Consider the following 281,291-nt stretch of genomic DNA (forward strand, 5'->3'; position numbering starts at 1 on the left):
AAAAAAAACTCAAAGCAAAAAAGCATCCTCAGGAACGAGACAAGAAACCAAAAGAAAGAACAAACGCAACTTCATCTCGTTTTGACTCCACTATATATCATATTCAGAACCAATTCTGACACTGAACTCCTAGTACGAATGAGAAATACTGTATGTTTACTGTCAAGATTGATCATTTCACAGTTCACTTCGCGGTTCACGGTGAATCTCCCAAATGACAGTTACGTTCCCAACACAGAAATGCTCGATTAGCAGACAGTGAGAGGGCTGCTTCTCATCGTTTCACTCAGAAAGCTGTTTCTCATGTCTTGCGTTAAATACAGTCTTCTTTCTTGTTTCGATAGAGGTCCCCCTCGCATCGCACAATACACCGCATCCGATTCAACTGCGCAGGACAGTGATAGTTAGAATACTCTACTGGGCATTATTCAGCGTGTCACAGCTTCTATGGTCGGGTCAAAATGATCTGAAACCCGGTACAGTTGCGTAAGCTGCTGCGCTCGAAGCAGAGCAGCAGCGAATGGCTCCAACCGTATCCTATCCGCTGCTCCAGCGCGCAGCCGTTTACGCAACTGTACCGAGTTTTTCAACTGTAGCTTGATGGAACTCTGCAGCTTCGTGATTACTTGGACGAAGAGTGAAAGAGTCAAATCAGAAATTATGGTTTGTGATAAGGTGGTCATTGGTGAACAATGCCTGAAGTCCGATATTCAGTCAATGTCTAGACAAGTAGACGTAGCCAACCGCGCCAGTGCTCAGCCAGTTTGAGTCTGACGGCTGGAGAAAGCTTTGTAGTTCCAAGAGTATGTCCGCTCCTAAAGATCAGTCTCTCTTTTTTTCAGACACCAATCAGAATACTGTTTTTGTTCCATTGTGTTTCCGAAGAATCTGCAGTGGATGTCAGCGGTGGAGGCTCCTTTCCAGGGTTGAATTGTTGAAAAGCGTCCTGTAGACACTGTTATTTGATTCGTACGACTACGAGCTGCAGTAGTGCGGCTCGTTCAGGTCAGGTTACCTGACCTGAGAGGTTGCTTCGAGTTCCCGTTCGCTGCTAGAACGTCGTTTTCATATAGCTCATCCATACAAATGACAGTCTATTGCGAAAACAGGCACGTCGCTTTCCCTGGAATACAAATGAAGGCAAGGTGAAAAAACAAAGCGTATATCTAAGTAAAGAGACGCAATTTACATAAATGTACTGGTAGGTGTACTACTATGAAGGTTAGAAATGGAATCATTATGTCGGTCTCATTGTTTGTGTAAAAAGGATTTCCAATTGAACCGTAAAATATACGGAAATGAGCAGGATTGATGCCACGCAGAAAGTCTTCCTTGAATAAGCGTAAGAATCTGCGGAGAGCTTACATTCAGCCCCCTTCCCTCTTTTTTCCATACACGTTACCTCTATCCAAACAAGAAAGAAGACTCTATTTAATGCATGACATAAGAAACAACTTTCTGAGCGAAACGATGTGAAGCAGCCGCTTTACTGCCTGCTAATCGAGAATTTCCATGTTGGGGACGCAACTGTCACTTAGGAGATTCAGTGAATGAAGGAATGAAAAGAATCTCCCTTTTACCTTACCATTCCTTGATTTATCAATTCCCCGCGATTTGAAGCTTATAATTCGATCAGAAGGACCCGAAGTCTGGTGCAACTGAGTGAGCGACTGCGCCCGAATCGGCGCGCCGGAACAATCGAGGAGACGTTGCTAGCTCTACTTGAACCGCAGAGGTGAGTGCAGCTAGCGAGGATTTTACCTCAGTCGCAATCGAGATCCACACCGTGAAGCTTCGAGCGCACCCATTCACGCAGTTGAACTGGATTTCAGTTCGTTTCAACTCGATTTACCCTTACACCTGCATAATTCGACTCTTCCGTACCGTAACTAATAAAATCACTCGTGTTATTACAATGAGTAAATGAACGAGTGCATTATTTGGAGTCATGAGGAAATGTAGGCGGTGCCTTGAGTTAATAGAGTTGGTCGACTTGCCGCGAACCAATCCAAATAGCCATTAACTGCATTCGATGTCGACTTGCTTGGAGTCTTCATTGTTCCGGTCCATCTCTTGCGGTTCTCTACGAGCCACATCTGCATGTTATCTCGCTTCAGATATTCTATCTTATGATCTTCTGGTATCTGAGGTGTTGATCTTTGATCTTACTGACTTGAAAACCTGGATCTCTTAGGCTTTTTGAACTTAACACAATAGGAACAATCCATCTACATTTGTCTCATTTTTCTAGAAATCCATGGTGGAGAGCCGTCGTCTTTCACTGAGCTCTAGCCGAGGACGAAGCAGCCTTTGGGAAACAGCTGAAATGAAGATGCTGACACTTTTGTACCAGGGAAACCTCATCGCGTTCACTCTAACTCTACCTTGTACCCCTTTATGCGAGGCGTGCTGCGGGCTGAACGCGTCGCGGTAACTCGTCTGAACAGCGGTGCAGACGCGTATACACCATCATTATTGTGGATATTATATTATTGTTTTTGTTCCCGTTTATTAAAAGGAAGGAGGATGTGCTGAGGGTTGATCAGTTTAGTGGAATGTGGCAACGTTTTTGACTTCAATTCATAATCGTTCGAGGTTTACAGAGGCGTTTCAGATCTATACAATAACTTGTGAAGTCCAGCTGTCGTGCAAAAACAGCGTATACATCCTCCCGGTTAGGTACGCTTCCGGTTTTTCGACCCCGAAGAGATGAAGGGTTTGGTTGGGTCACGGAAGTCTCGAGACGTTGAGCATGTAGTCGAAATCTCCTGCCGCTCTTATTAGTGTATTATTCTCTTTCTGTTCACATACTGCATCCGTTGTTGCTTGTTCTACTTTCACGGATTGGCATTTTGCACCATTTTGTACAACCCCCTTCCCCTCCCGGCCCCCTCTGCTGACGTTACATGGGAGAGTATTTTCACAAAGTCCATGGCTGCGAGTTAGTGCGTCTAGTGACCTTCACCAATAATTGATGCTTCGTTGTTCATTTCCCTTTGAGCCGGTCTCGTAATGAGCAGATTAGCCAGTATCCGGGCAAGTTTCATTAGACCATTATAAACATCATTTCTTACGTAATTATGTGCCCATTCTCCTCTCCAACCAGCTATTCAGGAAAGCGCCTACATTAAATTGATGCGCATGTTTGCTGGGCTTCGAAGTCCCTTGCTCCAGTTTTCGAATAATAATTAAGTTTTTAGGAAAGCTCGTTAGTAATTTCAAGAAAAAAAAGAAAAGCGTTTCTTACATATGACCAAAGAAAAACGTCCCAGAATTAATTTCGTATTTGACACAGAAACCTGAGGTTGGTAGGAAATTCAAAGGAGTAAAAAACAACTTCTTTGAACTGTCTACAGTCTTCTGGGTTACTGAACTTCTGTTCTAGGAATAGTTAAAGCTCGGTATAGATTCTGAGCTCCGACCCTTCTGATTGTTCTCTCAAGACGACATTCCGCACTATATGTTATACATATACTGTAGAAAAGAGATTTATTCCAAGAATTGAAAGTAGATTGTCTAAAATTGAACAAATTTATTTTTTTGGATGTGTAACAATCTTCTCCGAAGTCACGACTGTTAGTGGAAGTGTATACAAGGAATAATAATCAAATCCTGGAATACTTTATCATCCTAATGAAATAGCAGCTTATTCCACTACCAGGACATTTTCATGATTTTTTCGTTGGAGTAAAAATATCGGCTTTGAATTAACAGAGCTATTAAAGTTACCCTAGACGATAGAACTTAGTCAGTTTAAGAGATAATCGGACGGATGTTTGGTTGTGGAACTAGATAAAGAGAAAAAATCTGTTAGAACTTATCGGAATTGAAAATTGTCTCATAAATGTAATTCTTCTTTTTATTTTCTCTCGTAGTTTCAAGGTGTTGAGATAATAATCATTCTAATCACACAGTTAAGGAGAGTCAAATTAATTACGAAGTGCCCTCCGTTTCCGGAAGCGGCACGTTCGTGATTTCTTTGGATTAGAGATAAAAGGTTTTGTGACGTGAGTGAATTCCAGACGCGGAAGGCGATGATGATAGGGGAGGCGGTGATAGAAGAAGAATGAATATCTGGTGCTCCTGAGAAAATTTGATACTCCAAAAAATAAAAAAGTGTAAATGAGTGATGCCACGATAATTACGTATATAGATGAGCAATGACGCGATAATCCACTTCTCGAAATTACGTGGAAGAAGGTCGGCGCCTGGAGAGATAACAATTACTTCTTTCCGGCTTTTGGAGTAGGTGTTGCAATGCTGTAATTTAGTGCTCTTATTCAGATTTGTCGTTGTTGTATAAGCAATAGATTATTGATTTTAGATATGGTTTCTTCGATGCGCAGATGTGCATAGTTTGATCGGACGCACTAAATCTCGTTCCTCTTAACTCGCTGATTTTCTCAGTTCGCAATTTCTTTTACTTAATTTTTTTTCATAATTTTTCGTTCCAAATAACTTAGGAGCATATCACATTTACTCGATGAGAAGTCATCAACGCTGCGAATAGATGAGGCATTGAGAACAACAAAATATAATGAGGGAAAATTGAATGTTTACCTTATCTACATGCTACCGTACCGCAAACATTTCACACATGCGCGCCTCCAGACGTCGTTCACGACCTTGGATAATGTTTACATTAGCGAATGATGCATTCAAATATGTTAATCGCTCCAGTTCTGTTTACGAATATCGCCCTTTTTTTCCTAGTTTCGTGATGCTTCTCACGCTCAGCTGTACTTTCCAGGCAGCATTCAATGTCTTTTGTAATTCCCTGGGCTCTGATTTGTTGACGAACCCTGAACTTCACAGTATACGGTCAAAGACGCATTAAATGGATCAGTACCGGATAGGTGGGCGAATTCACTGTGTGAACGTTAGATGTAGACGGGTCAAAGCGATGTGATACAGTTACGTAAGCGCAATGAATCTAGGTATGCGGTAGCCTTCGAAGCGGTACGGTGGAGCGTTGCGATTAGGATCGAACGGGGACTCTCGGCAGCACCACTCACCACAGTTCGTGATGGTCCCACTCAGGTCCCAGTCGCTTGCTCGACCGCTCCACTTCAAGGGTAGCCGCTTGCGCAACTGCACCGCACTTCATCTCGTTTTCGCCCAACTGCATGTGCGTCTAGTTTGAGCGAAATATGGACGCGCTACTTCCTCCTCCTTCCTCAGCCGATGCGCTCGTCGAGTTGAGCGCATCGGCTGAGTTGAGAGAGAGATAGTGCGTGTGTCAAACAGAGGAAGGGCATACGTAGCCGCAGACGTGTCGCGCCCACCTGGTTGAACAACAAAAAGTTTGTGGCAAATATTCTTTCTAGAAAAGTACCTAACAGAGGTCTAGAGGCATGTGCAAATGTTTGGTTCTTAGCGTCCAATGCCTTCAGCTTCTTTAATTACCTGGAAAGAGTTCAAATTCGTTATCAATGAAAACATTGGTTATTTTATCGATAGAATTTTTAGTCGCCTTTTTTCATTTCCTGTCCATTTCAGAATGTTATGTTCTCCTGCAAGCGAATTTATTTACTTCAAAATGAATGCACAAATATTTGTAACTTTCGATTAATTCAGGATGGTTTTGAGGGAGCTGTACCAACTTTCGTCCTTTTTTTGTAATTATATTCGAAGCTGAACTGAGAGAATGATGAAGTGGAGTCGCTCATAGCAAAGCATTCCTTCATTTCCCTCCTCTAAATTATGGCTCCGGAGCGAGTGCCAGAGAATGTACTATATTTGCTGGTTCCGCCAAAGTTCGACCATCCGCTTATGGACGGACCCTGAAGATTTACGTCTTCAGGGTACTGTCACATTCGTCCTTTTCGCCCATCCGTTGACAACGCAGTGATGGGAAAGGTCACGTCGTTAATGAATTTCATTCCCCCAAATATAGTTCCATATTTTCTGAATTTCCAAAATTTAATTTTCGTTTATTGGGGTTGTGGCGGTGGCGTTAAACTCTCGGTACGCTCCCATAGCATTAGGCGACGGTCGTTTCCACAAATTCGCTTGCTAAACGTGTATTTTCAGTGAAGCATGAATAATAGAGTTGTGGAAACGACGCAGGTAATCCGGTTGCCTTTCAAAGAGGGCTGTTTTCTCCGCTCCTTCGACGTAGTTCACTATTACTCATGGGAAGCCGGGATGAAGTCTTTGTGCTTGATCTCTCTTGATATATATTTACTGCTTGGAAAGTGATATACTTCCTTTTTTGTTTTCTATCTCATATTTTTGCAAAAATAGCTATTGTGTAGTACGATTCTGCCCCGTCCCCAAGTCTAGAAGTTCACTAGAGTGGTTACATGTTCATCATCCATGTAATCCACCGCTGAACTTCGCAAGAAATAACTAAAAACCAATTAGCTTCATCCTTTAGTTTAAGCTATCATGTAGTGCCAGGTTCACAAAGAACTGTTACTACTTTTCGTGGGAGCCATCAAGGTGCAGCAGAATCCATCTTCAACGGGAAATGTCAAGATTTCGGGTGGAGGTTTTGTTTAAAGAGTACGAGTTTCCCGGGAGTGTCAATCTCAGCCTTTCTCTACTCGGAAACTACAAGTTTATTACAGATCTGAAGTTGAAATTTCTCTCATTAGACACCAGAAGGACGTTGATAATAGCGTCAGTTACATCATCGATTGAGAGTAAAAGTATAGTCAAAATTTTTTACCCTTAGTCTTACAAACAAACAATATTACCTTCTTGCGTTTGCGTGAAATTAACCAGTTGCTGTCAATCAATTCACTTAGATTTTGAATTATTGCTTAATATGCCATTTCTATCTGTCAAGAGTCTTAACATATCTGCGGATATTTCCTTTTATTGTCAAGAGTCTTAACATATCTGCGGATATTTCCTTTTCTTCGGACAGTTTTCCCACTATTTTTTCACTTGATTATAATTTGCTGGTCGTGAAGAAGCGCCCAGCGTTGATGTAGTGAACTTCTAAAAGGCAACTAGTAGTAGTATCAGCGCAGAAAATATAGGAGGCAAGAGGTGTAGTGCAGTCGGCCAGAGATCTGCTGTGGCCGCTGCCCCAGCGCCAACTAAGGAGTCGATAAATTGGCACCAAATTTGTCTGGGAGAATAAAAACTCTGACTTGATGATCGGCTGTCTCTTGCAAGTCACTCCATAGGTCAACACGCGTTCCAAAACCTCGACGGCTACGAATTGCATTGAAGCGCGTTGGCGCATCCTGTATAGATTGACGCGCCACAGACTCTATCCTTTGTATCGTATTGTGAAGGCTGATGCAGCTAAATGATAGGAGTGCGCGTGTACGTCTGCGATGGCTTGAGGACCGCTTGAGGCCATCCGAGCACTTCCTCCTTTGAAGGTTCGTCTGGGAGAGCATAAAAATTGCCTAAACTATCGGTTGACTTGCTTGAGCATCCCGAAGGGATTGCCAACGCCAAGCATTCCTTTATTCTTTATCATTTTATGATACTATGACCGTGCTATACGCGATTGACGCATGGAGTACTGCTTGACTAAGTTATGCTTGTACTTTTCCTTGCTCATCGGTGTCTGATGACCCAAGGTCAGCATGTCTCGACGTGACGTTGTGGTTCTGCATATAATTACTCCCTCCGAGTCCAATTAAATAAGCAGGTGAAGTCGAGCGAGAAGGGGCAACCTGAACGCCGTCGGTGTGGACACACCTCTTCGCCGAACGTGCAGTCTCAACGGCTGTTTTGTGCTCTTCTCGAGTTTTTATTTCGCTTGTAATGAATTCCTCATAAATACCTCCGATTCATGCTTCACTCAGTTACTCGGGCTGAACGTCGTACGCGCGGCATAATTGTATCTCAAGTGCCGTCGATAATTGGATTTCCTCGCATATCAAGGGTTCCGCGAAAGTGGTACCTTAGAGGAACGCTGTACACAAAATTTTACCATGAATCACTCGTTTCATCTTTCATCTAGCTGGCTCCATGTGACTACCTCTTAACCTCTTCAGATACTAGTGGAATACTAGTAAGTGAGAAGAAAATCTTATCTACTAAAGCAAACTTATTATTTTGTCATTTCCAAACGAACGCTACAAGAATAGCTCTCCAAATTCTTGAATCCTTTATTTTGTCAATGTGTTTAGAATCCCTACGAAACATATCTGAAATAAATAATATGCTGTACATGCAGGGCTGAAATCAATTCGATTTTCTATTGAGGTCACCACTATCATTTTTCCTCCTACTTCCTTTTCTTCAATGTTTGGCTCCATCTATCTTTGCGTTATCAATTTTCTACTGAACCTCTACTGATTCTTGTCTAGGAAATAGTACAGAGTACCTCTTAACCTCTTCAGATACTAGTGGAATACTAGTAAGTGAGAAGAAGTTTCATATTTCAGAAAGAAATGAGTACTCCTTTGTTCACGGGGATTTTTTTTTTTTTTTTGAAATCCAAGTATGGTGATTGTGTAGTTTTGGGTGTAACACATAGATGGGGAACACTTAGTGGCGCCCTTACTTCTCGAAATAAATATTTAAATCAACAATTTTGTATTAGGCTACTTGTCTTTCCATGCATCCACTTATTTTACTTTCGTTATGTTGAATCGACTCGGCTCGGCACAGAATCTAAGCAGCTAGATATGCAATACAGACAAAAGGACTCGTTACGTTGCACCCGCGGTGGGACCTCGCTGGCTTCTATCAGCACACGGAGCCTCTCGTGTTCGGTCTTTTTGCGCCAGTGCTTCAGGTCCTTTTCATCCAGCTGTAAGAATAGGTGGCTGGTTGGCCTAAGTCGAATATGCAATCACTAATTTTGTACGTCTCAAGGAAGCCTTCTACTAGAACGATTTACCAGAACGATTTCTTTCTTCGCTCATATACATTTTAGAAATGCAACGTAATTGTTTAGAAATAAATGATGAAGTAGACGTGCTATTTTCTAAAATTAATGTCCTAGATTAATTTAGTAATTAATGGGGTGGGTGTAGTGTAGCGGTTAGAGGTTCCTCTGTGTCTGCACGATCGATCGGGGGTTCGAATCCGCCCTAGTGCTCTCGAAGCCCTTCATCCTTCCGGGGTCTATAAATTGTACCAGACTTGTCTGGGAGGATAACAACACAGACTTTGCACATCAGCTGGCCACCGCTAGTCATTGTATGGGCCAGTTACACGTTCGTAGACCTTAAACGATTCTGTGTTGAAGTGAACGTGGGGGCGCATCCCAAGTGGATTAACGCCGGACACTTTACAGACACTTTATTGTATTAGATTCTTTAGTTTGAAATTTCAACGCACAGTGAGCATTAAATCTCTTTTGATGGGCTCTCAAAGTGATCCATGTTCTTCCTAACCGCAAATTTTCACAGCATCTCAGATACCTTCAGATTAAGTCCCAAGTTCATTTTCGGATTGGTTTTCGTCTTTCCATAAGACTAGCCTGAATGTCCGGCTAAAGCCGGACTTCAGGCTTTTTTGCAGTTCGCTTCGCTCGCTTTTATCGATCAATGAGAAATAACAGTAGCGACATTTTTGTAAAATTAGAATTGCTTTTTTCTATCAACTCTTCCTTCAATTTTTTTAACCCGAAAATTTAACCATAGATGAAAGATTTGCCCTAAACGCTCAGGTCTGTATTTGGAGAATAAGTTTCTCTCAAACCTTCACAATTTGGAAACATCATTTGGAGTAGTTCGAGTTTTCTCCGTTCTCAGCTATCAGCAAAGAATGATGTGCTAACATGAAGACGTGAATATCACTATCGTAGTGATAAAAATAACCTTCTACGTCAGATCGCGTAAACTGTCGACTACTATGTATTGCATTTAAGCAACCGTTCGTACCTACGTTTCCTTTTTTTAAGAAAGGATATTAGCAGCATCAAGAGATATGTTGGGAAGTAGATATCCGGAGGAACAGTTGAAATGCATTCTACTGCGTTGGGACTCCCGCGCACCAATCCGACGCAGTGGAACCCATTTCTCTCCCCTCTATAGCTTCCTGGCACCATTCCGACCCCGTGGGACCCGTCGCACCCCATTTTACAGCTATCTTGCTTCGGGGAACGAATTCGACGCCTTAGGACCCGTCTCACCCAATTTTACCGCGCTGAGACTCTAGCGCACCAAACCGAGGCCATGGTATCCGTCTCCCTCTCTTTTTGGGATTTCTTGACTGAGACACACATACACACACAGACTGAATAAGCCCGTTATTATACAGGATGATAGTTTGCAAATTTGGAAGTATACATTCACATAAAAGTTTATTTATCCTCACTAACATATGAGAAAAACTAACCTGCCTTATTTAAGACAACAGAAATTCCAATACACCCTTAGAAAACGGTAAAGAGGTAGAGTGCTCACCTATCGGGTGCATGGCGATGGTTCGGCACCTAACCGGTGCAAAGTTTTGCATCATTATGGAGTATTTTGCATCATTATGTAGTACGCGTTATTATATAGCATGATAGGGTTTATGCGCCTGAAGTGGCCGCAGCAGCGACACACGTGGCCTTCTGTTTTCATTCTTCCGTCTTGCTAAGTGATATATGGATATTGTTGAACTTTCTTTACGGCGACTGTAGGAATATAAATAATACTACTATTGATGTATGAGAATTTGGCATTAATTCATTTTCTTTCATTTGCTTAAGGTATCTACCGCTCTAGAAGAATTATAATTAAAGGTATGAGTTTGTTTTTTGAATCGCTTTCATCAGATTATGTACTCCAAGAGTGACAGCTAAGAATCAATGCATACAAACGTCTCAACTGTCCTCGTTAATCATCTGCGCTATGAGCAATTCACAAGAATTATTCTCATTCCTTATACCACGACAAGCAAGCAAAATCCACCAACTGGAAGGGTGTTGTGTCCGGACACAGCTACTGGAAGTATCCAAGTTAAGGAATGAAGGATAAACTGCTCAGCGTTGATCACCTCGTTCCTTTGGCCTCAGTGCGGAATCGCTTTACAAGGTTTAATGAACGCGTCAGTGACCGACCTATACAATGACCCGAGAGACATGTCGTTGCAAGTTAGTGCTTTGGTCTGGGACCAGTAAACCTGGTTGGCTCGAAGCGGTATCGAACCATGGACGGACGCAGTGGGGACTTCTTGCGACTGCCCTACACCTCCCATATCGTGTCATGCTTCCGTATCGTTATGAAAGTTGTCATCTTTCTGTTTAATTATTGTCACTTTTTTCTGCTTGGAGAATGGTTGCAACCGTCATTGCTGATTCCAGCAGATTTGGTGGAGACGTTCATTCGGTTCATAACAGTGTTGCAAAATGGTTTTCTCGTGTGCCTGGAGTTGACTTCATTGCAAATGTGACGACTTTTTGGTTCTATTGTTCCTTAAAAAAGCATCGCTCATGGTACATGATGTCATGCAAATGTCGAGCTCTATTATTTATACGACAGAGATCGTAAAGAATCTATAATCTACATGCAACAACGCACTTCATGGAACGTCCACAAGGAGAAATCTGGATTTTCTCAATGATGCAGAAGTTTCGAAGAAAATGATTATAAATTTCGGGAACTTGATCGGGAATGAGACAGCTTGCCACAGAAGCTATGGCTGATCAACAACGAGTGACTTTGAGTCATTTTTTAGCTTTGCAGCGTAGTCTGTTAGCAATATCAAGCGTAACCGAATGAACTCAGAGATTTCTGTGGTGGCATCTACTGTACTTGGAGAACCTCGCTTTAGGGGTTTTCAAAAGGATAACAAAGATCTCTGGCGTTAGTCAGTCCGCTTGGGATGTTCGTTGAATGAACAATGCGTTCACTTCAAATGCGAATGGTTTGTGGTTTATGAACGCTCCTGCAGCTTTACAATGGCTTCATGATCTTCGGGAGGGGCTTGGTACGCTCAAAGACGGCTTCGAACCTTAGACCGTGCACTTGCAACCTCACCAACTGTGCCGTACCTTCACCCACAGGTTGTTAAGATAAGATTCTATTCTTTTGCATTCTGAAATTTTCAGACGAAAGGGACGAAAAATCAGATTGCAAAAGAAAATAATTTTCATCCCAATGACCACCTGCAAGACATAATTCTCTCAATATAATGCGTCCTAGTGATTTTCAATTGCCTGATTCGTCCATGAACTGCTCATAGTCGAAACTTCATTCGCAATGGCCGAATAAAGTTTGTTGTAAAAGCCAAGTTAAATACTAAAGCAGAAGAATTCAGAGATGCAGAGTAGAAAACGACGAAAAAAAAAAAAAACAAAAAAGAAACTTCGGCGAGCAGATATTGGTAAGTCACCAACCACTTGCAAATGTTTACAGAAAACGATTGAGTCGAAAAATCTTGCCAGCGGTTAATTCTCTACCAGAAAACCTGGGCGCTACACAGAGAAACCAGGGAACAGCCCTGGAGTATTTTGATTCCAGAACTTAGAATTCGCTTGGGAACTTGGAATTAAGGGTATTTCTTTAAACGAACCTACATGAACAAGGTTAATTATCAGAAGATCCCAATCGTGATATCCGTGATCTTTCTCTCTATTTTTATCTTTAAAATTTCTAGAAACCCGTTTACTTCGTTCTACTTTGCTTACTTGCTACTAACACTTGAGAGCAGCAACAACAGCAGATCTGGAGCGGACGTTCCGGAGAACGTATCTCGCTGATCAACAACTTAACCACTGGCAGGCGTATACTCTCATATTGGATATGAAATTGGTCTGTTTACCAATGCAGACGTGCGTTTCTTCGGCAATTATTTGAAGTTCTATATCTGAGAAAATGGAGTGCCTGAATCCACACAAAGGTATCAACCAAGGGCGCTCCATGTTCTTTTTTTTCTTCGGGAATTTTCCCCGATTTTATGCGCAGAGACTCAAGAATAATCAGATTAACCAATCTTTCAAATAAAAAAACTATATTTGTCCGAAAGTCCCTTTCTTTGGGTATTTATTCATAGTTTTTCAAGGATACCATCTAATTATATTTTATCTCTCTGATCTTAGTGCATTTTCTATTCATGTGGCGTTTTCATTATCTTCGACTTTTCACAATTTATAACACGAACCATCCGCAGCATACTATTTCCGTGCTCATTTTAACCCACCTATAAAGAGTTTTTCTGCCTAGGTTTGTGTGTTTTTCTAACACTTAAACGATCCCCATGAATCATTTTGCGCTACGAACAATTCACTAGAATTATTTCGACTGCTTATGCCCCACGACATCCCTACCAGAAGCATAATCGGGATGTCGTGCATCCTAACGCACCTGTTCGTTACCATAGCATTCATGCTTTTCATAGAGATTAGCTTTTTGACAATTGTTCAAATTTTGATTACAAATCTGCCATCATCTTTGAATATTCAGAATCAGCAGGTGTCCCGTAGTATTTTCACTTTCTAATTCTAGAGTTACAGGATCAAGCGCTTGACATCATTCAATCCCTCAGGGATGCGCCAGCGTTCGTATAATCTTAAGTAGTAAGGATGAGGAATAAAGTGTCTGGTGTTAACCAATCCGCTTGGGATGCGCCCCGACGTTCACTTCAATTCAGAATCGTTTGAGGTTTACGAACGTGTAAGTGGCCTATACAACGATGACTTGCGGTGGCTAGCCGATAAGTCAAGTCAGTGTTTTTATCCTCCCAGACAAGTCTGCTACCAATTTATCGACCGCGGAGGAATGAGGGACATGGTGAGCAGAAGGGAGGATTCGAACCTCCGATCGATCGTGCAGACACAGAGGAACCTCTAACCGCTATATTACGCCCGCTTGTAGTCCTAAGTATATGGCAGAGTCAAAACGAAATGAAGCACGGTGCAATTGCGTACGCGGCTGCTCGGCGGTGCGGTGGAGCGTAGCATTTAGGAGTGTACTGGAACCCTTGCTGGGACCGCCCATCGCTGCAGTTTGCGATGGTCCCACTACACCTTACTTGCTTCATGTCGTCTTGACCCGACTATATTTTCATCCTTATCCTCCCAAACAAATCTACTACGAAATTGTCGACTCCGCAAGATCAAACTTTCTACCGACCATGTGAGGTCGGTAGAAAACACACACCAGACACACTACACGCTGCGGTAACCTTTTACAACCATCTGAACAGCGAGGGATGACATTTTGTGGGTATTCAGGCATCCAATAGTAGTTAATACATATTTTTAAACATTTGCGCTGCTATTCCTTACGCTCCATTTACTACAAGTCAGCAAGTAGAAAGCCGAACATTTTTCGGAATTGGGTAGCCCATTTTTTCCTTCACGAATGTTTGAAAAAAGTTGCAACAGTGAGGAAAGAAAACGAGGTTAGAGAGATTCCCAGGAATTAGCAGCGGAAAGGTCACTTCACCTAAACGTTATGCAAGCAGGAGTCGGTAGCCATAGAATTGAGTACATTTGCGCTGCCCGGATGCGTGCATGTGCCTGTTCTGTTTGTGTCCTGTTCGGAGTACATTTCTTCTTCAGGATTTTGTCTCCTCTTCTACACCCGAACGTAAAGGTTGGAATTAATAGCACATCTCAGTAGATGTATCAGAAATGAAAGGAGTAACTCTACTTTTTTTACTTTCATCTATCATACCGGGAATGGTTAGACTTAGCTATGTACTACTGGCTTACATACAATGATTGCTCTAGTCAATTCTGTCCGCTAGGATGAGTCACCACTGTCCCTTCCAACTCAATTAACAATGCTCTTTTCGCACTTTTTCCAGCTGAACTAAAGCTCTTTAAACTTATGACTACAGTGACATACGAAGGCAGAAATCGACCGTGGCCATAAATGAAATAGGAAGAAGTGTTTTAGCGGTGTCTGTGAAACATTTCCGTCCACGATCCTGTAATTTCTGCTCAGACATAGCGCACTCGGTAAAAGTTTCGGCTGTGATTGCACGGTAGATCGATGGTTCGAAAATAGTGCCAAATTCTTCATCCGGAGCCAATACCAGACTTGTCTGGCTGGAACCCGCAAATCATTGTAAGGCGGGGATTCTTCAGTTGCTTTACTCACTCTACTCACTTTACTTTTTTATTTTAGCGTAGTCGTGATAACTTTAATAATAACTAACTATAAATATTATTAATTTATTGACGTTTTAATTTTCATGATGAGTGGTATCCGTTTAAGCACCATTTGTGCTGCTACTCAAAGGTACCGTTAAAAAAAGGAAGAATATCAAGAAAGTGTAAAATTGGGTGCAAAAGAAGTCGATTAGACATGTGCCTTATGATGTCATGCTTAAAAATGCAAATGATTGAACATAAATGTAAAACATAAAATCATGAAGAAATGTAGAGAAAAAAAAAGAAAAAAGGAAAGAAAAAAGCTTAAATTTAAAAAAATGTTTTAATGTGGAAGCGTGTGAATGGAAGCGATATTCAATTTGATTTGTGTTATTTTTCTTATTTGTATGCAGATGATTTTAGTTAGCTCCGAGTTTTCACTATTTTTCCAATAACTTAAGTGTAATCATACCTGCTAAATATCGCAAAATTTCTACGAAACCTCTGGTTTACCATGCTTCATCAAAACTTCTCAGCTGGATAATTATCATGCGTACTTTGAAGTTTTGATTCTTTCTTGTTTCTTTGTGCGATTAGTTCCTGAGATCAGAGCTACTGGTTGGTGCGAACAGAAAACAAATCAGGAAACGTCGGTCACCTCGTTCGCACCGTCTTCGTTCAGTACTTAGTCGTCAGCAAGAAGCATTTCCCGCCATTTTGTGAATGTTCGCGCACACTTGTTGTTTTTCGCACCTTCTCTTTTTGTTTTTTAGAGAAAGTATTCCGACAGATCCTAAAATCACGGATTTTTTGAGAAGTACAGGATGACAGCCCATAAATTCACATACCTTATTGTTTTCTGTGCGATAAAATTTTCAGATTGGTTTTTATTTCACTCTTGTTTGGTGATGTAATTGATATTTTATATTGATGGCCCCTTCCTCGACGGGGGGGCCCCTCTTCCTTTTTTTCCTTTTCAAATCGGGCCCCCAAAACCCCTGTTGGGGCCTGGGGGGTTTCCCCCCCTTCTTTTCTTTTTTCTTCCCTCTTTTTTCTTTTCTTCCCCCGCCCCCCCTTTTTTTTTTTTTCCTTCCCAAACCCCGCGGGGGGGGGGGGAAAGCGCAAATTCCTAGGACGGGTTGGCGTTAATTAGACATTGTTGTGTGTGTGTTGACTGGCCGGTTTGCCCACGTTCGCTGCGTACAGGCTGGAAGGACTGTCGAGTCGAACATGGGCACGAAGATCATGGTCCGTGTTGGTCCGTAGTTCCTGACGGCTGCGAATGTGCCCATGCTGCTCTCATTCTTCTATTCAGTTCTTCCTTCAGTGTTTTCCATGTTCATAGAACGTCCGAGGTATACGTATGACGGAGTTTCCACGATTTGGGAGCCTTCAAGTTGTACTCCTCCGTCCTCGCAGTAGGCGTTCTTCATGAACTGTGTCTTCTTTCTGTTTATTCGTAGTCCTATTCTCTTCCCTGCTTCGTTCAATTCGTTGAGCATTGTTTCTGCTTCATTGGTCGGAAAGAGAACGATGTCGTCCGCGAAACGAAGGTTCGAAAGAAATCTTCCATCAACACGTATGCCCCTTTCTTCCCAGGATAGTGATTTCATTATCCATTGCAATGCAGCCGTGAACAGCTTCGGCGATATAGTATCGCCTTGTCGTACCCCTTTCCAATGGGTATGGTGAGAGGGCGGTGGAAAAGCTGTATCCTAGTTGCATCGTTCGTAGCAATTGGCTAATGTCCTCACATACGACGCGTCCACACCTTGATCGACCAGCGCTGACAGTATTGCATTCGTTTCTACGCTGTCAAGGCTTTCTCTAGTCGACGAAGGTTAGAACAAGGGCAGGCGGTATTCCCGGCAAACCTCTATGACCTCGACACGGTCTGATGTGGTCCAGAGCTGAACCTTGGCGGAATCCAGCTTGTTCTTGAGGCTGGCTTCATCCAGCGTCCTAATTGCGGGTGAGGATGATCTTGGTGAATACTTTGTATAACACGCTCAGCAAGCATATCGGACGGTAGTTCCGAAGGTCCTCTCGGTCACCTTTCTTATGGATAAGAACGGTTCGCGAGGTCTTCCACTGGTCTGGGATCCTTTCTTTTACATGAAGCGGATGGCCACCAGCCCGAAGAAAGTCTGCTGATATAAAATCAGGTCCGGGGGCTGTGCCAGGTTTCATGCTCTTGATAGCGACTCGTACTTCCGAAGGGAGAATCCGTGGTGGAGCTTCGCCAGTGGGGATGATTGGGCTTGACACAGGAGTTGATGAACGGAAAAGGTTCAGTAGAACCTCTCCGTAATGATTTCCATCTCACGACGAGAAGACGTCGAGTCCCGTTTCGCTCAGCAAGGTTGCTAGCGGAATATTATATTCGCGATGTCCTGCGGCACTTCTTTAGACTCGTTCTTCTTTGTGCTGCTTCTGAATCTTCTTCAGCCTGTACTTCAAAGATCCTCCTGCAACGCTTTTCTGCAGCTAGTGTTTGCTACTAACCGCTCAATGTGCGATGCATTCGGATCAAGCCTCAAAGCCCTTCTTCTTCCTAACAATTCCTTGGTGGTCTTCGAAATTCGATCCAAGTTTGTCGTGCGCGACTTCGAGGCACGTTCAGGCTCGTAATCCTCTGAGCAGCATCTCGTAGTCCACGTTTGGATCTTATTCGGTGTGCCAGTCACCTTGGGACAAGGAGTCCTCGAGTACGCAATCGTCGTAGACGACTTCTTTTCTCCTTCGTTGCCGATAGCAGATGTTCTTTTCCATCGTGTGGCTAAGTCGTATTTTCGCACGAAGGAGACGGTGATCAGAACCACTACAAAAGGATGGTACTACTGAGACGTCAAGTAGACACCACCTCCGGTTGGTGAGTATGTGGTCGATCTCCGCACGAGTCGCGCCATTGGCGATTCCCATGTCTACCGACGATGATCTTTTTCATGAAAGAGAGTTCCCATGAAAGAGGCGAGCGGCGGACAACAGCCCGGCGAGACGATTGCCATTTTCATTCCGGTCCCCTAGTCCAAATCTTCCAATCCTGTATTCCTCTTCTGTGGCCTTTCCTAGTTTTGGTTGAAGTCTCCGACAACGAATTTGTAAAAGGACTTCTCTTGTGGACTACTTCCTCCAGCTCCTCGTAAAACGCGTCCAATTCGGAATCATCAGTGCTGATGTTGGTGAATAGCAGTTGATGATACTGATGGATTTTTGGCAAGGGCGGAGGCGAAGAATGGCCAGACGAGGTGACAGGATCTCGTGAGAATCGACGAGGTGGACGACAGATGGATGCACAACGAAACCAACACCGCCTACATTTCGCGACGGAACCTTCTCTCCACGAATGACGAGTGTACCGTCATTCATCTGTCGTACGTCGCTCCTTCTGCACTTGGTCTCCTGCAGAGCAATCACGTGAAATTTGATACGCTCTGCAGCTCCGAAAAGGGCATGCAGGTCGGCGTCTGTGGAAACTGTTCTCGCGTTGTAAGTACACAGTCTGAGACAGTCTCCATGGCAGTCGTGCTGTGTCGCCTTGGTCCAGAATCAATGACGTCCTGAGCAACCTGAGATTTGATCGCCTCTCACCGGTCGCCATACCGTCCGACGTCTGAGACGGCAGGGCCCGTGTGCGGGTACTGAGGCAGTGAATATGCTGGAGTGGCAAAGAGACTTTTCCCCAAACTAAGCAGCCATGCCACGGCAGCTTAGCTTTCCCACGGTCGTCGCCCAACCTATATGGATCAGGGAACCACCTTGCGACATTTGCTAAGACGGTGGTGAATCTTAGCACTGGTGTACACTAAACTATGCTTCCTATTCCGAGAAGTTGGAATGTCGATGTGTCGAACTCCTTCTCAGCTTGGAAGACCCTGCCGGAGAACGAACCTCCGCAGTGCATCGCAGTTCGACGCCCAGAGTTACCTCCAACCCACTATGAGGCGGTAAACCGTTGTGGAGGGGTAATGTAATTAGATAAATGAAAAGGGATGGAATTTCACCCGACGTTTCGTCGGTCGTTTTTGTTGCGTTCATAGTGTGCTAGGCTTCCGTTCGCTGTCGCTGCATTAAGAATAGTTGAGCGGTGATGCCCCTTAAATAGTAAATAGTAGAGATGGATATCTTGCCTTTTATAGGATTTATGTGATTGTGATTGCCGGTCCTCATTGACTTTGCAGTCTCCTTTCCTGAATCTTTTAAATTTATTAATTGAAATTATATATCGTATATCCTTACCAATTTTTTTTGAATTGCTTGAATAATTCAAGCAATTCAAAAAAAAATTGGTAAGGATATATGATAGGATATATGATAATGATAATAATATTCCCCTTATCATGCAGATGTTTTATCCACTATTTTGTTGATGTTTCAAGTTCCAAATCTTACCGAAGATTTTCCTTAAAACGCTCATGTAGTTGTGATATGCTTTTGTGTTCATATATTTTGTTGGCAAGAAAGGTTCGTGAAAGTCTCGTGAGAGAGAAAAAGGGTGAAGTGGAAAGAGAAGAACCAGTGCACAAATATTATGACATTTTCTTGGAGGAGATTTAATATTTAGCTGACGCGTTTGTCATTTTGGAAAAACTCGTTTTGAGGAAATCTCTAGCAATTTATCTTACTCGTACGTATTGCTTACCAGTCACTATAATCAAGTGAATCTACATTTCATTGATTTGGTCAAATTGTTGGCAAATGTTGCGAGAACCGTGTCTGCCCAGAAAATCCCCGGTCTGCCTCTGAATTTTCAACGTGGGGTAGGAGTAGCGCAGTTGGTAAGAGTTTCGGCTGCGACTGCGTAATCGAAACCAGTTCGAAACCACCCTAGTGCCAACCGAGCGCTTCATCCTACGGCGTCGATAATCAGAGTCGTCTGAGTGGTTAAAAACACTGACTTGACAGATAGACTAACCGCCTCAAGTCGCTGCATTCGCCATTTACACGTTCGTAAACTTCAACGACTTTCAATTGAAATCGAGTCGTATCTCCATAGAAATTGATCAAAGCCTTGTACTTTGCCTTTTATCCAAACGTAATGCTTTCTCCGTTCTCCTCCTAGTTTTTGGCATTCGAAGATTTTTTTTCGGATTATCCACTTCGCTTAGGGAGATTCTGTTTATTTTTTCTTTATTTCATATCGCTGGTCTTTTCTATACGTATATGCAATGTATTCTCATCATCAACTACTCCGTCGAAAAACGATATGCACGTTTTGCGTCGTGTATAACCTCTTTTTAATTGGTACTTAGCAATTTTCTATCCTGAAATGCTTGGATGATGACTACAGAACTCTGTGTATGACCTTTCACTTGTTTGTGGAAACCTTTCCAGAAGATATGGCAGTAATGCTATTCAATATCTATTCGGCTACTCTCGTTCACTTCTCAAGCAATTGCGAACCTGATTCTGGAGTGATTTCGTATGTGTATCCTTTGAGCGAAGTCGCCTTACTGAAAAGTGATTCAGACTTTAGACTTTTGTTTGTTTTGAGTTCGACTGGTCGCCTGGAAAAGTTAATTAGTTTCAACGCAGGTGACACTGCTCGTCGATATTCTCTCCCAACTCTGTTTTCGTATGTTTTGTTGATTGTCTAGCCCAAGAACACACCAAGTCAAATCAAAGAGGTGACCGTAAGAAACATGGAATAAGCAGCTGAAGTTCTCGACCAGTTTCTCGACTCGGAACGAGTAGTGACGTGCTGTATTTCGCTTCTTCGAGGATGTTGTATTCCCTTTCGGTCCAAGAGGTTGTCAGGGAGCGCTTCAGTCGAATGCTCGGTAGTGATTCCTGCGTGCGGTCAACAACTTGAAAGGAATACTCCTGTGGAAACGCCTGTTTAACTTTCGAAAAGTGTGTTTTATGCTCGCGTGATTTCAAATAACAAACCCAATAAAAAACCAAGGCGGCTTTGTCCCGTTGCCAAATTGCACATACCACTTTGAAGCCACCATCTACTTTATTCTTCTTTTTTGCAAGAATCTATGAGCCCAGATACTACATACACTAACTGGACTTTTTATAGTTTCATTTTCGAATTTTTTAAAAATCAATAGTTCGTTAATTAAAACGAAGTCATTAAAATTAATATATTTAAAGCTGCACAATTAATTTTATTTTGGGTGCTGTTAAATTATTGAACTGAAACTACTTATAATAGTTTAATAAGGTGGATAAATGAATAAACAAGTAAACAAATAGATCACGCTAGAGTATAAAGAAACGAGACATCACTTTGCAAGCTGGATCGGATCTGATCTCATTGGTTTAATTGGTTTAATTTGCTTTGATATCTCATCTACTTTTATCAGTCCAGCGAAAATTGCAGTTTGGACAGTTGGAGCCTATCTATGAATTCGTATTTTTCTCCTGGTACTTCTTTGTTTTCTTTCTCATTCTGGTTGTTGTGGTTCATTTCCTGTCTCAAAAATAACTAATATCTGCGCCTTTTCGTTAACAGAGCTCCAGCTTTAATCGGTAATTCATTGATGACATTCTAAGGACGAAGCCCATCAGCAAATATTTCTCAACTTGTGGAGATTGAGCACAGTCTTTGCTTTCCAACGTACACAGTACATTTTCCTGATCCTGACTAATCTGCTAGCTCGATAACAAACATCTGACGAATAAATATTCGATAACTGGCCTTGAGCTGTCTCAGTATATCCCAATACCTCAAACTGAGTGTGTAGCAATAATTATGCTTCAATCCTTCTTCATTTTCGTGGATTTAATTCTTGATATTCTCTCAAGTTTGGCTGCAAACTAAATTATATTGTCGCCGTCAAGATGTTGTTCATTTTTTGAATTCTTCAGACTTTTAAAATTTTTTAAAAGTCTGGAAAGAAAATAGTCTGAACATACATTCGTCTTTTTCGGATGGACCAAGATTTAGTTTTACAAGCATATTTCATGTTTACCACGAGACTTGCTAAAAAGATTAAACAAATACTGGCTAAAAAGGGAAGAGCCAATTACTTTACAAGAATGGTAATTGGCCGTTACTGGCCTTTGTCATCCTGTTTTTTATTCATTGCTTTTCGTCATCCACAAGGATCATCGTGATTTTAGAAAGCTAGGAAACCTAGCATAATAACTATTTCTTGCTTGAGAGTCTTCGCCTTTGATATTGATAGGGATCTTCTCGTATAGTTATCCAGGTAGCAGTGTAGCGTAGTGGTAAGAAGTTAGTCATGGTCCTACACGGTCGATGGCTCGAAATCCAACCAAGCCTTTGACCCCCCCCCCCCCCCTAGATCAAAAAGATCATATTAGACTTGTCTGAGGAGATACCAACTCTACTCCATATTTCCTGAACAACTTAATGAATCTTAGAACTGCTGTATTGGTGCTGTATGTACGCCCAGGTTATGCATAACCTTTTAGCAAAGAGAACAGTTTTTGCCAGCATAATCTACCGAGAAATAATGGATTTGGAAGCACCGCCACAGCAACACCACTTAGCCAAATGGCACTTTTAATCGTTTTTACGAAACATCACACGCTTCGATAACTTTTCCATCGTGTTCGCCAGCCATTGCTTCCTTCCTTGACGTTTGTGTGGTTAGGCAGGTGTAGCGCAGTCAGTATGAGGTCCGACTGTGACTGCACGATCGGTCGATGGTCTGAAACCACTGGAGTACCAACCAAACCTTTCATCTTTGTGGAGTCTGAGAGGATAAAAGCACTGAATTCATCCATCGGGTATAACCTGCAAGTCATTGTATAGTCAAGACGTGCCAATGAACCTCAGCGATTCCCAATTGCACTCAAACGCGTTGGCGCATCCCAAGCGGCTTGATTTTGTCTTGGTTGATTGAGTGATTTGTTGATTTTATTCTTTATGTTTGTTAGGTCAATAGAATCTATGCTGGTCTACTGTTAATTTACTTAGATGTCGCGGTAACTTCTTTCATTCTGCGAGGGCGTGCAGATCGTTTTGTTGGGTGTTCCTTAGTGCAGAGTGATGTCTATGAACTCTCTTCGTGTTGCTAATTTCTCCTTGATTTTTTTTTCTCGGAAAAGCTATTTTCACCGCAATAATTCTGAATTACATCACGACACCCATCTCCGTTTAGAACGATCCCAACATTAAAAGTTCTTCTGATTACAGCTTCTAATATTGACGCTTCCATTGTACTTATTAATTAGCAGCAATTTTTTTCCCGAACATGGTCAAGTTTGGCTGAAAGCTCGCGAATTTTGACTTTTCGAAGTTAGAAACCCAATAAAGTCTCAAGATTCAGAAGTATCTCCTATCGCTGGATCTGAACCATTGTAGTCTTCAAGCAGCAATTTGTTAAAAGTTCCCTCCTTCACCGAGCTTTGCACGATTTTTTCCTACTTTGTCACCCGCCTCCTATCTTCAACAAATATTTCAAATGGATCCTTCTCGGTATCTCCTGTTTATCTTTGTTCAGATCTGGTTCGAACGATACAATGCTTCTTAAATCCTTAGTTGTTTGTTTTCGATAGCCTATACACATTCATTTGCAACCCTTAATGACCCCGATTTTCTTCTGGTTCTCATAAATAAATAGAGAAAGTTAAAGGTTCCGCTCGTACTTTCTTCCGCTGATTCACGTGCGCTAAAATCACTTCTGACTCTGTGAACCCCAAAAGAGCAAAGGTGGTGGATTAGTAGTTCGAAGGAACGAGTGGGGTTAGCACCCGAAGGTGTCTGAACAAGTCGCATTCGCATTATTGTGTGGTCCGTACTCTACATATGAGATTATCCATCATTTTCGGAGTAGAGCACCTTTGAAAATGCCTGCCGACATCACGAAATTTCAATTATTCGAAACCTAATCACTATCGAAAAGTGAAACCACTTGCATATTCAGCCTTTAAAAAGGGGACTGTCCAGAAATAGTATACCAAAACTTCGAAATAAGGAACTAATCTTCGAAAAGAAGAATGAAGAAGATACTCGTGTACTCAAATGCTGAAAAATTAATAAAATGAACGCGAGTCATGCTATACTGTAGGCGGAAAGTGCTGGATCGGATAGGATAAGACGGTGGCGGCATGAAATTTCTATACAGATCAATAACTAATCTTTGAAAAGAAAAATGAAGAAATTACTATATATATATATATATATATATATATGTATATATATATATATTTACACGTTCGTAGACCTCAAACGACTCTGAATTGAAGTGAACGTGGGGGCGCATCCCAAGCGGATTGATTAACGCCAGGACCTTTATCCTTTAACTTTATCCTTTATGCATAGCTAAGTAGTATAAATAATGGACCTATTTCAACACAATGGTGATCGCATGCTTTTTCTGCTGCATGCTTTTTTCGTGGATTCTGGGACCACTATGTATTACCTGTCGCATGCGAGCACCCGTGACTCATATTGTCACCAATGGCGGTTTTTTTTCTTAGTTCTTGTAGTTCTTTTCGGCATTTTTCATCCTTTCTCATTTTCATTTGCGCATGCAACCATAACGTTAAAGGCATCACTCCGCGAATCTGAGGTGGTACAGATTTCAGGTGGAGTATTCGTATACGGGATAGTAGATTATGGAGAGGGGGGTGATTCCGTCCATTTCTTCCCAGTTGCCGTAAAAACGGCCCATAAAGTACGGCTTCGGGCGTTCTGGCGCACTATTTTCTCCAAGGAGTTCGATTGGAGCGCGCCAGCCTTGTGCACGCGCCGCATCTTCCGGACTGTTTTTTTACGGCAATTAGGAAGAAACGGACGGAATCACCCTCCCTTCCATAATCTACTATCGTATACGAACACTCCATCTGAAATCTGTACCACCTCAAATTCGTGGGGTGAGGCCTTTAACGTTTCTGGCGTTTTCTCCAAGGAGTTCGATTGGAGCGCGCTAGCCTTGTGCACGTCTCGGGATGCGCCCCCCATGTTCACTTCAATTCAGAATCGCTTGAGGTTTACGAGCGTGTATCTGGCCTATACAATGACCTGCGGTGGCTAGTGTTTGTTCAAGTCAGTGTTTTTATCCTCCCAGACAAGCCAGGTACCAATTTATAGATCCCGGAAGGGCTTGGAGAGCATTAGGGCGGATTCGAACCTCCGATCGATCGTGCAGACAGAGAGGAACCTCTAACCGATACACTACACCCACCCCATTAATTATTAAATTAATCTAACACATTAATTTTAGAAAATGGCACGTCTACTTCATCATTTATTTCTAAACCTTGACGTTGCATTTATTTCTAAAATGATGTATGTCATACTTGGACATAGTTCTGTCCACCTTCTTCGATCTACAGCAACAGCTCGAACATAATTCATCCATTCATCACTGCTTTATAGCATTCAAAACTTATTGTCCCGCATCAACTGCCTATCTACATCGGGTGACTCGAGTAGTTCCAGAGACCGCAGTCAAATGCCTGATTGGGTTAAATACAAGCAGTACCACTGCGTACAGGTAGAGCAGTTGCACTCATATACGCGGCCTTCTGTTAATGGGATAGAGGCAGCATACCACGAATCCGACGTGGTGAAGAATTTCGCGGGAAAAGCTGGAGGCGGGGTTGTAGATTGCTGAGTCTAGCGTTGTTCTGCTCATCTCTCCATAATCGTTGTAAAAAAAGGGTTAAAGACTCCGTTCTTCAGTACGATTTCAGCTGCAACGCGGCACCCTTGCGCACGCGCCGCCTGCAGCTGCGCAGCAGTCAAAAACTTCTGGGTTTTCCTCGACTCCTTAGTCAAGTGAAACCAAAGAATAGGTTGCTGAGGAAACTAGAACGCAAACACGAGGACCGTTCTAATCTTCCTCATAGGAGCTGAAGTAGTTCCCCTACCATGTTCTAGGAAGATTAGGGAGCGTTGAGCAGAACCACCCCTGAAATCTGCAGCCGCATCTCTAGCTTTTCCCGCAGATTCCCTCACCACCTTAGATTCATGGTGTGGTGCCTTCGAAAGCAAAAGTAATAAGAAGGAAACAAGCGTAAATCAAATGAATCCTTCACAGAGATTACTTAGTAACGTCATGATGTTTTTTTAAAAAAGAAAGGAAAGGGCATCAATATTCATTCAGTAGGGCAACAACCTATAAATCATTCCAGAAACCCATTTATCCAAGTATTTATGCCCTGTTGAATTGCGGGCCTCCGGCTAGAAACTGTTGTTTCCTCAGAGTTACCTGATAGTAACCTTCTCACAAAGCAGCACTCATTCACTTGCTGACAGAAAGCTACTGATGCCGTAGAGGGGCGACGTAGGCGTGTTGAGATGCCGTTCATTCGATTCGGCCCCGAATCTTGACGCTAACCCTGGGTTGGGTGAGTAAACCCTGAACATATTGTCATTTGCTTTGCTTTTTTCGAGAGAAACCGAAGAAGAATTTAGGGGTATACACATAAATAACGCGAAGTCTGTTATCTCAGACTAAAATACTTCTAATTCCACAAAATCAACCTCGTGCTGACATCGGCGTCTCTCTCAAATGAAAGGTCCTGAAAATTACGAGAGGAAAGACAGGCCAGGGAAGTTCTGCAGTCCATTCATTGTGTGAAATGAGCTGTCACTGATGTCCATTGCAGGGCAATAAGTGGTTTCTTAGAAGCACAGCCACAAACGCCTGACATTCTTTTCATTTAGGGCACTTGTATGTGTGTGCTCACATTTACTTTCACTATTTGCAGGCACAAACGGGAGTATTTCTAGCGGAGTGGGTGGAGTCGGAATGGAGTGAGGTTAACGTTAGCGATGAAACTTCCAATTTTACTTACTGCAGCAGCGATCATTCCCGTTTCCTCATTAAAACCTTCCGCTCCACGTCTTCATGCTATGCGGATCCCATTAACGGCGTTTATCAGAATGCATCTGTCTGAACGGGTGGCGAACCGTGAAATATTCTCCAGCAAACAATTTCAGTAATAGCTGGAAGTATGTTACGATGAGAGGAAAACAGAGGAAGAGCGGGTGGCCGTGAGTGCTACAAGTTCTAAAGTTTCATACTTCCTCAACTTTTTTTGTGGAAGAGACGATTCATTCTCTAGCTTCCGCCGAAATGTTTTTGTCCACATTTCTCGAAACAAGGAGAAAGAACAAATTAAGGATGTTTTCCTACTCTTGAATGTTTTCATCTTTGATGAGAGGATGCACAAACATGTTATTACAAGCGCTGTTATTAGAATAACAAAGTAACGTCACCAAACAACCAGATAATCTGATATTTCCCCATGATCCTTTCAAAAAAATAATCCTTACTTCTAACATTTATTTCCATCACTTCTTCATTCACTTCACTTCCTCCCTGATTTATGTTACATCTTTGGACTCGTCCATGTTCAGATTAGATTTCTGGAGACATCTTGTCCCATCGTTGTAAAGAGATCCTTCAGTGCCGCTGAAAAATTGTAGCTACGTTACATCCGAAAATACTTCCCACCTAACCTGATTTCCTCATTACAAGTTCCTTCCCGTTCTCCCGGTAGATTTGAGATTTTCGATGTGAATAGGAGGACCTTTCTCAAATCTCAAACGAATTTAATTCTTTTTTTTTCGGATGTCATTCAGTTTCCGTCTGGTTTTGCGAAAAATATTTGCCAATAATTTTTCGTCTGCATCACTTTCTCTAAGTAATTCTTCGTCTCGCATGCTAACTTGAATTTATGACAGGACAATTTGGATAGTATTTTCTGAGTTTTCATCAATCCACTGCCTTTTCCAGCAATCTCTATTGTGTCATTGACTAATTGACTAGTTACTCCCTGATCCATATTACAGTACCACGAAAGGTGGCACCTTAAGTTTTCTCGCAAAAAATTTATCCTCATGTACTCCGAGTGCCCTTCATTGAGTATTTTTTTTTTACCTTCCTTCTCATGAAAAAAAAAACAATTGTATCAATTGAGCCAAATAGAAAGAGTTCAAAAAGGGACGTATAATAACTAACTTGAATCATCAGACCACTTAAGGATATCAAATCGTCGAAAAATTTTGCTCACATCAAAAAAGATCCAGAACAAGTAGCATTTCGTCTAAATCGCAGATCTGAGTATTTGTCGCTGAAGAATTGCGCCTCCAGTGATTGTCCGAAGGTTGACTCACTCAAAAAATTTTAGGTACGAGTTACTTTCGCCCAACTATGAACCTTCACTTCCATTCACAGTTATCGCTAATATTGCTGCCGATAGTTCATGCTCTGTACTGCTTTTCCGGTGAGTTGCTGCTGGTGGAGTTATGTTTTACTGTTTGTTCTTACTTTGTTTTGTTTTTTGGATTACAATAACCGTTTCAAAAAAGACTTTTTTTGACATACCTCGACACTAAAAGTGCGGTCGCTAGATGATTTATAGTGCAGAGAACTGTTTTCAAGCGCTGTTAATCCATTTCATTCGACTGAGGTCAATCATCTTAAAGGCATCACCCCACGAATCTGAGGTGGTGCAGATTTCAGGTGGAGTATTCGTTTACGAGATGGGAGACTACGGAGAGGGAGGTGATTCCGTCCATTTCTTGCTAATTGCCGTAAAAAACGGCCCGGAAGATGCGGCGCCGCACATGACTGGCGCGCTCCAATCGAATCTCTTGTACAAAATGGTGCGCCAAAACGAATGAAGCCGTATCTTCCGGGCCGTTTTTTACGGCAATTAGGAAGAAATGGACGGAATCACCCCCCTCTCCATAATCCACGATCCCGTATACGAATACTCCACCTGAAATCCGTACCACCTCAGATTCGTGGGGTGATGCCTTTAACCCTGTAGACGTCCTGCTTTCTTATCTGTCTTTGGATATTCCTTTGATTTAGTTAGATGTATTCGTATTTTCTTAATTCTACTGCGTGAAAAAAGTTTATTGCACAAAAAATACCTTACGTTAAGTATCTATTTATTTTGGGCAAATCACTTTTTCTTTCGAATGGGTTTCTTTTGCAGTGCAGAGGCATTTGCTCAATTCCTAAATCCTAGTTTCTGAAGCTACGCTAAGCTTCTGAAGCTAGCTGATGTAGAACCGTAATGGATTGGATTAGTGGATTTCGATCATGTCTGATGTCCAGAGAGGAGGTTATGAACAAACTTTTTCAGCTAACTTTGACTAATTTAATGCAGTCTTGTCTTGAAGAAATAACAAATCTAGAAAGATCTGGAAGCTGAACAATTGCTTCCAACAGAAGAAAGGAGAATGCGTTACGAAAAGAAAGAGAATATTTTCCATTGATTTGAGGACGAAAAAATGTCAACGCAGGATCATTCTATGTATTGGAGAAGGCTTCAAATCACTTCCAGTGTAAATTCAGATTCAGTGCACACAGGTCAAGCAGAATTGATAGAAATTATAATAAAAAGAGTGATGTATAATAATTGTAAGAATTGATCGCTGCTTTCTGTTTCGTGCGCGCCGTACATAACTGAATCATGAACAGAATTCTCGGTGCTCATATTGTCTGGTCGGGACAAGGCCTCCCACTACGCTTGTCCTCAAGTGAGCCATAACTCTGCTCATTCGATATAGCGATTTGTGAACATTTCCGGAAGTCCGAAGTTCTGGAAGTATTGGCAATTCTTTCGAAATTCTGTCTGATTCTTTGGGGATGTTATATTCATATATACATACATATTCATCCATTTATTGTCAAAAGTGACGTCCTGAAGCGGAAATATCCGTTTTATCCATAACCAGTACCAGCGTAAACAGATGGAATTAACTCACGCGGAAAAGTAATCGCTATTTCATATTTCTATTTCATTTATCCATACTATAGGATCGGAGACAATCCCAAGCTAAACATAATCCACAATTTACTTGCAGGCCACATGGAGACCCGTCACAAATGCACTTCCCAGTCGTACTGTGTTTCAGTGAAATCTCGGAACGGCCTCGTGCAGCGATCCTGCGACGGTCAGTTGGATTTCCGGAGTTTTTGCACTTATTGAAGACATCGATCGATAAGTATAACATTCATGTATGCAACGAAAACCGGACAATTTTCGGGAAATATTTCCATAAATTTTGAATATCCTACTGTTTGGACAGTTGTTTCTCAGATTTGGATAATTGCTACTTCAGAGAAAGGTTTCATTAGAATCGTAGGAGATACGAGTAGTTTAAAAAGGCTGATTTCAGGCAACTCTATGGCTCATATCTCACTTTGCGCGCTGAGTCCACCAAGAAGAAGAGTTACGAATAGTGATTTCATTTACGGAAGTAGTGGTGAGTGATTTCAACGTGTAAGAAAACTTTCTCTCTTCGATTCTAAACCTGTCTGTGGAGGAGGAACAAGCATTCATCCGTCGGCGCGACTACCAAGAAAACTTTCTCAGTTCTCTGACAACGAGAAGTCGGGAATCCTACGGGCGGGGCGCATTCAGCGGAGGAGAACTTCTCGAACAAAATTGGGGGCATTTAAAGCTACGATATGCCCACTGACCTTTTTCGGCCACTGACACACTGAAACGTAAGGTTTGTCTTAAGGATTTCTACCTGCAGGTTTTGCGAGAGCTTTAGTAATAATACCACAACTACAGTTCAGCTTTTTACTTCTTCTCAGCGTTTTTTTTTTTGGAAGGAAAGAAGAAAGAGAGTAAAAAGAGTTAGATGGAAAGTGGAAGACTGGGTTTCTAAAATGTCCAAAGTAGTAATTTTTGTTGATGTGAGGAGAATGTTGTCATGAGTATGTTGTCTTTTGCAGTAGCCACTGCACCCCTGGTTGATATCTGTCTTGCTATCTGTTGTTTCTTTTATTTATCTCCTGTCACCAGGTGGAGTAGAGCTGCAGTAAAGGTGTTCTGAGCCGAGCAGTTTGGTTTCTTCAATTGTCGGAGTTCATCAGAAAATCCTCCCTCATCCCACCTTCCATCAAATCATGAGGACCTGTTGTTGGTCAGCAGGCTACGGTTACAGCTTTGTGTTTCTCTCGCGTTAGACCTACTATCTCTCTTCTGTTTCACTCCTAGTTTTACTTTTACTTCATTGTTTTAGCAGAATAGTAAATTCTTTTATTTTGTGCAGATACGTTTAAGATTACGTTAACTTTTCGAAATTTCAACTACGAACTTCTACTGTCTGAGAATGGTTTTTTGAAAAATGTTTTCATTGTTGAAATGCCCTCCTATTTCTCAACTAACCTTCCCTATGGAACTCCCACTGAAAATGTTATGATTGCAGGAGCACCGGCTCATCATCAGCCACGCGCCTCAGGACGACCTCTACATGTGGACACGAACTGCTTCAACGGTGGTGAACTGGGCGAAGTGTGCTGCTGTTCGACCGATTTCTGTAACACGGCCAGTTCAACACGGTTGATAGCTGTCGTGATTGCACTTTTGCTCTTTTTTGGCTGACAAAGAATGTCAGCAAGAACGATTCATGCTCACGGACCATCTCGTTCATGGCATTATAGAATTTCAGCCACTATTAGACCGCTTCTTCAACATAAGGAGTGAAGAAAATTAGTTCGGAAGCGAGTCCGAATAGTACTGAAACTCAATTTTTTAATCTTTCCTCAGACCCTCCCAAAGTTCGTTAAGTTGAAGAAAAAAACCCTTTGACATCAACAGCGCTTAAATATGAATTTATAAACTTTAGAAACCTTGTTATAATTGGAGTTCAACCTCGCAATTCGAAGTGCCTTTTTACTCTCTTCATCGCTTCTTCTTATTGCACTAAATTTTCTGCATGATGCTAAATATAGTATGTCTGACTAGTTTTCGATCTGCTTTGAGGAAATAGCGATGTACCTCGCAACTGGCATCGGTAAATTGTGTTAGGATCATTTTTATATGGTATCTCACTGCCGTAAGGGAGGACCTCAGGGTGAACGGGGTTGAATGAGTTCTGGATTTCCGGCATCTTCCCTTTTAATGGTGGTGAGAGGACGATAAATACGATGAGAGTAGAATCATCCACACCTCCTTTTTTTTAGAACGTGCTAACGAATATGATTTTTCTAAAGATAGCGTAGCACGAAATTGCCGGTGTTGGAACCTCCACGAACAGATAGGACTAGCGAGTTCAATTCACGACTTTAAACATAATCACACTCAATTCCAACCGAACGGATAAAGTGATAAAGTGTCCGTTGACAATCAATCCTCTTGGGATCCCGTTCACTTCGACTCAGAATCGTTTGAGGTTTACGAACACGTCTCCAGCCTATACAGTGACTTGCGAAGGCCAATCTATGTACCAAATCAATACCAAATCAATGTTTTTTTTTATCCTCTCAGACAAGTCTGGTAAGAGTTTATCTACCAGGGGGCTACTAAAAAGCTTGGTTAGCACTAGGGCGTTTTTTAACCATTGATTTATCGTGCAGTAACAGTGGACTTACCCCTTACCGACTGTAAACCAGAAAAAAGCGTGTGAAAGAACCTGTTTTATAGATAACCATATTACGGGGGTGGTTGTGTATACCTTCGGATCGTAGCGACCTGACTTGTGGTGCTTCTACATAGGCAGTCCTGCTCAAAGTGATGCTGTAGGGCTTTCGCTAAGCTTCTCAATGGAGCTAACGAGGATTCTGCCGCGACTCGCAGCAACAAGAACATGTCGTGGTCATTATTTACAACCACTGTTGAATAGCACTATATCCAAACCGTAAGGAAAAATCCGCCAAACCGTTTTCCGCCCATCCAATTAGTTAAATTAGTAACATTTGTTGAAGCGCCTGTACCTCTGAACTGGCGTACACCCGTGAGAGAAGCCAGTACTAGCTCAGAGAGAAGATTCGGCAAACCTTACTAATCGGAAACAACCTCGCCATCTTGGTCTTCATACAGGCGTACAAGCGAATCGTACGGTCTTTTGGACACAATCTAAGCTGGAGTTTGTGGAACAGAGATGAAATTCTTGCATCCTCTTTATTTGGCAATGAGATACCAACTCTGAATTAAACATTAACTGCAGAAGTGAAGTAGAAGAAATAGACCGTTCTGCTTGCCACTGGGCATTCACCTATTTATTTCACATCGACGAGTCATATCTTAATAACTAGTTAAGACCATTGAGCGTCATTCTGTGTCTCCATCAGCTCCGTCTTCAAAATAACAACGCTTTTTTAAGTTTAGGGGTAACCCTTAAATACAAATTGATCGATTTAGGGATGTATGGACCAATTTTCACTTGCTTTCTGGTTTTCATCCTCTTTTGTATTTGTTGTCAAAGTGTAATACCATGAGACTTTCAATGTTATGTGCGGTTACTACTGTATGCTTGGATCTGGTTGCGGATTTTGTCCTGAAGATAATTCTTCTAACTTGGAAGCCGAACTTCTAGAGTGTAGCTGTGAACAACGAGTGTAGCTGCTCACTTTTGCGACTGGTCTGACTGCGTCATTTCCCTGGGCTTCAATAAGAATTGCTTCGTGCTTGCTATAGGACATATAAAAACTTTAGGTGGTCGTTAATGGATGTACTTTACAGCCTGCGGCTATGCTTTCACATTCGGACTTATTCTGTGGTTGCTGCGGCACATTCAATATCTCGAAATATATAGGTTAATAACGCGATCCATTTAACTCGATTGCGCGTCGAGTGAGTTTTGAGTTATGAGTAAGCAATAGCCGCGGGCAGTTCAGAACCAATGAGCCGAGCGAATCCGAGCGGAGGAATGCACGAAGAGGTCATCGGACTAGGTGCATTCCTTCTGCGGGGCGTAATGACGACCTCTTGGGGCGAAAACGTCTAGAAATGTGACTTTAAGCAGGATGTAGGTGGTCATGGGTGAAATGAAAGACTCAGAATGTGATTTTATTTACCGCAACGGAACCATGAGGACCAAAGACGCCCTCCCGATCCAAACATTCTCGTTTTTTGCTTTCATTTTTTCTGCTCTTCTCAAATAGATCACCTTTCGGTGATGTTCTGTTGAGATTAGGATGATCCGAGACGAGTGAAACTCTACGCAATCGCAAAAAAGGGATTTTTCAGCTGAGAAATCCTCGTATTCAAAAGGGTTTGTCGTCTCAATCGGATCCCAATCTCTCATTGCATTCAAGTTTAAAAATAACCGCTGTGTATGCATCCGATTTGCTGTTGTGATAAGTTTCATGGGTACTGTTTATATATATTGTAATGGCTTCATTCTTTCTCTTTTGTTAATAAAGATTCTATTTAACTTCATTCATATGAACGCTGTATTCAAATATGAACAAACTGCAGTCGTCTGATTGTATGAAAAAATGTCAATGGGATACAAATAATAGGTGTGATGAGGTCCTGAAGTGATTACTTCTTTGGAATGTAGAAAACGAGCGGTCTGTTAGCAATCTTATTCGATCTGTTCGCTTGGGCTGCGTTGACGAAAGTCTGAACGGGTAGAATAACGTAAACGCAAGAAGCAAAGTATTGATATGCTTCTGTAGAGCTCAGGATTTTTTTTTTATTTTCTAGAGTTATGAGAGTTGAGCAACATTTAAAAAATCGATAGTAACGAACAAATGGCGAGACGTTTCCGTGGATTTTTTAAAATTTAGAATACGAAAAATCTCGACAGGTGTACTGCCGAGGAGGGAAACTCACCGTAGGTCCATTGGATAAAACACCATGTCGTTCGTGGATATGACCAAAGACGTGGTACCTGGAAGCGAGCTACTGTGAACATGTTCTGTTAATGGTCTGGAGGCAGCTTTGAATGATCTGAGACGTGAATGCAAAAAGTTAGGAACAATCCAAGAGCATTTTAGACTAATTATGTTCGTGTACTTCAGAGAAAAACAGTTTTTTCTGGAGCTCGGATGGGAGCTGACCATGCTCAAATTCTTTTTTTTAATTAGGTTCATCAACTACGACAACCACTTACTTCTTAACGAGGTGAAAAATTAGTTGACGTGAAATATGAATAGGTGATGAGCAACTAATAATGATTGGCCTGAGTTATAAAAGCTTCACTCACTTTCTTTCTCTGCAAACCTCGTAATAAAATAGGCAAAAAAAAGACAGAAGAGGAAGGCGATGAATATGAATGGTGAATAGGTGTGTAAAAGCTGAAACCTACTTCGGTTTCACACGCTCTTCAATTTCCTTGAGCAGATAACGACAGCCCCATCTTTCGTCGCCAAAAGCGTCAAGATATCCTGAAATTCGAAAGCTGGTATCTGATTGCAACCTTAAAATGACCGCCATGCATCTTCATCCACCAGCCCTTGAATGGATGATTGCGAAACTCACAGTCAAATTTTGAAGCTTCGCAATTCAATCGCAAGTAGTTATTAGCAGTAATTTGAAAGTAAAACAAGAAAATAAGGATCCGAAAAAATGTGCTCCAAGCGTTTTCAAATATCTAATGTAGGCAAAATTACGACAGAAAATCATAAGGACAAACTTTACAATTTTCATTTTCGCTTAAAAGATTTTAGGAAATAAATAGATGTAGGTTCCTGACACACAAAAACTCTCAATTTTACCAAAATGCTCGTTGTATACTATTGGCCTCAAATATAAGAAAATGTTTATTGTTGATCCATCACGTATTTATTTACCAATCTTAAGGGAAAACACATGTAAGTGGATCATGCGCAAATCTATGTGCCTCTGAAACAAGTGTCGAGAAGTCTCGTTTTCATGGACGAGAAATTCATATTTTAGAATAAGGAAGGTGTAGAACTCCTTCAATAACAAGAAATTACAAGCAATTTTTTTCATGCGTGAAATAATTTACTAAGACGTGGTGTTCAAGAGAAAGAAAATCTGTCCTGCTAAAAATTACGATAAATCCCGGAACGTACTTAAAATCCCCCGGAGAGAGCAGATTATTCTTAAAATTTAGCACTTTTAGTTGAAATGAATTTGAAATTTCTATTATATAATACAGCCGCTAGTAGCAAACGAAAAATATAATACATAAAAAAGTTAAGTCACTACTACACATCCACTTACCTAATGCTGGAGAGTGTGTGATGAGGACATCCAGGTTTGACGGCAGCACCTTCCACTTTTCTTCCAACTCTGGCCGTGGACGATAAAAAGGATATCCGTAGAGAGGATGCCATGATGATCCGAAGAAATTCACACCATCGATCTATAACAGTGCCATTCATTTGAGGAAGCAGCTCCTCCTAAAAGGCAATTCCTCAGCGAATTTTAGCCAGGCACCACCTCAACACCTTTGTCGTGCAGCCAGGTGGCATTCGTCAGCAGTAGGTAGCCTCTGGAGGTTCCTTGTCCGCGATACTGTTCCAAACGCTCTTTGAGATTTTCCGTGTCATCAAATCCCAAATCGTGGTTTCCTGCCACGACAAGCTTGTGCTTGTGGGGCAGTAGTCCGGAAAATCAAAAAAACATTGGGAGGCTGTCTATCAAAAATATTGGAAGATTTGTCTTAGGCGCATAACGATTGTAAATACCTATTTCATCATTAAATTTTTTAAGCTCCTCTTCTGATCCATAATTTGTGAGGTCACCAGCGTGGATTAGAACATCACCGTCTGGAATTTCCTGAAATTGATGCTTCTTCGAACATTGGTCACTTTATTTGCAGGCATAACTTGTAGAAATCCAATATTCGCATGGCAGCCATTTGTAAAAAAAAAACATGATTTTTTTCCATTCACAGGCTAATTTGAGGTGGTCACAAAATTTTTATACAAAAAGGTGCTTTCGTACTGAATAGGGAATTTTGGGGTCATCCCATAAATAAGCTTACTTTATTGTTGTATATATCATGGGCAAAATATATAAAATAAGTATATTTAAGCAATAAAGTAATAGTATATATTTCAAAACCAAAATAAATGGAACTTTTCTTTATTCAAAACCTACTCTTCCTAATTTTCCACAAATCTCTTCCATTTTTCTGAGGGAATATCAATTCCCTCTTCCGAAATTCATTTGTTCATTATGAAAATAATCTTTCTTTGAATTGCGATTGAAGGCCACTTTATTTATGGGATTCCTCCACGCCTGATCCGGTCTGCAAGTTCGCGTGTGTTCGCTGTCGGATGTGCTCAACCGTTCAATCTGATTCCGATGGCGATGCGCCTTTATTCTTCAAATAAGAGGTAGAACACACACCACACACATACAGAGATAGAGTCAGGCAGAACGTGTTGTTGAACCATGTTGAACCGACTACACTCGTTACAAAGAAAGCCTGAATGCTTAATTTGAAGGAAATAGTGACCAAAATGATTGGGATAAATTCGCGGTTTTTTCTTGTAATTTCCAGAATTTCAGAAAATTTCTCGGTCCTGATCTGAACACCACGAACAAAACATAAAACCATATTCAGGCAAAAGAAAGAGAACGGAGGCCGTTCTTTCTAAATTACAAGTTAAATTACTTTAAAACACAGTAAATTGGAATAAAACAGCAATATTTGCAACGCTTCTCACAAACCTTTACTTGGTCCAGTTGATTGTGGGTATCGGAAATGCAGACCACTTTTAGATGAGGTACCGCTGGAGGTGGGTTGATTTCACTGTAATTAGAATAAGTGCATAAGAAGGAAAGAGAGTAAATTTAAAAGTGAGGAAAATACGACGCTTCTGCACCACGGTGACGTTATCTTATAACATTCCCAAATCTACATCTATCATCTCTTAGGTGCTGATGAAACGCAGTACAGGTCTCTTTGTCACTTGGAACATCCGCAAGTACTGTTAGATATATGTATATTATATTTTCAAATATGAACTTCTCCAGAGTGAATGAACACTTGAAAAGAATTCTAACTACACCTGTTTTTTACTCAGCTAGGTTCTCTCCAATAGTAAATTATTCTACTGGACGAGGAGGACGATAAATTAGTTGTAAAATAGTTGGGTAAAAATCAAGTTGGATGTGGAAGAAATTAATTTCTGTCTACTAAGGTTCTTTCGGCGCGTCGACGCTTTATTATTTTTCTTCTGTAGTCCCATCTCGGTACTCGCACTGATCGAGTAAGATAGCTAGCAAGGAACGAGGCAAACCAGTGAAAAAGCACGTCAACTCACCCCTTTGAGTTCACTTGAACTGGCAGTTGAACTTTGGTAGCTTTTATGGTTTCCCAGTATTCTTCTTCGCTATTTGGATCCGCCTTCATTTCTGAAAACGATAAGTTGGTTGAAAAGCTAAGAAGAAGTTATGCGACTATGTTACAACAGACCACAATGTCTAAAGATCCGCACCACGATAAATAGGGGAGCTTGGCGAGACCAGAAGTCATTTTCGCACCCGATTTTGAGGCCAAACCGATAATCATAGCTTTTAAAAAAACACGGCTTGAACAGTAAATGCCAAGTTAGGGAGCGCGAAGGAGTCCTAATTGACAAATTGCTGAATTCCCTCCGAACTCAGAGCAAGAATGAATCTTTGATTCTTCTCCAAATCTGGGAATCATCACAAATCTGCTGATTTATTGTTTGTGACCTTATTAGTAAGATTGCCCAAAAGGCGCTACTGGTGGAAAAGGTCAGCGTCTCAGTGTCGTCAGAGATTGGCTCTAGGGTACTGCTCGAACCGCCGAAGTGTAAAGAGTAACTATCTATTTTCCAGTAATTTAGTTAATTGTTGCAAAATTGTTAGTTTTGTAAAAATCAGGTTCTCTGTTCCAATCTATCTACTATTGGGCGCTCACTGGGAGTTGTATCAGCTCTATTGGTAGAAGATTCTTCCAAGAATTTTTGAATATCAGCTAGAAACTTATCATTTATTGCATGCGGTTTATTTGGCTCCTAGGTTTCATTATCGTCAAATGCTTCCTATGTTCGCCGCAGCAGCAGTTCCCAGAAGAAAAATTTGTAGTCGCTGCGACCGGCTATATTTACATTCTCACACACCTACCCATTTTCTCTGCTCTGAATAAAAGTTTGCAGCAATAAGCAACAGTAATCCCTTCAAACAAGGTTTGCGATCAATTAAGGGATGACACCATTTAAATTAAAAACGACCGCAGCGGAAGTAGTGGTAAAACATGCAAAATCATGCTTCTCCTCATCAGCAGAGAGCAAAGTAGTCATGAACCAAGCCCTGAACCGATAAGAAGGGTAAATGCGCAAAAGTTACCTCAGGAACAGGCGCACAAATCACCTTCTTAGTGGAAAAAAGATTATAAATAACCTTCACTCAGGGAGATAATATTTCCACCATAGGCTTAGGTGTTACACTCCGAAATGTCGTAATTCTCTAACATTTCAGATAGAGTAGAACTTTCTATGACAAATAAATAATCAGAGTGCATTATTGGCTCTGGTTTCTGGCAGAACGAAGACATTGATGTGTCCTTTTCTTTTGACTCGTCTACTAGTCGCACATTTTCTTAACAGCGACACTCACGTCATTCCTCCTAAAACAACTATGTGAAGTAAAGGCGTTGTGAACGCCGTTCGATTGGGTTTAAGACTATCTCTGAACAGCTACCCTTCATTGATGCTGAATGGGAAACAACGAATCGTTTGTAGTTGACAATTAAGTCAGAGCTAAACAAAAATTAGGCAACTAGTTCCAGTCGCATGAGCTGGTTTGTCAATCGAATTGTGAATTTGTCTTGGTGACACGAAGAAACTGTCAGCGCAAAAATTGTGTCCACCGATGTTTTGATGGATTGCAGGGCGCGTGCACTAGTGCATAGTGCTCGTCATCCGACAATGTGTTTACAGTTTCTCTGATGCGGATGCAATTCGAATTCATTCAACTTTTGACACACGAAACCCGATTGCAAAAGCATGTTTTTATAGTTGTAGAACAAATGAGCGTCCCATAAGTTTCAACGAATAGAAATCTTCAGAACACTTTGTGGAGCTCTTTATGAATGGGATATTTCTACTTTTAAATCTGTTTCTATAGTCTAAAGTTGTGTTGTTTTGTTTGCTGTTTGAGCTAGCATGTGTCCTTCATTTGCTACTCTACCTCCATTGGCCCAACTTCATCAAAGATGATGAGGTAAAAGAAAACCCTAGCGAAAATATTTTCAACATGGCGTAGAAAATCTTCACACTTCAGGGACGAAGAAGAAAGAATTTCTTAACCATGCAACAGTGGATCTTCATGTAAAATATCAGCTTAGTAACCGAATCACTGTCTCTGAAAAAGAATGGCCCCGTAAGCACTGCCAGACTTGTTGCTGTAAAAATGGTATTAGGGTTTCTCAACCATCCTGGTCTTACTCACCCTAGTGAATACTCATGTTAAAAAAAGGGTTCTTTTGAGGTAAGCCAATTAGCAACCTCATGTATAGCTCAATACGACACTGAAATCACACAGCTGAAGGCTGCACTTTAACTGACAGGAAGGAAAAATTATTTAAGAGGTAGTCTTTATTTGGAAATTTTAATTTCTTGAAAATTTTTTACACATGAACAAAGGAATAAGAACAATAAAAAATCTATGTGAAATGACAGTGCCAATTAGCATGTGTTTGCTTTTGGATGAATGCTAACGTACCATATTTTTGCATATCAGCAGATCACATTGTCATTTTCTCAGAAAAAAAGACTGTGTACGCCTTTTGCAGCTTAATATTTCTGCTTTAATGCTTCTATGCAAAGAAATTCAACGTAATGGAAACATCTGGTTGGATGTGTCGTGCCACGGAGAGTTTAGGCGACTTCGCTGAGCAATTTGATTAAGTGGAACTAAAAGTATTGGACAAGAGCAGGTGTTCTCAAGGGTACCTGGTAATCAAATCGATTTCAAGACGTATATGAATCATGCTTTCAGATCTTAAGGTATATGGGAACCGACGACACCTCCTGTATCGAAATTTTTAACGTGGTTAAGTTCACACTCTTGAAGCAAAACTGAATACTTCATCTGTCAACGTAGACTGACCAACTGGACAGGAAAAAGTCTATGGATTCGACTAAAGATAAATACGGGGAAGAGACTGAGCTCTTTTGTCCATGATAACTTCAGGCTATGAGGACGTTCCCATACAGAGGAACTCATGCTTTTCATCACTACACTGTATGGGTCTAATCTGATAGTTGCGAAGAATCTCTAGGGCCCTGTTCCTAAAGATTCAGGATTTGTGTAATGTAGAAGTAGGTTGGAGAAAACTCAAAGATCAACTCAATTATGGTCACAACATCCGCACAGTGCATGGGTATGGAGATTATTAATTTCAGGAAGGTGTAAAGGGGGAGGAACAGAACTAGAAGAATTATCCATGAAATCAGATTCGCTGGGACAACATATCGCAGATCCCAGTAATTTTACTTGACCTTTGTTGCAAGCGTGTTTGCCCAGCTCTTATCGCAACATCTTGCTTGGAACTGTCTGCAACCTTATAGATAGCATAGAGGAGGGGAACGAAGTGGTAAGATGCAGGGTATCGACGAATGGACGAAATGAGTGCAGCCTTTGCTCGAACTGGAGCTCTTTATAACTAGGCATTGTCACCGGTGAAGACAACATCTGGTGGCGCCTCTAATACGCAGGCGTTACGCTTTTTTGGTAAAAGTTTCCGACAGTTTCCGTTTCCGTTGTATGATAGTTATACTGCAACAGGAAACTCTATCAGGACGCTATATCTTCATCAAGCAGTTGTTTGCGAATTTTCCACAGGAAAAACAGCAATACGGGAAGGAAAGAAGTTAAACCTGCAAATCGTAGAACGGCAAGAGCGAAGACAAGTTGACGAATAACCATCTGAAATATTATGCTGCATTTGCATCCATCTTTCTCTTTAAACGTAAACGACAACGAGCGATGAGCACAGTTGAGCACAGTTGGGCAGACAAAAGCGTAGAAAGAGCGAAGGAGAGCCGGAGCGCAAATTAGTGATATTATTGGCGGGTAATTAACCGATATAGCTAGCTGGAATGTCAACTCGTGATAAAGTAATTGGGCACGAAGATCAACTGCAGAAACACATAGTCACCTTCGACAGAAATAGCGGACACTACTTTGGTAAATAAGGCGGTTTAGGTTAATTGAGTAGAAAGGAACTCTAAGCTCTACCAACTGTAAAGTAAGTCTATAAGGAGGTTCATGTTTTTTTGTTGCTTTTGTGCTTTTTCGATAACATAAACAAATGTTTAGAAGAAAAACCAAAAGTATCAATACTAGCATTTATAATATTGGTAATATCTTATCATCCAAATAGATATTTACTTGTTTAGATGGCCGGTATTCACTGAACGCCCCAACTCTAGCATCTTTTCCAGTCATTTTGTTCCCTCGCCACTGACATACAAGAGGATATCTAGTTTTGAGAGTGACGTTGAAGAGATCCATGAGTTGTATAAAGCTGAGCTCTCAGCTGGTCCTTGCAGGGAACACCCGGCCTCCCTAGGACGCTTAACATCTTTTGGGATCCATTCCAGCGTCTTTTAGTCCATCTATCGTTAATTGCTCTAATAATGCGATCATCCCATAAATTTCTTTGCCTACGATTATAACGGGAGATTTCTCCTAATTCGGAACTGCGAAGACCGGCTAGTGTTGTGTGCGCCGGTTAAACTTTTGTGGATAGTAATTAGCTTTCTGGACATGGGAATGGGAAAGGTATTTGCCTACTTCTCGCTGCGTAGCAGAACGCTGTAAGAACTGTCAAGTCGAACAGATGGGCACGAAGCTCTAGGTCCGACACTAGCTTCCCTGACGGGTGCCAGCGCTTCCCGCGCTCCCGTCCTTCTAATCAGCTCCTCTTTCAAGTCATTCTCCATCTTCATAGAGCGCCCAAGGTACGGCGAACCGCGTTCTATCTAATCGCAGTCCTATTTTTCTCTCTGTTTCGTTTAATTCCTTGAGCATCGTACTTGCATTGGTACTTCTCGAACAAAGAAAGATGTTGTCCGCTGAATGAAGGTTCGAGAGGAAGCGTCTTTCTTCCTTCCCCAACAAGTGATTTCATCAACTACTTGTAAAGCAACCCCGGATAGCGTTGCCGGTATGGTATCGCTTTTCCATGGCGCTCACCATACCCCTTTCCAAAGGGTATGGTGAGCGCCATGGAAAAGCTGTGTCGTAGTGGCGCATTGATTGTTGCAATTAGCTAATGTCATCATATACGTCCACACTTTGATCGAGCAGTGCTGACAGCGGATTCGTTTCTACGCTGACGTAGGCTTTCTTTTAGTTAACCAAGGTTAGGACAAAGGCCAGGCGATATTCTTGGCAAATCTCTCTGACCCTCGATGGGTTTGGATGTGGTCCATGCAGCTGAAATACCTTCGGAATCCCACTTGTTCTTGAGGTTAGCTTTATACTAGGTCCTAGAAATGTCCATGAAGATGATGTTGGTGAATACTTTGTACAAGATGCACAGCGGGCATATCGGATAGTATTATAAAGCTGAGTATTATAAATGCCGAAGTTTCTGCGAAACTTCTTTAGACTCGTACATCTTTGTTTCGCTTCTAGACTGCCTGTATTTCGGAAGATCCTACTCCAAAGCTTCTCTGCAGTTGGAGTTTGCAATCAAACACTCAATGTGCGATACATTCGGATCAGGCCTTCGAACAAACAAAAAAAAAATCCTTTCCAACAATTCCGGTTCAAGTTGTTGTGCGCGGCTTCGGGCACATTCAGCAAATAGTCCTCTGAGGAGCAAGTCGTAGTCCACATTTGAGACGTCCTCAGTGTGCCTGTCCACCACAAAAAGATAGCCCTATGGAAATGTCAAGTAGACACGAATTCAGACTGGTGAGTATGTGGTCGACCTCTGCGGGAGTCGTGACAATGGGTGAACAGTAGATCGACCAAAAGTGATCTTTTCTGATGATAAGAAAGCACCCGTGAAGGAGGGAAGTGGTGGACAGCAACCCGCCAAGATGATAGCTGTTTTCATTCCGTTCGCCTAGCTCAAGTTTTCCGATCCTGTATTTCTCCATTGTCGCTTTTCCTAGTTTTGCGTTAAAATTCCCGACAACAAATTTGTAGAAGAACGTCTCGTTGCGGATCAGTTTCTTCAGCTCCTCATGCCAATTTGGATATTATTAGTTTAATGCTATAATAACCGTCATTAATAAGCGATAATTCTTCCATGTATTTCTGCTACTACTGGCCAATTTATCGACCACACTCTGGCTTCTCTTCACTTTTTTCTGGACCATTTTTAAAAATTGACAGCCAGTAGCTTAAGCTTAGTTCAACAAACAAACTTTGAAAGTTAAGGTACCAGTTAAGGTAGTGACTAGTAGTATGATCAATGCGTCAGCAGGTGGGATCATTTGGGCAAGCTGAACTCTGCTGTAACAAATAAAATTGAAAAGCGCGATTACATATACAATAATACATAATAAGGCATATAATACATAATAAGACGAGGTTTTTTTTTCAATATTGGGAGATCTCCATTAGTTGGTGACGCTCATTGTCGAAATTATATTCAAAAAACTTTTGCTCACTCACGTATAATCGGTATAGTGCGTCAATTTAATGATGTGATGTGATATCAAAGAGAGCAGTGTTTTGATACGTGTATTTCAGTAAACGTTGATTCTGTACTTATAAAAGTAGAAAAAAAACAAAACTAGAAGCTCCATCTATCAGTGTCACTTTTCTGAGATTTAGCCGAACTTTACAGGTACTGACTGACTTGACTTAATCGGCGGGCTGATAACATCAGCCTGATGGGATTCCTCGTCCTATCTTAACAGCGTAGAGGTTGGGCAAAGCACTGTTCAATCTTCTGATCTTCAGCATGAGGTTACCACAGAGTACCACACAGACCACTTTCGTTCGTTGCTGTTCAATATTTTGCGAAACATGACTTCTCGCCTGAACTAACTATAGATGATGAGTGTTCTCAGGTCCACTTGTGCGACCTTAATCCCGAACTTTCGTTTTCAGCCAGGTGACCTTTCCCAGCTAAAACCCGATAGACTCCTCAGAAAACGTTGCAGGAGGTGGGCTGCTGGCTTCCTCAGCATGTGACCAAAGAAGGAAGACGATTTACTGTGGCCACTTTCGATTGCGGTGCAAGATGCTGATACCTTCCACATGCCATAGGTCGGCATATTACATCGAATTCCGCATAAAGATCATCATTGTACCATAGTGAAGCTGCATCGTCACCGCAGACGGTGCATCCAAGTGAGCAACTACTACATCACGATAGGACGACTTGCAGGTAAATGGAATCACAGCTTGACTTTGTGGCCAATGGGAGTTCAGCACAAACGCTTGGTCAGGGAGTTGAATGCGAAACAGACCTTAGCCCATCACTTTTATAGCTGTCGTTCAGCATATAATTCAAGTAACAGAACTCATCTGTAAGTACGAGATGTTGCTCATCCTGACTTCCCTTGGAGGTCTCAGGAAGACCCACATCTACTTACACATATCAAAGAGGAGACGTAATCCATAGACTGTTGTTAGCTTCGATAAAAGTATGACAACATGTTGAAATTTAGTACTGCTTTTCGCGAAAATAACATCGTCGGCATACTCGATATCAGTCAGGAGACACCCTGATGGTGATGAGACGATGTCAGCAAAACAGTGATCGACAGTCCTTCGCATGATGTCATCGATGAAAAATTTGGATAGAAAGTGTCCTGCTACTCATCTTTGTGTTACTTCAGTTACCAATTCAAGCGGTGGCGTCCATCCTGCTGGTGTTGGAACTGCTGCAGGCATTCGTTGATTCACGCCATCAGGCAACGCAACAAACTTTCCTGGTGCTCCATAGGCGCGTAACGTGTAGAAAAGATTGTTCCGCTGAAGACAACCGAAAGCGATTTCGGAGACCAGAAAAGTAAAATGCATTGGTTTTGAGCACCGCTGTCACATCACATCTCTTGGAACATCGCGTCATTTGCAGAGAGGGCAGAATGAAAGTTAGTTTACTCGCAGCGCGTTAATTCTTCACGATGTTTGATATATCGTTTCAGGATAATCCGCTGTAAAATATTGTACATAACTCGTAAATGTGAGATCCTTCAGTAGTTTCTAGGAGCCGTTTTCAACTTCTAGGAGCTGAGAACTTCTTGTGGAGGGGAATTACTAGATTGTATCTCCACCAAATGTAATGGAAAGCAAGCAATCCACAACTTGCCTGTAAATGTGCTCTTGGGCAGCTTCTGCTGCTTATTTGAACCAGGAAGGACAGTGCTGCCTGAGTTCAATCGCGTGATGAATTACGGTCGCTTCACACGCTTTCTTTTGTTTAGTACATAGAGCACTGAACATGATCACGCTCATCCTGGCGAATTAAATTCCTACCCCATCCTATTCGCAAAGAGACCCCAACACCTCAAGTTTTGTGAACACCCCGTCTTTAAGCAATAGAATTTGCAAATATAGAACCACGACAATGCTCAAAGTTATGTCGGTTACCTCTTGAAAATCCTTCCAAGTTTGCGTTAACATTGTCTAGTAATAGATCTTTCAAAACATCGACGGAAGGTCTCATCTGATAATTTCACTTAACCAAGCCTTCATAGCGCTACAGAGAACAAGAATCAGAAAACATCATTGCAAACATTTCATGGCCTATAAGACTTTGTTTTTCTTTCTACCCGATTCCTTCTAGTTAGGGTTTCATGGGCGTCATTCATATGCTGACTACACCAGTCTTTCTCCTACGATGCGTTAACATGAACATCTATGTATGTCAAATCCTCCATCCCTTCAAATCGTTCCCGTCAAATCAGTGATTGTTATACACAGAGAGATCAAAGAATTAAGTTCTACCTTGGATGGTGAGGCTATTCTCTTAACCCTGATTCCATTTCACTCCATTTCACTGTGGTAAAAGGAAGTAAAATTTCCTAGAAAAGTTCTGGAAGTGCCGCAAAACGATAAGTCATCCTTTCGCAAATGAACCCGTTTATTAGGCTGAGAATTCTGTTTGAAATGAAAATATTGAGGACATCGTTTAAAAATAACAAAAAATGAGGAATATGAGAATACCCTGCAATGAAAATTGTCAAAAAAAAGAGGAAACAAAAAGATGACATAGAAATAATAGTATGACCTCAACAGAAAAAAAGGACTTTTCGTTCGTACAAATAGATAAGTAGCACCGAAAAAATACATTAGCAACGTAGATGAAGTTGGTCGGTGCCAGTGCAGAGGTCGCTTATGGCAAGAGTGGAAAACCCGTAAGAGGAACATTCGTTTTTCTTTGTGAATAATCCCGAACATAAACAAACAAACAGAGCAATGACAGTATCTTTTGAAAAAAAAAACCAAATACAACACCCTTGCAGCAATTTCGAACACTTCCACTGGCATCGGCTACTCGCAACATAACAGGATTTGCAAGAATTTGACAAAAAATTCAGGATGGCACTTAACCGGCTATAAGCAGACGAATCTTTGAAGACAAATAAGCGATGTTCGATAACATGACGGGAGAAGAACAACAACAATTCTATTAACATAGACAACAGCTATTTACAAGACTCTATTCAGCAGATTCGAAGCTGATTTTTTCGCTGCAAGCATCGCTTGTTCCGGAGAGAAAGCGAAAACTTGAAAAACGAAAGCAGATCGCCGAATCGACTATGCGTAAAGATAGCATCCGAATAGAACACACATATGTGGGTCGGGTAAAGGTGGTTTTTAATGGAATCGCAAACTTTTCCCACATCTTCAGCTCTAACAACTGCGAAGACGTCAGGGTGGTGAAAGCTGTGTCTTACAAAACGAATAGCAGTAAGAGGAGAATGGCGGAGATGCTCAGCGTTGAAGAAAATGAACACAGTTTTCAGTTAAACCATGCGGGCGATGTCCGATGATTTCTTCTGTTCGCCACTAGACTGCGAAGGAGCGCGAAGAATCGAAGGTCGCATCGAGTGAATTGTAGATTGTACGGTCAACTGAAATGCTATTTCCTCGAAAAACCGTCCGAAAAAACTAGAAACAAACAAATTAATAAAAGCCCGAAAATAAGCATTTGAATCAAATTCCAAAGAAAAAGGCACGAAATAACCCCACATAAGAAATTATGCATCATTTTATACTTGAACCTCACTACAGATCTTTTTTCTCTGAAATTCAATTCTTTGCAAATTTTGAGAAAAAAATTTGGTGTTTTTTACACTTCAGGTAAAAATAAGATATATGACAAACTGAGCCTACTAATTCCCTTGACCAAAAAATTTTAGGGAAGCAAAAGGCAAAAAAAGAAAAAAATTTCGCAAGCGCTCCTCTTGTATATTTCCTGCTAAGTTTAGACGAAGACTAAGCAATATCAAAATCTTTCTTCACATCAATAGAGCAAAATTTATGACATATTAGCCTTCGTCTCAATCAATTGCACGAAAAAGATCAAAAACTTTCAAAAACGAAAAAGTCTCACTACTTTTTTTCACACTTTTTTTACACCCGGAAACTTCTACACACGAATGGATCGCGGACTGCCAGAAAAGAGATACCGTTAGAATAAAGCGGGAGCGCGGGTATTTGTACACAAAAAATAATAACAAAACAATAATAATAACACAAAAATAAAAGAAAAACAATAATGTTCAAAATGTTAAAAAACTATGAATAAGGTGAGCAGAAAATCAGAAAAGGAATTCTTAAAAGCAGCCCACCCTAATTTTCTGGAGCTATAATAAATGCAGCCCTTATTGTTTGCTATAATTCGAAAAAGGTGCAAAAACAAAACACAATGAACCTGCTCGTCAGCCTCTGGTACAACGCTGAGCTTCTTATCACTCATTTTGCGCTGTGCATTCAATTGTAAGTAGACGGAAGAAACGGACTTCACCAGTTCCTTAAAAAATTCGTTTAAATTGGAGGGGCAGATTAGACTGCGTTGAGCTCTCGCCCTCTTCATGGAAATCGCTTGCATCGCTGAATTCAAGAGAGGGGAGACAAAGTTATTGACCACGACATTGCTTGAGCCCCTAGTAACCAATATGCCAACATACCTGGTCATCATCACAACGGTTTATCAACTCCTTTGATTCGTGAGAAGACGAGTAACTCGAATCGCTTCTGAAAGAGAGTTCTAAGCACTGATTGATATTTACAAGTGTTTTCGACAACCATCATCATTACCTCTACTTCTTCTTTGTGAGTTAAATTTTGATATACGTATTTGTCATCAGAAGAAGAATGGAGATATACGAAAAAGATGGACAGCGCAATTCAATTTCAAACAACATTATTAGCCCGGTATTGGCGAGTAGCACGGCATGCGCTCGCCCCATGGATCTATGCAAGGCGTGTTGAACGATTTAAAGCGACTTAAATAAGATTTGGATTTTTCTGACTGGAATTGTTTGGACTAATCCCCTAAGAAGAATTTCGAAAATGATGAGATTGCTGTGGAGACTATTCATAATAAAAGCTAAATCTGCAGATCTCGCATGACAGATAAAGCGTACGGTACACAAAAGTCATAATTATGGACTTTTGTACTTTTGCAAATTCCTGTCTCGATTTCAAACATTAGCGAGGAGCTACTCACTCTAAAAGATGTTGCTAGCGGAGACACTGCTACGTATTCTCGGGAGTTGAATTGGCAGATTTAGAGTGTAGCTGATCTTGCAAGTGCTTACTGTTGCAAATGGAAGAATTCGGTACAGCCCGGTCAAGAAAACGTGACTCTTCGTATTCAGGGTACTCAACCGTTCGCTGCTGACTTTGAGCGCAACATTGTAGCGCAGCTCGATTCTAGCCCGAGAGCGAGAACTACGCGAGGGTCTCACCGGACAAATATCCACTGTAGATTCGTCGGAAGTACAGTGGAATGCAGGACGGGGTATGGTAGATTTTTAAGGATTGGTAATCATTATTTGGTTTTAGGGCTTGGTAATCTTTATCACTTATTACTGCATTGTTGCTATACCGATAAACCACTTGTGTACCACGTATAATGCAGAGACCCTGAAAGGGCACAGCGAGGAAACATGAGGGATAGGTAGCCCGAGGCACTCGAAGAGAGAGCTGAGACTTCGGGTATCAGGACCCTGTCATGCGCTCACATTATTTCAGAAGTGCTAGACTGTCATCTGACGAATAAGCTCAGCGCCAGACACGGAGTATTCGCGACAACTAGAGCGCAACAGCACTAAAAGTACGAGATAATTGTTCGGCGCATTCTATACAACCCTTCGCTTTCAAAACACGTTGACCTTTCATCTAAATGGAGAATTTGCAGCTTGTCGTAAAGAAAAATGAGGAAAACTAGAGAGGATATGTATGCAATTGCTTTAGTTTTTCATTCAAATTTTAGAATTCTTCAAGTTTTTTTTTTGAAATTCATAATTGCTGAATATTGCATGTGACACTCCCTTGATCCAGAAAACTTCTCCACGCTTTCACTGTGAGCGAAACTACTGAGATGATCATACAAGAATGTTGAATGTCAAATGTCAACAATGTGTTTTTCTGGATTTTTTATAAAACAAGTATTGCACAATGGTGTGAACTCTTAAGCCGTATACAATTGGAAATGTGTCCACTTAATGAAAAATCCTACCTATATTTCTAAAGGGTGACATAACAGCTGGAACTACTATACGTACAGCTTTCCCTTATTGCATTTTATCCTGTATAAAAGCAAATGGTAAACAAGCTGAACGTCAAATTCTCACAGATTATCAGCTTATTGACCGATTTGCTTATCACATCGAAATGCAAGCCGTGATATAACGGTGAACGAACAAAATGCGAACAGTCGTTGTACAGTAAAAGACGTCTTCAGAATTGCTTCAAATTTTCAACATTAATGGACCGAATGGAACGGCGAAAACGCGCATCTCTTTCACTCACAATTCCGAGAATTTTAAGAGATGGGGAAGACTCAAAAACATGTAAAAAAATTGCTTGCACGAAGTCTCAAAATGAGGGCACAAATGGTGAACAACAATAAAAAGTCCTGAAAATCCTACAAATCTACTTATCCTACAAACTTGCCTAGAAGTGTTTAGGTCAAAATTCACGAAACTATAGTCGGGTCAATACGACATGAAACACGAGTGTAGTTGCGGTACATTCGCGTACGCTCTCGAAATGGCGCGGTGGAGGCAGCAGTTGGAATCAAGTTGGGACCGTCGCAAACTGCAGCGATGAGTGGTGCCAGCAAGGATTTCGCCACGGTCCTAACCACCACGCTCCACCGAAGCGCCTCGAAAGAAGCCGCGTACGCAATTGCGTACGTGCTTCATGTCGTTTTGACCCTACTATAGTGTTGGGATGTTTCCATGATTAAATGGTAGTGTGTAGTTCACGAATATAAGCATGATCATGATCAGCTTCCGCTACTTGTTTGAGTTACATCAGCTGGATTGTGGGCGTCGAACGACGGCGGAATTGTTAGTGATCTATCGCGTAACAAGTTGCACTGTAGGAGGGACCGCTGCAACAAGGCTGTTTCACGCCTTTTCTGGATTATTGGGTGGAACTGAGTGCAATCAAGCTCATAATCCATCCCACAAAGTTGCGAAGAGATTCCAAGGTCGTTAATTTCGTTATATGTTGTCTTTTGTAGCAACTTAAAGGAAATTTTCTTCATTTTGTCAGAGCGCATAAGTCTTTCTCTGACGTATTTTCCAAGACTTCGGGTGGTCTGGCGGCTCTGTACACTTCCGATATCCCGAATTCCTGGAGCTCTGGCGGGAGTTGCGGGTTTTAATTGTAGTACTTGTGAGCTACGCTCAAGCTCCCATCTACTGTTGGAGAGATCTCAGTTTAGATTTCAATTGAGACATTCCCTGACCCAGAAATCCTCAGGCACTTTTCATTGCCCACTTGAGAGAGGGAAAGAGAGAGAATGTGTTAGCTTGAAGGTCATGACGTTCTCTTTGCTTAAACCCGACTTGTACTGAAGAAATCCACGAAATAGGCATCGTACAGACTCCTGATAACAGTCTGCGTTGGCGATAAAGACGCGTAAAACGCGGACTCTCTTGCACCTACTCAACTTGACTAGAGAATCGTGGAGAAAAACAACGCATGCAGTGTAATTAAATCAACAAGTCTTATAAGCGTTATGCAAACGAATGCCAGTTCCTGCTGAGGCAATAGGAGTTTTTCCCTGAAATCTTCTTAGAAGCGATTCTTTTTGTTTTAAACGTCATTTCAAGACTAATAGCGTAGCGGCTGCTCTTTCCCATGTTAAATGTGACGCTCAATAGAATTTTCTACGTTGAGATCTCTTATGTAGTTTTATAACATCAAAAACTCGGTGCACCTTTTACAAAAACACAGAAGAGGTGGATCAACAAGATCGGTGTAGTTTATCCGACGAAGCAACTTTTTACACAAACAGTGAAATGAAAGTGCATCGAGTGAAATTCATCCTCAGTAAGGACGTAAAAATGTGCTTCGTCGGGTGAACTCATCTACTCGGATATTCGTGGTATATCTGATCCCTGCATTTCTAGGACACGCTTGGATCGGAAAGAGGGATGGGAGCGTTTGTGCTGCCATACCTGTTGCACACTGCGTTCCGAACGCTTTCCAATGCTAGATAGAAGCGAACATAAAGAACTGCCTGTGCTTTTTTTGTGGAACTTGAAGATTGAGATGAAAATGAACAAAAAAAAACCCCAGAGTCCTTATGTTCTGTCCTTTCATAATTTCAGTTCTTCACGCAAAGCAGAGAATTCTTACTTTACGCAATTCTGACTGCAAAAACTTACAAGGCGAGTGGAACTAAAAGCTACAGTTAGTTAGTATCCTCCTGCACGATCTCGGTCCTCTGCAAAAAAAAACAATGCCTAAACGGAGTGGAAAACGAGAAGAGTTTAGGGTATCTTCCAGTTGAAAATGTACTTATATGAAGTTTTGTATGGCGTATTCTAACATTCTTACCAGTTAAAAATCAAGAAAATCGGCGATTTCCCTTCGACAATTCTCGTCATTCTTATGGCATATTTAGTTTCGCAGCTGGACAGAAGAACACACAGAAGATTATGAATGGAATTTTAAATTTGTAAATTACTAACCTCGATCCAGAAAGAAACGATACCATCGCATCCGGACAAGTGGCCATTGAAACCAGCCACGCGAAAAACATCACACAGCAGAGTATCACGATCACAATGATCGCCAGCAGCTCATCCATATCTTATAAAAGGGAAGATATGAGCTGTTGCAATAATAGGAAGAGCGGAATTTGTAGTTACAAAACAGACATGCCGCGACACAGGCACAGGAAGTTCTACGAAGATGTAATAAACTAAATAAAACAGAAATATGCATCCCGTAGTATGGAGAAGAAATGAAGAGAAACTTGGTTAGAAAAAAATTCAAACGGAACACTGTATAGATAAAAGAAATAAAGCCCTGAATGGCAGCTGAAACGAGCACTTATAGGACAGAGATGGGTTTTACAACCCATATAACAGAAACTGCATACGTCGTAACAAGGAGTAAACAAAAACATAAACCTTAAAACCTTCGCATATAAGCACGGAGCGGTTGCAGGCAAGGATCAAAAAAAGCAGTAAAACGCAGGAGCGAATTTTCGTGTAGAATTTTGCGAAGTATCTTAGAACAAATATTTCAGAGGAGGTGGTCATGACATTCTTGTAGTACAGTGGGGAAAAAGTATGACGCATGTTCAGAACTCCTTTTTACTATTTAGAAAATAGAATAAAATATTTATGTTGGCTACTTTCATAACCATTTCCCCCGCTCCCCCCGCAAAAGAAAGCTCTTTTATTAAGCTGCAATGTCGTTTTTTCAGAAAAAAAAATGTCATAGGTGACTAGTCGTCAAGAGCAGAAGATATGACCACATCGGCTGATGACCACTAATGCGTCGGAGCCGATGCTACGACCATCTTCACTTCTGGACCGTTGGCTAAGGGCTGCTTATCACTTGAGTTGCACCCCCCATCAGCTAGACTCCCTTCACCTAAGGTGGGTCCGGCTCCTCCCAATCGGACCTATGGTGATGACCAAATGAAGTTTTACATTATCGCATTTTTCATCCACTAATATATCGAGCCCAAAGTGACGCAGTTGATTCAAACAGTCAAAAAAGTCACGCTATAATTGTGCATACCAGATGTATACAGCAACAATGCAGGTACTGCTAAATCTACCTAAGGTATGCGATAAGGCACGAAGAATAAATAAATTTCGTGTATTCAAGAAATTGCAGACGTTAGTTACCCGTACAGAACCGTCTAATGCTAGTATCAAAGAAAATGATTATTCCGCGAACACCTATATTCGTGAAATTAAATTTTGGAAAATCTTCTAACCTTGACATTGAAATTATGTGCCAGTCGGTGTTATATCATGAGAGAAGTTCCGCAGAATATTAAGAGAAAAAATAGGACATGATTCCTATCGTTCCGTTCTTTCCCGCTCAAGAAAAAGCACCATATAGAATGCTAACAGTAAAAAAATCTTTCTTACATAACTAATTCGGAAAAGCCAAAACATTTTGTAATCCAAACGTTCTCTTGTCTTATTCCGTCTATATTTTATAATAGTGTGCCTGCGAGGTTTTTTAGATGGCACTCCTTACTTACACGACGTCTCGGCTTTTTCGCTGTCTTCAGACGCCTAAATAGGGGATGACTGGAGCAACGCTACGTTTATCCCGTCAAGTGCCACACTACCCTGAGTCTGTGTTTCGATAATCGTTCAAGGAAGTTTAAACAGAATCCATCTACATTGAAAATAGTCCTAGGTGTTGTTCCACCGGATGTGGTGCGGCTGGCAGCACGTACTTGTGCGCACTTGATTGCGTGCTAGATGGATTCTGTTTTCACTTCTTCAAGACGGCGAAGAAGCCGAAACGTCACTTAGGCGCTCATAGCATTCTTCGATTTTCCCTTTGGTCTACATTACATATTAATGACTTGCGTGGAACTTCGTAACATATAGTGATAAAAACAACAATGAAAGGCGTGTGGTAAACAGTTTTTTGTGCAAAGACCAGAGGACATAGATAGCACTCTTTTTAAGCATAAAACCACATATTACTAGCATTTAATCCCAGCATTTAATCCCATTGCAACGAAACGGAGCAGTCTGCAAAATGCACTGATAGCCGAAGAAAGCCTACTCTATATAATTTGTGATCTTACGCTTTTGTCTACATTAATAAAAAGACGTACAATGAGAGACAGAAGCGAAAATTTGTACAACTAAAATACGACAGATTTGATTTTGTTCTTTCAAACTTTAGTACCACGAGAAGAAAAGTAGGCGCCGCTTGACGTCAAAGTGAACAGGAGGTGAAGCCATGTTTCGAAGCGGACCTTTTTCGTTTGAAAGTCTTTGTTTTCAATAGAAAGCTCCTCTCTCCCGTTCAACAAAAACTAGAAGTTCTGTAACCAACATGACATTTTCACGACCTAATTTCACCTCCGAAGATATTTCCTGATTTTCAGAAAGTGATTCGGATTTTGCCAGCAATTTAAGAGTTGGAACAAACATATTCTAATAAAATTGAGAAAGTGAAGAATAATAATAAATAAACATTGATGCTATAATAGAAACAAAGAAATAATAATAAAATAACGACAGATTACACACAAAAATATTAAATGGAGAGTCTAAATTGTTCTAGATTGTTGAATTTGTGGCTAACTCTTTTAAAAGTTAAATCTCTTCAATTGAATTAGTTTATTCCTGAGAAGGAGAAGAAAACGGAAATCCATTAACATCATACAGAAACGGAAGAAAAATTTCTTTAAAAATGTAGCTTACTCTTCGGTTTCTAAGGAATTTTTAGTGTTCTACTGTTCTTATTCATAAGATAAACGTTAATTCTGTAATAAACAGTTCACGAATGTACTCACTAGCACTCAGCGGTGATAAACTTTGATCGAACGGCAGTGACAAACCGAAAACAGCGTGGGCATTGACTTGCGATGAGACAACGACGCGTTCTTATCAAATTAGCTCAAATTCAAACGAACCGGCTGAAGTGTTTCGTACAGAAGTTATCTCTGGTCGACAGATAGTCGGCAAAATGCAGCGAACAAACCCAGACGAAAAAAGTAACAAAACTAAGCGTAAACTCCTAGTGCATTATTACTAAGGTTTCAACTACATGCTACCGAAAGAGAATCCATTCAATTAGCCGTTTTACAACAAAGATAGCTTTCTACTATACGAACTATGCACTCATGATTGAATAAACAGTGCTTTAATGGGATAGTCTTTTTCTCATTAAAAACCGTTCATTCTATCACTGTTGACCTTGCTTTGTTTGGACGTTTACCATTTCTTTATTTTCTATTTCAAACGCAAATGGTTTCTGTTTTTTTCTTATGACCATTAGTAACAAAATTCTAGCGATAGACGAGGAAGAAGATAAGCTGCACCAGCAATGACGTTTTCCTCAAATACACTCGCAAAATCATTTCGAGCTCTTCTGTGATGTCTTTCAGAAATGTTTTCATTTACGTATTCATTTGTCCAGAAGGAAGGTGGCTATGCCGTTTCACTTCACCCACAATCAAGTTACTTTCGAGAAGGTGAAGACTTTCTTTCAAAGCCACTACAAATGAGCTCAGGATGATGTCAGAAACATTCGAGAGGAAACTGATGAAAAATGGTTTGATATCATAGAGAAATGGAAGTCGTTCTTCACAATAGTTGGAGTATGAGTGCTGTTTTGGTGAAATGATGTTTACATGGCTGTGAGCCTCGCTGCAGGTAAATATCTCGAGCGAGATCATATTCTTTTGGTTATGGATTAGCTGAAATGGATTAGAAGAGTCAGTTCACTTTCTTTGCTTGGATGAAATTCAAAGTTCCCAAATCTTATTTTAATGTCTCTTGGCAAAAGAATTCAGAAAGAAAAGTGGGCTTAGTGCTACGGCAAAAAATATAAATGTAGTGGTTAGTTGAATTTAAACGAAATAACCGAAATACAACTACAACAGATTAAACCAGTTTTCTTACTTTAAATAGTAGTACCATCCCTTCTGTTTTTCTTTGACCCTCCGGAAACATTTCTTACTCACTTTCAACCTTCAACCTTGGAATCATTAGACAAACAAGAATGGACAGTTCCGAGGCTGGAAAAGATTCTAGTGTCACGTTCTTCAAGGTGGAGATTTTTTCTTCAGAAAGTGGAGTACATCTTTGACTCTCATTCTCGTTGTAGTCGGCGTGGAATGCCTTCAATTGGGTAGCGACAACGCATCTGTCGCAACACACACGTTTCCTTTCCTTGACATCCACTTCCTCCACCCTATGCTCAGTATCAGATGAGGGCGCGGTAACCCAGCTGATCACATTTCACGTCGACTGGAGCCGTTGTTCAGTCGAAAGTGGTTGCGTTCGGTGCTTATTCGCATGTGAAACATATTTTTGGACAATGCGGTAACTATTACCATTTCCCCCTAAGGAGCTGCTCAATGTTTCAGTTCTCATAATGATCGCATCATTTGGTGGGAATGGGATGAGAGTCAGAGAAGGTGGAGCCCTTAATCGTAGTTATCAATCAAGTCCGTGGCGCAGAACAAAGCATATGTTCTTAGCTTTGGCAAAGGTCAAATAGCAAAAGCGAAAGGCAGTGTAAACACATCAATTATGCCTGAAACCCCCCAATGAAATCAACCAAGTTGTACTAACAACCTTTTAGCTGCGATAATTATGATCCTGACGGTTCATGTTTCATGCAAATTAATTGCGAATATAATTAGCAAATTTGATAGAAAATGGTGAGGTTTTCTCAGAAATTTCCATTCTGTGATTTGCATTCCCCTTCATGTTCCTTCTCTTTTATGCTATGTGTTTTCGAAATTCTTATCCATCCGTCAATGCTGAGACAAACAACGTCGATATCAAAAGAAAAACGAATGGAAGAAAATTGGTCTGGGAAACCAAGCAGAGTTTGCAAAGAAAGCTGTCCATGGACTCCGAAATATATTGAATAGATAAGAGGAATGGAAAATACATCAAGAAGAGAAGTGGCAACCGAACAAGAAATGTCTAGAGCAAACTAAATTACCAAGTGCTAAGAGAAGGGAAATGGCAAAAACGAGAACAGCATTCGACAACCGGATTACGAACTAAAAGCTTCAATTGAAAAAGGTATGGAAACATGAAAATAAGATTTTCGTTCTTCCAGTCACTGCCAGATCCTTCTAAAAACTTCATTGCAAAGACCGTAAGTAAACAAAGTGTCATACAAATTTTCTAGACCTTTAAGCGCTCCCAAGTATGTACGCGTCTTCGCACACGAACGAATGGAAATAGGTAATCAGAAAGTCCGGGAATCGAATTGACAAAATGAAAAAAGAAATTAAGAAATTAGGCTATTCTAGCACTAATATATTCTGAATAAAACCTTAAACCGTAAAATTCGACTCTTTGAGTCATTTATTTATCCAGTCGGTCTTATATTTGAAGCGCCACGATATTCAGTTGCTCGACTATTCGAGTAATTCGAAGAGCTGAGGAACCTAATGGCTCGTTTTTTTTTTAACAATGCAAAATGAAACCTACTTTATGTAATGTGTAGTCCATGATAACGGACGAACTACAGGCGAAGAAACAAAAACAGTCATCTACTTTATTCCAAGAGTTCTCATGGGTTAAAATATTAGTATTCAGTCACAAAATGAACAATTTTCACGAAAAGCAAACCAAGAGCAGGACAGAAGAAGCTACATATTATCTGAAATCCTATTAAAAGCGGTCATTAAGCCTTAGATCTACAATCTATGACCGCCTAGATCTAGTGCCAAAAAAATTACAGTAGGATACACAAGAACAATGGAAGAACAAATGGTCACATCAGGGGAAACTTCGTCAAGAGAAACGGCCACAAAAAAAATGGAGGATAATCTTGAAACTATGAGAGGAGATTTAAATTGTGTTTGAATGCGCTCAAACATTTACCTTAAAATTAAAGGAAAAAAGCGACTGAAGGAATGGCTGAACACATAGATTCTATGAAAAATATGTCAATCAAAAGTCGAGATGGTGAAAATACTGCACTGCACCGAGAATGCACGAAACCAGAGAGTATGATACAGATCACATTACAGCATGATCGAAAGCGAAAGTTACCTTCGTTTCAGAATTCAACATGCTAAAAGAACAGCTCCAACTCCAAGAAATCAAAACAACAAAAAGCGAAGAACGTGAGAATAGGACAAGTAGAGATGAGATGAACTAGATGGTGATCACTAAAAAAAACTGCTGAGGGAAGAAATCTGAAAAGACGACAAGTTGGTTGTTTTGCTTCGGAACGAAAGAGAATAACATGTCAAAGGCAATTTGCCATCGTAGGACTGAGAGGTTGTTGATCTTTGAATTCCAGTAAGTATTTCCGATTCGACAAATACGAGAGAAGAAAGATCAGGTAGATTTTTCTTTCTGTACTGAATGTACAAGGTTGATATTCCTTCATTATCACTATTGAATCATTATTACATGCTATAGATAATAGACGTCTATTTTATTATACGTAAAAGAACAAACAGACCTTGAAATACACTTTAGAGCTGTAAAACAAGCGTTCTCGCTTGATACTTAGAGAGAATGAAAACAGACACTTTTTTGGTTTTGAGCACATAGAGCAAGCATTCTTGAAAATGTTTTCCATCAAGTTCTAGAACGATTACTCACTATTCTTACCGCTGTGTTATTCATTCGCTTCCCATTCCGGAAGCACCTATCACCATCCCCACACAAAAAATTAAAGAATAGTTCGAGTTCTGTTGGTGCAGCCAAAAATCCCACCGAAAAGCACCGAATTAGAATAAACCGAGCAGTAATTGGATCGAAACGACCTGAAGCTTAGTGCAGTTGCGTAAGTGGCAGCACTCGAAGCGGTCCTTTGTGCTGTAGTGGCAGGGATCGAGGGGGTACTAGCACCACTTATTTTTGTAGTTCCCGATGGTCCCACCTCGATCTCAACCGCTCGCTCAACCGCGCGGCTTCGAGCGCAGCCGCTTACGCAACTGCACAGAGCTTCCGGTTGTTTCCCAGTCTTTGGCGAAGATCTCCGCTCTCGGAGCTATTTCTTGAACTTCTTTTGATTGGCAGTAGTTTACTCAATCTCTTCGTTAGTCTTATAGTTTTATGTGAGCTAAAAGTCCAACCATCCTGCGCGCAAACCAATCCTTGCGTGTTTGTGTGCGTATGAACGTAAGCATATAATCCAACAGGGCCTCAGCTGCACAGCTGTGCGCGCAGCGCTTCCTCTGGAGACTTCGCAAGAAAGCGGAAGGGTCAGTTGCTCGAAAGTTTAGCTGTGCTCTCTTAAGCTTCAAAGCTACCGCCCATTAATACTACACAAAAAATCCAGTTCGAGGGGATTCCCTCAGTCACCGACTCGTTTGTGCTGCGCGGACTTTGGTCTGCTTTGCAGCCAAAAATATAACGTTTCCGTCGCGAGGACTGGTCCTAACAAAAGACAAAAAGGAAACAGTTCAAAAAGGAAAGAGGAAAGAAAGGAGCAATGGAAGATTTTGAAATTAATGTCAGCTGGCCACCTAACCAAAATGAAACCTTCAGCAGTCAAAGTGGAGTCAAAATACAGAGAATAGACGAATTTCCGCCGGGTAACATATGACATTGACATGGATTTCTGTTCGATAACCCATGAGACAGTGTAAATCCGATCCGATCATTGCAGGCATAAGGAAGAGGAAGAAATGTGCGACAAAGACCACAACAACAAACGAAAAAATAACCGGTTTCTAGAGGTGGAATCAGATGGGGAGAGCACACAAGCAGGAGACCAATGGGTGAAGAGAAAGCAGGAAAGAAGAAGAAACGAAGAATGGACACAAGAAAGAGAGAATTCCTTCGAAGACGAGCCAATGCGTGATGCTTATGCATACGAATCGATCGGGGCGGGCAGAGAGATGAACGACGAACAAGCGGCGCCAGACACCAGAGAAGCAGAACGTCGAGGTGGAGGTCGTTTTCCGGATGCGTGGGAAAGAACGAACTGCTTGGGAGCAGCCGGATTGCTGTCGGAGTCGAACGTTTCGTTCCTGACTTCTTCCCGTTTATTTCGAGCAGTCTGGAACCGTTTCGTAGCACTGCGGGTGACGTGCTTCTCCTCAAAAGCAAACAACAAGAAGAGTAGAAGAGCCGACGCATTGTTTTATGTCTTCTTCGGTGATCCATGAGGAAAGAAGTTCGTGTTTCAATTCGCAATGATGTCATCCTGACACACTAGTAGTACGGTAGCTTTTTATTCGTTTTCCGTAGCATGCAACATGATTCTTTGTTGTTGTTTCTCGCGAATCTACGCTGACTGGTTCTGACTGCTGCGACCATAGCTCTCTGTTGTGCTTTCTTCCTTAATTGTTTACGTGTTTATCAAAAGTGGGCCATTAAAATGGCGTGAATTCAAAGGAACAAGAAAGATGGTATAGAGCGTAACTAAAGCTGAAACTGAAGCTTTAGGTAAAGTCTTAATGAATCTTCTGCAAGGTGACAGTTTCGTTTCGTCCTGCTTGCCGTTGTTCTGTGTATTGGCGTATCTGAGAGTTTCCGTAGTAGTAGTTTTCGCCCCAACCTGCGAGTAGTAGTCATTTGAGTGTGACAAGGGCATCCTTTCCTGCACCTCATTTTGTGTGTGTTTTCGGCAAACATTCGACAGCACTAGTGTTCCTCTTGCGCCAACCTTGCCTCTGGTCGAGAAGTGGTCTGGCACACAACGTTGTGACAACAGTCGTGATTCGCATGTGAAGCAGTGCTCATGTATGAAACGTGAACAAATCGTTATTGCGCATGTCGTATTGATTTTTAATGAGCTGCACACGAGGTTATAAATCAATTTTATTGAGTAACTTCTTGTACGTTCTTACTTTACTCTAAATGAGTAAAAAAAAAGGGAATTGCTTAATCGCTTTTTCTCGGTTAACTTTATGTACTCAAGTCGGGGGCACGCATGATCTCTGGATATACGTGGGATTCTGCGGATGGTCGGAGAGATGGACTCACTGGCACATTACACATTTACATTATTATATGCAGATGAAATCGCTGTGGACCAAATAGGAACTTTGCCTCTCCGGTGACGAGAAGATGTTTCCAGACTTGCTTGAGAGGATAACGACACTGATCTGATACAACGACAGGTCTCTGTAATCCATTGTACAGGCCGCTCACGCATTCATAAAAGTCAAACGATTCTGAACTCAAGTCCAATGCATTGGGGATCCCAAGACGATTGACCAGCGCTAAACACTTTGCACTAGCCACTGAAAAAAGTGGGTCAAAAGAAAAAGAACGACAACCGCTGGATCAAAGGAGCGAGCAATTCGGTCCCACGAAATATAGCCGGATCGAAACGAGTTGAAGCTTGGTGCAGTTGCATGTGCAGCAGCGCTCGACGTTTGACGCGGTGGGACGTAGCAGTTAGGATCGAAGGGGGACCCTGGCCAGCACCACTCATCGCTGCAGCTCGCGATAGTCCAACATCGGGCTCAACCTTTCCAAGTGATCGGAACAAGTAGAGGACTTACTGGCACTCGCCCTATCAACTCGAACAACAACGTGAATCATGGTGATATTTACATTACAGGAAGACGTTTAATTCTTAAAACTTCATCCATCCATTCATCGTTCAAAATGACGAGACAATTTGGTTAAAATGGATGGAAAGCATAGAGTACAAAACAAATCCGGGAAGAAAGAAGAGCTAAACATACGCGAGTCTGTCCAGCTCGTCGCACCGAGTAAAGGTTCTCTTTGCGAGAGCTAACGCATTTCAACACGGACAAGTTCTTGACTGGCGCCGACAGCCGGACACAAACAGGTTCTCGAAAGGTCAACACGTGGTCACATTACGCAACAAATGATGGATCAGCTCTAAACATGCTTCTGTCTCTCAGAGGGACACGAGGTCGCTCGGACCTTCAGTCGTGGCGAATTCTTGAACTGTCAGGTGCTCATAAGGACAAAGTTCTGACGGACTACCTCGTGTGCAGCAACGTTCATGAAATTGAGTAGTTGCAGTAAGTTCTGCATGAAATTTGCGTTGATTCTTGAGCGATGGCGATGTTTGTCATTTCAGTCCCGCTTTTTCCTCAAGATGAAGCCATGTCATTAAAGTGAAAATTTACGATATTGAGTTTTCCAGAAGTAAACAGGATTCGTGACGAAGTTTGCAAATATCAGAACGGAAACGCAGAGAATACCCTAGGGATCGAACAATAAGAGGATCCACTTTGCAGTACGGATGACTGAGGATGATGTTTCACAACTACGATACAACTCTGCGGCCGTAGGAATGGCGGGATTAAAACGCCAAAAATTCATAAATGACCAGTGTTACCACTCAGCAACCCTGGATCCACGATGGATGAAAACCACTATGCTTTTCTTTTATTTATCCGCTCGTACGAGTGCAAAGAGTTGATCAAGTTGGGGGTTTTGGATCTTTAGGGATTTTCCGAGTTTTCGCTTCCATTTTTGAGAAATACGTCTTGAAACTAGTCAAAGTAGGGGTAGAAAGTAACTGACGTTGAAATTTTCCATCAATACTAACTTTAATGTAGTTTGACTTAGTATGATTCGGAAAGATTGATACTCCTTAATTGATGTTAACGTCGTGGACGTCACCTTTCACATTGTGTGTACTGGAGCTGTATAGAAGACACACGGTCATTTTCTATTCCGGCTATCATTTTTCAGAACTTCTTCAAGTAGTCCACTGATCCAGACCAGATCTAACGCAATAATGTCTTTTTGTGCTGCGAGACCGTCTCCGAAAGAAAAAAATCCGAGTTGATTTTGAGAGAAACGATGTGCCGCTCCTTCTGCCTAGCCGGATAGCTGGTTTCGACAACCGGGGATCCAGTTCATACATATCCTTTCAAGATCTACTTTTCATAACGTTTCTGCGAAGATCACTCAAACCTCGCACAGCACTTCTGAGGGCAGACAAAAGCTTGTAATTGGGGATAAAGATGAAAAAAACCAGCCTTTTTCATTTAGGGTACTATAAGCAATCATTGAAAGTCATGAAACTGAGTTTCTTCGTCTGATAGGTGGACTCTTGAACCGAGGGTATTGTTGAGAAGTTAAACCAACGAAACCTCTCCATAACATGCTCCAAATGATCAGACATGCTCGAAAATCCGACAGCACCCTCTTTACATGCACCCTAACAATCTGAGTTCACCAAGAACGTTCCACATAAGAAAGAAATGTTCCAAGAACTTCCGAGAGTTGGGAGATCTCAATAAGAGTGTGAAACCCCACTGAAGTTGCTAAGTTCAAGGAATATTTCCAGTGATTGGACATAGAACAAATTTCTATCCGACGTGAACGCGGCGTTTGAGCCGGAGATATGGATTTGAAAGACATGCATGCAAAGTGCTTTACTCATGGTTAAAAAAGCTGCGAAGAACCGTTTTGGAATCCAGAATCCAAGATCAATGTGTCCTTACAGAGAAAATATATTTCAAGGGGAACTGACTGCACTGTTTTGGAAGTTATTTTGCTTCTCTGCTGTGAAGAAGCTAGTCTGGCTAAGTTCGAACATGATCGCACAGCATAGCACAACACAACCTATTCTAAGAAAAGAAAGGAATGCTCGGCCGTAGGGTCCGGGGTGCAAAGTTTGGGGCGAAATGACCGAGACGAGCGGGCGACCACGCCTCCATCTGTTTATTTTAACAGTTGCACAGCTTTTCTGGTCATGTTGTCAATCGGTTCCTGGCACCGCTCTGTACAAAGAACGTTTCATGTGACCGGCGATGGCTCATGGAAGTATCACAACATACGATATGTGGTATCACAACATGTGTTATGTAGTCCAGTCCCCGCACAATGCCTCCAGGAAAAATTGTGTAGAACACTTCTATTTATTCATGGTTGCTGCCGAAGAGTTTAGCTGGAGTTATAAAGTTGAGGCTGTCTCAGTCTGCTCATCGTGATATCAGTGACCTTCGTGAGAATCACTTATTTTGAGAGCTCAGGTTTTCTGTGTTGTATATTTGGAAGGTTAAAAACTCCGCAAAAACGGAGTACAATGAGGAAGGGAAGTGGATTCTTGAAATAGAATTAATAATAAGAACAGAAATAATAAAAATAGTAATAATAATAAGGGTCTAGTATTTGCACAAAAAGCTCGTAGAAATATCCACTGTTCTGATTTTGTTTTGAGTTTAAAATGTGGGTCCTAAAATTTCCAAAATAGGTAACCATCACAAGAACAGCACTAGGGATTAATTTAACATATTTTCTGCAGTCACTGAAACACTATCTATGGTCACTACCCATACATTGTCCCACTGAGTATCCCAGTGATCTTCCTTCAAGTCCTTCAAGTTCTTTTAATTGAAATCTAAACACCATGGAATTAAACACGTCCGTGTTTAATTCTATCTCTCTACAATCTTTACATGGATCTCGGAGTTAACCGCGATGTCTGCTTGGTGGTCACGCCGCAGATTCGATCAAATCTTTGAGTTTTCTTTTTTACCCAAACTAATAAATCTACAGAATTTTGGATTCACCTAATGGTTTATAAGCATATAGTGTAAAACCAATATGTGGTATAATGTTGTGATCTATTTGCAGAAGATTTTTGTGAGAAAGTGTTTTTGTGTGAAAGAGTACTCCATAACATTTAAAAGCGACTTGGAGCAGCAAATTTGCATTCGGTGAAAGAGGGGGATGCAGTTAAGACAATGTTGAAGATTTCTGAAGGTTCCAATTTTCATCTTAAAACTGCTGCGGTTGTGGCGCAGGGGTTCCGCTGTATCTGCACGATCGGTCGGTGGTTCGAATCCGCCCTAGTCCGAAATGATCTTCTCATCCCTCTGGGGTCGATAAATTTGTTAAAGACTTGTCTATGGGGATAAAAACACTGACTTGACACTTCGACCAGCCCCAACAAGTCACTGTAGGCTAGATCCGCGTTCGTAAACCTCAAACGTTTCTGAAATGAAGTGGACGTGGTGGTGCATCCCAAGCGGATTGATCAACGCCAAACACATTATTAGACACACACGCTTTTGAAAATTGGTCCATGGATCAGAAATATTCTTCATGCATTATTCTTCTGGCTTCGCAGCATTCACTCAGAAGCGAGAATCTTATCTGGGAACATTTTGCCTTTATGGATCCATATTTTGCAATGAGGCCGAAAAATCTTCTGTGCTGCAATGAAAACGTTGACTTCACCTAGATTTGAAGAAGCAACTAGCTTTAAGAAATGATATTGGCAAGTGGAATAGGTGGTTTTGTGAAACACTAATCACTTACAGTGTTGTTCGCATGTAATCTTCCATGGAAATGAGCCTGGAAGACTCTAAGAAAGGAAGGCTTGCAAAACATGAAAAAAAAAACATGAATAGAGCAATAAGGACATTGACAAAACTAAAATTAAAATGAAATACAGAAAGTTGTTGGAAATGTGAGAAGCAACAGTACTCTAGCACACTCTTGGTTAATTTGCTTTCAAAAAAAAAAAAGGAAAATTAATTTTCTCTCACCTGGCAACAATTGGTGATCTAGTGGTGTGTGATCCGCTTCCAATATAAAAATTTCCAAATTTGAGGTGCAGGCATTATAAGCGCTATTTCCAAACGTCGCTTCTCTTCTTCTCACTACACACATGCAAAAAAGTGGTGTCGAAAACTCTATTATCCACTCTATCTCTATTATCCACTTTAATTATCTGAAAGAAATAAAATTAATAAACCTTAAAAATTCAGAACAACATATTCTTATACAGTGAGAAATTCTTTTTTCAATGGATGGAAGAAATTTGGGAATACTTTTGTTTCTACACGGCTTTTTCGAAAGAAGAGGTTCGATTCTTACTCCACCTTACTCGGCGCAGATCACAAGTGCACATAAGATTAAGGCTGGGTGAGATTTTTCTGTTTCTGTTGCAAAGCTGCGTTGCTCATAAATTTGGAAAATTGTACTTTCTGAATTCACCTGCAAGTATCGCGCTGCACTTGGTTTGCGCTCGTTGACCTTCCATATGTTCGTCCGGAATGAATAGAAAATTTTGGTGAATGAGGTAATTCCAAGAGCAAGCTTCTGCAAAAATGGACTATAATCATTCTTTCAAGTGTCCTTTTTGTCTCTCCTTCTTTTCTCTGTTCTATGGACCCGTTACTTTGTTACATTCCAGAGGATATGCAGATAGATAAGACTTCTCACGATTCCGTTATAGATAAGTATGAGCTAAAAAAGTGATTGTAAATGTCATTCAATCCATCAGCAGTCATGAGGTAGTGCTTCTTTTAAGTTTTTATTGAACAAATACTGTTTGATTCTGGTTGTGTTGTGTAGTAGGAGGGAAGTTCTGATCCAGACAATCGGCTTGGATCTGTGATCTTCTTTAGCTCATATTGTGAGGCTATAGCCATCAAAAATTTGCTAAGCACGTGAAAAGCAGATGATCAGAGCGGAGAACTCGTGATTTCTAGGGATGTGATTACTTTTACAATGTTACAAGGATCCGTCTGCAGTGTATTTAGCGGAGATGCCGCTGGGAATTTAATGGCCGATTCCGGATTTTATGGCCGCAGTTGCGAATCTTGAGCTCGTTGTTCGTAGATAAGGAGTATGTGTTCTCTCCCGCTAGGAAGATCTTTAGCTTCAATGACTTGTCAGTTAGTAGTGTTTAGTTGGTGTTATTAATAGTTAGTTAGCTTAGTTCTGCTGACACGTGAAAATTAGGCAAAAAGTATCCACTGAGCGGAAATATATCCACTAAGTATCTCGGCTCAGCAGATGCGTTTGTGAGCAGTATAAATATGACAGATGGTTTATGTTTATCATCGCATAGTATTGACAAGTCGTCTACAAACAAACGTGGAGGCTGCCGCGAACGTGGCTGTCGCCGATGGGCAAGCCAAAAAAGTTAGGGGTACGCCTTTCATTAATATACAGAAAGTGCGTGAAAGTGTAGAAGCTACTTCTTGAGAAAAAAAAACAATTCTCGAAAGAAATATAATTAAATAAAATATAATAGCGAAGAGCCTCTAGTAACCATGGAGCAGATGCGATAGCGTGGAGCCATAGCCTCCTCAGGTGCCTTTGTGGATACCCATACCCACAAACCATCTGGCTGCCGGTAGAAGTCAAGGCATTCGGAGTTCAGTGCTTTTATTTATGAAAGTCGGGGTTTAGGAAAATTTTTGATTAGAGGTTTTCTTCTACTAACTTGTAGAATTTGAAACCTCTGTACAGCAGCGACCATCACAGCAAAAACTCAAAAATCTATCCTAAACGCAGTAATAGAAGCTCCGCAGTCTTAGCCGACGAGACAGCTGTTCCGGATCATGGAAGTGATGAAACGAGATCACAATAAATGGATTATTAGTGAAAGGACATGACAAAGTAACCGTTTAAATAAATAAATGAATAAAACTCTTTCAAGCAAACTATTTCTTACGTACACTTTTTTTGTTATTCGTATAAAAACGAACAGTTGTCTTATCCTAAATAAAGTGAAGCCTCTGGGTGCTCTTGAGGCCTCTGACTACTGCGTTTGTTAGAGGTCCTTCGCTTTGTCGCTGCCTTGCTGTGCTCTTGAAATCTGTAGTCTCCGTCGAGCGGGTTGCGTCGGTCAAATGCGTGACTTTCTCTGGGAAGACGGGCACTGAATCACTCCCACTCGTCAATAGGACAAAAATCGATTGGACGCTCAAATCGGCTCGATGGATGTTTAATAAAGCTTTGCTCGCATTGTGAAAATTCACAAACTCGCAGAAGAATAGTGATTTCATTCTTCCACGGAATACCATGACAACTACATCGATGAAATATAAGAAAGTATGAGTGGTGTCTTGAGAGTAATGCTTGTTCGCTTCAACACGTGCATCGGGAGCAGGCACGTGACATGATTCCATGTCATAACTCTAACGTACGAGACTGAAAATTCTGCAAAAGTTGGTAGAATTTTTGGATACACGTCAATGACTCAGAACCGAAGCGTTGACTAGAGTGTTTCTAAGTGTCTGAAGGATGTTCCCAATATTTTTTCGGTGAGGTCAAGGCCCCGCCGTAAATCCTTAGGGAAATGAGCTCACTTAGCCTGAAAGAAAGTGTTATCAAATAATGAAGAGGTTTAGTAGCCTGGTGATGGTGTAATGCACATCACCTACTTATTTCGACAATTCCCGATCCCAGAATCTTCATTCTTTTCGACTCTAAACGACTTCAGATATACTCCAGCTTCCTGAAGAGGGGTCACTATTTTGTACGGGATAGAATGAAGCGCGAACAGTCTGGAACCTAAATCTTCAAAAAGAGCGCGATAAAGCAGCAGGTCCGTTGTTCGTAATTCCTCGGCTTTAACCCCATTTTCCGGAGAAAATTCCAGGCTTTCCGTTTTTTCATAACTATATTCTTTTTAGATGGCTAATTTCAGAGAACAGAAATAGAGGGAGGAGGTGGGAGCAGCGAATATTGTTCTCAATGAAGGATTGCATATAGCACTGAAGAATATTCAGATGAATTTTGCCAGTGATCTCCTTGCTGAATAGCTAGTTATTATTTTTGACTCTAGCCAGAGACTCTAGCCTACATACAACACCGCTATTAACTTTTGTCCCAAAATCCGTCTTCGACTGATTAATCCGACGGAGTCCGTCGGAATCCTTGGGACAAGACAAATTAAATTTTGAAAATACCATACGAAAGCAAATGATTCGCTGATTTCAAATTTGCTTCCTGAATTTAGTTTTGCCAAATTTGTGGCCTGAAAACAGACAAACGTCTCCCAACCTTCGTTAATTACTTTCCCTTGTCAGCAATGCTGGCATTGGCACATCTCGCTGATGATCTCCGTAGAAGGAAGAGGTGCTCATTGTACTCGGGCTGATTTTTTAAATTTGCAAAAAAAAATTTAATATGTTCGTAAAGAGGAGGTTAATTAAAACATTTTAGTAATCCACATCATATGTAGGTTCAAAATTCCAACAGTTTGCAACGGACTAATTCGTCGGAGGCGGATTTTGGGACAGAAGTTGGTGGCGTCGTTGTAGCTGGTCGCTTACGGCGAATTGAAAGTTCTGATGCTTGATGAAGTCATCATTGGCTGAATAATGCTAGTGATCTACCAGTAAGTTGTCCTGTGATCGTGGTCATTTTCAATCGATGTCGAAGTATTCGAATATTTACAGCTGTTCATGTTAAATCCGATTATGCTAATCATAGAAATCAAATGCTATCTTACATACCAAATTTTCTATTCTATTGTAAGTCAGTGGACCAACAAGTGTTGGTTTGTTCATTTGTGGACCAGCAGGGTTGGATAAACGCTAGCAGCTAGGAGTAACGTACAGAGAACTTCTTCAGCTCAGAAACACCGCTAAAATTTTGAACATATCTACTTCCTCCAACTATTCACATTTTCCTATCATTCTACTAATTCTTCCTATCTGAGCTCGAAAAAACTCGTTAGTTTTGAAAGCTCGTTAGATGAAAAAAAAATCCATTTTGAACGTCAACAAGGGAAATAAAAGGAGAAAGAAGCAAAGCGTTCGAAGGTTAAAGCTAATGTTTAGAGCTAATACTTATGGTTCACTGAAGGACACGAACAAATTTCGCCGAAAATGAGAGTAACCACTGTTGTTATCATATTAATCTGTGATAACATGCGGAGTATTCAATGGAGGCGTGCGTCATTTCTTCACGCCCAGTAAAACGTCGCAGATCCATCTGTTAATACGAACATAATGAGGCTTATCCGTTTATTTCACACTTTGGCTAAAAGCAAAACTCCAAGTGGAGATGATCATAAAGTAAAAAAAGAGAATATTGAATGAAAGGACATATACATTGGTAACCAGTTAAAAATTTGGCTCGAGTATAGCGAAGTTTTACTTGTATTTTTCTTTAAGTTTGCCTATTGCTTGAATGTTTTCTATAGGGTGTGAGCTGCTTGAAAGGATGAATCACCGTTGGCTTCGATTTCCCTGGATCTGGTGAAAGCGATAACGCCGAAACGTTAGTTGTTAACAAAGATCAACACCAATCTTGGGTTCAGCTCAAGCAAATCAAAAAAAACTATATTTTTCAAAATGTTAAGATTCAAGAGCAGTCAACCATGTCACCCATCTCACTATATTTAACTATTATTTAACTAAAAAAATATGTGTTGCATAATAGCTTCGTTTACCTTTTAAGGCATTGATTCCCCGAGACGTTATGGAATTTTGTGGCAATGAAAGAATTTTGAACGATTATGCTCTCCTATTCCAGTGGCGGCAGCAGCAAAGTTTTTATTACCTTCCAAAAATCCAAGCCAGTGATCATAAGCATTGGATTTCTAGAACAGAAAAGAAGCGTCATATACAAAATGGGTCATCAGCTATTTCCGATAGATTTTCGATTTCGAAAATGGTGTTAGGTGGGCAGTCCTGGATTGGACGGGCCACCCCATAGCTTTTCTGTCTACCTTTTTATCATTAAACCATGGCTGGTCTCACCAAAACAAGTTCTACGGCAGTGACACAGGTGTGATAACGCATGAGTAGCGGTTTCGCGTATGCTACGTATGTCTTGCGTAAGTCCCGAGATACCGGTGAAACAGGTTGCAAAAATGCGCACGCCTGTCTTGTCATTGCCGTTGCTTCCTTGCGTTAATCGCCATCGCTCCCTCAGCTCATTTCCATGCGATTGCTAGAACGAAAAAAAAAGACTTTAGCTATTTCACATTCATATCACCAAACTAAAGTCGAAGCTTTCCGGTCTGTGATTTTTCCAGAATTGAAGGACTCCAATAAAACATCGATTTAGAAATTCTTATTCAGTTCACTAAATCTCTATTAGAACGCCGAGAACATAGTCTGTAGTCTGATTTGCATAGTCTAACAAGAAACCTCGGTGTTTTCGATCCCACTGATAGTGATTATGCTTACGCGGCTCAATCTCCTGGGCAGAGTGCTAGGGTTGCCCACCCTTTGGTGCCTGTACTTTTCATCTTGTCAGATTCTCGTGGGTTGTAATTACGCAAGTCACACCTTGTCGCGCTACACCGTTTCTGCTCTCGGCAGGGGGGTCTCGCCAAGCTTCCTGCTGTTTTACAACGACCTTATAAGCTGCTGGGTAGCAAAGATCTGCTGATTGTGACTGTGACAGATTTACGAGTCACTGTAATTTTTTATTTCCTGCGTATTGCACGAGCTTGTGCCAAACCTCCAAGTAGTAACTCGTTCTGATAATATTTAATTCATTTCCCAAGAATAAGGTTAGTCCGAAAAACAAAAACAAGCTCCTCCTGTAGTTGAACTGCTCAGATCTCACATTTTACGCAATAGGCATTATGACCTTAAAAGTGACCTTAAATTTAAATTTCAACCTAAAATTAATTCTAAAGTTTCGTTACAGTTTAGCATATCTCGTCGAAATCACATTCTTATTGCATTTTTGTCCTAGATTTTACAATACTAAGCCGACTTCAGCTGCAATAAGCTAAATTACCTAAAACAGACCCCAATGTCGTGGATCAGCATGGGCTGGTAATGCATTCAGTGGGTCTCCGAACGCCGAGGAAGAAACCAGCTAGTTCAACAAAACCTTTTGTAGTTTTGTGCTTTCGAGTTTATTATTTTTCGGAGATGAATGTTCTGGATATGATTTTAGTATTTGAAGACTTTTTAGAGAGAGCTTCACGAGATTCTTGAAAATGTATCCACTATTTTATCTATAACTATTCTAGAACTGTGATTTGGTTTTTTTGTGAGTTGAAATGTGCTGCAGATTCACCACATCTAATCGGGTGGTTTCAGGAACTTCGCTATGAAATCTCTTCTGTTGCTGTCATTCGTATCATTGAGTAATGCATTCTGCTGTGCTCCAGTTGCATTCACTTCGTGTTGCATGGCTTACGCTCCTCCAACCATTGTAGGATACCAAAGGGTAAGTATTTAGTATCTCAGCCCAAATCCCGGCCTTTACTTCAATGTTTTTTGTGCACAAAGCCTTAAAATTGACAGGCATCTGAACGTTTGTCATTTTGAACATTCCCGAGGAAAACATTCTGCTCTTTACTTAATATTATCGCCTATCCTAATTGTACCAAATCTAGGAAACTTATACACAACAGGAGAGTGCAATTCGCTGCAGGGCTGTGTATCTATTCGAACCAACCAACGTAGAGATTAGAATCATGGTCTCTTGTAGTTCAGCGTTCTGTGTAGTTGAGGTCTATAAAGTTGTTGTTGATAGGCGAATGGATATACTTATACACCGTGTAGAACTTTTATCCAGAGACAAATCTGTTTGTGGATAAAAATTCTACAGGTTCTGCTTGGTAATAGTACGTACATACAAACTACGGGATGCATACCCAGCTCATTTATCTACTCAGATATGTCAAACAGCCTCGGAAGACTAAATCTAAGTGCAGCTTCCGACTTCTTTCCGTTACAGTCAAAACGACTTGAAATCTAAAATTGCGCAAGCGGTTGTAGTCTAGATGGGACCTCGCTAGCTCAAGTGGGACTCACTCATATTTGCAGTCCGATAGGAGGTAACGAGAAGTCTCCACCTCGAGCACAACCAAAGCTTATGTACTAGAACGCTCTTCTATGTACACGTTCCTCTCCCGTCAGCAGCCTACCCATTGGTTATACTCGAATAGGTTGGTGAGAAGACCTCATCAATCTTCGGCCGCTCGCACGTGGATACAGCACGTGCACAAACCTGACGCGTTGCTGCTGAAATCGACGTAAAAGACGGCACCACGCCGTTTTTTCAAATCGGAATAAAACTCGAGTCAACATAGCTGGGCTTAATATGCATTTGGCACAGTCTAAGATAATATTCATGACCAAAAGATTATCGGTTCTTTGAGATTTTTTTATATATTTGTATCTATGCTTGAAAGATTGCTTGTTGAAAAGTTGAATGTTGCATGAACTTCAGATTCCGATCTTCGCCAAAGTCCCTAAGAATAGGCCTCCTCCCGTCGAAGAATCATAGTGAGTTTTTTGTATCTGACCTTTCTGTTGCATTCTTCACGTGGTGAGCTAAGATATATAGTAGTGTTTGTGTTTTTGCTTTTCGTGGAGGTATTTTAGCTGTTGCATGACCCATAACGGAAACGCTCGCACTATTTCTGAAGAAATTTGCGTATCTTTGCTTTATTGGTGCGGAAGAGGCAGTTCATGAACTTTGAAAAAGTAAACCAAAGAAGTACAATGCGAACGCTTCTTTCCGGAACTGTTTTTTTTTCGAAATTGATGTTCGGCCATCTAAAGTCAGAACTTGTCAATGCTTGAAAAGATGAATGATGTGTTTGAAAGAGACAGATACACAGAGACAAATAGACGCTATACAAAGATCCTAACGTTTGTCCCTCTGTTGTTTTTTCTAACCTTATAACCGGTCTGTTTGGTGTTTTTCTCAAAGCTTTGCAGTGATGTCGAAGAAATTCCGGTGCCCATGTCATCTCGTCAACAACCAATGTGGGTAGGCAACTGTAGTAGGTAGTCACGTAGTAAGAAATCCTGTCTCATTTAATAGTCGTTTTGGTTCTGGAGATAGCTAGAGTTCCAAGATTGCTGGGAAACGGTTTTGTTTTGTATTTTTGCACAATCCACAATCTATTTTACGATGGCAAAGTAGTTTTTCACATATTTGCATCAGTTTTTGGGAAGAAGGTTTTGTTTTGGGGGTTTTGCGTGGGAACGTAGAAATAATGCCTAAGTGTATTCTATAGTATGCTATTAGAAAGGAAGAATATCGAAGTACAAGTAGAATGTTTCAGAATTGTTGAAGAATCGATACCACATATCACTCGGACTGAAACTGAACCCATGTAAGTGAGGGCATTAGAATGTCATAGCTTCATGTAGAACTAACATAAGGTTTAGAGAACTAATAAAGAATCGCGTGAAAAGCGGATAGAGATTCTTAGAAGAATGATAGGGATCTAACCTGCATATATCTGTAGAGACGACAGCAGAATTTACTATTGGTGGTATTCAAAGTTTTGGAAAGTGCTCTTGTCATTCTTTTAATAACTTACTTACTTAGATACTAAGATGGCCCGTCTTCACTGGACGTGCGGACCCCAGCATCTCTTCCACTCGTTTCGTTCCCTCGCCATTTTCATCCAAGATGTTCTCAAGCTTGGAGAGTGACGTTGACGAGGTCCTTGAGCCGTATCCAGCTGAGTTCTCAGCTGACCCATCCGTGTAGTGAACACGTCTCCCCATCTCGTTGGCGGTCTCTCTCGTTGACGTTCAGCGTCCCTTGGGATCCACTCTAACGTTCTTTTAGTCCATCTGTCGTCGATTCTTCTCATGATGTGACCGGCCCATCCATGTTTTGCTTTCGATACATATTCCGCTGGGTCGCGAAGACGGGACATTCCTCTTAAGTCGGAGTTACGAAGACCAGCAAGGTGTTGTGTGCGCCGGTTAAACCACATGAGACATCTTTCAAGGGCTCTGTGGGTAGTAAGTAGCTTCCTAGACGTGGCTGCGATGTCTACCCACGTCTCCGCTGCGTAACAGAGCGCTGGAAGGACTGTCGAGTCGAGTAGATGGGCACGAAGATCATGGTCCGCCAGTTGGTCCGTAGCTTCCCTGACGGCTGCGAATGCTGCCCATGCTGCTCTCATTCTTCTATTCAGTTCTTCCTTCAAGTCGTTTTCCATGTTCATAGAACGTCCGAGGTATACGTATGACGGAGTTTCCACGATTTGGGAGCCTTCAAGTTGTACTCCTCCGTCCTCGCAGTAGGCGTTCTTCATGAACTGTGTCTTCTTTCTGTTTATTCGTAGTCCTATTCTCTTCCCTGCTTCGTTCAATTCGTTGAGCATCGTTTCTGCTTCATTGGTACTGCTCGGAAAGAGAATGATGTCGTCCGCGAAACGAAGGTTCGAGAGAAATCTTCCATCAACACGTATGCCCCTTTCTTCCCAGGAAAGTGATTTCATTATCCATTGCAATGCAGCCGTAAACAGCTTTGGCGGTATAGTATCGCCTTGTCGTACCCCCTTTCCAATGGGTATAGTGAGAGGGCGGTGGAAAAGCTGTATCCTAGTCGTGCATCGATCGTAGCAATTGGCTAATGTCCTCCCATACGACGCGTCCACACCTTGATCGACCAGCGCTGACAGTTTACATTCGTTTCCACGCTGTCAAAGGCTTTATCATAGTTAGAACGAAGGTTAGAACAAGGGGCAGGCGGTATTCCCAGCAAACCTCTATGACCCTCGACACGGTCTGGATGTGGTCCAAGCAGCTAAACTTCTGGCGGAATCCAGCTTATTCTTGAGGCTGGGCTTCATCCAGCGTCCTAGATATGCGCGAGAGGATGATCTTGGTGAATACTTTGTATAACACGCTCAGCAAGCATATCGGACGGTAGTTTCAAAGGTCCTCTCGGTCTCCTTTCTTATGGATAAGAACGGTTCGCGAGGTATTCCACTGGTCTGGGATCCCTTCTTTTTGAAGTTAGGATATCATCTGCGCTGCTAAGATTACATGAAGCGGATGGCCACCAGCCCGAAGAAAGTCTGCTGATATAAAATCAGGTCCGGGGGCTGTGCCAGGTTTCATACTCTTGATAGCGACTCGTATTTCCGAAGGGAGAATCTGTGGTGGAGCTTCACCAGTGGGGATGATCGGGCTTGACACAGGAGTTGATGAACGAAAAAGGTTCGAGTGGAACCTCTCCGTAATGATTTCCATCTCACGACGAGAAGACGTGCGAGTCCCGTCTTCGCTCAGCAAGGTTGCTAGCGGAATATTATATTCGCAGAGATCCCTGCGGCACTTCTTTAGACTCGTTCTTCTTTGTGCTGCTACCAGAATCTTCTTCTGCCTGTACTTCAAAAAATCCTCTTGCAACGCTTTTCTGCTGCTAGCGTTTGCTACTAACCGCTCAATGTGCGATGCATTTGGATCAAGCCTCAAAGCCCTTCTTCTTTCCAACAATTCCTTGGTGGTCTTCTAAATTTGATCCAAGTTTGTCGTGCGCGGCTTCGAGGCACGTTCAGCACAGGCTCGTAATCATCTGAGCAGCATCTCGTAGTCCACGTTTGGGTCCTCCTCGATATGCCAGTCACCTTGGGACAAGGAGTCCTCGAGTACGTAATCGTCATCGTCGTCGTACTTCTTTTCTCCTTCGTTGCCGATAGCAGATGTTCTTTTCCATCGTGTGGCTGTCATTCCTTTAATAAACAGAAAAGAAAGGAGAAATAACTAAAAATACCTGAAAAATAATGTGATATAAAGCTTCCAAACAATGCGAAAAGTAATTTACGAAGATTGGCGAAGCCTTACCTGGATCACCGCGGTCGAGCGGGCGCCAGCAATTCTTCCATTTGTCCCGATCGCGTGCCAGAGTCGCCCAGTGGTTCCTCCTTTCGCGTGGGACCCGAAGTAATTTTGTAATAAGTAATACCCGAAGTAACATAATTTTCTTCGAAGTTCTTCCTGAAGAAATATGACTATCGGGTCGGCGATAGGATCAGTAGTGGATACTCTGTTTTCGCCTATTTCCAGTTACGTTTCTTTCTTCTACTGTCGGTGCTTACGAAAAACGGGTTGTTCTGTTTTAAGCAGTCGAGTCAAAAATCTAAAATGTGTTGTATATTCGCTCGGGCGACGTGTAATGCTGGAATGCACTGATATCGATCGAAGAAACCGCACTTCAAACATTACTCAGCTGAAAGACAGTGAACGTCAAAATTCCCTTGATTTTGAGATTTTCTGACGCCTAGCGGAAAACTCTTGAAGCGAATGATGGATGATAAGCGACCGTTTCGTCCAGCAGCACGAGACGTGTTAGCAAAGACGACTGATCCCGCAAATGCAAAGCAGACTTTATGTTTCTTCTTGCTGACCTCTTACTTCTTACTGATTTTTTCTTACTGACATAATGTGGTGTTAATTACGTAAAATAACATTTTTTTTGGGCAATCTGCACACCTGACTTCCGTAGATGAAGTCAGACTACAGTAGAATAGGTGAATAAGCGCCAACATGTTCACTTGGCCGAGCACGATATATCTCTGGGAATTTCCTCTGCTCGACAGATACATTTGTCGTCAGCCGCGCACTGATAGCGTTCAGAAATTAACCTTTTGCTACTATTAGCATGAATGATTCAAATATCCATGGAGGAAATTTCTTTGGATTTCCATTTTTCTCAGAATCCTTAACTAGAGGAACGATTTTGAAGAGGTTGCTGTGATGTTATGTAGCAGTTTTCCTGATTACCAGCATTTGCACTCAGACTAATTCCCAGGAATAAAGTAGTAGTAGCGGCGGAAACCATGCATGTCGTAGCGAAAGAGTAACTCAAGGAAATGTTGTGAGTTTTTAGAATTATCCAACAAGCACCCTCCTATCAATCCACTCAGCCCAGGATGTAAGTTCTTAATTTCTAAGTAGAACAACAGAGAATAATGAACTAACATTAAACTTTGTCTTAGCAGTGTAAATAGTTACGTTGTCGGAGAAATATAATATTTTTATTGAAGATTAAAGACTAACAATACTGTAGTAGCCAAAAAATAAAAAATTCCCAACTTTCACTTCCACTCTGGAAATCCATTTCTTTACAGCCTTATACAAGAGACAAGCGCACAACCGTTGGCAGCACCTGCATTGTGAGAGTTTATAAATTTGCAGTCACCAAAACCTCCGCTTCTCTGGTTTTATTGGTTGTTTCTCGCATTGGCGACTCCTGTCAAATTCTTTGCTACATTTTCCGACTGCTGAATTGTTCGCTGAACTAACCTATGCCACTAACCGGTCTTTCAGATTTCTTCAGCCACAACCACCCGTCGCTGCTCTGCCAGCTGTTGCTGTCTCATCTACTGCTCCGATGATGGCGACTCCAGCAGTCGTAACAGGACCAGCACAACTCCCTGTTGGTCCCTTCCCAGTTGCAACGCATCCAGTTCCCATGGCACCGATCATGCCTTCTGCTCCTATGTGTGTTGCGTGTTTTCATAACATTATCACCTTCAATTAGCCCTACTAACATCTTGCTACATTTCTTTCTTTTTGCAGAATAGCGCCGTTTCCGGCCGGTTACCCTCCACCGCCTATGAGCTAGTGAGGACTTCTTTTTCTTATCATAAACTCTTGGATTTGCAAAAATCCAGCTATATTTGATTATGAAGGCTAATTAGGTTCGAAACTGCACTTTTTAACCAGAGAAAAAGAAAGTTTCTGGCAAAAACAAAGAGGAGATGTTTCATGTACTAAAGGAAATAGTTGTGTAGTATAACATATATGAGCGTCATAGGTAGCAGCCGAGACAGAAATATTACACTGAAAGTGATTTAGTGTGGGAGGGATGGCATTGTCAACTTTTTAGTATGCAGAATTCAAAGGCGTAAGATTTCTTTAACTCCATAACCTCAGTGGAGGCTAATAACTAGCCACAGTCGGCGCCGAATGAGTTCAGCAGGAAGTGCGCAGCGTTCACGATGAAGACATGACTACTGCCACTGGGGGTCTGTCGACAGAAAGGAGCGTCGAGGAGTCGGAGCACCACTGGTTGGTTTTGCCCCGAACTCGTCACGTGAGCTCGGTAGAACGTTGTTGAGCGTTCGCGACTGTAACAGTACCCTAGCCTTTATGCTAAAAATAGGTAAACTCACCCTAGTCAGAGTAATGTTCGTGTATCCTAGTGCCGGTTTTTTTCTTATCAGATCATTTAGGAAGGGGTTAGTCACTCTCTTTTCACTTATTTTTAAATAGCGGCATCTACCTCCTTCATGAAACGACCTCGTGCTTTACCATAACTTATGTCCTTAGCTTAGAAAAAACTAAACATCAGTGGATGAGGTATTCCTTTTCCAGCCAGGCCCCACCAGCTCTTCCTCCTCAATCACCACCAATACCATCGTACAATGTGCCTCAAATGGTAGCTACTTTTCGATTCCACCGTACAATCGCGATGAGGATTTCCATTGTCAATAGGATAATTAAAAACTGATGCTCGTACGGATCTATTTAGATCAACGCGTTGCCTCCACCTACGGCAGAGATCCACCCTGCTCCCCCAGGACCCGCTCCGTCTGATTACCAAATGCAAGCCTACCAGGTTGCTTTATAACCTTTAATCTAATAGCTAATTAAGCATTATTTATTCCCATTCTTCATGTACCACTGCATCCTGTCTTTCAATGTCGTTATTTTCAGCCAAAGACCTATCTCAGCAGTGCTCCTAATGCCAAGAGACTGCGACTGTAGAAGAGTGGACCTGACACCTCGTAAGCAGACATCATTCCCTCATTTTCCCATGTAAATATCGCTGGAAAACTCATGATAAACCGTTTTCTTGATGAAAATCAACTGGTTTCGAATTGAACAGTGACATTTTATAGAAAAATCATCCTCAAACGTTGAAGGTCACCTCACCTGCGCGAACAAAGATACCAGGTCGTTTGGTAGCCTTTCTCGTCTTCATTCGAGATACCTACATAGAACAAATTCAAAGATGTTTTACACACTTTATCATTTTTTAACGGATGGAACATAGCTTCATGACGTTAAATAAAGGATAAAGGATGAAGTTTCTGGCGTTAATCAATCCGCTTGGGATACGCCCCCACGTTCACTTTGAATAAAACAAGACGTTAAATAAAACAGTACAGTTTTTTTTACTCAATAGGCGGGCGGGTGTTAAGGACTGACACTGCTTTCAACATCGTGGCAGGGTGCGCCGCCCTCAAACATATCAAAGCTTCTGTCGATATTTAGTTAGAGTTCGTGTAGAATCTATCCATCCGCCGCTATTTTATAAACAGCGAAACTTTAGATCTCGACTGAACTGTCTGTCAACGCCAAATGTCGTCAGATATTCCTTTACCACATTCGTCCACAACTTACGACTTTACGGCCACGGACACTTTTCCAGTTTGGGTTTAGAAGCATCCCCAGACAGCTTGGACAAGATGAGCAGACGATTTCCTTGTAATGTGACCAAAGAAGTGAAGACTGTTTCGCATGATTGCTTCAGAAGGCCGGGCAAGTCGTTCAAGATATGCGAATGTCCACGTGGCGAGCGCCGGTGCACCGGTTTTCTCCGGCAATTCCGTGATTCCGAGGCGGATAGCTTCTTGTGGAGAGGAATTATGATAGCCCACTGGTGTCTCCACGAGTCAGGTATCTTTTCGTCAGTCCATATTGAACGGCTGACTTTCGCCACCTCACGAATCCCAAGGAGGAGGAAGAGATTTCTCCTCTGATTCCGTCATCTTTGCCAGATTCCCCATTCTTCATTTTCTGGATACATGCGAGAACCTCCGACTCCATCCGTGGTTCTCGTTGGACGTGATGTGTAGCGGTCTTTGGATATGCTTGCGTTTAGGCACCGAGGGTACCTGTCGGTTCAACAAAGGATTGAAATGTTCCACCCAGATGGGTATTGTTGCCTCCCCGAGAGCGACTCCGTTGCAATGTCGAAAAGAGATGAACACCTCCTCATCTTGCCGCTGTACTGTCTTAGGGGAGTATAGTTTTTTCTCGAATCCTTGTCCTGCTACCTCTTTTCGTTCTCCTTCGCTCTTAGCATCGCGTTTCAGCCGACAACTCAATTTTCTCCTCAGACGCTTCTCCTGGCTCAGGTCTCAGGTAGCGCGGGCGACACATACCGAATTATGCGTGAACCTTCTCTCCACAGATGTAAAGATGAGCTTCATCCTCGGCATCGAAACCGAGAGCATTTTGTCTGCGGCATCCTGCATACCACTGGTGAGAGAGTCGGCGTTCTTAGCCTTCTTCTTGGTCTGTAATCCAGCATTTATCGACATCCGTAGTCAGAATTTCCTTCTGCATTCTTCATCCTTCACAAATGCCATGTCTATCTCCGGTTAAGGTTGAATTCCACGACTTCTTTTCCGGAACCCTAACCTGAAGCTGAGAACAGGGCGGTAGTCGGTATCGAAAGCGTCACTTCAGACAGCCATGGATCTTCGACAAGGAGGTGCCCCTTATCGAAACCTAGTCAAATTGTCGTTTAAGAGTTGCCATCTACCGCTGGTTCTGCTCTTCTGGCGTTAAAAGGTCCTTCGCCACGACATGAAGGTGTCGTTGATTCCTCTCTTGTGGAAGCAAAGATGAGATTCGTCTCTTTACCAAGATCCTAGACGATCACCCGTTGTCCGACGTTTGCTTCGTGGAATAATACCATTTCCGAGGCACATTGGATTACTGTTCGAATCTAATCTTTGCTTTCGCATCAATTTTAACGATAAGCGCCTGTTGGCTGGATATCCCATACATTAGTGAGTTATCGTAGAAAGAGTCTTTGTTGTTCTCTTCAGCGCTTTTCGTAGGTGTGCGGGCACTAAAGATCCAGGATTTGGGTATTCTGCGATCCCGCAGTCGTACAAAGGCGTTTCTTCACGACGACGAGCCGAGTTCCTCCACGAGTTTATTCTTGTCGTTCCTCACAGCTACCGCGCAGGCTTCTACTTCCTTCTCATCAACATCAAAGCAGTATTTGGCGTAATTACCTATGTTGATGGGGCGATTCCTGATGCGAAAGCTTGTTGCGTGCGTGCTTCTGTGATACAGCGAACGGTGCATCCAGATATTCTAACAGTTTGGTCAGGGAGGCTTGCTGAAGTTTACTTGACATCGACCAGCAGTTCAGCGCTCCAAAACTGATGTTTTTGCCAAAGATTCCATGTTCTCTTTAGACGTCTGACGTATGTATGCGCTTTGGCAATGTGCTGGGTGAAAAATACCTTTTTGCGATATTTGGGAATCTTTCGCCATGTAAAGTGCGAGTTATATAGCTCGCACGCTCCCACGACGTACACTCAGATGCTTAGCAAAAGCAGGGCTGCAACGTGCATATAACAGTCAGACTTGTAAACGCGGCCTATGAAGTTCTACTAATACATCATAAAATCAATCAAAACACGAGAAATCCGCATCATCATGAATCTATGATGAACTTGTACTTGTATCGGCAGCTGACACGTTGATATGAAACGTTGTTTGGCTTCAACATTTAGGGCCACCCACACATCGATGTCGCCGTTGATGGCTGAAATGACGAAATCATATTCTGTGGCTTTTGGTGCGTTTCTTAGCCGCTTACTTGTTACGACAGTTTGTTGACGTAGAAGTTGTCAAGACACAGTTCTCATGTATATTTTTCACACTTCCACTTCTGCTATATCCAGAGCGTTTTTCATCCCAGTTTCATTTATTCTTCACTGTGCCTTTTCTTATGCTCTCGCGGTCTCACTATCCTCACATTGTAGTGAATTTGTTTCATAATTTCTAATTTCTTTCTTTTTACCCAGAGAACTTTTCACTTAGAGTACGAAAGGTGTGTAGGTGTATGTACATATGTAATCCACACATTCAAGTGCATTTAGATCTAACTTAAGTAATTATTAATTGTATTTAAATAAGGACTAGTTATTACTGTGTTGATATTGATTGCGAATTTTTTGTTGTTTGCAATAACGCATACACCGAATCTGACGTGGTGAGGGAATCCGTGGAAAAAACCAGAGATGGGGTCGTAGATTGCGGGATCCCGGGTGGTTCCGCTCATCTCTCACTAATCGTCGCAAAAAGCGGCGTAGTTACCGCCTCAGTTCTTATGAGGTACGTTATTACACTCTTCCGTTCACACGTTCCTTTCCTCTCAGCAACCTATTCGCTGGTTTAATTTGAATTCATTTGAATGAATTTGGCTGCTGAGAAGACATCACTGTTCTTCGACCGCTTCCACTTGATGCGGCGACTGCACAAGTGCGGCGGTTTGCAGCTGAAGTAGTCGTAAAAAACGGCGTCTCCCACGAAGGCGAGGGAGAAATGAGCGGAACTGTCCCAGATCGCGCAACCTATAACCACATCTCTAACTTTTACCGCAGATTCCTCACTATGTCAGATTCGTGGTACGCTACATTTAAGAAAATATAACCAAAAATTTCATCTGGGTCATTATTATAGGTCTTTACTTGAGTCCTTAGAAAAAAAAAACCTGTTTACTTTTTAACCTTCCGGAGTACGGAGTAAGCAATTTTTCATTGTACCGAGTAAGCAATTTAGGTTCAGCTGAAAATTTCCCCCTCCTTACTCACTTACACTTGGTCCATTCCTTCAAAGAATTCAATTGAATGAAAGTTCGTAATTTCCAGCAAGTCATAACATTGGCTGGATGAAAGAGTCCTGTATTCTTTTCAAAAATCCAGTATTTCTTGACTATTCAACGAAATCCAGTAGAAAAATAATCACTTTCCTCCAGAAGCAATATAGATCTCACAATATGAATAGAAAAACAGTGCGGAAGTACATATGTATGCGATAATGCAACGCATCTATTTTATCGGGTCCTATATCAAATAAAAAAGCAACCCGATATCAGCAGGAATTCAAACAATATGTAGATGATCGCAAACATTGATAATGCCTTAAAGACTGCGGCAGAAACCTCTGGCGAACCAAAGGTTTTTCTCCCACTTTTGTTACCAACGACTAAACGCCTAACGTCTTACATTTTGGCTTCGAAAACACAGGAGACCATTCGCATAGTGCAGCAACTATGTTGATCAACTTTCATGAGCATATTAATTGGAAATATTTAAGAAGATGAAATGAGATACATATGTATGAACTCGAAAGGACTTTTCCATGCTCAAAACGAAGAAAAGTATTAATAAACCATATTTTTCACTTGATTTTCTCTGTTGCTTCACACGCTTTTAATATGCTGATTCCAACGCAGTCGAATGCTTTTCGCTCTTCGATTTTCTGCTCTCGGTGTTATAGCCTCCATCCTACATATATGCTTCCGAAGATCATCGCCCAAATCAATTCACGTGCCGGAAATTTAAAGTTTTGAAGAACGTGAGTTGCGACAACGATTACACAGCAGTTAAGATAGATGTAGGCTCTTGCCAGTACCATGAATGTCATCTTCGATATTTTATTTAATTCGCTACGTTAACAGTATTAATGCATCGATTTCCTTTCATCCGTACCAGATTTCATTGGAACGCTTCTGAACATTCACTTCGGTGTTGAAAAAACTACATTGTTCTCTTTTCGCCATATATATTTGCATAGCATTGTTTTTGGTATCGTGCTCACCGTCACACAGCTCTCAGAAATTGAGATCGGTTCTCATTTGAAATGGTTGCGAGGAATCTTAGTGGTCCTTCAATTGCTGGATTTTTGTGATTTCCTCTAATATGTCGAGTAGTACCTAAGGTTTTGGAAAATGCAAAGAGTTGTTCGAAGTCCTCCATTTTGCGAAACACGAGAAACCAGTAGGGCAGTGTTTGCGGAAAATTTCGTTGGCAGGTAGGAGTTAAGACTAAGCTTTCAAGAATGGCTCTATACTTGTGAAGAAAGTTGTCGCTCTAAGTAAACTGGACCTATGGATGCTTGCGAGGCCTCTAATTCGTGGATTTGTAAGTAGTTCGGTTTTTCTCGTCACTTTCCAGCGTTATAACCTTCGCTAGAGCATAGAACAATCAAACTTATCAGTAATTTATGTTTTTAAATGCTTCATCAACGGGGAAAGAGTGGAGAGATGAGCGGTTGCTGCTGATCCTTCTCGCATGCGCCAACGTTCACCTTCGATTGAGAATCGTTTGAAGCCTATGAACGCATGCTCGGCCAACATAATGATTTGTGCGTTCGAGCCTATGCTTCGGTTAAAGGCAGCACACCACGAATCTGATGTGGTGGGGAATTCAGGTGGAGTATTTGTACACGGGATAGTAGATTATGGAAAGGGGTGTGATTCCGTCCATTTCTTCCTAACTGCCGCAAAAAACTGCCCACAAGATGCGCGCGTGCACAAGGCTGGCGCGCTCCAATCGAACTCCTTGTGGAAAATAGTGCGCCGGAAGCTAACGAAGCGGTATCTTCCGTTTTCTACGGCAGTTAGGAAGAAATGGAGGAGATCACCCTTCTCTCCACAATCTACGATCCCGTATACGAATACTTCACCTGAAATCCGTACCACCTCAGATTCGTGGGGTGATGCCTTTAAATACTGAACGTTTACTGAGGATGGGTTGCATTTATATATATTTATATGTATTTATACGTATAAAACAACATGACACATAAAGTTTCAGTGGTTCCCCGACTAATTCTCAAGAAAACTAAGGGCGTTGTAAATAAATTGAAAAGAAGTTCTGTTTCTTCAGTTTGATGCTTTTTTATGATATGAAATAACAAGGCCCAGTAAAATGTAAAAAATCAGAACAAGACTTGCTCGTAGAATGGATAATTTTCAGCTCCGATAACATATTACATTTTAGGAATTCTTGCTTCCACTTTGAGAAAGGAAAAACGCTTACTGCTTACTCTTCAAAGTGACATCGATGCAAATTCCTCTGGAAAAGAATTTCTTTGATGGGTGTTATCATAATTCATTCTGCCATACTTAGAAAGGAGCAAAGAACGCAAAACGACCTTGTTTCATTGTGACTCAAAAGACCCCTCAACCGGAAAAAGCGTACATGAATCGTTTTTCGATCACGTGTTTAATGATAGCACCTATCGTTGCAGATATGGACGGTTTATGATAGTAATGAGCCGTTATATATGTTCATTGTGCGGGAATCATCACCTTCGGCTGTCCGACATGACACCTACAGTCGAGGTGGGTGTGCTGCGAAATATTTTGCTAAAAATGCCATTAAAGTCGAGTGAACTGATTGAACACTGATCTATCGGTTCTGGAGTCCACTGCATCCCCAGTCGCCCATTTCTGCAGAGAAAAAAAATTGAAGTTACGAGAAATCCAAACCATAAACAGAACAAAAAAGAAATGTTTCTTCAGAAGTGCACATTCAGTCACGAACACATTTATAGATTAATCTAAACGAACATCAACATTTATGTGAGAGATGGACGAATGTTCCCAGCGGGTGACCAAGCATGAAACGAATGACGATCGGTGACGAATGCGGGTTGTACAATTAGGAAAATTGTGAATACCATAGTGAATGATTCGGACTAACGAGTTGAACAATGACCCATCCGTCATCATCTACTTGACTGTACATCATAACTATACTCGAATAACGTAAAAATTGCCTTAGGTAGTCATTTCATTTACTCAAAGTGATTTGGGGCCTTTTTCTCCCCGGAAATGAGGCACAGTTGCCCAGATTAAGATTCTTTGCATTTGCCATAGGATATCTATTGATGAGCTGAGGAAAAGCTTCACTTTCAGAACAGGGCGTTGTGCGGTGAACTGACTTTGATCTCATTAATTCCAATTCTCTAAACTAGAACCGTTGCGCCTTCCAGCCATGCTCTTACCCATTCACTCGGGATGAGATCGAGATAACTCAAGGACCAGTTGTGAGAATAGTTCGCTAGGAGTTGTTGATGGTTTCACTACGAAGGATGTTGTTCTTTTCTGCTGGCACAGTCACACTTGGCAGTCACACTACAGAATGACGATTCACAAAAAGGAACAGAACACTGGCATGTTCAAAAAAGAACTAGATAATACCAGCCGGTTTTTATCTGTACTGTACTGTTTTTTCTGCAGTTATCTACTTTTCAAACAACAACCTTTGTAGAATTAACCGCTAGGAAAATCACAAAGGCCGAATATAGCGGCCGTAATCGGGAAACAATAACTTTTTTCCCAAAAAAATCCCTGCAAATATTTCGTCTTTAATTTTTCTAGCAATAAGGAGGACGAAGGGATGAAGTCGCGGCCGTTGATATTTTCAAATCAAAACCAGACGCTGAAAAAACCGCTCGTATAGTAGTGTATATGACTCGCAAACTCAGCCATACAAAGCTGGAATCACCCGAAACAGAGGGCAGGACTTATGCAATCACAACGATTTCAGTGACGGCAGTGAAATGTGGATAATATTGACAGAACTGTGCCAATGCTGCAGCTAATGGTTGTCTAACGGATCTGGAGAAGATAATGAAGAAATACGAAACTGGGTAGCTGTAGCAGGGAAGCACCTGACCCAAGCTCTTGCCTTCGCATAAATATGCATTGGAAGTATCCAATGCACAGAAGTTAAGGAGTTCATCGAAGATGCTGCATAACGTACCAACAGCGCAATAACACTGATTCATAAGTAGCAGCTGGGTGTGGAATCAATTCACTAACACTAACAACACTAACACTAACATTGACACTTACTAACATGGGACTAACGAAGACCGAACGTCAGAGACGTGAAATCAGAAAAGTATGACGGAAATTATGGCGCAGATGTAACGCAGTCAGTAATAGGTCCGACTGCTACTGCACGATAGATGGTTCAAAAATAGTCCAATGCCAACCAATGTTTTTCATCCCTCCGGGGTCGATAAGTTGGTCCAGATTTGCCTGGGATGATGAAAAGACTGATTTTATACATCGGCTGCCACAAGTCATTGTATGGGCAAGTCCACAAGTCTCAGATGATTATGAAATGTAGTCGAACGCGTAGGCTCGTGCTTGCAGGGATCGATCAGACCGCGCACTTCATCGTTTTCATCGCGTCATCAGAAATGACGCAGCTACGAAGCAGTCAGGCTGGAAGCTGAGCAGTGCTGCCAACCAGTTATCTTTGATCAGCTCACATGGAAACGAACCGGTCGGATAAGTTGTAAAACTACCCACTGACGCACAATCACCGAATGAAGTCCCGGCTACCTACGCGCTGAAAGGTGGAAGCCAAGCGAGCTTTGGAGGACTAATTTCTTAAATGGTAGCCAGTTCTCCTATTTCCTTTTGCATTTTCCCCAATCGATGGCAAATATCCATAACTTCTTTCTGTTCGATGCCATTTTTAACCAACCAACAACTATCCTTTCAGTCCTTCTACCGGGAGATCGACGAACTCGTAGATGAATACAAGTGTCGCGAGGCGTACACGAAACTCGAAAGTGTGAGTGCCTCCTAACCGGTTTACATAGACGTATTTTGATGTTTTTCTCTTGGAAAAACGTGGTACAACTCATGCCATTTTATGTGAAGTCTTTTTCTTACATCATGTTCTTCCGAGTAGTATTATCTACACTCGAGATTCCCTGTAATAAAAAAGCGATGAGTGGATCCACGTGTACGTCCGATAAATGAACTTTGTAATATATTTGACCTCAAATCCGGTACAATTGCTTAAATACGTCACTTCACGAATCTGGGGTTGTACGGGTTTCAGCCGGGTAATGCGTATTCGGGGTCGTAGATTGTGGGGAAAAGGGTGTTTCCGTTCATCTCTTCTTGTGTCCGTATGAACGGACGACCCCGGAACGCTGTTTCTTCCGACGGCATCTGTTGCAGCGCGCAACGTTTGCGCCCCGCTCCACCTGCGATTCGTCGAAAACCTACCCGGAAGAATTTCAGGCAGGGCGGGCGCAATCGTCGCGCATTGCAACAGGAGGTCGTCCATATACACTGATACAGGAAGAGATGAACGGAATCACTCTCTTCCCCACAATCTACGACCGCGTATAGGCATTACCCGACTGAAACTCGCACCACCCCAGATTTTTGGAATCTGACACACGAATCTGAGGTGGTGCAGATTTCAGATGAAGTATTCATATACGGGATAGGAGACTATGGAGAGGGGGTGATTCCATCCATTTCTTCCTAATTGCCGTAAAAAACGGCCCGGAAGATGCAGCGCCGCACCAGGCTAGCGCGCTCCAGTCGAACTCCATGTGGAAAATACTGCGCCAGAACGACTAAAGCCATATCTTCCGGGCCGTTTTTTTACGGCAATTAGGAAGAAATGGACGGATTCACCCCCCTCTCAATAGTCTCCCATCCCGTATACGAATACTCCACCTGAAATCCGTACCACCTCAGATTCGTGGAGTGATGCCTTTAAGCGGCTGAGTTCGAAGCGGCGCGGTGGAATGAGTTGAGGGGTTGTGGTCGAGGAGGAGGCACCACCATTCGGAGTGAAGCTAGCAGGCGGAGTGAAGCTAGCAGTGGTATCATTCCCGTTAGCTCTACGGCCTGCTTCGAGCGCACCCGCATACGCAACTGAACACTGTCTTAGGTCGTCATGAGCCGTCTATAACTTTTCAAGTAAATAAGACGTTTCCACCACATTTTCTCACAAACAGTTGAACAGGAGCTAAAAAATTAGGCCGAAGTGTAGAAAAAAGTGCTCCTTTTCAATATATGCGAATGCTTGAGAAAATTGTTTAAAGTGCTTAAGAAATAATTATGAACGAATTGCACCGTAGAGGAAATTAGTCATAAGTGTCCCTTGTCTGCATTGTAAAAGTCCGGCTTTTCTTATTCAGCTCAGAAGAAAATCCTAGTACTCTGCAGTTACACCACAGTCAGATCCTTACGTGACCATGGCGTAACTGCCTAGCTCGCAGTTTGCGTGGTGGAACCTTCGCTAGCTCCTTTTAAGTGCATAGCTGAGTAACGGGGTCACCGCAGGAACTCGAGTGCGACCGCTCATGCAAATGCGCCGCAAGTCAGATTCTTTTGATCTTACTGCAGATAGGCGCATGTAATATTATAAAAGGATTTAACGTAATAGAAACATGAAGAGGTATGCTGTGCGAAGAAAACTGCCGATTTTTCTTCGCGAAATGCTGATTTATGCTGAAATAATAATAGCTGGCAAAACTTCATAGTGGATCCACCTGTTTCTAGCTAGTCGACTTCATTGATGACAAAGCCGAATGGCACCGACGATGCGCTGAAGTATGTTATATGATTAGCAATATGGAAGAGAAGGATCAAGAGCGGGTGGAATGGCTCAAAAAAGGTTTGCTGTGTGATGAGTTTTGGAGGAAAAATGACATCTCTGACGAGAAAAATTCCAACAGCAATAATTCAAGAAAACGACCCGGTGCTCAAATTTTTTGGTGTCCGGAGCTTTCGCTGGAAATAAAAAAACCACTACTTGTTTTATAATGATCATATGAGTAGTTCTAAATGCCTGTAGATAATGAATGCAGAATAGTAGTGAAATCACTTAATAATAGTAACAAGTATCAATTGTGAGGGGCGGGTGTGGTGTAGCGGTTAGAGGTTCCGCTTCCTGCACGATCGATCGGAGGTTCGAATCCGCCCAAGTGCTCACCAAGCCTTTCATCCCTCCAGGGTCGATAAATTGGTACCAGACTTGTCTGGAAGGATAAAAACACTGACTTGACACATCGGCTAACCACCGCAAGTCATTGTACACGGCCAGATACACGTTCGTAAACCCCAAACGATTCTGAATTGAAGTGAACGTGGGGGCGCATCCAAAGCGGATTGGTTAACGCCAGAAACTTTATCCTTTATTTATCAATTATGAAGACGAACTTCTCCCCCTTATTCAGCGCTCTAGTCCTTTGAAGGCAGCCTTTGCTTACTCAAGACAAAAACTACCTCATTTCGTGTTGATGAGTCGTATTCAGCCACCTCAGCTGTCCTCGTGGACGCTTTCCTCGCACTTTTAGATGAAGGCCGATCCGAAGTATTTGCGTGCTCAGTGTCGCATTCGCAAATGTGGTCAAGTGAGGAAATGTTAGCCGTCCAATAATATCTTCACCTTCATGATTTGGAAATAGTGATACATTACCTTGGTCCCGAATCCGTATTCGGCTCATTAGAACACTACTAGTTGAGTGATGGCTACATAGAACTTCAAACTTTGAAACGATTAGTGTCTTGTGTGCAGAGAGCGTACTGGTTGATGGTCGCCGCTTCAATCACGCGGTGCTTATGAGGAAGGTAACTTCTGCCTCTTGCGGGCTATCCTCAGACCCACCGAACCCAAATACGTGAAAATCGAAAGATTTGTTCCAACAGTCTTGACGACCTCAACCTCGTTTGCGTTAGTTTTTGCCGGCCTCAGCACATCTCCTTTTATAGCATCAAAGACGACTATGAAGAACACCAGAGAAAGGACTGAGATTGGACGCAGGCGATGGAAATGGGGAATTTTGCTAACATACTTGCGCCAGCTTTCACTCGGCTTCGCATGTCATCGTAGAGCCCTTTGGTTAGCTTCTCTGGAAAAGCGAACCAAATAAATTTACGTGAGACGCTGTGATCGGATGCTTCCTCCATGTCTAGGGCTTCTAGCTCACTACTAGATGCAGCTGTTTTTGCTCCTCACTATGCTTCTCTATCAGAAGTTGTGTAATGCCATCGATGGTGTTGCAGTCGGTGAAAAAACTGCGCCTTGACCTGAAATTCGACTACTGGACTGAGTTACCTGTCCAGATAACTATTGTATTGTTTCATTACCTTCTTTGCATCCAAAACTCGGTTCAGAAACTGTCTTAGTGAGTTTGCAGAACTACACCCTCGCGAATTCCAGGGAAGTGTCCCCAGTCGCCTGCACTCGGCTTTTTGGGTCAGTCTAAGGGGTTTGGATCAACTTAAATAATTGTCTGATTACTGTCTTATGAGGTATTAAATTACCTTGCGCTGGATGCGGTCGAACGTTTTCCCCAAGTCGAGACGTCGAAATGCAATAAATTTTTCCTCAAAAATGATACTCTTAATTACAAGAAGGCAACGTTTTTTTGTCGATGTCGGCATTTGAAGAGCTTCTTGCGGTGAGAAAACAGTCGAGTTGGTCTATCATACATTTTACCTTCGGCCGACAAAGTTGAACGATAACGCATCCTTTTCAGAAAAGTAGGTTACAGTAAGAAAGTGTCAACTGAACTCAGAAAATCGATTATATGCAACAGGCAGTTATATCCAAGATCTACATGAGCAATGAGGTAGCGGATTGTAACGGCTGTCTTGTGGTTTGCTGTGCTCTCCAAGCGACTTGTTTGCTGTGCGTCTCGACTAAGTTGCAACTTACAAACTGTAGCTCATAAAATCACTTTACTTCTTTGCATTCGCTTGTAGAGGAAATTGTACTAAAACATACTGAGGGGACAAATTTTAGTGAAGAACGATAGCTTATTGTTTACTTATCGCAGTCTTATGAAAAAAAAAGAATAGTTATAAAGTGTCGCCAGCACCAACACTTATCGGCATTCTGAACACCTATATAGTACAAACTGGGAAAATACAAGAAACGTCCGCTTTATTCGAAAAAAAAAAGCTTAACAGTGCATTGGCGACTACGTTGACGCTTATAAAGTAGATTTAGGGCGGAAACACGCACTCGATGCTCACGAATTGAATCCGTCTAGCATAGAAATCTTGAAAATTCTTTGCTCAACCACTGGTCGGCTTGCAGAAGAGAGTGGCGTACGGGACAAGATCAACCTGGGATTTGAGTTTAAAGTAAGTTGCATTGTTGCGCCAAAACATGCTGTGAGATACCTAACTTATACATCGATGGGAATACGGAATAGAGTGATTAGTCCAATTTTTTCCCTTGGTACACCAGTGGCATGTATTCTTTGATAGGAAAAAGATAATCTTTTCTTCATGATTGCAGTTTTGGGTTGTGACAGACCCGTCTCGCTTTGGCGCCAATTACAAAATCTTGAACTCCTGTTCTGATGCAGTGTTCCGTCCTAAACCTTTTTCACTTGAAGGTGATACGGGTTTCAGGTGGGTTATGCCTGTACAGGGCCGTAGATTGCGGGGAAATTCGTCCATTTCTCTCCGTATCAGTGGAAACGGACGACCCTGGAATGTTGTTTCTTATGACAGCTTCTGCTGCAACGCGCAACGTTTGGGCCCGCCCCACCTGGGATTCGTCGAAAACCCATTCGGACGAATTGCACTGGAAGACGTCGTAAAAAACAGCGTTTCGGGTCGTCCTTTTACATTGATACTGGAAGGGATCACGGAATCACTCTCTTCCCCACAATCTACGACTCTGTATAAGCATAACCCACCTGAAACCCGTACCGCGCCAGATTCGTGGGGTGATGCCTTTAAGGACACTTTTGTTGATATCATCATTTCGGGACGCTATCTTTACTGTTCAGAAAATGGCGTTCCATGAGCCAGACAGCTGTACTTCCAATCTTTCATGACTTTTTCATGGCTTAATCCTCCTATGCCTTTTCGAACACTCTTCTAGGCTCACCTGGATCGTGCAGTTGAACTCGACCCGACCTCATTCGAAATTCTACACATGCGGGGAAGATTCGCATATCAAGTATGTGTTAGCTGTTCATGAAGTGCAATATCGCCGGTATCTTCAGGTAGAAGACACAAAAGATGGCAATGACGCATTCTTCGGTAATTTAGACAGCAATTTTAATCAGCATGTGATGCAACAAGCTTTCCTTGAGGTGACGAGTTAGCGCGCTTAAAGGTATCACCCCACGAATCTGAGGTGGTGCAGATTCCAGGTGGAGTATTCGTATACGGAATGGGAGACTACGGAGATGGAGGTGATTCCGTCTATTTCTTGCTAATTGCCGTAAAAAACGGCCCGGAAGATGCGGCGCCGCACAAGACTGGCGCGCTCCAATCGAACCCTTCGTACAAAATGGTGCGCCAAAACGAATGAAGCCGTATCTTCCGGGCCGTTTTTTACGGCAATTAGGAAGAAATGGACGGAATCACCTCCCTCTCCGTAGTCTCCCATCCCGTATACGAATACTCCACCTGAAATCTGCACCACCTCAGATTCGTGGGGTGATGCCTTTAAAGTCATTCGAACCTGTTCCTCCTCTGATTTTGATCTCAGCCATAGTTGAGGACAACTGCTGGCCTCGAGGGTGGAAGACCACGTCTTTCATCTTTCCTATTAGTGGCCGTAAAATCAAGACCCTAGCACTTTAATCCTGTTTTGCCACTTTTTGCTTGAGGTGCCGGCGGTATTTTGTTCTCACTCAGTAGTTCATTCACTTCCATGGATTGCATTTATTTCAAAGCTCTATTAAGGTAGCAAATTTGAGTTTCTTCGAAAAACTTGCGGCGAAAACAATTGGAGCTTTGCCTGAAGTGTCAATGGATGAAGCTTTGAGGGATTTGATGGAGTTAAGACATTGATTGTTGAATAGAATCAAATGTTTACATATTACGCATTATGAGCGTCAATGTTCAAAAGCCACTTTAAATGTTTGTTTAGTAGAAGTACGGGGTTGACCTAGGAGTGCAATTTTAGGCGGAACAGCTCTGTCCCGGAATCACCGAGAACAGACTCTACATCGGTCGTGTATTACATGCAAAAGGAGAATACACGGCAGCGAAGAAATGGCTAATTGAGGTATGTTTGAAATTGACCCTAACATTCATGAGAATGAGCCGGAAGTAGTTTTTGCGTTTTTTTTTTTTGTAAAGTATGTAATGAAATTTTGATTTGGCTAATTTCCCATCCTCTATTGTCGTCACCATTCTTCAAGTATCTATTTTAATTGTTTAAATTTCCGGTTTTATCAAATTCACATCCTGCGCATGTAGTTATGGATATTAAATGGAGGCAGTGAGTAATGAGCAAACAAGATATGCGATGAATCAGACGACGACCTGGATTGAGCAGCAAAATCGACACTCATTCCCAAACGGTCCGCCAACCACAAGCGATTGATCGTCTTTCAAAAAGAAACTAGTCGTTTTCGGAAAAATAAATAAGAAAAAAAAGTGAAATAACCAAATCCAATTGTTTGTTACGTTCGTTAAAAAAAAAACACTGACTTGACCATCGGCTGGCCCCCGCAAGTCCTGTATAGGCCAACACGCGTTCCAAAATCTCATCGATTACGAATTCCAGTAAAACACGTTGGCGCATCCCAAGTGGATTGATACGCCAGTGACTTTATCCTTTTATCCTTTTGTTACGTTCGTTTCATGAAAAAATGCCCCAAAATGGACGGTGAATCAGTGTATCAGGTTCTAACGAACTCCTAGCTACTCATTGCTGAGCACAGCTTTTGACGGAAACCTGCACATCAAGCACAGAAAGCGGCTGAGTTGCCGCGTTGCTGTGGTTGTTCTCATCTATCAAACATAATCGCTAGTGCCCGTATGCGAAGCACGAGTCTTATGAATCCCTTTTCAGGCCGCCCACGCCACCTGCGACGACGACGAACCGGTCGAGCGCGAGCACATTGCTGCAGCGCGCGCGCTATTGCTCCACAGAGTATATCAGAAGTAATTTCTAAACGTTCTGCAATATTATGACAAACGTACATGAAACGTGTCTATGGTTGTTTCTTCTTTCAACTTCATTCCCATCTTTCTACGATTTTGTATTTCAAGTACAAAAACGAACAGTTAGTAGTATAAGAATGTTATTTCCGCTGTTGGGAATGTAGGTTTATGTATAGCTTCACAGCTAGCCCTTTTTTCCAGTTTAATTGTCGCAAGAATAAGGGTCCACGGCCAACATCAGGTTGAAGGTCCGCAGTCTAGAAATTCATAGCTCAACCATAATCAAATTATTTGCTCTTTTATGAGCTTTGAGAAATTGTAGATTGGGTCTGACCATTCTGCGATTGCACACTTCTCCGTCCTTTTGCCACGGAATAGTTGTGCCTCGAAGTAAATAAGGACAAGAGAAAGGCAAAGAGCCTCCAAGAACCGAATTTCCCCGAAACGTTATGTACCTGGTGGATGTCGAATAAGAGAGAGATAGAATTTTGTTTAGATATAATCCTCAAGGAGTTTACGAATCTACTCAAATAAACCTTTTTCTTCTAAGAGCTTAGAGGAAAAAGGTGGTCTCTCTCAAGCACCTATTTTTCGTCCATTTGTCCAGCTTTTTGTCACATTTTTCTGTCCCCATTTACTCATCTGCTTCAAGACTTCTGCAAAACTATTTTTTAAAATCTGCAAAGAAACTATACGCTAAAATTACAACTACGCTGTTCTTCTCTACTTACTGTTGTTTTCGAAGGTTTCCAAACAAATACTGAGGAAAGTGTCATTAAGTACAATAACCTGAAAGCACTCTCTTGCATTTGTAATAGTCTGCTGTGGCACCGTTACACTACTCAATTGTTAAGAAGACGACTTTTTCAGAGGGAACGAAAAAGTAGTACCATTATATTCAGACCTGTACGCAGCCAGCCATGTGTCTCAGTCAAGCGACACTTTTATGTATTATACAAAGTGAGAAATGAGAACGGAAGAAAATCCACTGCATGTAAAAGAACCTTAAACATAATTCTACTAAATACAAACAAATTTTTCAGCAAAAAAACAAACAATCTCAAACAATACAAGATTCCACAAGAAACTAACAACAATAAGCAAAACAAAAACTACAACAGAGAAAACAACAATTGACAAATAACGTCATTACTCAGTTGTAGTTACGTTGTTCTATTTCTTACTTCGGTGACACAGCACCACACCCCTTCTTACGTCGTTAGAATATCTCTAATGTTTAATATACCGATAACTTCCAGAAAATTGGGACAGCATATATCTCAACTGATCCATACTCCTCTCTTCCCGCCTTCCATTATAGTCAGAAGAAATTGTAATGAAAAGTCATTCAACTTCTTACCTATGAAAGGTTTCCGTGCTACTACATATTAGTTGGATTGGGTTCAGACCAAGCACTTTGGCCAGTCTACTCTGTGAATGTTCCATTACTGCTAATTCTAGTTGGTATATGCACTCTTATAGCTGGTGTTTTCTCTTGCAGAAGCTTCCCCAAACCCTAACATTCAACTGTGCGTAGAATTTTAAAAGAAAAAAGATTGTGACATTTACCGTGAGGTACACCTGAATCAGGGGAATCTTCCCGGAAGAATTTCTAGCTAATTCTGTTCGCTCATTTGCATTTCTCCAAAGAAAACAGCTGGCTGGATTGCTCTTCTTATTGCAAATGCTATCCCATAAAAGAAGCTTGATAGGGAGTATCGCAGTTCAAATGGGAGAAAAATCGATAACATTGAAATCATCGCTTCAGGTGTTTTTCACGATAAATCTCACAATCTTTTTCCTTTAAAGTTACCGTACCCTGAGAAGAACTGACTAACAGAATCGTAGTCAGCGAAAATCTATATCGGGTAGGTTTCACTGCACCCCTTCTAAGCCAACGGCAATTTCTTTGTCTTCGAGCATTTGTCTGCTGGGTGAACATTCCACACCTGCACGCACATGAATTCTGAGCGAACTGTACACGTACAAGTACTACTGTGAAGAGACATGGATATTCCACCTCGTTATCATAAACATTTTAAAAAGACAAACTCGATCCTGAGCAACAACAAGAAACAACTTCCGAAATACAACAGAGGAATCACAGTTGGTTTTAGTATCTCGACATCCCGTCAGAAACACCACCGTCGAAAGGTAGCAGCCAAAGAAGAAACTAACCTGTACAAAGCAAAGGAAGCAAAATTATGGCAAAAAACTATTCGAACAAGAATCTCCAGAAATGAACTAAACTAAGATTCGTAGAAAACAAAGTAAATGTGTAACATTTCGCAAACGCACAACTAAAATAGGCTGAGCGTAAACAATTGCGGTAGGGCTAATCTTGATGACTATTGAAAAAAAAAACTCCGAGAAATCCATGATTCCAGTAGACTCATTAAGCTAATTTGAGAAAAAGGAGAGCAGGAAATTTAGCATAACAAGACCTACATGTTTCCCCTGCAATGAGCCCAACAGCTGCCGAATAGATTCAAATCTTTTGATAAAAAAAAATGGAATAAAAGAATACATATACACGTCTCATCTAGAAAAGTGAACAAAAGAGAAATGAGTAAAAGTAGAAACAACTAAATAAGAAGATTTGAAAGGAAATCAGAAAGTATAATCACAGAATATAATTTGCTCAGGCAAGAACTTACTTCGCAGGAATATATGCACCTCTTATTGAAAGTATTAGACAAAGTATAGAAACTATTTTTTGGCTTTGTGATCAAATGCTATTCTCTGATATACTCCTCGAAAGCTGTGGTGTGTAAAAGACTACTAACTGTCTCCTCAGTTAACACCTCTGACTGGTGCAAAGCGGTATGTAACGCTCGCAATACTCGACGGACCACGCGAAGTTGCTTGACGAAACTGAAAAACTCGAATGAAAAAGCACTGGGGCGAAGTAAATCGCGGACGAACATTCTCTTGACAATATGAAACTTACTACTGTAATTTCGTTTGATGCTCTTTGCGATTAGGATTTTCCCTGATACGATGAATGGCATTCCGCAATTTCTCTTGCCTTTTTCTAAGCCGCAGTCGATTGCTGAACAATGCTACACTAATCTGGAGCTCTTCTATTAATTCCGCATCAAAAGTATAAAACATATTTCTCTCTTCTGAGTATTATCAAAGTAAAGAAGAAGTCAGTAGGTGTTATTTAACGCGCGTATTTATTTAACGCGTAAATTTTTGGCTTTCAACAACGAACACACGACGTTGCCACCGTTTAACTGTGACCTAGACGAAAATACCTGCACGGAAACATACTGTGTAACGCAGACTCGCCCACAATTTGTAAGCGCCATCTTCCAACGGAGTCGAGCAGAACAGTGCGATAGAACGAAGGAAAGTACGTTAGCATAAGAAATAGGGAGAATTTCAGGATACTTCCAATTCATCTCCGTTCTGAAAGAGTGGAAATGATGTGATGGATGAGAGGAAACTGTGTAAAAAAAAGTTTTCTACATAACATTGACTATTTAATTTTGAAGGGTTGCAAATCATCTCGTTTTCGGAAAGTGACGCAGCACCAAATTTAAGTTTATCAAGTAGAAAACCCTTCCGTGCGAATATCGAGCTGAACTCCACAAATAAATAAACGAACATTAAAGTGAACTTACTGATTGGATAGGAAAACTACTAAAGCAGGTAAGCGATCGAAGTTATAGTCGTAGGGAAGTTCGTTGCGTGAAGTATCTAGCCTGAAAACGACAATGAAGAGTACATAAGTGAAAGCAGATTCTCAAAGCTTACTTTTAGATTATCAAAATTCCCACTAACTCTGTGAAGAAAGAACTAAAAAAGTATTCATGTAAAGTTACCAGAGATCATGAACAACTACTACCGGAAAGGCTTTGCTGTTCTTTCTGACATTAAAAGCCACCTCCTCCCAAGCAATCCAAAGCTAGCAACGAAGCATTTCAGTTCCGCCTTCAGTTTCAAAAATGCGTACAAATGGGTAGCGAGAAGCACTCAGCGAATAACAACAAAATAAGGACCGAATCGAGTGCTTCTAGGTAGATGTGAAACCGAGCACACAGACAGACAAAACTTTTAGATGAAATATGTAATGTTAGATTACTGCTAAATAGATGAAATATTATATGAACATCGAAAATGAAGTGTTTTTTAATGCCTGAATCTGATAAAATTCAAAAAAGGATGTACACAACTAACCCATAGAATTTGATAAGGTCACTGGAGGACGAGAAATAACTAGCTACACCATGAAAAACGTGCATCGCAGCAGTGGATGGTGCGTGCCATACACCTCCAGAAAAAAACACGACAATATCGTGAGTGGCATTGGGCTGAAAACAACTCATTTAAACAAATAGACAAGGAAAAAAGACATCTTCGATTTCCGAAACCTACTCGGTTTTCGATAAGTTCGAGAAATGACTGTAGAGTGAGTCGTTGTATAACTTGTTCGTTGCGGATACGAGTATGGACGGATTCGGATCTAACATCAAACCTGAATAAGGCCTCTGATAACTTCTTTAGAACACAGCCAAAGTGTAGTCTACCTCTTTACAATGTCTTCTTCGTCTTTTAAATGCTCTTCTTGAATATTCGAGTGGAAATCGTGAACGAATTCACGTATTTTCTTCCTAAAATTATAGTCTGATCAACATCATCGTATTCTTCTAAATGAATAGGTAGCATTACTGCGACAATTTTCCTTCCATCACGGAGAAGAATTCCTTTTTGAAGTCGACTGCGACTACCAAAGGTAGCTATAATGGACAAACATCTACATTTGTTATATTATTTCGATTTGAAAGGAAACCAACAGTGAAAAAAAAACATGGGAAATAATGAGATGATAGGAATAGAGTGAAATATACAAAGGAAAAAATACTGACCGTTACATTGCCTAGACCCCATTTTCGCAGAAAATATTGATAGTGAAGAGAATCAAGAACAACAAATTTCAGTGTGCCATTTTCCTAGAAGTTTCTCTTTATAATTGATGGAAACGGCTTCAATGAAAACAAAAACGCTATCGGTGTGGTGTTGATACTAACAGGACCATCTCTGCAACCGATGCCTCGTATAGACGAATTCACACTGGGTCGTGGCTCATCGAACGCATTTACATCCTAAAATTGAAAACATCTTAAAACGTATAAAAAAGAAAAGGAAACATCGCAAGAAAAAGAACAGAAACAACGACTATGTCATAACTATAGAAGAAATCAAACAATTATTTTGTTTATCTTATTAAGTAAGGGCAAGGGAGTTTCAAACCAATGAAAGGTAACGCTAGACGCTAGAAGGGGATGCTTTGCCGCTTTATTTCTCTTCACTAAACACAAAATAATCTGATAACGTTTATCGTTGAATACCAAACAAAATAAGAGGTTTAAAATTATAATTAAAATTACAAAAGGGCGATCACACTCGACCTCCCCTCCCCTGGCCCTTCCTTCCGCTGCTCTTGGCCCGATTCACTGCGACAGGTGCGGTACGTGGCGGTTCTGCCGCCCTGCGTTGCCGGCAGTTCCACCAATCACACCCCCATCGCGCCCTCATCAACAAAGCTTGGGTACTCGTGCTGAGATTCCAAAATGCTCTGACTCTCTTCAACTATCCTTCACCCACCAAAGGTTCAACTACAATCACCGAACATCCAGGGAAACCAAATCGAGATTTTTCCGTACGTTGTTTCAGTATTGACCACGGATCAGACAGGGTGTCAAATCGTTCAGGGTGGAACCTCGGCTATTGACGGAACTTGCCTTGACGAGATGTAGCACCGAGTTATGCCAGCTGACAGACTTTCTCCTCACTGCGAGCGAGCTCTTTCGAACGCAAATGGCTCCCAAGTGCAAGTCAAATTCATAATCACAAAATCGATAAGGCAAACATAATGAAAGCACTAAAGCATACAGCATAAATATAAAGACATAACATACTATATATAACAATTATGGTAATAATAAAGCACAAAACGGTTTACGTCTCATAGAGGGGTGGAGGTGACATTGGACTGCGATGCGTAATTTGGACACCTCCAACATTCCGACCTGTCGGAATCGGAACCCTAGCTAGTAGCAAACTAATGCTAAGATTGACCACCGTCATGCCAAAATGTCGCAGTGTTAAACGAAGCAGGGAGGAGAATAGGGTTGCGAACAAACAGAAAGAAGACACGCTCTGTTACGCAGCGAAGAAGTGGCAGAGACACCGCTGCCACGTCCAGAAAGCTACTTGCTAACATAACATTGCTACTAACATAGCCCTTGAGAGATTTCTCGTGAAGTTTTACCGACACACACAACACCTAGTCGGTTTTCCCAGCTCCGACTTAAGAGGAATGTCCCGTCTTCGCGACCCAGCGGAATATATATCGAAAGCAAAACATAGATGGGCCGGTCACATTATGAGAAGAATCGACGATAGATGGACTAAAAGAATGGCTAGAGTGGATCACAAGAGATGTTAACATCTAGGAGCGTGGTCGCCAACGAGATGGAGTGGTGTCTTCGCTCACGGATGGACCAGTTGTTAGCTTAGCTAGATATGGCTCAAAGAGCTTGTCAATGTCAGTCACGAAACTTGAGAACATTTTGGACATAGAGTGTCACTTCAAATTCAATTCGCTTTAACATTCCACTGAGCGGTGGGGGAAGGTGGATGGGGGAGCTTCTCTACTCCATGTATTTTGCCATTTTAAACATCTTGAAGAATTTATGGAGAAACGAACCCTTTCAATTGGTATTAAGTCTTTTTATATAAGAGATTCGTAACATTACCTTAATACGATACTGGTTTCAATAGTAGAAATACTAGTAATATGCTGGATAACGATCGATTCGAACCTCCAATTGATCGATGCTTGCACGATCGATCGGAGGTTCGAATCCGCTCTAGTGCTCACCAAGTCTTTCATCTCCCCGGAGTCGATAAATTGGTACCAGACCTGTCTGACTTGATACATCGACTAACCCCCGCAAGTCATTGTATAGGCCATTTTCACGTTCGTAAACCTCAAACGATTCCGAATTGAAGTGAACGTGGTGGCGCATCCCAGGCGGATTGATTACACATTACGGATTGATTGATGACAGATACACACACTTTATGTTGGAGAAAAAAAATTATGTCTGGCACTATTTTCTCTAAAAATTCTATAAATTTCGTGTCAGATGAGCCAGTTTGTAGATGCCAAAACCCATTTCTATGGTAAATTACAGTTATTACAACGCCTAACATTAGAAAATCTAACATTTTAGATGTCAGCAACATTCCTTGTATATGTATCTAGAAAGGTTACAGAAAAAAAAACTACAAACATATTAGTGCTTAACACTAGTGATTTCAAATTTCCTAAGACCTATAAACACTTCCAGTAGTAACTACAACAAAAAGCATATCACGCGTAATCTAAAACTTATTCATAAACACTTTATTGTTTGTCATTTGGACAGAGTTGGGAATAATCGAGGAACATATCCGAGTGTGGAAAGTAGTTCTGCTACTTCGAATTGCTTGGGAGTATAAAGCAATAGCGACATTACTAATTCTTTATAGCTATAGTGTCATACTAGAACTGATTTTCTAAAACGATATTGCGCAGTTGGATAGCACTGTATTAGTATATTTAACAAAAAAAAAGACAGGGATTCCAACACTATGAGGGGTAAACATAAAATTTCTGAATTATGCTTTGAATATGAGAGCAAACTTTTTCAAAAACAAAAAAAAGTAGCAAAGAGAAGAATGTAAAAGCAAAAATGTAGTAACCTCAAACATTGCAGGATACTTCATGTAATCGTAGAGGCGACCACGCATGCATAAATCAACAAACTTTAGTTCTCGTGCGTGGACTTTCGAAATGGCTGAAGATATGTTGTAAAAGAAACGTACATGGTTACATAACGGAGAATTTCGAAACAATAAATGGCCTAGGATCAAATATGAAAATGGTAAAAGTGAGACAGATGGAGAATGTAACGAAGTTCTGGAGCAGTTCAAAAAGTTGACGTCATAAAGTCGTATTTACACATTCTTTGGAAAAGCTGACGCGACGACTGTTCTTTTAAGTGTGTTACTTGCGGGCGATCATACAACAAAGTGATCAAAGAGTGAGGATTAGTGAGTGAGTCTCTGTAATCCTCAGTGAGGAGTCGTGAAAAACTCTCTCTCTCAGTGAGGATTACGGAGTGGGCGCTTTCCAAATTAAAATGTTGGAATAGGTGTCAATGTCTATCACTTTTGGCTCCTTTGTCTATCTCTTCCAAGGTTTCTTTTTGTAGAACACTTGATGCATAGTCTTCCGGGATTGGATAGAAAGCATGGAAGGCAGATGTCAGTCGAATAAAGTGAATTAACAATCTTGGTTACAGAAGTGCGAAAGTTCGACCTTCCTTGAATCTTGGCATAGAGATTGCAACCTGTCGACAGGGTAGAGATACTACACGATAGTCAAATTTAAGCAACAGCCAAGACTGTTAACAAACTTTATTACGGCTAACGTTTCGGCATTGTCGGCTTCGTCAGAGCCTGGAAAGTAAGAACTTTTCCAGTATATAATCTCAAATGCCTCATCCAAAACAAGTCATCATCCCCTAAGATATTACACCCGGAAACAAAAACCAAAAGAGTCTAAATCGCTAAAGTGCTTACCTCAGTAGCCGCGTTGCTGTGATGTTAGCGGATATCCGCGTGGTAATCGCTCCGCTAATACTAATTAGGATGCCACCTTTTTATTCATTTTTGGAATCTTTGCATTTATCCAAAACGCTTCTTAAGTTGTTTCTGCCTGCCCTTCATAACCGACGACTTGAGTAAAGCTATACGGGTTAGTCTGGTGAAATGTGGCTTCGAGGACCAAGTGAGAATTGTGGAAATACCTCCAACAAATCTCGAAAAGCAACTGGTTCGAAATAGAATGTACGATCGCTTATGTCTTACTCGAGACTGTGTAGTATGCCCATTCGAGAAGGAAGGGGACTGCATTGTCTCTGGTGTAGTCTATCTGATTGCGTGCAAAACATGTGGGGCCCAATACTCGGCGAAACAGGGCGACCCCTTTGTGTTCGCATTAAAGAGTATCTAAAGAGGCTGAAACAATCGAATGCAGTAACTCCCCTCAGAGCTCACCGCAGACAATGTCATGAAAATGTTCCTTTCTGCATAGCTGTCACGATCCTATCGTACGAACCCGAAATTATAGCTTGCAGAACTTTAGAAGCGTTTTGGATAAATGGAAAAGGTTCAAAAATGAATGGAAAGGAAGAGCGCTTGGCTATGTCCAAAGAGCTGGCTCTGTATCAAGACATTTGCGGGTTTTGATCTACGGGGTCAACTGCGGGTCGCATCCTAATTAGTATTCACGGAGTGATTGCACCACGCGGATATCCGCTAACATCACGGCAACGCGGCTACTGAGGCAAGCACAGCGATTTAGGCTCTTTTGGTTTTTGTTTCCGGGTGTAATATCCTAGGGGATTATGACCTGTTCGAGAAGAGGCATTTGAGAGGATATATTGCAATTGTTCTTACTTTCCAGGCTCTGACGAAGGCGACAACGCCGAAACGTTAGCCGTAATAAAGTTTGTTAACAATCTTGGCTGTTGCTTAAATTTGACTATCGACAAGTTGCAATCTTGGTTACGTCTCGACCAAGCCTACATACAAAATGCTGAAGTTTTCAGCTTTTCACGCTTCATTTCGTTAGAGGACAGAAAATCTTGCAGGCATGGTACGCATCTTGTAAAGAGAAAGTACAATGAAGAGGTAAAATATAATAGGAGGACTATTATCTCAACTCTCACGACATTAAGAGAAGCAGTTGAGCAACAAAAGTCAATCATAAGAACAATAAAGGGGAGCTACTAATAATAGCGCAAATATGAAAACTTTCGAATCGAAACACCTTTAGCCCACCATTAGCTTTCTGGACCGGTGTCAACTGAAGTTGCGAGAATTCCTCGTAGTTTGTGCAACACCTTGACAGAACAACATCTGTAAGTGGGTGTTATTTTGAATAGAAACATGTGGCAGAGCTCGTTTCAATGTGTTTGCTATGGCAAGTAGCCATCGTAGAAAATGATTCAAAGAATGAAAACTTGCTTGCGTCTAGGCTTCCATTTCGTACTGCTACACACTGATTCGTCGCAGCTAACACCTGCTCAGTCCAGTGACTTCGCCGTCTGGATTTTCCTTCTTCTTCAATAACATGCTGGTGATGGCCCTCCACTTCGTCTTCCCAATGATATTTTGACGAAGATGCACACGCTAGATTCCAGTCCACCGATGGTAGCAGTGAGCGGCAACACGAATCCATCTTCAAACGGATCAATAACACAGATTTTTCCTTTCGAAATAATGGAACGCACCTTAATAACGCCCTCGATGGCCTCGCCACAGGCTTCCTTATCACTTGACAATACATCAGACAGCAGAGGTTTTCTGATGAGCTGTGGCTCAGAATTTAGAAGTTGGATGTTATCTTGCTCACAATTCCAGTATTCTCTTGCTAGCTGCAACCCAACTAAGTTGTCGAAAAATCCAATAATTCATGTAACAGCTTCTCACCACACCTACTTCAGTAAAAAGAACCAAGTCAAACTGAACACGATAAATCCTAATCAGCGGAGTGACCAGCAGTAATGCCGAAGAATCATTCAAGAGTTGGGAAAGTTGGGATGTCATCAGTTCTGTGTTCCGATCTGAAAGAACCGAAATACAAGGGCACAATATTGGAAAAAATACTAATCTGTCTCTAATGAAGAAGACTTGAAAGAAATAAAGAAGAAAACAGATCTAATGATATAACAGAGGAACAAACTCAATGATTTACATTTTGCTAGAACAAAACAAAGCGAGTGGAACAAAACTAAGTTAAAGAAATGACAAGAATACATCACCAACTGAAATGTATCCATGTGACAGGAGCTACCTCCGTACGCTTTCCTCGAACCCACTCTGCTATATTTTCTGCAGTGCGTGAGGCTGTGAGAGACCATCGAAATACGTGACCTAAATGCCTTTAATTATTACAGAACCAATTATTTCGGAATTGTAGCTACCGAATGATCCGAATACCAGTGAACATAAGTATCGTGGGGTCAAAACGATGAAGCACGGTGCGTATACGGCTTCCCTCGAGGCGGTGCGGTAGAGCGTAGCGGTTTGGAGTGCGTACAGGTTACCCCTTGCTGGCACCACCGATCGCCGCAGTTTGCGATGATCCCACGTCGGTTCCAACTGCTGGCTTCACCGCGCCGTTTCGAGCGCGTACGCAAATGCACCGTGATTAATGTCGTTTTGACCCGACATATACCCAGTGATTCGAAGAAAAAAAAAAGAGGACATAAAACCTGACCTTTAGGAATGTACATAATAATGTCGCCTTCGAAACGCATTCCCAACTGGCGAGCTAACTGCATACTCGTAGTTACAATAAGGCATGTTGATTCGTCTTCTGAAACAATAAATCGGCAGCGTTTCCGTTATTATCCAGAAACAGCATAGAAAATATTACCTGATAAACCTGTCTGCAACATCATACCAGCAGCGGCGAACGCTCGATACCCTTCAGGTGTTTTCATGTCCTAATTCATATCAATTGAAATAAATGAAATGCCTTTTGGCTATTCGTGGCAAAGTGCAGCTTCTTTTATCAGAATTCACATAAATTCTATTTTCAGAAAAAAAATGGCAGTGATTATCTCTCACCCCCTCCCCCTGCGCACTCAAGTCCCATCAACAGCAAAATTATTAGTGTGGGACATATGAGATCACGTATGAAGACCACAATCACGATGGTATGATATTAAAATTAAAGGTTGCATTTGCGTAAGATAGATTTCTTAGTAACATTTAAAATCCACTACCAGTATTTGGATGTAGAGCAGGAATGTTTGGATAAAGCTTACCTTAAAAGGAAAATAGCCGAGAATAACAGCATGATAATTTTCTTTGAAAAATGTTAGCTCTTCCAGTGTGTTTGCATGTCGTAGCGGATTTCTCACATTCACTACCCATCTAGAAAATAATGCATTAATAGAAAAACGAAACATCGTGTTTTGTCACTAACACGCTAATATTGTGTGATTATCCAATGACATTCTACAAAGATAATAAGAACGTGGCATTTTCTGAACGTGAACTATGTAACAGGAACTGATCGGGTCAAAGAAAGACTTAGTTGGGTGACCGTCGATATTGGGGTTTTGCTAGGGAACTGAGCATTCCAACATTCTCAGACACAAAACATGGTTAGTTGGCAACCGCATGACTTTATACAGTCGTGAAAGCAACAGTTTTAGGAAATCAAAATCTCTCGATAATTGGTAAAGCTTCTCGGGGAGGAGGGAAGAAACGAAAATCAGAACAAACACTACCATGACGTCTCGTTTTTAAGTGTGCGGTAGCACAATAGTAGGGACCAAAATCTGCTCTAAACTGGGCGAAAATTAAAATCTAGAAACAAGACTTAGGAGGAGTTAGTAATTAGCGTCTGTCGTACTCCAGAGCTGCTCTTTTTTTAAATTTAAATTTATTGAAGCATCACATGATTTCTTACGTAATTCTACAGCAATGTTATTTGACGAAAGAATCAAAAATAAGTATGAAGTGTCATATTTGTGATGATCACAGAAACGAATGTAATGGAAGACAAACCTGTACAAATGATCCGTAGAATGTTCACCTTGATAAACAGAATGAACTGTCGATGAATATGCAACAATTATTGGATACTGGTAAATTTTGTATGCCTTGCGACACTCGCCCACAGTTGTCCAACAATTAACACCCACAAATTTTATCTGAAGTAGAAATGATAATTGAAGAAAATGAAGAAATTGTGCGGAACGACACTCACATTTTCATGGTTGCGTAACATAAGTGCTACCACTTCGAAAGGATGTCTCAAATACTGTGAGTGATAGCTCCATGGCGCATAATACATGACGACAAGAAGGTCTGCACTTGTAATCATCCTGAGAAATTCAACCAATTTAAGTAAGATAGGTGTGACATGATCAATTTTACCACATAAACTTTTCCACTTAAGAGCAGGTTCTACAGTATTTCAGTTCGCGAGCAACGGTTAGTCAAAAGTAGGTAGGAAGTTTCGGATGCTGAGTATGATGTATTCACGTAGATAGGATACACTTATAGTGAAAGTTAAATTACACAGATAAGAGAGGATTACAAGAATACATAGGAAATATATAAAATCGTGCTATGGAAAGATAAATCTGTCCTCTGTCATCAGAATGTTCTTTTAGGAATGCTGCCATAGCAAACAAATGGTTTCGTTTTATTGGCTAAGTTTTGGTTAATGCGAGTTAAATCTTTCCGAATAAACCGCATCGAACGAGGATATAGTCGAGTCCAAACGATATGAAGCTCGGTGCAGTTGTGTAAGCGGCTGCGCTCAAAGTGGTGCGATGTAGCTAGCGGTTGGAGCCTAGGTAGGACCATCGCGAACTGCTGCGATGAGTTGAGCTAGCAAGGATGCATTCTAGATGAAAACACCTGCCCTCCACCGCGCCACTTACGTAACTGCACCGACCTTCATTTCGTTTTGACTCTATTAACACCACCATTACGAAGTTATGAAGCCATTAATATGTCTGCGAAATCGCTTGCGTAAAATACATACATACGTAACCTCTGATAGATACCTAGCCGTTTACTAATGAAATATATCTGACTATTGAGACTAACGAACACACAAACCTTTCTGGCCGAAATTCTCCTGTGTAAAAATCCGTTAAATATATACTGGAAGTATTGAGAAAGAACGGTCGTGGACCTTTGGGCTTGAGTATGGTAGGACGTGAATATACATCTCTGAATAATCGCCTGTGAAGTAATATAAACAGAATTTCAACTGGATTTTATTTTTATGAGTAATAAATCTGATCGAAAAATTTGAATTGAGAATAAAATTGAAATTTGAATGAATCTTCGTCAATTAGAAAAATTGCATCAAATGTCTTGCATTTGAAAGGAAAAATAACAGCAATATTTGGGATTGGGAAAATAAAGCTGCTTGTCGATGAGCGAGTTATTTTGAAAAAGAACATAAGAATTCGAAAAAGATCACAGGAACAAACTCACACGATGAAATCCCACAATGTGTCAGCAAGCATTAAAGCCAATAGAAAGACGAGGTATCTGGCCATGTTTTTAAGTGTAAATAGTTTAAAGATAGTGTCGACAATACCTACATCAAGGCGTATACCTGAAAACATTGTTTTGAAGTAGTCATTGCGAATTAATAAAAAAATAACTGTAAATAACATAATAACATGTAAAGAATAATAAAAATATAAATGTTAATTAGAGATGGAATATTAGCAAAAGTTAAGCATTGATGAAAAAAAGTTGGAATGATTAGAAGCATACTCAAAAATGCTTTTTTTTCTGTTTCCGTCCAAGATCTTTGCCCATATCTTAGTTCTCTTTGTTCAGGTGAAGTGAAGAAAGTAAAGCGAAATTCGTAAAATGGAAAAGAGCACACGATTTCGAACCACCACTCGCAGAAAAAGCGATAACAACAGAACGCGTTATGATGACGTGGACTGCACTACTGGCAAAGCTTGTTCGGTGCTGCGAATTCGACCAAAAAAGAATGGACATAAATTGAACGGTACCTCTCATGGATATGAAATTATAAGTGCCATTTATTCAGCAGTAGAACAGATGAATAAATGGCGCTACAATACTGTAAAGTCCTGGACCAGAACAATCCAGTAAACAGAAGCAGATTTCGTTAAATAATAGAAAATACTTCTGTCGAAAAATCATTAAGAAGAAGAGACGGTAAATATTAAATAAAATACAAGGACTAAACAAATATCGACATCGAGGAGTAGAGGAAGAAAGTGAATATGAACCTGGTTTCAAGTGATCGTTGTTACAAAAGGTGAGCTCTTTTTCGGGCTCCTTGTCTTCATTCGACTTTGAACGGAGTTCAATAAAACCGTCTAATACAGCATTGTCGACAATTTCCTTAGCCAGCTTGGTAACGAAATTTTCCAGTGTTTCATCTGAAAGGGAACAATTAGTAGTCGAAAACAGTAACGGAAGAATGAGGCGAAACCAACAAAAAAGAATCAACACGGCAACTAACCAAATCAAATTACCAATCAAAATAAGAGAACCAGAAATAAATAAGGATTAATAGGATACAAGCAACTGTAACGAACCTATCTTCGCAGCAGATTCAGAGGACTGTCCCATAACTGTTACTCATCTCTGCCTTCTACCTAAACCAGCAGACTCCGATAACACGAAGAAGTGCAACTTGTACTGCGCTAAAAAAACATCAGAAGAAACACTCCCAAGAGAAGTCTAAACGTCGAAGAACAAACACTGCTTGTGTAAACATTGATAATAAATGAGGTACGATACGATCGTGCAGTTGCATCCTTCTGGGACTACAGTAGTGTTTCGGCGGAAATGCGGTACATGCTGCGCACGTGTACGAAATTGCAATCATCCAATACTTGCAGGGGCCACACAGGATGAGGTGTTCGAGGGGTGAAGTCTTCAAATCTACGGTAAGGTCTAGGGTAAGGCTGGAGGCGTTACCACTCTTGTTTCGGAGTTTCTTGTTATGCTGTGCTAGAAGGCCTCCAGGACCGCATTTTGAAGTTCGGTCAATCTATGCACATGACATTAATAACTAGCATCATCTCACTAGCGAAGTGGTCTATGGTGCTTCCTACCGTAACATATACAAGGTGGAGCTGCTATCGTTTGTTATTAGTCAGAAAATAAAGTAACGAACAGTGGTAAGGACTTCACTCTGTTTTGTCATCAGTGTGTTTCCACTGATTGTTGTCCACCTAAGCTAATTCAGAGTCGTCGCGGGGCCGCCCGCGCGGCAGTGAAATCTGCGGGCAGCCGAAAGTAGCGCTCCAGAACGCTCGAGGCCGCATCTTCCGGACCGTTTTTTTTTATGACGATTAGGAAGAAATGGGAGGAATCACCCTCCTCCCCATAATCTACGATCCCGTATAGGCATAACCCACCTGAAACCCGCACCACCCCAGATTCGTGCGGTAATGCATTTAAAACGACATGAAGAACTGCGCAGTTGCGTAGACGGTTGCGCTCGAAGCGGTGCGGTTAGAATCTAGAGCGGACCCTTGCTGATACCATTCCTCGTTGTAGTTCGCAATGGTGCCACCTGGAATGCAACCGCTATTCCACCGCACCTTAGGCGACGCCGCCCGCGCGGCTGTGAACTCCGCGTGCAGCCTTACACGATTGTACTTTGCTTCATGTCGTCAATACGACCTGGTCAAAACGTCTTGGTTTATGGTGCAATATGGCGTAAACACTTGCAGAACTCGTCACTCATTCTCACTATACTATCTACCTAGCTAGAACTGCAGTTGTCACATGTACTGTCGAGTTCCACGCAAAAACGCAAATTTTTTGCAAAAATCTTATAACAACTAATACGGTATTTTCTGAGAAACAACGTTGTGTAGCAAGTAGAATAATTTCTGGGATGAATATCTTTTTCTCTTGTCTATGGAATTTTCTCTGTAGGAATCTTACTTCCCAAATATTTTGACCTGTGACAAATGAAAGCACAAAGGGATTTTTCCTGCTAAGATGTCACCGACAAAAGGAAAGGAAAGGAATAGGAAAAGAGGACCGGAGTGGTCCTGATGCCGGGATTATGACGTCACCTGACAAACAGCTCTAGAAGATTGGATGAAATTACTGTGGTGCGCTCTCGGGTACAGCAAAGTACTCAAACTGTTTCCTTAAAGGTAACATTGGCGAAAGTGTTGGATGTAGTTTTCCTTGCAGTGTTAAATGAAGGTTTGCGTGTATCATCGCAAAAATACGAAATGCAGGAATCAGACGGAACAGCAGTCTAGGGTTGCTCAATTTATCCGACAAAGCAGCTCTTCACACATATATGTAAGGTGGAATGAAAAATTGTGACGTGGATCTATCGTTCGTGTAACAACTGGTTCAGTCAACAGAATGATCACTTATTCTCTATTTCAAGCATCTTCAGTTTTAGAGAGGTGAAGAGGTATAGAAATATGCACGTTCGGGTGAACTGACCAGTCTGATGGTCCTGATCCATCTATTTCCCGAATTTGTTACATAGATGTTATTCATGTGGAATGGCTTGTGTACAGTGGGGTCAAACAGCAGCTCGGTGCAGTTAAGCTGCCGCGGTCGAAGCGGCGCGGTGGCTAGGGCCGAGCTGGGATCCGCAGCGATGAGTGGTGTAACGCTGCCCGCAGAGTTCACAGCCGCGCGGCCGCCTGTTTGCTGGTTATTGAGCCCGCGATTGCGGCGCCCAACAGCCAGCCGAGCGCCGTCCGCGCGGCCGTGAACTCTGCGGAGAGCCTAAGCAAAGGTTCCGTTTCAATCCTAATGTGAATCACTGCTTACGCTGCAAGCGCATCCGCTTAGGTAACTGTGCCGAGTTTCATGTCGTTTTGACCCGACTATATTAGTATTGGCTATCAAAATACACGATTAATGGAAAGCAAGGCAAGGCATTGAATGATAGGGATTCGCAAATTAAACAGGGTGGTGAACGATGGTAGTTAGTACAATTTACCAGACTATTTAAGTACAATCAACCACTTGGAATACTCGGAAAACACACGCGCAGCGCTAAAAAGGGTCAAAAGAAAGACTTAATCATCAGCCGTACGTTCTGTAAGTCATCAACGGCTTGCGAAAAACTGACAGAGGTGTACAATTTAGGGAAGAAATCATAAAAAAAACAAGGTCTGCTTCTGTGGTTTTTACACTCGATAGTTTTATATAGAAAGGTTGTCATACCCTTTATTCAACACTTTCCGACATTTCCGATCAGCGGTGTTATTACTGTATAACAGTAGTTGTATCGTTTAAGACTAATTGATCAAATAAGAAGGGAAAGGTTGTGATCCTCACGACAACTGTAGCCGTTATTTCACTTTTTCGTTGTGATACTTGTAACCTATTAAAGAATCCCACCACCCCACGAATCTGAGGTGGTGCGGATTTCAGGTGGAGTGTTCGTATACGGCATAGTAGATTATGGAGAGGTGGGTGATTCCGTCCATTTCTTCCTAATTGCCTTAAAAAACGGCCCGGAAGATGCGGCGCCGCACAAGGCTGGCCCGCTCCAATCGAACTCCTTGTAGGAAATAGTGCGCCAGATCGCCCGAAGCCGTATCTACCGGGCCGTTTTTTACGGCAATTAGGAAAAAATGGACGGAATCACCCCCTCTCCATAATCTACTATGCCGTAAACGAATACTCCACCTGAAATCCGTACCACCTCAGATTCATGGAGTGATGCCTTTAATGCTGAAGAGCATACCGGATCAAAGATTTCTGCGAACGCCACCCTGAAAGACCTAATCCCGTGAAGGAGCAGGAATAAAATTCTCAAATGGTTTTTTTGAAAGTTGTCATGTTCATGCATATTTGAACACAACATAGATTTGCTGGTTTCAAATGCATTTGACATTGCAGAATTTGTTTACCAATAATTCCTCGATTGCAACCGATTTCGATAACTCCACCATTGTTGTTGATTAAAATCGCGCCAGCAACAGTTTGTAATTAAATGGTGCTGGTATAAAATGAAGTGAAAGTCATGGATTCGGCCGCAAAATGATGATATCTCTAATACTGCTCACTATTGTCGCTCGAGGAGCATGTGCTCCTTTGATGGAAGGTGAAGAGGTAGGTGAAGAATACCTTCATGAAGATAATAAGGAAACACATGTAACATCCTAGATCGAGGGGAAATTAATTTACTCTGGAAGCCCGGACACATTCGAGAATCGAAAACTTGTGAGAGAAATGCTTCAAGCATTGAACATTCGTACACAGAAGCTTCACCGAGCGGGTCAAGGCGGAGGGCCGTCAGCGGTACGTCATAATCATATCCTCATGTGAGTGTCATTCTTCACCTATTTTCCAGAAATTGCCGCCGATGCCTGACCTTGGTCCGAAAAACAATTTTTCGGCGCCATCTTTATCCGAAACGAATAAAGAGATCGCTGATTGGATGTACGAAGGGGACATTGCGCTCACTCCGGATCAGGCCACTTTCATAGTCACTGGCCAGCCAGGTGCATTTCTATCTTAATGTTGATGTTTCAAATTGCTTAAATTGCGAAAAAGTTCAAGTAAGAGTGTTCGTTTGAATTAGCTGAAAATCGCACAACTCCTGCTTCTTTAAGTGCTCCAGTAATAATGGCTGAAATATCATATTGCAGATATAATTATTATGTAACTCAAAAAGTTCGACTTTCAATAAGCCTAGGCATCGCAAGATGTCGTACTGAAATTTAATAAGCAGTACACGAGGTTTTTTATTTTTTTTAGGTAACGTCTCGGCAAAACGACCTTCCTCAGAGTCTGAAAGGGGGGTTCAATTCACAATCCAAGCAATCAAATCCCTCCACAATTAAACAGACAAACTCTAGGCTTACTTTCTCAACCACTAACTTAGTGACTGCTCACCTTGGATCGGAGACGCCTAGCAGAGGCCGCTGTCTGATCGATCACGAGAATGAATTATTCGAATGTCTCATTCGAATAGGAAAAGCCATCCGAGATATGGAGTGCAAGGCCGAATGGCTCCCGATAACGCTCGCAGCATATCTCGGATGGTTCTTCTGATGCGGACGAGGCATTGGAGTCATTTGATCTCGTGATCAATCGGTCAGTCCTTCTTAGTCGTCTCCGATCCAAGGTGAACAGTCGCTCCATCAGTGGTTGAGAAAGTAAGCCTAGAGTTTGTCTGTTTAATTGTGGAGTGATTTGATCGCTTGGATTGTGAATTAAACTGCCCATTTCAGACAGTGAAGAATGCCATTTTGCCGAAACGTTAGTAAATATTAAAATTATTCAACAATCTCGTGTACAACTTATCAAAAATCAATACATCTTATTATGTAACTGTATTAAACGTTGAAAAGTAGAATCATTATTATCATAATGATTCCCATTTGCTTATTTTTGAATTGTTCTAAAAAAAGTTTTCGAAAGAAAAGCTTTGAAAAAGGATTTCCTTCTAAAGAGATTACGTGCAGTGTTGTGTTGTCACACACTCGCTTCGGTGCATATCACGATTTCAACATCGTCGCGGAACCCACAGCACAAACGTAAAGTTAGCAAAGCAGATTGCGGAACCCAGCGCGGTTTCACTCACCTTTTCCTAGTCGCCGTAAAAAAAAAAAAAACCCGTGGAAACCTCTTTAGTTCCTACAAGGTACGTTAGAACGCTCCTCTTCGCATGCGTTCCGGTCCCCTCAGCAGCTTATTCATTGGTTTCATTTGAATATGCGGGTGAGAAGACATCACTGATCTCCGACCGCTCGTTCCAGGAGCGGCGCGTGTACAAGAATGGGAGGTTGCAACTAAAATCGACGATGACCAAAGGCATCACCCCACGAATCTGAGATGGCACGGATTTCAGGTGGAGGATTCGCATACGGGATAGTAGATTATGGAGAGGGGGTGATTCCGTCCATTTTTCTTCCTAATTGCCGTAAAAACGGCCCGGAAGATACGGCTTCGGGCGTTCTGGCGCACTATTTTCTACAAGGAGTTCGATTGGAGCGCGCCAGCCTTGTGCACTAGGAAGAAATGGACGGAATCACCACCCTCTCCATAATCTACTATCCCGTATGCGAATACTCCACTTGAAATCCGTACCACCTCAGATTCGTGGGGTGATGCCTTTAAGGAAGGATGTGCGGAACCATGCTGGGTCCCGCAACTACCCATACTCTACGCTTTTGCTTTGGGTTCCGTACTCGTAAGAATTGGAATACGCTGGATTTAAATCCATCTGCTAGTAGTAGTGTAAATTTTTTCATTCTTCTTCTACTGCTTCTTTTTTCACAACTACAGAACTTTTACAGTGAAAGGCGCATCTCGCTCAAAGAGGGCATGCATAACAGATCCATCTGGATTTTGGGATCCGTTGATTCCGATCAACTATACGTTTGACAGCTCCCTGAGTAAGTTCTTCAGCAATACGGATCTTCATAAGCTTGGAATTTCTTAGCCTCCAATTTTCTCGTTACTAAGCGCTGCTCAAGGTGGATTGACTTTTCCTACAAGAACATGACTCGACCTAAGCCATTGTAAAGACTAATGTCAGTCAACGATTTTTGTGTTCTTGCGGTTCAAGAAATTCAAGACGTATAGTAGGGTCAAAACGACATGAAGCACCGTCCAGCTGCGTAAGTGATTGCGCTCGAAGCGGTGCGGCGGAGCGTAGCGGTTCGGATCTGTAGGGACACTTGCTGACACCGTTCTTCGCTGGTCCCAACTCGACTCTAACCGCTGTCCCTGCCGCTTCGAGCGCAACTGCACCGTGCTTCATATCGTTTTGATCCGACTATACTGAGCTAATGTGCTCAAGTCCCACGGAGTAAAGGCTCAGTGTTACGTTATTACGTTTTCTAGGATTCACTTTTAGGTAGCGATGTTGTTGCTCTCATCCGTCAAGGTATCCGGTATTGGACAACTAACACATGCATGAGTTTCAGGGTGAGAAGGGACTGTTTACACGTCTCGAATGATGCTCATTCTTGCTCGCAATTAAGAGCTTTTTGCGGGAATGAAACCTTTTTTTTTTGTTGGTGCTCGCCTTTCCAAAACGTTTAGCGGAAGCGACCGCCACATTCCCACGGGCGTATTATGCGATCTATGTAGTCGAAGCTGGATTGACCAGTGTCCATCACATTCATATGTTAACGAATTGAAAACTCGCGCATAGATAACTTCAGCAGGAGATTTTATGAAAATCGTAGAAATAAAATGTTTGCACAACATCAGTGAAAAGATTGAATACATGTCCCATGAATATCTAGGAAAATCCGAATGGAATCAATCGTCTCCGATTTTATTCTGGCAGCGGTTGTTGGTCCTATGTTGGCAAGCAACCCACATGGCCTAGCCAGGACGTCTCAATTGGAGACGGGTGCAGCAATGTACGACTTTCTGACTTTCCTTTGAATGTTGCATGAATGATGAGAGGATTTTTAGTTTCAGTTCTTTCAAGGTGTTTCTTCGGTATTTTTTTTTTTGGATGACCGAGTTGAGTTGCAGCTTGGAACGGTAACGCACGAGATTGGTCATGCTCTAGGATTCTTCCATACCCAGTCTCGCTACGATCGCGATAATTGGGTTTCCGTCGACCTCAGCAATGTTCAACCAAATCTCCAATATAATTTTGCAAAGGTATCAGTGATTTCTTTGCTTTGAAGCCTTCCATCATGTAAAATACGTTGCAGATGACACCTGCTACAGAGAACCATTTTGGGCAACCCTACGACTACGGAAGTGTAATGCAGTACAATCCTTGTGAGTTCTGCGATTGTTACGCCTAAACAGACAGTTTTTGTTTACAATTCTTTCTTTTATTCTTGGCACTTTTGATTTACGAGTTTAGATTTACCTTAAGATAGAAGAAATCAAGCCAGTCCCTTCAGTTTTTTTCCTTTAAAAAGCAATCAGTTCATTTGTGGGTAGACGTTTGGTTGAGTGTCATGAGTCTCGGACAAAAATTTCTTTTTCTGGGATCATAAACATCCGGATTAAGACAAGAAAAATCGAAATTCTCTTTCTCAGATGCGTTCGCCATGAATCCGAATCAGTACACTGTAAGAGCGTTGAATATGGGTTACCAAAACTCCATGGGACAACGAGAAGCGCCCGCATTTTCAGATGTTCGTATGATGAATTGGCTCTACAATTGTTCCAGTAAGTCTTTTCTTACTTTCATCCTCAACATCAATATATGATACACTGTAGTCATCCGAATTTGCAGAATGTTTCCAGACGTAAAATGTCTGGACACATTCTCACAACGTCGTACACACTCGTGTGCGACGTTGTGAGAATGTGACTTGATCGTGTTTCCTGTAAGTACCAAGCGTTGCCACCTAATCTGGACTAAGTGCTCTGAATTCAGTTTTCAAATTAAAAATAGTATTTGCAAAAATTTGCGATGCTGTTTTCCATCCCGTGTACATTTCCCCTCATAATATTTCGAAAAAATATTTGTTTTTTAAAGTTATAAATTTCTTCGTGCACCTAGTTATAGTTGGATCAAAATGACAGTGAGCACTGTGCAGTTGCGCAAGCGGCTGCGCTGGACGCGGCGCGGCGAAGATGGCGGTTGGAATGGTCAAGCGACCATCACGAACTGCAGTGATGAGTGCTGCTAACAAAGGTCCTTCGGTCCTAACCGCTACTGAGCTCCGCGCTGCCTTGAGCACATCTGATTATGCAACTGCACCACACCTCATGTCTTTTTGATACTTCCATGTATCTGTGCGATATTTCATCTAGCCTTAGTAGACAGCTATTATGTTTTTTTACGAACAGAAACTAAGATTCCCATTAAAAATGCATCCCACACATAAGAGCTATCTTATCTTCATCAAATAGGGAGAATTATTTTTTTTATGAGTGTCGTACACGTAAGTGGTGAAGTGTTTGTCCAGTAGTTTAAAAATTGGTGTAAGCGACCACTCATTATTCAGGTTAGCTTTATGAGCACCTTCTTCCTGTTTGTTTGAGGTTAATTCAGTTTTCCACGCTTTATTTCTTAAAGTAAAAAAGATGTTTGTGAATGGAGTTTCCAGGCTTCTGCTCCAGCGTACCCGTACCTCCTTGTCGCCCACCCGGCTACCAGGATCCTCGAAATTGCAACGGATGTAAATGTCCACGAATGTTTGGTGGACAGTATTGCGAACAACTACCAAGCGGTTCAGCCTTGAACTGCAACGGTGGTGTTATACAGGTGCATATCATGAGCAGCTTCCAATTGGCATACAGCAGCTGGTTACTTCCGAACTCAGACATGCATAATGTATTATTTATAACCACACTTTTTTCTGAGGTTCTGTTCAAATCCTTTCCACTATTCTGATAATTTGCTTCGTACACAAGTGGTTCGACAAGTTCAAGACCAATTTCACAACATTTCGCTGTAAATGTGCATCCGGACGAGCTGGGATGCAATCAGAACTGCTGATACAGATGCATAAATTTTGAAGTGCTAGGGACATTTCATCAGGCAACGTCTTCTTCATGGTCGACCTTGCAAGGCACCGCAGGAGATCTGAACGATTATTCGCCGAAGATGGATGCTGCGGACTGCTTTTGGCATATTACTGTGAGAATTTCCTGCTTGATTAAGAACATGATTTAAGAGAACGAAAATTTATGAGATGCGTTGATTCAAATTCGCAAGGTTTCACAAACCTTGTGGCGTAATAAAATTTGTGTATTGTTGCAACTTGGAGAAGACTTGTATCTAGGAAGACCTGAAAGCTAGTTCTCGTTGGCACTAGGACACAGCGCCAGCAGTGAGGTTAAAAAAGAAAGATTACTAATGTATTAAGCATTCCTTGTCTTGGACGTTGAGCTAAGCAAGCAGTCATAGTCTACGGGTGCCCTCTTTTTCTTGATACGACTTTTCTGTTTGTCTCTTCAGGACTGCCCTTCATTTTCATAAAGGCCAATAATAATTGCGATCAAACTAAGAGTTACAGATGAATGGTTGCTTACCCGGTAGGTGTGGTGGGAAGAGGAGGCCCAGTGGGAAAACCGCTAAGCTTTTAGGAGAAACTAGATAATAAAAGAGAAGTAGGCAAAATAGAAGTGAAAAAAGGGCTTAGTAACAAGCAAACAATCTACAACATAGTTTGCAAAATGGATGAGACGGGAAAACCAATTAATTGTAATATCTATACAATATTCATATACCTATTAGTAATATCCATCCATCTTGTAAACAAAGCTGTACTTTTTTTTTTGAATTCATTTTGTATACCTGTGTACAATGAGATTGGATGAAATTTGGGGAAGATCATCATGCTTATGCTATGCTTATCATCCATTTCTTTGCAATTAGATGTGAGCGCTGTCCATTAATCACGTTTGAGGATCGAATCTGGCCTGAGACAGTTCTCATGTACACAACTCGAAAGAAACGGGTTTTACTAGAGCTACACTTCATCCGTTCATCCGTTCAATCCAACACACCATATTTCCCACCATACTTTCTCTTTATCTCATTACCTCTATTTATTTGGTCTTTTTCTTGGCTTTTCTAGTCTTGTATTTATAGTATCAAATTTGAAAGAAGCACAACAATTTTCTTCTTATTTACTTGAAAAAGGTTTTCTGTGCTGCTGCTTGTTAATCATTTCTTTTCTTTCTCTATATTACCTATTTTTCCCTTAGTATGTCGTTTTCCCCAAGCTTTCCTCCAACTATATATTTCTTGTAGCTCGAAACACACCGTAGTCATTGTTATATAGATAAAGTCAATCTGCTGGTTAGAGTAATTTGCAGCGGACAGTGAATGTGGTAATCCATAACTGTCATAATCCTGAACAAGTCTGGCATCAATGCATTCATTTACCCTGGCGGGATGAAAGACTTGGTAAGATTCTTGCGGAGTCAAATCATCTACCTAATGGAAATCTCTTCGCGCAATATGACTCAAGTAACCAATATCTTTTCCCATCAAATTTTTCTTTGACAAGGCAAGTCTTTCGGTAGAACTCTTCTCATAAAAGGGAAATGAAGCTGCCTTCGTTGAGACGAGAGAAAAGTTTGATAGTAGGTCAATATACCAAGACAGAGCATAGAATCCTTCTTAACAACACTCCGTTTCGTTTCACTGAACTTACAGGCTGGGTTCCTTTGTTAAATAGGCACCACAAAGTTCCCGTTACATTTTTATTCCATATGTTGTTCCATTCCATCATTCCAGTCTTTTTCCCCATAATATAAGGAAATAATACTCTTCGAAGTTTCGCTGTTGCTATTGCAAATTCCCGCTAGAATACTGTAGTGAGAATAGAATACTGTAGTGCTACTTCAATATATATATATATATATATATATATATATATATATATAATATATGTACACTAATACAGGCTCCTGCTGGACGCAAAATTCAATTACGTTTGAGTGCACCGCCAAGTAATTGTATGGAGGGATGCCCATGGCAAGCGATTGAAGTTAATCTCGGACAATTCGACCTTTATGGAATGATGTAAGTGAGGCTTCTACACCAAAACAAGCTTTTCAAATGAGCCGTTTCTTGCAGAATGTGTTGCCAGTCTGCAGTTGGTCAGATCTACAACTCTCTGAGCAATTTGGTAGCTATTCGTGGAGTGGTCCGCTACAATCAACTCACATTTAGCCTCGATTATCGTATTGTATAATAGTGAATTTTTATTTATGGTCACTGGACACATTAGAAGTACAATTCAGATGAATGAATTACAAATTGGTATCGAGCGTTGCCGAAATGAATAGTGAAAACAGTCCGAATTCAATTTTGAAATATAGCTTAGCACATTTCTTCCTCAAAAGGTTGTACTGCCACGGACGACATCGGGTAGATCGCTAAGCAGAACGCGAAGTGCTCGGAATGTCCAATCTGATGAGATCAATTTCTGTCTGATTTTCGTTTCAGGCAGCAGGATATGAGTAGGGAAATTCGAATATTATAAAGTCTTTGTTCCTGCAAGTTTTCTAGGAGGTACATGCCCGTGCCGTGATCTGGGGCAGTAATTTACAGCCGTCAGAAATTGTTTCTACCATCTTATTGGGTTGAGGAATAAGTCGTTACCGTTTTTTTTTTCAAGATGAAAACTTAACACAGAAATAGAAAGTATTTTCAACATCACAGAAATCATCCGATAGCAACTTCTTTTTTTTTGCAGCGTGATAAAGCAGCTAAATGGTACTTTGAAGGGCAACGAAGGAGGTATGGAAATTTCCGGAAAGAACAAAAAAGACTTGAAAAAAAAATGCGAGAAATGACGTTGAAAAAGCCAAATAGATGCATGAAGAGCAGGAAAGCTAATGAAGGAAGAGAAGAAGTTGTCTGGAACGATGAGAAGAACAACAAGTATAGTCCTGAATAACATGCGATAGTTCTCCGTTTCTGAAAAAATTAGAACCGAATTAAATTTTCCCTTATCTCCCGTCAGTGGGTCGAACCGTACGTAATACGTTCTCGAAGTAAAAATTTCCAGCTTTGAGATTTGAGCTTTGCTTTGAGCTGTTGTTTTATTCTTTCTATGGAACTGCTCTTTTGTAAGGATAAAACACTGAGAATATCTTAGGTCTTTTTAACATGGAAGAAAACGCCCATGGGTAAGTTGTCAGCCTAATTAATTGATGTGAAAAAACATTCAAGGAGAAATTTGATTTAGTCGACTTTTAAGTGCCATCAACGTAATGGAAACGACACAATTTTGTATTTATCGAAAAGGAAGGGTAATGGGAGCGCTTTCGAGACGTCTCTACCATATCGCCCCAACGCTTTGGTCCCCTTCGAAACCTCTGCTCCTCGACCACCGTTCCTCAGCTCGCGCTGCTCTCATTTCTGCACCTCATCGATAGCGCTAATTTGAGTTGGTGCTGTCTTGTGGGACGATAGACAATAAATGGATACCATACTACTGTACTACATATCGTCACATAGACAGTGCTTAAAGAGAATTGTATAGTTTCAATGGGAAAGCTTGGTTGTTGTCTACAAAAATTCAAGTTACTCGATAGAGATTGAAACGAGTGGAGGTCCAGTGGAGTAAGCTTTGAAGAATATGGCGGATGAGGAGGAATGCTGAATTGCTAAGAGTGGCCTAGTTTCCAGGACGAATGTTGTTATGTTACAAAACCACTCGATGTTCTCTTTTTGAATAAATAAATTTGTTGAATTTTCTCTTTTTTTTTGAATAGCTGCCTCAAGTTCTCGAATTTATTAAGAAAAGAGCCCAACAGCATTTGTTTAATGTCCGAAAAACAACTGGTAAAGAATTTCCAGCATTAATTTCCTTGAGAAGAGGACGAACTAGATTATATATCATATCAGTTCTTCACTGTAAAAAGGCTGTTTTTGGATGCTGCTGATCATATAGCTCAGTAACGAGAAAAAAAAATAACAATGTTCAGAGCGTCATGTGAACGGCTTTGGATCACAACGCACCAGTCATTTTGCAACTTGTTATCGTAAGTACAATATTAGGAAAGTTCACTCCTGCAACTTTGGAGCTGCATAGACAGGGTAAGAATTAAGATACTCTGAGCTGCCTTTGCTCACCGCCAAAATCTCTCTAAAGTAAAATCCATTAATCAAGGGCGCTTCTGCGTTGCTCACGTGAGAAAAAAAAACCTATAGAAAAAGTTCAACGAGGTTAATCTCAAGTCCTAGCTGTTGTCTTCTTTCTTCGATTCACCCCACCCCCTCTCCTTTTGCATTTTCTCTTCCACTAATTGTTTGTTTTATTCTGTAGTACTTTCGTTCACTATTGTTGTTTCTATACCACGTCGTTTGATCAACTTATAGAAAACAAATCTCATTTTCTTGATTACAAACAGTAATACAGGTAGGGGAGTTGATACTTTTGCAACTTAAGTACAACGAAGGAACTTAAAAGAAAAGAGCGCGTCTGCAAAGACCCTCATTACGTATCACCTGTATCACCTGTGTCCCGTTGCCCATAGATTTACTCGAGTGAGCACCAATAATATTTTCATTGGAACCGATCTGGAGGAAAGGTTGCTCAGTGGCTTCTTTTCTCTCAAGAGAAAAGAAGCCCGAGAGACTCGAAGAGCATCGTATCTTTCTTTGAAGCATTTTCTAAGGACTGATCGTTGAGTTGGCGGTCTTTATGCGGTGCGTTTGATGTCGCGTGGTATTAATTCGCTCACAGCTCTGGTCCAACGATTATCTTTGAAACGCATCACGTGTCCGGCCCACCTAGTTTTACATTTCTTGGTAAATGCGGCAGCATCTCCGATCTTCAGGCGGTGACGTAGGGCTGAACTTCGAATTCTCTTCTTCAATTGCATAAAGCAAGATACTTCTGGCATCTTTTAAATGCGTGTTCTATAACACTGACCACACTTTACTCCTGCTTGCGAAACGCCCAATTTACTGAAGCGAAGGTCAAAGCAGGAAGAACGATGGTGTTAAATAGGTGAGCATGGACCCGGCTGTTTTCAGTCCTCTTCATTACATCCTCTATGCTCTTATTTACTCTCCAAGCCGCTCGTTTCCTCCTCCACAGCTCTGTGCTCAGGTGGTTCATCATGTTAATTTTCCAACCTAAACATAAATCATGAACATCGTAATTTTCCAAGTTCAGCTGGAGATCGATCCTTCTAAAAGTTTTATCAAGTTCATTCAACATCCGTTCCGCCTGAATGATCGTTGATGTTATCACAACGATGTCATCAGCGAAACGAAGATTGGTGTTAATACCGGCTTCCACTTTCACTGTTATTCCATTCGAATCCTCGCATCGCTTCCTCGCGAGTGGCACTGGACATTTTGGGCAAGATTGTGTTAACCTGACAAACTCCTCTCTTCACATTGATTGTGGCATTGTTGTTAAATAGGCAAATTTTCGTTGTGAGGTTGTTGCACAACCTATGAAGTATCTTTATGTAGGAAGAAGAAATACCTTGTCCAAGGGTTCATTGTTGCTTCAACTTCAACTGAATCGAAGGCCTTCTTCAAGTCGATGAAAAAGATGAGACAAAACATCTTGTACTCTCGTGATACTTCTATGGGTTTTGAAACGGTGTGTATGTGGCTAGTCGTGCTGAATCTTTTCGAAACTCCGCTTGCTCGCATGGCTGTCCTTCACCTAATGTTTTTTCTATCGTGTTTAGGCTTGTGAAGAGCTTGTAGACGACAAACAGTAAGCCTACAGTTGTAGTTACAGTTACAGAGTAGTAGTATATAGTTGCCGATGTCCTGTGGGTCTACCTTCTTATACAGCACAGTCTTTCTTGTTTTTGCATAGCTTAGAAACCTTGCATCCCGACGGGTAACAAGTGGAGAGCTTGGTCAGTGTGTTGATGACGACTAGCGGTAGGTTCTTCAGATGTTCAGACCTGATCTTGTCAGGGCCGGGTGAAGTTCGATTCCTCACCAACATGATGACATGACGGATTTAAGAAGGGACCTCTGGAATGACATGTCCATCTTCGCTCAGATGGTGGGGAGGCAAGTGGACGTGGCTGTCGAAGAGACTTCAGTAGAAGCCGTGAATGATCTTCTCCATCCCGCTTCTTGATGTTGTAGTTGTTATCCGGACTTCGAAGAGCAGTCACTGTTGTTTTACGATTGGCGAAGTTTCGACGGGCGTAGCGAATACTCTTACCTTCCTTTGCTGCTTCAGCAAATACTGCTGCTTTTCTCTCTTCCTGATCTTCTTTTATCCCTTTGGTGTCTCTTCCTGGTTTTGAAACTTTTCGCTTTCCTCATACAGTCGTGAAGATGTTCTTCAAGCCGAGCATATTCGTCGTCATTGTTGTCCACGGTATCTTCCCAAAAGCCGACAAGCAAAGCGAAATTGATGATAGTTCTGGGAGTCCGCACTGTTAAATCGCGCCTTTCTGTCCCCCCTGCGTGAAAGAAGATCTTTCTTGGGAAAAGCGATGGTTCAATTCCGTATAAAACTTTGGTGCAACAGCGACTTCCGTCAAACGAACGACGTGGGAGTCCTCCGATGAAGGGTGCCATATTGAAGTTGATCACATCACCGATGGTGATGTTATCAACTTCAATATGGCACCCTTCATCGGGGGACTCCCACGTCCAACGTAAAGAGGGGCTTATGGAATTGTGAGTGAGTAGGTGGTTTTTGTCGCCATTTTGAATTCGGAACGCTTTTCTTCTTGCTCACTCTATTGAAAGCCGATATGAAGTTCTTTAGGTGTATAATCTTCTCTGTAGAACTTTTCCAAGTCCTTGTGCATAGAAAGTTTCCACTTCTCCTTCTTCATACGTTGATGTTGAAGCTTAAGCGACGAAGGAACAACGATGAACAACGGGATATCACACAGGTGATGACGGGTGATGCACTGTTTTCAAAAATTATTTTAACACCTAAAGAGTCGCTCTAAATAATAGTTAATGAGCAGATTCTAAAGCAAGAACCTGATCCTTATCAGTAGGCTGTGAATCATAACATTCCACGTTTATCACGGTTTGGAAGAGAAGTAAAAGGAAGCTTTGTCCAATGCTACGAGTAACATTTCCAAATTGTAGTGGAGAGTGGAGTCAGGAGAATATAGATATATGCAGAATTGAAATCAAGTTCGTATGATAACTCAACGACTTTTTGAAATTCTAGGTTTGTCATTTAAATAAAAGTGCCTCGGAATATCTCTCTTAATGCAAACAATTCTGGAAGCAAAATAAAGTTTTTGCTTATAACAACAACATAACTTATTTTGTAGAAGAAATCTACGGAAGATGCTCGATACCTAACTGTTTTGCTCATCAGTTAAGGCGACTTGAGCTAGCAATATAGAAAGTCCGAACGCGTGTCGTTAGCTAGAGGTTCGGATTTTGTGACAATTAGAAGAACAACAGTGCGGAAAAGAACTAAAGAGATACCGCTAAATTACAAGCTTGCCCTCACCGAATTTTAACTTTAATGGAAGCTTAAAAAAAATAAATCGTTGAAGACCTTTGTTCCATTCAGCAAGATAACTGCTGAGCTTACTAATGTACCACACGAAAAAGGGAATGTGGTGAAAATATTGTAAACGCAATTCTGACCCTTGTTCTCCAAAAATTTGAAAGATACTTTCATAAGGAATTGCGAAGAACTCGAGACCGTGAAGGCTGCGCTGCGCGCGTTGAGCTATTTTCTCGAGCTTAGTGCTGAGTGAAATTTTTGAAGGAAAGTCATAAAAATGTCAGTATCCAGGGCAAAGGAATAACGAATCATTTCGAGTGCGTTGCTATTTTGTTATATATTCGTTCGGAATATTTGTTCTTAAAAGTCAGTTCATAAAGAAATCAAATAAAGCAGTTTACCATTTGTTTTAAAATTGAGAGACGCTCCTGTTTCTGCTTCCAACTCCAATTTTCTTAAAAGTGAACCGCCCAGACGAAACACTCAGTGAATGTTAACTTCGTTAGAAGCAAGGATGGAAGAGTTTAGTTTTTTTTCTTCTCTTCAAGCGTTTGCTCTGATCACTTTCTTTTGGCTATCTAGGTCTAGTGTATCTTACAGATAGGGGAGAAATGCAACTGCGTTTGAAAAGGTGGAAGTTGCACGAACAAGACTCTCGATTTCTGATTCATCAGAAACTAGGCTTATAAAAGTTTTTCAGAAAGGAAAAACCTTCCAACGTACTTGCAGAAACGCTGGCGCTTTTCAGGAAGGTGTTGGCGTCTGCAAGTACGTAGAAAGTTGTCATGAAGATTCCTAAATAGCTGTCAAAAAAAAAAACTATGGGAACAATTGATCAAGATACCAAGAATTACAGAAATATATAGCGATCCTCGTATAGTCAGACGGTGCTGAAAAAGATTGGGCTAAGTTTTTCAAGATTTCAGTTTGTCTTCTAGGATCGTCGTTTATGACACTTTGGTAGAGAAACATATAAGAAACTGCTGATTTTTACGAAAAGGATAACATTCGCAGAAGTTGCACTTACTACTTGCTAAACTTTTGTCAGCGCTATTTCTAACATATCTGTAGGTATCTTTAATGGATGTGCTGTGCTTTAAAACGGTCAATTTATACCCCCCTACTGAGTGGCATTAAGAGAAGGAACTTATCAATTCTGGCGTTTTTCCTTCATAAATGGGAACCTCATTTTCTTGATGAGCCCGAACGAATATTAGAATTTTTATTGACGACACATTTGTCTAAGAGACGTCTCATCTTCGTTGGCGATTTGACACCTCGGTGGCGTTTTCGCATTTACAAGACGGAAAAAAATGGTTTATGCCGTAGCCTTCCATGCATTTCGTAGCGAGAGGAGTCCAACTGCGAGTCTCATCTCAGCCGATGTGCGCAATGGTCGTTCACTTGCATAAGTTCGTTCTTGGAACCGTTATTACTGCTCCTGAAATAGGTTATGGCAACCCATTTTGCTCTCTTTTTTTCTCTTTTTAATCGTTCATAATGATGACAGTTTCATTTTTCACTTGAATGTGATGATGATGTATCTACTAGGAACTTCGTAAGAAGTCTATCTCTAACACCTTTTGGTTGGGAACCGATCGCACCAGCAAGCTCCTTAAGAACAATAGATTACTTGAAAGTCTTGTAATCATAATCACATAGCGATCTACAAGGACGATGAGTCAAAGTATCAAAGTAACTCAAGAATTTCCGTTTAAGAATTCATTGAATCTTAATTGTTCATCATTTCTTATGACACGTTTCAGGCGTAATTCACAGAACGAGTTTAGCTATTTTTGAACTTTCATCCATTTTTTACGGTTATTTAAGGGACTTCTAACATAGAATATGGCAAGGAAGGCAGGAGGTTTGGCAGCAATTATGGCCGGGCAACCGATAGTGCGACAACGACGATCTGTCGCTAGCGTAATAAAAACGGTACTATTAGGTGAAGTAAAAAGTTCTGAGCGTTTTCGCTAGATATCTTTAATGAGCCATACTTGACTATGTATACATCACATCGAGTCATACTATATGGCCATTTCAAGGTGATATTATGGGAACAAGGACCGAAAAAGATCTTGGTACAATCGCGGTGAGCAAGGCCAAATGAACCCCGAACGGGGTTAGAGGCCAAGAAGGTTTTGCAGTGTGTTTGGTGGGATTGAAAGGGAATCATCCACTATGAGCTCCCCCAATCGGGCCATACACTAAACTCTACTGTCAACAATTGACCAGATTGAAGCAAGCGATCGACCAGAAGCGACCTGAATTGTTCAATAGGAAAGGTTTTGTGTTCCATCGAAGTAAGCCCATACTGCACACATCTTTAACGACGCGTCAGAAGCAGCGAGTGCTTCCTGGAGGATGGGAGTGGATGGGTGGTTCTGCTGCACTCTTCGTATACTCGAGACCTGGCATTAAAGCGACTGTCACCTATCGACTATCAAGCATTTGCAAAATTTTCTTGATGGTACAAAACTGCCCTCAAGAGAGGCTGGTGAAAGTGAGGTCAAATTTTTTGCCAATAATTGCGAGGAATTCTTAGTAGCGGGATCATGAAATTGCCATCAAAATTGACAAAAACTATCAAATAAAAAGGCGCATGTTTGATCAGTTAGTCGGTTAGCCCTTACGACGTAAATTTTATTGTCGGAATAAAGCGGAAGAACGTCCGTATTTCTTCAGTTCACATAATACAAGCCTCTAGCTCTCTTCTCCTATTGAAAAATTACAACAAAAAAGAAAAGAAGGTGGCGAAATATTAGAAACGGCAACATAATCTGAATTACTCTTGTTCTAGATTATCTAACCAAATAAAGCAATTTCTCCTTTTGTATTTTGGGAAAATGTGTGCTTTTGAGTGACATTTAAGAAAACATTTCTAACAGTCAAGTTATTTGAGGTGCTACGTTCTTCCGGACTTCACATTGGTCTTGTGATTGCATGCATGGTCTACATCTATATGGGTGCAATAATCTTCATGTATCTCGAACATCCCCATGAGGTGAGTACTGATATAAAGGAATAGGTAGTGGAGCGTGCTGTCTCAGTACTGTGACACAGTGACGAGAGTCGAATCGCTTAATATTTTTTCCAATTAAAATTCGAAAATTTGCAGAAAAACACATGCACACGCTAATTTTAATCACCGAGCAAGAATTTGGGGACAAACGTCACCTTTATTTAATAACTTCTCCAGCGTTGACGTCAGGAGCTTGACTCTGCATTTCAAAATTATTTCTGCACGTTTTTTAAATTTTGCCGTTAAGGATGTGCTGACTGAGCCTTGTAAAAGTAATCAACTAAATTGAGAGGTACATCTCTCAAAGTCAGAACTTTTTTCTCAAACTGTAAGCTTGTTTATTGTGGTTATACGATTTTTACTCTTAGAATAAAGGAAGTTTACATGTTTACATGAAACATTCAACGGTGATTCTTCTTTAGTGCTACTCTATGAACCGATTTCTGCACTGACTTCTCAAATAGAACGGGACTGTACCTTAACATTCCATCTATCAGCAAGAGCTCCTAACGGAAAAAGTGAGGCATGGAATGGTAAAGGAGCAAGCGAATCTTCATGAAAAATGCATGACAGGATCTCCGTAGAAACATATATGTTTTCTCGGGGGAGACACATGGTTTTAGAAGTAAAATATCCTTTTCTGAGTATGGACAAAGCAGTTTTTCCTCACGGTTTTTCTGGACTGAGATGAAATAAGAAGTGTCCACAGTCCATGTTCTAGCTGTAAAAATATTCTGTTCCAGTTTTTCTTAAGTTTTGCTTGTGTTTTGGGTTTCATGGAGTTAATAATCAACATCTTTATCCTTCCGCTTCTTTTCTTCTTTCCCTTCTCAAAAAATAAGTTGATTGGAATTCGTAAGCTGTGGGACAAATCAAGCAAACTCGCGAAGTCTCACAAAGCGAATGAACGTCTTTTCTTTTTATTTAATTTGACCACCTTCGTTCGAACTCTAAAAAATGTCAAGGTACACATTATATGTAGGAAAGAGAATGGTGGAATAGGAGCTATTTTTGCACACCTTAAGACTTCCAAATAAAGCTTTTTTGAAGATGAGGATAGATAAGAGAAACTTTTTTTTGATCGCACTATAGTCTGAACGAATTTTTAAGACTCACTTCCAGGTACAAAAGTATTCTTCTTGCAATCTAGTTCCGATAATTAATTGCGACTAAGCCTTACTGTAGCCAGCAAATTAGGGATAAATCACAGAAATGTTTGTGTTTGGGTTTAATGGTATCACTTAATTAGAAAATTCGTTCGTAGGAAATTAATGAGAAATTCATAACGTTGCTCAGTATTCATAGAAACACTCGTGAGCGAATTTTTTAAAGGCTGAGATCCGCGACAAGACGTCTTCACGATTTCATGAACTGCAACAACGGTTTCTGAAGGATGTGGAAGAGATAAGAGAATCAGAGGATAGTCAGTTCCCTTTTATAACATTTAAAAAAACTACATACGTGGATGAGAAAATCTGTTTCAAAAATTTCGAACAATTCTTAGTGACAATATGCAACGCCTTGCACATTACGCTCGGTGCTACTGCTACTATGGGATCTCACGAGGCAGCACGATTAAAATCTGCCTTTATTTTCCATTTTATCGTACCTGCTACACAACACGCACACTCACGCAGTTCCTGCAAACCTGCCTCTCCTAATATAGAATTAATTCGTATTTAAAAAATGATACGGACCTCTTTCGTGCAAATCTCTATAATAAAGTTATCGATGCATTTCAAATAAGCAGTCATTACCACTGTCCATATCATTTTTCCCTCCGTTATAATCGTTTTTTAGATAACTAACCATATTCTCCATGTACGGCTTTCAACAAACCTCGACATTGCGATGCTTCAGTATTTGCTTCCATTAATTGATCCGGAACAAAGTTTTTATAATCCTTTATTCGTGGACAGAGTGTCGGCGATATCGCCTTCTTCAGAGCCTGAAAGGATGAAACACCCTATCTGCTCAACGAAGAAATTCTTTTACTGCCAGACAAGCGTGGTGAGGCGGCTAGCGCAATCAAATATCAACCTTAAATATTGGGCGGGTTCCCGCATAACGCAGAGTCATTCTTCTTAGTGATTCATCCTTAGGGCCTTGGAATGGATCCAAAACGTCTCCGGTTCCACAGGCGCCGCAGTGCTAGGTTTCTGCGCCAATATCCTGCTTTTAACTTCAAAATCTTCTCCGTTATGATGCCGCACCCTATGATCCTTCAATACAGTATAGTCACGTGATTTCCTCTTGCCGTCCAGGTATTCTTTGACTTAAACATAGTGGGGTCAGAACGACATGAATCACGAGTGTAGTTGCGTTGCTGCATTTGCATACACGCTTGAAACGGCGCGGTGGAGGCAGCAGTTGAAAGCGAGTTGGGACCGTGACAAGCTGCAGCGATGGGTGGGGCCAGCAATGGTTTCACCGTGTTCCTAGCCGCTACGCTCCACCGAAGCGCCTCCAGAGAAGCCGTGTGTGCAACTGCGTAAGTGCTTCATGTCGTTTTGACCCTGCTATGCATAGTGGTCTAGCTATTTCTCCTACGTATTCGTCACCGCACTGCATACTGGAAATCAGATAAACAACACATAAACCCATGCAATCATCCTTGACATATTTTGCACTTCGACGTAGTGCAAATACGATCAAATAGGCGGTAAGAGGTTTTGCTCAAAATTGCCAGGGGAGCTGTACGATGGCTACAGATAGCTATTTTTCAAGATTCATAGAACAAAGGCAACTTCACGTTCTGTGCGGTGTACCAAGGAACAATAGACAGTTGGTGGAAATCCAAAAGAGTTTTTTTTTCGAGTATGCGTTTGTTTTTTTTGCAAGAAATGTCTGCCAAAAGATTTTCCATATCTACAATCTTGAAATTCTTTTAAATTTTGAATCCTCAAAAAGGTTATACCTCATAGTTTGCCATCATGCTATATAATAACGCGCTTACTCCGTGTGTGTATGTGTATGTGTCACGAAAATACTCCACAATTATGCAAAACTCTGATTTGATGACGCGTCGAGCCATCGCCATGGACCTCATCTATGTTGCTTGTCTATGTTGGCTTTGATAAGGCAAGTTAGTTTCTCTCATATGTTAGTGAGGGTAAATAAACTTTTATGTGAATCTATACTCCCAAATTTGAAACTATCATGCTGTATAACAACGGGCTTATTCTGTCACGTGTATGCATCTGTGTATGCGCGTGTCCTAGTCAAGAAATTCCAAAAGGAGGGAGACGAATACTATGGCGTCGGTTTGGTGTCGGGTTTGGTGAGGCAGATAACTGTAAAATGGGGTGGGACGGGTCCCATAGGATAGGAATGGTGCGCCGGTGCCAAAAAGTTATAGAATGGGGAAAGACGGCTTCCACTGTCGGATTGGTGCGCCGGAGCCCGAACGCAGTAGGATGGGTTTCTATGGTTCCTTTACATATCTATTTCCCAGCATGTCTTCCTGATGCTGCTAACATCCTTTCTTTAAAAATGGGAAACACACGTGCGAACGGCTGTTTAAATACAGTACATAGTAGCCTACAGTTCGCGCGATCTGACGTAGAACGTTGTTTTTATCAATACAATGGTGATATTCATGTCATTCCATGTTAGCACATCATTCTTTGCTAATAGTTGAGAACGGAGGAAATTCATACTTCAAATAATGTTTCCAAATTGCGGAGGTTTGAGAGGAACATAGATGTAAAATCAACTTTGATTGTTCTCCAAATGTAGAACTGATGGTTTTAGGGAAAAACGAAAAATGAAATCTTTTATCTATGCTTCAATTTTGGGGTGAAAAAAAAAATTGAAGAAAGCGTTGATAGAAAAAAGCAAATCTAATTTTACAAAAAAAAGTTTCCATTTTTATTGCTTATTGATCGGTGAAGGCGAACACCAAAAAAAAGCCTGAAGTTCAAAAGTTCAGGCTGGTTTAATACATAAAGTCGTAAATTCCCTTCTTTCACAAGGTCAAAATTTATCTTGTTTTGGTGTGCGCAACGGTTTTTTTTTTCGCATCCCAGTTGTTCATAAAAAAAAATCCCCTCTCCCCTCATAATTAGGAGAGCTTCTCAAAAAAAGAAATTTATCCACTCCAATTTGTTCCTAAACATCACCATGGGAGTGGAGGAAACCACTCTATCTAACCCCAATTTTTCCTTAAAAATTTCCCTAGGGTACCTACTTCTTTGATAGGATTAGTACGGTAAGAAGATCCGTTTTGAGCACTGTGCTGCTTGAATATACTTACATCCACATTACAGTTGATGAAAGTCGATTCAATTCCACTATTGATCTCCTTCTAAACAACTACCTTCAAGATCTCTTCAAATTCTTCGATAATCCGGTTAGTTCAAAAATACATCGAACATATCTTTATTTTACTTAACTTGTGTTGTAGGGTCTTTCTGTCTTGAGGGCAGCGTATCACGGAATTGACGTGATATGGAAACTCTAACAAAAATGTAGAGTTCAAGTTGTACATTACGGAAACGAGCGTGACTTCACTCAATTTCAACTAATCGTCGTAAAAAACGGCGTGGAAGATGGCATTCTTTCTTGCGAACGCACCGCGTCCACGAGCGAGCGCTTGAAGACCAATGAGGCCAGCCCTGCAGTCTTCATCCTGATGACCTTGACTCCCGTTGATCTTCGAAGTGGTCAAGCAGGCGCCATTAATTCTTTCATTTGTCTCGATCGCATGCCACAGTCGCTCAGTGGTTCCCTCTTTCGCGTGGGACACGAAAAACATCATAATTTTCTTTGAAGAACGTCGTGAAAAAATATGACCACCGAACGGTCTTCCTGTAGTGCGCTTAATATCGCGAGAAACCCAGTCGCTCACGGTTCTGACCCAACGGCTGTCGTTAGAGCGCATCACGTGTCCGGCCCACCTTTTTTTATTTTCCTTGGCAAACGCGACGGCGTCTCTAATCTTCGATTGTTAGGAGGAGAGGACTTCGAAACCCGTCTCTCACTTGTGTGAAGTGGGATACTCCCAGCATCACTCTCTCAATTGCGCGTTTAATGTTTGTGTCATCGTGTTTTTTTTCCTGCTTACGAAATGCACAGGTTTCCGAAGCACAGGTCAAAGCAGGAAGTACGGTGGTGTTGAAGAGGTGAGCACGAACCCAAGTGTTATCGGTCTTCTTCACTACATCCTCGCTGCTCTTATACGCTGAACAAGCCGCTCCTCTCCTCCTGTCTAGCTGGGGGGTCAGGTTGCTAATCATGTTTATTTCCCGACCCAGATAAACGTAACTAGTGCATTCAGATATGTTCGCTCCGTTGAGTGTGAATGGGGCATCTGAGACCCATCCGTTACGCATGAACATCGTCTTTTGCAGATACAGCTGAAGACCGATACATCCACGTGTTTCGTCGAACTCAGTCAGCATCCGCTCCGCTTGGCTGATGCTATATGTTATCAGAACAATGTCACCAGCAAAGCGAATGGTGTAGCTGCCGACCGTCAACCTTCACTCCCATATCCTCATTCCAGCTTTCGCATTGCCTTCTCGAGAGTGGCTGTGGATATTTTGAGTGAGATTGTATAAGCCTGTCGAACTCCTCTCCTCACGTCAATGATGATATACTTGTAGAATCGCGAAATTCTGGTCGTAGAGTTACTGTACATCTCTCGAAGTACCTTTATATACCGAGTAGGGACGCTTTGGTTGTCCAGGGCTTAAATGACCGCTTCCGCCTCAGTTGTTTCGGAGGCCTTTTTCAAGTCGATGAGGGTGAGAAGGGCGGAATCCCGTAATCTCGTGATATCTTTTCGTGATGAGTTTGGAAACAGTGTGAATGTGGTCAATTGTGCAGAATTCTTTTCGAAACCTTGCTTGTTCGCATGGCTGTCCTTCATCCAAAACTTTTCAATCCCGTTTAGGATCACTCCTGTAAAGAGCCTGTAGATGACGGATAGCAAGCATCGATAGTTGCCAATGTCATGTGGATCTCCCTTCTTATACAACAACACGGTCTTGCTGGTCTTCCACTGTTTAGGAACCTTGCATTCCGACAGGTAACGTATAAAGAGCCTCGCCAGGGTATTGATGAGTACTGGCGGAAGGTTCTTCAGATGTTCGGCTCTTATCCTGTTAGGACTGGGTGACGTACGATTTCTTACCGACATGATAGCATGTCGTACTTCGGACGCGAGAACCTCTGGAATGACATGCCCGTCTTCCCTGAGGTGGTGGGAAGACAACCGGCAGCTTTCGCCAGCACTTCTGCTCTTCTCTTTTTACGGTCTTCCTTTATCGCCTTTCTGCAAAGCTTGGTAGCTCGAACGTGAGTTCATGGTTGCCTGCGGCTCGTGCTGCTGGTGTATCAGCTTAAGAGTTTCAAAAGATTTTTTGGCGGTTTCAAAACTCTGTCTTCCTCGTGCAGTCGTGAAGGATGTTCAACGAGCAGGTCGTATTCCTCGTCGATGTTGTCCGTTGCAGAATCTTCCCAAAAGCCGGCTATCATAGCGAAAAGATGCCAGTTAATGACAGTTCTGAGACTTCGCTTCCTGAGCTTTGCGGCTTTCTCTTCCCTCCGGGTAAACGAAAATTTTCCGCGGAGGAGGCAATAGTGCGATTCCGTATAGAACATTGCCACAACAGCGACATCCGTCAAGCAGAAGCTATGACTGAAGATGATGTGGTCAATTTCATTGCTACACCCTCCACCGGGTGACTCTCACGTCCGGCGTAGAGAGGGGACATCTGGAATTGCGAGTTCCCATGGATGGTCTTAGTCTTGATGAACTAGGAGACCCTATTCCCTGCTCATTCCATTGTAGGCCGTAGCCCCGATGTGAAGTTTTTCTCGGCCCAATTTTGGCGTTTAAATTACCAGTTATGACCTTGTAGAAGGCATGATCTTCCCCGTAGGACTTTTCCAGGTCCACATGCATAGAACGGTTCGACTTCTTCTTCGTAGCTAGATGTTGGAGCGTAAGCGACGAAGACAGACAAAGTTGGCATTGAACCACATCGTCTCATCCTCAAACATCCGATTCGGGTCGTAGATTTTTCGAAAAAGTCGATGTTCTTTGTATTATTCGTGTTGACGAAGACGCCAACTCCTCTACTGTCGCATGTTCCTAGGAACAGTTCTGCTCCAGTTTCATATACGGCGTTAAGAGGGTGACGTCGTCTCGTCTTGATCAGTCCGATGACTTCGTTCTTAATCTTCTTGGCTCACATCATCATATCTTCGATGGCCACTTTCGGTGCAAGCGCACGTGCCTTAGAAGTGCAGATCGTCATCCTAGCCCATACGAATCCTGCAATTCCGTCTTTCCTGTCTGTTGTAGGATGGGAATTTCACCACTGTTATTCGCGTAGGGTAAACCCGCATTGGATAAGTTGCATTCTTGTATTACCACCCTGTGGTTTTTGCTTGGATAATGTTCTCTTTTCTTCTCCGTGCTCGACTTCAATAAAGCTACTCGTCTCCGGCTGTAGGGACAACCACAACAACTGGCGATCAACGGACTACAACGCGGACGGCTCAGGATGATAATTTTTGCCCAAGAACTCCAACTACGGGTCCAAGCCCGTTCGCACTGCTGGTGAAGTCGGTTTCTGGTACAAGGACTCTCTGTCGGCCTCCAAGCCGGTCGAACAGAGGGTCAAGTTCCAAACCAGTCTTGCCTTTTTCCTGGCCGAACCGCTGAGTAGACACCCACCTGGCTTCCGGTGACAGTGACTCCGGTCGATCTGCTGTGACTGCTGTTACCGCGCACTGAACAGCGACTCCATAATGGATGCCGAAACTCAGCGTACTGTCTTGGAATCAGAAACCAAGGCAAAACAGCAAATGTTCGCCTAGCTGATGAAGCGTATGGAAAAGATGACCTCCGCTTTGCACCCAGTCGTTCCAACAGCACCCGTCGCCACGGCCGAATTCGTCACGAATTCTGTATCGACACCCATTGATTCTCCATCGACCTGAAATCGTGTGCGATCCCGACAATGGTTGAACATTCGAAGTGTGGTACAATCGTTACGAGGAAGTCATCTCAAAGGACGGTGCTACCATGGACGACGCGGCAGAAACTCGACTAATCGTCTTCAAACTCGACGTCGTCATATATACCTATTTCACAAACCACATTTTTTCTAAAGGAGCATACGATGTTCCCTTAACGGACATAGTGGCTGCTCTGAAGAAATTTTTTGGACATAATACGTCAGCATTCGCAAGAGGCTACGCCATCTCAAGACACAACGAAATGAGAAAAGTCTCCGCGACTACACCGGATTGGTCAATCAGCATCATGACAGACGGCTGAGTTCAACGACGTCACACCTAAGCAGATGAAATGCCTCGTATGGATATGTGGACATGTCGCCCCGTAGGATACCGATGTTCGTGGTCGTGCCCTTCGCAAGATGGAGGACAGCCTTCAAGCTACGCCAAAAGAGCTTGCTGCCGAAGTTCAGCACTTTTTTGAAATTTGTCAGGATGCTGCACTCCTCGAACGATCAAGTCTACTGCATGTCAACGTTGTGGATTCGCAAACGAGTCGAAATCGTGAGCCGTCGTCACCTTGTTTTCGGTTGGAGCCAATCACTGGTCTAGAGACTGGACATTCGTGAACAAGAGATGCCACGACTGCAGACGCTCTGGACACAAGCAAGCATTCTGCAAAAATTTCCGGGAGAAGAAGAAGCGGAAGCCGAAGCTGAAGCGGAAGTCTGCCAACAGCGTCACCATCGCTTCGACTCATGCTGACATCGCTGTAAACCGCATCTGCCGTAGAGAGAAAAGATTCATGGGGAGACAGTACGCATGCGTCTTGATACTGGAGCGGATGTAACAATGCTGAGCACAGGAGACTGGACCGCCATGGGTCGACCGAAGCTGCAACCATCCCGTCTGACACTGAAGTCTGCCAACAACGAACCAATCAACTTCCGGGGATGCTACGAATGCAACTTCATCATTGATGATCATCTAGAATATGGTACTTGCCATGTAGCTGACTCGCTGTCGCTGTTGGGGTTAGATTGGATCGCCCAACACGAGCCACTGCTTCGTCACCTGATGGAAGGTTCCGTCTGAAACATCTCTTCAAGGACGCTCAGCACCTTGAATTCTTCTCTCGCAACGCACCTGAAGAAGTTTCTAACAGTATCTGCTTCTGGACTGGATTGTTGTACTAAGTCAAAGGGTAAACTCGTTCCGAAGCCTGACTCGAAGCGTGTTTTTCTGAAGGCTCGTCCTGTATCGTATGCTGCCAAGGATTTCAACCAAAATCGATGGACTTGTGTCTATACACGTGCTGGAACCCGTTGATCACTCAGAATGGGCAGCACCCATCGTCGTTCAGAACAAAAATGGACCGATCCGCTTCTAGACTACTGAACCGGACTGAACGATGCACTGGAACAAAACCAGCGTCCGCTTCCAAACCCAAAGGACACCTTCAAGAAACTCAACGGAGGAGGCTACTTTTCACAGCTAGGCTTAGCCGAAGCGTATCTCCAACTGGAAGTGGACGATGTCTCAAGGCAACTACTAACTATCACCACGCAGTGTGAACTGTATCGCTTTAACCAACTACAATTTGTAGTGAAACCAGCTGATGGTGTACTCCAACAACATATGGATGCTCTTATCGCTGGAATAGATGGAACCTCAGCCTATCTTGACGACATATTTGTTACCAGTAGAACCATTGGCCTACACAATACTCGACTAAAGGTCGTGTTCAAGCGGATTCAAGGCTGCGGACTCGGCGTTCGACTTGACAAATGTGCTTTTCTGTAGACGGAGATCAGCTATGTACCTTGGGTTCGTCATCAACGCACAAGGACACGCCTCGATCCAGAAAAGATCAAAGCTATCCAGAAGATGCCCGCTACGAAGGATTTCCGTAAAAATTGTTGAGTCCCAAAGAAGAGCGAAGTCAGCCAACTTCGCTCTTCTTCGGGACTCAACAATTTTTACGGAAACTTCGTCAGGGATCCACAATCTACGCGCTCCTTTGGACTGGATACGAAAAAGGTTGTTGTCTACATATGGACACCGGAGTGCCAGTCTTCCTTCGACAAGATTCAGGCAAAGATTCCTAAGCTCGGATCTCCTGTTGACCCACTTCCACCCAAGTCTCCCAATCATAGTCGCCGCTGACGCTTCAAAGTACGGGATGGGAGCAACTCTCTCACATCGCTCCGCAGATGGATGCGAGAAGGTCATTTATCACGCAAGCCGTTGCCTGACACAACCACAGAAGAACTACCAGATTGAAAAGGAAGCATTCGCTCTCATTTTCGCCATGCAGAAGTTCCATCGTTCTATCCATGGACGAAATTTCACGCTGAGGATTGACCACAAACCGTTCTTGGCAATCTTCGGAAGCAAAAAAGAATACAGTGCCAACCGTCTTCAGCGATGGACCACGATTTTGCTAAACTACAACTTCACTATCGAATACAAGAACACAAAGGATTTCGACCAACTGGACGCTCTTTCACGTCTCGTCTCGTCACAATCATCGATACCGGAAGATTTCGTGTTAGCCTCAATAGATGGTGATGTCACTTCTGAGTTCTCAGAAAACTATTGTCAGCTTCCAGCATCTGCCGAATCCATTCGGACTGCTACGCAAACCGATCGTCTTATCCAGCTTGTGACCGGAAACAGGCCCAAGTTCAACCGCCATTCTCCTCTGTGGCACTACTACAACCGCATAAATACCATGACAACAGTCAAAGGATGTCTGTTAACTGCATCCCGCATAGTGATTCCAAAATCACTTCGAAATCGAGTTTTTTCAGCACTACACAAAGCTCATCCAGGCCAAACAAGGATGAAAATGCTTGCAAGAAGGTTTGTCTATTTACCCACGATTGATTTCGACATCGAAAACTCGTCAAGACCTGCCCAAGATGTACACCAGTGCGAAAGGATCCGATGAAAGCTGAACTACAGTTATGGCCGAAACCACACTCGCCGTAGGCTCGAGTTCATGCTTATTTCGCTGGACCGATGGAACGACGATACTATCTACTTATCGTAGACGCCTACTCCAAGTGGCCGGAAATCGTCCAGATGTCATCGATTTCCTTAACGGCTACTATCCAAGCAATGAAGTTCATCTTTGCTAAGTTCGTTCGAGACGCTCGTCAGACAACGGAACGCAGTTCACGTCATCACAGTTCATTCATTCTGCCGTTCCCGAGAAATCTTACACACTCACACGCCGCTGTTCCATCCACAGAGCAGCGGACAAGCAGAACGCTTTGTGGACACCTTCAAAAGTAGACCCGCAAAGCTGAAGAGGGAGGAACCAACAGTGGATGCACTACAGACTTTTCTGATGGCATATCTCTCCACTCGCTGCCCGTCTGCACCTGACCAGCGTTCACCTCCCGAAGCCTTCCTGGGATGCCGACTTCGAACGGAACTCGATCTAATTTCATTTTCTAGAGATCTCGCAAACGGTACACTTGACATCAAAATGGAATCTCAATTGAATCGTCGAATTTAATCGTCGAAATGGAGCACGACACCGCAGCTTTGAGATCAACGACGCGATTTTTTTGCCATTATCGAGGAGAGAAACTTACCTGGACTCCCAGTTTCATCACACGCCGTGTTGAACACAGAACCGTTACTCTGTTCTCTGTGGAAACGAAGTATGGACTCGACACGTAAACCAGTTGCAATCCAAGACCGACACAACGGCGACAAACACTTTCTTGGATGTGTCCGACCTATCACTACTTGACTCCGCGAGCAGGCAACGACAACCACAACACTGGCGCTACCATCCCGTGCTTTCCTCGGGGATCAGGAGACTCTTTTCTATCACTGTGACCTGTGAAAATTTCAAAACACATGTGCATGTTGAAAGTCCCTAGTTCCACGGGTTTGGAGGATAACGTTTGTCCTCTCAGAGTGGACAAACACGCCACGTAGCCTCGCGACTAATCGGCTGTGATCCTTTAGTGAGGGAGATACGTGGCTTAGCAGTCTATTCAACTAAAACCATCAAATAGACTGCTGAAGAGTCTGGAGCGTGTAGAAGAAGACGCGTTCTAATGTTCCTCGTAGGAACTGGAGCGGTTCCCAAGTTGCTTTTCAGAAATATCAAGAGGAATTAAGCAAGGGCACGCTCGTTTCCGCAATCTAAAATCCAAACTCTGCGTTTTCCTGGGGCTTCCATGCCACGTCAGTTTTGAGATGAGCTACTTTTAAGAGAGATCTACAGTTGTATTTCAGTTTCATTGATGACCTCCGAAATAATAAAAATGTGAAGTGTCTGGCGGTAATCAACCTGCCTGGGATGCACAGCGCGTTCCAATTCAGAATCTTTGAGAACTATGAATGTGTATGCAGCCTATTAAATGATTTGGCCTCCCTATGTATTCAAGTCCGCTTTTTCATCCTTCCAGGCACGTTCATGCCAATTCATCGAAATCGCAGTAGTGAAAGTTTGATTGAAAAGTGACCTAGGGTACCTTCGAACTACCTTCCGTCTAGCCACAGGCCTACTACCAAAAATGTCACACCCTCAAATTCGAAAAAAAAACTGATGATGTACGATTTATGATGATGTAGCTTGCAAACAGAGCAGGTTTACCGATCTTGCACCATGCTAATTTATGAGCGTGGGTGGAACCAATCTCTTTTGTAATTAATTCCTCTGCCATGTTTAGATGTGATGAAATACAGACAAGGAAAAAAGGGCGGTAAACCACACTCGAGTTCTGATCTCATACGGTGCTTATAAACTGTCTTGCTGCTAGATTCTGAACATTTTGATTCTGAACATTTTGATCAAGGCTACAAAGGATTGCAAAACAATTTTCTCCTTTTCAGTCATTTCAAAGTTTTTATTTTCGAACAGTATAGTATATTGAAGAGATTTTTCTCATTTTTAAGTTTGAGGCTGTGAGTGGATCACAAAATTTTTACAGCCCAAAATGACGTTTAACTAGCCATTAAGATTCATTACAGATTCTTTCAACGGAATAGCTTAGTCTTGCACTTGTTGCTTCCACGTAAAATTGACTACACTAGAGTCTTAAACGAGTTGTGCAGAAAAGATGACTTTGTTTTGAAAAAAGTGTTCGCGGAGAAGTTACAGATTGGAATCTCAATCGCAGAAGCAGAACGTTCTCTACATGCATCGTGATTAAAACGTGCAACTCCTCCATCAAATTGCAGAAGCAGAGATAGAGAGCAATCATAAAATAAAGGAAATGGTCTAAACGCAAAATTTAAACAGACGATAGGATCATAAGATCACCAAATATTTTAGGAAATATTGGTGCTCTGATAAGTATATATATGCCTTTACTTTTTACAAGCACAGTATGTTTCCGTACGTGTTTTCGTAGACTTCCCACGGGCTTACCCACCCTCAGAAATTTCCCCAAACCCTACCTTTAGCGGCGACGGTGGTGATCTTTTCCTCTTTTGCGCTCTCTATTCCCTAATTCTATAGAAAATATTCAGATCGCCAGGAATTATTTCGATTGTATGTTTTATAATGATGGAGTTTATTTGGATATGTGGACAATGGATTCTTCTGTGCTCTTCACCGCCACTACACTGGTACCTGTAGGTGTGCAAAAATTTGCTGTCCATGAATGCGACGGCGATGCCATAACTTTGCACGTACTATTATCATGAGATCAGTGGACATCTATATCACTCCATTGGTGTGATTGAGAAAAAAGATCTTTTTTCAATGTTCATCACAACTGCGCTTGTTTCTCGCATCCATCATGACTTGTATTTCTTTATATATTTTGTTAAAGCACTGCTAATTTAATTTCAAACTCATCACTTCAGAAAGTGGAAGCAGGGAGATATTTGATATGCTAATGTTTTTTTTTGTTTTGTTTGTTATACCAATAATAAAACAACATAGTCAATTCTTTCGAAGGTTCTTTTTGGAGAAGCAAATATTCTAATTCAATATATTCACCCATTATTTATGTTATATCGTAAATTTATCATAATATTTCCTTTACGTCATTTTGTTCGTTATTTTTTGAGACATTTAAGGAATTTTCTGGTCATGTATTTCCATACTTTTTGAGACAACAAAGAGGGAAATTTTCTGCTTTGCTAGAAGAAGCTTGAAAATATGTGGAAATTCAGGATTTGTAGTTGTTCATCTTAGAAGTTCTTGAATTCTTAAAAATGTCGCTCAACATCATTCTGTTAAGGATTTGGTCTTATTACACCTTTGACATGGAACGGTCGAATGTTTCTAGTTATTTATGCTATTGTTGGTATTCCGCTGGCATTGGTTACCATTTCAGATATCGGGAAGTTTTTTTGCGATGCCGTCTTTAAACTTTTCAGAGAGGTGAGATCCATATTAGGTCTAAATGTAAATTATCTCATGACTAGATTTCTATTAGTCATTTTCTAAGCTTGCAGTCGACATCGATCTTCATGGCTGCACTTTTGATCTTGCTTTTGCTGTATCCCCTTGTCGGTGGTCTATGCATCCACAACGTCTCACATTTATCGCTATTCGACAGCGTCTATTACTGCTGTATTACGATACTCACTGTAGGATTTGGAGATATCGAGTTGGTGCCATTTTTCAACGGGTTTGAGAGAGCATTTTTTAATTATATGCAAAGAAATACTTTTGTATTTGTTTTGTATTTAGTCCTCCTATACCAGTTCCCTATCTGATCCTTTTTATTGTCGTTGGAGTTACCTTAGTGACAATGTCAGGTAAGTTGCAGCTCCCTATTGAGGCAGAATTAAAACCAATGCGACGCAAATTTTCTCATGACTGACAAAGTTAAGAAGAAGCAACAATTTTGAACGAGTGCACGTAGACAGCAAGACAGCTTAATATCATTGATACGTAATGACAACGACAAAAAGGGGGATAGGAACCTGTAATTTCAAGAGTCTTCTTCTCGACACTGGATAAGGAGTGTCACTGTTGAAAGTCAACAAATGAATAAACTCATCTTTCTTAATTCGTTTTCTAGCTGTCGTTACAGTAAATATATCCGGTAGGACTGAATGGTATCTGACCTTGATGGTCCGTTCTTTTTCTGCACAAAATTACGTATGCTGCAAACCTTGACTCGTCCGATTTTCGACTAGCAGTGTCTTCATGAAAGTTCTTGGAAGGTTCAAATACTTGAAAGTTAATAGAGGAAGGGAGCCTATAGTGGATCTTCAGTTCACATGCTAACGCTGAGCTGAACCAGACAAGCAGCTCCTACCTCACTACCACTTGCGCGAAGTTTTCAATCACCAAAGAGGTCACCTCTCCGGCGTTTAGTTCAAGAATTCACAATATCAATAAATTTGTTGCTTTCTAATTCACCTCTTTAACCACTGTGTAATCGACTCAGTTCCTTTTGAATATTGGCTGCACCCGTCGAAGCTTCGCCAGTGGCAGAACAAAGCGACCGCTTTCCGGGACCCAAATGGAACAACTACATCATCGAGAAAGGGGATGGAGGAAGTCATTCACGACTTCGACTCAGATCTCTTCGACACCACGTCCTCTTGCTTCCTCACTACATGCCGGGAAATGGACATGACCCAGAGGCGTTTCGTGACCAAATTTCTCCATTTCACAATAATGTCAATCGATGTGGAGAGAGAGGTTAGGCACAGGGTAAAACAATCTCAGTGTCACCTTCAAAAACGCAATGCGAATCGGATGACATACGAGTGAAAGTTGGTGGCCAGCAATTACACCATCTTCGTTTCGCTGATGACATCGTTCTGATACCATAAGCATCAAACGAATGCTTGTCCAATTTGTCAAACGTGCAAAAAGAACAGTCTCCAGCTGATTTTAGACAAAACAATGGTCATGAAGGACGGATGACCCAATCACAGTCAACAGAATGAACATGTCCTATTTCTTCAACTACGTATATCTAGGTCAGAACATTAATATGATGAACCACCTGATATACTAACTAGGCAAGAGGAACTATGTTGGTGATGTTTGGAGCATTCCACTTTACTCAACTGAGAGGGTATTTGAAGATCAGTCCTGCGTCAAAATCATCCGAAGATCATAGACGCTGTTGGATTTGACAAATAAACTAAGATTAGCCAGACAGGGCACAGGCAGGGTGATGCGTCCCAGCGACAATCTCTGGATCAGAGCTTTGAGCGACTGGATACCGCGCGATATCAAACGCATCAGAAAGACCGCAGACCCGATGGTCAGACATCTTCGCGAAGTCCTTGAAAGAAGGATAGGATGCTCGTTGAGTCCTTTGCAAAAAAAGAAGCCACTGATCAACCTTTTCTGCGCAGCCGGGATAAAATGAAGTATTACTGATGTCCGGGAAATCGAACAAGAGTAGCACAGGTGATATATGTGGTACTAGGAGCACACCACAACTATGTATATGTGCGTTAGGTGAACAAATGATCCAAACTTCTATCTTGACATTTTCTATTTGGATGAAAGTTTGTTTGTTCAGTGGATGTAGTAGCAACCAACATCATCCACCAGATCCATTATATGGGAAGGCAAATGGGAAAGGCTAAGGTTATCGCCGACAAAATGATTCAGGTGAGAAGCTACTCCTCCTCTAGTGTAGATCGAACATTTCTCATGTACACTGGTGTGGGAAAATGTGTTCATGATCTTGATAATTGGAAATCAACGTCTTCGAGGTAGTTGTAGTGGGGAACGTTATCTCTATCATTTCAGTACCGGGCTAACGGGGTCCTTCGTTACAAAAATGCAATGAACTCACTAGCAGGTACTAGTGATAACTCAGCGTGGTGATTTTATAAAGTAGGGCGTTAAAATATCATCCAGAAAGGTGGCTTGATGTTGGATTGAATTATTTTTGTAAGAACAAAGCTATTCTTCTTCCAAGAAATTCCAATATGAGATCAATACTTTCAGATGGCCCAGAAAATCAGCATAAATAAAGGACTTGGACTAGGAATGACACAGCTGGGCGCATTTGCTAAGATGGGAATGATGATAAATGTAAGCACAGCTTTTATTAATTCATATATAAACTTTGAGAATCAGAGTGGGCCTCGAATAAGTGTTCTGAGAGAAAACAGACTGTGAGTAAAAAGAAACTCTCCCTTTTCGTACTCACTTCCTAAGCGCTGAGGTTAGCACCGTCGGAATAAACAACCTGTAAGTATACAATATATCTAAAAAAATTGTGGACTTATGTTCTGATCCGTTTGATTTTCCGCTGTTTAATGCCAACACTCTTTCAGGGTAGTTTTCGTTTGAAAGCATCACCCCACGAGTCTGAGATGGTGCAGATTTTAGGTGGAGTATTCGTATACAGGATGGGAGACCACGGAGAGGGGGGTGATTCCGTCCATTTCTTCCTAATGGCCGTAAAAAACGGCCCGGAAGATACGGCTTCATTCGTTTTGGCGCACCATTTTGTACAAGAGATTCGATTGGAGCGCGCCAGTCTTGTGCGGCGCCGCATCTTTCGGGCCGTTTTTTACGGCAATTAGCAAGAAATGGACGGAATCACCTCCCTCTCCGTAGTCTCCCATCCCGTATACGAATACTCCACCTGAAATCTGCACCACCTCAGATTAGTGGGGTGATGCCTTTAATCAACTTTTGAAGTCTGGACTAATTTGAATTCTCTGAACATTTCAAAGGATCTTTCACAGACTCAAGATTTTTTGTGATGCATCCCGACATCTCTACTCTTTTCAGGAGACAAGTGGTTTTATAGAGAAATGGGTGCTACATTTAGCATCATCCTCTATTAAAATTATGCACAAACAAACTCGTTGGGCTTCACTAGCTGCTTTCACTTTCACCTTGCAGTGAACTGCGCATTTGATGGCGATTTAGTGGACGAGGGTCGCATCTACAGATGCTCATGATATCATCACTACAAAGAAAGAAAGCAGTTCTATGATGCCTTAAACAATAAGGAAAGAAGTTCTGAAGCCTGCTGCACTGCGGTAAAGCGAAGGTCTAAATGACGGAGTGGAGTAGCCAGAAGCAATTCGTATGTATATGTATTGCGAAAGGATGACTTATGGAAGTGAATAACTAGATTAGTCATTGCGATTTCCGCAATATAAACGAATAAGTAATTAGTAGTCAGTAATAAGCTAAAGGTAGCAGATGTTTTTAATATCGCTGACAAACACATTGACGACAATACAACCCATCGGGAAGTCATATTCTTTTTTTCTGTCTTTCTCTATCTCTCTTTTTTTCTGTCTGTCCTTTCGAAATATTTGTAAGAAAGCATTAATAATAACACTATGATGCTGTAAACATCGACCTTGACCTATCAAGCATGCTTATCGGCGAATCGTAATCCTTCTTTTTCAGATATTTCTCTGTAGCATCCTGTGCGCCTTTTCTTAGGGACAGCTTTAGGATCTGCAAGTTCTTCTAATCTAGGTTGCATGGATGATGTGGCTCAATCCGCATCTTGAAAAGAATCTCTTGAAAAGAGACTATTTCTATTTTCAAATCGGTTAACCTGATTTTCTGAATATGATCGTTGTACAATTTCCAGGCGTTGACGACGGCTGTTTGTGTGAGCAAGTGGAAAAATATTAGAAAGTACCATTCACAAGCTTTCTAACGCAGGGTGTATAAGAGACGTTGCCAGTTAAGTGAAGGTTTGCTAAGAGTTTCCCAATTCGATTTGCGGACATAAGTTGTGCTTCAAGTGGATGACCTCCAAATATGGTTTGAGAACTCCAGTAATCTCTCAATGTCGGCAGTTTAACAATTTGAAGACACAAGCAAGAAATCTCTTCATTCCATTACCATAAGTCTCTCATGTTTCATCCTTTTTTGTTCGTATCTATTAATTTTATGGTCTATCAGATTGAGAACATCCTTGTTGAAAAGAGGCAGTAGTAGTCAATGAGTTTCTTGCAATCTGTGAAGAGCATTGAACTGAGCCAATTATTAAATTGTGTTCGAAGTCGCTGGAATCATGTTCGGCATTAGTGTCAGAAGACCATGAATCCGAGTAGGTGTAGTTGTCACTCTTCTCGTCGTCATCTTCTGAACTTCGACTAGACCGTTAATTCCGTCGTCCTGCTCGTTGTTTTCTTCTTCTCGGTCATTGTCAATTAAAAACGCTCAAAACAGTGGTCAAGATTTCTACTCTTATTTCAGCATTTTGGTCCGTAAAAAACTGAAAAAAACAAAAGTGCTAAAGAAGCTGCAAGTGTAGAAATAAGTTGTTATAAACCAAAAGATTAACCCAGTAGTGCGAAAAAAGTAATGCGAGGAAAGAGACTGTTACATGGAACAATACGACCCAAAAAGAAAAAAAAAACGTTTCTGTCCCACGAGCAATAAAATTAAAAACTCGTCAATGTGCTAAGGAATGAAAAGTTGTAATGTAATTTCTTTACAACATGTCTTAAACTGTCAAAATTATATATTGAGAGAATGCGGCGTTCGAAGTATTTCGAACACTCTCGACTCCTCATACCGTAAGATTTAGGAACTTAAGGATATCAGTCCGGTAACAATAAGCAAATCAACGTTGTAAATTGTGTAGTATGGTAATTTCTTTCTCATCATTAATGTATAAATGTAATGGCCGCGGTGTCATTGATTTCAAGGCACTGGTTCTGTATCGGGTTCAGCAGTGCAGTACATTCACGCGATATCAGTGTAAAATCTCCCCACTTGGAACCGATTTAGCCCGAAAGTTCAAACAAGATGAACCCTGATTAACAGCAGTCGACTATTGTAGTTAACATCGAATGGTGGCGCGCTGAGTCGAGGAAATCAGGATCGCAGTAACTACGAAAAGGAGAATCAGCCGATGCAACGAAAAAGCACCGCTTTCGACCCCGAACTTGACTTCGATCTAATCGACAGATTAGGTAGTTGAATATTAATTATAATTATAAATTGTAGCGGAAATTATTCAAAGCAGTTGCGCTGGTTTTTTTTATAGTGCAGTGCTGTATGGGACATTCAACTTTCAGTAAAAGTAGTAATATATAAAAAGGTTGATTTGCAGATAACTTGGAATTCCAGAACTCTCCTGTTTCGTTCTTATGTCTTTCTTGTGGAATATGAGCTTTAGACAGAGAATGCAATTCATTTACCTAGACTTTAATGTTTGGTACGAAACTACTGAGCATTGTTTTATTACCGGTGTTATTTCTCATGGATCCTTTTATTTTTAAATAAATATCAAAGGTTTTTCGAAATTAGAATTAAGCATATGACGAAATACCACTTAAATTCGCCAGCTCTTACCCTGTCGTAGGCCTATGTGCAGTTTTCGGTAAAGACGGACGCTTTTTTTCCTACTCCCTATTCTTCCTATTTCACTGAAGAAATTAAATCTAAAAAGTCCGGAAAATAATTTTTTTCGACAAAAAAGTATCTGGAGAACAAATTTGGTGAGGAGTTCCTTGACTTAGGTAGAACCTAAACTTTTTTCAATGACTTTGTTGAGTATGTTAAATATAGTTGATTCAATTGGGAATTTTATGTTGCATGCAGTAGAATTGAACAGACAATAAATGTTACTTGTTTCCAGTTCCTTATGGATACCCTTCTCAGAACCGGGATGAAGGAGACGACGACGTTTTCTACGAACAACAGTGGAACGTTTGAATTTTGTGTCAATACTTGTGTTCTTGTATGGCGTAGCGCGATTTTTGTTTCTGACGTAGTCTGAATTATTTACGAGTGAAAACAACTGTGCTCTTTACAGTATCCGAATAATTTAGAATTTTGAATTAGTACAACTGATATATAGATCTGATATACGTATTCAGCAATCAAGAGGATAACTGCAAAAATGAAACGTCGAGTATCTTCACCGCAGTTTTCTCAGGTAACTGTTAAGGAGGATTTTTCGTAGGACTCCACGTTCGGTTCGCTTCGCTGTGAATCGTGCTTTTCCGTCTGAATATAGAACAGTATGACAATACTCTCAACATTTGTCATGAAATAATGATACTTGCAACACATTAAGCAATGGCATAATAAATTAAGCTTGGAATTTTTGCAGCGTGTAATTCCATCTCCCATTGGCGTAGTATGGAAATTTTTTCATGCCATTTTTATAAGGAGATTTTTTAATTGACATGCAAATGGAATGGAAAAAGGGATAAAGGAAAATACGCAGGAAACTACAGTAGGATTCTTTTTTGCAGGCGCTTACTCGATAGCGCAATGCACGGTGTTCCAGGTGTGAACGTGAAGTATATCGAATTTGTCAGCCTAATAATTGCTACGCTTGGGGTCTCAATTTTCGAAGCATGCGATGAAAAACCGCTGATGAACCACCCACATGTTTACACTTACGTTATGAATAATGCAAGGCAGAAAATACATTTGGACTCACTGTACAGTTTAATGCATAGAAACTGGTAAAAGAAGTAATTTATCTCTATTTACGCAATTCTATTCAATTCAAAAAAAGAAGACGCGCTATACCATGCAGACTGGTTGGAGCCTTCTCGTGCCTACATAAAAGTTCGTGATAAGTGTGCATTCACGTTTAAGAGAAAGAAGAAGACTGAAGAAAAATGCCTAGGTGATGGGTACCCGCTTAGGGGAATATCGAGCTCGCGATTTTTCTTTTCTTATCTTCTGTGTATCTGCGGAAAATAAACTGGGCATTCCACAAGAGAAGGCACTTTTTGTCGTACTCAAACCACGGCAAGCGATTCATTGTAGAGTGTCGCCTGTTTTTTTTTTTTTAAAGATCATGGTGGTCTCGTTTGGGGACTTAATTTTTTGAAGATGATATCAATGATAGTAACACTTTTTAAATAGGTAAAAGTAGCCCATAGCAAATGCGACACTTACTTCTTCTTTACTTCCTCGTTTCTAAATTAAAGGCATCACCCCACGAATCTGAGGTGGTGCAGATTTCAGGTGGAGTATTCGTATACAGGATGGGAGACTACGGAGAGGGGGGTGATTCCGTCCATTTCTTCCTAATAGCCGTAAAAACGGCCCAGAAGATACTGCTTCATTCGTTTTGGCGCACCATTTTGTACAAGAGGTTCAATTGGAGCGCGCCAGCCTTGTTCACGCACCGCATCTTCCGGGCCGTTTTTTTACGGCAATTAGCAAGAAATGGACGGAATCACCTCCTTCTCCGTAGTCTCCCATCCCGTATACGAATACTCCACCTGAAATCTGCACCACCTCATATTCGTGGGGTGATGCCTTTAACCCATTTTGACAGATCACTGACTTTACATTTGTAATCAGTTGGGGCAATCAGAATATTCTAAGGGGAGAGTCCTATCTTGCAAATAACTTGTGCAAACGCTTATGGGATAAGTGCTTATGGCGACTTACCTACTACACAAAGTGGTATATGCAACTTCGTCATCAAGTTATTCAGACAGACTTCGTTACCTCTGCACATACCGCACAGCGTGTTATCCACTTCAACTCCATCTAAACCACATCCATTACACGAGGCTGATTTATTGTATTTTTTCAAATTCTTCATCCTCTGTAAGGAAATTAAAATTGGTTTGCATAAATACTACAATGTACTTTAACATGTCCACTCATGCTCAGTTTATTTATGGTTATGTGGACGGCGCATAACTTTTCCGTGAGCAAAAGTTATACGCCGCCCACACAATCATAAATTCAGTTCATTTCAAGTGTCGTCATAACAGTTATATTCATTACGCATTGCTTTAATGCTATGTGAATGCATAAATATGTAAATAAATACATAAAATATATAAGTAAATAAGTATACGTTGAACACCTGCATCAAATATTTTGTAGGAGATACAAGAGTAGAGTTATCGATTCTACCAACCATTGAATTTACTGAATGAACTCTTTGATGTGTGATCTCTGTGACTACTTCCCTTTCAAGATTGATTTGAGAGATTGAAGAAGAAACTCGATGGTTCAATTTTTCGAAAGGAATTTGTAGGCTAAGATCAACAGGAGCTCTCACGTCCCTTACAAAAAGCACAGATACTTCCACAGAGAGTGATCATCTTCATGTTTTGCTGTTCTCGTTTTTAGAGAATCAGAAGAATGATCAAAGAAACAGAACCACTATAGAATTGAGAGAAGACTCTGGATAAACTTTTGCATACTTTGACACCCATTTCAATGAATGACGTGGTTCATTTGGTCAGTTGAAATTACCATCAAAAGAGGAGTGTTTATAAATTATTTATGCACATTTTTTACTTCTATAATTCCGTTGCAAGTCTTTAGAGTGTACGCATAAAGCGCTATTTCCAAATATTATCCCTGAAAAATAAAAAGAAAGTTGCGAGTGGTGTTTTAAAATATGTTGCGACAAAAGTTCCAGAATTCTTCCTGCACCTCGCGGACCTGTGCTACGTGAGCAGCGTTCAACTATCCCAGATATGCAACATTTTGTTTCCAAACGTTGTCGTGGACTGCACTTGGCACACGAAAACGTCACATGCAGTATTTGCCACACAATGTCATGCGACTACGCATCGAACGTTTCTCCTTACATTAGAAGAAGGAGGCTTGATTCCTTCTATATAATATTGGGAAAGGAAGGATTTTTGCATATTTCGCTCTAAAAAAATCCAGGTGAGTTATCGAAATGATTCTCAAACGAACATACCTATCACAGCTGAACACGTTAGGAGGGTCAGAACAATCAACGTTATTATGCGAACAATCATGCTGATTACCTGAAATGGATAAAATAGACAAAACAAAATAGTTTACTTTCGGGTAAACGAAAATTTCTCTGCTTAGAGGAAAGTGCTACGAGTGGCCTTCTTAAAAATGCTGTTACGAAAATATAACTTAATTGGTATAGGTCTTAAAGTCTTTATTTATTTATAGTGCTCCGACGAGTTAACGTTTCACTGAGAAATGTGGTATAAAAGAAAAAAAAACAAACAACCACGGAAAAAAACCGCGTACATACTTGTTAAAGGCAGCGTATGACGGAATAGACGTGCTAGGGCAATCTGATAGAAAACAGAGAGTTAGGAGAGTGGATTACGGATGAAGTGAGCGTGTTCCTGCTCAATTTCCATCCTGGAAAACGTAGTGGAAACGGCGTTCGTTCGTGCGAGGTTGGTTGAAATGCGCCACAATTGTGCATCACCGTATCCACGAGCGAGCGGTCGAGGATCAATGAGATCTGTTCACCATCCTATTCAAATAAATCCAGTGAATAAATTTCTGAGGGAAGGGGATATGTACAATGGTGGTACGTTCTTACGTACTTCGCAAGCACAAAAGCCGTACGATGCTCGTACTCGTACTGTACACCCGAACTCTACCTTTTTCTGGAGAGATCCCATACTGTCAATTTTTTGATATGCTGCCTTTAAGTTGACAAAAATTCATTCGAATGCTAGGTGTACTCGGGCGGTTATCATCAAACAATTGTCACTACCGCTAGAGCAAACGTCTATTCTGGTTTGGAAACAGAAAACCACGAAGTTAACGCATCAAGACTATTCAAAAGAGGGCTAAATAGATCAGCAAGATACAAGAACTTGAATGACTTCACCGCTTTAAAAAATTATACGCCAACTCATTCCGGCTACCCACATGTTCTGACTGAAATAGCGCATTAATAATTAAAATAGATTTAAAAGGAGGCAATAACCTCTAAACTATAGACGCAGTTGATTTGGTGGCTCAAAAATGCAAATGCCATAGTATCTTTATAAAAGTGCAGATTGCTGAAGAGGAGCAGTTAATTGAGATGGTGGCACCTAGCGCAAGAGAGGATTATTTAGCTTTAGCAGTTCAGTACAATTGTCCATTCGACGAAGAAGGGCAAGGTTGTTGGTGTCTGATGCAAATTTGCAATCTTGCTGCTGAGTTCCTTTGTGAGTCTGCGTTAGAAATCCGACGAAGCAAGATTGAAGATTCTTTGAAGATACCGAGTAATTCTTGAGGGTATGCTCTTTGAACTCTCAAGTAGGGTTTGGGATATATGTTAAAAGTTTGAGAAGCACCATTCGGATCAAAGAATCAGAATCAGGAAGGATCAGAAGCGTTTAAAACACCAAAGCTATGTATCAACTGAGATGAAAACGCAACTTTGTACACTCAAAAAATTGAAGAAAGGGGGCAGAGCAATTTTTTTCATTGGATATACACATATTTTTTTACAGGCGTAATATAGTTCTAATTGTAATTGTGTAATTTCCATTCAGCGTGTTTTCGCTTTGCCAGCTGCATACGTGTAAAAAGTTCTTTTAATTTTTTTTTGTTTAAAATATTGCTACTGAAATTATAGGTGTTCGAGGTCTGCTAACTACACTCGGAGCCACAGCTGCTGAAGAGAACCTAGAATCAAAAACCTTCTTCTGTGTCGTTTTTAACTTCTCGGTTACAATGACATGCAAAAATCTCTAGTTTCGAGTTCCCAGTGTATATAAAAGCCAAAACTTTTACATACATACACGCGCGTCACAGAGAAATTACTTGCTGTCAGGTAAAAGTAAACCGCATCTGAAATAGTAGTCGATTCTGCATTTCCACTCTTTTACTAGGCGGAGCTTTTAGTGTGTTCAAATGAATGAACAAATGAATAGATGAATGTGATGAAATAGATGAATAGAATCGTAACGTAAATTCGTGTGTAACTGTTTGCGTCACATTGTATCACAAATAAAAGTTATAGCGTGTCACACCACGAATAATGTCATTTCGACTACACTGTATGTGTGGCAGAGGCGATTGTTCGTTGGCTATAGACAGAAAGAAGAGGGATGCTCGAAGCATCGGTAATTTTCTGACCTTTAGCTACTTCGCTAAGCAATATCACTGGAAATGATGAAATGATGGATGTCACCGCAATGAATCATTGCGTACTGGCCACCTATGCGAGCATAAATGAGTAATCTAAGTTTGACGCAGTTGAGTTCGCAATTATGATGTAGTAAGGGCACTGCAATCGAAATAATTGCTTTCCATAAAAAAATATAAATTCGGAAAGAACTATCAGGATGAGCATGGTAGTGGGCGATAATAATTGTACAGCAGACTTCTAGTGCCGTCATAGACGAAATAGCTTCTTTGCGCTTTCAGTTCCTCGTCTTACGTCTTCTTCCAAAGATTGATGATGTATCTCTGGATCAATCTCGAAGGATGCCCTGCAAACTACATAGTTAGGTTTTGAAACATATCACACCTGATATACCGCTCACTAGTGGAAAAATGAGGTAGATATGAGGAGAAAAATAAATAAACTAAGGAAAAGCTGTAACAGATATTGCTGTTTGTATAAGCAGGTAAGGAAATCTGATACAAAAATGAGGTAAACAAAAGAGCGGCCAACACAAAGATATTACCAAGGTCGGTTGCCTATCATCCGTTGTGAGGACTTGAACCTGATTTAAGCACATGGGTTCTCAACTACCTAGCACACAAACGCAACAAGGAAAATGAGAGACGGATAGAGAGGAAAAACTATTTTCTACTGCGCAAAAATGTGGTTATCTACATTTCTCTATTTCTGCTGTAAGAAATAGCATGGCTATAGTGAAGGGAATATTTGATCATTACATTTGCGATGGACTTTGCAACTTTTGCCTTTGACAGAGCGCAACGTCGACGGGAATCGTGAAAAACGAATTCCCATATATCGATCATATGTATTTATTCAGGTAGGAAAAAATAAGACATAAACAAGAAAGGTGCTATGATTGATGCTAAATGATATGCTAAGGACTTTCTGCTGCTCGGACTTCAAAAAAAAACGACTCTTTTGTCAATAATGAAAGCGTTTACAGATTTGTCCTAAACTAACTGATTAAGAATGCCCTCAGAGTGCATACATATTTATTTCTTGAAAACGTGAGGAATATTGGTCATTATTTGCTGCACGCCAATGTCATATAAAACATCCTAGAAAATTGCTACGTATGCTTTCATACTCTAATTCTCAAGCTCTCTTTACAATCTTTTTTCTGGATGCCTTATTTCCTAGGCCTAGGATGAAAACGTTGAAAAAGGATAAAGTGTTCTATAGGTTGCGCGACGGGGCTATGTGGGCATCGAAAATGTGCGCATCCACAATGCACTGAAGAATTAAAGGCAAAATCGTATCAGCAAAAACTCATAGGAAAAATACTCCATTAAAACTGAGTGCAATCTTATCAAACTATTTGGTGTATTTCACCACATGAAGGATCCGAGTGGAGAATGAGCAGTTTTGATCATCATATGCCAGGAAACGTGCATTGAGTTTTTTTTTACCTTGTACAGTGTCTGTTTAAGAATATTTTTTTGAAGGATATGCCGAATTCATTCTCTAGAGATTGAAAACAGCAACAAAGAAAGAAGCAAAGTGCCTAACATCTACAAAAAAAAATTAAAAAGGAAGAAAAAACGAAAAGAAATCAGATATGTGGACTCTTGCCAAGTGCGGTTATTTTATAAGCGCAACCATTGTTTTGCTCAATGGTTGATCGGTACAAGCATTTTCCCTATATCGTCAGAGCATCGATATTCATCAATATCGATATTCTTGAGAAATCAGTTTGTTACTAGCGTTCCCAAACATGGTCTTGGCAAAACGGTCACCGTTTACTGATAGAAACCGTCTGGAATTACAGAAAATTATATGAGGACTCTTTTCTTGTGCTAAGATTTTTCGCAACTTCAGATTTTGTGTACAGGAAATCCATTAAATGTAATAGTGTTAGTGCAGGGATATGTTCCAAACGCATTAAGTATTATGAGACGAAGAGCAGAACAGAAGCGAATAACGCACATTTCAAATGCAGACGCGTCTCGTCCTGCTCGAGTCAGCCGCTTCGTAGGCGTGGTAAAACATTAATAGTTCAAGTGAGATGCTGAAGGGTTTTAAGGTTGTACTTTAATGTTTATGAATGCAACTGCAGAATGGAACTGGGTAAAATTTTACAGCCAGTAGCTCTGTCGACAAAATATCGGTGTAGTAACAGCGTCTGTGAGTGCTCCAAATTTCATATTTTACGCTTACTTTAAAGAAGAGCAAATCCACAAAATGATGTGTCTTCACAGTTCCAATCAAATACCGAATGTTCGTCTGTGTCGTGTCTTGAATCCAGAAAATGATGAACTATATACGAGGGTTGGCAACATCGCCCTTCTTTGAGATTCAATCAATTGAGTACAGCTAATGTCCACTGGTTTCAGAATCCATAAGATCGCACATGATGAGCACTCTTCGAACTTATCATAAATGTTATATTTATGTGGATTATGTAAACTACCTTCAATGACAATGCATGCAGCATTTATGAGAAATTCGTTTTTATAAGAAAGTAAAAAAGTGGGCACTGGCTAGGCGTTGCACATCTTTAAGGAAATTATTAACAATGTTGTGACGAGCGATTATTTTTCTACTTAGAAGAACGCGGTAGGGGTTGGGAACAAGAACGCGGTAGTGGTTAGGAACAAGAACGCGGTAGTGGTTAGGAACAAGAACGCGGTAGTGGTTAGGTCAGTAAAATACATATTGAATAAGAATAAGCATATTGCAAAGATATTGTGGAAATAAGCAACAATTTCCAAGGTTTTTTTTTATATTCTAGGAAGATGAAGGACTTCCATCAGTTGCTGTTACCGGTATCTCGTAACAAAGTTCGACTTTTTATAGAATACATAACTGCACAATTGTTGTTTTTGCCTTGAAAGGTTCTGCCTTTCTTTCAAAAATACTTTAACCAGGTTGGAAATGTAAAAGAGTCTTTGTAGTCTGTGTAGATGAGTCCTTATACCGAAGCGAGCGTTGCTGCGATTTTGAAGCAACAGTCTCCAGAGTAGCGTTTCTTCTTCCATTACTCCAGTGAATTTGCAAGACAGAATAGTCGGCCTCTTCTATAGTGTTTTTGCAGTTGCGAACACCGTGAGATTCTTCAAAAAAATCAAATCGAGTTCTTAAAAAAAGGGGATAAAAACAATAATTTCTGGCCCCTCTACCTTGACATCTTCTCCTAGACTTCTTCTTCTTCCTAGTGTTTGTTCCGCATTGATGCAGGGTCCGCCTTTCTGCTTCTTTTCTTCCATTTGATCCTATCCATTGCATCCGCCGTACATAAGCGCGCATCTATCACATCTAGCTTGACAGCGAATCTTTGGCCTCCCACGCGGCCTCACTCCTGAAACGTCGAGCTTCAGAGCGGTTTTGGCAACAGAATCTTCCTCTCCCCTCAAGACGTGACCAAACCATCTCAGTCGCCCCTCTTCATCTTCTCAGTTATCGGGACGACGCCGAAGATGGAGCGTACAATGTCGTTGGATACTTTCTCTTTAGCGTTACATCTACCGTCCACCTCAACATCCGCATTTTTGCAACACTCTTTCCAAGGCTTTCGTCAGCACGTGCATCCGTGAAGGGCAACAGGACGCACAACCGTCCTGTAGATCTTCGACTTCAGTCGAACAGGGACTTTCTTGTCGCACAGTACGCCTGTTGCCATTTTCCATTTCATCCATGCCACATTAACACGTGCTCGACCTTACTGATCAATGTCGCCTGTGGAAGTCACTTTGGATCCAAGGTACTTGAAACAGTTCACCTTGTTTAATTCGGTGCCATCGACACGAATTGAGCCATCCTCTATCCTTGGTCCGCACTCCATGTACTCAGTTTTTGATGTGTTGAGGCGCAATCCATATTGCTGCAGCCGATCCTTCCAAGACTTGTTTCTGAAGATCATCTCGAGACTCCGACGCGAACATGACATCGTCGGCAAAGAGTAGAGCCCACGGATGCTGCTTCTGGATTTCCTTCGTTATCGTGTCCATGCACAGTATGAATAGCAGGGGTGAGAGAGGTGAACCCTGATGAGCACCTACTTGTATGGGGAATGGTCTGCTTGTTCCAGCAGCACATCGTACAACGCTGGTAGGCTTCGCATGAAGCAGCTTTATCCACCGCACATATTCTTCTGGTACTCTATGCGACCTCATGGACATCCATAACAGCTCAGCTGGGACACGGTCGAAAGCTTCCACGAGATCGAGAAAGGCAAGATGCACACTGCGGTTCTTCTCTCGATCTTTCTCCAGGAGGATACGGACAGCATGGATAGCATCTATAGTGCTGCAGTCCTTCACAAAACCGCACTGGTTGAGTAAAACACTGACAATTTTCCTCAGACGAGCCTCCAGGACACGCTCAAAAACCTCAAAAACCTAAAAACGTATTTCACAGCAGTCGTATAGGCCTGTACGAAGTGCAGTCAGCAATGTCTCCTTTCTCTTTCCAGACAGGCACGGTCACGGAAGTTTGCCAAAGGTCTGGAGTCCGTCCTTCTGCAACGATCTTGTTAAATAGAGTTGCAAGCCACACGGACCCTAGCAACTTCCAGACATCAGCAAGTATGTCATCAGGACCGGTTCGACTTCATTTTTGCGAGGGCAGCACTGGCTTCGACGGCAGTAATTGGTAGAACAGGACCCTCGACGCTGGGAACAGTTGGGATCGGGGGATGGCAGAACTCTTCGTTACACAAGTGGTTGTAGTACTCTCGCCACCTCTCCAGTATGTGACCAGGGCGGCGCAGAACGGCTCCATCAGCTCCCTTAACGATCTTGGTGTGCTCCATATCCAACGTTGAACAATGACGCGCTCTGACTAAACGATACACTGCCCGCTCGCCTTCTCTGGTATCAAGCATGTCGTACACAGCCTTGTAGCCTTCCGACTTCGCCTTGGAGACTGCCTTCTTAGCCTCCCTCTTCGCCGCTAGGTAAGCACTCCGATCTTCAGGCTGACGTGTCCTCCACCAGAGCTTATACTTGGACTTCTTCTCACGAACTGCCGCCTGAACTTCCTCGTTCCAAAATCACGTAGCCTTTTGTACTTTGGGCTTACCTAGAGTCGTCTTTCCCAGAGTGTTCTCCGCGGTGAAGCGTATAACGCTGGAAGTAGACGACTAAATTTCTTCCACACTACGAGTAGGGTGGAGAAGTGTAGATGGAGCCACGGACGCGAAAAATACCTTCTTTCGATCCTTCAGATTCCACCATTTCATGCGCTGTGTTTCAGTCCTTGGATGTCTCGTTCTTGGACGGGAGATTTTCAAGTCCATAACGGGCAGATGGTGTTGGGCAGCGACATGGTCTGTAGGGATGACTTTTGAATCTTGCAAAAGTTGGCGATCTCGTCGGCGTAACATCCAGAAATCTATTTGTGTTTCACGACCGCCGCTGGTGTACGTGATCAAATGCGATTTTCTTTTCCGATACTGCGTGTTAGCAATGATCAAGTCACTTGCAACAGCATACTCCAGGATTCGTCGTCGTTACGGGCTCCATAGCCATATCCACCATGACAACTCTCGAACCCGTCTTTCCGAGAACCGACATGTCCGTTGAAGTCTCCTCCGAATAGAAGTACTTCTTCGTCTTCCAGGGATTGAACGTACCGCTCCAGATCTTCCCAAAAGCACGCCTTCTCTTCTTCACTACAGCCCATCTGTGGCGCATAAGCAGAGACGACTCGCAATTCCACTTCTCCTGTATCTACTTTTACAGCCATCAAACGATCCGATAGTCGATCCACCGCTGTGACGCTCTCAAACGTCACATCGTCAAAACGTCTCGTTCAATATGATACCAACGCCATTGCGATTTGATGTACCGTGGTAGATGAGCTTGTAGCTATTGCCTAATTCCCTTGACTTGGAGCCTTTAAAGCGAGTTTCCTGTTTTTGTTTTACACAATATATGTCAACACGGCGTTTTCTGAGACTGTCTGCCAGTTCACGACTTCTTCCAGTAAGCGTCCCAACGTTAAGTGTTGCCAAGCGCATGCGGATCTTGCTGGCGATGGCGGACTAACTTCTTTGGCCGGCTCCATCCTCTAGCCGGTAGCCCTCGCATATTTGCCATTTGCTCGGGCGAGGACAATGCGCGTCGCTTCTTAGGTACGCCCTAGCTTCTGAAGAACACATAGTAGATATTAGCAGTATGACGCGACGGGGGTGTTGTCCTCGGTCGGTTTGTCGCACTAGCAAGCTAGCAGCCTGGCGCTGGAATCGTCGTGCTACCTCCTCACTTAGCTAGCCTGTAGCCTTGGCCCAAGGACCGGACTACTAGCCGGACACCTTTGTGGCATGGTTGAACCTGCCAAGACGAAGTCTCGCCACCATAGCTGCCCGACGGCCAAGGCCACCGCTGCGCCTTTGAGGTAGGATTTGCAGCAGATCTCCGAGACTCGTGAGGAAAATATGGAGATCTGACGACAGACCAGACTACATTAAAGCAGAGAGGTGCAAAAGCAATCCTCAGTAGACTTTTAAGGAGCATTTAAGAACACTCATGAGTCACTAACGCTTCTAGAATACTTCTTGTTGCTTCGGACTTAACGAAATGCAAACAGGAATCCAGGAATGTTATTGTGACAGATCTGAGTTTTTGCGTTTGACGAGACGAAATGAGCATACATGAATATTAATATTACTTCAAGTACAACCAGAAAAGTTGCCTTTGCATCTTCGTAGATCTTGCCTACTTCCATGACATTTTTATTTTTTAAACCGGAACCACAATTGTCGTCATCCAAAACCATAACTTACGACTGGCAATGAATCGATTTCACACTGAAACTCTTATAAAACTTCATCGAGAAATCAGAAATTGAAAATTTCATGAAGTCCGAACAAGCAGACAACATGAAACCGTTGCTAGTAACTTAGTGCAAATGAATAAGTGCTTATTTCAGTGCTCTTTGTTGTTTTAAAGGGTAATCCAAACGTCCTTGAGTCTTAAAAGATCGGTATGCCTCCATGTATCATTCCTACAAGCGGTCCTACGAAGTGTCTGAGTTATATTGTGTTGTGTGATGTTTAAGTCCTTTTAGCCGTCTTCAGAGATTTCTTTCAGTGACCCAAGACACTTTCTCTTTTTGAAGAACAGTACAACACACATCACAAGCGTTGCAGTTGTCTCTCTTGATATGTGTCACTGAAAAGAATGAGTACTGCGTAAAGCCAGAGAGTGTGTAAAAATCGGTTCACAGTGCTCGATTCCACGCAGCGATTTCGAAATACCGCACCTTCCCGGGTCCATAGTGTTACGCACCTGGATTACTGTTGCTCTCTTCCTTCTTCATCTGTATGAGGTTGTTTCAACACCACCTTATGATGTATTTCTCTATTTCATCTTCTATTTCCTTCCTTTCTATATTTTCAAACAGAGTTCAGAAAAAGAATTAAGTCGTTATTTACGCCATAAATATTTTACATAAAAACCCAATAAAGTGTAATTCATTACAGAAGCTCATATTAATAGCTTAAAACCATTGACTGTTGAATTACACATAATTTCTGAATATCTTAAAAAAAACGTAAACTTTTCTTCACTGACTACAACATTGTTGTCAGCACAAGCTGATATGTTCACTAGCTTGCGTCATACAGTCTCCCTCAAAAACTCAATTTCTAATTCATCTTGTAAAAATCCTAGCATGATTAATGAAATGATTTGTGATGAAAGGAATAGATACACTGTATACACTAATGAAACCACGCAGCAGAATTATCATGAGATATAATAACGAGCTTAGTCTGTGTGTGTGTGTGTGTGTATATGTATGTATGTGTGTATGTGTGTGTGTCACGAAATTCGAAAAAGGGGATGCGAGGGGTCTCTCGGTGTCGCAATGGTGCGCCGGCTCCAGATAACTATAATATGGGGTGCGACGGGTCCACTGGCGTCGGATTGGGGCGCCGGGGTTAGATACCTATGGAAGGGGGTGCGACGGGTCCGCCGGCGTCAGATTAGTGCACCAGAGCCAGATTGCTATAACATGGGGTGCGACGGGTCCATCGGCGCCAGGTATCTATAGAAGGGGGTGTGACGGGTCCACCGGTACCAGATAATTATAGAAGGGAGTGTGACGGGTACACCGATGCCAGATACCTATAGAAGGGGGTGCGACGGGTCCATGGGCGTCAGATTGGCGCGTCGGCGCCAGATACCTATAGAAGGGGGTGTGACGGGTCCACCGGTACCAGATAATTATAGAAGGGGGTGTGACGGGTACACCGATGCCAGATACCTATAGAAAGGGGTGCGACGGTTCCACCGGCGTCAGATTGGTGCGCAATAACTTCGTGTGCATGACGCAAAAGATAGATGGTTGCAGCCGTTTCATAGCCGTGGCCACTGGGCGCTTTGTTCTTCACCTTTATGACTCCTCCGCGTGCTTATTTCCTTCTTCGTTGGCTTCAAGTTTGTATCATGCCGTTTTCAGAAAGTGGAAACACGCATGCAAACGGCTGCTTAAATAGTAGCAAGATGTTTTTGTGAGCTGACGTGGAACGTTATCTTTATCAGTAGGATTATGTCTTTCACGTCATTTTATGCCAAAACATCATTCTTTGATGACTGTTTATAGAAAACAGGAGGAAAACCCATATTTCGCGCGATATTTTTGAACTTTGTCTAGAATATATTGGTATGGAGTGTTTGAAGCTGAAGTTCGAATGTTCTCCAAATGTAGAACTGACGTGTTGAGAAAGAAGACTATGAAATCTTTCACTTTTAGTTATAATATAAAAAGGAAGAAAGATTGTTGGAGATGCATAAGTCCAATTTCACAGAAAATGCCACTACTGTTAGTTCTCGTTGATTAGTGAAGGGGAGAGAAGCGAACACCAGAGAAGGTGTTCGCTTCGGTTATAGAGACTGGTTATATAATAACGGGCTTATGCAGTAACGAAGTCACGATCCGTCACGAAATTCAGTAGGGCAGTGAGGCGGTATCCAGCGGTAATTGGGTTGAACGGCCTCCCACTGGTTTGTTGCGGTGCAGTAGTGTCGCGCAATAACTCCAGATGAGTTTATCGAAGAGTGAAGGAGACGTTGTGAACCGTTTTTTTTTGCCGTGGTTTTGTGTTTGATCCAATGTACTCCAACATATAAATTTACCGCGTGCTTCTCCGATCAGGTATTACTAACGGGTTACGTGACCTGACATAGAACCTTATTATTATCAGTCCGATAAGAATGCAAATTAAATTCTACAGAAAATGTCACTACCTTCAATTCCCATTGACCAATGAAGGCGTGCGTAGTAAACACCACAAAAAACATTGATTATCTCTTGAAACAAAGTTATTGCACTTTCGGAGAAAAAAATAAACAAGATGTACCTCGTGGAAGCAACTTTAGCCCTTTATTAGCGGACATCACCCTAGCTAATACGAAATTAATTTGTTATTCAAATATTATAGAAGAAAAAGCAATATCTTTATACATTATGAAGTTACGGATGGTTTATTTATAACTCATATCTACTACAGAAACTATTTCATTCAGGAGGAACTACTGATCAAATACTAAGAGATATTTACAACGGTTCTCTGAAAATTAAAAGAAAAAAATAAAAAAGAAAGAAAGAAAAAACGAAAGAAAAAAGGAAGAATAGAAGAGGAAGAAAGAACTTAAAGAAACTCATCCTAATCATTATTGTGGTTTTTTATGTCTTGTTATACTTAATTGCAATAAAATTTCAACTAAATCGAACTAAACTTCAACTAAACTATGATAAGAATGGTAAATTCGATTTCCAAATTACTGTACTGTCGCATGATAATTACGCTATTTTACAACAGCTAGGGTAGCTATTAGGTTTCGGATATAAACGAGACTTTCGACTCAAACTTTCAAACATCACAAAATTTTTTATAACAAGTCTTTATTCCAAACAATATTTTCCACAACTATCAACAACGCTTCGCCATCGATCATGCAGATTGTGGATGCCGTCCTCAAAGAATTTGGTTGGCTGTGAGTCGAAGTATGATGCGACCCAAGATCGGACTTCGTCGATATTGTTGAACTTTTTCTCCGAAAATCCGTGATGCATCGATCAAACTAGATGGTAGTCCGAAGGAGCCAAGTCCGGACTATACGGCGGATGCGGCAAAACTTCCCAGCCTAACTCTTCGATTTTTTGCCGCACCAATTTGTCTTCCCGATTGTATGTAAATGCTAGTCAATTGTCGAATTCGAATATCCGAACTCTAGGGCAAGTTTTCTTGTGGTTTGTGTCGAATTAGACTCGATCGCCTTCTTCAGTAATTCGCCGTCTACCACTTGAGGACGACGTCGGTGTTCTTCGTCTTCTAAGCTCTCATTTCCATTTTCAAAGCGTTGAAACCATTTGTAGCATTGACTTCGCGAAATCACATCTTTAATAAAATATAAATAAATAAATAAATAAATTTTTATTTTTATGAAACAAAAAATTTTTATGAAATAAAAAAATATTGCAGATATCAAAAACAAACAAAAAAGGAAGTAAAATGTACAGGAAAACGCCAGGAACAAAATGGAGCCAAAACTGCCCAAACTGCTGTTTGAAGTTCGTAAAGTTTCGAAAGTCTCGTTTATCCGTACAACCTAATACTATCTTTACAGAAACCTTCAGGATTTCTTTTAGAATTTTCGATGCTTGCTCTAACTTAGAATATTTTGCCTATAGAAGTTACGGAAAATCAAAAACAACTTCTCAGCACTGTTCCTAGAATTTCATTTGTGCAAGTATTCTCAAGTGTTTGTATAGAAATAAAGCTACTAGATATAAATGTGGGCTAGTGAACAGCATTCTGTTGTTCGATAAATTCGTTCGAGATAACTAATAAACGGATGTTATAAAATTTTAACTTTTGATCTATTCTATTTTGATCTATCTATTATTATACCCCAGTGCAATTCGAATTTGCCCTAGTAGATTTGGCTGCATAAGCACTTTCACTGATTATCACAAAAAATAAACCCATGACGTTAGAGTCTTCTCTCAAGTGTGGCCTATTTTTGTTTTTATGACATGCTTCCATCGTTCTTCGAATTGTTAGGGCGGACTCCACTGATTTTTAGTATTACCCGATTGTCCTGCACTCCGTGCTTGTGTGAGAGATGGAGAGAGCATCAAATTTCTCCAAAGGACTTTATGAAGATGCAGTACCTCCAATATCGCGTGGAGAGCAGTCGCTAACGGCATTGATCTAATGGTGCTTGTTGGAAGTTATTACGTGTCTGTTCCACCTCATTTCACTTTCCTTTGAAAATGCAGCTGGATCTCTAATCTGCGATCAGTTATGTAAAACAGAACTCTGAATCTCCTCTTTCTTTTGTTTGAAACGGAACACCGCTTGCATTCAATGATGCTGATCGCATTTTCCACTTGCTTGCATAGTGCCCAGCTTTCTGGAGCGTAGATTAAGGTGGCAAATGGTGTGAAAGAATTCAGCGCGGATTAGGTTGTTCCTATTTTTCTTTACCCATCCTCGGCGATCCTGTACGCTCCTCAAACCGTTCTTTTCATTCTGTTCAGCTTAAAATCTATGCAGTTCTTCATCTTAATTTTAAGACCTAAATATATGCAGCTACTGAATTCGAACATATTCGTTTTTTAAACGTGAGTAAGGCACAGGAGACACATTACTTTTTCATAAATTACACTTAATTTTGTAGATTCAATTGAAGACCGATCTATACGTTAGTTTCTTCAAATTTGTCTAGCATTCGCATCCGCTTGGCGGATGCTCGTATTTCCAGAACGATGTCATCAGCGAAGCGGAGATGATGTAGTGTGGTGTGACCATGAGCTTGTGCTCATATGTTATCTCATTTTAATCATAGCATTACGTGTTCGAAAGTAGCACTGAACATTTTGGATCATTCTTTCCTCACGAATGGTGAGTTTTTGTAGTGGTGAAATTCTAGCTGTGAAGTTACTAGCTATATTAGTTGCCATAATTTTCGGAGTAGCTGTATTTGGCGAGTGGAGACACCTTTGTTGTCCCAAGGCGAATCCTCTTCGGAACTATGTTTGCTCACTTCGCTGTCCATTCAATACTTTTTCAATGCTGTTAAGAACGGTCTACAAAAAGACTGTCTTGGTGGTGCTTCTTTGCCTAGAAACCTCGTAACAGTTAATTGGTATACTGACGACCAAAGGCTTAGTAGTATGTCGTAATTCGAAGAGGAGAAACTCTGGAATAACACCCGATAAAAACTCAAATGAAGAAGTGGCAAGTGGGCATGGCTGTCGAAAAGATCTGAGTAGAAGTAGGTGACAATTTTTTTCCATTGCAATACACGTCGGTGATGGTTTGTAATTTTGGGTTTCGGGGGACTGTCATGTTTGCTTGCAACTGACGATGTAATCATGGCCACGGCGCTTTTTTCGCTTCTGCTGCTTCAGTCTACTTTGTGCTGTTCCCTCCGTAAAATGTTCTTTTATCGTCTCTACTCAAAGCTTCGCGAGTTCGTATTCGTGTTCGCCGTCTGGTATTAGCTGCGTCTTCTGCAGCTCCACGCTAACGTGTTGGCTCTAGAGTTTCCGGAGACACGCGTCTCTTGTTGGTTTTGGAACTCCTCGCATATCTCGTACAGTCGTGGAGATGTTCTACAAGGCGATCTATACGTCGTCGATGTTGTCCATGGCGGTAGACTCTAAAAAGCCTACAAGCGAAGCGAAGAGGTCCCAGTTGATGGTGGTTCAGGGACTTCGCGTTGTAAACTTCGTGGCCTTCTCTCCCCTCCTCGTGAAAGCAAATCTTTCCCGAAAAATGCGATGGTCAGATTCTTGTAAAACTTTGTTGCAACAGCGACACCCGTCAAGCGAAACCTTCTACCGATGGTGATATGGCCACCTTATTATGGTTCCCTCCATCGGGTGACTCCCACGTCCAACTTTCATGGATGATTTTTGTAACCATGTCAACTGCTACTGCTTATTCCGTTGTAGCCCGTAGGTTCAGATATCAAGTTCTTCAGGCGTTCTTCTGGGGTCACTTTTTCCATTGAAATCGCCGGCTATTGCCTTGTAGAGTTCGTAATTTTCTCTCTGGAAATCCTCCAGATCCATATACATAGAAAGCTTCCCCTTCTTATTTGATTGATGGTTGATGTTGGAGCGTAAGCGTTGAAGATAGTCGATGTTGGTATTGATCCACATCTTCTCCTCCCCAAATGTCCGATTTGGGTCATCAACTGTTCGAGAGCGTCGATATTCATTGTCATACTCGTGTTGATGAGGATGCCAACTCCACCAATTTCCTCTAGTGTCCTGTGTTCTCAAACAGTTTTTCTCCAGTGTCAGCATTCAATGAGTTGTCGTCTCGTTCCAGTCAGCCCGATGACTCAATCATTCTAGCTTGCATCATCAGATCTTTAATGACAGCTTCCTATGCAAGCATACGTGCATTGTAAGTACATCACATCACATACATCGCCGTCCTAATCTTTTCCCGATTCGGTAGCCTAAATGACTCCTGCAATCCCGACCTTCCTGGCGTTATTGTCCAAAACTGTGGTGTAACAGCGAAGTCAATCAACCGAAGCCTTCTACTGACAACTTCATCAGTTTGCTATCTCCTGTCTATCCATCAGGCGACTCGCACGTTCGGCGCCTAGACAGGGGTTTTTGGAGCTGAGAGTTCCAACAGTTTCAACCCTCAAGATAAACTCGGAAAGCTTTTGGTCCTGCTCACCTCATTGTAGGCCGTGAATCCCGACATGAAAACTCTCAGGCGAAAGGTTTGATCTTGTAAAAGATATGGGCTTTTGGAAGTTCTCAAGTTCTCTAGGTCTATAAATAAAGATCTCATGACTTGATGTTGCAGCATAAGCAGTGAAATTGATGAAACTTTCTGTTGAATCGCACTTTCTTGCTGTAGACGTCCTATTCGCCCCGCACTTGTTCGAGAAAATGGATGTTCCTAGCCATTTTTGAGTTGGCGAGAACACCAACCTCACCAACGTTGACCTAATCCTCCTCCAATCCAGTGGCCTAGATGATCCCTTCAATTCCGCCCTTTGCGGCGATGCACCAGGCGCTCCTCTCGTGGCTGATGCTAATAGACAAAGTCCCCCACTACAAAATCTTCCACCAATAAAAATTGTAAAAGTGCTGAAATTCGTCAATAGTGCTACATCTTTAGTGGAACTCGCTATTTCTTTCCGCCTATATGCTTGGCTCCTCTTGTGAGCTGTTTCCAGTGACTTTAAAGGCATCACCCCACGAATCTGAGAAGGTACGGATTTCAGGTGGAGTATTCGTATACGGGATAGTACATTATAGAGAGGGATGTGATTCCGTCCACTTATTCCTAGTTGCCGTAAAAAACAGTCCGGAAGATGCAGAGCGTGCACAAGGTTGGCGCGCTCCAACTAAACTCATTGTAGAAATTAGCGCGCCGGATCGCTCGAAGACGTATCGTCTGGGCCGTTTTTTGTGGCAACGAGGGAAAAATGGACGGAATCACCTTTCTCTCCATAATCTACGATCCCGCATACGAGTACTCCACTTGAAATCCGTACCACTTCTAATTCGTGAGCTGATGCCTTTAAGTGATAGCATAAAAGGATGAAGCCACTGGCGTATCAATCCACTAGGGATGCGCCAACGCGTTTTATTGTAATTCGTAATCAAGAGGTCTTGGATTGCGTGTTGGCCTATCCATTGACTTGCGGAGGCCAGCCGATGGTCAAGTCAATGTTTTTATCCTCCCAGACAAGGCACCAACCTATCCACCCCGAAAGGATGAAAGGCTTGGTTAGCACTAGAGCGGTTTCGAACCATCGCCCTGCGACGACAGCGGGTTCACACATCACGAAAATATGAAATTTCTTCTTCGAGTTTTAGGAATTTTATGCAGAGCAAAACTATCATGATATATAATAACAGGCTTATTCTGTCACGTGTGTGTGTTTTTGTCTGTGTGTCACGAAAATACTCCATAATTATGCAAAACTGCACCGATGAGGTGCCGAACCATGTCCATGCACCTGATAGGCGAGCACTCTACCTTTTCACTATTGTCGAAAATTAAATGGCTATGTATGTTTTCTTTGATCAAGCAGTTAGTTTCTCTCATATTGTAGTGAGGGTCAACAAACTTTTATGTGAATGTATACTTCCAAATTTGCAAACTACCATGCTATATAATAACGGGCTTATTCTGTTACGTGCGTCTGTGTATGTGTTTGTCTCAGTCAAGAAATTATAAAAAGACAGGGAATACTATGTGGTCGGTTAGATGCGCTGGAGCCTCAAGGCGGTAAAATTGGGTGAGACGAGTACTATGGCGTCGAATTCGTGCCCCGGAGCCAGATAGCTGTAAAATGGAGTGGGATAGGTCCAGCGGGGATGAAATGCCAAAGTTCTATTTTTTCCACTTTTCACCCTTTTCCTCCCAGACTGGTAGTTGTTGGACGTGCATCAACAATGTTTCCTGGACCAGAGCATCAGTTTTCATTATTCTGTGATTTTGGAGAGGTTGTGAATGAGTCGCAGTCAAATGCGCTCACACACATACACATTCTGACAATAATAGTAAAAACATGCACAAGTTTGTAAATAGAGACTTAGCCCGTTATGAAATTGCTGTAATGACACGCAACAATGAAACAGATCTTCACAGTAGTGCAGATTCGTAGGAGATTGTTGGGAAATGGGTTTTTTGCCTTTCCTGAACTGGTCTCCGCGTGTTTTTCCGGTGAGGTCTTAGTGCAAAATGTCGTACTCGTAGCATGTGTTAATTATTCATCGAAGAAGGATCAATAGTCAGTAAAAGTAAAATAATCAAAGATACGCTGAATAACACCTCTTTAATGATGTTAATAGACGCCACAAAAGGTCACGTTTTCGTTTTATTTGTGGTCTTGTGGCGTTGTGTTCGTTCCATCAGTAGACGGAAAATTCTCCGGCGTTCTTTCGTATACTCATCCTGATTGACGAGATTGATGATTGCATGGATAAACATGGTATTTCTTAGCTGCTCATAAATCATTTCACACCTATTGGACCTATATGTTTTGTATTAGTATAAAAAGACAACCTAACAGCCTTTCGGCTTATCGACCATTTCTGTGACAAACATGTCAGTTTAGGAAAACCAAAAAGTTTTTTCACAGTGAAAATCAGAATTTTGGTAAGCACGCGCACAGCGATTGAGTATGCGTTGAAATGGAGAATGTACAGGGAGCATCTTGACGTACACTATGCTGTATGCTAACGCATTTTGTGGAAGTCCTAGCGAGTAATTCAAGGAGTAAAAATGTGTCATTGCTTTGTATATGTAAACACACCAGGTTCTCATATTTGAAATGCTGTGTGAAGAGTGTGGAACACAGTTCATTATTTACTTTTGTGTTTAGTTAAATAAGATCTACATCTATCTACAACCACTTGTCTCGAACGGCAAAGCGAAACCAGTAAAGCGGATCCAGAATCTTTCGTTGAATATTCTGCAATTATATGAGTCATTGTATGGAACTGTATTCTCTGTTTCTCAGCTATTGCTCACCAAACTCGATTGAGATAGCTGTTGAGAAGGATGTTGCGCATTCGAGCCCTTCCAGCACCTCTCTTCTCTGCTGAGACTTTGTAGTCTGAAACAAAACAGATGAAATCTGCTATAAATTTTGGCTATTTTTTAACAAGACTGGTATCACAGTTCACTGCTCTAACGTGCCAACTTACTCGCCTCCGTCAGAGCTTGTAAAAAATGATCAGATGAGATTATCCTCTCAATCTCCCGTCGTCTAGCGGGAAATGTCGCAAGCGACAGAGAAAGGGAGCAAAATCGACGACTATTGGACGGTTAATTAGCCTTAAATGTTGCCGACCAGGATGACAGGACGTTTTGGGGAATCTTGCTTTGCTTCACTTTCCTGTCTCTGATGAAGCAAGCGGAAACGTCATCCAAATAAAATGTCACACCAATCCTGGTTACGAATGCAAGACACCACATATCATTAAGGAGTTATTGGCAGCTGAATATGGATACATGATAAAAGCACTTCCTATTTTTCACTACAAACTGACATAGTCATAAGGTAACAGTTCAGTGTATTGCACATAGTATACTAGGGTAGCTTGTAAAACAATTGTAATGACTTACTAGGTAAGCAGTACTCGAGATTCAGCCGGTAAACGATTGTTTCGACGCAGCTCGTGTCACCCTGACACGCGGAAAGCACTTCACATCCAATGAGAATCCCTGGAACAGAATCATCATCGGATATCAGCAGATGTCTTGTCATTCTTTTTGCCATAACCTCCGCATTGTGTGGGTTCACTAGCTGGAAGAGCATAGTGATTTTCTCAAATTCGCCGAACCGCACAGTTTCGAATAATCTGTTCTTACTTTTGTGGTACTCATTTTGTCGTTCACGTAAATTAAGTATCGTAATATTGTTTGAAGGTGTGGGTTTCGCTGAAGATAGAATTTTGTAGTAGTTTTAACATGCTTACAATGAACTATGCAGGACTGCCCATTCGTAAACATTCTTGCGTATAAATTGTTAAGTCGTTTTACCTGTTGTTTTGTGAAACGTCTTAAAGCCTGGTGCATTCGCGGCTGCGGGGCGGCGAAGCGGGCGTTCGCAAAGATTGGTGCTGCTGGCAATAACACCTTCGATCGCCGGCACTGACCAGAAAGAAAAGCATCTTCTTACTTTTCACTTTTTATTATCATTATTATTATTATTTTCTCAATCGTCATTTTTTATCCCGAAAAGCGCTGACAAATTAATCAAACATGACACAGTTTTATGATCGAGAATTTACATCCGAAGGTGAGCTCTACTCTCGGTAGACATCATAATATCAAGTTTTTATTACATCTTCTAGGTAAGTCGCATTATTATGGATCCTGTGCTGTGGTCAGGGTCTTGCAGGGTGAAGATACACGACTATCTCGAATACGATCCCTTCCCCTCTTCTTCTTTTCCTTCTTCTCCGTCGTCGTCGTCTTTTCTTTCCAACGTTCTGCGACAGTTCTCGGTTGCAACCAATTCAATATATTAGAAATTTCATGTGGTTCGATAAAGAAGTATTAGACCAGAAATAAAAGGGTAATGATAAAGTCGGTAGCCAACAGAAGCGAAGGAAAAAGCAAGTAGTATGGAAAAAGCATATTTGCTGAAATGTTGTTAAATGGTGTTATTGATATATCTTCATTTTATCTTATTCTAGTTTTATTCTAAAATCTACGAAATATCTTTAAATAACTGATTAAAGTGCATAATACGGCAAAAAAGAGAAGGGTCAAGTTCATTGGTCGACTTACAGAGGAACGACGAAAAAAACAAACTAAAAGATCTTCAATTTGTTTCTACGATATAGGACGACTCCGGTTCAACACCCCACTGAGCCAAATTTTTTGCAAAACAGTTGAAAAATGTGAACCACTTATTAAAGAAGAATTTAATTATGCGTAGTTTTCAGCAGCTCAAAAATGGATACAACAGAATTTAAGGACCAAAAAACCTTAAATCCTGTGCTCATTGCCAGGTCTGAAAGATCATGAATAATTTCGTGATAAGAGGACCGAAGAAAATGTTTCAGACAGTTTTTCAGAGAAGAAGGTCTAAGAAACAGTCACATCGCTGTTCTTTCTATCTCTTAATTTTTTTTTTGAATTAAGATGGAACAAAGATAAGAAAAATGCCATTTTTCCCATCCTTTACTTCCTGTCTCAGACCATAGTCATCCGCTTTGTCTTTAACATTTGTGTGGTGTGGAAACACAAACAAACCCAGAAGAACAATTGACGAAGTTCTCCTGTGATGAATATTTTAGTTAAGACTCACCTTGAGGGTTGACATTGACAAGAAGGAATGTCGAAAGAACAAGTGCCGCCAGCATATTTTATATTGTGAACCTGCAACGAAAGAGAAGATTAGTAAATGGAATTGACAGGACGGGTGGAGTAAATAAAGACAAATGCGCGAACAAATAAAAACAATCGCTGAGATTGAGCTCTTTTTTCAATTAACGTCAAGCACAGACGTGAGATCATAATCACCAAACGGGAGCTGGCTTCGCCACAGCACAGAAAAAGGCTAGTGAGACGAGGGCAAAAGCCTCAGAGGATGTCGAAAAGAGCGAGAACTTTTACGAATTCGTGTTCGCGACTATGAGAAGGATGGAGGATATCTTGAAGTTATTTGCGCTGAGAATGTCAGGAGAGACTAAGTTAACATCCTACTGAATACTAATCAGCTTGTAAAAACAATTCACACAAGAAAACAATTTGGGCAGGCTTTTAATTTTAATCGTGCGGAATAAATTTTTTGATTTCTTTAACGAAACTGCTGGGCACCAATCATAGCAGCCAGGGTGAGAATAAACACTTTTTTAGTTAACGTCAAGCAAGGAATACAATTTTTGAGACTTTCATCCTCCTCTAACATGTTCAAGAAATACATCATACGTTTGCCTTCCTGAACACAAATCTACTCCCAAGGTTAAATTTGTTGGACTTGTAAACGTGATACAGTTCAACTTTTTCTATATATTTTACAAATGCTATCCATACTATCTTATTTTTTTACATGCGCATACTCTCTACAATTTCCTACCTGCTTGGTCACACATTTATGATAATCCGTTTTGGTATTCACTGTGCCTGTCCATCACCTGATCCTTTTCGTGATAAGTTTGCAATTCTCGTGTACTAGAACCTGGGGGACCGAGTTCAAAGAACAGCTCATTTGAGGTCGGTGAAAGAACTGAACAATTTGCTTCAAAAAATGCTTAACGAAACGAGTGGTAGTCTGATGCGAGGTCCTGAGGATATTGTTGAAGGTAAACCATTTCAGAACCGAAGCCCTCACGTTTCGGCTAGGTCGGCTAGTGGTTCTGGTACTAGAATTGGAGGCATGGTTATCTCAAGGTCTTCTCGAGCTTTCCGAGATTTTTTTCTCCTACTGAAGTATAAATACCACTTTGATAAACCCTGCCTCTTGATGTGACGTAGAAAACACCTGCTGCGAAATGAGATTTGTGGAAATGAAAGCATGTTTTACGACAAATAACCGATATGGTAGAGACATATGAAATTTTACGAAAAACAAGTTCTACATGGGATCACACTTTGTCGTGCAAAAAATAAACGCCAGCATGTCTCCACGATATCCTTCAGAAAATCTGATCAGCGCTGGCGAAGCCCCGGTGACGGATAGATGTTCATCCATCGTGAGCGATTGGTTTCGGTCACCACCTTGGTTACCGACCTCGACTGAGTCTCCCGGTAGCCCGGAGCGTGTAGGTGAACCCAAATGGTTAGCTTAGCAAAGAATGTGCAACCATTTTGCTTCGTGGCAAAATGCGCCGAAGGATTGCGCAAGCTGTAACGCTTCGCTGAAATGGCTAGCCGGCAGACCTGCAGTATGGTGCTGCTTCAATACGTAGAAGATCACCAGACGACGCTTTGGATCAATTAGCATAAGGACGGCAAAGACGTATCTCATGTATCCTCGACAACGAAGCTTCTAGCCCTTACGTATATCTCCGGGAGAAATGGCTGGCTTTAGTTTTCGATTTCCAATTTTTTGAATCTTACGCTTTTTTAGGACAATTAGAAGACATTGAGCGGAACCATGTTCTTATTCGTAATCTTCGCCTCGAATTCTAGTTTTTTTTTTTAAAGTAAGGTTCGCACACTACGTCAATTTCGTTTTACGTAGGCTTTGAGCTTTCGGTATCACTTACAGACTCACATGCATGTCGTAAAAAATAAGTAGACATCCTATTACATACAGCGCGAATACATACATGACAATACGATATGCATGTGAGTCTCTAAGTGATACTGAAAACTTAAAGGCCGGGTAAAGCGAAACTGACGTAGTGTGCGAGCCCGACTAGAAAAACTAGAGTTCGGAGCGTAGATTACAGATATGAGCGTGGTCCCGCTCAATTTCTTTTAATCGTCCTAGAAAGGCGTGGGATCCGCTTTACTTTCTACAAGGTGCGTTAGAACTGTAATCCTCGTACACGCATTCACACGAGTAAGTTGTTGAGGAGACCTGACTGATTCTCGAGATTCTGGATGCCGCGCGTGCTGGCGCTTTCCTACTTACACCTCGTAGAAAGGAACGCCGGTTCCTATGCCGTTTTTTTAAAAGACGATCAATGAAAATTGACCGAGCGACGCGAAATTCGTTATCTACACCATAAGTTCCATGTTTTCCAAGATGTTTCCACATAATGTCAGTTTTTTTGATACCCTGCCTCTAATTCAGTTAGATGCCCAGAGGGTTGTAAATGAAAGTACAAACGGCAAAAATTCAAAAAGTAAATGTGTTGAACCGTATTTCGATAGAGCCTCAAAAACGCCACAGAAGAGGTTGAGTTAATGTTAAAAGTTATGAAAAAAACCAGGAAGTATGTTGTGGGCTCCCAAAAACTTGTAATTTTGATTACACAGAACTTTTGTAAAGTCCATTTGGCAAGAGCAGATGCAAAAGCAAAGATATCTCCAATGGATGCGGTTCATGATAGAATGAAAAACTGCTAAGATCCAAGGTTTTTCAAGGTACAGAGCTTGTGGTAGAAATTCATTTCATGTGCACAGTATATTGGTTACAACAGGAGGTTGAGTTAATGTTAAAAACACCAACAATAACATAGTATTCTGTGTGATGACCCATAGACACGAAGTTAGCTGTATTGAATTTATGAGGTTACAGATTTTATATTAAGTGAATAAAAATCGTTACGAGGAGATGAAAAGTGAAAGAAGTCGGTTGCACGGACTCCTGTAATAGGTCCGCTAGTGGTTCTCGTACTAGAATTGGAGTCATGGTTATCTCAAGGTCTTCTCGAGCTTTTCGTGATTTTGTTTCTCCCAGTGAAGTATAAATTCCATTTTGATAAACACTGCCTCTTGACGTGACGTAGAATACACCTGTTTCGAAATGAGATTTGTGGAAATGGAAGCATGTTTTACGACAGAGACATGAAATTTTGCGAAGAAAAAGGGTCTATAGCATCAATTTTCTCGGAATCTTAATACCACTATCTAGGTCATTTATCAGTAAAAAGAATTCCAAGTAAATGACAAAATGACATTTCGCGGTTACGTAGTTTTGAAAGAGATGCGGGATTTATATCGCGAAAGAACGAGAACAACAGCCTCAACCCAAAGGCAAACACAACGCAAGCATCAGAAATTTTGAATGAATTCCATTCCATGAATTCCAAGTTTAGCCAGTAACGACTTAACACCTCCGAGGAAGCTGTAGACGTTCGGGATTTATGTTGCGGTTGGATCTGTTTGGGTTACTGGAAAGCGGAAATGTGACAGTCGTTCAAGATTTTTTTTTTTTTGAGAAAGAGATAGCACGCTAAAAACAGTCTTGTAAAAGTAAGTAGATAGGAGACATATGTGCTATCGGATCAGCAAGACAAACTCCAAAAAAGAGCGAAACAACATGAAAAAAATCTTTATCACTCTCAGAGGAACAGGTCCGTCAAGATATGCAGTGCAGTCACTTATAACAAAGGAATAGAACTGGATGGTATAGATAAATCTTTCTGAGATGATGTGGCACGTTCTATGTCAATTCAAAATCGTAGAGTTTGAATTGCGTATGTGGCCTATAACTTGCACATTCTCGTAGCAAGTTAATGCTCCTATCCTGGCTGAGAAACCTGCTAAAAAGAAACCCGGCTTTGCTTTGAATACGTTGCGGAAGTTTTAATCACTGTTTCAACCCGCTTCGTCACTATTAATACTGAAAAAAGCCATTAAACCCACAATTTCATTAGTAGAATTTCTTGTTTTACGGCAACATTCACTCTGCAATATATGGAAATGAAATTGATTGAAAATTAATTGACTAAAAAAATTAAAACAAAGTCAAACAAAACATGTCCCGTCAGTATTAGCGTTTATTATGAAGGAATTTTGAGAGGCACGCTAGATTGGTTTTCAAAAAACCCTGCAAGACTAAAATGCTATCCAGAAACGTAGCGCAGCAGGTTATCCAGTTTAGGTCAAGTCTTACAGTTACTAATGCTTCTAATTTTATTTGAGCTCCAATAAACCACAACCTAAGGAGGAGCAACCTTTCTCAAAATACTGATTAGAACAAATAAATTTCAAGCCTCCAGTAAACTTATTGATGTGAAGGATTTGCAATAGTCGAGTGATATGATGGAAGAGAAGCAAGACGTATTACTGCCTCGCCAGCGGCGCAGTAGATTATTGGCACCTTGATAGCAACAGAATACGATGCGTGAACCTCATACCTTATTTATCATGGGGTAAAAGGGAACATCGAGAACTTCCTCGAGTACCACTTTTAGCTCCACCATTAGTGCTGTGGTTATTGCCGAAAAACAAATTTCTGGAAGGGCTCGCGAAGCTGAAGGAGTTTATAGATGCATAGAATGCCGGGAAATGGAATCCCTCCATGAGAACAACGGAAGTGCTCATTCATCAGGAAAGAATCATTCGTTTAACTTGATTTCTCAGGAAATATGTTCGCAGGAATCAGATTTACATATAACAAGAGATAGTAGAAAATTGTTGAGAACAAATTTCTGAACTATGAAAATGGGGCAGAAATGATAAAAATGAACACATGACTTTTGGTTACTGCACTTGTCACTCTTTAGACATTACAGACAAAACACGTCTTACAAGATCCTACACTCCTTTTCCCTATTATTTTCTTCTGAGCTCCAGACTCCTCGTCAACAGTTTACACATTTGCGACTGCATCATCGGTGAACGACTTCATTAACAATTCAAACTAGCCGTTGCTGACTTCGGGAGCACGATTGATATTAGCGGAAACGCATAAATTTACGTTGTTAACGACCTCGAAGGTATCTGATGTGTAGTCACTTTGCATGCACCTGATGCCAGCCTTTCAGGGAATGCACCGGGCATGGTAATTGATCAAAGGAGCGTTTGCTTGACGGGCAGAAATGGATGGCTGCTATTACAGAACATAGAGAGTGTGATGTGCTTTGAATGCATCACACTCTCTATGCTATGTAATAGCTGCCGACCGTTTATGAAAGGGGTTATGGTAATCTCCATAGTTGATTACTTCTCAATGGTAGATTAAAAGTAACCAGTACACTGCTTTTATAAACCGAGCCGATACCACAGTCACTCAACGTTGCTCCTGAATTCATCAAATGATGAATATTTGAAAAAGGTAAAACACTACCAGATAACTCTAACCGAGCGGTTCTCAAGAGTAATTTCCATGGAAATTTTTAAACGTTTCTTCCTGGAGTCGAAAACTGGCTATGCACTTTCACACTACTTCAACGTACGACAATAGCTGATTCGATGCGAACAACCTCAGCTGGGCCGGGCCTTACGTATTCGCAGTCGATGAACTGCTTGAGCGACCGATATGCGTTTTGTTCGATTCCCATCGTCAAAACATATGACCATTATTCTTTCACTTTCACGGAGAGACTGCTTGGCATATAAAGAGATCTCCGCAGTAACCTTCTGCGTTTTGTTGACCTTCAGAGAAAAAAAACCTTTATATAATTTATCCGAGACTGTGGTCACCTTTGTTATCAATTAATGTTGAAGAAAAAGGCATGACTACGTGTAAAATGAGAGAGGAATCTCCTTCCCTCCTATTTGTAAAATATTTGCATATTCTCTCCAATTGTACAAAATAGTAGCTCACGTGGCAGCACAGCAAGAGAGAAAGAGAGAAAGTTGGCGAGTCGAGGTACCTCCAAAAATTTGTTAAATTATGAAAGCTGCGGCCACTGCACCTCCTGTAACTATGTTTGTTCTGGTGTTCGTCGAACGATTCATTAGCTTTCATTTACGGGAACAAGCATAGCGAAGAAATCTAAACATCTGCTGATTACGGGTTATTCATCTAACTGTCTGCAATTGTTTTGTGCGAAAAACAAAAATAGAAAACTGATCATGAATCAAATTTCATAGTATTAAAAGTTACAAAAAACACTCTCAAGTCTCCTATGAAGAATCGGAAATTCGATTTTTTTGTCTTTTACATTTTTTCTTGCTGTTGACGGCCTCAGCTTTCATGTGTCCTTAGGCGGTCCACCAGGCCGACTCAGTTCCAGAATTCCAAGGAAGAATTGATGAACTAGTGAAGAATCCACCAAATTACTACGTTTCCAATGTTTCATGCGGCGACAACTCTGTTAAAGAGTGACGGAAGGAATAGTCTAGATGCTGCAGTTGGGTCGTTCCAGCACGTAGGACAACATTACGTGCGGTAAAGATTTTCCTAACATTTCATCTACCAACGTTAAATGAGGTCCACTAACAAGTAGAACCTTATATGTACCATTCAGAAATCCATCTGCTGCACAGGAACATCGTTTGGTCTAGTTCAGGTTTATATTTTCTTCAATCTGGAGGATGTTATCGGAACGATGCCATCAGCGAAACGACGATGATGTAACTGCCGGTCATTAATCTCCACAGTCATTTCATCTCATTCCAATGCCCGTACTACGTTTTCTAGTGTGGCATTGAGTTTTTTGGATGAGATTGTATCATTCTGCCTGTTCTGTTTCACGTCGATTGCGAAGTTGCTGCAGAATTGGGAGATTTTAGGATTGAATTCATTATAAAGACCTTTACGTATTGAGTAGAGACGTCTCGGATGCCCAAGCCCATGATTGCATCTGTTTCAGTTGACTCGTATGCCTTCTCTTCGAAGAAAGTGAGACACCCTCGCATCTTGCATTCTTGCTGCGTTTCTGTGTTCTGGGATGGTGTGCGTGTAGAATCATGTCATGTTCTTTCTAAAATCCTGCTTGTCCCATGACTGTCGCTAACCATGGTTCTTTCAGTCATTAATTTTTAAGAGGTGTGGGTAAAGATTATCTGTAAGCCCTTTAGATGGTAAGAGCTGATCATGTTAGGAACGAGCTAAGTTAGACTCTTCACCGTTTTGATGGGGTGTCGGTGAGGCAGGACCTCTAGGATGACATGACATTCTTCCCTTAGATTATGAGTATGCAACTGGATAGTCTGTCGAAGAGCTCTGAATAAAATACGGGGCCTTTTCCTTCCTTATTGCGATTGGATGTACTCCGACAGACGTGAATATCCTTTCTCATCCTTGCATCTTTAGCAAATAGTGCTGCTTTTCTCTCTTTGTGGTAAACTTTGCCGCTTCCCCGTAAAGCGTCGGCAGCTTCTATTCCCTGCAGCTGGCGCGGCTCCTCGCCGTCGTCTTCGTTCGAGCTTTTCCGGAGCCCCTCCTCTCTTGATGGTTTTAAAACTCTTGACTTTTCGTTGTCGTTGTCGTGTCCATTGCGTTGTCTTCTTAGCACCCGGCTAATAAATCCAAGTCGTCCCATTATGGTCCTGTCACATTACAAACTCATCTCAAGTTGTTGTTTGGTGATAATCCTTCCTAACTTTTCCGTACTTTTGCAAATATTTTTCAAAAACCACTATGGTAACTTTCGGTGAATGTGGAATAGTGACTCTCAGAAAACCTTTGAGGATGGTTGAAATTCCCTTCCTTGGGAAAAAGTGACCTATGAAATCGTATATGTATTCTCTTCTTCTATTCTCTTCTATACTGCTAAGATTCACCACCGTCTTGGCAAAATGTCGCTAGGTGGCTCCCTGATCCATATAGGGTGGGCGACGACCTGTAGTGAAGGCTAAACTCGCCGTGATATGGCTGCTTAGTTTGGGGAAAAGTCTTTTTGCCACTCCAGCATATACACTGCCTCAGTACCCTGCACACTGGGTCCTGCCGTCTTAGACGTCGGACGGTATGGCGACCGGTGAGAGGCGATCAAATCTCAGGTTGCTCAGGACGTCACTGATTCTGGACCAAGGCGACACACGCACGACTCGCCATGGAGACTGTCTCAGACTGTGTACTTACAACGCGAGAATAGTATCCACGGACGCTGACCTGCATGCCCTTCTCGGAGCTGCAGAGCGTACTAAATTTCACATTATTGCTCTGCAGAAGAGCAAGTGCGGAAGGAGCGACGTACGACAGATAAATGACAGAACACTCGTCATTCGTGGAGAGAAGATTCCGTCGCGAAATTTAGGCGGTGTTGGTTTTGTTGTGCACCCATCTGTCATCCATCCTGTTGATCCTCACGAGATCCTGTCACCTTGTCTAGTCATTCTTCGCCTCCGCCCTCTGCGCCAAAAATCCACTAGTATCATCAACTGCTACTCACCAACATCAGCAGCTGATGAATCCGAATTGGACGCGTTTAACGCGGAGCTGAAGGAAGCAATCCGAAAAGAGATGTCCTTCTACAAATTCGCTGTCGGAGACTTCGACACAAAACTAAGAAAGGCTACAGAAAAGGAATACAAGATTGGAAGATTTGGACCAGGGGATAGGAACGAAAATAGCAATCGTCTCGCCGGGCTGTTGTCCGCCGCTCGCCTCTTTCATGGGAACTATCTTTTCATGAAAAAAGGTCGATGCACCACGAAGATACAACTTTTCCATCGTTCCCTCAACATACCCATTGGAAAGGGACACGACAATGCGATGCTATATCGCCGAAGCTGTTCACGGCTGCATTACAATGGATAATGAAATCACTTTCCGGGGAAGAAAGGGGCATACGTGTAGATGGAAGAACCTTCGTTTCGCGGACGATCTCGTTCTCTTCAAGCAGTACCAATGAAGCAGAAACGATGCTCAACGACTTGAAAGAAGCAGAGAAGAGAATAGGACTGCGAATAAACAAAAAGAAGACACAGTTAATGAAGAACGCCTACTGCGAGGATGGAGCAGTACAACTTGAAGGCTCCCAAATCGTGGAAACTTCGTCATACGTATACCTCGGACGTTCTATGAACATGGAAAACGACTTGAGGAAAGAACTGAATAGAAGAATGAGAGCAGCATGGGCAGCATTCGCAGCCGTCAGGGGAGCTATGGACCAACTGACGGACCAAGATCTTCGTGCCCATCTGTTCGACTCGACAGTCCTTCCAGCGCTCTGTTACGCAGCGGAGACGTGGGCAAACACCGCTGCCACGTTTAGGAAGCTGATTGCTACCCCCAGAGCTCTTGATAGATGTCTTCTGAAGTTTAGTCGGCGCACACAACACCTGGCCGGTCTTCGCAACTCCGACTTAAGAGGAATGTCCCGTCTTCGCGATCCAGCGGAATATATATCGAAAGCAAAGCATATCATGAGAAGAATCGACGATAGATGGACTAAAAGAGCGCTAGAGTGGATTTCAAGAGATGCTAAACGTCTTCGAGGGAGACCACCAACGAGATGGGGTGACGGGTTCGCTACACGGATAGACCAGCTGAGAGCTCAACTGGATACGGCTCAAGGACCTCGTCAAAGTCACTCACGAAACTTGAGAACATGTTGGATGACAATAGCAAGGGAACGAAACGAGTGGAAGAGATGCTAGGTCCCGCACATCCAGTGAAGACGGGTCATCTAAGTAAATAAGTTTTCTTCTATAAATCTTGCAACACGATTCATAAAAAAAGTCAAACACAGGTGAAGACATGAATAACTCGCTAAGAAGTCTTCGACTGGACTACTTGATTTGTATCTTATAATCAAAAAGCCTTTTCCTTTTACGATTTTTCTTGAGCGTGAGCACATCGCCATCACAGTTCATAGCATTGAACTTATTAGAGCTGGCCAATATTTAAACAAACGTAAAGTCAGAAATGTGGTGTTGGCGCACACAATACAGAAAGTAAAATAAAACATGAAAGTAAAAAATTAACAAAAAATAAATAGAACTTGAAGCCAGCGATGCGCTAATCTATAATCTGACGATGACGGGGTGAGGGATAAAAGCTAGAGATTGGATTGTAGATTGCCTGATCAAGGAGGTTCCGTTCATCTTTCCCTAACCGTCCTAAAAAAAACGGCGTGAGAAACACTTTATTTTCTGCGAAGAACGTTAGAGCGCACCTCTATGTATACTTTCTGGCCCCCTTAGCAACCATTCATTGGTTTCACTTGAATAGGCAGTCGAGGAGAACTTGACTTTCAACCGCAGCGCAACTGGATGCGGCGCGTGTGTAAGGGTGGTGCGTTACAGTTGAAATCGTCGCGTAAAAAGGAGTCTTTCACGTCGTTATTTTCACAGTGATTATGGAGCCCCTGATCCCGCAATCTGTAACCCCATCTCTAGCTTTTCCAGCTTTTTCTCGTCAAATTCTTTGTCTGCTCTTTTTAAAGTGAAATTTACAGGTATCGTCACTGGATAGTGACTCTTCACTACATCCAAGAATGCAATTCAGAGCCATTATTACTAATATCATTATACATGAAAAAAACGATATAGTTCAGCAAGTTGGTAAAGTAAATAGCATCGGTAATGGGTAACTAATGAATCATACATAGACCTCATTTTTTTGACGAGTTGATTCCCGAAGAGTTTGTAGAGGTGCGCATCTTTCGCCACCATTTATATAAACTGACTCTTTCTTTTCCCAGGAGCTGGAGGCTCTTACTTTCAGTCTTCTTTTCTTTAAGAACTGGGTGTTTGTGAACAATTTTACTTTTGCATATGGTGATTCGAACGAAGAAGTTAGTCGAATAAGCTTTAATAATGACGCAGGGAAAACAGACACTTTAATGTGAGAGAAAAAAAGGCCAGCAGCCACAAAATGAAGCACGTTGTCCCCATCAATTTGAAATTAGAACATAAATTTGGGCTGAAAGTAGCATGTGAACAAGTTCCACCGAATGGAATATTTGAATTCGCAAGCAGGAGAATGCTGATGAGCCACTAAAAAAACTGAATTCATGGTTAATAGTCATTAAATCCATTTGCAACAAATACATTTCCTGAAAATGTCACTGTCGGAAGATACCAGACGGTTCCTCGTTCTTTGAGTGAGGGGCAACGAAAATGAAATTTTCAGTGATACCCTGCACAAAATATGACATTCCTTCTCAAGAGTTTGGCACAAATTCCCGAATCCATTCATTTAGTTTGAGAACTTCACTAATAATGAAACTCCGATGAGGCATTGAAATCGAGTGCGTTTTTGAATTTGTAGTTCGCAGTGCAACGACAAAAACAACGACAGAAATAACTTTTACCAAGGGTTCTGGAAATTTCTAATCTGCAATCACCACACTCATAAAGAATAATTTGAAATAATTCGAAAAATAATTTGAAGAAAGGAAAGAAGAAGCTGTACGACACGATCTGTAAAAGACCTTTCAAGTTTTTTGCAGGGAAAAGAACAAACGAGCATGTATCACTGTTAAAACCACAAGCGTTTTAATTCCCTCCTTCATATGTGTCGGGAAAGGGCCTGCTGTATTCTCATGACGAAGTTCCAAGAGCAGTAGCGAGGCACTGGTGTCTGCAGATAGTAGATAAGCCGTCAGTGTTTCAACGAAAGTGAGGTGCCATGGATGCAGGAATGTTGGACTTTGCACAGTCTTTGCACGACTATCCTTAGTGCAGGATCACCCACTATTAGTCGTCTAATGATTTCTTAGCTTTTAATTGAAGTCTACTAATTGATTAGAATTCTGACATTTTGGGAAAGTGTGGAAATCGATATTTCTGCAAAAGAAACTCGAAGTGAAACGATTGTGCGAGGTGGACGACAAGCGTTTCGTCCATGGTTGTATAGCTCTGGAACAGCAGGTGTAGGTGATAAGAAGCTTGAGAGAATAAATCACTAATGGGATTAATTTTCCCAGGCCCTGACGAAGGCGAAAACGCCAAAACGTTAGCTGTTAATGAATATCAATACCAATCTTGGCCACAGCTCAAGCAAATCAATAAAAAAGCTCTGGAACAATTCCTGCAATTCTGCTGCATTTAGCTATTAGCACTATTTTACTAGCATGGAAAGCTAGAGGAATGAAAGTGCAGCTAAAGACATTCTTCTTATCCATTTTAGAGAGAAACCCTTTCATTCAGGAACTTCTCTATTTATCTCTGTTTATGGAGATGTTGGGCGTGGAATGTGGAAAACCTCTTTGGAGCGGCTAAGGCAGAAGGAATTCTTATTTTCATAACTGTATGACTAGCGATAGAATTAATTAATTAATTATTAATTAATTATAATTACAATTACTATGCTAAAGAATCAGTGGTATATAATCAGCAAAAATTTTTTTTAGAAATTTTTAGACAAATATTCGTCACATTGCTGCAAAGGCAAACCAATTTTAATCTATAAAAGTAAAGTAGAAACAAGATTATGAAAAAGAATGAAGTGAAGAGAATAGTCCCAATATTTTGCTTGTTTGCACAAAAGCCCATCTAAAGAATAGAATAGTTTTTTTCAAACTCATTAAATTTAGGAAAGTGTTAGCAAACAGATGTTAGTAACTTAAAGCCAGAACAAACAGCTGCACGAATAAAACGAAAGCTAAGGATGAAGCCTTGCTGTGTATTCGGAGCCAGAAGAAAATTCAGCCATGGAGTGTTCCGGAGAACTAAAATGAAAGTACGACTGCTCTGTGCATTTGTAGCCATCGGCGAAGGAATGTGTCGGAAGCAAAACGCAAAGGTGATGGTCGTTCGCAGTATGGCATGAAATATGCATAATGTACATGCATGTATGATGTTATATTAAGTATTCCTTTTGAACAAGGTCTAAGCTACACTACTATCATGCAAAATGGCTATTGAATAATTAAGGATGATAAAATGACCAGCGTGTGAGCAGGAGCAACGTAAACCAATGTTAGCAGCAAAGATATGTAAGTTCTTCTAGTAAACCTATGAAAGGAGCTTACAGAGGAAATTATGAAAGAAGTTTGGCAAATGTGCCTAAATTTGTGTTTTTTTTTATTTTTTAATTTTAATTTATGCCTAATTTAACATTGTATATACTCAAGAATTATCTTCTCAACTGCAATCCTCGTTGAATCTTTGTGGCTTGGCTAAAGATGATGATGAGGGGATAAGAGTTCAAGGACGTGCTGGAGCTCAGCACTCCTTGACTCATTTTCAAAATTCCACTAAATATTTCGAGATACGGTCACGAACTGTCGCTCCTGAACGTCCTTAAGCCAGCATGCCACAAAACCAATTATGTTAAGACCTCTGCACGAAAAGATAGGATTAGGGGCATCATTCACAACTGTGACCGTGCCCAATCCCCCTTAATTGTTCTGAAAAATGGCATTGTCGATAGACTTCAAACGTACTCATATCCTGAAGCCTCGGCATACTTCTGTCTATGCTTTCTGATAGTGCACCTACGAGGTTTTTAGAGGGAACCATCATTTTTTTTTCAGATGGTTCAGATGCCTAAATGGAGGCTGATTTGAAAAAGTCCACGTATATCGTAGTAGTAAAAACGGAAGCCATATACATTGCAATTGGTCCTATTCGGAGTTCACCCGATGTGCGGCGGCTGTGTGTGGATCACGAACAATGCAGATGATTTGTTCTTTCTACAAACGCAATATCAGGCAGTTATAGGCCATACAGGGTTGCACCAACACTCAATCGTTGGTACACTGACCAGTGGCAAGTGCGTGCTAGCAGCCACCGCGCATGCGGTGGAACTCTACGTGAAACTGATTCCAATGTGTATGGCTTCCGTTTTCACTATCTTAAAAGATTGTTCAAAAATCCCTAGTTTAGGCCTGTGAGATGGCAAAAAAGCCGAAACATCAAGCGAATAAAGGAATAAAGGCTGAAACGTTAGGCGAATCTAAAAACCTCGTAGGCACACCACTAGAAACATTATTGATGGGATTTTCATACATGTCTAACAAAGCAAACATTCAACGCGCTGCTGTCATTTTCTCTCTGCTCATTTGCAGAGGCCGTACTTACATCTGCGCTCGCATACCTATCCCGTTGTTAGGTGCCTCGTTTGAACATTATATCGACCTTTTCCCAAGCAGTTCCTCTCTAGATCACTTAGAAGAAATTGAGAATGGACGCACTCAAGTGCCTTTAACGCTGTCTTTCCTTGATTCCAACATAGTCAGTTTCATGCTATGTCCTTTCAAGTAGTTGTGCTGAAAATACCGTTTCTTACCTGCCCCTACATTGCAGTCACTTGATCTGCGTCTGGCTAGTCGTTCGAAAAAAAAACGTCCAGGAAATAAATTTTTAAAGGTTTACCTTTACTTTCCTCCAACTACAGTCTCAATTTAGGTGGTTACATAGTTTTCCCATGAATCCGTCTTCAGTTTCCCTAATTGAGATCCCCTGAAATTACACTATTTCTTCTGATGCGCATAGTCCAACTTCTCAACATCATAATAGCGCCTTAAGATTTATGCTTGCAGTACTACTTAATATCCCGAGCCACAGTAGGACCCTTGTGAGATAGTTTCCATGAGATTTTTAAAATAAAAAAAAATTCCCGCTAACCAAGCAGTAGTAATGGCCTATTTTTGCGGCTTGGACAGCAACTCGCAATTGTGAATTGATGAGATATAGTTTAACGGCTCTTCTTCAGTGTTAAAGGCATCACCCCACGAATCTGAGGTGGTACGGATTTCAGGTGGAGTATTCGTATACTTAATCGTAGATTATGGAGAGAAGGGTGATTCCGTCCATTTCTTCCTAATTGCCGTAGAAAACGGCCAGGAAGATAAGGCTTCCAATCGAACTCGTTGTAGAAAATAGCGCTCCGGTGCGCTATTTTCTACAACGAGTTCGATTGGAGCGTGCCAGCCTTGTGCACGCGCCGCATCTTCTTGGCCGTTTTTTACAGCAGTTAGGAAGAGATAGACGGAATCAGTCCCTCTCCAAAATCTACTTTTCCGTATAAGAATACTCCACCTGATATTCGTACCACCTCAGATTCGATTTAGAGGATGCCTCTAAAGGATAAGGGACAAAGTGTCCGACATCAATCGAATGCGCCAACGCGCTCACTTCAATTCAGAATCATGTGAGTGAGGTTCATGAACGCGCGTGCATCCTCACAAAGACTTATAGGGGTACCCAATGCGTCAAGTCGGTGTTTTTATTCTCTCACATAAGTCTACCAATTTATCGAGTGCGGCGGGATAAAAGGCTTCGTTGGGTCTAAGATGGTTTCGAACCATCGGCCGCTCGTGCAGTCACGAGGTAGCCTCTTACCCAAACCCTCTTACTTACTTGCGCCCATTTCTGCAGTATTACAAAGATTGAAACATTGGATAGTATTTTCCGTCACTAGAGAAATGCCGCTCCCCAATCAGCAAAAATATAGTATAACTGTAGCAGTGTTTTCTGTTAAACGCATCGATAGATGGTCGCGATATTTAGTCGTGGTTATTTAAAGGAGAAAATTGGAAGTTTCACTAGATATGTGACAACTACATAGGTCTTTATATGTTTTTCGGCAAGTTTTTAGTCGAGGCGACGATGGAGGCTCTCTGGAAGCAACGCATATACCGACAACAGGAGGAAGGAAAGCAGATGAGGTTCAAAAACCAGAAAATAATAGGGAAACCAGTGAAGTCCAATAAAATTTAAAATATAACATTTGATCACATTTGTTCTCTACTGATGAACAGTGAGCTACAACAAATATAGGGATCAGCCAAATCCAGGAAATGAGCATGTCCGGGAATTTTTCTCGCAGATACACCAATTGACGTGCAAATGCGCAGATAGCAGGCTCCACCTTTTCAGTTGTTTTCAATTACGCGCATTCAGTGACCTCGCGGTTGAAATATTCATACGCTCGTTTGACGTATGTAGTTGCACAATTAAGTCGCGTGACTTCATAATAAACTATTCATTATGGAACGACAAATCGAACGACGAAACTGCTGAATTGTCGTTAGAATGAATACCGTTGATCCCCAATGAGAACCCAACAATTTCATCTTCCCTAAAACTGTGCCGCTTTATTTACATGTCCATCCGACTTAACCACTTGCCAGAAAAAGGGGTGAATGACAGTGATGAAATGTGCATTAAACACAGCACGTCACGATATTGGCGATTTTGAGTTTTCTCTAAGGAAACATTTAAGGGTGTAGATAACGAGTATGATCGTAAACTCACTCTATTCCCCACAATCTTTCTGGAAAACGGCGTCGAAAACGTCCTTCCTACCGTCCATTTTTTACATCAACCCATTCAGCATTTTTTCCATGCTGCTGAGAGGTTCTCATTCACTTACGTTCGTTCGTCTGCGAACCCAAGCGTATTTATAAGGCGTCCCGTAGGAAAAATTGTAAGGGAAGGCCGTTTCCTACTGGGTTTCTTAGAACGATTGGCGCGTAGTCACGCTCATTCTCGTAATCCCTTAACCCCATCAATTCCCGTGGAGATCCCAATATCGTCACTTTCATGGTGTGCCGCCTTTAAACAAGTGCCAACTTGACTCTTCTTATTCTTATTCTTCTCTAGCAGTTGTATTTCATTAATTTGTCTCTGGAACGAAAAACATGAGCTCCTGTTGCTGCACCTCGTAGCAACAAAGAACTGGTAAATAATAATTTAGAGCCAACCAGCAGTAGCAACTTCTTATTTCCCTAACACGTAATGAGATCGAAGTTTGAGAAAGAAAGAAATGAAACCCAGGAACCTGTTTCACGCACAATTTCAGATTATTTTCAAGATTTCTGCGATGCGTCTAATAAAGATCACTTCAGTTCTTCGTTCCCTTATGAGAGAGTCAAGATAAATTCTTCGAATAAACTGCGAATTCATCAAGAAAATGAGTATGCGAATCGATGGTAGTTGAAAGGTGGGAGATGATGAAAATATTAGGTGGAGTGAAAAACAACGGGAGAGGTTTTTGGAATTCAACCTTTTTGAGCTATGTTTTGGACGACCAGATAATTGTAAAAAAGTGGTTTGTAATTGTTTCTTAGAATCCTGAACTCCCAAAGAAGAAAAGAAACTTCCTCCACATTGCGTTTGCTTTGTTAATTGGGTTTTCAGTTAAGTGGCTCACATTTTAAACGAACTTTTTCTAGGTGAATTAGAAGTACTTTATTTTAACATTCTCATCAAAAGGAGCCTGCTCATCCAGAAGCTATTTATAAGAGAAATGGAAATATTCATGAAAATCCATTAGGCCAAATACGTGGTCGGCTTGAATGTGCGTTGACGCAGCTAACAGAAAGTGTGCTGCATTCGTCTCCTCTTCAAAATAGAAAAAGTTGAAAAGAGGAAACGTTGGGATGATGATTTCGTTATTTTTTTCTATGAACATTGAATGATATTGTGCGCTGTCATCGGGAAGAATTTATTTTATAGGAATGGTTGTCACCATACCGAACACTGCACTTTTCGCCCACATAGCACTTTTACTCGTATATTGCCAACGGCTAAAACTATAGGTGTAGAAATTTATTCTTAGTCGAGCAGGTGTAGTGATATGAGTATTGACGGTTTTTTTTCGAACGAAAGTTCGTTGAAAACTTTCAATGAATGGAAAATAGTAGCACTACTTACTAAGACAGATAATTTTTTAAAATTGCTTCTTATCCGATATGTGATTAAGAAGAAGGCGTCCTAGGCGTTTATGTTGCAAAACATTTGAAAAGTTCGACATTCATTGAACTTCGATATAGTTGGATGTCGTATTGATTTTTGATGAGCTGTACACATGAGGTAGTTCTTTGCAAACAAGCTTGTCTAAAATTTCTCTTAGACAAAAGCAAGGCATTAAAGAAGTTCGAGAGTTGATTAACTCCCAACAAATAAGGTTATGCACAAGTGATGAAGGTGGGGAGTTTGAAGTCATAACACTCCAGCTGGATATTGCAATAACACCATTCTGGAAGACCTCTTACATTACTAATTATAGGACCTATATAGACCTTTCTAATACTCCATCTCTTTATCAAAATGCACAAACTTCACTCCAACGTGATCTGGCCTCCGCTGACCCTGCTATATTCAAAGTGAGACCTATAGTTAGTAATGTAAGAGGTCCTCCAGTATGGTGGGTCCTAAGCACAGTTTTTGCGCATGTATTGAGCCATATACCTCCCCATTTAACACCCGTTCGTATCGTCTCGTATGTTCCTAGACTATCTGCGCACTGCACAACTGACAGACAGTGTCATAGAGTACTTCGACGTCGCAGCACTGTATATGAATGTATCGAATGACCCTGTGATCCGGGTATGTTCGAACTGGTGAAAGAAATCATAAGAACCACCAGTTTATACGGATTCTCGATCTCCCAATTGATGGTTCTTCTCAAGGCGTGCATCGACTGCAATATTTTAAAATGGTAGAAAAAGTAGTTTGCACAAGTTAGAGGGTTGGATATGGGGCAAAGATTGTGGAAAATTCTGGAACTACGTCCTTTGTTCTACTATCGGTACATCGAGGATCGTTTTGTCATCTGCACCACCCATGCGGAGATGGACAAATGTTTTGACTTGTTGAACCGACAGTCCGAACCCATAAAACTTACTAAGGAAAAACCACATGGCAAATGACTTCTTTTTTAAACATCCAGGTTGGCATACCGAACGGTTAGTACAAAGCGAAATGGTATCGTGTGGCTGGTAACAAGAACATTCTGATTCATTTTCTCTCTGCTCATGCATTTCAAATGAAGAAATCTGTGATTAGCAATATGTTCCGCATTGCAAAAACCGTTTGTAGTGAACCTGAGTAGAAAAAGGAATAGTTAACTTCGGCTCGCGAAGTTGCTGTTTCTAATTGTTATGAAACCCGATTGTCCGAACCAAAACGATACTGAAGTGTACGAGCACGACAATTGGAAACCTCTCACACAGATAACATATCTCTTTACCTTCCTTATATCTCAGTGAGCACTGTCATTGGCCGGTGTCTGAGGAGAGTAGACTTAAATAACTCGGTTTTGGTCGTTGAAATTCCACCAAACAATTTGAAACGTCAGCTAGTTTGGAGTAGTTTGTACGTTACCATCTTCGCAACCACGAACTGTATTATTTCTCCCACAGGTAAACCAGAAGACGGTTGAGATTCGGTGTGATTCACCTAATTTCTTGCACGAACTGTGGCGGCGAGTATGTTATTGAAACGGCACGACCGTTTTTTGTCCGTATCAAAGAGTACGTGAATGGAAAAAATAGGTTATGGGAATGGACACCTTTAAGTGCCCATAAGGACAAAGGATAAAGTTTCTGGCGTTGGTCAATCCGCTTGGGATGCGCCCCTACCCTCACTTCAATTCAGAATCGTTTGAGGTTTACGAACGTGTAACTGGCCTACACAATGACTTGCGGTGGCCAGCCGATGTCAAAGCAGTGTTTTTATCCTCGGAGGAATGAAAGGCTTGGTGAGCACTAGGGTGGATTTAAACCTCCGATCGATCGTGCAGAAAGCGGAACCTCTAACCGCTACATAAACCCTAAAATGAACTGCAAGGGCGATTGCCTGTCAATAACGCGGGAACTCGCATCATATCTCAGATGGTTCTTCTGATCCGAATGAAACGTTTGAACTATTCGCTCTCGTGATCGATCAGTCAGCAGTCCGTACTAGCGTCTTCAATCCAAGGTGAGCATTCAGTGTAGTTGGTGATTGAGAAAGAGGGCATGGAGCTAATTTGTTCAGTTGTGGAGAAGTTTGGTGGTGAAATTGTGAATTGAATCGCCCATTTCATGCTTTAAAGAGGAGAGTTTTGAAGAAGCGTTACCCAATAAAATTATTTAACAACCTCGTGTAAAGCTGACCAAAATTCATTACTTCATTATATGTCATAAATAGAACCGCAGTTATCGTAATGAGGCGAGAAGACAGCACCAGAAAGACCGAATTCTAATGAAGAAACACAGGTTGTCAGAGGTGCGCATGGAAAGGGAAGGACATAGCATAAGAAAGTGACTTCAGCTTCTCATCATCACTTGCTTCAGCATTCACTGGCAGTGCTTCTGCTCATATCGAAAAACTCAAGAAAAATGTCCTGAACTGTCTTCCTCAGAAACGCCACAGATGAGGTTGAGTTGGTGCTGAAAAGTATGAAAAAACCATGAAGTATGTTGTGGATTCGCGAAAATTTGCAATTTTTGACTAGACAGAACTTTTGTAAGGACCATTTGGGAAGAGCAGATGCAAAAGAAGTATATCTCCAATGGATGCGATTCATGATAGATAGAAAACTGCTAAAATCCAAGATTTTTCATATGCACAGTATATTAGTTACGTTAACTCCAACAATAACATAGCATTCTGTGTGATGACCCATAGACACAAAGTGATCGATATTAACTTTGTGATATTATAAATGTTATACTAGATGAATAGAAATCGTTACGAAAACATGATAAGTGAACGAGGACGGTCGCACGGACTCCTGTAATAGGTCCGCTAGTGGTTCTCGTACTAGAATTGGAGCCATGGTTATCTCAAGGTCTTCTCGAGCTTTCCGTGATTTTTTTCTCCTAGTGAAGTATAAATACATTGTGATAAACACTGCCTGTTGACGTGACGTAGAAAACACCTGCTTCGAAATGAGATTTGTGAAAATGAAAGCATGTTTTACGACAAATAAGCGATATGATAGAGACATGAAATTTTACGAAGAACAAAGGTCTATAGCGTCAATTCTCTCGGAATCTTCATACTACTATTTAGGTCATTTATCAGTAAAAAGAATTCCAAATGTGGTAAATGACAAAATGACATTTCTTAGTTACGTAGTTATGAAAGACATGCGGGATTTTTATCGCGAAAGAACGAGAACAACGGCCTCAACTCAAAGGCAAACTCAACGCAAACATCAGAAATTTTGAATGAATCAGGGTTTCAGATCACATGATCAATGGAAATGTCAAATCTGATTTATTTCTAGGCACACTCCTAGCGATTGTCGGTGCAAAATCATGCAATTCTTGTCAAATTTTTGAACTCATTATCTCTGTTCGAGAGATAGTGAGTATAAAACCTTGCAATTTGTCGTAAGCAAATGATCGCTTAAATGCTATAATATTTACTTCCATGCTCTTACAAAGGAAGTGTAACATTTCCACAATTCACTCGACCAGGTATTCCTGGAGCGCTTTGATAAACAATCCGTAGAAAGAAATTCAAATTTCGAATAAAGAAGAATCATGTCAAGAACTCGTTTCTCATGATACTCGTCTGTCCAGTGCAAATTTTTATGCAATAGTGAAGAAAGTCTCAGAATGTGATGTATAACTCAATAACGAAAAAAAAAACAAATAGCTCGAATCTACCAGTAAACCGCCAGCTATTTTGAGACGAGTATGCTGAAGTCTTCAGAAATGTTTCACAATTCTACTAAATATTACACGGTAGTAATTACACAAAATTTCAATAATGTTTCAACAGTTGAAAGTTGAACAGCAGACATTTTGCTGATACCTATACGAATAAACGCAATTCGGTGTGTCCACCCAAAGACATTGATCCTTCCTGAAGCACTGTAAGGGCCTTGATGTACCAGGATACATTCGAACAGTACCTATGCAAGAAAGAAATTTGAATACACTATAATACAGTATGGTATAAAACCAAGGAAATCGCTGAAGAAATCACCGTAGGTGTAATCGTTCGTGGCCTCGTATTTCCCGCAACATATGTACTGCCCGTATGCGTTATTGTATTCACAGCGGAATCCTCTTGAACACGGCTTGTACATGCAGTTCTTCACAACACCGGATTCGCGTTCCACTTGGTGTGTTGGATTTGAACAAAACGCTAGAAACATTTAATAACATCGAACTATTTCAAAACAGAAGAAAGCCAAAACAATTGGCTTACGGCTGTCGTATTGGTTGTTAGAAACACAGATGCCATAGCGACAGTATGCACCTACTGTCTGACACTGAGCCGAGTGAACGCAAGGACCTCCGAGGCCGGAGATTGGGTAGCACACGTTCGCGATAGAGATTTCATTTGGAGCGCAAACTGGAATTCAAAACGCACCCAAATAGATTTTATTCGGCCCCGCAATGAGTTGAGCATTGTCGGGGGTCACGCAGGATACAGACTCGTCCGTTTTGGATTAAGCTGGTAACACCTAGTTTCTGGTAACCTTTATTCTACTGACGGAATGCAAGAGATGTAAGCATGGTGAGCGAAATGTTGCAGTTCTCGTTTGTGATCTGCCAATAGATACCGTCTCCTAAGTTAGCAGCAAGGATGATTTGAGTTTCCTAGAAAGATCTGTCAGCAGGTTACTAGTAGAAACTAATAGTAATAGTAATAATAATAATAGTAATAAAAGTAATTACTAATTACGAACTAATTACTGTAGTGTAAGTGCCAAATTCTGGTGCGCAACTGCTTTGGCAATTTTCTTAACATCATTCCCTCTATCATTAGGAAAAAAAGATCAGTGTTCGAGGAGAGAAGCGTGGTGGAAGGTCATCCGATAAAGGGAGCAGGAAAGGAGTGCTACAACCATGATCCAGACAGTAGGTTCAAAGAAAAATCAAGCTGGTTCTTTCAGGTTTTTAAACCGGTACGCGTCTGAAAAGAATGTGTGGGCATTCATGTACATAATTTCTCTTCAAAATAAACGACAGAAATCTTGAAATTCGCCCAACGATTTGCAACTGGTTGGAGTACAACTCCAGTTCAAATAAGAATTACCGAACTTATCGGATTATTAAGAAATCCACACAAAAAATGAAGGAGAATTATTCTCGGGTTTTGGTGTTTCACAATTAATTTCAGTTGCAAATGTACGCTAAACTCTTAAATAAAACTCGTCCGCTACATTTTTGCAACCTGTTCTTGCATCTGGCGTGACATTAGATTTTTCACCTTTTCAGAGATACCAAAGGGCAAGGGTAAAAAAACTGAATTTGGAGCCTTAAGAGAAAAATGCGGGAAGATCCGAAATAAAAACTTATAATAATTAAAATAAAGAAGCGAATGTAAGGAGGGACGGGAATTGAGGGGTTGTGGACAAAGAGAAGTGTAACACAACCGTGTCATAGATGTTCTGCTTCGCTTCTGCTACTAGCGGTTGCATTTTCTGAGACTGCATTTCCTCGAAAAAACACTGAGTCTGTCTCGGCGGAGACTCGTGGACAGAAGGATTGAGAGAAGGTAATTAGGTAAAAGGTGAGTTGCTGAGGGTATCCATGCTACCGTAAATGTTGTTTCTGCAATAGCTATTAACATCTCGTTAACACGAGTCACGACATTTCAGCCCCGCTCTCTTGACCTTGTGTGTAGCTTGTCGTAGATCTCGTCAAGATTAGTATTTATACAAGGAATGATACTGGTGTTCGGCAGTTACGAAAGGACTCTCTCTGGTTAGGAGAGGGATACGTGTTCAGTAAGAATTAATGGAACTGCTTTTCTGTTTTCTTTCACAAAGGACAGACGTGGCGCCTACCTCCAAGGTTTCTGCAGCAGTACCCTCTGACGCATTGGAACCGTGAATCGAATTTAGCGCAGAATGCATCGTTGTTACATGGCGTCCCACCGTTGAGGTCCTCGAATCCTGACGGACAAAACTGCGCTAGAGCGATCACCGCAAGAACTGAAAGGAATTCACCCATTGTACTTATTTCATGAAACGTGAGAAGATGAACCAGAGCAAAACCGATAGGCGCTCCTAGAAAGCATTCAGGAAACGTATGACTGAACGTTAAAGATCAGCTTTTAGTTGACAAATATTTTGTGAACTTGCAGCCGTTTTACAGTTCTCGGAATTACTCCATCACGGGCGCCGCCCAGACGTTTAGGCGCATCAGAGTAGCCACATATAAATGGAAACTACGAAAACATTGCTGGAATCCGAGGAAACTCAGAAAAACGGGCATTACCGTAGATTATTTATGATTATTCTGATGGCTTAGACGCTTGGCTCATCCGTTCCACCTAAAGAACTTCAGTAGCATCCATTCACATCAAATGGCGCTACTATGTGACTGTCGTGTGTCGTTTTGCCAATGAATGGCGAACAAAACTTTTGCAGAGCTGTCAGCTACAATACAATGGATTAATTTTTTTTTAAACTGGGCAGGAAACGATATTGTTTGAAAGTTTTGAAAGTGTAGTATAAGAAGAGGAAATGAGTTAAACACAATGTAAAGTAATAAAGTAAAGTAACTGATGTCACCTAGTGTTTGTGCTGTGTGCAAATAACATGACTTTTCACTGAAATTACAAGAAAAACTAAAATATTATGTTATGTGGGTAGATAGCGGGTAATATGATAAGTAGGTAGGTGATGGGTAATAAAAATAAGCAGTGAAGAGTGGCGGAACTTCGCCAGTCGCCAGTTTTCGGAGCAGGTGTGAAATAAAATCCACTTTTGAAGACAACGAATCAGCGGCAACTTTCGACTGGCATTCTCAAAATTCAGTTTTGTACATGACGTTTTGCAGCGGTCAAATTTGTCGGGGACGGATTTTGGGACGCAAGTTAGTAGCGCTATAGCACGTGCATTGGTGCAGAACAAAGAAGACACTACAACTGAGATGAAATATTTTGCGTTTGGACAGTGAACAGATTGCACTTCGTACGAGCGAAATCTGCACTGTTTAACGGCGTCACCACACGAATCTGAGGTGGCGCAGATTTCAGGTGGAGTGTTCTTATAAGGGACAGTAAATTATGGAGAGGAGCATGATTCCGTCCATTTCTTCCTAATTGCCGCAAAAACGACACGGAAGGTGCGGCTTGTGCGCACGGCAGCGCGCTCCAATCGAACTCGTTGTGGAAAATAGTGCGCCAGAACATCCGAAGACGTATTTTCCGGGCCGTCTTTTACGGCAATTAGGAAGAAATGGACGGAATCACTTTCTTTCCCATAATCTACCATGCCGTATACGAATACTCCACCTGAAATCCAAACTACCTCAGATTCGTGGGGTGATGCCTTTAAATGAGCCATCAGGGTGCAACAGTTATTAATTTTCAACGACGAGTTAAAATTTGTTATTTTATTCCCTCCGTTGTTTGTACTGCATACTACTGTACTCTCTCCAGGACAGCAGAAATAGTGCTACAGTGAAACAGAACCATGAAAGAGTTCTTTACAAAGCAATTCAATGAAGTGAGCTATTCACTTTAGGATGCCATCGAGCCTTTTTGAATTTCACAAAGAACTCCCGCTTCTGCAAAGGTGAGATTACAGATTACTTTTTGTTTTTTTTTTCATTGAGGGAAAATAGAGTAGTTGAAATAGGAACAATTCACGTAAAGGACCGAAACGTTTCGGAAAAAAAAAACTTTCCATCTTGAAAGTAACGTTGTTTGTTGTGTATAACTCTGGTGGACTATCAAAAAAAGAAGATTCCTAATAAGAGTTGATGACATACAGGACGAGCTTTAATATTTAAAAATTTCAACATATTCCATGGTAATCATTTTGGCAAACATCGATTACTGGATAAATAATGAGATTCAAGTGATTTGTTGAGTGTTTGTTACAGTGATTGTTTGTTTCTTTCCTTTGGATTAACGTTGAGGGTCGTAGGAGAACAGTTTTTTGTTTACATTAGTTGAAAGAAAATAGAGTCGACATCACTAATCTTAGATTTCCTAGTTTACAAAAAAAATTCAAACACCGCACGGTTTGAAAATAGCTGGAAAATATGACGATGAGGTCTTGAATATCTCAAAAGCAAGGTACCTTCTGTAGGGCATATACTGGCAAAGATATAAATTTTTTGATACCTCTTTAGGATCGCTCAAACATAATCATCAAGTACTGGAAAACAAGGAAGTTAATATTTTTATCCGCCTTAAAAAACACAATTTTGTGCAGCTAGAAAATTCAAAAGCGGAGATGTCGCACAACAAGTAGTTTTTTTTTCACAGACATGAAATATACCCGGCACTCCTAATATCAGCCGTTTCTGGAGCCAAAATAACTACTTCAACAGTAGTTTTAACATCTCTAAAAAAACTGTAGAGGAAGTATAGCTGTAAGTAATAAGAAAACCTCCATATTACAAATGTTTAGCTATTGTTTTACTTTCCCAACAATCTATTCACATCTACGAGATTATTTCTTTAGGGCACAATTATCTGGAAAGGAAGCTTACCAATATGTAGTCAATTCCTGCAATATTATTGGAACTATTTTCTACGTAGTTCTATATTGAGTCGATAAATCTCCCGTCCAAAAACCCACCAATTTTCAAACATAACGACAAATATCCAAATGAGGCGTTATGAACCAAAGAGTAAAAAGACGAGTATTCACGTCCGTCCTCTATCGAAGAATTACCGATTACTACTATACCATTACTATAATATATTCTCAATGTATGTTTCCAAAAGTATAGTCTTTTTTGTTGTTTTTTGAAACAAAGATGTGTCATGAGTTTTAGCGCTTTCTGGATTCGAGTTCCTTTTCTTGTTGTTCTGCAGGACTGATTGCATAAACAAACAAATAACAGAAAGATGAGAAAATGCAATGACGATGCGAAGTTTCTGTGGGTTCTCGATGACTAATCGATATTTATGAATACAAACAAAGAGGAAGACTTGATGCAAAATTCTCCAAAATGCAAATTGGAGTAAGCTGTAGCACTTATCTCTTGTTGATGTCAAATCGACCAAAACTAAATTATCATGCAAAAGGACAAAAGTCACCTGAAATTGAAACGAGTGTCTCGATGAGCATGATCGCGTCAGTGAATGTTGTGTCAGAGTTGAAGGTGGAGCACCGCGACTTCCCATCCGGTTCTTCGTTAGCTTTCGATGAGTATACCACGAGAAAGGTTCACGCAAGTAAATATTGTTTGAAGAAACCAGCTGAGGGTCACACCGTAATGCAACTTCGCTTCAATTTTTTCCAGCAGAGGCCGCGAAAGTTGGGTAGTTAGATATTCTTGAATAGATTCTATTATTATTCAGTTAATTGTTCAGCATAAAAGTTGCTGGCGTTGGAAAAAAAAAAGCCACAGACATTTTTTTCTTTCGTGAATGAGCTTAAGAAACTGAGAAAGAGTTTAACAGAAGAGCACGAAACAAAACGAAAAAAAAAACGCGTATTCGTATATATTTATTTCGCTTTCTCGCCATAACTTCATTCTTTCTGCTTTACATCATGAGTGGGTGGCCTGAGTCCGGTGGAGAAATTTCGAGCTTCACAAATTCGGTTGAGATTGGCATCATTCGATAAACAATTTCCTCGTCAGTGAACTTCAAATACGGAAATGCTCTCCAAGAGCCGCCGAAATCTGTTTTTGTAAAAACAGTAAATTTCACACTTTTTTCTCTCATTTTGGCTTGCTATGTGTTTGATCTCAAAAAAGCCACGAATTTCTTCAGAGAAGAACCTTATAAATAAGAATGTTGTAGAAAATAAATAGTTCCCCATAAATTCCTGTAGCAAACCTTTTCTAACTGGGAAACCAAACTTTTTACTCAACTTGAAGTGTGCCACTTCCGCCAATTTCTCAAAATCGTAGAACTCTCTAATATATATATATATATATATATATATGAGTGGGGTACCAAAATATTTACGACATTGCTTACTTCAGGAATGTCTAAATATAATGAATATAAATTTACGTTCCTCGCATTTCGTTTGCACCATGTCGTATATCCCCAAGCAGCATTTATCTCAGAGTTTGGTACCTTAGTTCGTAGCTGCTGGACGCTGGCCACTCAGAAAATAATGAATCCACAAGAATATTTTCAAACTTCAAAATAAGCTGGATAGATAGAATCAGTTGATGTGCACATGTAGAGCAAAGTGGATGCATTTATGGAAAAAAAGTGGTGCTTTTCTCTTAACGTTGAGAAGAAATGAACAAAAATCGCGCTTCATTTGTACTCTTTTATGAAGTTGATCTACGTCCGTTTTGAGAAGGAAAATTTGAGCTATGAGGCTCGTTCTGAAGATTACACGTTGTATATTACACGGCAATAACAATCAGGAATTTACCACTACAATGCATTGAATTAAGATTTTAAAAACGCGCTCAGATACAAACTCGGTGAATTCATTAATGTAAAGTGTTTGTTCGTAGAAATCACTCAGGTGCGAAAAACATGAGATCTGCTTTCTGCGGCAATATTGTTGCAGCGTACATAACACAGTTTCCTTCTCTTTTTGTAGACAGATTATCGTCCATGAGGAACGAGTGAGGAAAACAGATCATGGTTACCCTAAAATATATACTGAGATGATCTCATGGCTATCTTTATTTTTACTGGTAAGGTCAACTAAACTGAATAGCCACTTCAGCTAACTAGTTCACAGGGTAAAGAGAAGTGCAAGTACATATACTGGGTGGGAATGTGGCGAGCACTGGATGACACGAGCAAAATGCAGTACAGGCAAACTTGCACGAGGAGTAGAGATTCTTCTTTTAAGACAAATTCACCCTTTTGTTCTTGTCAAATGATTAACTGCTAGGACATATCGCTTAATAAAGCGCATATAACACGTAGTGCATGTGACAAAAAGGAAACATATACAGCGTTTAATATAAACTTTTATGTATAAAATATCAATACCTCAATAAGTGTCCTCAAATAATGCAAGTGTTGTGCTGATTTTTTCCCTGTCAGGACCACTCTCTCAGATGGCGCGAGGGAAAGTTGCCAATGGTGGAAAATATGGTAGCTTTTGGGAGCCAATCGCCCTATATAAGGACCGGTCACCAGTACACGGGGTTCCTATTTCTTTCGTTCGAATTTGGTGTGCGTTTCGCTTTGCATTTGGTACTGCCGTATTCTCGGGACAGCACTCAGGCCATTTAAGGGAAATCGGGTCAGGATGTGGGACCGTGGGCGGGAGCTCGCAGGATTCGGGAGAGCTAGGCCGCCATCTGGTGGTTAGCGTAGCGAGAGTCCTTCCGAATACGGGTGGTCGGCTCCGGGTGCAATCCTCCGATTCTCGCCGCTCCTCATCGGAGTGTACGTGGGGTACCAACCCGTTGCCGTGCGCTGGGCGGTTCTTAGTGGTTTAAGGATTGAGAGCCATCCGCATATTCCAGCTATTAATGGCCCATACCACTTCACCGCATATTACACTATCTTACCATCTTACCATAAACTATACACCGTCTTATCACAAATTCTAGACTATCTTAACACATACACCACATACCATCTCACCATATATGTTGGCCAATTACATGGTAACCTTCATCTTACCCTATTGCCACGGCAATACTAATCCAACCGCAACCACCACCAATATCCAATACCGCAGTTTTACGACCCATTCTTGCTGGGCAAAGAATATTAAAGATCCCTCCGCCCTCCCCATTCGCTTGACAACTATCTACACGGGACTTCAATCCCCCTTTGGAAACAACAGTGAAGAACACCCAATGCTTCCTCACACCCTCACCTTAGCCATTCTAGGTAGATCTGTCAATCTTTTTATGTTTCAGATGCTGATTGAGCCGCACCATTAGCAACCCTGCCGCCAAGTCGAGGCGCGGTCTTTTCCCTCCGCCGTTGTCATGTCGAGCTGCCGACATGTATGTCGAGCCGCTGTCTTGTTAAGCCACTGCCGCATGCTGCTGAAACCCAGGTCGAGCCGCTGTCAGTCATTTTTTCCTCCTACCCAACATCTTTTCCTAATGTCAACCATCTAGGTCAAGCAAGTTGTGTACAACGCCATCCATCGTCATCTAAGTGGTCATGATCTGGAAAGACCTCTGCGTATGGGCATGTGGATGTCGTTCAGTAAGAATGGACGGCAGCTAGAATGACCAGTAGAATGTGCATACTTCCTCGTAGATGACGGCACAGAGAGACAACACGACGTACATACAAAGACATACAAAGATTCTCTACGCCGCTTGGGCCTTCGGGTCCTCACCTGTGGCCTTTTTCCAAGCAGGCCTCCGTCTTCAAGCCTCTTTTCCGCTGCAGTTGTTCTTCGGCGGCCCCCAGTGTCGTGTCCGGCAAGATTCTGTCAGCCAGCATGCAGAAAAGCTGGCGGGAAATATAGTATTTAGCCTTCGCGTCCTATTTAAAGGCTGGCTTCCAGTACACGGGTTCTAGTTCCCTTCGCTTGAGTTTGGTGTGCTTTTCGCGTTGTATTTTGGTATCGACGTGCTCTCGTGTTCGAGCGCACACCATCTAACGCTTTCAACCGCATCACCACTGTTGACTGCCACGAAGTCCGAACCACTAACCATCTACCAGTTATAAGTCGAGAATATCTGCATAAGCATCATGACATGGCCCGATCGATATCAATCAAGTCTGAATATTCTCCAAGTGACATCTTCGTCAAAAAAGCTGTGAAAACTTTTGCCAGTGCCTATATTTAAAATATTAAATTTAAAAGAGTGCGAAAGCCTTGTTAGCGTCATGAGCAGTTTTAGTTCTGCGGCAGAAATTTACGGAACGTTCCACTAAAAGGAGAACAAACGCCTAATCCTTATTGATTACTGAAGGTAAAAAAGAAATCGTTGGTAGCTGGACGTCCAGACTGTCAGCTCGTGAACCCGCCACATCTGACATGTGGGCTTTTTTTCACACAGAAATGAGAACTTTATCATCTTGAACAAAAAAACGTTTGAATTAGATATACATACATATGAGATACACTCTTTTTCGGGTACTGTTTTATCCAAAGAGCATCCCTGTGATGAGACCAGCACCGAATCCTCCTGAAATGAACACAAATATCTTTTCAGAAAAGGCACCTACCTAGTTTTTAGAATACTGTTATCACATAACCGGAAAGGGTGTAGTTTGCAGGTCTGAGTTGAGCAGAAGTGCGCGAAGAAAACCGAGGTACAAGATATTGCAGTGCGTATCAGCTGAACTAATGTCTGTTTTGTGATGCTATGTATCTTAGAAACTATGCTGATTCTCAGACATCTGCTAGCTGTACTCAAATCGCAAAGATAACCTAACTATTCACTATTATACAGTTTTTGTTGTGGGTACTGTAGCAAAATCTATGTGTTTGTAATTTATTAATGATGTAATTTATTTGTAATTTATGTTTTTAAGTATAGGCGATTGTGGCAAAGTCGGTTAGCGGTCCGATGCAGCCGCACGGTCGATGGTCTGAAACCGCCCCAATGCCGACAAACCTTTTTATACCTTCGGGGTCGATAAATTGGTACCAGACTTGTGTGGAGGATAGAAACACTGACTTGATCATCAGTTGGGCCCCGCAAGTCATTGTATAGGCCAAACTTCAACGATTACGAATTGCGAGTTGGGACATCTCGAATGGGTAGATACACCACTGACTTTATCCTTTAAAGGCATCACCCCACGAATCTGAAGTGCTGCCGATTTCAGGTGGAGTATTCGTATACGGGATGGGAGACTATGGAGAGGGGGGTGATTCCGTCCATTTCTTCCTAATTGCCGTAAAAAAACGGCCCGGAATATGCGGCGCCGCACAAGGCTGGCGCTCCAGTCGAACTCCCTTTAGAAAATAGTGCGCCAAAACGCCTGAAGAAATATCTTCCGGGGCCGTTTTTTACGGCAATTAGGAAGAAATTGACGGAATCACCCCCTCTCCATAGTCTCGTATACGAATACTCCACCTGAAATCCGTACCACCTCAGATTCGTGGAGTGATTCCTTTAATCCTTCTATTTTTGAGCATAAAAGACAAAAGAGTCCGCGTGATGTATGGATGTGAAAGCCCCAGCTACAATTCTGGTTATGTCTGATTTTATTGTTTCTCCAATTTTTTTTCCAGAAGAAAAAAGATTATTTCGAAACATCCTATTAAAAGAGGAATTTTATGGTTAGAATCGTATGATAAGAGCATTTTCTTGCAGTATCAAAGTTTTGACAGTCACCGTACAGAATGAAACAGTTTCTTACGTTCTCTGGATAGCTTTAACGGTGAAGAGAATTTGTTGTGTTCGTAATAAGTGTTAACTCCAACTTACTTCCTCCATACATTCCGCCGTACCCAGGGTATCCTCCGTAGCCTCCGTATCCACCATATGGTCGACCATATCCCCATGGTCCGCCTCCATAGCCTCCGTAGCCACCATATCCACCTCTAAAAATATCACAACTAAGGCTTGGTCCTAACAGAAAAGAAAACCGAAATAACTCGTTTTCTGATAAAAATTATGGGGAATTCTGATTTTTTGCACCAAGGTACGGTCATACTAACTCGCGCGCTTAATACATATAGACTATGGTAGAGTCAAAACGACATGAAGCATGGAGCATTCGCGTGAGTGGCTGGGATAGATCTGACAAACTCTTTCCTGAAAAGATCGATCAAGTCATCAGTTTTGTTTCCAGAGTATTTGTCTTTTTTCAGCTTTTCCGAAGAAGTAGAGGGAATATTTGTTCTAAAAAAGCTATCGCTGGCCTTACACATGTGAGTGAACCGAGGGAACCGAGCTATTCTGCTTCTTATAGTCGAGTAAGCCTTGGTTTTTTTCTAACCCTTTAGTTGAAACGACGTCATTTCGGATCCAGGTGTGATTGCAGTGTGATGGGGTCTACAACCGCGTATTTGAATTACAATCAGTGGCTATTTTACAATGTCTCTTTTTCTTTGATTTGTGGGCCCTTAGAATGACGTCATATTACTCCGCAAGTCTGAAGGGAGAAGTTTTGATGATCCTACGGATAGATAACACTTTGCATTTTCCGTTGCGTGCATTTCCGTTCCATTCAGTTCTTCCGCCCACTTTCCGTCGCTTAACAACGAACAACAAAAAACATTACGTAACAAAAGTTGTTGCAACGTCACCTGTAAAATGGCATGTTGTATCCGTAACCGCCGTATCCTGGATATCCCCCATATCCGCCATATCCACCATAGTATGGATAATATTGAGCAGCTACTACAGTAAGCACAACTAGAAATGTAAGTAACGACCGCATCACAAAAGAATCAGAGCAGCGACATTTGACCAATTCTCCTTATAAACAACAAGTATGACCTAGTTGAGAACCCGGCGCAGCGTTCAATTCGACCTGTTTCGCTGTCGTTACTTTGAGGGTTATCTTGCCTTAGACCGGGGGTTATTCACGGAATGAAAGTAGTCAGCTTTGACTTGTTCGGTTTGGAATGCGAAATGAGTAATATTTGTCCTATTATTAGGAATATTTACAATTACAGGATACAGGATACAGAAAAAATTACAGGATCACGCACTCCTTGGTGAGGTATATTAGTCAGCGATTTGTTACTCTTGCCTTAAACATCTAGAATCGCGATAAAACCACGAATGTGTTTGCAGTGCACGATTTGGTATGTCAATCTTCAGAATTCGTATAAAAACTACAACTCCACAGAAGATAATTTTTTTGTAGAGGTGGTTTTTTTCACAAAGTTCCAAATTTAACGTTAAGAAATTCAAAAGAAGAAACAGCTGTTGTTAATTATGTCTTTGTTTTTGTTTTGTGTTTGGTTGCAACTTTTTCCAAATATGACCCACTGAAGAGAAAATTTGATCGAAAAGAATGCATTTGTGATCACATTTTCGTTCCATCGCGCATCTCTCGTTCTATTGTCGTTACTAGGTTAATGACTGGGAATTTCCATAATGTTAGCACCAAGTTTTGCGTTCCCGTTTTTATCCCTTCCTTAGTAATCGAAGACTTTGGGAACATCGCAACCTTCCTAATAAATATGTGAAAGATTGGGAAAATAAGCATTTTTCAGTGGTTTAAAGATCCCCATTAGTGAAACCTTGAAGGTAAAAGATTTTCTCACTTGCAAAAAAAAAGAGAACAGAACTGATTATTGGGAGATTGATCTCTATTATGATTCACAAATTGTGTTCAATGTCATCCAAGCTCCGTCTGAACTCTGCGTAGAGGATAACTGAGGCAAGCCGCTACTAGCGAAGGGGAAATGAAAAAGATCACTCCAGTTGCTTCACGACGCGTTTGCTTTTTTTTCCAGGACCGAAACAACGGGAAATTTGTTAGGGACTATGCACAGTATGAGGTTTGATTCCGAAATTCATGTCAACTCTGTTTCCGGTTCAGGTTTTGCTTCCTTTTTTTGGAGAAGAGCTCCTAGGTTTCCATTCCAGTAAATTTTGGGGGCTACTCCTTGGAGTAAATTTTCACTTGCGCATATGAGCAGCTGCTCGAGTTCAGGATTTCCTTTGCAAAACATGACTCTTCACAGACGACTGTAGAAACCGCTGAGAAATGCTTTCGAGCACTCTCATCTGTTCTTCCTTGCCTATTCTTCTATAATAGATTTTCAAAGAAGAAATTAATTCTGTTTACTATTATTTTACTTATTATATTACTACTCATTCATTTATTTTCATTGTTTCTTTAAGTTGTTTAGAAAAGTTGTAGTGGTTTGTAGCTCAAGTAGTGATTGTAGTTTGTTCCCCGCAAGCAACGTGATCGAAATATCGGTTGCGGATCGAAACATCAGTGCTGTACCGTCTCGAAAACATCGCTTCTTCGTGTAGAAATCGTTCATTCAGAACCCGTCCTGTACTGCACTGTTTGATAGTCCTATTCTCTGTGTGGAGAAGATGTTTTCGTGTAATCTGTCGTGTAGCTGTTGCATCTGAAGCAAGGCCCATCTCAAGTACATCAAGATATTCTCCGCACGATTCGTTCCTTCTCTCTTTTTTTTAAATGTGATTGCACTTTACTTTAACGTATACATTTTACCTAAACCAATCTTGGTTTCTTGTGCTGTTAAAGAGTTAAACATGTGTACGTAGTGTATATTCGTATCAATTTGGATGTTAGCGGCTGTTAACAGAAAATTGCGTATCCATGGGTTTTCCAAACCCAGGAGAGATGGGCAGTTGTCGTTCATCGAGTTTATATAGTGCTCCTAAAATGTGTTCAGAATGAACATTCAACGGAATAGCCACGTTTTTTGGCACCCCACATTTTAAGTGTCACTTTTTCGGAAGAACCATTGAATATCGTAATACCGAATCGTACTGCCCATGCCGTGCGACGCACACCTCGTCTCTCACTTATGTTCTCGGGGATCCCACTCTTTCTACATAATCTCCTTTTAGCTGACGTCGACATATGAGTGCCTGGGATGTGGGAATTATCTCAGGTACACTTCAAATATCTTTTTAAATTCAAAAATATTATTTTACCTTCTACACAAGAGAATGGCTAGAGGAAGGCAAAAGCAAATGCAGAAGTGTAAAAGACGAACAGTCTGCCGTTAATCAATCCGTTTGGGATGCTTGGAAACACTTGGATATTTATCTCCTCCTTCTGAATTGTATCTTCCCATTTGAATTCCTATTTCACTTCTTAGTATATCTAAATGTGAAGTGTAGAAAGTGTCTGGTGTTGATCAATCCGCTTGGGATGCGCCAACGCGTTCACTTCAATTCAGAATCGTTTGAGGTACCTATCTATCTAGCCTATAGGGCGGATGTAGCGTAACGATTAGAGTTTCGGCCTCCTGCATGATCGATCAGAGGTTCGAATCTGCCATAGTGCTCACACAGCCTTTCATCCCCCGGGATAATTGGTACCAGACTTGTCTGGGAGGATAAAAAACACTACTTGACTTGACACATCAGCTAGCCCCCGCAGGTCATTGTATGGGCCAGTTACGCGTTTGTGAGCCTCAAGCAATTCTAATTTGAAGCGAACGTGGTGGCGCATTCCAAGCGGATTGATTAACGCCAGACACTTTGTCCTTTATCTAGCCCATACTATGATTTGCGCGGACCAGCCGATGGTATTCTTCTGTATAGTAGTCGGTATTCTTATCCTTCTAGACAAGTACGGTACCAATTTATTGACTCCGAAGTTACGAAGGGCGTGGTTGGCGCAAGAGTGCTTTCGAACAATCCACCGTGCGACTACAGCGGACCTCTAAGCGACTGCTATACACTCGTCCAGAAACGAATATGTAGATAAAAGAAATAAGTGATTTGAGAAATTCTATGGATAGTTAGAAGAATAAACGTACGAAATTCTAATGGTCCACAAAATTGAAATAATAGTCATGTTACTACTTCTCCGCTGTTTTCTTTCCTTGAATTAAAATGCTTAAGTACACTGCCTCCGGGCAGAGTCAAGCGTGTGATGGGATTTTCAAGTTGGTGGTCGTAAGGGAGTGTGCGGCGGGCAGTAGTGAATGGAGGATAGCATGATAATCAGGGCGGAATCACCTTGATCACCTTGACTCCCGTTGATCTTCGAACTGGTCGAGCGGGCGCCAGTAATTCTTCCATTTGTCCCGATTGCGTGCCAGAGTAGCCCAGAGGTTCCTCCTTTCGCGTGGGGCACGAAGAGCATCATACTTTTCTTTGAAGGATTTCGTGAAGAAATCTGACCATCGGGTCGGCGGTCTTCCTGTAGTGCGCTTAATATCGCGGGGAACCCAGTCGCTCACGGCTCTGGTCCAACGGTTGTCATTAAAGCGCATCACATGTCCGGCCCACCTTATTTTACTTTCCTTGGCAAACGTGGCGGCGTCTCTAGTCTTCGATCACTGACGTAGGAGAGAACTTCGAATCCCGCAGGACGGAATATTACGCACTATTAAGTAATTACATTACAAAATACTGCATTAAATAATACCAAATAATCACAAACATTTTACAATACTATATGTAAGTTAAGACAATTAGTAAGTTAATCAAGTTCCAAACGTATTAGCAAATATCAACATTTAGTTTTGACAATGCACAATGTGTTGAAAATGGGACTACGCAGGTTCGACACCCCGCTGAGTAAAATTTTTGCAAGAGAATTAGGAACTAGAAACTACTAAAAAAAGAAAAATTTAACAAAACTCAGTTTTCAGCAGTTCAAACGTGGATTAAACTGAATTTAATAGTCATAAAAGCTCAGGTTCTGTTCACATCGTTAGGTCCACTAATAACTTCGTGATAAGAGGACCTAGAGAATTGCTTTGGGTGAGCTTTCATAGAGGAACTTTGCACTGCGAAAAAATCACATCGCTTTTTTTAAGACCTTATAGGCTTCTCTTGCAACTTAGGGGGGACAAAATTTGAAAATTTTCGCCCTTTGTTTCAATTTTTCCATCTAAATTTTGAGAGAATTTCTTCATTGTCAGACGGCTGAAAATGAAGAAATTCTGCATCTGGGGTGGAGAAAGGGGTGTGGGGGGTGGGGAGGTTCCTTAGTCTATCTATACGAATGTATGGGTGATTTATTAGAATGCCATCCCATTTTTTGGAATAGGAAACTTTGCCAAGGTCCCAATTTTTGTCCGCGTGCCAAAAACTGTGTGATCTATAAATAAATATCAATAACTCAGAGTAACTTAGCCCGAAGCAAATTATCTTCAGGAGTTTTGTAGCTGATGATTTTCTCTATCAGATGCCACATAATAGGATTTTCAAGGCCGCTCAATTTTTTTTTCGAAATTTTTGACGGGACAAAAATGGAAAATGCGATTTTTACCCATTTTGTCCTATCAAAGTTCCAGAGAGACTAGGAGCTGAAAAAATGGCTATATGACTGTTTCGCAGGGCAAACCCTCTTCTCCGAAAAACTACCTAATATGTTTCTTCTGATCCTCTTATGACGAAGGTATTTGCGATCCCCCGGACCTAACAATGCGCACAGAATCTGAACTTTTTTGGCCATTAAATTCGATTGAATTCACTTTGAAGCTGCTGAACACTACGTTACTTCTGTATTTTTCATGTTTAAGAGGTGTTTTCAAGTTTCTAATTCTTCTGCAAAAACTTGACTTAGCAATGTGTCGATCCTGCATCGTCCCCTTTCACTTTGTCGAAACAAAATGTTGTTTCTTGGTTCATTTTTTCATGCTTCTTCTGTAATTCGATCTATTTACCATACAGATTCTAGAACAAAGATGAAAATATTTCAGTGCCGATATTTCAACAACATTTCAGCAAATTTGCTTCTTCTACGACTAATGTTTGGATTTTGGTTCTTTGAAACACAAAATTTCCAATATATTGAATTGGGAGAAACCGATAACTGTCTCACGAACGTTGGAGGAGGAGAAGGAGAAGAAGAAGAAAACGGGAGGAGGAGGTCGCATTCAAGAGGGATGTGTCCCATCACCACGCCTGACACTGCCTCTGAGCGAATTGCACGAATACTTTCAGCTTGGTACTGTATAAACTGCAATAGGACGTCGACGTCAACTTCTTCTCTCAGATTCTATTAAAGCTGTCGTTCCTGCAAATTTGCAGTTCATGCTGTTCCTGTCAGTGATCGGTGGACGCTATAAAGGTTTTTTTTCGCAAATAAAACCCCTAGATAACACTGCAATCTTCTATTTTTACTCTGAAAGCTTCTTCGTCAGCCGAGAACTGTGAAATTTGCTACTTCCAGTACTTCTCAAATAAACTTTGGCAATTCACGAAGTAGATCCGCTATCTTGCAAAGATCTATTCGCAGTTATCAAAAACGGAACTAGGGACGATTTACGTGAATATTTATAGATAAAAACTGTCGCACCGTGACCCAACTGTTATCTTGCACGTATGATTCATTCTCAAAGAACGATCCTCTATATTTTTGCTTGGTTATTTTTAGTACAGAAGGAGTACTTTACTCTCAGCTAAGCCAACTATATACGCTGATATTCAAGCTATGTGCTGACTTTAATATTCATGTGTTTCCAGGTCCACAGTAGTTCAGTCAAAACTGCCTGCCAAAGAAAAAAATCAAAAAAAGTCGGGCGAATCAACTGTGGTACGGTTAATGCAACGGCTCGAACCTGCGTTGCTTGCCAGGCTCCGCATGCCCCTTCCCTCTGGGAACGGTCCTTAGAAGTTAACAGCCGATTAGCTATTACCGAAACTGTACAGGAGGAACAGGCTGTAGTTAGGCCAGAGCTTGCATATCGTAGACTTTCTGTGGTTATTAAACCCCGCACAACCTAATCCGCGTTTTTACTGCATTAAGAGATTAGACTTCCTTCTGAAAAATTAAAAAAAACATTGATTTGCTTGGGGAGGCGCCATGCTGCCGCCATGCCATGCGCAGTTGGTAAGAGGTTCCGCCGTGGATGTTGGTCGGAAGGTGGTTTGAAACCGCCCAAGTGCTTTCATCTCGTCGGAGTCGACAAACTAATAGCAGACTTGTCTGAAAGGATAAAAACGCTCACTTGACTCATCGTCCCCTCCTTCCTCAAGTGAAGCTAGACTAGTGATTGTAAATGCTAGACACACGTCTGCAAACCTCAGACGATTCTGATTGAGGCGAACGCGTTGGCGCATCCGTGCACATATTTAGAGAGCACATTAAAATTAATACAACCTCACAATAGCAATACATAGGGCACAATACATACACCTATGTACATGTTGGGTATAGGGTTGAGCAGTTTTAACTCAGTAATATCTTATACGAGGTCAGTCCGGGCCATGCCCAGGAGTGAGAATACGCTTCTCGACTGTTGTGAGTGATGAAGGTAGACATATTTACACTCCACGGGTCGTATGGATAAACGATGAAGAAATCGAGGTAGGAGCTGGGTAAATGACACGACCCAATATGTATTGTACAGGTGTAGGAAGTACAGCAGGAAGACGGACAGGTTTTTGCTGCCACAAGGGAAGGAGTCGCGTCTTGTCTAGAAATCTCTAGCAATTGTGCAAGTGAGTGTAACTGGGGCGAGTCAATGCTTGTTACCCAGCGATGTGTAGAAAAGAATGTGACTTGCATGGCTGTTTTCAAAATTTGCAAGGTCACCAATTCATGTGTGGAGCACATTTTAATGACCTACACAAGCTTTACTCACTGTTAGTGCAAGGAGATTTGAGGTTTTTATGAGTTCGGATCTAGCGTATGCAATGACTTGCTTGTCGCGTCACTGTACGAAGTCAATGTTTTTTACGTCCCAACCAGGTCTGATACCAATACAAATTTATCGACCACGAAGAAACGGAAGGTTTGGTGAGCTTAATGGTTCTCGCATCGGATCGGGACCACCAAGAGTGCAGTCGCATTTAGCGACTACGCTACACCCGTCCTATCCCTAATAACACACTTCTGTAGAACATCCGAGCCGCCCAGTTCACTGCAGGTTTGTGCAGTTTTCCATTGCCGGCGTAATCGTTCAAGCAAACGAACTTGATCACAGGATCCACGGACGACGGACAGCTACTAATTTAGTCGTCCAATAATCGTGCCATTAAAGGCATCAGCCCACGAATCTGGGGTGGTGCGGATTTCAGGTGGAGTATTCGTATGCGGGATCGTAGATTATGGAAAGGAGGGTGATTCCGTCCATTTTTTCCTAATTGCCGTAAAAAACGGCCCGGAAGAAGCGGCTTCAAGCGCTCCGGGGCGCTGTTTTCTACGCCTTCGATTGGTGCGCGGCAGCCTTGCGCACGCATCTTCCAGGCCGTTTTTTAGGGCAATTAGGAAAAAATGAACGGAATCACCCCCCTCCCGATAATCTACGACCCCATGTAGGCATAAACCACCTGAAACAGGTACCACCCCAGATTCGTGGTTTGATGCCTTTAACCGAGGGGGAAACGAGAAAAAATGTCAGACAACTCGGGGTCACATCGTCAAGGAGACCGGTAATTCAGCAAATGCTGACTACAATGTATGCAACTTATGTTGTGTAACGTTGATGCTTATGCAAATTTACCCAAGCCGCTTAATTTCTTATGTCGTGTGAAACAGTGATGCAAAAAAAAAGATTTTATTCGGCTCAAACATAATAGTATTAGATAAATGTTTAGACTGATAACACATACAAGAGTCAAACAGAATCAATACAGGATCAAGAATTACAGAAACGAAAGAGTCCGTAATGATGACAATTACACCATTTACGAACGCCAAGAGGGAAAGAAAGCGAATGCCCATTTTTGTAGCCGTGTCGCGGTACGTTTAGCCATAAAGCACCATACTTTCCGAAAACACGCTTAACTTCAATTTTCATGGAGGTCCTGCATTTTGCGTTCTCGAAAACGGGTGTGCCAGAAAAGCACGCTATTGACGTCACTGACCACGTTTGGCCAATCTTTCGTGGAAGCTTTCGTTATCTCTCGCACATTGCCCATGCTGCGGTGATTTTATCAAACCCTGCACCTTTGCCTACATCGATGTCCGGCGCCACCACATACCTTAATCCTAAGCAGATCCGGTAGAGTAGGTCATGTTATCAAATGACTGAACCATAGATCATTTATGGCTCCATAAATGGTCTGTTTAGGAGCTGCTAGAATACTGTGGAAAACTTGAGCTGGTTGGCATAGCACACCAGGAAAAATTTTGCTGTTCATCTGACTTGATCTTCTTAAAGTTTGACATTGTGATTGGAAGGGTTCTCGAAACTGTCTTTTTGTCTCTGCTGCCTACTTTAACAACCTTCTGCGCTGATTTCAAACTTATTAGGCCTTGCTTAGTATCACTGTTAACTGTTGATCCATTCTTACAAAACTGTTCTCGAACGTCTTTAAGTCACGGAAGATCAACATATTCCGATCACTATGACCCTTCCACCACTGTGTTACTTTTACAGGCCATAAAATTACCTTTCGTCCATAAATGGCAAGATATGTTAATGCTCTTATGAGGGTGTTTCGTCGTACTTCAGTTTTCGCCCTTTCTTTTTTCTCCTTTGAAACACAATTATATGATGGTCAATGTTGGTCATATGAGATTTTAGTGTCACTTTTTGACGATATAAATCCTTTGAAGGTTGATGAATTTGTCAAGAGACCGTCTATGATTGTTTAAACCCTTTTACAAAATTCAATCGATATTCTTTAAATGATTAGAGGCCTTCTTTCATAAAAAGAAACGATGAAGTCAATCCCTTATTTGCTCGCGTTGCTTTTTCCTCTGATTTCTTATGCTTAGAGTTGGAATGCATCTTTTTTCCCTTCATTCCTTCTCGTGACTTCCTCTGCAACTTCGTTCTACTCTGTCCAATAGGTAATTAGCTTCCTGTAGCGAAGCATTTCCTACTACTCCAGCCTCCACTTTCCAAAGCAAGATGATTTTTCTCCAAGATGCTTGTGGGAGCAACAATTTTGCTGGTGATTTCTCACTACTATTGATTTGCTTTTTATCCTTGAGCTTTTCTTTATAGGCCTCTTTTGTTGTTGCTATAGTAGCCACAGTAATTCTTCGCCAGAAACCAGAAAGAACGCGGATGCGTGGTTTTTTGTTTCGTTTTAGTTCATTTTGCTATTGCGCTTGATTTATGATTTATTTTGCGGTGCTTGATTTATTTTGCTCTATACCATTACATGTGACATAAATCGATTCGTGACGAGATCTATCTGACTAGAATATTTTGAACTGTGAAAACTTCTACAGAAGCACTTATTTTTTATTTTTATTTTATTTACTTTCATTTTATTTTTATTTATTATTTTTGTTCTTGAATTTCCTGAACTCAGCAAGTTGCAAATTCTGCTTCTCTCAATCACTCTCGTTCTAGATCACCTAAATAATTAAAGAATTGCGCTTCTGTTGTTGTATCCGAACTGAGCTGCGCTTATTGTTAGAATGACTAATAAAATAAAGTGTGTCTCACAACCTCCGGTTTTCCAGTTGAAGCTAACGGCAAGAAATAGCCTTTCTACAAATATTACCGGTTTTTTTTCACTGCAGTGGAAGATTATTTTTCGTCACTGACAAGTGACTTGGTGTAGTGGTGTAGTGTAGCGGTAAGAGGTTCCGCTTCCTGCACGATCGATCGGAGATTCGAATCGCCCTAGTGCTCACCAAGCCTTTCATCCCTCCGGGGTCGATAAATTGGTACCAGACTTGTCTGGGAGGATAAAAGCACTGACTTGACACATCGGGTAGCCCCCGCAAGTCATTGTATAGGCCAGTTACACGTTCGTAAACCTCAAACGATTCTGAATTGAAGTGAACGTTGGGGCGCATCCCAAGCGGATTGATTAACGCCGGACACTTTATCCTTTATCCTTTACAAGTCACGTAGCTACGCACGCTCAGGCGGAAATAAGCATTTTTTCCCCACGATTTTTCAGCAGCATATAGCCTAGCCCTTACGAAGCAGTGCTCAAATGAGAGGGAAAATTATCTCCTTCAACTTTGGGTTTCTCCAGTAAACCAAGTAAACATATCACGCTTTTGGCAAGAAAAACTATGGGAACTCCAAATATACATTGCGCATCAAGTACAAAAGAAGAACGCTAATTACAAGAAGTATAGACACTATGAGTTATTGTACGTTTTCAAAGGGCAACATTAAACATGTTGTTATTGGTCTGTGAGTAAATTACTAAGAATATCTTTGTTTCTCGAATTCTATCATTTAAGAAGAAAACTTCCTTCACATACTTTATCTGGCCTTTTTTGGAGTAATGCATGAACAAGAGAATTTGGCTGCATGTAGGAAGGAGCGGTAAAGCTTTCTTGCTAAGAACAGTCACGTAGTACTGGATCTGAGTGTATCACGAAATTGATGGATGATCTCTTCACGAGTATGGAGCTAAGTGTAATTCACGACTATGACGTTTTCACTCACAATTCCATCCAAAAGTCTAGAATTAAGACGTTAAATACATCCTTTGTTGCAATTTTGCCCTTTAGGAAGCAAACTGTTACATTAAAGAACGCAAACAGTTGTGCCGGAACAGCAATTCAACTATCAGAACGCAAGATAGCAGCAGAAACGGTCTGCGCACAATCATGGACGCGTTGGGATTCTCGCTCTAGTATCCGTTATAAGTTGCATCGTTGGGAGTTCCAACCAGAGCTATTTCGTAAGTCTTCTTCTGGATTACAAGAGAGCGTCATCACGCTAATATTCGTAAACCAAGCAAGCTATGTACCTGGCACAGTTACATCGAGGAAGTTACACAGATATTGTAAAAGGTGCTGTTGTCGAGTATACTGTCAAAGCCGAACTCAAATAGGTCAAATAAATAGAGGGAGCACGGAGTCTTTGCTACCGACTCTCCGTTTCGTTACGTTGAATTGTCGGACATGTTCGACCTGAAATTGCTCAATTCGCTCGGTGCCCGCAGGCAGTTCACGCGAGGCACCGAGTCTCGTAAACTATGCTGTGGAGCTATGAAACAGTGAGAAGTGGATGGATTCGGTACGAGCATACTCAGCTGAGTAGAACGATATAAATTAGTGGAGTTAATGATTAGCCATTATTATTACTACTATTGTTATTTATTAATTATATTATTATAATTTTACCCCTCTCTCTAATGGGTAAAGTTTACCTGAAGCAAAATTGCGCTATACGCTAACGACCAGCTTCTATTACGTAACGGAGGATTTCTCAACACAACTTCGTGAACGTTGGGCAGAGCTGTACTGAAGGAAGAGACGCCTCGACAAAGAAGCGAGTGACTGCGTCCGGCGATAACACCATCTCGCCGACCTGTAAGTAAGACGATTAAGGAACTTCCTTGCTGGGAAACTCCAGTCACCTGATTTTACGGTAGAACTTGGCGATGTTTGAGTGTTCTACTTTACAAAAATACGCGTTGGCGAGTAAGAAGTACTTTTCTAAGGAAGAAGAAGGAAGTGAAATCATTGACATTCTGTTTCGAGGTAATCACAACACAACTCAGTGTTCCATTTCTGGACGGCACTATGGGGAAGCTGAACTCTGTCGTTCGTTTCCTTCTATCACATGATCATCCAAATTTTTCTGAAACGTCTGCTCTCGTTATGGAACAAGTACGTTGCAAGGAGCACAATGCAGTGTCGACAACTGTTAGAGCAGTCGTAAAAGAAAAATGAGTGAAATAGGGAGTTTTCCAAGATCTCACTGCTGCTCATTTAAAATCATTTCTCATGAAGTAATCTATCAATGGTTCTTATGTCGACGCTGTCTTCCTCAATCGTTGCATGCATGTTTTTTTTAAACTTTTTTCCAGCAGCTTCCTTTTATTTATCACCGTTTCTATATTAAGATATTGATTTCGTGTGTTCTCGTTGTGCTGTGCACTCGATCGTTTAATCTTTCGTTAGGTTTTATCAAAGGAAAGAAAAACACTGCCTTCACAAATACTGCTTGATAATAGAGTGCTCTCTGATTATTCTATACAAATTCCCCCTTGTGACCACTTTGCTCTTTCGAAAGCTAATGCGACAAGGGAGTGGTTTCCGTGATCCAACTGGTATAAATAGCTCAAAGTTGAGCGCTTTGGAGTAGCTTGTTCACTTTCGCTAAGAGCGCGTGTTACTGTAGTTTTGTGGTAGGGGCATTTATCGAAGATGTTCTAGGAACGCTCTACGCTAACTTGCCGTCTGAAAGCTCCCTAAATTTTTGACATTCTATGCGCTCAGTTTCCTCCTCGGCTAAAGCCAAATCGAGCTCGTTTTGGGCAAAGGTTTGATCTTACCTTGTTCGCAACAAGACGAGCGGGTTGCTTGTTCAAAAACCACCCGCGTCAAGTTAACAAAATGTTGCTTTCTTGAGTTTCTTTCCCTTCTTGCTGTACTGGATCACTAAGTGAATAATGAGGTATTCCGTACCTCCTTTATTCCTTAAAAGTAAGACAAACTATTTATTTGTTCTAGTATATATTCTCCTTTATTTTCTACCATTTTGTTCCATCGTTCTTTGGTTTTTCCGAGAATTCTCCATCTCTGAAGAAAACTTCTCCAGTGTCGTCGAAAAAATCGCACCGTCTATGAGCTGCACCAATAGCTTAGAATGTGAAACTTCCTTATTACACTATAAACATTTCGTTCGCCAAGTTCTTTTTTTGGAATTAAATTGCTTTTCACTACTTTTACTTATGTTAGTCATTTAGTTTAGATGGTCTCGTATGCTATTCAGTTAAGACCTCCGAAGAAACTCGCATCTTCATGGTCAAACCTATCTTTGGGCCAAATGTTTTGTTGTTTCGATTGGCTTGAAATTCTGCAAATTTACTTAAGAATTACTGTTTGCTTAAAATAAGAAATAAAAAAAACAAATACTGTGGCTGCATAGAAAAGAGAATACAACAAGCAGGGATAAGTTGTGAAATTGTGGAAAAGGTCACAATCTACGTTTTTGAAAAAAAAAAGACTTTTTGTTGTGCTCCTCTTTTGCAAAGACATCTTATGCGACTTTTCCTACGAATGTAGCTTCATTGAAGTTCATTAAGGCCATGGAACAACTGTTTTACAATATCTTACCCAAATTTATGAGGTGCCATCAGATTCGTCGACTCTGAAATACATCCGTAAGATACTGCAAGCATGCTGCAACTGGAGAAGAAATATGGCGAGGACGAGTTGCATCAAATGGTCGACTGCAGCATCTCCTGCTAAGCTCAGTATGAGGTGCCACCGCAGGAGGGGCTGCCATTCCAGTGGATCAGTGGTTCATTTCGCGTTTCTAGAAACTTACTTACGTTCGTTCCTCAGGTTATGAAAGAAATAGGGGTAATTAGGATATTATTTGTGACCTACTGTGGTCCTTCCGTTCTCCATTCGGTTCTCAATCAAAAATGGTTCTGTATTCGCATTTCAACTTATTTAAATCTGTTCACTCGCACAACTCTCAAAGCTACTGAGGGAAGAAAGGGTGGAGTCGTTTCTTTAAAACTCCACTCTTCACTCCTCTACCCCGGAACTTCCCACATCATGTCTGTCGCTTACAACCATTCTTCGTCGATTCTGATTCAATTTATTGAACTTAAATACCTAGAAGCTTCTCTTACGTTGCTATCTACTTAACTCTTCTAAATTAAAGGTTGCGCTCCTCTCTAGGGACGGTAGGACTTCTCCCTCTCCTCCTCCTCCTCTCTTCAAACCCTTTCCTATTTCTAAATGTTCAGAACCTAGCGCTATTACTCGAATAAGCACTCCAATTAACCATTAAGACAGACCGTATTGATGGCCATGATATGAAATTAGTGCATTTGTTTATACTAACACTTAATCTGGTAATGTTTTCAGGTGGCCGAAGCGCATCCTCACGGGTTGCTTACGTAGTAGCTTCTAAATCTTAACCAAAGTCTAAAGAATTTTTCATTGAGTAAGGCACAACTTTCTTAGTATCTTGGCATGCCCATGTGGACATGTAATGGGAGGGAAAGAGTTACATGAGATAGAAAATTTTGATTACCTCACTACAGTATGCTGAGTTGAGCACTTTCAATTAGTTTGAGAGAGCCTCCTCAATCTAATTTATATTCTATGTAGTTATAAGAAGTCAAACAATTTTCTGCCATAAAACCTAAAACATAACAGTGTAATAGCGACGAAAGGATTAATTCCGGCTCTCGCAGAAGATCGAGAAGGTCGGGCAGAGCTATGTTCAAGGACGAGACACCTCGACGAAGATGCGGGTTACCACGTCAGGCGATGACCATAAGACCGTCGATTAAAGGCATCACTCCACGAATCTGAGGTGGTACAGATTTCAGGTGGAGTATTCTTATAAGGGATAGTAGATTATGAAAAGGAGGGCGATTCCGTCCATTTTTTTCTAATTGCCGTAAAAATGGCCCGGAAGATACGGTTTTAGGCGTTCTGGCGCACTATTTTCTACAGGGAGTTCGACTGGAGCGCACCAGCCTTCTGCATCTTCGTTTTTTACGGCATTTAGGAAGAAATGGACGGAATCAGCCTCCTCTCCATAATCTACTATCCCTTACAAGAATACTCCACCTGAAATCTGCACCACCTACAGATTCGTGGGGTAATGCCTTTAGGTCAAGTAAGTCAGTAAGATCTGCCTGGACACCACATACAGGAATCAGTAGAATTTTCGTGGGATATTCTTCTTTGCCTCCTTCAGCAAAGATACTGTACATTTGTGAGTCATTGCCATTTTATTATGATAGTTTTGCTCTGCATAAAATGCCTAAAATTCGAAGGAGAAAATTTTATTTCAGAGGATATTTCAGAAATAAAGGTGGAAACTTCTGGAAAGCTGACATGAAGTTAGCTGAACGTTGTACTAGAGGACAATTAGGTGAAAGGAATTAATGGTGGTATAGGATTAATAGATTTTCAAGGTCGCCTTATGAACTTAAATTGAGTTATTCAACAACAAAATGCCACGTAGGATCTTGACCTTGATCATATCGTGACCCTGATCCTTCTATGCTTTCCAGGGGCAAGACTCAGCTATGATGTGTTTGTTACGTTGCAGTTAATTGACTAAAAATCGTTGAATTCTCATTCTGTGCTGTTGCAGTTTGGATTGTATGTTTATTCTGATGACTTTGTAGCAGTTTCTAAACGAACGAGCGTGATAATTCTTTGCTATAAACACAATCGGAGTTCATCTACGGATTGATTTGCAGTGGCGAATGTTTGTTGCCCACGTCAGAAATGCAGAAATACTATTTTTCTCACGCTTACCAAAGTTCAATTTACGTTTTGTACAGTGGGTGCCTGTGTAGGAGCAGTTTTCTGAGAACGATTCGAAGTAGGAATGTGAAAGATTGTTTCTGTTAATTCGTTTCGAGATAATTAATTTTATTTAGTCTTTTTGATACTTCTTATTCCTTTGATGAGACTGAAAATTGATAGAACTTTGATTTTCGTCTCACCTCATTCAATGTCGAGGCAAAAAGCACTCTCCGCTAACGAGAGCTTTTCTCAATTAGTCTAACGATGTAAAATCTCATGAATAGAACGTCTAATTGAAGAGGCAATTACGATGATTAAACTGTCTCTGTTTAGAGTCTAGGGTACTTTTCGTTTTTTGATGCGGTTTGAACTTACAGGACCTTCTGCTGATATATTGAGGGAATGTCGAAGAAATATTCCGTCCCTTCAACGATTTCCTGCCAAAATTTGATAATATCAAAGTTCCCAACAAAAAATAAAGTTGTGAAAATAATGGGTTTTCAACTTTGTCGTGGTAATCAAAAAGGGATTTATATTTTACCATGAATATCGTTAGTATCATGAAATGTCAAGCATTGTTCTCCCAAGAGTTTTGACTATAGCCTTCTGAGTAGACACGGTAACGAAGTGCTACATAATATCTTCCTTGTTAGGCTTGAATCAAACCAGTCTCAGATTTTTCTTTAGTACCGTACTTTAAACAAAATAAAAAAAATACGTCCGTTTACAGGAACTTCTATTTACATTTCTTACGATACCGCTCAACTAATTGTTGGAAAGTGCCAATTCTTGGAAATAGATAAAGTGACAACAAATCTCAAGAACAGTTATTCATAGAAATCAGAAAAATGTGCTTTTAAAAGTTGAGAACAAAGGAAAAGAAAAGAAGAACTTTGGTTGACGTCGCATCTTACAGAGAAGAGAGAGCCAAGTTTCTGGATTGAACCATTTAGCATAGGACGCTACGACAGCTACTCACATTTTCGAGTAAGCGATGAAAGAGCGCAGTTGTGTATTTCATTTCGAAATAACTAGGCATTTTTCATAAAAGAACCTTAGGGATCACGACGATCCGTTTTGGCAAATAAATAGTTCTCCAGTGAAATCTTGCACTGAATATTTTCTATCTGCGAGAGCGAAAATTTTAGTCAACTTGAAATGTGCCACCTTCGCCCGGTTCTGAAATATTAAAACCATCAAATGTACATATGAAGGGGATGCGAAAATACTCAATTCAAGGTAATGCCTGCCTTACGTATATTTAACTATAACTTCTGTACACGTTTTTGTTTGCAGCAAATATAGTATGCCTTTAATTATTTCATAGGTTCCAAATAAGCTAGAGAAATATACGTTGTCATCAGGAATCGATTTTTTTTCGTTAACATTCAGAGGAGCAAAATGAATCATGTTACGGAGAAAAAACGAAAGCTGAACGTAAATCATCTTCTTTTTTTTTCTTTTTTTTTGTTCGCTCTCCGTAACTTTATTTATAACTTTATTTGAAACTTTGTTTTCGCGAGTTGTTCTTTTTTCGTTCTCTATCGAGGACTTACCTGGCTACTGTACAAGTGTATGTACAAGAACTTGATTTATGGGTCATAAGGTTCTGCTCACGTTGCAATTGATTATCATGACGTAGGCGTTTGTGGAAAAAGCGTGATGTTGCGTGACTCACATCAGTTTACTCTCTCTGACTTTTCTTATTGTTTGAAACTTTCACGTCGCAACGTTTATGTGATGAACTATCAGGATTTAGTTTAATAGTAATCGCTTGTTGATTAAAAATCCACTTGATCACAATCTACGCACTAACTGCGTTCGTGTAGCGCCAACAAAACAAACGGATGCAGAAATATTAACGCATAAAATCTTCCACATTCGCTGTCTTTCTTTTTTGTCGTTTTCCTTTCTTTTTATCTCGGTGACACTAGTGCCAACTCTAGTCTCATAGCGAAAATTTTATTTTCATTCTGTTAGATTTTATGCTGAGACCTGATGTTGAACAGGAGAAGAAGAACGATGAAAAGAAAATGGAGCACTAACGAGAGGCTGAGAAGCACTCACAGCGGATCTCCACAATTTCCCTTTTCCGGAGTTCTTGAATGATTTCTTATTTCCCGTCTTCTCAACCTAGAACTAACTGAAATAAACCATCAACTCACATGGAGTCTCAGTTTCCGGTTAACGTGGGCGGCTGCAGTGCAAAGCTCGGCGCAAGGGAAGCTATTTTTATTGTTTTTCTATCGTCACGTGCCGTGCGACTTGGCTTAGTGCACGTAGCAAGAACAGCACGTTGTCGCACATCGACGCGGAAGAACTGCTTATGCAAAAAATGCACAAAGGCAACGTTTTGCTGGCAAGATACGGTAGTCACATGACACGCTGAAATACGCAACCACACTCTAACGAACTTGGTTTTTTTGCAATATTGTTGGAAATTGCTAATTGTACGCAAGTGATCCGAAGCAGCTTCCCAGCACCGAATCCTCAAATACCCTCGTACTCCGCCTATTCCACTGCGAAAATCCAGAACATAATAAGGTCTGTCAGCGTCGTCTGCTGCTGGCAACTATCAGGTTCCCTGACGCACTCGATGGAGTCCTCACTTAAAAGGAGCGTTCTCGGGAATTTTAGATGCTAATTCTCTCTGAGTAGGTTGAGTTCATCTCGTTGTGGTTTCGTAGCGTAGCGAAAGTCCCCTGCAAATCCAGAGAACATATGGATCATCAGACTGATCAAATTGCCCGATAAATTTACAACTGTACTATTCGAGTATTCGAGTTATCGGATTTAATCAATTGATGGTTCATTCGCTTAGTTCAATCATTAATCCACCTAACACGCTTTCACTTATGCGAATGTAGAGGGTTTTCGTGTAGGATGATCAATGTGGAGTCCCTAATTTGTTCGATTTCTAAATTTGCAGAGAGTGCTCTTCATTTCTGTTGTGGCGCTTACAAACTACATCTACTCACTACTAACTCTAACTAATTATTAGCTGGAGTTAGAGTAAAGAGTAGGCTAACTCTATTCACATTTTGAGAGGAAGCAACATCGGTAATTCCACCGAATGCTGCCTTTATTCATTTTACTGTTTCTTTTTGAAATAACCAAGCGGCAACTGAAGGATCTCTTTCTCTGATCCCTTCTGCTTCGCACTGCCTCCAGACGGCGATCTCACAACGACACCCACACGGGACAGCTCGAATTTCAAATTTTCGTTCAATGCCAAATTAGGAATCCCAGGAATGGGTACGCGATGTATAAAAATAGACGCCTATCTGAGTTTTACTTGTTTGAAAGACCTCTTCTCCATTTTTGTAAAGCCTGCCATCTCAGAATGTATTTACACAGGTGTCTCAAGAGAAACTTGTAGTAAAAAGTTACTATCATGAAGGAACTCTGCATCTTTCAGGAAGTTGAGACTCTAGTTTACATATGTGGAAATTCCATTCCACAAATTTACTTATTTTCTTGCTCATCTTTTTGTACCTTTCCTCACTCATTTTTGCTACCTTCAAACAAGATTTAGCTTTTTGAGAGCGTCAATTTCTAGGTAAAATTGGGAATTTCGACGAGCTGCTATCCTTCATTACCGAAATTATCTCTTCTTTTAACCTCTTTCAAAACCATAATCATATCGCAAAACACATGTGATTTTTTTCTTTGGGAACATTTTGATGATGAGATGCCATAAATCCACTGTTTCATCAAAATTCGGAAGAGAATAGAAAAAAAACCGATTTAGAGGGCATGGAAACTTTAATTCTATAAAATTTTGAGTTCTTTTGGTGTAAAAGTGTCTTCAGAAAACACGGATTATCGAGCGGTCTTTAGAAAAATTCTAAATGCACCCGTTCCATTCCCCATCAACATATTGTTTGTACGAATCCAGCACTACTGGTCGAGTCATGGCTACGGCAGCATTTTCCTGACAACACACTCGTTTTGCAGAAATTATCAACTTCCTTTCCTCTTTGAGACGGTTTTCCATCCGGAGCACTTTTGCAAGTTTACGCTGCTCAGTAGAAGAATTTATGGTTTGTTAACTTTTCTGTTGAAAACCGCTTCCTATTCTCATTTTCATTTCTGATGTCACACACAGGAAGTTGCAAAACTTAAGTGTATTTTTTTTGGAAGAGAAACAATAGCTGCCGTGATTAAATGACTTTGACTTTCTTTCCCTAAAGCCGCGATAAAAATACAAGGTGTTAGCAACTTTTTAAAAAGATGCTTCCTAGAAGTATTAGGTTGTTCCACATTCAAAGTCTACGGAAGCAACTCGCTAAGACTCTTTAATTTTGTATCTTTGTATTTGTATTTGTACTTTGTGTCTAATCCTTGTGTTCATGCTCCTTTTTCAGAGGAAAATAGAAAGAAAAATTGGAAATCATCCGCAGCTGCCGCCTCTCTCCATAGGATATTTGATGAAATTTCCACTCATAACATGTCTACGGTTAGGATGTGTATGTATGTAGTGTACGAGCTGAAAAAAGAGAAAACAATGCTAGTTCATTCAGACTGCGCACATTCAAAAACACTACACGGTTCTCACATTCCACGTGAGAACATTATTTTGCCTTTGAATGATAACACTTACGGATGAAAGTCATTTTTGTTTGTTCTTCGAAAGATGCTATGCTGTTGCCCGTCCTTAAATAGATATTGCTATCTCTTGTGTTGTTTACTAATGCCAAAAATGGAACTAGAACCAAAGTCTCTTGTTTACTACCCTGTTTTAACTTTTAAAATCGATTTTCCGTTATTTTCTCAGCATCTAAAAATGATTCAAGGAGAAACGGGTTCAAGGGAAATTGTGCAGGTTAAATAGCGCACAAGAGGCTACATAACAGATAATAAAACCGCCAAAACGATTAAAAAATGATTAAAATAACAACAAATGACTCCATATATAGTCATTTTTTCTAGATGCTTATCTAGGATGCCTATTGTAATATTTATAAAACTTCCGACCAAGAAGCTATCTTTTCGATTTGTGAATGAACATGGTTGTAAGGAGTTCGCAGCAAACTCCATATTTTCTTGTCGTAAATTATTGCACAATTGCTGAAATCGCAAGGAACAATGCGGCTGTTCTATAAATCTTTCTATAAAATAAATTCTTCTCTTTTCGTCCTAAATTTCTAAATTTTCAAGTTCTTCTATTACTGTGAGTACAGAGAATCTCTCTCCCTATCACCTTCTTTTGATAAACGTTTTTATTTTATTTTTTGATGGTTATATTGAAAACAAATGAGACCTGTTTTCACAAAAAAAATTAGGGTTTCCATCTGCCACATACCTTCCACTCAGCTTCCTGCATACTTGCATATTTTCTCCCCATTTACATTTCTATGCACCATGTCCCTCAGATCCTCTTACTTCCGCGTCACCGTCGCGTACTTAGCTTTACGGTTAAGTGTATCCGTTTCGTATCTCATTCAACACCACGTTTGAAAGCAAATTGTTCTTGTTCAAAAAGATGCTTTAGTCCATTCTATTTCATTTGCTGTAAATCTACTGTAGGAAGGAAATGACGGTATCGGCGATGCAAGGAAATAATCTGGATGAAATCCACGAGGAAGACTGCATCAATCTTTAGTCATTGGTTTGCCAACTCTGATATATCAGATGTGTACATCCATTGTTTCGTCATACGTTATTTCTCTTTACTGAAACAGATTTTTTCCAAATTTGTTCAACTTATTGCACTGTTCTTTTGAACCACCTGCCAATTCTTGTGGATTACGACTCGATTACGGTCATTCAAATACATTATGAACCATCACTTACTGCAAAAAATAGTGGTATCGATGATTAGTCCATTACTGTCTTTGTCTGCGCAAACAGAAAGTAATTCTCGCTCACAATTCATTCTCAACTCACTTCATTCATTCATTCATTCATTCATTCATTCATTCATTATTATTATTATTATTATTATTATTATTATCGTCATTATTATTAATGTTTACATAATTCTAATAGCGATTTTTCGCTTTAGAATAAATTTAATAATAGAATAATAGAATAATAAATTAAGAATAAATTAAGAATTAGAATAATAAAGAATTTAATAATAGAATAATAGAATAACAAATTTAGTGATTTTTCATATTCATTCGTAGGAGAAACAAAGAATATTGCGAATACTAGAACCGAATAAGTGCCGATGAAGAATCATATTGTTTAGCTTCTAACAGCCACGTTCACCCAGCTATCGATGCTCTTTGGTTTCTTTACGTCGTTTGCAATTTGTACTCGTCCTCCCAACTTCTACTACGACAAATGCCGCAGAATCTCACATGCATGGGAAACCGTACTGCTTTCTTTATCCTCAAATAACTTCTACTTCTCACACTCGTTCTGACCTTACTAGAGATTGGATTCGTCAGAGCATGGGCACTCACTGTGCATTCAGCAAACAGAATATGGTTTTCTGAATCCCCCAAAATTTGCTGATTTCACACATTTGCTGCTAGAATAAACAGGTGAAGAGCGTGCTTCGGGTTTTATAAATTCAATCCTGAGAGTTAATAGTTGATCACATCTGGATTAGAACTCATACTTGAGAGCGCATGGAGAGGTCACCTTCGAGAGATGAGCGTGTGGGCGATCTATTTGACGTCAAAGCTATTTCCGCTGAAATGAATCTGTTTGATATGGGCGCATTACTCTGCACATTTTATCGTGGAATTCGACGTCTCGTCCAAAAAGGGGAGGGTGGTTATCACTGGCCACACCCAATAAACCTTAGAATAACAGCTCGCGTACACGATAGTTCCAGACTGGTGTCAGTCCCGCCTTTTAAGCGCTGCTTCATCAGTCCTGTCTCGAACCAAGGCCACTATATTTTGCACAATTCCTGAGAGTATTTATAGACTCATTTTCTTTCACTTTCTCACAAAGTTTACTTCAGCTATTTGCGGATAACTTATAAATGATCACTTACTTAGTGCTTCTTTTTCTGGGTGCTCATCACAGCTCATAAAGTATGTCTGCCGCAGCTTGATGGAGTGGTTTTTGTTAATTTTTCGTAGTGGGCTGCGGTAAGCCATCTACTTCTACAAGTCCTCAGGATTCGAACTCATATATTTGTTGGGCGAAGACAGCATGTTAGAAGCATATTCTATCTGTAGTTTGTGCGAAACGGAGTTACGAATATATCTTCTTTGGGATCTAATGGAAAACAGTTCATACAAGCATTTTCAGGAGTATTCATTTTAGGTTCTTTTGTAATCGTAATTTTGCTGGAGCGTACTTGTATCAACACCTAAGTTTATGATCAAAGAAAAAAACCTGGATTCTTACCAGCATAGGCATTTCCTTTCTCATTATTTTTCCATCGGATTTTCAAGACTTTGTGCAACTATTTTTTGCTAATTTTTTGATCTCGGACTTTCTCGCCTGCAATTTTTTTTTTATCTTGGAGCTCATTTTGGAAGAAGAGTGGACTTTGATGTATCTTCCATTCCTTTATCATTCATGCGAGGTTAGGACGGACTTCGTTTTTCTCTCGAGCTCTGTTTGAGGGAGAAAGGATTTTGTCAAAATGGGATTCGGAAAAGTTTGCTCAGACCAACGCGCATCACCTCTATTGTTCTCATGAACGCTCCGGAACTCAAATTCAAACAGTTTTTTTCAGTCATTAGAATAAAACGCTAATTTTGATGATTTTTCTGCAGAAAAAGTCACTTGACGTGGTTCACTTCGCTTAACACTACAGTTTATCGAGAAATGCGAGAACTGCTGTTCATGACGGATGAAGTTGCCAATCGAATACCTGCCAATTTGGAGAAAAAAACCAGAAAATTTATGCGTCTGAGCCTTGAGCATTGCGCCTCCACCTAGTTTTCTTTCTTTTCGCACATATGCACTATGAAGGCATAAAAGGGTCATAAAATTTGGTTTTTGCAACTGCTATGAGGGGAGTTCTATGAGGAACTCCCGTAGACGACTACAGTATGCCACTTACGCTGTAAAAAGTTTCAAGGCTATCTCCAAATCCTCTCTTCTTGAAACCTCGGCATTTGATAGCGATAACGAGATTTAGGTGAAACTTTTTTTTTGGCCTGACGTTTCGACAAACTCGTCTTTTTCAAAGGCCTGAAAATGGTTCGAGGTCTTTGATACCATGCATATCCCATCAAACTCCTCCTCTCTCCTCGCCAACCCCTGATATTGTTCCAAGTACACCACGCAAGACCTTAAAAGAGAAACAACTGACCAGTTTCAAATTTTCACCTAAACCTCGCTGGCATAAGAAGAAAACATAAATACACTTTCAAGGCTATGTTTAATGTTTTTGATGGTTGTCAGGGCATGGTCAGGAACAGACTGTCCTAGAGACGCCACTGAACTTCTTTTTGAACCATTGATTTTTCTTTTTTTTCGCGCTTAACATATGATAATTTCATTTTTTTTTATCTAGGAACATTCTTTCTCCGGGTCCCAGAAGTGCCCGAGTTACTGAAGCAGCATGAACACTTTCTTAGTCATATTGTCCGTTTTCCCGAAAGAGGCAGCATGATGGCATGGCATTGAAGGTTGATTGCCACCAGGAATAAGTGCGACTTCGCTCCAAGCTTCTAATACTCTTCTCGCTTTGTTTTTCACAAAACACTTTCATAACATACAAACAACGAACAACTATTTTGTGTACAAACAGTTAAAATAATTGCATCGTCCTGTCTTCATATTCTCCTGGGGCAGAAATTTACTGGAAGGAAGGCGAGATTCCTTAGACTCATCGCTTTCAATCATGAGATGAAAACTCCGCACCATGTAATCTTTTTTCTGCTAATCATCCATTCTTCATGACTTTCTCTTTTATTATTTGCTGTTTTTGTCCTGCCTATTTTCTTCTCTTGCTTATTTTTCTCAGCTACATTCCTTCTCAACGGTATTGGGAGAGTTCTTGCAATATATGTATTTGTAAAACACAAATTTGAGGTAATGTCTTTGAACCGATGGTCACAGTCCCACATACTATCTCCACTGTGCACGGTCACCTATTTTTTCGCATCATAATCCGGAAATTTTGTTTGCCTACCGTGTTTGAGCGAGTCCTCTGTGATTTAGGGTTCCATGGGAACTTTTGCCGCCCTCCGTTCTATGTTGAACTGTTTGCTTTCGCGACGACCTTTTTTCATCATTTCTATGTTGCTGCTTGTTACGTCCCATCACGCTATCGCCTACGGAGTAAAGTATCATTGTCGGAAAGTTGGTGAGTTTCTCAATGTGGTTCTTATTGTCCCTAAAATCGTGAGCTACACCCTTTTTAGGAGCAGAGGAGATCATCGACGAACGGGGTTGTGAACTTATGATTTTGAGAGTGAACCGATGCAGTGGGCACTGCCTTTCTTTCAGCTTTCCAAACCCCATTACAGGAAGGACCTCTGTACATGCTAAATGTTGTCGAATGACAGATACGGAATGGGTTTGTTTTTCTGCTGATTCTTTTGTAATATCTAGATTTTTCGGAGGTAGTCATTTGAGCATTTCATAGGATGGATTTCAAAAATAAACTATATGAGAAGGGCCTCTTCGAGAGGCGAACCCATATTTTGTTCGAAGATCACTACTCACGGACAAAGAAACATTCAAGCTTTTCAGCGATGTATTTTTGAGTGCAGGAGTGTTTTCTGATTCTTTGGGCCAGTGTTTTTCTAGAATAGCAGAATTTGTGCTTTCGATTTGTAATTCTGCGCGCGATTTGAAAAATGAACAAAGGTTGTTATTTTTAAATACTTATGCTGGGCATCTCCATTAATAATGGAGACAAATGGCTGAGATTTAAAGCGAAAAGAGAAAAAGAGCCTTTCATAATAGTCGGCTATTATTTTGACCTCTACAGCTGTTCTCGAATTTTCACCTCATGCTTATAAATTCTAAATGAACCCTGTTTTATTTCGTTATATTAAAGTAGTTCGAAGGTGGACACATAAGCTGTTTTGGATCCAATCTCCATAAAATAATCTGTAGATTATTTTATTGAATCCAAGTCATCCTAATACAATTCTTGCCTCTTTCCGCCTTCCATATTTTCTTTTTCTTGAGATTAGTTAGAATTATACTAATCTACTCTGATTGTGTTGGGGCAGCCGAAAATCCCATATTCTTAGATGACACATGGACCACACTTTCTGCTAAATTCTGAATATCGTGTCAGCGTTGAATCGGCTTCTTTCACTGCACAACTGCTTTACTGACGCTTCTGCACTACCGCCAGTCAGTTGTCATCGCGAAGTTGAGGTTGACGTGAAATTCCGAGCGAAATTAGTCCGAATTTAGTCAAGTTAATCATGTTGATGTTGTTTACACTACCGCTAGGAAAATTAGACGAATTTATTTGTTAGTGGGTGACAATATCATTGTTAGGATGTGCTTCAACCGACACTACTTTGGTTATGTATTTTTATTTAAGAGAGAAAATTTGTCTTAAAGATTCAAGAACAAAACCCTTAGAACGTTCGCAGACGTAAAGAGATCGTTGTAGAATTGCTGTGACTTTCACAAGTTTTAGCGAGAAATGTTTATGTTTCCTCAATAGTTCGAACGGGCAACTTCACTGCAAGTACCGCTCATAGTAAAAGTAGTAAAAATAGCGGACCAGCAGTTCAGTATAATAATAATAGCTCTCCGCAGTTAGCGACAATTTTGTATATTCACGAATTTCTTAATGAGGCTACATTTCATAATTCTATGATAAGAATTTATAATCTTTCTGTTGCAAAGAGAAGGGAAGTTATTTAGGTTGTTCACTTAAAGTACGAAGGTACAAGTACATACAGTAAAACCGCATGTACGTTCTTTGTAGCATCATAACAAGTTTCTGCTACAGTTCTAGATTCCATATGAAAGCAAATAGTTTATAATTTTAGGTGAACACCGAGTTACAATGCGAAGATGGGCCCCGTCCGATCAAGATACCGAGCGCGGTGCAGTGCGAATGTTTCGACTGTGCAATACATTAAGAACTTTAAATAAGCACTAACCATTGCCCTCGATGAATTCGATACTCCTAACGTTTTCAATTCTGATCATGTTCAACCATAAGAGCTATTGTGTTTTTGGAAAATGACGCTAAACGCTTACATTTGTAGAATTTCGCCAATATTCACTGTTATACGGGCCAAATATGTGAGCTTTACCCGACGGTATTGTCCGATCTCAACATTTCTAAGATAAATAATTATAGTGTTTATTTGAGTCTGGTCCTATTTGTTTCATTGTCGTCGTCAATCACTCACTCGCACTTTGAAAACACAATGTCGTTTCAATTAGAAAGGCGATATATGGAAGTGTTACAAAGCTAGAAGGCCTGCATCATTAACTACCCACATCCATCTTGAATAAGGTGGGTCCTTTCGGCCCTGCCTGCAATTACGTTCTGGTGACGTGTTTCAGCGACGAGGGATCACTTCCTATTGACATTCACCGGCTGCTGATAGCCCTCTGGTGTTCATTTTCGAGCAGTAGGAGGTCGAAAACAAACAAGCCAATTGGGACTGGTCGAATTTCGAGCAACGATGGAATGAAAATTGAATGGGGTAGAATACGTGGAACAGAATTTCCAAAATATATCAGTAGTATACAGAGTCACAGAAAATTTTTAGGAAAGTTAAATTTGGTCTCGACATTTAAGTAACGTTTTCTTATGCATCTCAACAAGAATCACCGGGAAAAAATTGCAGACAGTGCAATAGAGCAAAGAGTCGTGTGGTCGAAACGTAAAATTAGATTGTACTAAAACAACTCAAAGATACTTTTTTTGGTACATTTTATAAATTTTTTTTCATATAGACGTGCATTCTCTTTTAACATCGTGAATCATGAATGAATTCAATTTATTTGTGGTGAAAGTCCCGAGCACTTTTTCCAATCTTAAAAATACACACAGTAGCGGCGAAAAATGTTGGCAAAGTGTTTTATGCCATTCAATAGAGAATCTCTCGGTCCAAAAAAGATTGTGTTCTGATTTTTTAGTTCTAGTGGTCTCCGTTTTTTGGACCAATAAAGTGGAGTTTCGAGTGCACAAAAGTGCACATCTTCGAAGCGATTTGCTTTTTGAATGTTTGTGTATACTTTATATTTAAGCAAGGTCCTAAAGCCACCGAAGCTGCTCGTATGATTTGGGCTGTGTGAGTAACATCGTAGACTATGTTATTGATCTACTGGTATCCATTCGTTTCTTGTTTTGGAAGGCTGGATAGAATGATTTTTTTTCAACACGCAACAAGTGGTCGAACAGTTCGAAGTTCATCATTGAAGTCAGAACTCCACTTTTTGTAGTGTGAATATCGTGAGCGTTCTGAGTTCTCAACAATGATCCTACCTGCACACACAGTCCCAAACTTTAGGAACTTACGCACTTCAATTAAATCTACAGAAAAAAAAATTACACGTGATGTCGAAAATGCTCCATCTTGCCTACTTCATGCTCCTTTTGAATTATACGAAAAAACAAGCATCAGTACAACCAAAAGATCAGAACAGTACTAGTGGACTAGTGTGGACTGCAGAACTCATTCCTGAAGGCAAACAACTTCGGCAAGACATGATTTGTTCCTCTTCTTCTAATGAAAAACTGTTCTTAAGATTTTCTTCTGTGAAGATACTGTTGGGAAAACTTCTAATCTACAGGTTCGCATGTTCTTCCTCGTTCTATTATCAAACCTACCACAAAATATAATTGACAGCCAGAAAAGCGCAGATGGTTCTCGCTACCATCCTTTCCATTCCTGAAAAATTAGGAAAATCTTGAGTACTAAGACGTATTCGTTTAAGCCAATATTACTTTGCGAATGTGCACTCTAGAACACTCAAGAACATGAATCTAAATATCAGTTTGAAGCATAACTCTCTTCTAATGTTTTTACCTACCTCGCATTTTCCATGTATGTTCATGAAAGATGTGGTCTAGCGAGTTCGAGAAGTGCACCTTTTATAACTTTCGTCACACTTGCTGCAAAACTTCAATTTCCCTCTTACATGCTAGTACGGCACACATCTGCGACTATGACCGAGCCTATTTTTGTCGCTTCCGCTTCTGTACTACAATGATAGCTTGAGGACAATTCAATTTAAATATTCGGGAATGGTGTCAACTCTCACGAGGCGAGAAAGACGTGGTTCGGCAAATTTAAAAATGACGACTATTTCTTGCATGATTATGAGCGGCCAGGTCAGGCACTTTATGAAATCGACAATTTGCGGGACGCTGTGCACCACTCTGCCAACACCAGGGGAGTTAACAACTACGCCTGGCTTGCACCGTTCCACTATTGTGCGTTCCCTAGCGAAGGTTCGCATGGTGTAACAACTAAGTCGACGAGGACGTCACGAACTGTCGGTGATCGAACTTACGATAAGGAATAAAACATCTGCTTCTATCCTTTCTTTGCGTGAGGGAGAAACGGTGAGTGCTGGGCGCTCCTGCACAAAGAGGAAGTTATTAGCGCTTAGACCTGATGTGTCCCCTCTCGCTAAACGTGACCAATGACAGGTTGCAGGAGAGCCAGTGCTTGCCAGCGATTCTTCAACCTTGTTATACACCTGACCTCGATCCTCTGATTACTGGCTCTTCAATCTACTCCATCGCTTCCTGGATGGAAAGGAATTCTAGGCTAAGGCTAAGGGCAATGTCAGTAAGGTGGTCAGCGGTTTCTCCAACTCCTATTCACAGTCCTTCTGTAGGAAGGGGAATAAACTCGTTGTTCCGGCGTTTGCATCGAGTGATAGATAGGTGTGGTCCATAACGCTGACCTTCAGGTTTGGTTCCCCTTGAAAAATTTACAAAAAGTGAAATTCGAAAGACGTGAGCGACAACCATTTACAAAACTCAAACCTGTTATCCAGTCAAATTACACGAATCTCTCATTACATTCTCTTGAATGCACAACAACCCTCAAAAAGGTACATAATTTAAGAAAATACTAATTAAAGGTTAAACGGTACGAAAAATTTTCTCTAAGGAAACCTCTCTATTGCACACCTTAGTCACTTGATTGCAGACCTCTGGCCTGAACCGCGTGTAGGGAAGCGAATATTATGACTCAATTTTGGTACACCAAAACCATGGAGTTGATCCTCTTAGCCACTTGCGAACCAGGATAGACACAAATTCGCCTTTGGTCGTCTACTCTGAGACGTGCCACGAACCGTCAAGGATTTCTCTAAATGAAAGGGCTCTGTATTCTTGTGATCTGTTCTATTCATTTTACTCTAATATAGCATCGGATCTAGTTGCACAGCTTGTGTTTGTTTTTTTTTGTGTTTTTTGTGATTTCCTGATGAAAAGTAGAAGGTCTACCTGCCCCAAATAGGAGAAATGGAATTTAAAATCGACTGGGTGGTCCTCCTCTAATGTACTACGCTATATTCTAAACTGATTAGGATCACGGTCGTAGACAGAGTTAAAATTTTGTCTCAGAGTTTCAGGAACTTTGGAGAATAGTAACGAGGCTTTAACCACGCATCTTAACTTCCACAATTGAAGACAATAAGAATTCGGGAACCTCGATCTATGCATTTCGACTCAGATTTGAGGGCGAAAATGGTTTGCATGCAGGTCCGAATTCCTGTTTTTGACCAACTAAATGATCGGTTCCAGAGGTGGTCACACGATTGTGGTCTCGAGGACCAGATCACTCAAGAATCCTATGGAGAAAATAGAGACGCGAAGAAATTCAGACTTGGGTAATTAAAGTGTGCTTTAGAGAACCTTTCTTTTTGCGCTTGCCAACCGTTGAATCAAGTTTCAAAGCTTGTAGATATTAAGTGAGCATTGTGCCGTCTTGTGGGCCTGGCTATCCGTGGTGTTTGATTAAGCGAATGACATTTGAGCAGCTGAAGGTTAGTGTTTCTTCACTGCTCAAAAATGTCAATATCTCAAGACTGGTTGCGATATGTGTGCTGAGGTCAATATTTTTATGCCAACGTCACTTTGTCCTTCTGGGATAACCTCCGTTGATTACCATTCTCAGAGCGTATCATAACGGTGGCGGTGATATTCGTTATGCCCTATGAATCCTGAAACTCCCCAAAAAATATTGAGTCTCGAAAAGAACTTAATCCTTTGAAAATCTTGAAATTTGTTGAGCTGCGCTGTTCGAGAAAATACTTATACAAGCGTTGAAAGAGAAGATGGGTATAAAAGCGAGACATTTCAGTCAAAGAACCAACAGTAGATTAAACTTTATTTCACTAGTGAGTCGGATTCTGACAAACTTGCACGTATGAAGAGGGAACACGAGAAGAAAGATGTCCGATGCTTTGAGACAAAGTGACAAAGTGGCGTTGCGTAGGCTTTGTAGCGTTAGGTGAGTTAGTAGCGTCGTCTATTGTCTAAAAAAATGAGAAGGTGGTGGACTTGTTATTCTAATTTTCCTAACTAGTTAAAGCAGTGTGGAGTTAAATAGTTTTTTCGTACATATTGGTAGATAGCTCCGGTTTTTTTTTGAGTAGAATCAGAAAAATGTGCCATGATCATATAAGAAGCATCAAAGCACTGCGTATGAGGAAACCCAGGAGGACCAGCCCACAGTCGGTAAAAAAGATAGGAGCAAAAGCGCGAAAGCAACGATAAGAATGCCAAGGAGCGTTTTGTACCAGATACAGATAATGTTAAAAATGTGGTAAAAATTGGGCCATTCGATCTCATGATATGTCGTACTATTTCCATTTAGTGCGATCGTTCGACTTTCCTTGAATCTTGGCATAGAGATTGCAACTTGTCGATAGTCCAACTTAGGAATAGCCAAGATTGTTAACAAACTTTATTACGGCTAACGTTTCGGCGTCGTCGCCTTCGTCAGAGCCTGGAAAGTCAGATCATTTCCATTTATGATGTTTCTCATTGGGATATTCAGGGTGCCGACATATTTCAAAACGCCAGAAAAGATGAAATACTGGGTTGTTGCACCGCAAGATAAGGAACAGTTGAATTGTCGCGCTGAGTAGAAGTTGAGTCGTAGTAAGGACCCTGGGGCTTCGTTCGCGCATGGTCGTTTCCGCAAAGGGCTTCTTCCAGCGTTTCCACATTCGCTTCGCATTTTGTTTGTGCTACTTTTGAGCAGTGATATCAACTTTGCAAAACGCTGTTCTTTATTGTCCATTCGTCGTGATGTATGAGCATTGAGAAAGTGTCGTAGGTGTCATTAATGTTGATGACAAATTCCGCGGATATCGTGCTTGAGTTTTGCTGTGATGGTATGGTCAAATCGTTGACCGATAAATTCCAAGAGGCGGTTTTGAGAGGGAGTTTTCGCTCAATATTGCTGAATTTTCGTTCAATGGGGAAGTCGGAGCAATGGCATTTAACGTTATTTTCAGCTGCGTCACAATGGCAGTCATCTCTTAAGATACATTGAGCAGAAGTGGCATTTTCCTTAGATATACAGGGGAGGTGTGGTCTCAGTGTGGATGTCCAAAGGGCGGTATTGTGGCCATCGGTGATAAGGGCGGTGTTCTAGGACGGTGTGGGTGGTATTAATAATAACGTCATGGTAACTCGGAATGAAAGCTTGATCGGTATGTTGGGTACTGCTGTTTCCACAAATCGTTGCGAGCTCTTGCAGGGCTGCGTCGTCTCGACAGTGATTTCGAGTTTTACTTGCTCTGACCATTGCATGCACCGGAACGCTTCGTATACTATTGGTGAACGGTGTGCGGCATATGCGATAGAGTAAGCACCCTGAGGTGGTGTGGAAACAATCACATCCCAACCCGCTGCAGGATTCAAAACCTCATGTACGTCCGGCAAACTGGTCTGCCGCGTGTAGTTCTGGGATGAGGCTGAAGCTAATGGCGTCGATACATTTTCCTTTTACGCATGAGCCCATGTGTAGGGAGGTCGCTCATGTAAAATAGATCGTCTCTTGTTCGCAGTGAGGGAGGGGGGAAGACGTATATGTAGTCCCTTCCATCGCACACGAATGTTGGCGATAAGTGTCGAATTAGGTGTCAATCGAAGGCATGCATCGCGGTGGAAGGTGTTTGTCTGTGAGTGCTACATGATATTGTTTCTGGCCATAACAGGTCGTACACAAGGTTGCGCTAGCAAGCAAGCCACAACTGCCAACGCGGGGGAGAGAGAGGGGGAAGACGTTTGCTCCGACTCGGCCGCCGTCGTGAGCCTACTCTTCAAAAGAGTATGAGGCATAATTTGCACAGGATGCAAATGAAGAATCCCAGAATTGCAGTTGCACCTTCGAAAAGAAGGCGGATTGGCTACAGAAGGAGACCACCGGCAGGCACTCTGGATTGAATATTACTGGGGTGCAAAACCAACAGTCGAGATTGTCGCAGAAGTCCAGTGTTGGGCAAGCGGCTGTCGTCGTGGACAACTGTTGTTCCGTATTCCATTTTAACATGATCACATGATCGTGTAAGGTTGAAATTTAAGGATTCTCCAGAGTCAAGTGGAATTTGCAATGGTTATCGGCGCAGATTTGGAGAGTGTTGTTAGCTGTGGTAGAAACCAGGACGCCGTTGCTTGTACAGGTGATTTGCATGTCTCTTGAGGATTTAGATGCGACGGGCGTCAGAAGAGACAAAAGCATAAGATAGAAAAGAAACCATTTTCTCCTGTAACGCAGAATACCCACGGATCTCCCTCACTAGAGGGATCACAGCCGGTTAGTCGCGAGGCTACGTGGCGCTTCCCCGGGTGGCGGATAGGGGGCTAATCGCGGACCAAAAGCGACCTTGGGCCTGCCCAGAGACGCAGGTGGATTCAGGGGATGGACTCCCTGTTTCTGCTGATCCAGGACTCACTCATGACATCCCTGTATCCCGCACGTCGTTCCGGCCAAAAGCCTGCAATCAAGTGACTGGAAGGTGCAAGGGAGGCGGTTTGGAGTCGCCTCCAACAAATAAGCTCCACATGTCCACTCCGGGAGAACGAAAGTTCTCCCAGAAACTCATGGGACTAGAGGCTTGCAACCTGCCCATCGGTTTTAAAATTTTTACGCAAAACACAGTAATAGAAAAGAGTCTTCTGATTCCGGAGGAAAGCCTGGTACGGAGCACCAGGTAGGACGTGGTTGCAGGAGTCATGTAGGCTACCGAAACGGAAAAGGAATAGGATGGCGATCTGTACTTATAACGCACGTACGCTTGCATCGGAAGCGGCCATCGAAGATCTGATGATGCAAGCCAAGAAGATCAAGCACGACGTCATCGGACTGACCGAAACGAGACGACGTCACCCTCTCAACGCCGTATATGAAACTGGGGAAGAACTGTTCTTAGGAACATGCGACAGTAGAGGTGTTGGTGGAGATGGCGTCCTTGTCAACACGAGAATGGCAAAGGACATCGACTCTTTCGAACAACTTACGACCCGAATCGGACGTCTGCGGATGAGAAGATGTGGCCTAACACCAGCTTTGGCTATCTTCGTCGCTTACGCTCCAACATCAAGATACGAAGAAGAAGAAGTCGAAGCTTTCTACGTGGACCTGGAGAAGTTCTACCGAGAAGACCATGCCTTCTATACGGGATCGGACCATCGCCTCCTCCGAGGAATATTTTCTTTCACAAGGAGAGCAGAGAAAGCCGCCAAGTTCAGAGGGAGAAATCCCAGAACTGTCATCAACTGGGATCTCTTCGCTACGCAATTGACGAGTAATATGACCGTCTCGTTCAACACCTTCACGACTGCGCGAAGAAGGCTGAGAGTTTTAAAACCACCAAGAGGCGCCTTTCTCTTGAAACTCTTGAGCTGATACGCCAGTGTGGAGCAGCACGAGCCGCAGGGAACCAGGAACTCACGTCCGTGCTCGCAAGGCTTTGCAGAGAGGCGATAAAGGAAGACCTTAAAGAGAGAAGAGCAGAAGTACTGGCTGAAGCTGCAGAGGCGGGAAAAGCATCCGCTATGCCCGTCGAGACTTCGCCAGTCGCAAGACGAGGATGACTGCTCTCCGGAACCCGAAAGGAACAGCCATTGCGTCGAGAAGGGGGATGGAGAATCATCTACGACTTCTACTCTGATCTCTTCGACAGCCATGTCCACGTGCCTCCTCACCATCTGAGGGAAGACGGACATGTCATTCCAGAGGTTCTCCCGTCCGAAATACGACATGCTATCATGTCGGTAAGAAATCGTACCGCACACGGTCCCGACAGAATAAGATCAGAACACCTGAAGAACCTTCCGCCAGTACTCAACAACACCCTGGCGAGGCTCTTTACACGTTACCTGTCGGAATGCAAGGTTCCTAAACAGTGGGAGACCAGCGAGACCGTGTTGCTGTATAAAAGGGAGATCCACATGACATTGGCAACTATCGCCCAATCTGCTTACTGTCCGTCATCTACAAGCTCTTTACAAAAGTGATAGGATACTTAATAGGATTGAAAAAGTCTTGGATGAAGGACAGACATGCGAGCAAGCAGGGTTTCGAAAAGGATTCAGCACGATTGACCACATCCACACTGTTTCGAAACTCGTCGAGGTACCACGAAAGTACAAGCCGCTCTGTCTCACCTTCATCGACTTGAAGAAGGCCTTCGACCAAGTTGAGACGGAAGCGGTCTTGGACAACCAAGGCGTCCCTACTCAGTACATAAAGGTACTTCGAGAGTTGTACACTAACTTCACGACCGGAATTGCGCCATTCTACAACAATATCATCATTGACGTGAAGAGGGGGGTCCGACAGGGTGACACAATCTCACCCAAAATATTCACAGACATCTTCGAGAACGCAATGGGAAAGTTGGAATGGGACGAAATGGGAGTGAAGGTTGATGGTCGGCAGCTACACCATTTGCGCTTTGCTGATGATATCGTACTGATAACACCTAGCATCAGCCAACCGGAACGAATGCTGACCGAATTCGACGAAACATGTGGATGCATCGGTCTTCAGCCGAATCTACAAAAGACGATGTTCATGCGGAATGGATGCGTCTCGGATGCCCCATTCACGCTCAAAGGAACGAACATATCCGAATGCACCAGCTACGTTCATCTGAGTCGGGAACTGAACATGATGAACGACCTGACCCCCGAGCTGGGCAGGAGGAGACGAGCAGCTTGGAGAGCGTATAAGAGCATCGAGGATGTAGTGAAGAAGACCAGGAACACCCGGCTCCGTGCTCACCTCTTCAACACCACCGTACTTCCTGCTTTGACCTATGCTTCGGAAACCTGGGCATTTCGCAAGCAGGAAGAAAACGCGGTGAACGTCATTGAACGCGCAATTGAGAGAGTGATGCTAGGAGTATCCCGTTTCACGCAAGTGAGGGACGGTATTCGAAGTTAGTGATCGAACATTAGAGACGCCGCCGCGTTTGCCAAGGAAGGTAAAATAAGGTGGGCCGGACACCTGATGCGCTTTAACGACAATCGTTGGACCAGAGCCGTGAGCGACTGGGTTCCCCGCGATATTAAGCGCACTACAGGAAGACCGCCGACTCGAGGGTCAGATTTTTTCACGAAGTCCTTCAAAGAAAAATATGATGCTCTTCGTGTCCCACGCGGAAGGAGGAACCACTGGGCTACTCTGGCACGCGACCGGGACAAATGGAAGAATTACTGGCTCCCGCTCGACCAGCTCGAAGATCAACGGGAGTCAAGGTGATCAAGGTGAACGCGTAAGACGTGCCTAAATTGCCGATATAGTCAGTTGAGCTGACCGTCTATTCGGACGGTGGCGCAAATTATATCGGTGTTGGACGATGTCGGGAGGAGTTGCTGCAGGTGAACTTTCCTCTGAAATTTCCTTAGGGTGGTGGTCAGTGTGTTCCCAAACTTCCAATAAAGTTAAGAGATTCACTGAGCGGCGAATTTTTCTCCTGGTAGATATTATGAGCTCTGCTTCGCGGACATTGCCATCCGACACCGTGCGAAGATCTGTGATTCGGACCATCTTCCAGTAATTTCGAGGGAGTACGGGATTACTGACGAGCACTATGTCTCCGACTGAAAGAGTGTTCGTACCAACTACGGCGGTTGTCTTCGGTTTGTGTGTCTCTCGCAGACTGATAAGGTGCATGTCATGCCACGTTTTCAGGATGTTTCTGTTGCTTTGCTTGGAAGATTTGAGAGCGTCGGGAACCTCTTTTTGCGTCTGCAGAGCTCGTGCCTCTTAGGAGGGAAGATGGTCCGGATTATTGGTCACGGATGAGGTGGCATTCTGTAGTGGTAACGCGATATCGAGCTCCTTTTGTAGAAAGTCGATTGGACGATTTGTGGTGGAATCTTTTGGGGTTGTTCCCTGTTACGTTAATGCTCTGGAGTTAAGACATGCTTCAATTTCGGTGAGGATGGTGCAGAGATCATCTCCGGAAGTACGCCGTGTGTTTTCAGTGCCTTGTAGAGTGAATGTTTCACGGATTCGATGAAACGCTCATAAAACCCGCTTTGCCATGGTGCATAGAAGGTGATATTTATCCACTGAATTTCATGTATGTTTTGCGAAAGTAGTTCTTGCATCCGGATGTAAAACCATGGGGTGTGTTCCATCCGCTACAACCTGCACGTGATACGATACACCACTCCTATTTCTACAACCTTCACGTCGTTCTTAGACCGTTCGTTTGTTAGACAGCTCCGCACCGCTCTGCTCATATCAACAGATATGTAGGGTAAACAGAACGGAATCTTTTTTGAGCCATCCACTTTGTTGGATCCTCGAAAAGGTTGTCGTGTTTGTCAAGTAACACAGTCTTTAGTTGGGTACCCGGCCGATATTGCCACTTCATGGGCCACATTTGCAGACCATGTTTTTCTTCTAGCTACTCGATAAGACTCTTGCCGCCGTCCTGTACATGTAACCTATAACGGGTTTTTTCATTTTGCTAGGATGCACTGAAAGATAGTAGATTAAGATGTTTTTGCTACTTGGTTTTCGATACCATGTAGTCTTCACATCCCATTCCACGATGTGTGTGTACATTCAAGTAAGTAAACCAGTTGACTGACGGCTTCTCCTTTCTGAACTTAATGTCCGGACACTGCTGGTTTAGAAGATTGAAGTATTTGCTTGATTCTGCCTGTGTTGGACAGAATTAACGCAAGAATAATCTACATAACGACAATATAGCAGTGGTTTGTCGTCTACAATAGGGTCAGCCCGTGCATGTTCAATAAAGTTTGCCGCGTGAGCAGTTCTTGAAGAGCCTGCATCGCATCGTTTAAAATGTTCGTATAGCGTGACGTAACGTCAAAAGCTCGGACATCCAAAAAATGGCGAGAGTGGGCGTCAGCCTTTGTCCCATAGCTAGATTCTTTTGTCGATAGTACTGTCCCGATCATCATAAAATAGATCAACTCAGACACTCACTTATCAAAGTCATGAATAGCCTAACGGTCAGCCCGTGCATGTTCAATAAAGTTTGCCGCGTGAGCAGTTCTTGAAGAGCCTGCATCGCATCGTTTAAAATGTTCGTATAGCGTGACGTAACGTCAAAAGACTCTACTACACATTCACGTTCGAACAAACCGCTGTGAATTTGTTCAAGGAAGCTGTTGGAACTGCCTAGGTGGGCAGAGACGTATGCATATGAGCAGCTAATTTAGGATCATGTTGAGCAGCCAAGAAATTCTATCTATCTTTGGGCTCCCCACTATCACTTATGGTTAATCTCGCTTTAAATTCACTTAGATTATGCAAAGCGAGGCCGTTTGCAGAGTTGTGAATTCTTATTAGAGTGTATATGACTAGGCATACAGGTAAGCCATTCTTGAGACGCGTGATCAGGTTTTTAGGTAGCCCTGCTGTTCCCGCTGTTTCAACAGATGCCCTGTTTAGAGGACGACATTGCTTCCTATATTCGTCGCCACAGGATTGAGCGCTGGGTGTTTGGGTCAAGGAGCATCTAGATGGACTCGCAAAGTCTAAACTCTCCGCCCCACTCGGAGCACGCCGTAAAATAAGTAATCAAACTTCCGAAATACAAGTAGAAGTTAATATACTATCGAGTCGGAGACCATAGCATGCAGGACACGTGAGACATTTTGGATCAACCACGGAAGTTCAACTATGATCAGGAAGTTTTGATCTACAGGGTGGGCCGTCAGGATCCTATCAAAAAAACTCTTGTGACTCGTAGTTGTGGTACGTGGTGGTCTGTTGCTTTACCAAGTCTAGCAAATGAGGTAAGCACTAGTTAATGTGTGGCTGTTTGAGTTTATCTCTGAATGCTTTCTGTAAGATGATAAAGCGCTTGAGAGAATAGGTCACTGATGGCAAAATTACGAGTAATTTGGGACACCTTTTTCCTCTCGTACTTTATAGTTTTCATCGTTTTCTCGTTCAACAGCGCATTATTAACACTTGTTAAGTTTTTAGTTCAGTATTATGGCTTGTTTTGTCCCTTCATCTTAATGAGGGATTCAATTTCTGCTCCATTTTTTCCGTACTGCGCATAATTAGCCTTCTTCAACTACATATTTCGAAATTTTATTGTGACTCTGATTACTTTCCTGTACATGTTACCTATGACGGAGTTCACTTTTTCATACCACTTAGTTTTCCACATCCCAATCCGCAAAAAGATGTCCACATTCAATAAAGCTAACAATTTCTCTGTGGGCTTCTCCTCTGGTGTCTTAATTTGTGTACATGTACAAGGTAACGACGAATGAGAGGATAAGACATGCTGATGCTCTGATTTTTGCAGGTTCTGAAATATGAATTATTCCGCGAGCCTGTTGCACCAACAATCACACTGATACCGGTTTTGGCGCCTGTGAAACTTCGTTCAAACTCACTCGCATTTTGACGCTCAGTTACAAATCCAAATTTTCGCACTTTTCCTTGTTGCTCGACCACTGTACCGTAGTCAATCTTTTTTGATAGGACATTAAAGAAAACACCTAACTGCAAATTTTAGTCCCTGTGTGGGCCCTGGTTCCCTCTAAAGCTAGTTGGGAAAAGTCCTGAAAGAAGGAAAATTTTACCACTTATCTCGGGTGCGGAAAAAGAGGTACCCGTGAAAACCGGCTGACCGCTCCTGACCTCCCTTCAGCGCCGCGCACCTCCGCGTAATCACGGCTGCCACTCCACCAGCCGGACATCTCCACGACTGCCTGAGATCATCCAGACCCCGTCCCTATTGCCATCTATTCAAAGCTGCGCGCGACGTTCGCGCCGCGACGAAGTAGTGGATACTGCGAATTTAGAAGGGAGAGGAGTGTAGAACAAATTGACACACCAAGTTCTGGTGTACGAAAATAGTAAATTGAGCACATATGATCGGGATTTAAAGAGAAAAACTAGTTCCTTTCGTCCAATTAAAAGATATATTATCAGAGACATATCATAGAGTATCAAAGAGTCAAGACCTTTTCAAAATTCTATATAGATATGTTTATATGGAGCACAACTTAAATATTTCAGCACTTCCTTGTACGTTTTATAGAATAAAACTTTATATGGTTCTTCAAACTTCTTTCAACAGCATCTAATCGCTTCATTTGTATCTGTTTCCTACGTAGAATCAATATAACAGGTTAGATGTATTAGTGGCGAACAGAGACCTTTGTATTTTCGAGATATACCTTTAGGTAAAATGTATGTCTGCGAGGCATTATTCGCGCCTCGTTAGTCGTTGGCCACTTTTACTTAGCTAGATAAGCAAAAGGAAATTCCTAGAAAGCGAAAAAAAAAGTTAAAAAGTAGCATCATACTGGGAAAGGGGAAAGGGGATTGTTTGAACTATCTTTTGCATTCCAAGAGATGGATGATTAATTTCCATCTAACAAATCAGAATAGGATAATTTCATTTTCATTCGCATTTTTAAATGGCATATATACAAACCCCTTTCATTTATATTAACTTACAAGTATATTTTATATAGACTTTCGAACAACATCTAATATCAGGCATTTTCATTTCCCTTCGATTCTAAAAGCGCTTCGTAAGAGTTGCGGGCGCGGCGGAGAAACTCCTCGTAAGAGCAGCAGACGCGGCGAAATTGGCAGGAAGGGTAGTGTGGGAGGGGCGTCAGCGAGACATAACACAAGAGGAGCAGCCAGGCTACTGTAGCGATCACGATGCTGCCAGGAAACGCGCGGTGCGATTAACGACGCTCATTAGCCTCCTGGATATGTGGCGGCACATCATACGGGTACATCTTGACCGTTCCTCCTTATCTCAGCTAGGTTTTCAATAACCAGAAAAGTTAGAAAAAAGAAATTGTAGTAAAAAAAACCTGAACCAAAATCTGTCTCCACAACTCTGCAAATTGTGTTGCGTCGAATGCGTCGTCATCGTTGTTCACCAACCTATGCAGTCTTTTTGCGCTAATTTAACCCGTAATTCCATTTTTGGATGTCTTTTTTTTCGCATGGCAATAACCTCAAAATTCCTTTCTTTCTGAGTACATATATGAAAAATCATCATTGTTTTATGAGAAATATGCTCATTTAACTCTTACGCTGAATGCAAGAAACTCAATTCTGTAGGAGACTCATCCCTAACAGATTTGATAAGGGCGCTAGACTGTACCACGTCATTTACTGATATTTTACCCACCAAATCTTCAATATACTGAATTTTCCGTTGAGGAGGAGCAACAATGCAAGGTATGAAGGAATGTTGCCTTGCGTGGTTTCTTAGTACTCAATGCGAGTTCACTTTCTGAATGATTCTTGTAAACAAATCTGACGACATTTTTGGAGCACCTATGCAAAATCGTCTTTTTTCCGCTTTCAGGGTCCTGGCTCACCTATATTTTGGCATTGGAGCACTCTCACTCCTTTCTAGAATTTCGTTACATCCACAGAAAATAGGTCGTCATTATTCCACATGTTGCAGTGACATTTTTGATAGTTTATTATGCACAGTTTGAGAATAATAGCAGTCCCAAACATGACCACCTATTAGAGTGCCTCACTTTATTATTGTGGTTACATCGAGCGGCGCTGTCGACATTCTCTTCAACGTCCTTCAGTGAGCCGTAGTTGTTTTGCTTGATTCGTAATTCCAGCTATGAAGGTATTTCAGTGGCATGGTGGATATTTGTTTATTGTTTTCTCTTGGCAAAAAGATTAACAGAAGCACATGTATGCGTTGTAGGCGAGAGTCCAAAATTGAAACAAAAGGAGGTATAGTGAAAACCTATGGGACTTTTGTGTGTGCTTTTTTCGAAAGAGGTGTGGACACATAAACTTAGTTTAGTAATAAATAAGGGATGTTCTTAAGACGGAGAAGCCGTACTGCCACGTAGAAGTCATATTTGAAGGCACGAAATGCTCCAGCGAAATTACCGTGCACTACAATGTCGCACCACATTGGAGTCCAAGTCTCGAAGCTGAAATAGTTGGTTGACGCATAATCACTTAAACAAATCGTTTTTCCCCAAGACCGCCCCTGTGTTCTTCATTTTGAAGGATGCATTCTTAAAATGCGTGGCCACGCTCCTACGTCGTCTACATCTCGACACGTCTTCTTACATCTTCTAACATGCTAAATCATGTCTATTTACGTTTCCCAGAGCAGTTTTGAGTTTGCATCGAACTTTAAAGACAATTTCGTTGCAGGTGAACGTAATACTGTAGTCCAAACAAGTGCAAGTAGTAACTGAAGCTATAATCTGCAAGCGATAGTAATGAGAACTAAACATAAATTCGTTTTCACGGTGGTTCAGTACTTGGCAAAGCGTTTACCTCACATGTGGGTCATTAACGCGGATAAAGATAACAAGGCGTTACAAATACGAAAGAAACATTACACATGTAGCTGTAGCGTAATGCAATCAAGCGATCACACACGCAGATAGGAGTGATACAGGTAACTGGACAAACAATATAGGAGAGCAGTTATCTGATTGTGATGTAAAAGCTATCATTATCTGTGACTAAGCGAGGAGTCATTTTTGCAACACAATTATGTACAAGAACCATGTAGATGACATAACTAAGCGCTAAGAATGTATAAGGAGGATACATAGAAAAACAGGATGAGTTACAGTAGCGTCTGAATATGCATGCTTCTCCCGCTTTTATAGGATTTATTATTATATATTATTATATATTTATATTACCAGTCTGAATGTCCGGTTAAAGCCGGACTTCAGACTTTCAGTGGTCTTTGCTTCGCTGCCTTCACTGATCAACGAAAATTAATAATTAAATAACAGAAAATTAACATAAGAACAATTTGAAAGTATCACTCGAAACATGGGTTTTCTTCTTGTTTTCCCCAACAGCCCAACAATGATGCTTAACATAAAATGACGTGAACGACACCATCGTACTGATAAAGATAATGTAGTCCTAGTCAGATCATGTAAACTACTGACTACTATTTAAGCAACAGGGTTCATTCGTGTTTCCACATTCCGAGAAAGGCATGCTACCAACCTGAAACAAACCTGAAAAGAAACAGGCGCACGGAGGAGTAATAGAGTTGAAAACAGCGCGCGTAGCGTAGCGGCCACGGGTATGAAAGGGTTGCAACCTCCCATTTACCTTTTGCGACATGCACATGAAGTTACTGCGCATTAATACTGCATTGTGGCAGAACGATTCCACGCTGCTGAACCCATCGCATCCCATATTATAGCTACCTGGTGCCGGCGCACCAATTCGACTCCGGTGGATCCGTCGCATCCCCTTCCATGGGTAATATATTATAGATATATTATATTATAAATTCCATAGTATTCTTTGTAAACGCGTCAGTTCTACATTTGGAGAACATTCAAACTTCACCTTAAAGCACTCCTTCGATACCAATATGATATAGACACGACATGGAATCATTTCTCAAAGCATAGGTTTTGCTCCTGTTTCCCCTAACAGTTATCACAGAATGATGTTTCACATAAAATGAAGAGAGGGACATCATCGCATTGATAAAGATAGCGCTCCACGTCAGCTCATGTAAACAGTTGGCTGCTATATAAGCAGGAGTTAGCATTCGTGTTTCCACTTTCTAAAGAACGGAAGAGTAGTAGAGGTAAAAAACAACGCTGAAAGTGATAGGACTATGAAACGTTAGTAGCGTCCCATTTACCTTTCGCGACATGCACACGAAGTTACTGCGCGATACTTCTACACCACGACACAGGAATTCGACGCTGGCGGACCCTTCGCACCCCATGTTATAGCTCTCCGACGCCGCCACACCAACTCGACGCCGCGGGACCCGTCGCACCCCATGTTATAGCTATCTGGCGCCGGCGCACCAATTCGACGACGGTGGACCCGTTGACTCCCTTTTTATAGCTTTCTGGCTTCGAGGCAACAACTCGACGCCGGTGGACCCGTCGCACCCCCTTTCCCAATTTCGTGACTGACACACACACACGTTAAAGAATAAGTCCGTTATTATATATCATGATATTATTATTTATTTTATATTGTCATATATTATATTTTTTTAAAGATCTTTAAAAGCGAATAATTCGAGAGCTCTAAAACTTGATAATGAAAAGTGTAGGGTGCAATCTAAGGCAAAAGCTTCAAAGAGATGTTAGTAAAGGCCGTTCCGCATGAACATGAAGATGTTCATGCGGAACGGATGCGTCTCGGATGCCCCATTCACGCTCAAAGGAACGAACATATCCGAATGCACCAGCTACGTTATTCTGGGTCGGGAACTGAACATGATGAACGACCTGACCCCCGAGCTGGGCAGGAGGAGACGAGCAGCTTGGAGAGCGTATAAGAGCATCGAGGATGTAGTGAAGAAGACCAGGAACACCCGGCTCCCTGCTCACCTCTTCAACACCACCGTACTTCCTGCTTTGATCTATGCTTCGGAAACCTGGGCAATTCGCAAGCAGGAAGAAAACGCGGTGAGCGTCATTGAACGCGCAATTGAGAGAGTGATGCTAGGAGTATCCCGTTTCACGCAAGTGAGGGACGGTATTCGAAGTTAGTGATCGAACATTAGAGACGCCGCCGCGTTTGCCAAGGAAGGTAAAATAAGGTGGGCCGGACACCTGATGCGCTTTAACGACAATCGTTGGACCAGAGCCGTGAGCGACTGGGTTCCCCGCGATATTAAGCGCACTACAGGAAGACCGCCGACTCGATGGTCAGATTTTTTCACGAAGTCCTTCAAAGAAAAATATGATGCTCTTCGTGTCCCTCGCGGAAGGAGGAACCACTGGGCTACTCTGGCACGCGACCGGGACAAATGGAAGAATTACTGGCGCCCGCTCGACCAGCTCGAAGATCAACGGGAGTCAAGATGATCAAGGTGAATTTTACACGTGTAAAAAATGTATGTAAAACTAAATTTCGAAGGAGAGGTAGATGGGTTCTCTTATTGATGCGCCAGTGGCGTAAAGCAGTGAGGGAGGTTGGACGAGTTCAATAGCTTCAAATTTCTGTGCCGCGGTGCAGTAATATTGCGCAATAACTTTATGTATATTTGACAAGGAGTAAATTTTCATACCGTTTCATAGCCGTGGTAAGTGTCGCTTTTTACACTTACATACTCCACCCGTGTACCTCTTTTTTTTGCGCGTTCGCAACTGTTTGGAAACATGGAAAGCTTCAGGAAGTAGAAACTTATATGTAAATGGCTACTTAAATAGTAGCCAAAAGCTTACGTTATCTGGCATTTAGAACCTTACCTTTATTAGAACGATAATGTCTATGTGATCCGTATTAACAGCTCTCTGCTAATTGTTGGAGAAAAAAGATCTCATGTTTTTTTTATAATGTTTTCAAATTGCAGTCGTATCGAAAGAATGTATGTATAGAATCAAGTTTGAATATCTACCAGATGTAGGTTTGATGCTTTTAAGAAGAAACGGAAAACTTCCATCAATGTTTAGATTTCGGAAAAGGAATGCACAAACAGCCGTTAAGGATGAGGCTAATTTAATTTTGCAGCGATGATTTGCCAAAAGTGTCACTGTTGTAGAATTTGATCAGTGGGGGAATGGGAAGCATGGACCACGAGAGGTCTGAGGTCCGGCGTTGGCCGAATGTTCAGACTGGTTGGTAAATAAACATGCACTTCGGAACTAGATCAGAGAACTAAATCTAATATTTCACTACTATACAATTGTTTGAGACTTTATTTTACAACGATTCCTAAAGCTCACATGACATGTTTGAACGCCATTTCACCGAAAAAGTGTTAGTTCATGCTCTTCAATTGAAAGTAAACCTCGGAGTGTTACTCTTCTTCACACTAATTGCATACTTTCCAAGACTGAAAGACAATGCGAATACACATACACATCAATTGTTTGTTTCTGCATTGGCGACAAATGCAACGCACCTGAGAAACTTAAGGTAGACGGCACCAATATTAGATGCTCAAGTCTACTGCAGTTCTCATCATTAATTTGCAGAGGATATTCGCCAAAGAAATTGCAAGGAAAGATTCCTTTCAAGAACTACAACTTCTACTTTGTTTCGTAAACGACGGAAACCTGTTCGGTAAGATAAACCTCTGCGTCTAGATTCATCCACATTGTACTGACAGCGAGGAACAATTCAACACAGAAAGTTTTAACTCTTCCGCATCACAAGAATGGTGAGCGGATAAAAATTTCCAGGAAAACTCCCCAGGTTAATCACTTTTAGCGTTTGCGTGTATTGCCCTAAGACTACAAAACAGTCTGAAAATTTTCTCTTCTTGTATGCTCGCAGTAAAGATCAGAGTGCGGTCGGCTTGCGCTTGCACATGTCCTTACCAACAACAACGATCCACAACAAACTCGCTTCGTCCAATGCAGCGGCTCGATTCTCTCTCCCAGCGAAGTGCTTGCAGTTGGTAGCGTCTACGTATTTACAACAAAAACACATATATAGGGTTAATGAAAAATTAGCGGATAAGAATAAAGGGTTGAGGAGAAATTACATTCCATAGTCCAAGAACAGCGTTCAAGGAGGACATCACGCCACATTGCGGGTATCAGCGAATCTTGTCAGGGGAATTATGTTTTAAAGATAAACACGTTTTGGACGTTCAACAGCCTTGAAAAACGAAACTTTGTGCGACCTTGAAATGAATCCGCAACGTCACCACTTGTGAAGCGTCGGCGACACTTGGGCGCGACTAGGAAAACGTCGTCAACCACTCTCATCAATTACCGCAACGTTATCTGTACATGGGCGCCTGAACTAACTCCGTTAAAGCATCAAAAGTTAGTACATGTGAAACTTTCCTTTTCTGTCCATACAACAGAGTATTGCTAGGAGCGAAAGTTGAGTCCACTATGTCAACCATACGCGAAACACACAGTGGCGAAAATGATTTGCTTTGTCCTAGTCGGCGGGCGGGTGTTACGACCGAACGCATCAATCCTCATCTTTGCCGGGTGTGTCTTCCTTGAACATATACAAGCCCATCCTGTTCGATCTTCAGCTGAAGTTCGAGTAGAATCTACCCATCCATCGCTATTCCATGAGCGGCGGAATTTTACATCTCTACTGAACTGCCTGCCAACGCCAAGTGTCCTCAAACCTTCCTTCACCACCTCCGTCCAGAATTTTCTTTCACGGCCAGGAGGCCTTTTCCATTTAGGATCTGGAACCATCGTTAGGACAACTTGAACGAGACGATCTCCTCATATCGTGAACAAAGAGGCGAAGACGGAGATTTTCCGTGACTACCTCAGAAAGGCGAGCAAGATGTTGATATTTTCCACGTGTCACCCGCACATCCACTCCCGAGTAAAGTTCTTCATTATGGAACACCATTGGTCAAAAGTAACCTGAAGGTAACTTCTTCTCCATACAGTCAAGTTCTTCCATCACCGTCGACGGCGCTGTCAAAGTCTATGATCCATACATTATGATAAGGCTAATTGCGGTTAATTAGGCTCGCAATTTGACTTCGCTGGCGACGAGCGTTGACTACAGGCACTTGGTAGAGTAGTTGAACTTCGAGTTGGCCTAGCGTGTATTTGCTGACTCGTACTCGAGATCCACCAATGTATGCGCATAGGAGCTAAAATGACATCGGTGATCACTGCTCAACTGTTCTTCGCATTATGTCATCAACGGCAAAGTTGAACAGAAAGGATTCTGTGACGACCTTTTTTACCTCCAGTTTCCACATCGAACGGTGTAGTACATCCAGCCTGGGTTCAAACCAGTTGTTCTCCTATTCATGTCGTTCATTAAGAGTACGAATTTTCTTGGAACTCCATCGGCACGAAGCGCATTGAGAAGACGGGCTTGGTGAGAAGATTGGAAAGCGTCTCCAAATTTCAAAAAAGCCAACCGTAGAGGGTTTGAATACCGCTGCCACACTTCAATCACTCTCCTCACCTGATCAATCGACCAGGGCGAAAGCCGGGTTGCTCGCGGTCTCTTCGCGTTGTCGGACTTGTCGTTCTAGAATAATCCGCTCTAAAACCTCATACATTACACACAACAATGATATTCCTCAGTAACTTCTTATGGAGAGGAATTGTAATAGAGTGCCTCCACAAACCAGGTGTCCTCTCGCGATCCATATTGAACGGATGATTTTCTTCATCCCACGAATCCCAGAAGGAGAAAAAGTTTTCATCATTTCGCTACCTGTGCTAATTCCATCGTCTCCCCTGCTTCTCCTTCAATTCCGACAATTACCGCCTGCTCTCTTGGTATATTGGACATCAACGTATTGAGTTTATCATAAAACGAGTCCTTGTTTTGGTCCTCAGCAGTCTCCGTAGGTGCATGAGCACTTAGGGCCCAGAGTTTGAGTCCTTTGCGATCCCGCATCCGTACAATGGCGCATCTTGACTACGTTGATCTAAATGATCTTGACGAAACAGTTGATCCAAACTTCTCCTCCAATAGGTTGCTATAATCGCTCCCCTCATGCGTGTTTCGTGCAATGCAGCAAAAGGTGCATTCAGATATTGCAGAGGTCTGGATAGAGCGGATTGTTGGAGTCTGGCATGGTGCTGGACGACAGTACTTTTTTGCAATGTATGGGGAGCTTTTGCCATGTTACGGTGCAGGTTATATTGCTCGTACATTCCAAATGCGTATACTCAAGTGCCATTGCGTTTAGTAAAAGCAGGGGCACCACTTTCAAGTAACAGTCAGATTTGTATGAGCGGCTAATAAAAAGAAAAAATAGTAATAACCAAGAAAGTAGAAAAAGATAGAAAGAAAAAATTATAATAAATAAAATAAGATAGAAAGAAAAAAATAATAATAAATAATAACAAGGTGCAATAAAATGTTTATTATGTTGTCCCCTATATAATTATAGTTAGCATTTTCCAGTGAACGGTACAAATCCTTTCATCCCACCTCACTTGTCGAGCACTACTGATAATGTTAAGGTGAGGGTGATATTTGCACTGATTTGCCTTTAATGTATGCGTAAGCGAGGATATCGATGCCTTACTGGAAAAGGTGTCTGCAGGTGAGTTAAAAAAGGGTTTAAGTCATCAGAACTACACCCTATATTAGCAAGGTAGGTGGTTTGACGATAAGTTCTGTGGTCAAAAAATAACGTTTATCAGCAAATCAGAATAAATATCAGTGAGGCAAATCAGTGATGCCTTCTTATGTGTTAGCCTGCTACAAAGAAAAACTATGGAAACTATTTAGATTGTCGAATAAGAAGTGGTGATAATAAGAACGAGATAACTCAGTCGAAATACTATTTCAGTACTTACTATTGTCGAATATCGACAATAGTAGATAATGAAATGGTATTTTATCAATCCAGTATCTTTTCTACGAGGGAGTTGAGAATGAACAAGATCCTACGGAATAGTATTTTCAGTCGGTGTTTCTCTCAATTTCCTTTCACTATCATTACTAACATTTTTGGCGCTTGAAATGTCTATCTGCCTTCTTTTGTATGCATTTCGGGAATAATATTCCGTTTTTGTAGAGAGACTGAGTGAAGTTCATGTTGCAATGCATCATGTCTGCAGCACCCTAATAATCTTCGAAGGAACAAGCATCAAGACCATCTGATAGTCTTGCTATTTTTCATTGATCTCGTTTGATGTGGTGGATATCTTAACGTTATGTAAACACGCCTGCTGTGATTGTAAGGTCCTGCGCATTTGTGGTCTGGTCTACATGAAAAGAAAAAGGGAGGATAATGCAAACTACTTAGCTGTGTTTTTTCTCTCTATGTTCACGTTCTTTCTTTTCTTATCACTCTCTATTTTGATTCTCATTTCTGTCATTTCTACAGTCTTGACTCATTGACTCAAGCTGTGGTTGGATGTTACGGCTTACCGCATCTTTGCCGGCATGCGTCATCCTTAAACGTATCAGAGCCCATCCTGTTCTATCCTCTGCTAGAGGTCGGATAGAATTTGTACACCCGTAGCTATTCGATAATCTGCGGAACTTAACGCTTCAACTTAGCCGCCTATCAACGTTAAATGTCCTCAGATCTACCTCTACCACCTCCGTCCAGAACTTTCTTTCACGACTAGGAGGCTTTTTTCAATTAGTCCGGTCGAATCTCCAGGACAACTTGAACAAGACGATCAAGCGCTCTTCTCATGACATGACCAGGGAAGCAAGATGATTACCTGTCACTACTTCAGAAAGCCGGGCAAAATGTTGCTTTTTTAAGTGTCATCCGTCGGTTCAGTCGCGAGGCTACGTGGCGCGTCCCCGGGTGGCGGATAGGGGGCTAATCGCGGACCAAAAGCGACATTGTGCTTGCCCAGAGACGCAGGTGGATTCAGGGGATGGACTCCCTATTTCTGCTGATCCAGGACTCACTCATGACATCCCTGTATCCCGCACGTCAGTCCGGCCAAAAGTCTGCAATCAAGTGACTGGAAGGTGCAAGGGAGGCGGTTTGGAGTCGCCTCCAACAAATAAGCTCCACATGTCCACTCCGGGAGAACGGAAGTTCTCCCAGAAACTCATGGGACTAGAGGCTTGCAACCTGCCCATCTGTTTTAAAATTTTTACGCAAAACACAGTAATAGAAAAGTCTCCTGATTCCGGAGGAAAGCCTGGTACGGAGCACCAGGTAGGACGTGGTTGCAGGAGTCATGTAGGTTACCAAAACGGAAAAGGACTAGGATGGCGATCTGTACTTATAACGCACGTACGCTTGCATCGGAAGCGGCCATCGAAGATCTGATGATGAAAGCCAAGAAGAAGAAGAAGAACGCCGGAGGAACTTCACATCGGGACTCAGAGCCTACAGTGGAATGACCAGGGGGAGAGGCTCTTCGAGTTCATCACGACGACTAAGACCATCCATGGGAACTCGCAATTCTAAAAGCCCTCCTCTCTACGCTGGACGAGGGAGTCACCCGGTGGAGGGTACCGTAATGAAATAGACCACATCATCGTCAATAAAAGGTTCTGCCTGACGGACGTCGCTGTTGTACCGAAGTTCTATACGGGATCGGACCACCGCCTCCTCCGAGGAAGATTTTCTTTCACAAGGAGAGCAGAGAAAGCCGCCAAGTTCAGAGAGAGAATTTCCAGGACTATCATCAGCTGGGATCTCTTCGCTACGCTAGCCGGTTTTTGGGATATTCCGCAGTGGACAGCATCGATGAGGAATATGACCGGCTCGTTGAACACTCTCACGACTGCGCGAAGAAGGCTGAGTTTTAAAAGCACCAAGAGGCGCCTGTCTCTTGAAACTCTTGAGCTGATACGCCAGCGTGGAGCAGCACGAGCCGCAGGGAACCAAGAATTTACGTCCGAGCTCGCGAGGTTTTGCAGAGAGGCGATAAAGGAAGACCTTAAAGAGAGAAGAGCAGAAGTGCTGGCTGAAGCTGCGGAGGCGGGAAAAGCATTCGCTAGGCCTGTCGAGACTTCGCCAGTCGCAAAATGAGCTCTCCGGAACCCAAAGGGAGCAGCCATTGCATCGAGAAGGGGGATGGAGAAAATCATCTACGACTTCTACTCTGATCTCTTCGACAGCCATGTCCACGTGCCTCCTCACCATCTGAGGGAAGATAAACATGTCATTCCAGAGGTTCTCCCGTCCGAAATACGACATGCTATCATGTCGGTAAGAAATCGTACCGCACACGGTCCCGACAGAATAAGATCAGAACACCTGAAGAACCTTCCGCCAGTACTCAACAACACCCTGGCGAGGCTCTTTACACGTTACCTGTCTGAATGCAAGGTTCCTAAACAGTGGGAGACCAGCGAGACCGTGTTGCTGTATAAAAGGGAGATCCACATGACATTGGCAACTATCGCCCAATCTGCTTACTGTCCGTCATCTACAAGCTCTTTACAAAAGTGATAGGATACTTAATAGGATTGAAAAAGTCTTGGATGAAGGACAGACATGCGAGCAAGCAGGGTTTCGAAAAGGATTCAGCACGATTGACCACATTCACACTGTTTCGAAACTCATCGAGGTATCACGAGAGTACAAGATGCCGCTCTGTCTCACCTTCATCGACTTAAAGAAGGCTTTCGACTCGGTTGAGACGGAAGCGGTCGTGGAAGCCTTGGACAACCAAGGCGTCCCTACTCAGTACATAAAGGTACTTCGAGAGTTGTACACTAACTTCACGACCGGAATTGCGCCATTCTACAACAATATCATCATTGACGTGAAGAGGGGGGTCCGACAGGGTGACACAATCTCACCCAAAATATTCACAGACATCTTCGAGAACGCAATGGGAAAGTTGGAATGGGACGAAATGGGAGTGAAGGTTGATGGTCGGCAGCTACACCATTTGCGCTTTGCTGATGATATCGTACTGATAACACCTAGCATCAGCCAACCGGAACGAATGCTGACCGAATTCGACGAAACATGTGGATGCATCGGTCTTCAGCCGAATCTACAAAAGACGATGTTCATGCGGAATGGATGCGTCTCGGATGCCCCATTCACGCTCAAAGGAACGAACATATCCGAATGCACCAGCTACGTTCATCTGAGTCGGGAATTGAACATGATGAACGACCTGACCCCCGAGCTGGGCAGGAGGAGACGAGCAGCTTGGAGAGCGTATAAGAGCATCGAGGATGTAGTGAAGAAGACCAGGAACACCCGGCTCCCTGCTCACCTCTTCAACACCACCGTACTTCCTGCTTTGATCTATGCTTCGGAAACCTGGGCAATTCGCAAGCAGGAAGAAAACGCGGTGAGCGTCATTGAACGCGCAATTGAGAGAGTGATGCTAGGAGTATCCCGTTTCACGCAAGTGAGGGACGGTATTCGAAGTTAGTGATCGAACATTAGAGACGCCGCCGCGTTTCCCAAGGAAGGTAAAATAAGGTGGGCCGGACACCTGATGCGCTTTAACGACAATCGTTGGACCAGAGCCGTGAGCGACTGGGTTCCCCGCGATATTAAGCGCACTACAGGAAGACCGCCGACTCGATGGTCAGATTTTTTCACGAAGTCCTTCAAAGAAAAATATGATGCTCTTCGTGTCCCACGCGGAAGGAGGAACCACTGGGCTACTCTGGCACGCGACCGGGACAAATGGAAGAATTACTGGCGCCCGCTCGACCAGCTCGAAGATCAACGGGAGTCAAGATGATCAAGGTGATCATCCGTCAGTTCACCATATCCACTTCTGAGGAAAGCTCTTCGTTGTGACACACCATCAGACAAAAGCAGCGTAGCAGTCGTCTAAACAGCTTTCTCCATGCAATCGAGATTCCCCACCACCGTTAACGATGCTGCCCAAGTCTCCGATTCATACATTATGATAGGGCAAATTGCGGTTAGGTATGCTCGCAGCTGGGCAGGTGCAGTGTAACGGTTAGAGGTTCTGCTTCCTGCACAACAAATCGGAGGTTCGAATCCGCCCTAGTGCTCACCAAGTCTTTCACCCCTCTGGAGTCGAGAAATTGGTACCATACTTGTCTGGGAGGATAAAAATACTGACTTGACACATCGGCTAGCCCCCGAAAGTTATTGTTTAGGCCAGTCACACGTTCGCTAACCTCAAATTCTGAATTAAAGTGAATGTGGAGCCGCATTCAAAGCGGACTGATTACTTGTTTACTTAGATACTTAGATGACCTGTCTTCACTGGACGTGCGGGCCCCAGCATCTCTTTCACTCGTTTCGTTCCCATTGTCATCCAAGATGTTCTTAAGCTCTTGAGCCGTATCCAGCTGAGCTATTCAGCTAATCCATCCGGTCTCCCTCGATTGCGTTTAGCATCTCTTGGGATCCACTCTAGCGTTCTTTTAGTCCATCTATCGTCGATTCTTCTCATGATGTGACCGGCCCATCTATGCTTTGCTTTCGATATATTAGGTTGAGGAATAAGTTCTTTCCGTTTTTTCTTTATTGAAAAATCCTGATATTTTACAACAATTATAACAAGCAATTAATCAATTATGTATTCTCCGTCATTGTTTACGACCTGCTCCCACCTCTCGACCAACTTGTTAATACCGTTTTGCCAAAAACCGCCGGGCCTGGACTCGAAGAAGTTGTTGAGCCAATTTTCGAGGTCCTCGTTGTTGTCGAAGGTAACACCTCGCATTTGGTTCGACAGCGAGCGGAAAAGGTGATAATCTGTTGGGGCAAGGTCCGGAGAGTACGGTGGGTGCTGAAGGACTTCCCAATCGAGCTCTTGGAGGGCGGCTTTGACGATGTTTGCTGTATGAGGCCGTGCGTTGTCGTGAAGCAGGATGACTTGGCCTCGTCGATGAGGTCTTTTCAGTTGAATAGCCTCTTTTACTCGATGAAGCTGGGCTATATAGAGATTTTTCTCGACCGTCTTGTTCTTCTCCAGCATTTCCCAATGCACCAGACCCTCCCAATCCCACCAAACGCAGATCATAGTCTTCTTGGGATGAAGGTCTTGCTTCGCTCTTGGTTTTGGCGTGCCTCCTGGAGCCACCCATTCCTTCCTTTGCTTCCTTGTTGCCCGGTGTCGGGCGAGATGTTGGGCTGCGATTTGAAGGCGATTTTCTTTGTTTCTTTCGGTAAGCTCGTGTGGTACCCAAGCTCCGAGTTTTTCGGCTTACGAGTGAAGATGGTTCAAAATTGTCTTTTGGTCGCAGTACATCTTCTCGGCCAATTCCCGACTTGATCGACGGCCGTCTTCCTTCAAAAGCGCTTTGAGACTATCCTCGTCGAAGTCAGAAGGTCGACCAGAGCGGAGAGAGTCGTCCAGGTCGAAATTGCCATTTTTGAATTTGGCAAACCAATTTCGAGCAGTCCTCGCAGTTATAGTATCCTCTCCATACACGGCGCAAATATCCCGAGCAGCTTCGGTGGCTTTTTGACCTCGGCGAAAGGCGAAGTAAAGAAGGTGTCGAAAATGTTGTTTTTTACCGCCTGGAATGTCCATTTCAGAGGCCTGAAATTAAGGCAACATTTAGTTATCGAAAAAATGGTTACAACAGGTTTGTAGAGCAGAAAAACCTCTTTAAAATGGTATATTACGATTGGCCTTACGACAAAAGAATCGCTGTAAACAAACGATCGATTAAAACGGCAAGAACTTATTCCTCAACCTAATATATTCCGCTGGATCGCGAAGACGGGACATTCCTCTTAAATCGGTGCTGCGAAGACCGGCTACTGTTGTGTGTGCCGGTTAAACTTCATAAGGCATCTCTCATCGGCTCTGTGAGTAGTTAGTAGCTTTCTAGACGGGACAGCACTGTCTGCCCACGTCTCAGCTGCGTAACAGAGCGCTGGAAGGACTGTCGAGTCGAACAGATGGGCACGAAGATCTTGGTCCGTCAGTTGGTCCATAGCTTCCCAGACGGCTGCGAATGCTGCCCATGCTGCTCTCATTCTTCTATTCAGTTCTTTCCTCAAGTCGTTTTCCATGGTCATAGAAAGTCCGAGGTATACGTATGACGAAGTTTCCACGATTTGGGAGCCTTCATGTTGTATTCCTCCGTCCTCGCAGTGGGTGTTTTTTATGAACTGTGTCTTCTTTCTGTTTATTCGCAGTCCTATTCTCTTCCCTGCTTCATTCAAGTCGTTGAACATCGTTTCTGCTTCATTGGTACTGTTCGAAAAGAGAACGAAGTCGTCCGCGAAACGAAGGTTCTTCCATCAACATGCATGCTCCTTTATTTCCAGAAAAGTGATTTCATTATCCATTGTAATGCAGCCATGAACAGCTTCGGCGATATAGTATCGCCTTGTCGTGTCCCCTTTACAATGGGTATGGTGAGGGAACGGTGGAAAAGCTGTATCTTCGTGGTGCATCGATCGTAGCAATTGGTTAATGTCCTCTCATACGAAGCATCCACACCTCGATCGACCAGCGCTGACAGTATTGCATTCGTCTCTACGCTGTCGAAGGCTTTCTCTTAGTCGACGAAGGTTAGAACGAGGGGCAGGCGGTATTCCCAGCAAACCTCTATGACCCTCGACGCGGTCTGGATGTGGTCCAAGCAGCTGAATTCCTGACGAAATTCAGCTTGTTCTTGAAGCTGCCACGGATCTCCCTCACTAGAGGGATCACAGCCGGTTAGTCGCGAGGCTACGTGGCGCGTCCCCGGGTGGCGGATAGGGGGCTAATCGCGGACCAAAAGCGACCTTGCGCTTGCCCAGAGACGCAGGTGGATTCAGGGGATGGACTCCCTGTTTCTGCTGAGCCAGGACTGACTCATGACATCCTTGTATCCCGCACGTCGGTCCGGCCAAAAGCCTGCAATCAAGTGACTGGGAGGTGCAAAGGAGGCGGTTTGGAGTCGCCTCCAACAAATAAGCTCCACATGTCCACACCGGGAGAACGAAAGTTCTCCCAGAAACTCATGGGACGAGAGGCTTGCAACCTGCCCATGGGTTTTAAAATTTTAAGCAAAACACAGTAATAGAAAAGAGTCTCCTGATTCCGGAGGAAAGCCTGGTACGGTAGCGCCAGGTAGGACGGGGTTGCAGGAGTCATGTAGGCTACCAAAACGGAAAAGGACTAGGATGGCGATCTGTACTTATAACGCACGTACGCTTGCATCGGAAGCGGCCATCGAAGATCTGATGATGCAAGCCAAGAAGATCAAGTACGACGTCATCGGACTGACCGAGACGAGACGACGTCACCCTCTCAACGCCGTATATGAAACTGGAGAAGAACTGTTCTTAGGAACATGCGACAGTAGAGGTGTTGGTGGAGTTGGCGTCCTCGTCAACACGAGTATGGCAAAGAACATCGACTCTTTTGAACAACTTACGACCCGAATCGGACGTCTGCGGATGAGAAGATGTGGCCCAATACCAGCTTTGACTATCTTCGTCGTTTACGCTCCAACATCAAGCTACGAAGAAGAAGAAGTCGAAGCTTTCTATATGGACCTGGAGAAGTTCTACCAAGAAGATCATGCCTTCTACAAGGTCATAGTTGGCGATTTCAACGCTAAGGTTGGCCCAAGAAGAACGCCGGAGGAACTTCACATCGGGACCCACGGCCTACAATGGAATGACCAGGGAGAGAGGCTCTCCGAGTTCATCATGACGACTAAGACCATCCATGGGAACTCGCAATTTCAGAAGCCCTCTTCTTTACGCTGGACGTGGGAGTCACCCGGTGGAGGGTACCGTAATGAAATAGACCACATCATCGTCAATAAAAGGTTCTGCCTGACGGACGTCGGTGTTGTACCAAAGTTCTACACGGGATCGGACCATCGCCTCCTCCGAGGAAGATTTTCCTTCACAAGGAGAGCAGAGAAAGCCGCCAAGTTCAGAGAGAGAAATCCCAGGACTACCATCAACTGGGATCTCTTCGCTACGCTAGCCGGCTTTTGGGAAGATTCCGCATTGGACAACGAGGAATATGATCGGCTTGTCGAACACCTTCACGACTGCGCGAAGAAGGCTGAGAGTTTTAAAACCACCAAGAGGCGCCTGTCTCTTGAAACTCTTGAGCTGATACGCCAGCGTGGAGCAGCACGAGCCGCAGGGAACCAAGAACTCACGTCCGAGCTCGCAACGCTTTGCCGAGAGGCGATAAAGGAAGACCTTAAAGAGAGAAGAGCAGAAGTGCTGGCTGAAGCTGCAGAGGCGGGGAAAAGCATCCGCTATGCCCGTCGAGACTTCGCCAGTCGCAAGACGAGGATGACTGCTCTCCGGAACCCAAAGGGAACAGCCATTGCATCGAGAAGGGGGATGGAGAAAATCATCTACGACTTCTACTCTGATCTCTTCGACAGCCATGTCCACTTGCCTCCTCACCATCTGAGGGAAGATGGACAAGTCATTCCAGAGGTTCTCCCGTCCGAAATACGACATGCTATCATGTCGGTAAGAAATCGTACGGCACCCGGTCCCGACAGAATAAGACCAGAACACCTGAAGAGCCTTCCGCCAGTACTCATCAACACCCTGGCGAGGCTCTTCACACGTTATCTGTCGGAATGCAAGGTTCCTAAACAGTGGAAGACCAGCAAGACCGTGTTGTTGTATAAAAAGGGAGATCCACATGACATCGGCAACTATCGCCCAATCTGCCTACTGTCCGTCATCTACAAGCTCTTTACAAGAGTAATCCTTAATAGGATTGAAAAAGTCTTGGATGAAGGACAGCCATGCGAGCAAGCAGGGTTTCGAAAAGGATTCAGCACGATTGACCACATTCACACTGTTTCGAAACTCATCGAGGTATCACGAGAGTACAAGATGCCGCTCTGTCCCACCTTCATCGACTTAAAGAAGGCTTTCGACTCGGTTGAGACGGAAGCGGTCGTGGAAGCCTTGGACAACCAAGGCGTCCCTACTCAATATATAAAGGTACTTCGAGAGTTGTACAGTAACTTCACGACCGGAATTTCGCCATTCTACAAGAACATCATCATTGACGTGAAGAGGGGGGTCCGACAGGGTGACACAATTTCACCCAAAATATTCACAGCCACCCTCGAGAACGCAATGCGAAAGTTGGAATGGGACGACATGGGAGTGAAGGTTGATGGTCGGCAGCTACACCATTTGCGCTTTGCTGATGACATCGTACTGGTAACACCTAGCATCAGCCAAGCGGAACGAATGCTGACCGAATTCGACGAAACATGTGGATGCATCGGTCTTCAGCTGAATCTACAAAAGACGATGTTCATGCGGAACGGATGCGTCTCGGATGCCCCATTCACGCTCAAAGGAACGAACATATCCGAGTGCACCAGCTACGTTTATCTGGGTCGGGAACTGAACATGATGAACGACCTGACCCCCGAGCTGGGCAGGAGGAGACGAGCGGCTTGGGGAGCGTACAAGAGCATCGAGGATGTAGTGAAGAAGACCAGGAACACCCGGCTCCGTGCTCACCTCTTCAACACCACCGTACTTCCTGCTTTGATCTATGCTTCGGAAACCTGGGCAATTCGCAAGCAGGAAGAAAACGCGGTGAGCGTCATTGAACGCGCAATTGAGAGAGTGATGCTAGGAGTATCCCGTTTCACGCAAGTGAGGGACGGGATTCGAAGTTCTCTCCTACGTCAGCGATCGAAGATTAGAGACGCCGCCGCGTTTGCGAAGGAAAGTAAAATAAGGTGGGCCGGACACGTGATGCGCTTTAATGACAACCGTTGGACCAGAGCCGTGAGCGACTGGGTTCCCCGCGATATTAAGCGCACTACAGGAAGACCGCCGACCCGATGGTCAGATTTCTTCACGAAGTCCTTGAAAGAAAAATATGATGCTCTTCGTGTCCCACGCGGAAGGAGGAACCACTGGGCTACTCTGGCACGCGACCGGGACAAATGGAAGAATTACTGGCGCCCGCTCGACCAGCTCGAAGATCAACGGGAGTCAAGGTGATCAAGGTGATCTTGAAGCTGAGCTTCATCCAGCGTCCTAGATATGCAAGTGAGGATGATTCTGGTGAATACTTTGTTATAACAAGCTCACCAAGCATATCGAACGGTAGTTCCGAAGGTCCTCTCGGTCACCTTTCTTATGAATAAGAACGGCTCGCGAGGTTTTCCACTGGTCTCGGATCCTTTCTTTCTAAAGGTAGAATGTCACGTGCGCTGCTAAGATTACATGAAGTGGATGACCACCAGCCCGAAGAAAGTCTGCTGATATAAAATCAGGTCCGGGGGCTGTGCCAGGTTTAATGCTCTTGATAGCGACTCGCACTTCCGAAGGGAGAGTCCGTGGTGGAGCTTCACCAGTGGGGATGATCGGGCTTGACACAGGAGTTGATGAACGGAGAAGGTTTGAGTGGAACCTCTCCGTAATAATTTCCATCTCACGACGAGAAAACGTGAGAGTCCCGTCTTCGCTCAGCAAGACTGCTAGCGGAATAATATATTCGCGGAGATCCCTGCGGTACTTCTTTAGATTCCTTGTTCTTTGTGCTGCTTCCAGAATCTTCTTCCGTGTGTATTTCAAAAGATCCTCCTGCAACGCTTATCTGCAGTTAGTGTTTGCTACTAACCGCTCAATGTGCGATGCATTCGGATCAAGCCTCAAAGCTCTTCTTCTTTCCAACAATTCCTTGGTGTTCTTCGAAATTCGATCCAAGATTGTCGTGCGCGGCTTCTTGGCAGCACAGGCCCGTAATCCTGTGAGCAGCATCTCGTAGTCCACGTTCGCGTCCTCCTCGATGTGCTCTGTCACATTAGGACAAGGAGTCCGCAATCATCGCAGACAACTTCTTTTCCCCTTCGTTGCTGATCTTATTTTCCATCGTGTGGCTAATTCGTATTTTCGCGCGAAGGAGACGGTGATCAGAACCATTACAAAAAGTGGTACTACTGAGAAGTCAAAAAGACACCACCTCCGGTTGGTGAGTATGTGGTCTCCGCACGAGTCGCGCCATTGGGCGATTCCTATGTCGATGATGATCTTTCTTCATGAAATAGAGAGTTCCCATGAAAGAGGTGAGCGGCGGAGAACAGCCCGCGAGGCGATTGCCACTTTCATTCCGGTCGCCTAAACTAATCTTCCGATCGTGATCCTCTTCTGTGGCCTTTCCTAATTTTTGTTGAAGCCTCCGACAACAGATTTGTTGAAGGACTCCTCGTTGCGGATTACTTCCTCGTTAAACGCGTCCAATTCGGATTCATGAGCTGCTGATGTAGGTGTGTAGCCGTTGATGATACTGATGGGTTTTTGGCGCAGAGGACGAAGGTGATGAATGGCCAGACAAGGTGACAGGATCTCGTGAGGATCAACAGGATGGATGGGTGCACAACAAAACCAACACCGCCTAAATTTCGCGACGGAATCTTCTCTCCACGAATGACGAGTGTTCCGTCATTTATCTGTCGTACGTCGCTCCTTCCGCACTTGCTTTTCTGCAGAGCAATCACGTGATATTTGATACGCTCTGCGGGAAGAGCTTGCAGGTCAACGTCTGTGGATACTCTCGCGTTGCAAGTACACAGTCTGAGACAGTCTCCATGGTGAGTCGTGCGTGTGTCGCTTTGGTCCAGAATCAATGACATCCTGAGCAACCTAAGATTTGATCGCCTCTCACCGGTCACCATACCGTCCGACGTCTCAGACGCTAGGGCCCAGTGTGCAGGGTACTGAGACAGTGAATATGCTGTCGTGGCAAAAAGACTTCCCCAAACTAAGCAGCCCTTCCCCGGCGAGCTTAGCTTTCACCACATAGGCCCAACCTATATGGATCAGTGAGCCACCTGCGACATTTTTCCAGGACGGTGGTGAATCTTAGCAGTGTTTACTTTTAGCTAGGCTTCCGATTCCGAAAAGTTGGAATGTCGGATGCGTCGAACTCCTTGGGAGACCCTGCCGGATTAGGAATCTCCGCTGTGCATAGCAGTTTGACGCCGAGGTTCACCTCCACGTCACAATGAGACGGTAAACTGTTGTGGAGGGGCGGGATGATTAACGCCAGAAAATTTATCTCTATCTTTATTCTCATAGCTTGACTTCATTGGCGACGAGGATCGACCACAGGCACTTGATCTATGAGTTCAATGCCGAACTAGCTTTAGCGCAGCTTTGCTGAATATCTTTCTTGTAGCTGCCATCGTGTTTCAGCGTCCCAAATAACAGATCTCGTCTACGAGTTCTTAAGACCGTCCGTCCACCCTGATTCTTGTTGAGGGTCTCGAGAAGACCCATATTTGCTTGCACTTATCGGGTAGGAGTCGCAGTTCGTGGCCCGCAGGTAATTTCGATACAAGGTCAACAACATGTTGTAACTTTGCTCCACCAAAAGCGAATATTACTATATCGCCGGCCTACTTTAGGATGACGAAGAGACTCCCAAATAGTGCAGGAACTACATCATCGGGGAGTTGTTCGCATGATGTCATCGACGCCAAAGATGAAAAAGAAACGTACCGCGGCAGCCCATTGTCTTACTTTATTTTCCACTTCAAGCGGTGGAGTAAATCCAGCTCGAATAGCACCTGATGTTCTTCTCTTCATGTCCTCTATAAGGCGGATGCATTTTCCTGAAAAGACATTGGCGCGGAGTGCATTCAAGAGGCGGTCTATGTGAGGAGAATCGAGAGCGGCTTCGAAGGTCAGGAAGATGCATCGCATAGGTTTCGAATGCCACTGCCACATTTCGATCACCTTTCTAACAGTGAAAGCCTAGTCAGAGTTAGCAGATCAACCAGTGCAAAAACTTGTTTATGGCAGGTACTTTCTTAATGGAGTTTGATAAGCCGATGCAGGATGACCAACTCCAAAACCTTGTAAGCCAGTGATATTCTAGGTAATTCTTGTGTTTGGCGACGGAGAATTTCTTGTGGAGGGGAACTGTGATAGCGTGGGTTCACTAGGTACTCTTTCGTCAATTCATCTTGAACGAACGATCTTCATCAGCTCTGGAATCACAGAAGGTGGAATAGATTTCAGCATTTCTGCGCTAATTCCATCGTCTCCGTCAAATTTTCCGTCCTTTATTTTTCAGATACAGGTCAGAACCTTTAGCTAAGTGGTCCGGTGGTTGTCCGTTGATTTCGATGAATGCTGGTCGTGGGATGTGTTCAGAGATAGACGGTGGAAGCCGGTTCATCAAGGTGTTGAAATGTTCTCTTCAGATGTACGGTTCCTTCTCCTGGTTGACGTAGATCTTTTCTCCGCAGATGCAGAAAACTTCATCCTGGTTTCCAAAACCGGAGCATTTTCTTTGCATCCTCCTGAATACCTTTAGGGAATGATCAACGACATTCACTCTCTTCTTGGTCCGTAATACAATTCTGATTGTCACTGGTTGGCGAGACTTCTTTCAACATTCATTCATCTTCCTTTAGTCTTGCCGAGATGAACTTCGGTTGAACTGCATTACTTCTCTTCTGGAGCTATAACTTCGAGCTGAGAAGGATTGGACGGTGGTCAGAATTGAATGCGATGTCCCAGAGAGCTCCAATTTTTGGATGCCTGACAAAGGGATGTCCTTTGTTAGAACCTAGTCGCAGCTGAAGCTTAAAAGTCGACATGTTCCACTTCCGCTGCTCTTCTGGCGTTAGCGTGGTTGTATCTGCCACGTAAACGGATAGCGTCGATGATTCATCTCGAACGTTATTATAATGATGAAGTTCGTCTGCGTGGAAAGAGCTACCAGACGGCTTCCACTTACAACTCGTTGTTCGCTTCGTGAGATAGTACCATATTCCTAGCACATCGGATTGTTCTTCAACACTTGTATTCGCATCATTTCCGACAATTACCGTCTGCTGCCTTGATATCTTAGACATAAACGTAATGTGATCATCATAAAATGCGTCCTTGTTAAGAACCTCAGCAGTTTTCATGAGGGCGTGAGCACTCACTATCCAGCATTTGAGTTTTCTGCAACCCCCAATCGTACATCATGACAACGTTGATCCAAACTCATCCACCACGTTGTTGTAGTTTCTCCTCATAACTATTGCCCAGCCTGTTGCAAAAAGAAAGTTTTCGTCAGCACCACCCCAGTAGATGTTTCATGCAAATGCAAGAGACATTGCAGCTTGTTAGAGTTTATTCGACAGTAACCGGCAGTTCTACGCTACGAGACGGATGTTTGCTGCCAGAGATATCATTTTCTGCTCAGGGGTTTGACCTACCAGGGTATGGGATCTAGCACGGCGCTGGACCTGCAGTATGTGGAAAGGTGGGCCCAAATAACGGTGTGCGTTACACAGTTCGTACGGTCCCAAAGCGTAGTCTCAAATACCTGATTGCGATTAGTGAAGATAGGGCCAATTGCATGTAACGATCAGTCTTGTCTAAACAGAGTTTCTAACAATTCTTAATTGTACGGTCTGATGTTGCTCTTGAATCTGAAGTTGGTAGTATAAAAATGAGTCACAAAAAAGAGTAAGCTAGTAAAAATATATTGAAAATGAACTTAAAACATATGTCGCTAGAAAATGCCGTTTGCGGTCAGAAGAATCAAGAGGAGAGAATAAGAGTCAGCCTTTGCTTCGATTACATTCGTATTCGAAAATGTTTGTTTGTAGCTGTTAATGAACAATAATCGAGTGATCTCCGAAAGGACACCAGCTGTGTTCTGGGAATGAATATTTCAACTTGACTCTACTGCTGTTTCCGGCCGCGTTCTGGAATCTTTTCCTTGGTGTTTATGTAAAGCTTCTTCTGTAGATTTCACTATTATGATCAATGGATACTGCACCGAAGCTGCACACTTGATTCATGGAGCAATATCTCATGACCTCCACTGTAGAAGTTCGTGGTCCAGCGCTCGCAGATGGGACCTCCATCGGATAACTAAAGGGGTGAAATCACGCAAACATCTATCCTCAATTAATTAGCATTACAAGGAGACTGAGATCAAGAATTCTGACTATTCAATTCTGGTTTTCCTCGTAATTTTATTAGAGAACAGCTACTTTTACTGGAAAATGGTTCAGACGTTGTCACCCAAGCTTACTACTGAAAGTGAGAGAGGAGATTCCACTGTAAAGAAGACTGTGCCTCCTACCGGAACCAAGGTATATCTGTTTCAAGTGGGACTGTGTCATATGAAATTGAAATTGAAATTGAATTAGAATCTCTTCAAGTGGAGTGCCGTTTTCATCTTTCCAATTCGTTACCTCTTCATATTCTGCCTGGAGTAACAAATTCCAATAACGTAGAGACATATCAATAAAGTGATGCTTTCAGAACCCTGCAGAAATCAAAGATGATGGAAATAAGGAGAAAACGACCGAAAATGTTGAAGGCGATATGTAGGAACATTTTGCTTCATACGTCTTTTTCCGATGAACCTGTTCAATCAAAAACTGTTTGCAGAGCAAATCTCGCCTTATATCTGCTTTTCGGTCTCCTGTTACTTCTACTCATTTGTGCAAATATTGTGTTTTTCACACTGTGCCTTCTTTACAAGCGTAAAAAAGAAGATGAAGAATCGAAACGACTCTAAATCAGACATTCTTAGAAAGATGAGTTGTCTGATGAACATCACCGTTTACACGATGTTCTTCCCTTAAACGTACTTTTGTTTCATTAACTGTAGAATAGAGCTGGGTTCAGTTCGTATTTCAATTGACAGTAGGTGCAGATCATTATCGTACTTTTTCTTATTATCTTTCGCGAAATATTTCATCTCGCTTTGAATGACAAATTCCCCATTTTGACTTCATTTTGAACTTTAGTCCACATCGAAACATTTGCAATGTAGTTGGTACTACCATACTTTAGTCTAGCTTATGCTCGTTGATGTGGTTTTGATCTGTTTCATAAAACATATTTCTTCTCCATTTGTACGGCAACAGTAGCAGAAATTTGCAATCCGTTTCTGCTGCTCACGATCAAACACAGAACAAAGCGAAACATTCCTCGCTAATCATAACATAGTGACGCTACGCGTTCAAAGAAGCGGTTTAGTTGCACTGTTTGGTCATGATTATTTCTAACTACGTCCTTTCAGTTATATTACAACCAGTCTGAGCGCTAAAGCCGTGTTCGCTCCGCTCGCTATCACTGATTAGTAAAAATAAATCAATAATAGTGACATTTTCTGTGAAATTCGGATTGTGTTTCTTTAACAACGTTTTCTTCTTTTTCTTAAAGGAAGAATAGGCTAGGGGTTCCATAGCTTTCTTTGTAAACGATGGAAACGCGTCAGTTCCATTTCTTCTTCTTCTTCTTCCTAGCGTTTGTCCCGCGTTGTTGCAGGGTCCGCCTTTCTGCTTCTTGTCTCCCATTTGGTTCTATCCATTGCATCAGCCGTACATAAATGCGCATCTATCATATCCAGCTTCACACGATCTAACCAGCGAATCTTTGGCCTCCCACGCGGCCTCACCCCTAAAACGTCGAGCTTCAGTGGGGTTTTGGCAACAGAATCTTCCTCTCGCCGCAAGACGTGACCGAAACATCTCAATCGAGCCTCCTTCATCTTCTCAGTTATCGGGACGACGCCGAAGATGGAGCGCACAATGTCGTTGGATACTTTCTCTTTTAGCGTTACACCTATCGTCCACCTTAACATCCGCATCTCCATAGCGTGCAACACTCTTTCCAAGGCTTTCGTCGTCGGCCAGCACTCACATCCGTAAAGGGCAACAGGACGCACAACCGTCCTGTAGATCTTCGAGTTCAGTTGAACAGGGACTTTCTTGTCGCACAGTACGCATGTTGCTACTTTCCATTTCATCCATGCATTAACACGTGCTCGACCTTCTTGATCAATGTCGCCAGTGGAAGTCACTTTGGATCCATGGTGCTTGAAACAGTCCACTTTGTTCAATTCGGTGCCATCGACACGAATTGAACCATCCTCTATCATTGGTCCGCACTCCATGTACTCAGTTTTTGATGTGTTGAGGCGCAATCCATATTGCCGCAGCCGATCCTTCCAAGACTTGTTTCTGAAGATCATCTCGAGACTCCGACTCGAGCATGACATCATCGGCAAAGAGTAGGGACCATGGATGCTGCTTCTGGATTTCCTTCGTTATCTTTTCTCGAGATCGAGAAAAGCAAGATGCACACTGCGGTTCTTCTCTCGATGTTTCTCCAGAAGGATACGGACAGCATGGATAGCTCTATAGTGCTGCAGTCCTTCACAAAACCGCACTGGTTGAGTGAAACGCTGATAATTTTCCTCAGACGAACCTCCAGGACACCCTCAAAAACCTTCATCGTATGGCACAGCAGTCGTATAGGCCTGTACGAAGTGCAGTCAGCAATGTCTCCTTTCCCTTTCCAGACAGGCACGGTCACGGAAGTATGCCAAACGTCTGGAGTCCGTCCTTCTGCAACGATTTTGTTAAATAGAGTTGCAAGCCACACGGACCCTCGATCTCCTAGCAATTTCCAGACATCAGCAGGTATGTCATCAGGACCGGTTGCCTTGTTCGACTTCCATTTTGCGAGGGCAGCACTGACTTCGACGGCAGTAATTGGTAGAACAGGACCCTCGAAGCTGGGAACAGTAGGGATAGGAGGATGCCAGAACTCTTCGTTACACAAGTGGTTGTAGTACTCTCGCCACCTCTCCAGGATCTGACTAGGGCGGCGCAGAAGGACTCCATCAGCTCCCTTAACGATATCGGTGTGTTCCATATCCAACGTTGAGCGATGGGCAGCGACATGGTTTGTAGGGATGACATTTGAATCCTGCAAAAGTCGGCGATCTCGTCGGCGTAACATCCAGAAATCTATTTGTGTTTCACGACCGCCGCTGGTGTACGTGATCAAATGCGATTTTCTTTTCCGATACTGCGTGTTAGCAATGATCAAGTCACTCGCAACAGCATATTCCAGGATTCGCAACCCGTCGTCGTTGCGAGCTCCAAAACCGTATCCACCATGACAACTCTCGAACCAGTCTTTCCGAGAACCGACATGTCCGTTGAAGTCTCCTCCGATTAGGAGTACTTCTTCGTCTTCCAGGGATTGGACGTACTGCTCCAGATCTTCCCTAAAGCACCCTTCTCTTCTTCACTACAGTCCATCTGTGGCGCATAAGCAGAGACGACTGGCAATTCCACTTCTCCTGCATCTACTTTTACAGCCATCAAACATCATCAAGTGGATCCGATAGTCGATCCATCGGTGTGACGCTATTTCTAAACGACTCGTTCAATATGATACCAACAACATTGCGATTTGATGTGCCGTGGTAGATGAGCTTGTAGCCATCGCCTCATTCCCTTGAATTGGAGCCTTTTCAGCGAGTCTCCTGTACACAACATATGTCAACACGGCGTTTTCTGAGACTGTCTGCCAGTTCACGACTTCTTCCAGTAAACGTCCCAATGTTAAGTGTTACCAAGCGCACTGAATGTTGCTGGCGATGGCGGACTAACTTCTTTGGCCGGCTCCGTCCTCTAGCCGGTAGCCCTCGCATATTTGCCACATCGCCCGGGCGAGGACAATGCGCGTCGCTTCTGGGGTACGCCCTAGCTTCTGAAGAACACATAGTAGACATTTGCAGTATGACGCGACGGGGGTGTTGTCCTCGGTCGGCTTGTCGCACTAGTTAGCTAGCAGCCTGTCACCGAAATCGTCGTACTACCCCTCACTTAGCTAACCTGTAGCCGTGGCCTAAGGACCGGGCTACTAGCCGGACACCTTTGTGGCATGGTTGAACCTGCCGAGACGAAGTCTCGCCACCATAGCTGCCCGGCGGCCAGGGCCACCGCTGCGCCGCTTTGAGGCGTGAGGTAGGATTTGCAGCAGAAACGCGTCAGTTTCACATTTGGAGAATATTCAAACATCACCTTTAAGCACTCCACCGATACCAATGTAATATGGACACGACTTAGAATCATTGCTCAAAGTATAGGTTTCCCTCTTGTTTCTCCCAACAGTTATCACAGAATGATGTTTTACTGATAAAGATTTCACTGACTTTTACTTTTACTTTTACTTTTACTAAAGATACCGTGTTACATCAGATCATTTAAACAGTTGGCTATATATAAGCAGCAGTTAGCACTCGTGCTTCCACTTTCTGAAGGACGGAGAAGTCGTAGAAGTGAACAACAACGCGGAAAGTGGATACGACTATGAAGCATTCGGAACGTTCCATTTACATTTTGCGACATGCACACGAATTTACTGCGCGATACTTCCACACCACGACACAGGAATTCAACGTGGTGGGACCCGTCGCAACCCATATTCTAGCTACCTGGCGCCGGCGCACCAACCCGACACCGCTGAATCCGTCGAAATCCATTTTATAGCTTTCTGGCGTTGAGGCAAGAACTCGACGCAGGTGGACCCGAAAAGCAGTAACCCGTCGTACCCCAAGATATCTATTAAATGGGGTGCGACAAGTCCACCGGCGTCGAGTCATAAAGTTGAAAAGCAACGCGCTCAGTTTCCACGGCTATGAAACGGCTGCAACCTTTACCTTTTGCGACATGCACACAAAGTTATTGCGCACTGTTTTGACGTCGTGGGACCCGTATCACACCATTTTGTAGCCAACTGGCGCCGGCGCACTAATCCGATGCCAGTGGATCCGTCGCCTAAATAAGTCCGTTATTATATATCATGATCATGATCATGATAGGGTGGGATAACTGGAAGGATACAGTCGGGGTGGGTGAAGTACACTTGCCATGAGCTCCGTGGTTGCACGATCGACGGTTCGAAACCGCTATTGGGAACTATGCCCTACATCCCTCTGGGATCCATAAATTGGTGCCGGACTTGTCTCGGAGGATAAAAACACTTTTAATAGGAAACATCATGATATATAATAACGAGTTTAGTCCTTGTGTGTGTGTGTGTGTGTGTGTGTGTGTGTGTGTGTGTGTGTGTGTGTGTGTGTGTGTGTGTGTGTGTGTGTGTGTGTGTGTGTGTTTTTGTCTGTAACTGGATAAAGTTTCTGGCGTTAATCAATCCACTTGGGATGCGCCCCCACGTTCACTTCAATTCAGAATCGTTTGAGGTTTACGAACGTGTATCTGGCCTATACAATGACTTGCGGTGGCTAGCCGATGTGCCAAGTCAGTGTTTTTATCCTCCCAGACAAGTCTGGTACCAATTTATCGACCCCGGAGGGATGAAAGGCTTGGTGAGCACTAGGGCTGATTCGAACCTCCGATCGATCGTGCAGGAAGCGGAACCTCTAACCTCTACACTACACCCGCCCTGTTTTTGTCTGTGTGTCACGAAATTCGAAAAATGAGTTGCGACGGGTCCCGCGGCGTCGGATTGGTGCGCCGGCACCAGATACCTGTAGAAGGGGGTGCGACGGGTCCACGGACGTCAGATTCCTATAGAAGGGGGTGCGACGGGTCCACCGGCGCCAGATTCCTATAGAAGAGGGTGCGACGGGTCCACCGGCACCAGATACCTATAGGAGGGGGTGCGACGGGTCCACCGGCGTCGGATTGGTGCGCCGGCGCCAGATAGGTATAACGTGGGGTGAGACGGCTCCCGCGGAATCGAAATGGTGCGCAATAACTTCGCGTGCATGTCGCAAAAGATAAATGGTTAAAGCCGTTTCATAGCCGTGGTCATTGCGCGCGTTGCTTTTCACCTTCATGACTCCTCCGCGTATCTATCTCTTTCTTCGTTCGTCTCAAGTTGGTAGCATGCCGTTCTCAGAAAGTGAAAACGCGCATGAAAACGGCTGCTTAAATAGTAGCAGGATGTTTATGTGATCTGAGGTGGAACGTTATCTTTGTTAGTATTAAGATGTCTTTCACGTCATTTTATGTCAAAACATCATTCTGTGATAACTATTGAGGGAAATCAGGAGGAATATCCATACTTCGAGTAATGCTTTCAAATTGCATCTATATTATTCTGGCATCAAAGGAGTGTTTGTAGCTGATGGTAGAATATTCTCCAAATGTAGAATTGACGCATTTGGTAGGAAAACTCCGTAATCTTTAATCCGTAATTTATAATATAAAGAAGAGAAGGAAAGTGTTGTTATAAAAACGCAAATCTGATTTTACAGAAAACACCACTACTATCAACTTTCATTGATCAGTGAACCGGAGCGAAGCTAAAACCAGCGGAGGGAAGCTAAAACCATCATATTATATACCAGTCTGAATGTCCGGCTAAAGCCGGACATTCAGACTGGTATATAATATGATGGAACAGTGCCCAGAAATTATGTTATAGCCGTTCTTTCTCACTTACAGTAACGTGGGTCCATACAATTCCAGACTAAACGTATTAAAGTTTTTTGCATTTTCTTGCGCAGCCACTTTTATCGTGGCTGCAGTCCTCAGGAAAGTAAAAGTGATTTTATCACAAACCTTGAAGACAGCGACTTCAACGTGGTGCGGAACCTCAGCAAAACTTTTGAGATCGGATTAATACGGAGACCAGCGATGTTCCACTCATCTTTCCCTAATTGTGTTAAAAAAAATCCTACGAAATCAGTTGCACCCTTGCGCGCACTCCGTTTCTACTAGCGAGAAGATTAGTTATGTATCCTTGCCTGCCTATCCATATGAAATCAATAAATAGGAAGCTGAGGGGACTGTAGCTTGTAAAAAGGTGCGCGTTCCTGCGTACTTCGCAGGAACTAAAGCGGTTCCCATGTCGTCTTTTACAACGATTAGGAAAGGATGGGCCAAACCATGTACAAGCCGAAATTCTGCGTTTTCCTTGCGGTTTTTGTGCCACGCAATCTCGTGGTATGTTGCCTTTAAGTTACTTTGTCATCAATTTTCTTTGAAATACCGACTCTTTCCTGCATTAGCTTAGTGAGCAAATTATAAAGTTCCGCCAGAAACTCCGAGACCGAGCAAAATCACATCGTGATTGCAGTACTTTGTCAAGAAGAATCGCGACAATGTAGTTTTTTTTAAATGTAGAATTGTTGTATTGCACTTCGGGTGCTTCGCGGTTCTCAGAGATGCAGTAAAGTCCATTCAAAGGACCTGATTTGGATGTGCATTTGATGTGAGCGATTGTGTTCGAATCTACGCAGTTTTCAGCTGGTCGTAAAAAATTTATCATTTAGTCAGTGAATAGTTTAAAGCTCAGGTTCGGATTTTAGCGAGGGTATCACCAAGCAGACAATTGCTGGAGGTCAGTTTTGGCAAAATTCGCACAAGGTTTGCGGATTCTTGAAAAGACAGTAGAAAGCTGTGGTATATCCATTACCTCGACACATGCGAATTTGAGATCTGGAATTTTGACCTCACTTTCTGTCCATTTCTACTTTAACTACAGATATTTAATCAGTAACGATTTGATTAATTAGTAAATGAATGAAGGCGAGTATACGCTGCAAAAGATCCCAAACACAACCTTTGCGACCCCTTTGGTATCAGAATTAGTAGAACCAAAAGTAAAGAAATCAATCCGGAAATGAATTGTTTTAGAATTTATAAGCGTTGTCTCAGTAAAACTGAAGGGGTCTAATTCAAATCAAATAGTTTTTAATAAGCAATAACTACTTCACAATTAGCTGAATGCGAAGATTAGATACTGATTAGATACCTAATGACTGTTATTAAATAAAAGGATATCGCTACAGTAATCATTGACAGGACGAAGCACATAATACGCTGCCTCCTTTGGTTTAATGGCGTCAGATTTTAGCAAGAAACCGAGGAATGGAGGTTCGCTGATCAATCGTTCTTTTCGTAATTCACATTACGGTGTCAGAGCTCTACAAGCATTCAATGCAACGCCATTGTTCCTCCTCATTTTCCCTTATGAGTTAAAGAATGACAGTACGCTTTGTTAGTTGACATTTTTATTGAAATGTTTCTGAAGCACGATGTTTCGTTGTCCTCTTTTTGAAGTACCATTTCTCCACGAATCCCCCGTTCAATCTCGTTGAAGTCATGAAAGGCATAGTCGGGTGAAAGTGACCAGAAACTTACGCAAACGGCTGTGCTCGAAGCAGAGCGGTATATTGGCGGTTGTAGCCCTTACTAGCAACATTTATCGCTGTAGTCTTAGTGAAGCTAACGGTGACATTCTACACATTATTCCGCTTACAGAGCAGAAATATAGTCGAATCAAAACGAAGGTGTGTTTGATTCTATTCCGTAGTTACTTCAAATGCTGATTTTCTGGAAAAACCACATTCTGGGACAAATCGAAAGCTCACAAACGAATGCTTACGTGGAATGTCAAATGAAAAGCAGTTACAAATGGTAATGACGCAAAATGCAACAGTAATTGCAAAATACTACTAGATATTTAAAAGGTCCAAACCTTCTCACAGTGAAAAACCGCTCCGTTACTCTAAAGGAATTTGAAATAATTTTGTGTGCAGTTTCTAGCTTGATAGTTTAAACGTAAGTTTTAGGCCAACAATCTCAAACCTGAGAAATGGGATTCCCTTAATTCTATGATCTGAGACATAGGCATAGACAATGGCCTAAAACTCACGTTTAAACCATCAAGCTAGAAACTGTACACAGAATAATTTCAAATTTTTTTAGATTCCTCTCATTTTCTGTCCCGTTAGTCTCCTTTTTTCCTTGAGATCCGAGAACGCTTCTTTCACTCACATTAGTCTTATGTGCTTCTGGTCCATAGATGGAGAGTATAGCACATTTGTTTATGGCTGAGGACAGGACGAAAGTGAATCGAAAGAAATGAATGTAAAAAAATAATGGAAGGAGTTGTTCGCTATATATAATAACATCAGCATCTCTCAGTAAAAATGAGGTTTTCATGATAAAAGCCTAGATTGTCAGTCTAGAATAACGGTAGAAATTTTCCGTAGACACATGTATTAATTATATGTATTGTATGCATACAGCAGTTCAAAAAATATTTCCCTCAAAAATCCGCAGCGGGACCAAGAGAAGGGAAGTAACTTCCAGAGCATCAAGTAAGCACGAAATTATAAGTGGATTCTTTTTTCTCACCTTGAACGCTTAGCTTAAAAACTCTAAATTTTACTTTTTTTTTGAATTTTCGAGAGTAGTTCTTTTTATCTATGTTGAAATATGGTTCCTTAAATTTTTGAAGGAGAGGGTGTTAGTTGAAAATGCTTAATAATAACAACGGTATGTATGTTAGCAAAATGGTGTAAAAGATAAGAAATCTAGGCTTTTTTCCTGAATAGCTTCTTCGTGCTATTCTCTCAGACTAAGAAAGAGCTCATAGTTTCTCATGCAATGCTCTGATTAGTTATTAGTGCAGAATATTTACATTCTATTGTGTTATTCATGCTTTGCACTCGCAAGCTTGACATATCGAAGTTCTTCCGACCCTACGTAGGCTTCGTCTTCATTCATTGTGCAAAGAAGCTCGTAATCCTAACAACGCTTCAAAAATGTTCCTTTTTCATTTTTCTTTCATTCTATTTCTGAGGTTATTTTTTATTCTCTTCATCTTTATTCATAAAAACCGTAGTTCCTCGTGGATTGGATTCGTGGTATGTTTATCAACAATAAATCAACCAAATCGACTTGAAAGAACTTGCCAACAATGCGGTTCCAGTAAAGCGTCCTACTAAAAAATCTGTTACTTTAACAATGTTACTGTGGATTTGATGAAAATTCATTAAGACCATTGCACCACAAAATCGTCGATGTTGAGATCCCTTCACAAATAGACAATTTGGATGTGTTGTTCGTGGGTACAACCGTGATAAATTCTAATCCTCTTTGTAAATCAGAAAAAGCCGTGTGAAAAATTATTGTGTGATCCCGTGTGGAAAGGTGCTCAACTATTTGCGGACAATCGAAAACGCATCTGGGCTTGTGCGGGGTAAAAGAGGTTTTGCTGCTTCCTTGGGCTATACTATCTGGAATGAGTCTAAAAGATTGCCTGCGTTCTGCCGCCTAAAAAGTTGCATCGTTGCTAGAGGGGAGCAGACAAGGTTGCTTCACATTCCAATTTCTGGATTACAGAGAGGTATTGAGCGCGTTGTTTGTGTTGAGATTCCGACATGGTCAATTTTGTGATAAGGTTAG

General features: G+C 41.9%; 47 protein-coding genes across 67 annotated transcripts; 19 read left to right on the forward strand and 28 right to left on the reverse strand.

Moving 5' to 3' along the window:
• Window positions 1-16,257: 16,257 nt before the first annotated feature.
• On the reverse strand, window positions 16,258-16,563 carry RB195_026502 (uncharacterized protein; the record flags this gene model as incomplete). Its single annotated transcript, XM_064176967.1, has 1 exon — window positions 16,258-16,563. One exon carries the CDS (start codon window positions 16,561-16,563, stop codon window positions 16,258-16,260), a length of 306 nt encoding a protein of 101 aa, XP_064070974.1.
• On the reverse strand, window positions 16,258-17,872 carry RB195_026503 (uncharacterized protein; the record flags this gene model as incomplete). Its single annotated transcript, XM_064176968.1, has 4 exons — window positions 16,258-16,622; window positions 17,005-17,210; window positions 17,456-17,585; window positions 17,638-17,872. The coding sequence occupies 4 exons, from the start codon at window positions 17,870-17,872 to the stop codon at window positions 16,258-16,260; spliced, it is 936 nt and encodes a 311-aa protein (XP_064070973.1).
• An 11,835-nt stretch (window positions 17,873-29,707) lies between these two features.
• Window positions 29,708-30,337, forward strand: RB195_026504 (uncharacterized protein; the record flags this gene model as incomplete). The annotated part of the gene is made up of 3 exons (XM_064176969.1): window positions 29,708-29,792; window positions 30,018-30,104; window positions 30,165-30,337. The coding sequence occupies 3 exons, from the start codon at window positions 29,708-29,710 to the stop codon at window positions 30,335-30,337; spliced, it is 345 nt and encodes a 114-aa protein (XP_064070975.1).
• Window positions 30,338-33,436: 3,099 nt separating this feature from the next.
• On the reverse strand, window positions 33,437-45,274 carry RB195_026505 (uncharacterized protein; the record flags this gene model as incomplete). 2 transcript variants are annotated; one of them, XM_064176970.1, is made up of 12 exons in its annotated part: window positions 34,118-34,198; window positions 34,412-34,469; window positions 34,887-34,965; window positions 35,768-35,909; window positions 35,987-36,117; window positions 36,235-36,325; window positions 37,226-37,307; window positions 37,822-37,912; window positions 43,929-43,999; window positions 44,746-44,856; window positions 44,965-45,022; window positions 45,091-45,274. In XM_064176970.1, 12 exons carry the CDS (start codon window positions 45,272-45,274, stop codon window positions 34,118-34,120), a joined length of 1,179 nt encoding a protein of 392 aa, XP_064070977.1. The 2 variants fall into 2 exon arrangements, with proteins under 2 accessions (XP_064070976.1, XP_064070977.1); XM_064176971.1 differs by lacking the exons at window positions 34,118-34,198; window positions 43,929-43,999; window positions 44,746-44,856; window positions 44,965-45,022; window positions 45,091-45,274 and adding exons at window positions 33,437-33,574; window positions 33,649-33,790; window positions 41,407-41,455 and having other exon boundaries at window positions 34,412-34,528.
• Window positions 44,375-52,781, reverse strand: RB195_026506 (uncharacterized protein; the record flags this gene model as incomplete). 3 transcript variants are annotated; one of them, XM_064176973.1, is made up of 6 exons in its annotated part: window positions 44,375-44,530; window positions 45,341-45,472; window positions 47,476-47,577; window positions 48,381-48,479; window positions 48,637-48,703; window positions 52,663-52,709. In XM_064176973.1, 6 exons carry the CDS (start codon window positions 52,707-52,709, stop codon window positions 44,375-44,377), a joined length of 603 nt encoding a protein of 200 aa, XP_064070978.1. The 3 variants fall into 3 exon arrangements, with proteins under 3 accessions (XP_064070978.1, XP_064070979.1, XP_013308357.1); XM_013452903.2 differs by lacking the exons at window positions 44,375-44,530; window positions 45,341-45,472 and having other exon boundaries at window positions 47,470-47,577; window positions 52,663-52,781; XM_064176972.1 differs by lacking the exons at window positions 44,375-44,530; window positions 47,476-47,577; window positions 48,381-48,479; window positions 48,637-48,703; window positions 52,663-52,709 and having other exon boundaries at window positions 45,317-45,520.
• Window positions 52,782-58,729: 5,948 nt separating this feature from the next.
• RB195_026507 (uncharacterized protein) lies at window positions 58,730-66,231 on the reverse strand (the record flags this gene model as incomplete). Its single annotated transcript, XM_064176974.1, has 3 exons — window positions 58,730-58,853; window positions 65,878-65,923; window positions 66,108-66,231. 3 exons carry the CDS (start codon window positions 66,229-66,231, stop codon window positions 58,730-58,732), a joined length of 294 nt encoding a protein of 97 aa, XP_064070980.1.
• Window positions 60,300-60,782, forward strand: RB195_026508 (uncharacterized protein; the record flags this gene model as incomplete). The annotated part of the gene is made up of 1 exon (XM_064176976.1): window positions 60,300-60,782. One exon carries the CDS (start codon window positions 60,300-60,302, stop codon window positions 60,780-60,782), a length of 483 nt encoding a protein of 160 aa, XP_064070981.1.
• Window positions 66,191-68,483, reverse strand: RB195_026509 (uncharacterized protein; the record flags this gene model as incomplete). Its single annotated transcript, XM_064176977.1, has 4 exons — window positions 66,191-66,292; window positions 66,559-66,663; window positions 68,031-68,072; window positions 68,376-68,483. 4 exons carry the CDS (start codon window positions 68,481-68,483, stop codon window positions 66,191-66,193), a joined length of 357 nt encoding a protein of 118 aa, XP_064070982.1.
• Window positions 68,484-74,638: 6,155 nt separating this feature from the next.
• On the reverse strand, window positions 74,639-75,526 carry RB195_026510 (uncharacterized protein; the record flags this gene model as incomplete). Of its 2 annotated transcripts, none has more annotated exons than XM_064176978.1 (1): window positions 74,639-75,526. In XM_064176978.1, one exon carries the CDS (start codon window positions 75,524-75,526, stop codon window positions 74,639-74,641), a length of 888 nt encoding a protein of 295 aa, XP_064070983.1. The 2 variants fall into 2 exon arrangements, with proteins under 2 accessions (XP_064070983.1, XP_064070984.1); XM_064176979.1 differs by having other exon boundaries at window positions 74,639-75,409.
• A 520-nt stretch (window positions 75,527-76,046) lies between these two features.
• RB195_026511 (uncharacterized protein) lies at window positions 76,047-76,763 on the reverse strand (the record flags this gene model as incomplete). 2 transcript variants are annotated; one of them, XM_064176981.1, is made up of 2 exons in its annotated part: window positions 76,047-76,544; window positions 76,632-76,763. In XM_064176981.1, 2 exons carry the CDS (start codon window positions 76,761-76,763, stop codon window positions 76,047-76,049), a joined length of 630 nt encoding a protein of 209 aa, XP_064070985.1. The 2 variants fall into 2 exon arrangements, with proteins under 2 accessions (XP_064070985.1, XP_064070986.1); XM_064176980.1 differs by lacking the exon at window positions 76,632-76,763 and having other exon boundaries at window positions 76,047-76,283.
• On the reverse strand, window positions 76,605-77,010 carry RB195_026512 (uncharacterized protein; the record flags this gene model as incomplete). The annotated part of the gene is made up of 2 exons (XM_064176982.1): window positions 76,605-76,765; window positions 76,878-77,010. The coding sequence occupies 2 exons, from the start codon at window positions 77,008-77,010 to the stop codon at window positions 76,605-76,607; spliced, it is 294 nt and encodes a 97-aa protein (XP_064070987.1).
• A 326-nt stretch (window positions 77,011-77,336) lies between these two features.
• Window positions 77,337-79,805, forward strand: RB195_026513 (uncharacterized protein; the record flags this gene model as incomplete). The annotated part of the gene is made up of 7 exons (XM_013452661.2): window positions 77,337-77,380; window positions 77,923-77,967; window positions 78,164-78,208; window positions 78,363-78,536; window positions 79,413-79,476; window positions 79,570-79,656; window positions 79,755-79,805. 7 exons carry the CDS (start codon window positions 77,337-77,339, stop codon window positions 79,803-79,805), a joined length of 510 nt encoding a protein of 169 aa, XP_013308115.2.
• On the reverse strand, window positions 78,369-84,829 carry RB195_026514 (uncharacterized protein; the record flags this gene model as incomplete). 2 transcript variants are annotated; one of them, XM_064176983.1, is made up of 5 exons in its annotated part: window positions 78,369-78,532; window positions 79,974-80,031; window positions 81,209-81,343; window positions 82,526-82,611; window positions 84,787-84,829. In XM_064176983.1, the coding sequence occupies 5 exons, from the start codon at window positions 84,827-84,829 to the stop codon at window positions 78,369-78,371; spliced, it is 486 nt and encodes a 161-aa protein (XP_064070988.1). The 2 variants fall into 2 exon arrangements, with proteins under 2 accessions (XP_064070988.1, XP_064070989.1); XM_064176984.1 differs by lacking the exons at window positions 78,369-78,532; window positions 79,974-80,031; window positions 82,526-82,611; window positions 84,787-84,829 and adding exons at window positions 80,480-80,707; window positions 81,592-81,699; window positions 81,807-81,903; window positions 82,073-82,197.
• A 1,289-nt stretch (window positions 84,830-86,118) lies between these two features.
• RB195_026515 (uncharacterized protein) lies at window positions 86,119-94,449 on the forward strand (the record flags this gene model as incomplete). 2 transcript variants are annotated; one of them, XM_064176985.1, is made up of 6 exons in its annotated part: window positions 86,119-86,199; window positions 88,379-88,450; window positions 90,187-90,301; window positions 92,642-92,778; window positions 93,530-93,607; window positions 94,342-94,449. In XM_064176985.1, 6 exons carry the CDS (start codon window positions 86,119-86,121, stop codon window positions 94,447-94,449), a joined length of 591 nt encoding a protein of 196 aa, XP_064070990.1. The 2 variants fall into 2 exon arrangements, with proteins under 2 accessions (XP_064070990.1, XP_064070991.1); XM_064176986.1 differs by having other exon boundaries at window positions 86,182-86,199.
• Window positions 94,450-97,682: 3,233 nt separating this feature from the next.
• RB195_026516 (uncharacterized protein) lies at window positions 97,683-110,769 on the reverse strand (the record flags this gene model as incomplete). Of its 2 annotated transcripts, XM_064176988.1 has the most annotated exons (27): window positions 97,683-97,728; window positions 98,208-98,228; window positions 98,302-98,424; window positions 98,501-98,602; window positions 98,827-98,964; window positions 99,180-99,260; window positions 99,736-99,869; window positions 99,934-100,033; window positions 100,086-100,169; window positions 100,228-100,295; window positions 100,425-100,508; window positions 100,587-100,661; window positions 103,309-103,403; window positions 105,454-105,531; window positions 105,640-105,853; window positions 105,906-106,049; window positions 106,114-106,238; window positions 106,441-106,548; window positions 106,895-106,993; window positions 107,054-107,123; window positions 107,448-107,556; window positions 108,196-108,341; window positions 108,398-108,515; window positions 109,261-109,374; window positions 109,645-109,768; window positions 110,424-110,576; window positions 110,736-110,769. In XM_064176988.1, the coding sequence occupies 27 exons, from the start codon at window positions 110,767-110,769 to the stop codon at window positions 97,683-97,685; spliced, it is 2,787 nt and encodes a 928-aa protein (XP_064070992.1). The 2 variants fall into 2 exon arrangements, with proteins under 2 accessions (XP_064070992.1, XP_064070993.1); XM_064176987.1 differs by lacking the exons at window positions 97,683-97,728; window positions 98,208-98,228 and having other exon boundaries at window positions 98,286-98,424.
• Window positions 110,770-114,177: 3,408 nt separating this feature from the next.
• On the forward strand, window positions 114,178-121,778 carry RB195_026517 (uncharacterized protein; the record flags this gene model as incomplete). The annotated part of the gene is made up of 13 exons (XM_064176989.1): window positions 114,178-114,249; window positions 114,304-114,438; window positions 114,491-114,641; window positions 116,442-116,540; window positions 117,005-117,075; window positions 117,399-117,518; window positions 117,637-117,768; window positions 117,822-117,891; window positions 118,159-118,290; window positions 119,178-119,335; window positions 119,612-119,710; window positions 121,488-121,606; window positions 121,661-121,778. 13 exons carry the CDS (start codon window positions 114,178-114,180, stop codon window positions 121,776-121,778), a joined length of 1,476 nt encoding a protein of 491 aa, XP_064070994.1.
• Window positions 121,779-128,852: 7,074 nt separating this feature from the next.
• RB195_026518 (uncharacterized protein) lies at window positions 128,853-135,590 on the forward strand (the record flags this gene model as incomplete). 2 transcript variants are annotated; one of them, XM_064176991.1, is made up of 6 exons in its annotated part: window positions 128,853-128,952; window positions 129,053-129,099; window positions 129,910-130,011; window positions 131,362-131,452; window positions 134,298-134,380; window positions 135,381-135,590. In XM_064176991.1, 6 exons carry the CDS (start codon window positions 128,853-128,855, stop codon window positions 135,588-135,590), a joined length of 633 nt encoding a protein of 210 aa, XP_064070995.1. The 2 variants fall into 2 exon arrangements, with proteins under 2 accessions (XP_064070995.1, XP_064070996.1); XM_064176992.1 differs by lacking the exons at window positions 129,053-129,099; window positions 135,381-135,590 and adding an exon at window positions 134,435-134,491 and having other exon boundaries at window positions 128,853-128,942.
• Window positions 134,552-134,911, reverse strand: RB195_026519 (uncharacterized protein; the record flags this gene model as incomplete). Its single annotated transcript, XM_064176993.1, has 1 exon — window positions 134,552-134,911. The coding sequence occupies one exon, from the start codon at window positions 134,909-134,911 to the stop codon at window positions 134,552-134,554; it is 360 nt and encodes a 119-aa protein (XP_064070997.1).
• On the reverse strand, window positions 134,964-135,431 carry RB195_026520 (uncharacterized protein; the record flags this gene model as incomplete). Its single annotated transcript, XM_064176994.1, has 1 exon — window positions 134,964-135,431. The coding sequence occupies one exon, from the start codon at window positions 135,429-135,431 to the stop codon at window positions 134,964-134,966; it is 468 nt and encodes a 155-aa protein (XP_064070998.1).
• Window positions 135,591-135,721: 131 nt separating the features above from the next.
• On the reverse strand, window positions 135,722-136,171 carry RB195_026521 (uncharacterized protein; the record flags this gene model as incomplete). Its single annotated transcript, XM_064176995.1, has 1 exon — window positions 135,722-136,171. One exon carries the CDS (start codon window positions 136,169-136,171, stop codon window positions 135,722-135,724), a length of 450 nt encoding a protein of 149 aa, XP_064070999.1.
• A 197-nt stretch (window positions 136,172-136,368) lies between these two features.
• Window positions 136,369-137,009, reverse strand: RB195_026522 (uncharacterized protein; the record flags this gene model as incomplete). Its single annotated transcript, XM_064176996.1, has 2 exons — window positions 136,369-136,672; window positions 136,879-137,009. The coding sequence occupies 2 exons, from the start codon at window positions 137,007-137,009 to the stop codon at window positions 136,369-136,371; spliced, it is 435 nt and encodes a 144-aa protein (XP_064071000.1).
• RB195_026523 (uncharacterized protein) lies at window positions 136,438-136,719 on the forward strand (the record flags this gene model as incomplete). Its single annotated transcript, XM_064176997.1, has 1 exon — window positions 136,438-136,719. The coding sequence occupies one exon, from the start codon at window positions 136,438-136,440 to the stop codon at window positions 136,717-136,719; it is 282 nt and encodes a 93-aa protein (XP_064071001.1).
• Window positions 137,010-137,538: 529 nt separating the features above from the next.
• RB195_026524 (uncharacterized protein) lies at window positions 137,539-137,963 on the reverse strand (the record flags this gene model as incomplete). The annotated part of the gene is made up of 2 exons (XM_064176998.1): window positions 137,539-137,772; window positions 137,886-137,963. The coding sequence occupies 2 exons, from the start codon at window positions 137,961-137,963 to the stop codon at window positions 137,539-137,541; spliced, it is 312 nt and encodes a 103-aa protein (XP_064071002.1).
• A 527-nt stretch (window positions 137,964-138,490) lies between these two features.
• Window positions 138,491-138,904, reverse strand: RB195_026525 (uncharacterized protein; the record flags this gene model as incomplete). The annotated part of the gene is made up of 1 exon (XM_064176999.1): window positions 138,491-138,904. The coding sequence occupies one exon, from the start codon at window positions 138,902-138,904 to the stop codon at window positions 138,491-138,493; it is 414 nt and encodes a 137-aa protein (XP_064071003.1).
• Window positions 138,496-139,923, forward strand: RB195_026526 (uncharacterized protein; the record flags this gene model as incomplete). The annotated part of the gene is made up of 5 exons (XM_064177000.1): window positions 138,496-138,564; window positions 138,613-138,726; window positions 138,793-138,997; window positions 139,607-139,737; window positions 139,804-139,923. 5 exons carry the CDS (start codon window positions 138,496-138,498, stop codon window positions 139,921-139,923), a joined length of 639 nt encoding a protein of 212 aa, XP_064071004.1.
• A 259-nt stretch (window positions 139,924-140,182) lies between these two features.
• RB195_026527 (uncharacterized protein) lies at window positions 140,183-140,953 on the forward strand (the record flags this gene model as incomplete). The annotated part of the gene is made up of 1 exon (XM_064177001.1): window positions 140,183-140,953. One exon carries the CDS (start codon window positions 140,183-140,185, stop codon window positions 140,951-140,953), a length of 771 nt encoding a protein of 256 aa, XP_064071005.1.
• Window positions 140,954-143,523: 2,570 nt separating this feature from the next.
• RB195_026528 (uncharacterized protein) lies at window positions 143,524-150,607 on the forward strand (the record flags this gene model as incomplete). Of its 2 annotated transcripts, none has more annotated exons than XM_064177002.1 (8): window positions 143,524-143,608; window positions 144,219-144,361; window positions 144,436-144,611; window positions 144,674-144,741; window positions 146,475-146,566; window positions 146,909-146,995; window positions 149,730-149,862; window positions 150,531-150,607. In XM_064177002.1, 8 exons carry the CDS (start codon window positions 143,524-143,526, stop codon window positions 150,605-150,607), a joined length of 861 nt encoding a protein of 286 aa, XP_064071006.1. The 2 variants fall into 2 exon arrangements, with proteins under 2 accessions (XP_064071006.1, XP_064071007.1); XM_064177003.1 differs by having other exon boundaries at window positions 143,563-143,608.
• Window positions 150,608-150,812: 205 nt separating this feature from the next.
• RB195_026529 (uncharacterized protein) lies at window positions 150,813-153,651 on the reverse strand (the record flags this gene model as incomplete). The annotated part of the gene is made up of 3 exons (XM_013442372.2): window positions 150,813-150,901; window positions 152,312-152,413; window positions 153,591-153,651. The coding sequence occupies 3 exons, from the start codon at window positions 153,649-153,651 to the stop codon at window positions 150,813-150,815; spliced, it is 252 nt and encodes an 83-aa protein (XP_013297826.1).
• A 5,923-nt stretch (window positions 153,652-159,574) lies between these two features.
• On the reverse strand, window positions 159,575-161,474 carry RB195_026530 (uncharacterized protein; the record flags this gene model as incomplete). Of its 2 annotated transcripts, XM_064177005.1 has the most annotated exons (4): window positions 159,575-160,034; window positions 160,328-160,758; window positions 160,936-161,057; window positions 161,222-161,474. In XM_064177005.1, the coding sequence occupies 4 exons, from the start codon at window positions 161,472-161,474 to the stop codon at window positions 159,575-159,577; spliced, it is 1,266 nt and encodes a 421-aa protein (XP_064071009.1). The 2 variants fall into 2 exon arrangements, with proteins under 2 accessions (XP_064071009.1, XP_064071008.1); XM_064177004.1 differs by lacking the exon at window positions 160,328-160,758 and having other exon boundaries at window positions 159,575-160,126.
• A 7,233-nt stretch (window positions 161,475-168,707) lies between these two features.
• Window positions 168,708-174,605, reverse strand: RB195_026531 (uncharacterized protein; the record flags this gene model as incomplete). The annotated part of the gene is made up of 6 exons (XM_064177006.1): window positions 168,708-169,019; window positions 172,140-172,201; window positions 172,261-172,278; window positions 172,319-172,345; window positions 172,858-172,956; window positions 174,551-174,605. The coding sequence occupies 6 exons, from the start codon at window positions 174,603-174,605 to the stop codon at window positions 168,708-168,710; spliced, it is 573 nt and encodes a 190-aa protein (XP_064071010.1).
• Window positions 174,606-181,712: 7,107 nt separating this feature from the next.
• RB195_026532 (uncharacterized protein) lies at window positions 181,713-182,072 on the reverse strand (the record flags this gene model as incomplete). Its single annotated transcript, XM_064177007.1, has 1 exon — window positions 181,713-182,072. One exon carries the CDS (start codon window positions 182,070-182,072, stop codon window positions 181,713-181,715), a length of 360 nt encoding a protein of 119 aa, XP_064071011.1.
• Window positions 182,073-182,500: 428 nt separating this feature from the next.
• Window positions 182,501-183,292, forward strand: RB195_026533 (uncharacterized protein; the record flags this gene model as incomplete). The annotated part of the gene is made up of 1 exon (XM_064177008.1): window positions 182,501-183,292. One exon carries the CDS (start codon window positions 182,501-182,503, stop codon window positions 183,290-183,292), a length of 792 nt encoding a protein of 263 aa, XP_064071012.1.
• Window positions 183,293-183,396: 104 nt separating this feature from the next.
• On the forward strand, window positions 183,397-184,134 carry RB195_026534 (uncharacterized protein; the record flags this gene model as incomplete). Its single annotated transcript, XM_064177009.1, has 1 exon — window positions 183,397-184,134. The coding sequence occupies one exon, from the start codon at window positions 183,397-183,399 to the stop codon at window positions 184,132-184,134; it is 738 nt and encodes a 245-aa protein (XP_064071013.1).
• Window positions 184,135-195,920: 11,786 nt separating this feature from the next.
• Window positions 195,921-207,366, reverse strand: RB195_026535 (uncharacterized protein; the record flags this gene model as incomplete). Of its 3 annotated transcripts, XM_064177010.1 has the most annotated exons (5): window positions 195,921-196,060; window positions 196,135-196,296; window positions 197,948-198,094; window positions 206,409-206,524; window positions 207,233-207,366. In XM_064177010.1, the coding sequence occupies 5 exons, from the start codon at window positions 207,364-207,366 to the stop codon at window positions 195,921-195,923; spliced, it is 699 nt and encodes a 232-aa protein (XP_064071014.1). The 3 variants fall into 3 exon arrangements, with proteins under 3 accessions (XP_064071014.1, XP_064071015.1, XP_064071016.1); XM_064177011.1 differs by lacking the exons at window positions 206,409-206,524; window positions 207,233-207,366 and adding an exon at window positions 196,360-196,506 and having other exon boundaries at window positions 197,948-198,113; XM_064177012.1 differs by lacking the exons at window positions 195,921-196,060; window positions 196,135-196,296; window positions 197,948-198,094 and adding an exon at window positions 205,114-205,157.
• Window positions 207,367-231,804: 24,438 nt separating this feature from the next.
• On the forward strand, window positions 231,805-233,693 carry RB195_026536 (uncharacterized protein; the record flags this gene model as incomplete). 2 transcript variants are annotated; one of them, XM_064177013.1, is made up of 3 exons in its annotated part: window positions 231,805-231,943; window positions 232,002-232,156; window positions 233,601-233,693. In XM_064177013.1, the coding sequence occupies 3 exons, from the start codon at window positions 231,805-231,807 to the stop codon at window positions 233,691-233,693; spliced, it is 387 nt and encodes a 128-aa protein (XP_064071017.1). The 2 variants fall into 2 exon arrangements, with proteins under 2 accessions (XP_064071017.1, XP_013305497.1); XM_013450043.2 differs by having other exon boundaries at window positions 231,877-231,943.
• Window positions 233,694-240,806: 7,113 nt separating this feature from the next.
• Window positions 240,807-241,448, forward strand: RB195_026537 (uncharacterized protein; the record flags this gene model as incomplete). The annotated part of the gene is made up of 1 exon (XM_064177014.1): window positions 240,807-241,448. The coding sequence occupies one exon, from the start codon at window positions 240,807-240,809 to the stop codon at window positions 241,446-241,448; it is 642 nt and encodes a 213-aa protein (XP_064071018.1).
• A 318-nt stretch (window positions 241,449-241,766) lies between these two features.
• Window positions 241,767-258,423, forward strand: RB195_026538 (uncharacterized protein; the record flags this gene model as incomplete). 2 transcript variants are annotated; one of them, XM_064177018.1, is made up of 10 exons in its annotated part: window positions 241,767-241,816; window positions 242,075-242,985; window positions 248,491-248,625; window positions 248,680-248,780; window positions 248,878-248,994; window positions 252,849-252,932; window positions 252,992-253,079; window positions 255,873-255,931; window positions 257,194-257,601; window positions 257,860-258,423. In XM_064177018.1, 10 exons carry the CDS (start codon window positions 241,767-241,769, stop codon window positions 258,421-258,423), a joined length of 2,517 nt encoding a protein of 838 aa, XP_064071019.1. The 2 variants fall into 2 exon arrangements, with proteins under 2 accessions (XP_064071019.1, XP_064071020.1); XM_064177017.1 differs by lacking the exon at window positions 248,491-248,625 and having other exon boundaries at window positions 257,212-257,369; window positions 258,069-258,423.
• A 45-nt stretch (window positions 258,424-258,468) lies between these two features.
• Window positions 258,469-258,846, forward strand: RB195_026539 (uncharacterized protein; the record flags this gene model as incomplete). The annotated part of the gene is made up of 1 exon (XM_064177019.1): window positions 258,469-258,846. The coding sequence occupies one exon, from the start codon at window positions 258,469-258,471 to the stop codon at window positions 258,844-258,846; it is 378 nt and encodes a 125-aa protein (XP_064071021.1).
• Window positions 258,847-258,982: 136 nt separating this feature from the next.
• On the forward strand, window positions 258,983-259,789 carry RB195_026540 (uncharacterized protein; the record flags this gene model as incomplete). The annotated part of the gene is made up of 1 exon (XM_064177020.1): window positions 258,983-259,789. The coding sequence occupies one exon, from the start codon at window positions 258,983-258,985 to the stop codon at window positions 259,787-259,789; it is 807 nt and encodes a 268-aa protein (XP_064071022.1).
• A 1,119-nt stretch (window positions 259,790-260,908) lies between these two features.
• Window positions 260,909-261,367, reverse strand: RB195_026541 (uncharacterized protein; the record flags this gene model as incomplete). The annotated part of the gene is made up of 1 exon (XM_064177021.1): window positions 260,909-261,367. The coding sequence occupies one exon, from the start codon at window positions 261,365-261,367 to the stop codon at window positions 260,909-260,911; it is 459 nt and encodes a 152-aa protein (XP_064071024.1).
• On the reverse strand, window positions 260,909-262,533 carry RB195_026542 (uncharacterized protein; the record flags this gene model as incomplete). Of its 3 annotated transcripts, XM_064177024.1 has the most annotated exons (3): window positions 260,909-261,506; window positions 261,555-261,889; window positions 262,192-262,533. In XM_064177024.1, 3 exons carry the CDS (start codon window positions 262,531-262,533, stop codon window positions 260,909-260,911), a joined length of 1,275 nt encoding a protein of 424 aa, XP_064071023.1. The 3 variants fall into 3 exon arrangements, with proteins under 3 accessions (XP_064071023.1, XP_064071025.1, XP_064071026.1); XM_064177022.1 differs by lacking the exons at window positions 260,909-261,506; window positions 262,192-262,533 and having other exon boundaries at window positions 261,551-261,880; XM_064177023.1 differs by lacking the exons at window positions 260,909-261,506; window positions 261,555-261,889 and having other exon boundaries at window positions 262,111-262,533.
• Window positions 262,534-263,469: 936 nt separating this feature from the next.
• Window positions 263,470-266,304, forward strand: RB195_026543 (uncharacterized protein; the record flags this gene model as incomplete). Its single annotated transcript, XM_064177025.1, has 1 exon — window positions 263,470-266,304. One exon carries the CDS (start codon window positions 263,470-263,472, stop codon window positions 266,302-266,304), a length of 2,835 nt encoding a protein of 944 aa, XP_064071027.1.
• Window positions 266,305-266,493: 189 nt separating this feature from the next.
• RB195_026544 (uncharacterized protein) lies at window positions 266,494-269,488 on the reverse strand (the record flags this gene model as incomplete). Of its 2 annotated transcripts, XM_064177027.1 has the most annotated exons (5): window positions 266,494-266,812; window positions 266,927-267,101; window positions 267,971-268,022; window positions 268,807-268,919; window positions 269,398-269,488. In XM_064177027.1, the coding sequence occupies 5 exons, from the start codon at window positions 269,486-269,488 to the stop codon at window positions 266,494-266,496; spliced, it is 750 nt and encodes a 249-aa protein (XP_064071029.1). The 2 variants fall into 2 exon arrangements, with proteins under 2 accessions (XP_064071029.1, XP_064071028.1); XM_064177026.1 differs by lacking the exons at window positions 266,927-267,101; window positions 267,971-268,022 and having other exon boundaries at window positions 266,494-266,889.
• A 286-nt stretch (window positions 269,489-269,774) lies between these two features.
• RB195_026545 (uncharacterized protein) lies at window positions 269,775-270,227 on the reverse strand (the record flags this gene model as incomplete). The annotated part of the gene is made up of 1 exon (XM_064177028.1): window positions 269,775-270,227. The coding sequence occupies one exon, from the start codon at window positions 270,225-270,227 to the stop codon at window positions 269,775-269,777; it is 453 nt and encodes a 150-aa protein (XP_064071030.1).
• An 883-nt stretch (window positions 270,228-271,110) lies between these two features.
• Window positions 271,111-271,840, forward strand: RB195_026546 (uncharacterized protein; the record flags this gene model as incomplete). 2 transcript variants are annotated; one of them, XM_064177029.1, is made up of 4 exons in its annotated part: window positions 271,111-271,143; window positions 271,329-271,409; window positions 271,582-271,646; window positions 271,711-271,840. In XM_064177029.1, the coding sequence occupies 4 exons, from the start codon at window positions 271,111-271,113 to the stop codon at window positions 271,838-271,840; spliced, it is 309 nt and encodes a 102-aa protein (XP_064071031.1). The 2 variants fall into 2 exon arrangements, with proteins under 2 accessions (XP_064071031.1, XP_064071032.1); XM_064177030.1 differs by lacking the exon at window positions 271,111-271,143 and having other exon boundaries at window positions 271,320-271,409.
• A 729-nt stretch (window positions 271,841-272,569) lies between these two features.
• Window positions 272,570-273,301, reverse strand: RB195_026547 (uncharacterized protein; the record flags this gene model as incomplete). Its single annotated transcript, XM_064177031.1, has 1 exon — window positions 272,570-273,301. One exon carries the CDS (start codon window positions 273,299-273,301, stop codon window positions 272,570-272,572), a length of 732 nt encoding a protein of 243 aa, XP_064071033.1.
• Window positions 273,302-273,327: 26 nt separating this feature from the next.
• On the reverse strand, window positions 273,328-274,855 carry RB195_026548 (uncharacterized protein; the record flags this gene model as incomplete). Of its 2 annotated transcripts, none has more annotated exons than XM_064176886.1 (3): window positions 273,328-274,345; window positions 274,523-274,606; window positions 274,734-274,855. In XM_064176886.1, the coding sequence occupies 3 exons, from the start codon at window positions 274,853-274,855 to the stop codon at window positions 273,328-273,330; spliced, it is 1,224 nt and encodes a 407-aa protein (XP_064071034.1). The 2 variants fall into 2 exon arrangements, with proteins under 2 accessions (XP_064071034.1, XP_064071035.1); XM_064176887.1 differs by having other exon boundaries at window positions 274,734-274,774.
• Between the last annotated feature and the right edge of the window lie 6,436 nt (window positions 274,856-281,291).

Source organism: Necator americanus (genome assembly GCF_031761385.1).
Source record: "Necator americanus strain Aroian chromosome Unknown Necator_2022.05.29.01.07, whole genome shotgun sequence".
NCBI lineage: Eukaryota > Metazoa > Nematoda > Chromadorea > Rhabditida > Ancylostomatidae > Necator > Necator americanus.